Source organism: Centropristis striata, chromosome 12 (assembly GCF_030273125.1).
Source record: "Centropristis striata isolate RG_2023a ecotype Rhode Island chromosome 12, C.striata_1.0, whole genome shotgun sequence".
NCBI classification, from domain to species: Eukaryota; Metazoa; Chordata; class Actinopteri; order Perciformes; family Serranidae; genus Centropristis; species Centropristis striata.
The window spans coordinates 31,281,265-31,569,622 of NC_081528.1; the positions used below are offsets into that span (position 1 = coordinate 31,281,265).

General features: G+C 38.6%; 1 long non-coding RNA gene across 1 annotated transcript; it reads right to left on the reverse strand.

Moving 5' to 3' along the window:
• Positions 1–3,720: 3,720 nt before the first annotated feature.
• Positions 3,721–130,765, reverse strand: LOC131982308 (uncharacterized). The gene is made up of 3 exons (XR_009395372.1): positions 130,740–130,765; positions 40,533–40,615; positions 3,721–3,781 (listed from the first exon to the last, which is right to left on the reverse strand). It is a non-coding gene; the product is annotated as an uncharacterized LOC131982308 (long non-coding RNA).
• Positions 130,766–288,358: the final 157,593 nt, after the last annotated feature.

The window sequence follows — 288,358 nt, forward strand, 5'->3', positions numbered from 1 at the left end:
AAAGGCTTTTAAAGCCTCGCATAACTTAATGGATGACCTTCTTATGAGACAGTTGCAGTGAAGTGCAAAATTGTTGCTTGATCCCTAAGAGTGCTGGTAGACATGCAAATGGTGCCATCTGTCCACTTTGGAATTAATATCATAATATGGGAACAAATTAGACTTCACAATATTGATGAGTTGCCCTATTTCCACCATCATGATGTCTGTATTTTTTTATTAGACATGATGGCACTCATTTACCCTATGGGAGAAAATATATAAATGACTACCTTTATTTTTATTGCATGCTTCTTAATGCAATTAAATAAAGAGTTTGTAATGATGGTTTTGGCTATGATTCAGTATTGTGTTTATGGATTTTTATTCATTGGTTTTATTATACTTAAGGCTGTGTATTTCAATTACATCGTACATGTAAAACCTTCGCTAGGGACAAGAGTTTCATGCTATTGTATTGGAACTATGTCAAATTACATCGTCCCTATAAAATACAAATAAAAATAAAAAGTTCAATAAATAAATAAAATAAAATAAAATAAAATAAAGTAAAATTAAATTAAATTAAATTTAAAAAATAATAAATAAAAAAATAAAAAATAAAATAAAATAAAGTAAAAAAATATATATACACTGTATAAATCCTACAACTGACTGGCAAAAAAAACAACAAACCACCTTTGGGGTTTTTTTTTCTGCTCCTCTCTCTCCTTTCAATTTTTGACCATCAAGTTCGGACCCTCAGTGAAACTGGGGCAGATGAGGCAACTGTATCACATGAGCCTTTTGCAAGGGAAATGTATCAAACTAACTGTACAAGTGCGTGCACAGTGACAGATATGGGTTGATTGTTGGAGTGGTTAGAGGACATTTACAGTAATGAGGAGAAACATTGCATGAAAACCACACTGAAGGCAGAGAAACAAGTGAGACTCCTCAACCCCCGTGAGCTCTACGCTTGCTGACAGTGGAAACTTAAACATCTCTTTCAAGGTTACTTCATTTGTATATGTCATTATCTCACTTTGAAAGGAAGGCGCAACCTTTGAGGTGTCATTCAAGTCCCACTACCAATTTGCATGCCAAATACGCACACACTGTAAATCATACAGACATATGGTGGGAAATGATTCAAAACAGAGAAAGTATAATGAATACACTTTAACATTAATCTATTCTATTACTGTAAACACTGTAGGTGTTATTGCATTTATAAAAGTTTCATTGTGAGTGTTTTTCCCTTTCCTTTGAGTACATTGTGAAATGATTAGCTGAATTACATTTATCAAAGGACAATCTTTTGAATCTGAATAACACAAGGCATCTCTGGTAAATAATTGAATGGAAATTTTAAACCACGGTTGTTTAAATTCAAGCTTTAATTAGTTTGTTTTATGGACTGTACTTAGTGGAACCTCTTTTATTGGCTTGTGTGTTGACTTAACTGGATTACGATTGAAGGCAAGTGCCGAGTGACTTTACATTAAAGATTCCCTGTGGAGAGTTTGACCACTGTTGGTGCTGTGACTGAATGTTTTCATGAGTGGGTAAAGCACTGCTTTTTTATGTTGACTGAGGCTGTGTGACCATATGGCTTTTTATCATACTTTAATTCTTATAAAGGGATATAATTGTAATAAACACCTGAAAAACGTGAATATTTTCAATATGAAAGGGTTATTTGATAGGTTGTTATAAACCAAAAAAAAACATTTTGGTGCTGCAAAAAAATGGACATCATTTGAAAAAGTTCCTTGATGTCCAGTCCTCCAGCCTGGAGCTTGCTCGTTCTACTGTACTGCCTGGTGTTCAGTTTGAGCACACACTGTACTTCTTGCACAAATCGGGACTGCAAAAGGGTCGGTCTCTGCATGTCAGGAGAGCACACGGCAATTTCTCTAAGGACTATTGTAAAAAAGTATTACACAGGAAAGTATGATGTAACCACACAGAGCCAAACTCTTAGAGAGGTGCCAGGAAGAATTTAAGAATTTCAAGGAACAAATGGCAACCCAATTACTGAACTGCTGGGCTGCCGTGATGATTGGATCTCTTACACAATAAGTCAATTTTGCAGGTTGTGACGGACATGAAATATGCAAATCTATTGTAAGATTGGAGGAAATTGGTTTTAAATGGCCAAAATGTCTCAAGGGTTGGACCCTCAGAATCCCCTTCTATGCGATGCACTTTTTGACCTCATTAAAATTTTGCTTCAGCCTTGCTGACACACATTGGTGGTGGGGGTTGGGGGTGACGGAGGCATACATGAAAATGGATGTGAAAACACGATCAAGCAAGCAATGTAGAATTATCTTTGCAGCGGTGGGGATAAAATTGCATCTGTAAATAGGCTGTGCATGTGATGAAGTCTTTGCCGAGATACTGAGTGTGACCCAGAGGGGACATAAATGAGATGAGGAAATATTGTCTGGCTTACTGTGCCTTACAACTGCTTGGCACAATGAGGGTAACAAGCAGACTAAAAGTAAAGAACGCAGTTGTAAAGTCGTTTTAGCCTGACACATATTCTTGATTGTTTACATTTATCAAGACCACAGTGTGTGAAAAAGATAAAAACAGACAGCGCACTGTAATATAAATACACAATTTAATATGTATTTTAACAGTTGCATTTTTTTCTGGGCAAAAATGCATGAATACACAAATTAAAATCTAGGTTAAACATCTCTGGCTATGTTAACTTCCCAAATCACTGCCTCCATTGTTGTTGAGTTGGACAGCACACACAGCTAAAGTCTTTATTCCGATAAAAATGCTTGCTTATCCACTCGTGCTTCATTCATTATTCCCTTGCTTTTGTCAATTACTTTGATTTGGGCTTGTGCTTGATGAGGTGCTCTCTTGTCCAAAGGGATTACATGTCTGGCTGGTGTTGCCAGTGGCTACTGGTGTTGTAGGAGTGGCAGCGCAGTTATTCACTGTAACTGGGAGATAGCATCTAAATGTTTGTCAGATCCATTGCCCACTGTTTAGTGCTGCCATTACTTTTATTCTGTCAGGATTGTCACTTCAGATGGGGAAGTGCATCAGCTCACTGTTGTCCCCTGAAGCAGAATGAGTACAGGAGGCTGTGTTCTCCTCAAAGATACAGCATTCCCACTTCTGAAGCAGCCAGGCCTTCAGCTGGGGACTCTGAGTAATGTATCTCAGAGCGGGTTTTGTTTAGAATTATACTGAAAGATTTATGATTTGTGACATCAAATACTTAAGAGGAGTTCACGGCTTCTCTACTTTACGGGACGGCACGCTCTCGAGTGTTACAGAAGAATGGGAGGCAACACTTTGAATAGACTATTTCCTTAATTCACATTGATGTGAATAAGACTAAACACGATGTTTCGGCACCTACTGTGACATATGTCCCAGCCACCTGATCAACAAGTGTACTTAGTTAATAAAGTATTTAGTGTGTTGGTGTGCAAACGCTTGTCCATTCTTTTTATGGACTTGAGCGTACAAGTCAATTACATCTATTTATTGGCTGTCAGACCTCACATCTTCAACTAATGAAAACTAGTATGCAACTAAGGTTTTGTCAAGGAGAAGTGTCCTCCCACGCCGACTGAGATCAGATAAGCTGCTGTCACTGAGAATGCAGACAGGTGTTAGAATTAGCAGTAAACCTAAATAACTTACACCTATACACCCCATTCTAGTAGGCTGATTTGATTAAATGCCTGACCTGCTAGTTCCTGTCACTGCTGCTTTTCCACTGCTTCAAGAGCCACGTCATAATGTCACTTTATACGTTCGTACACTGCAAAAAAAGAAAAGTTGGGTGAACTCAAAATTTCAAGGCAACAAACTTCGATAAAATTTTAAGTTGGACAATTAAACTAAATATTTGAGGTTTTGTTTTTGAGTTTGCTCAACTCTATATTATTTCCCATTGTAATAACTTTTAATCCTTACTTCTGCTAACTTCTGCAATGTGCTGAATTGGCACGATTGTAACGCTGCTATGAAATGTCAGCTAATGTTGCGACCACAATTTTGAGTTAGCATTAATATCCTAATGGCTACTCTTGTAGCTGTAACAAGCACCGCAGCTAGTATCAGTTAGCCGCTAGCTTTCGCTAATGACCGAATTTCATCGCTTTCCCGCATTTCACAACAAAGAAATAAGAGTTAGCAGAACTATTGTCCCTTGTTTTGAACCCCAACTTAAAGATATAAGTAACAACAACTCACAAACTTGTTTTTGAGCGTGCAACTGGTTTCCTTTGTTGTGCTAACTTACATTATTGCCCTAAATGTCAGTCATTTATATTTCCAAGTTTTACCAACTTAAATCACTGTTTTAAGCCAAAAAATACAAGTTGGCTTTTTTGCAGTGTATAAGTCTCCGCTCTCTGCAGCGATAACAACAACAATGCTGGTCTACATCATCTCTTTACAAATGCTGCTCCTGGCTTTGCGAGCCTACATTGGCATCCAAACACGACTGGTACAACACATTTGTGCTGCTCGTCTTGAACGCTACGGACGGACGGTTCTTATTAACAGTGAACGTAAGACATAAATGTTGTTGTAAGCCAAAGCTAGCACGCTAACACAAGCCAATATCAATCACATTGCAGTTAAGCAAATAAAATAAAATGAATGACACATTCAGTCGGTCTTCTTGGTCATGATAATCCCGCCACCAGCCCCTGGCGTAAGCGGTTCGTGGTTCAAGACCAGCAAAGAGTTGGTGCTGCTTTGGAAGCAGTTTTCCTGGACGAGAGCCGGTTCTTTGGTGATCATATGGCATCGGCTCCGAACCGGCCCTGGAACTGCCTTGGTCGAAAATCTGTACAAAATTTTTATGATCTTTCAGACAGTTTAAAAAATGCGGCAACAGGTTCTAGTCAGTCAAATAGCAAATGTAACCGTTGGCCGCTATATCATAAATAACACCATCTAATGATTTACTTGATGTTATATGACTGTCCTGAAGTGTTTTTACTTCTGTTGTTCATGTAAGCATCTCATGCTATAAAAGTCAAGACAACTCTGTGTTTGGCAGAGAACAACTGTGGTCTTCTCTCCATGCTGCATGCAGTAAAGGTTTTGATTCATCAAACCGGGTCTGCATTTCCTAACATATAGCACATTGAATAAAACAAGTTACTTTTTCCAGTCCATTTTACTGAATTGGTTAATTTCCAGCATTGCTATATTTAATTTTCACAAATATGTACCCTGATGCCTGATATCTGGGGGTGAGATATTTTCTCGCTTTTTTTTTCATCCTACATGACACATGGCTTCGGGTTTTGTATTCAGTCACTGACCTCATTTCATTGGTGATATTTTCCTTAATTCATTTTTCGTGAAAAAAAATAATTTATATGTTTTTTAAAATTCAGTGATGAATGTGGATGATGCCCACAACAGGTTTACTGTATAATAGCTGCTGGCTATTTATGTGGTTTTACTTGCAAGTCTATGTGCTTGCATGGCTACGGGAAATTAACTTAGTCTGCTTTGGTTGTCATCAATAGTTAGAGAGAGCCCACACATAAAAATGATTTATCGTCAGAGCCAACATAAAAATCCTTGGCAGTAAACTAATAATATAGAAGAGAAACAGAGTTGGAGATGGAAACTTTAACAATCCCTGCGGGAAAATAAAGTCATTTGGTAACAAAAAACTAGGTGAATAAAATATAAAGACCAGAATATACAGCAGAAAATATCAACGTGTATGTGACATATATAGGATTCCTTTCATATTCATTTGCATCTGCTAAATCAAGTTGTCACCTATCAATGTGTTTTTTTTCTCCAGATATTCATTAATAAACATGTCATCTGTGCTTTAGACACTGCATAATACATGCATCAAGTTAAATTATTCACTATGATCAACCAGCTGGATCCATCTAATCTATACATTCACATCTCTTTTCTATAAATACATTCAGAAATTCTGTGACTTACTATAAATTATGATTTATACTCCTTTTTAAGTCATGTTTACCATTTTTCAGGCTGACTATGTGATAATGCAGCTCATTCATGTAATTTTTAAAATTTCTGACCAACAAGTGAATGCTCCAAACTTGGGAAATTCATCCACTTTCATTATTATTACCATATAGTTTTTCTTTTACTAAACCTGGGAAGAATCATGTGTTCTTGAAAACCAACATATGCCAACTAAAACTTACTTACTCCAGACATTTGTTACTAAATAGATGCAGCAGAAATTCAAAGAGGATACATGGAAGTAATTTAATTGGTTTTGACTTTGTGTCAAAAACTTAGTACAGATTCCACCAGCCCACACAGCAATATGTGCTGAAGAAGAGACAGTAAATACCTCAACAACCACAGGGCTTTAAAGCACAGACATGGGAAGAGGCAAACGGGTCCCACACTGAAGCCTGAAGACTGTGATATCACTGAGACAAACAGTTATTTCAAAGCCTCAATAAATAGGATTTTCCTAAAAAACAGTGTATACTCATCAAAAAAGATCTCTCCCAATCATTACTCGTAACCTATAAAGAGTCTGGGTACTAAAGTATAATCCGTTATTCATTTGTAAACCAAAAATCAAAAAACAAAAAAAAAGACTTGTTTTCCCAACAACAACGACTAATTTAAAAATAAGTGAATCAAACAGAGAGATAAAAATCCAAAGACGAGAATCTTTTAGTGGAATCTGAAGGAGCCACAACCCAACATTGGAAATTCGTACTCCTGAGTGACTCGTTCTTTGGCTCAGTGGGTTGTCCTTTGGCTAGTAGATTAGCTAGTTCATCCGAGTTCGTCGCTGAACAGCGACTCTGACTCGTTCTTTGGTTTAGTGGCTGCAGGCTGAACAAGTCGCAATGGACAAGAGTTTGGGGCAGCTGCCCACAGTTGCTCAGGCTACAGTGCACAACTTTTAATGCATCTTACAGGAGCAAGATATATATTTGTGAAATGATTCTACTAGTTCCTCTTTAAGAGTTCTTTGAATAAGAACCATTCGTTTGTCTTTTCTTACATCCCTGACATCACACCACTACTACTCTAATTTACCGGTGCCAGAGTGAAACATCTAGGCTTGTAAAAAGATACATAATGCCTGAGAGCTGCCCTCTGTAACCTGCCGCTACTTCATTGAGAGGTGATGTAAGTCAGTGAGGCACTAAACACGCCGCTTATTCATGTTGAAACATCCACATTCCTGCTAGATCAACAGTCACAGCGGGATCATCAGTGGCAGGTACAGACTGCAGAAACAGCTCATTTTTATGGTGTGAAAATATTTAAGACAAAAAACAAATCTCACAGTGATTCTCTTAGAAATCTTTCATCGCGTGTGATGCAATGCACTTCGAAACCGGTTAAGATTTATCAGTCCTGTCGTACACTTCTAGTCTTAGGTGAGTCATGTGATGCTGAAATGCAGATTATCTCTGTGGGAACCGGAGACACGCAGTACGCATGTGCACAACAAGTCAGTAGAAGGGTTCTCTCTGTGCCCTCCTTGCTCCACTGAGCTGAGTCCAATTTGCCCTTCTTTGAATATTTGCTGTGGGAATGCTGCTGGTGCTGGTGGTCTCCCCCCACCTATATATGGAGAGGTAAGCACACCTTTGATTGGCAGCAGCGATGCCTGAACTGCAACTGAAATCCCAAGCCCCCGAAACCCACCTGCTGCTACGGCTTTCCTGATTGCCCGGTGGTAATTGACACATCCCTTTGTTAATTATCAAGGTGATGTGACACATGTACTCATAGAGATCAGTGAATCTGCATTGCAGACACATTTCCCTGCTCAGCGTGTCAGCAAGGTGTCCTTTTGAAGCAAGCCTCTGTCTCGGGTGATTAAAGATCCTGTCATGTTACATCTTCCAGGGCCAATAATTAAAACCGAAACATAAAGTAGGGTCTAATGAACTGCAGCTTGATGATTATTTCATCAATAAATACATAGCATTCACGTCTATTTTCCTCCCAGAGTTAATGCCTTGCTTGCACTTTAGGGATATGTCAATTATTATATGGGGCAAATAAGTCATCAAGAGCAAGCATCTTAATTGTGCTGGAGACTGGCAACAGTGTGTACTTGTAATCAGGTGCATTATCACATGAATAGCAATGAGTTTACATTGGTTTCAGTAGGATCTACAAGGGGAAGAAAACTTTTTATGTTGTCTGTACAGTTGTACAGCAACTCACTTTCACCTCAAACAAATCAGTGTAAATTTGAGAGATGAATTTTTCTCCATTTAAGGTTTTATATTTTAAAGTAAGTGGATTATAAGCTTTAATTAACCCCAACCCTAGTGGCAGGAGTTCCATCTATTCAACCATAAAAACATTGAATTTGCAGTGCTCACATTCTTGTCATCTTACACTGAATAAAATGCACAAGAAGCATGGGAATAATGAAGACGATGCCATTGAGAATCTTTCATCATAAGGCTTTTATTATATAACCTTGAAACACAGTTATTAAAGGGTTTCATGCAAATTAAATTAAATTAAATTCTATAGTCCTCCGTGTGTGTAGGTGCAACAAAATAATTACGTTTACGATTCAATCACATTGTTTTAACTTTGAAGGATTGCTTAACAGCTTGTGGACGAGTGAAAAACTTAACTGTATTCATTTGAAAGTCGAGGCCCCTCTTAGCAGTAATGACATTGTCAAATTGATGCCAGAGTGGCAGCCCGGCCCGGCCCGAAATATGTCATGTTTTGGTAAGTGAGAAATGCTAATGATGAGACCATGGTTAAATAAATGCAATTTTATGCTCGACATTCCTTTCAGTGAGAGAGCGCATTATACACAAAACTGCTCATACCTAATCATTTTCAAACCCAGCTTCAGCATGAATGCAGCGTCACCAACCACTCTATTATATACAGCGTTGTCTCTCATTCTCCATTCAAAGTTGGGCTGACATGTTTAATTCAATGGCAGTCATTACATGATAATAAGGTGCCGGAGAGTGGACTGGTAGACTGGTGATTCTGCTGGTGTCAGACAGAATGAGTTCCTTTCCTAATTAAGATCATTTTGTTCCCATGTTCCATCATATTGTTCTGGAGTATTAACGCTTCTGTATAAGAAGGTCACAGCCTGCTCTACACACACTATGGCTCATATTTTAGGGCATCATCAAGCCCCAGGCACAAAGCTAAACGCCAACCTGGATGAGCGTGTCCGTTCCACTAATGATGGCAAGTCACATGAATTTTCATCCAAGACCTCATATCTCCATGCATTTCCTTTTTAAAGGGCCAGTCAGCACGCGTCGGCCACACAAAAGCGTAACCAACGACAATCACAGTGGCGTTAATCACACATTTTCAGCGACAGAATCAGTGGTTGACAATATTTGTTAGCTAAGAGGAGTCTGATGCATTAATTAAATACGAAAATACGGAATGAGAAAAGTGTTTTATGATGATGCAAGAGCAGTGACAAGCTTATATTGGAGTTAAAGCTCTTAAGGATATCAGCTTAGACACAGTCAGAACAATGTAATTATTCATGAGTGACTGATTACAGTATTACATTTATAAATGTTAGTGTAAATTTGGAGGGGATTAATGGTAATAGAGAGGGGACAAGTTGCTAAATTCTACAATATCTTTGCTTGTGTTCATGGTGATACATCTGCCAATTCAAACCTCTGTATTCCGTTTGCACAGCTCAAAACACCACAGAAAGGAAGCCAAATGGAGAAGGCAAACATGTTGTTTGGGGGGAAAAAAAAGTCTGAATAGTTGGCTGGCTCCGGTGTGTATGCTCTACGGCTAACATGGTGGAGTGGTAAGGAGGGAAAAGATAAGGGCTGTGAGGTTTTCACACGACTGAGGGCTGTGAGAAGGCTCAGGAGTGATATGTGGTGACAGCACAGTGCCACGCTGTTGACACAGCCTGCATCTCCTGGGTACTGAGGGCGGGATCGCCCCGGGCTTGATTATTTACAGGCCTGCGTGCCTTCAAAAAATGTTCTGTGAGGACACCCTGAGAAACCCTCCTTTGCAGGGCCTTTTAATTGGATCAGAGCTATCATTTATTAATGGGACTGACTATATGCAAGTCTAGTTTTTTCATGCCCCATGATTATTAATGGCTGCTGGATCAAAAGACTGATATGACCTGTACGATTCTACATTTCAGCCTGAAAGAGGAATACATTTCCATCACCAAATTACAGGCGGGTTGGAAGGGAGAATCTATCGTTCACACAGGCAAGGAAACCTCAGGATTTTTTGGAGTATGTTGACCCTGTAAGACATGCATGGCAATTTGAGTGAAATCCCATAAAATATTGACTTGCATTGACTTGCATCATACAGTGAGTTTGAATGGAGGGTTAGACGGATGTTCATCTTTACTGAAGGCTGAATACAGTCAATCTGCTTTCAAGATCTTTGGGAAAGAGGTTGTTTCAAAGAATGATTGTTTTGAGAAAAGTCACTGTGAAAGGCAATAGGAAGTCATTTGCATCTGATTTGGTTTTGATTGCACGTCAACAACTTCAATCGTCAAGCCTCATCACACAAGTGTATATATTCATTCGTGCAATGTCAGCTGACAATGTGTTTTTTGTCATTTGAGGTCATATGTCGTTTTGGAGAACAAACAGAATGCAAATGCTGAAAATGTGCTTTTAACAAGCGGCAGCCTCGAGGGCTGAAAAGTGAAGCCGATGCAGAACTGTCAAGAACTGCAGTTCCTCGACTGACCACTTGAGGCTGGCTCTGAAAGGGAGTCAATCCCAACAAGTTCTCCAAAATAAACAGCACAGAAGGTCATGTGTAAGTACCACAAATCACGGTACATAATGCGGCTTGCAGTACAATAGCATGTTCTAAAAATAGCACACTTTGGTCCACTGTTGTAAAAAAGGCTGCAGTTTCTGTGGATTTATGTTGTAAAACCACTGATCAAGGTTAGGGCAAAAAAACGTCTGATAAGGCATTATAAAAGACAGTTTAAACAGTAAATAAATGTACGTAAATGCAAGAAGTGAAGTAGTTACGAGGGTCACGTGAATATAACAAGTTATGTAAAAAACGCAATTACATTCAAAAACGTGATTCACGAAACTTACATGAACAACGTAACTAAAGTTAAAAATGGTTTACCTTTTTCACACGGGACATGAACCGCGCTCTCCTGAGTAAAAGTCCGCCGTTAGTTCGACCCATCCACCACCCCAACCTCAAACTAAAAAGCGGAAATCCACCATTTTAAATTTGCTTCGTCGTCACTTTCTACTACGTCAGCAAGATGGTGGTGGACGCATTGCAGCAGTGAATGAATTACATAAATATCACACAATATTTGCTGCCTGTACACACAACCTATTTTTATGTTTTTGACGGGAGAACAGACTGGTCTTTTAGACCTCAATGTTAAAACACCAACTTTACATAAAGACCTTTCCAACCCGATACAAAAAACTGTTTTGGTCTCTGAAGCTAATTTCACAGTTTTCAATTCAACTGTGACGGGTGTAGAATTTTATACAACTTAAATTTTTATTAGGGCTTCAAGTTTTGCATAATTAAGGGCGTGGCCACTTTAGGTGACTGGTGGGTCCGTCCACAGGCGGCTAGCTCCTGCATTCAATGCATGTCAGCTCACCCACCTTCCACCTCTTTGCCCCTTTTTTTTTGATTAGCCGGGAGTTGAGCGAAGTTAGGCACTGCCAAGATGTCGGCATCCACTTTTAGCCTCATTTCAGCAGAGACTTGCGTGTTTTATATAGTCTCCGTTTTTTTAACACTAAACTCATAACTAATTGGACTACACTAAATCAATCTCTCTTCTACTAAATCTCCCCTTAACTACTAAAAGCTTCCTTTAGGATTCTCTGTGGCATATTCACTCACTCTCATTGATTTAGAAGCTTAAAAAGTGAGAGTGCACTTAAAACATTTAACAAACGTTTAATAAGAGCTAAGAGAATTAACAAAATAAAATCCCCGCTTTGAACATCTCTTCTCTTACTGAGATTCACTAACACATTTGTGTCACTGTGAAACAGGATATGTAGAACAACCTTCCAATAATATCCTATAAGCCGCATGTTTCAGGCTCGTCATTGTCGCTCAGCGCAACCAAATGAGATGTGACATTCTCTTGACTGCTTACTTCTTCAAATTAATTATTTATAACCTGGGTGGAAAAGTGTGTCAGAGTGGAATTTAATTGTCAAAGTCTCATTATGCTAAAGGGCATTTTCTTGTCACTCACTGGACTAAATTGTCTAAGCATCCTCAGGACTAGTGTCGACATGAGAATATTTCATATTGCAAAAAATACAAGGAGGAGGTCTTATTTTGTAATTGCACCACAGAAAGCTATGAATTTGTGCTGCACATTTGACAAAAGACACCACAGAGCATGTGTCAAAATGAAAGAAGCTACCATATGCACAGTATACAGTACATACGGAGACAAATATTGACCAAGCATTTTCAGCTGGGATAGAAATGCATCAGTGTCAAACAGAGAGCAACAAGGCGACAGCTTCCAGCCATGTGCTGTCCCTATTAGTTAAAAATGAAGAGTGCATTGAGACTGCCACCAGCCCTCTTTAGAATGCCACTGAGGGTGATAACACCATACGTCAATCACTTTTATGAAAGATGCATTAGGGTGACAGTCGCAACTTAAAAAGGAAAAATGCAAGCACTCATCTTTGAAAAGCCAACCCTTTTTGTAACCTGCGCTGTATCAAGGTATTACCGTCTACACATCAGGATGTATCAGTGTATTTTTGCACTTCTGTCCCGGAACTAACCTTCTGTCAACAAATACAAGCCTGGCACGAACACATGTTTATATGTCCCTGACTGTTTCGTACCCCCTTTTTTTTGTAGCAAAGCTTGAAAGATTTTTTGAACCCTAAAGTTCAACATGATTGTTTGATGTGACAGATGTGAGAATGGGAGTGGGCGGACTTGACTGATGTTGAGCTCTCAGCACTGTGCTATGATTGAGACTGGAATTACAGCTGTTGTGAAGAAAGAACCCGTGCTGACTTTTGACTGATGTGCTTTGTGTGTGCATGTGTCTGTCTGGGCACGGGGCACCATTTTATGCACAAAACACCATATACATATGCAAATCCATGTGTAGAGTTTTCAGCAAAAAAATGACCATTCTGATATTCAAATATCAATGGATAACCTTTTAAGAAGGCTTTTAAAAAGCGTGTTGTCATTACATTTCCGTGTTCCCACGAGGGCGCCGTGTTGATTGACGAGTTGAAAGAATCAAGAGTACAACATTAATACACAATGGCTGAGGGTTCTCCGTGTAGCGAGGCCTTAATGTGCTAATGAGTTCAAACATGCAGTTTAACAGAAGACTGTCAATCAAGCCTTTGGCATTTTGGCATCTGACAGTTAGGTCATGTGTTCCTCTGAGGGACACAAGCACTTTGCCCACATTACACTTGGCTTTCTCACAGATTGCTGTGTTGAGCCCCAGAAGGGCAGCTTGTACATTATGTTAAAATTGACAGCCTTTGAAATGGTTGTTAATGCCCATTGAGTGGAATCAATTTGTTTTCAGTGGTTAAGTGTAATGTATTTACCACCACACTGTATCATTGATATATCCAGTCCAATTGTGTTCAGCCATTATCACCAATATGTGAAGCGACGTGTTTTTCTGCCTCTGATCTGCAGTAATTGCCTCGACTCACACCAGTCGCACTCACACAAAGTTGTTGTCTGCACTGAACATCATTTTTTGGTACATTCAGAAAGCAACTAAGCAGAGTTTAATTTCCAAAATATATTCAACAGCTGGTATTTTTAGCATCAAGACTTTAAATTAATGAAGAGATCGCTTCAAAACTTTTCACACGGGTAAATATTTAAAATCTCCTCCTCACATCAAACAACAATGATTTATGTGGAGACATTTCACCGAGATTCTTCGAGCACATTTTGATGATAAATATTTCACTGTTCACTGAAGAGGAGATACAATGGGGTGAGCTGAGGAGCCTGATGGAATTAGCAAAAAAAAAAAGTACATTTTAAATTATTGCAATTCGGGAAGTAGTTGAAACAGAATGCTTGAAATGAAAATGAAAATAGCTGACAATGTCACTTTTTACCTTTGAAAATGACAGAACAAGTTTTCTCCCAAAACAAAAAGACTCCATACTTTAAAGATATTTACTCAGTCTAGGAGGATGTATCCTTGTAGTATATTTAGCAATTCTGTGACTTTGGAGAGTGCATATTTTCCTTGTACCATAACTTAAATTGGATGTACACAGCTGCCAGTAAAGTTGGAATAATTTTTGTTTTCAGACACAATACTCTGTTATTTGAGGTTTCATTTTCATTGTGACATGATTGGAAGAGATTGATTAATAAAGTTTTGAGAAGATATACACTTTATCTGTCAATAATGAATCAAATAGTCATAATCATTTCATGGAACAAGGTATTAACTATTTCATTCCAACTTTATGCTTTACCACATATGATACTTTTCTTCATTTTTTCATCCATAAAGTCATAAGTGACGGAAACGTATATGAAAAAGTTCACTGTTAGCAAAAATCTCATATTTCCCACAGTTCTGAACATCCCATTTCCAACTGTTTTTTTGTTGTTGTTGTTGTTGTTGTTGTTGTTGTTGTTAACACTGCTACATGTAGCTACATCAAGAAAGCCTATAATCTTGGTTCCGGATGTTGGAAATTTCTCCCCAAAGCACATTCCTGCTAGACTGATTGTCTAGTTTTTTTCGTTAAGAAGCTTTTTGGATTTTTTCTCAGCAGAGAGCGATGCTACAACATTGTTACAGTCAAGTTCCGACTGCAATAACAATGAGATAGTATGCGTAGCGCTGACCAATCAGAGCAGAGTGGTCTTTTACAGGAGACATGCGCTATGATGAAGCATCTCAAACAGTGGGTGAGGAGCAGCCGTGGGCAGATTGCACTTGTATCCGTGGGCACTGCAGTAAATTCACAGATTAATTTACATTAACATTCCAACTGATAGCTGATAAATTCATGGTTGGGTGAAATAATGATGTAGTCCATTGGTCTTCCAAACTGGGAACTCACAAGGTACAGAAAATGACACCTTCCATTCGAAAAAAAGAAAGAAGGTAACCAACAGTTACAAATTGACTTCACATGACAATATTCACAACTTGAATTGGTTTTATGAAAAAGCCTTTTGATTCTTTCATCAGTGGACCCTTACAGACTAGGGGAATATAAATCATGACTTCATGACTGTTTCAAAGACATGGAGTCAGCACTGTTTTTTCTTCTCTATTGTGACCATGCCGATCAATCTGAATAAATGAATTGTACTGAATGACTCACACCTATTGGTTCTGGGTGAAGCATCTACCCTCTGCCAGGCTTTCAGATTTCAATACAGTAAATAGCATTGTGTGGAAATACAACATTGTAAGTGAAACATTCTATTTAAATAGAAGCTTTAGGGTTTTTCATTCTCTGTACTTACAATCTCATGTCTACGTTAGGGGTGTTACACATTGTTTTGTCATATAGTTCTTGGGCAGTTTTTATGGGGGGAAAAGAATAAAATGCACAACACTTTGAAAATGTGTGTGTTTTTGTTTGTTTTTCTAGTCTTTCCAGTATGTTCACAGGTGTTCAACACTGCAAGGCAATTATAGCTAATACCTGGATATAAATGGGTAGAGGAAAACTTCTGTGTTCCAGAAACATAAGAACCGTACTGAGGGATCATTCTGTGCCTTGGGAATAAAAAAAATAAAAAATCTGATAGTAGAAGTAGAAAATGAAAAAAGCAAGTATTTATGGATTTGTCACTCCTGCTGTCTTTTCTTTTACATATTACTGTTTGAGATGAGTGTGTTTTGAGCTTTAGCGTTACATTTCCCATTAGGCTTTGAATAAAATGAACAGGAAGTATAATGTCTTGATTTCCTGAGAAGATTTATGGACGTTTAACCGGAAAACAGATCCGCCACCGGAGATACTGCTATCACTGCAGAACTCTGGGTTGTGTGTGTGGTGTTTTTTGTTTAGGCTTTGATGAATCTGAGAAGACGAGGTGTGAGGTTCAGGTTAATAGTCTTTTTTCAAAAGCATTTTCCAGACTGACCTTTAGAACTGAATGTTACCAAGGACCACTTTCACAGCTCCATTACCAGTAAATGTTTGTAACAAGAGAACCTTAAAATTTCTGTGTTATTCAGGTATTATTCATATCCAAATATTTTAATTGCATTCAAACACCAGAAATGCTCACACCAAACAAAAACCTTTAGAAATGCAGAATAGTGAAAACACATTGCTATTCACAAAGATGCATCCCCAAAAGTCATGCAGCTTATTTTTCATAATTCACTCACACTGTACCGACAATACGATGCCGTCCCACTGAGACGATTTTCAGCAATTGGCATTAGTCTGTCTCTGTCATTTCCCTCAGCTGAGGTGAGAAATGAGACGGCTTCAGAGGAAAATTGTTCGGACGGCTAGTTATCTCGAACGCTTGGAAACAAAGAGAAAGGAGCGCGACAGCACCTCAATACTTTGCCTTGTCACAAGGGTCTCAAGAAAGTGACTGAAATTTTATTTTTGGAGTCACTAACTTTTGACTTGTCAGATCCTTGCAACCTGTCATCATTTCAAATGTGTCTGTGGGCCTCCACCGCTACCTTAAAACTCTGACTCGAGTCCTGTATAATTTCCCCATCTTCCCAGCTCCCTCTGTGCTAAATTGCATTGGAAGATGGATTTTTGGCATCTGAGGCTGTCAGGTCTCAGCCATGGAAGACTTTATGCACTAGTACACCCGCTATGAAAGTGAATTCTGGAGGGATGGAGGGGTATAAGAGTGGTGAGTCAAGTACTGCCACTCCAGCAGGTCTTAGGGCATTTTTCTGCCTCTGATTGTATGTATTTAACAATAATGTCGATGCTGTAGATCTCCTTTTTCCCCTTCTCATCTTTCCTTTCTCTTTTTCCATCCGTCGCTCTCCGAATCTATTTTTCCTGCCTCGCCTCAATCGCACTCTCTCTCTCGCAGGTGTCATAATGATGATAGGATCTGGTCCGGCAGCAATCTGAACACCATCTTCATTTCAGACTGAACTATTATCTTCATTTTCATTATAGTTATTGCACTGCACATATGCATTGATTGTAGAACATATTTTACATTATAATATAGCCTAGGTGAATATGCTATTCTGATTGGCTGAACAATGGTCATTAATTTTCAATAATGGGACCCCTCCTACAAAGCTATCACCAGGGATGGAAATTTTACTTGTGGGCTTGGAGGAGAAAAAAAAATCATGTCTGGCAAGAATTTAAGGATGCCTGCGCTTAGAAGTAAAGATTTTCATTGTCTTCTCCGTGTCACAGTCACAGCGCTGTCACTGCTGTGATAACAATGTGCAAATCCAAAGACGCTGTGTTTTTTTTGTCTAAAGCCTCCTCCTTCCTCATCCCCCTCTCTCCCTCCCTCCTCCTCCATGTTATTTGTGCAAACAAGATTCTTCCCTTCCCTGCATGTTCAAGTCTGGAATTTATTTCTCCCTCATCTCTTAGGTACACCTATACACGTTTGTAAAGGGGAAAGTGAGCGCCACAGAAAGAACGAACAAGCAAGAGGCTGTCAGAGCAATCAAGCTGCCAATATTTGCTGACGGTTACTTGGCAATATTAGCCGACCCACTGTTTGAGGGGAAAAGCCTGCTGTTCATGCTAACGAAGCAGCGAGAGAACCGAGTGGTCGTGGAGAGGTCAGAGAGCTGTTATGCTTTATTCAAGGGCCACATGCATCCATTTAGAGAAAAATCACTAATTAGGCTGACCAGGATGTGGAATGTCTCATGAAATTTTTAAAATATTACACTGTGAACTGCATCGTTCAGAGTGGGCAGGCATATCTTTATAATAAAAAGCCTCTTCATTTCAAGCATTGATGTCAAAGAGACGGTGATCCTCTCGGTTAATGCACAAGATTTGAATCGTTGATTAATCCAATTGATATTATATTAATAGGCTGAATTTATAAATGTGGTGCATAACCCGCAAGATTGCTCCAATCTTATTTCCCGTCCCATATAACCCATAGAAGGACAGCAATGTATCTAGAGCTTCAGCATTGTATACTAATAAAAAAGATCAATAATTTGATGAAAAATGACTTGCCAATAAACTAATGAATTTGGAACATGTCATTATAGGTGATTACACTCCAAGCGGTGCATAGACAGCAGCTTCTTTTTGTGCACATAAGATCTTTGCCTTAGCTACAGCAATAAAGCTAAGAGAAGAATAATACTGAAGATTAATTGGCTAACTTTCTGACACAGGCTAATTGCCTGAGGGGGCTGTTATTGCGACAAATGTATAAGAAAAAAGGTGCTAGTTGGAACTATACATGCAAAGGGAAGCTGTGAATCTTATGCAAGATGCAAGTGGGATATTAACAAGCTGTCTCAATGACATTATATTTAATTAATGTTTGACACAGAACAACTGAAAAACGATTCACCTTTGGGTGAAAAATGTCTAAAGTGTAAAGCAAAGTGCTTTGTTTGTTTTAATTTTAAGCTCTTCTATATTTTGATTGGTGACCATTATTCAACCATTTACTGCCAAAGTCAGGTGGAATGTGAGCATGCACACCCACACACACACACACACACACACACACGCACACACACACACACACACACAAATCCAGCCTTGGTCCTTTGTCCCCTCCCACCACTCAAAGGCCCCTGCTCTCCACTCCAGCCTGGTCTCCCTCGGCGCTCTGAGGGTTTTCTCTCCATGACACACACTAACAATGACTGATGGGTAACAAAGCTTGCTGGAAAATGTCACTTTCTATTCCACTCATGTGTGTAAAAGCATGTGCAGGGGGAGGGGAAACTGGAGGGAGGAGGGTCAGTGAGGTCAAATGGGATGTAATGTGTACGTCCAAATGTAAAAAATGAAGAAAAAAAAAGGTAGACTTGTATTGAATTGTCGGGAGGCACATAAATAGTATTCTTTGCGTGGGATCATTTGTCAAAAAGAATTATTTTTGGCAGAATTCATGGCAGCGCACACACAGCCGCCAATCTGAGGTCATTATCCAGAGGAGTATGTTTGTGTTCGTCAATCAATCAACCCTAACTCCTGTCATGGCATTAAGCTTAGGTAGTCTCTTGGCAACAACGGGAAAGCCAGAGGGGATAGACAATTCTGAACAGCACAAGAGCAGAAGAATAAGTGGCATCAGCTGTGAGCAACAACGTGAAACTACTTTCATGCATTTTCATGCATCAAGCTTTTCACTGTGCGCTTAGCTCAAACTGACCACAGTACAGCTGCAGGGTGTTAATAGGGTTGTTGATCAATACCAATGACTCAATGATTACTGCAGGTGTTTGGAGTATTGAGGACTCACTTTTTAACCTGCACTCTGTATTAGAACAAAAACTCCCTGACTGTTCAATTTATGCAGCTCTTATATGTGAACTAAAGAAACAACATGCTGTGTATACTCTTTCTAGTTGATGCAAAGGCATAAAGGTCATAATGAGGGATCATCTTCTGTGCATCTTGGATGCAGGAGAGTTAGGCTACAGATGATGAAATGTGTCATTAAAAATAACCAGATATCTAGTTAATGAGGTTGTTGACTTACAGCTACTTGGTTAACAACTTAAATCCAACAAGGATACTATATATTTTCTTTTTTTATTCCATGAAGGTTGGTCCAATAACTTGATATTTGAAAAATTCCATTTTTTAACACTGCACAATATAAACCATGCTGCAGAACAGTGCAGGCACATGTTGCATTGGGACCAATTTTATACAAACAGCACACTAAAAAGATTTTTTCCAGCATTGATAGCACTAGAGCAGCTCACACAGCTCACAGTTTACCCCACACCACTCACACCAAACTATTGTTCTGATTACGGATGAAGAACTCAGTTCTCAGCTCCTTGACTCAACTCCCAACATGCCCACAAAAAGTGCAGTTATGGGGCATTCTGGCTGCTATTGATTTACAAAATAAAAGTTTTCAGTCTGTTTTCATTTTATCATTTTACCTAGCTATGCTAAATATTTTATTATGTTTTGTAGTATGTGTTATAAAAACCATATTCTGACCTAGTGATGCTGTTAGACAGTAAAGGTGTTTTCCATTAAGTATACATTTTGATTGGTGCATACAAGTTCGTAATGTGTCGCTGAAATGGCTAATTCATGTGCACAAATTAGTAAATTGCTCTGTTGAATAAATAATCTGTGTGCATAAATTTCTTCATTTGTGCACTTTAATTAATAATGTGTGTCCTCAGATAACCCAGTTTATTCCCTAGAATTAATATCATCTAGTGGCTATTCCAGTCAGTTAGCGAGAGGCTGTGTGCTTGCAGCAAGCTAGCAGCTGTCTTTTAATGTTTTACTGAATTCATTTCCTCACATTAGTAGTGTTAAGTCCAGCTGAAATGAAAATGCATTCTTTTTTCTTTTCTTTTTTTGTTACAGCATACATATCTGCTGTTGAACAACCCCCTCAACATTCACAGGGAATAATGCAACAATAATGTCATTTTGCAGAGCCGATAGCTAATTAGCTTCCCAGCTGTAGTACAGTAAATATCAGGTAAACACAACAGCAAATGTCACTTCAGTCCACTTAGATGCTGCTTATGGCCCTTACTCTTTCAATGTTCCCGGTGTAATTAAAAAGGACAAGATTTTGGTATCGGAAGCATTCTGGTTTCTGTTAGGAGTCAATTTATAGTCCTAGTAGTATTGACCAGCCATGTTTGAGCAGAACCCATCAACTATTGTCTGACGAATATTTTGCTTTTTATTACCCCCCTTTTTCATTTATCTGCATATGCAAAGGAAAAAGCTAACCTTAGATGTCATCTCTCAACTCAAAAAAATACTCAAGAATGTCTAAAATATGACCCCATCTGTCATTGTACAGCACCTTACTACGATCAATAATTACGCTTGCAGTTAGTGGCCTTAGTAATTACGAAGGTGGAAGTGACATTACAGTATGTAAAAGCAAAGGGGGAAGTGAGTATATAGAGTATAAGGAGCAAAAAGATCCACTTTCAGTGGGTGGGAGAGGTGGTGGTGGATGGGATGGGATGGACCCCAGCAGACTCACATTTGCATCCTATGTGAAACCAAAAGTAATGTTATTTGACGTAATGTGACTTAACTCTGCTTCATGTTTATACGCCACCAATGCAAATACCTCAGCACTTCTGGCAGTCACATGCATTTGTTTTGTTTTAGTTTTTTAACTAACTTTTATGATGCCTAACCATGTAATTTCTACCTCAAACCTTAGGGAAGTCATTTTGAAGCCTAAACGTATTGAAACTATGGCCAATCCACAACATTATCAATGTATTTAAAATGTTAAGGTTAGACGTTAATCTCCTGCCACTGGTGGTGGTTCTAATTTTAGAGCCCCTCCTGTGGATCATATTTGAGAGTAGGAACACACAGCATATGTGGTCGTATGCTTTGCAGGACTTGTTGCCATACCGACGTTTCAGGTTGCTAATCAGACTGTAAACAATGACCGTCGCATGGAAGAGGAAATCTTGGCCCGGATATCTGTTATCTGGATATCTACTGGCTACAGCTGAGTCCCAGAAATATTGTCCGAATCTTCATCGGGCTGATGGTCTATGGGTTCGGAAATTGTCTTTCTTTTTTCTTCCCTTTTTTCAAATTATAATGATAATAATAATAATACAAATTACCAGACCTGAAAATAGAACAGGAGCACAAAAATGGGATGATTAATTTAGATTTTTATTCTGTTAACTTATGCAAAGATATTATTAAGGTCACTTTAACTTCATCGTCACAACTTATAAAACAGTTTGTCCTGATACCTGCCGAGCTAAGTGTGCATTACGGGCTGAAAAGGTTTAATTTGTAGGTCTTAAACACACACTGGGCACACAAATCCCATTAGTGCTGATTTTCTACACAGTAAATTCAGAAGTCAATTAGTCACAGACTAATGGGTGAGGACAAAGTTTCCCTGTTACCTTATCAACTTTACTCTTGCAGTATCATCGGAGTGCATTTGCAGTACATGGGGAATATAAATACCCCACTGCCATTCATTGTGTTCCGGTACATTTGAGCTGCACTTTGCCAAAATGACACAAACATGTCCGACCCTTACATAACTATAATCTAACCTTATTCTTTCACATAAAAGACGGATAGATCTCTCTCTCTCTCTCTCTCTCTCTCTCTCTCTCTCTCTCTCTCTCTCTCTCTCTCTCTCTCTCTCTCTCTCTCTCTCTCTCTCTCTCTCTCTCTCTCTCTCTCTCTCTCTCTCTCTCTCTCTCTCTCTCTCTCACATACACACACACACACACACACACACTCTCCCTTTTTCACATTATGTTTACACTTGAGTGCAACAACATACTATTTCATAAGCTTATCATTAATTTCCTATAGGAAGAAGAAGAAGGAGTTTCACTGCCGCCTTTCTTTATATCTTTAGATCCTCTGGGCCATTTGTCATTGTTAAACACCACAATAAATAAAAACATAATATAAGTACATTATATTGTTATTAGACACATCCATTCAACAGGAAAAAAAATCTTATATGTGCTATTAGAGAAGCTAAGAGTGTGACTATTCATATTTCATTCCTTAATATGCATATACACATAATGTGCAACATTGTAACGATTTGTCTGACATATTACAGAATCATCACCGGCTTTCACCACTGTGTTTTTCATTAAAAAAAGAGACTGCAGGCAAACTGACATTTGTCCCTAGTCAGCCTGGTTGAGGGCTGTGCACTGCTGCAACAAATATCAACAAAACAGCTTTTGAATTTATTACATTTAGGGCCCGAACAACACTGTGCATGTTTCACCACTCTCATACTAAAGCTTTAACTTTTCTGATTTCCCATCTTTGAAGTTAGGAAACTTCTAAAATGAAAGCAATTTAAGGAGCTCTTTTTTTCTTTTTCTTTTTACCTCATCCTCGACTGACTCACTTGCAGAGAAAATATCACTGTTTGATGCTGATTAGCAGCCATGGCTTTATCTTCATCCACATTCAGGGAGGCTGAATCTACAATTGTGGAGTCCTGGTGTGCGCCCAGGGGACGGGCCATGTCGGCGTGCCCTTGTATGTGCATAGAGAAAATGGAAATGGATCAGTAACAAATTAATCTCTATGTGAAAAGCAGATGTCCAGGGTTGTATAACTTCTGTATCTTTTTTGTTCATATAGATGGATCCAAGGTCAACAGTTTTTTCTGCATATTGAGGAAGGATGTGTCTTATTGTAGTGTGAAAAGGAAGAAAACACGTTCAATCTAGTGATAGACAGTGGAAAACATCTAACAAGATGACCTGTAAAATACATATTTCTACAAGATGCTTAGTTATGGAATATGGCCCTTAACTGTACAATATGCAATTAGTAATTTCCTTCCACATTTTGTGAAATGTGTTGCCATTGCAGCCAGATTCTCCTGATTAGGATTCCTGCAGTGTTTATCGTTCTAGAGGTTTTTACCAGGGGCTGAAATTATCAGCTGAGGTTTCCTTCTCTCGAAAACAAACAGGCCAGGTTACTGAGACTGGCAAAAACACAGAATAATGTAGTTTTACCTTAAAAATCATTGTTTCTACAATACGGTCTCCAAATTATCCGAAACAAATAGACCCAGCAATTTAAACGGGTAAAAACACAAAATAAAGCAGTTTCACTTGAAAAATATCTGTTTCTCCTCCCATATTTGGGGGAGGGGCAAGAGTCAACCTGCCACTCACGTTTGCTCAGCTTGTTTCTTGGACAACTTAAGGTCCAGACGTCTGATGACTAACATTCTTCACCCTGTTACCAGTGAAGTGAGCCACGGAAGTTACCTAAAAACCTAAGTTACATAAAAAGTCCTTTACTTTTGTTTTCATACGGGACACAAGCATCATTCTCCTGGTTGAAAGTCAACCGTTTGTTTGACCTACACTGAAAAAAAGCAAACTGGGTGTCTGTTACCTTCTCCTTAGTCTAACATGTAGCTTCTACTATATACAATTATGTTTTGTGGTTGAACAATTTTAAAACATGTAGTTTAAGCATAAAATGCAACAATTTTAAATTTACTAGAATAATTTATGTTAAAACAACCCAATTTGCTTTGTGTTTTTCTTTTCTAAACTTGCCACCAGCTGGGGTTATATAGGTTGAATAAATGAATAATTACTATTATGTTCATTTTCATATGATAAAGGTAATCTTTTAGGCTAAACCACTTCAACCTAGCTTTGTTTTGTTGGCTCAGCACAATTAATTCATGTACTGGACCAATTTAAAAAGTAGTTGTAACTACCCTATTCAATTAAGTAACTCTTAATGATAATAACGATACCCTTACAAATCTAGTTGGACTGACCCCTGGCAATTAATTAACAGTAACGCAAATACAACATGTTGACCCAAAATATTTACATTTTGTTCACTCAACAAAATTGTTTCTCGTTAAATTAAAGCATTTTATGTAGGTGGAAATGATTTCCATAATTTTATTACGTTCTGGGAACGGAAGTTTTTTTTTTTTAGTGTATCCACCACCAGCTCCTCCACCCCAAATTTGACATCTGTCTTTAAAACTCGGCATCGCCTTCATTCGATGGCGGCAGACAGTCTAAAAAGTAAATATGAGTCATATTTTGCAGCCTGTACGCTTGTTGCTTTTGACCAGTCTTCAAAAAGTCAATTTATGGCAGCAACCAAATGACTTACATTGTGTCCTTGATTACAATTACACATTTGTCTGGGTTTAAACATTGTTAGAATCATTTGGGATTTTACCAAGGACAAGGAAGACAAAAATCCAAAAGACACCTTGAAAAACACACCTAGCACCTGCCAGTTTAACATCACCACCCAGGCAAAATCACAGGTCATATGTTACATCAGCTCAGGTCCTTCTGACAACCATGTAGCACATGCATACACACTTGGGGTCAGGATATTATTCTGGTATTCATGTATTCTCTAATGAGAGTCCATGGGGCACCTAGCCCATTATTGAAGTCATTAAGGGTCGAGGCTGCACTCTCCATCTATAATAAGTCCAGGAATCCTTTCAGACGGTTGTGATTACCAAAGCAGCCTGGTTTATATGTCTGGGCCTAAGAACACACACAGGAGATGCTGAATAAAGTCCACAATACAATGACATTTATAAAACTATTCGAGATCAGCTGGAGGAGAAAAGATTTGAGTGAACGACAGATCAGTGCAGAGTTGAGGGAATATTTTCCTGATGCGTTCGGCTCCATGTTGCTTTGTTTACCTTTTTCCACCGCCAACTTTCCAACCAGTAAGAAATAATACCGAGAGTTTATTTCCAGCCCTCTGCCGTCGTACACACCCCTCCGCAAATCTATCCTTCTTGAAAGCAAACCAGACTGAATACAAAACAAACCAAAAGTATCAGTTTCACTCTGACTGGGACTAACCAAACGGACTTGGGTCGTGAAAGCACCCTTGGAAGCATTTGGGTCATTCTTTTGGAACTTAAGTTGAGTTATATATGTCCTATGTATGACCTTCTTTTGAATTATTTTATACCTCACACAGTTGGACGTTGCTTTAATATTGAGTCCCGTAGATCCGCAGTAAGGAGTGCACCATAGTCTCGTTCCCATTGTAATTTGGAGGGGATAGTGTTGTCAGGGAGGGGTAGAGTTAATAACTTATATATGGCTGAAAAAGTTCCTCTCACAGTTGCAGCATTACTTAGTTATTCTCACTTCCCTCTGCAGTCATTTCCCTTCTGCACTTCCACCAGAAGATACATACCTTATTTTAGTTTGAGAACAGCATAATCTAGCATGCACACATGCTTTTTTAATCGAAAGAAGGACATAACTTAATACAGCCAATCAATAGCTGATGATCCCTTTAACTGGTCATCTTGACTGCAGCCCTGCACTGTCTCTTCAGGGCTCAGTGAGAACAGTGAGGCTTGGCTGTATTCACTTTGTCTGTCAGCTATTAAATCAAGAGACTCCCCAGTATTGGTAGTCTTACAGGGCAACCAGGGTGATTTCAAAAGCATCGGTCTCCACAATGGTTATCTTGAACCAGTGAAGCAGAGAAAGAGAGAAAGGTTTCAATTCTATCTTTTCTCATCTAGAACTCCAAAGAATGAGGCAATTTTAGTTCCCTACAGAAATATGCTGATGACGTACTATCTGGCTTTACCGTACATGTATTTGTCGCTGACACTGATTTATTTCCTCTAATAAAAGCCCTTTGTGAATTCATGTCACTAATGTATTATTCTGACAAAATCTTTGAGGTATATTTTCAATTACAAATTGCACCTGCAAAAGAAAACTGCACTGATCTCTGAAGAGGCAAAATTGAGCTTTGAGATGATAGCAACGTTAATTATTTAAATATTCAGTCCATTACTTTATTTGTCATGAATGGTGCACTTCTCACTCTGTACAACTACCTGCAAAAACTACCCATCAAATTTATATATCAGGCAGCTCAGCTGTGCTCATGCAGAACTTATTCTATAATTCATGTGAATAGGTTAGATGGGCAATATTTGCTTGGCCTCTGGCCTTGCCTCCTGCAATCCTCTGTGCTCAATAGAGAAAGCACCAAGAGCCAAGGTTATTTGCCTACTAGCAAGCCCAAGGCGTATAACTGCATAAGCACTGTGCCAACCCAAAACAATATGCAAGCATTTTGTTTTCCTGGAAAAGTTTAGCCACCTTTTGGTAAGAAGAGTTTTCAGGCTATTTACTTTTAAAAAAACCCTGTGGTAACCAACAACAAGCTAGTTTCGTATAGGTGTGAATTCAAGTAGCATATTGGCATTATATTAGTGCCAATTGCCTCAATAACCTCCTAATTAATGCTTATTGGTAGTGAACAAGACATATGTACATGATTTAGGATCTTAATAAGCTTTGTTCAGTATAGACGGTGGTATAGGTGTCACAAGTTTTCAACTAACTCAAATTCTTTCAAACTTAGAATATGTTCCTAATTCAATTAACCAGAAATTTGACACTTTAACCAATTAATCAACACACTTTCTTCACACTTTGTAAACCTATTATAGAGTGCAACTACCCCAATTAACAGAACCTATTTTTAAGTGATGGGATACACTTTTTTAAAAACAATTAGAGAAAAAAATGGAGGTCTGCACAAATTCTGTTCCCATTCAGAGGTAGAAGAACAGAGTCAGCTCATAGAAAAATGTCCTTTAATAATGGTCCACTTCAGAGGTCTTCAAACAAACTGCTAGTTAATTAGTGATGAGCAGCACCTCACTTTAGAATGGGGAACATATTCTGAGTTAGAAAGACTTCCTTCAGAGTTATAAGAATACTTAAGAATAGACCATATTTATTGAAGGAGACATTTGTAATTACTGACAGCTAATGTATGATGTGCAGCGCTGACACTGTTAAAGGTTGTGTTACAGTTTTTAAGGTGTGAACTAAAGCTGCTAATTGCTATATGAACAAGTGGTATTACAACACAGCATGGGTCGGGGCTAGCTGGTTAGCATGCTAAGTTCAGTAGAAATATTTGCATTACAATACATGTCATAATGTTAACACTTCTCCACATTCTCTTGATAATGTCAGCTGGTTTTTACAATGATAATTTATTAATATTATTTAAATGGAAACAACTGGGCATATCTTACATATTGCACCTTTAAGTGTAATTACAGGAGAATGAATATCCTTGTGGTACGGCCACCTTAAAAGGGCCATACCAAGCAAAGCGTATTAAGATTGTAATTCATGTACAAAAACATCCTTACTTACTATCAATATACTGTCATTAGGATTATTATTACAATAATCTGTTATTGAGCAAACACTTGTTTAATGCCCTGATAGTTGTATAATATGGGTATGCAGAATAAGGCATTGTTTTTAAGTGATTTATAATGCTTACTAAAAGCCACTTATTTGCATGCTGACAAGCAATTTATATGTGGCAATGGTTAATATGTAATATATATAAGTGTTATTATCCTTGTATATTTGAGATGTATTGGATTCAGGGAAAAACTTCAGCCCAATAATGATTGGTTATTTCTTCACAGCAGATTGTGAATAAAGTAATTTCAGAAGGTATTTAAAGAGAGTTTTACAGTGTGAAATTTCCTAGAATAGAATCAGATCTCATACCTGAGCCTCGAGAGTTGAGCTTAATCTGCTGAATGTGGGGTTTCTCCTTCAGCACGCTTGATGTCCTTAGAAAAACTCCAACTGCAAGGTGCAGTTATTAGTCAGAGTTTGTTAGACTTGTGCCAGGTTTTAAGCAAAATCCCAACGGGATTGGCTTAGCTTCCATGAGATGCTTTCGCCTCACTCTCTCTCCTCTGTTTCAAAGAGGATTACATGGCAAAGACATTAATGCATTAAAATACTTTTTTTTGGCATACAGGTGACTTCAAACAAAAACTTACATTTTGGTGAATTTAACTTTCACATTATTTTATGAAGATAAGTGTGCTATTGTGCCATTTAATTCCTATTTCAAAATAAAGGGGGGGACTAAGAAGCAGGTTAGGGGTACAGAGTGGAACTTCTGTTGTGGATTTAATTTCAAACTCAAACCCAAATTGTCTCCGACTCTCACAAAGCTCCAACCCAGGGGAGAACTGTGGCAATAGATGTGAAGACTTTTCTTTGTCATGTAGCCACTGTAATACTTGTTAATTAGAAAAAATGGGTTTTCTGTTCATACTCGATTTTAATGTGAGAACACTTGAAATGACCAGGGCTTCCTTTCTGGATAATAATGAATCTGTGACACTTGTTATTTTGCATTGTTACTAATAACCACACTGAGCCTTTTTCTTAACAAGCATGTATACAAATTCCCCCCAAATGCAAAGTAGCTGTCCAAATAATTTTAATAGCCTTAACCATGGATGGCTTCAATAATGGGCTATTTAGACTGAAACAATTATAAATGTAATGTTTTACCTTGATTTGCCACTGTTATTTTTTCATTTCCAGCCTGTTAATTTAATTTATTTTACCTTCATTGCTAATAGTTACAGTTTCTATGGTGATCTTTGAATGTGGAAGGTTTGTGTCAGCACAGATCAGCAAAATGTTATTCAGGGGTCTCATTTACAAAATACCTTAAAAAAAAAGGTAACTAAACCGTTTGAGCTGTGTCATCTGTATGGTCATCAACAATTCTCATTAAAGTGTACAAGATACCTGAAAATGACCTTTCTCTCTCTATATATATACATAGATTTTAATGAACACACTTAACAAACAACACTATACATTGGTAAAAAAAAGAGTTATTCTAATGGACAACAGCACAGAGGGAGTGAAATGAAGAGCCTTGGTTACTGACGACAGCAAGGTATTCTCGGATTAGATGACAATGATGTTTCTTTTTTTTAACCAATTCTCTCATATCTCTTGATCTCAAACATGCAAATGATTCTCTCACACTATTAAAGTTAAGTGGAGAAGATGAGCAAAAAAGCGAGGGATTTGGTCTGTCATGCTTGAGCGAGTGAGCAAGCGAGGCAGACGCTGAAGCAGAGGGAGGGAATGCAAACTAGATGCTTATGTTTCGGACATGATGGCCAACAAGAAATGGGTGTTAGTACGCGTGTCAACCAGGGCCACACTGCCTCAACCTAATGAAAATTGGCTGAGCATAGAGAAACAGTGACAAATTAAATGGGCCATCAAAAGCAGCACTCCTGCTGGAAAGACACAGCAAGCATTTCCTGATGGAATTAAAATCATTGCACTTACTCTTTAACTGCAACCTAAACTGCATTTCTTGTTGGACATCAGCACTCTAACATGTTATGTGATGAAATTACATCATAGATATATACGGGGCACTAAGTAGGGAGGGGGTGGCTCAAATGGATGGATGGATGGGTGGATGGGTGGATGGATGGATGGATGGATGGATGGATGGATGGATGGATGGATGGATGGATGGATGGATGGATGGATGGATGGATGGATGGATGGATGGATGGATGGATGGATGGATGGATGGATGGATGGATGGATGGATGGATGGATGGATAGATAGATAGATAGATAGATAGATAGATAGATAGATAGATAGATAGATAGATAGATAGATGTGTACTAAGTAGGGAGGGGGTGGCTCAAATGGATGGATGGATGGATGGATGGATGGATGGATGGATGGATGGATGGATGGATGGATGGATGGATGGATGGATGGATGGATGGATGGATGGATGGATGGATGGATGGATGGATGGATGGATGGATGGATGGATGGATGGATGGATGGATGGATAGATAGATAGATAGATAGATAGATAGATAGATAGATAGATAGATAGATAGATAGATAGATAGATAGATAGATAGATAGATAGATAGATAGATAGATAGATAGATAGATAGATAGATAGATAGATAGATGTGTACATAGATGGGTAAACCACAGAAAAGCCAGATAATTTGTTAGAATATTATATCTAGAATATAGATAGAAATAGAAATATAGATAGACTTAGAAATAAATAGATACAGACAGATAGACAGACAGATAGACAGACAGACAGACAGACAGAGATGGATGTCTATTTTCTTATTGCCTTGTATCTTAAATTGGAATTAGACAATACAGGACCCCATAACCTCCACTTTAACAACTCTCTCCATCGTCACACACAATAAATTTTCCATTTTAACAGAGTAACAGATGGTCGACATGTCATTGTCAGATGCTTCTGCGTTCTTTTTTTTTTGCCCGTGACATATATAGTATGGCTGAACGGATGGATGAATGAGATGGATTGGTGGGTGGACTGGTGGGTGTACGGTCAGGTTTGAGGAGCACACTTCGCTGGTGACACTTACTTTGCCATCCTGCGAAAGTGACGCGGTGAGAAATAAGCGGGCGGTGTAAAAAGAAAGTGACAGCATCAAATGACCAAATCCTCTCCTCCTATCCCAATGTATGTGTTTCTGAGTGATGAGTGAAGCCCGAGTGGAGTGCTGCTGACAGCCGAGAAATGATCTCTCAAATAGAATTCAGCAGTGATTGTACACATTGCGAGGTTGGCATGAAACGGTCAAGGCTATCCCGAGACACACATTTACGCTTTGGCTTTAAATATATATTATTGATTGCCACGTGGACCCACAGTGAGGAGAGATATGATTTGGAGCAGGAGGCAGGGCAATGCTCTGCACAGGATAGGACAGTTATACAGGTCTCAATGCAAAGATATATGGCGAGAGCCTTTAGCTGAAGATGTTAGGGGCCCGTGTCCACTGACAGCAGCTTTTAGCTTAATCAGACAGCATAAGCACTATAAAAATGGATTGCAAATAATTTCTCAGGTAATAAAGTATTGATGTTTGTCAGGGTTTGATGTGTAAACAGCACAATAATTCATATGCTCTGCAAAGTGCTGACGGCAGTGCATAAGATATGACTATGTGTCATTCATACGCCGTGTTAGTATCTTGTAGTTCAAAGCCTACTTAGTGCTATTATTTTTTCATCTTTAGAGGGGCTTAATTTATCACTTTTGAAATTAAATCTGAAAGATTAAAAAAAGTACGAAACACATTGAGTTTGCTCATCAACAACAACAAAAAAAAATCAATCTGTTTAAAAATTTGATCCGGTAAAGTCGGTCTCAAATGGATGAACATTTCCCACAGTTAATAAAGTTTTTGTTTCTTATTGAATAACTTCTAACAATAAATCGTATTAAGTCCAGCCTTTGTTTGTGAAGGATTCTAATCAAGTGTTGCTGACTCCACTTCAATACTAATTGTTAACATTAAAACATAATTAAAAAGTGACGATCAAGCAAAGACGCAAACAAGCTCTGCTTTGCTAATTTAAATGTGAAACAATAATGTCATCCCTGACGCATCACAGTGAGACTGTTTTAGGGGCAAAGTTGCCAATTAGCACATTTGTTTTGCTTTGCATTCATATATGGATATAAGAGTAATTAAGAGACATTAAATAATGTGTTGTTATGTCTACGTTTTAAATGTCGCATGTATATTCCCACGTTAGAGAACAAGATTTTCATTTGCTCCTGTGGCAAAGGAAGATGTCTCCCGCCTATTAGCATGTGAGGTCATCCGGCCCCTGTTGCATACCATCTTCACACCATCAATACATATTCATCAGCATCAGAGAGCCATTCATTTGCCAGATTGGAAAATGGGCAGTGAAGAGAGCTTGACATTCACTTTGTGCTGAATTGTTCTCACTTGACACCTAACTTGCTGATTGATGAGAAATATTATGGCCTGGAGGAAAAGCAAAGTGAAAGATGAATGAGTGTAATGCTGGAGCTCTCGTCACATCTCAGAACCACAACTCTGTATTAATATTTTGTTTGGGCCCGCACCTATCCATCCCTGTTTACGTTACACAAGTAGGATTGGATCTGTCATATCAGGTATTTACTTGCATTTGTCTCGTGGCTCTCCGGTGTGTTTGTGTGTGTGTGTGTGTGTGTGTGTGTGTGTGTGTGCGTGTGTGTGTGTGTGTGTGTGTGTGTGTGTGCGTGAGCCTGTGAGGTTGCATGTGTGTCTTCGCCTGCACTGAACCAATGTATTTAAATTGGTCTCGTTAGTGACACGCTCTACACTGCACTGTGAAAAAGTAGAGAACAAGCGCTCATAGAGGTTGCTTGTCCATGTAATATAAAGCTTCTATAAGGATAGATGATCTTAGAACAACTTCGATTCTGCATTAAGTGAAACATGTGGTCACTTTTTTCATTTTCAAGGTCACTCGGACACAAAGACAAGGAACCTTCGTGTCGAAAATCAATAGAAAATAAAGGTCCCCGTGAAATAATGAAATAAAAATAAAAAAATAACATCACAGTGATTGTGCTTGTGTTGGTGGGTGAACAAAATGACATTAATTTCCCAGCACTGCATCTAAAGCTGCACAAATTCATGTTAATACTGTAATCTTGTTAACTCCTCTGTATTCTGTCATATCTCTGTGTTGTTACAAGGAACACATTTGCATCCTTTCTTTTGACTAGCATGTGCATAGTTATGATGCAATTAAACAATACAGACAGATTATCAGTCTGCATATGCACCAAATTAAATTTATGCCTTGATGTATTTCCCTCAGTAAAATAGTGAAAATACAATCTGTTGTAAAAATTAGAATAATCAAGGTAAATTCTACTGTGGTGAAAGCAGCAGGAAGGTAAAAATAAAAGTGATGAGCATGACGGCTCAGTTTTTCCTGATTAGTGATATTAAAAGATTGCTTTTCTGTTGATTTACACACACTGATCTGATTTGAGCACCCCTGTCAGAACCTGGAATCATTTCACTGCTGTGAAATAATACAATGACTGAACACATTTGAGGGGAATTGTCTTAATGATACCTTCTGCACAATCACATCAATTGCTGCAAATCCTTACTTATTTCTCTAACTTGTCAGCTTCTCATAACCCTTTAGAAATTAAAGATTACATTGAGTATACTGAATTAATACAACGTGTTTTTTACTGCACAATTATTTTGGCCAAAAGAATCCATGATAAAATTGTATTGCATAATCTATTGTGTCCCATTTTTGTGCAAATTAATTCCACTCAAAATATGAAACTACTACGACTGATTCTGAATCATAACTGCAAACTACAAAATCGTACAAAAATAATGATGGAAAGTGAAAAGGCAACAAGATGAACTGATGAACCTATAACCCCAACTATCAAATCTATTTACACAATATTGTCATGTGTCTATTATTAACATGATATTGATATTTAATTCTTAAGTCAAGTTAGCATTTACTATATTACTATATGTTTTTGAGCTTGTTAGCTTGTAACTGGCAGTGGCTGACAGCATTAGCGTGTGTGAAAAAAACAGAAATATCTGCAACAAGTCTGTTTTCTCTTGTTGTACTGATAAATCTGCTCTGTGCTGGAGGTTCAAGGTAGTTTTAAGGGGTTAAGGAAGGGTTAATCTTCCTCGCCCGGCGCTCATTTGATGGTACACAGACATCTCCCCCTTAAGTAGAGAAATATGAACATTTACACAGATGCAGTGTTGTCAAGGTCAGATATTTTCATTTTTTAAGCATAAGAAAAACACATTTTTGAGTGGAGGAGGTTATAACAATACCACAATATAACAACACCTCTATTTGTAATTAAACTTCCAGTTTGGCACGCTGGTTATTTACTGCATCTTTAAAGGCAATATACCATCACATCGACAGTGAATTTGCTGCAGGCTGTATGCGTGTGCCGTGTTATTTTCTGATCAAAAACAGCTCCATTATTCTCGTCCGAGCCGCACTGGAAAGAATCACGCTGTTATAGGTTGCTGCAAATCACCACAAAAGGACCCGGTAGGCACATTCGCATGTGAATATTCAACAGCTCAATGAATATAATGTGAAAGGGGTGAAATACAAAAAGAGGGCTTCCGTCACTATCAGGGAACATGGTCTTCCCCTTCATTTTTAATTTCACGGGCATTTTCTGAACTTTCAAGGGTATTTTTCCCCCGTCGCTCCTGTTAATTTCTGATCCTGCCAATAAAAACCAAATTGTGATTCATCCCATATTTCTCAGCTCTACGACACACTCTACTGTCAGACCTTCTCACGCCCCCATGCCAAGATTTAAGCCGGGGAAAAGGTCAAATGTCTGGATCATTGTCAGTGTCAGCGTATTGATGGACTTGTTAGCCGAGGATTGATTGACAGATTGACTATTGATCGTGTCAGGATTAAGTTTTGCGTGGGCATTTCCAGAACAGGTTCATTTTCTTTCCTGCATGCATCTCATGACAGGACGGGACGGGACTTTTTGTGGTCATGGCTGCCTTTTTATTAGAGGCAGGGGTTTGTGACAGTGCAGCCTATTATCTCACAGTGGTGGTGTTTGGGGGTGTGACATTCCAAAAGGTCATTGTAAGCTTTAAGGTCAGTAGGGTGGCATAGTGGTGAGGGACCGTCCTATAATCAGCTCTGTAACCTGCCCTGCTTAAGTGTCTCGAATAAGTCACAGAATCCCTCCCCACTACATGGGCATGGCGTTATGTCTGACCCTGCACTCTGACCTCTGACCTCCCTGTGGAGAGGGACAAGAACAAATTTCACAAGCGAGGATCATGAAAAAAGAAAAAAAAAACAGCAGAAAAGGGAAGAGGTCACTTTCAAGAGCAGCGCCGAGCATTGTTCTTGTTTCCCCTCACACTTAAATCAGGTCAAACCAAAGTTTCACTCAAAAATTTCCTCAGGGCACAAGTGAAGTGAGCTTTCTGAAGTGGAACCCTGCATGTCAGCCACTTCTGCCGGTACACCATTATTTGCACTGTGGCTTTGTTGTTATGTGTCATGCCAGAAGAACTACAGTAGTGCTTAGAAAAGACTTATTTCACTGCTGAGAAAAAGTTTGTATATCTGGAGCAATACAATTTGGGAATAGAAAGTTCCTACTTGGTTGTTTTGCCTTCAACTTTGACTTTGCAAAACTACTTTTATATACTGAGAGTCAGTAATGAGAAGGATGATTGGAGCGCCCATTTTAGACTCACAGGTCACACTGACATTGCTCAATGATTTGTTCTGTTGAGCAGAGTAAAAAGCAAAAAACAGTGTTTGGATTTAGCTATATACCAATCAATTACTTATATAGTGTTGCTAAAAGCTTGGAAGAGCAAACCAAATTCATTCTTCTTTGAAGTTCCCGGAAGGTAGAGTATGCTTCAAAGAAACATGCTATAGCAGGCGGAAGTATAGATTTTTTACAAGAGCCAGCACAAGAGCTACGGTTAGTAAAGGACAGATTCAATTATGTGAATACGTCTTTTATGGATGGATTATTGAAGGGGCTACAGGACACCTGCTCAGGGGCCCGGAGTGTCAGGGGCTTTCATCACAAAATGATACTCTAAGAGAAACGTACCAACCAGGAAGAGACTCAAAATGACCACAAAGAAACATAAACCAACTACAAAGAGACAGTAAAAGTCTACAAGGAGGCAAAAACAATTACAAAGAGACACTTAGGCTACGTTCACACAAGGACGGTCTGAACAGAAGACGCAAAAGTGGCGTCGCGTCTTCACTTTTTATTCCTCGTTTACACGAGCATTTTTGGGAGGAAATCTGCGTGCATACGGTGACGCAAAAGTGTGTGAAATTCGATTGTATGCATGCCAGGCGGCATCACTTAAAGCGATTAGAGCATCTTTGGGCATGCAGAAGTTTTCACGCCACACATTTTCATCAGCTTCTTCTTCCACAAAGTTATCCACCATCACTAGATCTCCCAGGTCTCGTTCACAGCCGTCTGGCTCGCCTCCGACGAATTGCTGCATCCAAAATGTGATAGAGGTAATTACAGATCCTTCTCTGTTCACTAATACTATCTGTACATATCCTGTACATTTGGTGGAAAGACTCCTGTAAGTTTATTAGAGCTGCCAGAGCAGCTTGAAGGTCCGACGCATGGAAATAATCCCACATTTGTTTATTTTCCTGTACTGGAGCATGTATGTGACGTAAACACATACGTGACGTGAGCAGATCTGAGCAGAGTTTTGCGTCTTGTCAGTGTAGACGGACACGCTACAGCGGAGCGTATTTAACGGGTGGTTTCAGATTTTTGCGTTTTTAAGCCCCCAAAACGCCGTCACCGTCTAAACGAAAGGCACTTCCGATAAAATATTTTGTCGTTTTTACCCGCAAGCGTCCTCGTGTAAACGGGGCCTCTATGTGACCGTGTTACAACAAAAGGGGCAAAACAACCACAAAGAAACACCAAGCAACTACAAAGACCCTGCATTACACTTGGTTTTAAAATGCGTTGGCGATGGTCTAGAACTCATCTGACCACAAATATTTTGTAGTGTAAACACTGATACGTCCTGATGCGTCCCGACCAGGAAGTAACAGGATATTTTGTCATCAATGCAGTGCCATTGGATGGTTGTTTTGATGATGAGTGCCAATGGCAAACGCTTTGCTAGTCGCAAATTATTTTGTGCTGCTTTATAAAATTTTTGCAACAGGGCGCCACAGGAATTATTTTAAATTTGGAAGTAAGTTAGCATTTTAGCACCATGGGGTCTATCCTATTAAACTCAATGAGGATTTTGAATGGGTTGTTGGTTAGATGCCTGAAATAAGGTCTGTGGTTAACAAAGTGTGTAAAATATGTTAGTAAATCCCTGCATTTGTGAATTTTTAAGGTTTTACACATCCTTAAAAAGGCGGTTGCTAACAAGTGGATTAATGAGACGGTTGAGTGGTTGCCAGGGACATTAAACATCATCACACCGGACACGGATGGGAACTGTCTCACTAGTCTACCCTTCAGCCTCTAGTTGTGTTTTTCAGTGCTCTTCTAAATAGGGATGGGTACCTTTCATATTTGAACCGATACGGTACCGATACCCGGTACCTGGGAATCGGTACTCAACGGTACCAATTTTCGGTACTTTTGTTTATGTGGTAATAAATGTTCATTTGTTTAATAACAAAATCTATTTTTTTTTTCAATTCAACATATTTATTTCTCAAAATATAAATTTTCAAAAATATATCAAAACAATATAACATCCAGGATGAGCAGTGCTTTATTGTTGAGTGAACGTGCATTTTGTAACATGAAGGTTGCAGTGTTATCAAAGAATGCAGAGGAGCGCTCTCAGGTTGCAAGTGCACGGAGGAGAAGAAAAAAATGATTGATTTTACATGAATCGGTACGCGGTAGTAGTGACGGAATTCGGTCGGTACCTATAAAAGTATCGAATTCGGTACCCATCCCTACTTCTAAACTCTTGTAGATTGTAAATTACGAAAATAAACAATTTATTAGGCTACTGATTCGCTAGCTTGCACTGGTTAGCTTGTCAGAGATCGTCTTAAGGTGATGTTCAAGTCATGTGACCGTGGTGTAGTTCTCCATAGCATAACGTTAGCTTTTTTTCTTCTGTCGGCTGCATTAACGCTTTTAACATCTTAAAGTGATGTGTAATTGTCAGGATTATCCTGCTGAACAAAACATGTAAGCATCAGAAATGTGCTGCCTCAGAGCCTATTTTCTGCAATGATGCAAAATCCAATGCAAAATTTCCACAGGCAAATTCTCAATAAAAAAAACACTTTGTTTTGTTTGTTCTCTATACTGCCCTACAAAGTCTAACTGCAGTAACTACGCAAAGGGTAAAACTGAGAAAAACTGCTTTAAAGTGTTTTAATGTTTTTTTAACAGGCCAGCCAAATGTCTTAAAGGTCGGTCAGTGATATGACACTTATTTGCTGTAAAAGGTAACTATAGTACAGTACAGTAACTATAAGGTTGTTGTTTTCCTTTAGTTGTTATATTTTGTTTTCACGGAAAAAATTTTTTTCAAATTGATTCGTTACAAGTGTATTTAAAAGTCTCTCACAACTCTAATCAAAGATTTGTGTATTTTAGACATAAGGCTATATTATAGTCTTAATATAATTGTATCTCACGTTTTTACTTAATCACTATCTAGATAATAATTTCCCTATCAAATAAACTTATAATTTCTATTATTCTTGTCTTCACTATTCAACACAATGAAGAAATACAAGGCTGCACTGTTTCAGATATCTGCTTTGGTTTTGAGTTGTATTTTGTAGTTGCTGCAATTTTTTATATAATTGTTTCTCTGAAATAAAGCAAAATTGAAATCTAAAACTTTGTCACAAGATAAAACAGACATCAAGGGGTTCATTTTTATTCCTAACTCAATTTTGACCAAAAATACAGTTACTACAGTTAGACTTTGTAGGGCAGTATAGGTCATACATGTATATATATCCATCATCTATAGGCTAGCTTGAGAAACATGGTTAAAACAAAGCATGTGTCTCATCTGTCCGACTGTGTTTGAATCACCATAACAGGTTTTAAAAGTGTCAACGGAGGCGCAGAGACTCAAAATGGCAACAAAGAAACTACTAAGAAGTACAAAAAGACTACAAAGTGATCAAAACAATTAGAAAGAGAGAGGGTAACCAAAGTAACTGAATGTGGCCATGGTATAATGAATATGGAAAGGAGAAAAAAGAACCACAAAGAGACACGAAGCATCTACAAAAAAGCTCAAAATAACTACAAAAGAGATGCAAAATGACTACAAAATGGCCAAAACAATTACAGAGAGACACAGACAACAATTAAAAGACGCTCAACAACCATAAAATCTCTGTGTTTTGCTCCTATGTAGGAAAGATAACAGGGCCTTGTGCATGTCTGCGCCCAGAGGCCCATCGTCTCATAATCCCCCCATGAGTCAGGCTCTTAAGAATGACGTGAGTTAGGGAAACAGAAGTTGCTTAATGGGCTGAACCCAGAGAATGCTAATGCGCATACAGTAAGTCTTATACAGAAATATATAGGCTTGCATTTGAATTTGAACTCTCTTTAAAAACCCTGCTTTTCTCTCCAGTAATACATTTGAGACCCATAATGAAAGCGTGGGCACGCTCCAATGAGTCTGTTGAATGTGTATAAGATAAGTTGATATGCTTTGGCAAATCTGAGTTTGTATAGTTCTCACACTTTGCATAAAACAACTGAGATGGATCAGTGGAAACTAGCATGCAGATTTACAGTAACTGCAACAATGCTCACTGAAATACTATCAGCTGGTGCAATGATCATATCTCCTAGGCTCCAGGTCATATTGCACAGATCTCAAAATCTTTTTTATTTTATAACAATTTGTGACAAACAGGGTAACAAAGTAGAACAACATTCATATTCAGAGATTAACACCCCACGGTCTGCATTGACTTTGAAAATCCTTTGAAAAACAACAAAAAACTGAACTGTTAAAAGCTTCTGAATATAAATGGATGACCCTGAATGCTCTTGATTTTTTATTAAAATGTAGCACTCAAATTTGTCAATATGGCTTAGCTTTCTGGACCTCTCTCCATCCTAGGATCATCACTTCAAATCCCGAGGAAACTCTGTGATGGATATCTGATGTAGCAGCACTTTTAAAATGAATGATTTCACCTACATTCATAGATGAGGAATGAAAAAAATAAGACCTCTTGTGTCTAATTTTGACCAGTGCTGTCCTAGCCGAAAGCAAAGTAACTTTGAGCTCTGCCAGACAGGACCTTGATAGTCACCGAAAAATTAAAATGTAATGCCTGGGTGAGTGGGAGGGGGTGACAGTGAAATCAGATCAGCACTGAGCTACCACAATCCAGTTTTGGCCACAATTATTCCTCTCACATATTTAGTGCACCAGTACTTTCATTACAACATAGCCAGAGGCGCAGGACATAAGCTACCAAACAACTAGCTTATTTTATGTCCTTCAACCAAATGCCCAAAAAATGGTGGTTTTTCCATTGCTTCCAATAATAAATAATGTATCAATGCATCGGCTTGTAATCTCAAAGGAATCATTACGGTGATGGATTACTTACCATGTGACTTCGAGTGCGCAGGTGTAGCAAAGAGCTTTGACCTTGTAAGACTCAGTTGACGCAGTGCTGATGGCAAATATTACCTTGGAAAAGGAGGAAAGTATGCAGATGATTAGTCTAATGATAAACTGTGAATATTAGGATTCAACAATAATGTTTTGCTCCTTGCAAAACAGTATAAACAAGATTATCCTCCATTATGCTTTGGAGGAAATTCTGCCAGGAATTAAGATAATTATATTTTCCCCAAAACATTAACTGCTTATATTTTTAATTGCTTTGCTATACTAGGCTGTTTTACATGGCTTAAAATGCAGGGCTAGCATCACAAGTTAAAACTTTTTTTTTTTAATGTCTAGCAGCATGTGCACGGCATATAAGTAGTAACAAGCATCTTTGAGCTGTATGATTTTCTGTCATGTCCTTTCAGTTATTCACATCTCCAAAGCAAAGGACTCTCAGTCAAAGACATCAGAGAGAGACAACATTTCTCAAAAGAACTGGTGACAGGCCTTGTTCGGGGCTAGTGTAGTTTATTTGGTTTCTAAAGTTACATCTAGAGAAATCAAATTTAATTTTGAATGGCAGGATGTCAGTTCATGCTCACAGCTTTCAATAGCTCTGTGCTTGTATAGTGCATGATGAAATGCAAACTGATAGAAGGAGCAGAAAGGCTGTTGAAGCGCTGTTAGGTCAGCCAGTGCACGGCCTCCTCAAATAATATATTCAGGTACTCTGCCAAGTAATACTTTATTTTCTAGATGGAAATCAACTGTATATATTTAATTGACGATTTTTATGATTCCACATATCATCCACTGAGAAACTGCAAGTTTAGATAGCACACAACAAAAGTTGTTCTCTGACAGATTAAAGAGAATACATGAGAAAATAGCACAAGCAAAAATCTGAACCTGTTGTTAAAATGTACTAATAAAACCACACAACCTTCTCCCCATAAAAGCATGAATCATTTACATCAGAATAGCTTAACAGGCTCATTTTATTGTGGCACGTTCCTCTAGCATCTATTCTTTTCAAAGGGTAAATGAAGTTCAAAAGCACACGCTCGCTGAATGGCTGATTTGTCCGGGATGAAAGGGATAGTGGAGAAATCTACAATGGCTCCCTGCACGGCAATCACGAATTGGCCTGAATGCGCAGGAAGCCATGCCACCATGAGTCTGGTCCAAGCAACTCTATTCAAATGACTACATCCATGTCTCCCTGTAGAAATGGCTCAAATGAGCCTGTTAGCCTTTGAACGAGTCGGGGAGGAAAACAGGACATGTCAACCAGGGAGAGATCAACAGGGAAACAAGAGGAGCATTCGTTTCCGCCTCGGGGAGTTGTACTAGCTAGTATCCTCTGCTCTCCCCTGCACTGATTTGACAGTCAATGCTGATCCCCCAAAACACAGTTACGTTTAATGAATGAAAGGCAACTTCACATAGTTTTATGTCAAATTTGTCTCCAGGAGTAGAACTTTTTGACTACTTTGTTCCCCCTCCCTTTGCTGAATTTATATCAGACATTTTTTCCCCCCTTAGTGATAAAGGATAGCACCGGGAAATGTTTGTTGCACGGCAATCGGATATTATTAGAAGCAACATCACAGCAAAGAAGGTGTCATTGAAACAAACAAAGACAAAAGTTAACAGTTCATTTTTTCCATCTGTGTTGTCTGAAAATATACCACTGTATGCATGATAAAACACACTGCAAACTGAAAATAATTGCTGTTTCAGATTCATAGCAAGAATGTGAGTCTGGTCCAAAGCCAGTTCCTTGGCAAACGTCTCGAAAAGAAGATAGTTTGCTGGCTCCCTACTGCTCCTCTCCTGGCAGCGACGCAGTGTTTAACTATCAGCTTGACTGCTTTAAGCTCACTTGAATCAAGGTCTCTTAGTTTTGTTGTCACCCGGTCAACAAGCAAATCTTATACCCCAGGAAACTAATTTCCCTGTGTGTTATATTCCCCTCACAGCTGAGATTTAAAAAAAAAAAAAAAAAAGATTTAATTGAGCATGGATGCTCTGTATTGTTTATGGAAGAAACCTGTGTTTAACACATGAGATTAGTATTGGTCTGAGCAGTGGAGGTGAGTGTGTTGGTGTGAAGAAAGAGTCGCCTCTTCCTCCCCAAGGGATCAACAACATTCACAGTTACCGTGGTGACCGATGAAAGACTGCTCTCCCCTTGCCACATAAACCTTATTTACTATTGCGCCTGTTCAATTTTGCAACACCTACCCCACCTTTTCTCTTATTTGGTGTTCATGCCTGAAGAAGTGCACCTTGCACCTCGTCCCCATACCCCTAAGATATATGCATCTGAAAAGACCGTTGCAGTGAGTCCACCGCATTCTTAGAAAACAACCTCTAGGTTGCAGAAAATTCAAATTAGGCCTTTGAAGCAATAATTAGAATTCAGTAGGTCAGCCCTCTTTATTAGAGCATTGTTTTGGAACTTGCCATTTAAAGGTTTTTATTGTTTGTTTTGTTTTGGTCCTCAAAGGCTATTACTTCGCAAGGGCTTTTGCGTCACCGTCTGTTTATTTTCTTGGAGAATCATGTCTATCAGAGAACAGGCTGGGAACATCACAGGGCTTGACACACACACAACACTCATACCACACGCACACACACACACACACACACAAAAGAAGAGATCCACATAACCACATACTGTCTGTACAGCGAGCACAAATTCTTCAGACACACAAGACAAACCCACAAGACAGACCCACATGCCCATTTGCCACACATACACACACATACACAGGCACACACAGGCAAACAAAGCACCACTTCCCCTCCATCCCTGCCACATACACACTCTCTACGGAGAGCAGCTTGCGACGCTAAACTAATAAAGCCAGCATGGTGGCCACTGCAGGGGCTGGTGTACTGTTGTTAGTAGCCCCCTCAGCCCCAGCCTCACTTCTTGCCTTTCTTCTTTTTTTTTCACAAGCACATTGTGGCAGGATTATATCACAGGCTTGTGCCACCATCATGTGCAGCCAGTTTTCTCGTAGCGTACTGGTTCACCATCAGTGCTATGACCTCAGAGACCCACTAAACTGGGTAAATGGTGTGTTAATGAATCACATGTTAATAGAGCAAATGAATGAAAAACAGGAGTGCCGTATTAAGTCATGCCATCTTTTTTACAGATGCATGCACAGCATGCAATCGCTTAGGGGAAAGTTAGAAGAAAGCAGTTTGAAATGCCAAGGCACTAATGCAATCAAATTATGCTACTTGGCGCTGTTTCTGAGATAAGTTCCTCTTTTACGCGAGGTGGAGGATCATTTCAGCGGATAAATGGCGTGATCAGTGATGGGAGAGCAAGCCATAATGACAACATGACTGCCATTGTTAAATATTTTCATTGCTGTGAATAAATCTAGGTGTTAATGTGGAATATAGCCCTTGGCCAAAAAGAACAGTCCAAGGCGCTGGCATTTTGTGGCACCCCACAGACAGGAGGCACGCTTCAGGCACAGAAGCTGACTCAAGGTCCCGGACATCATGGGAATTAAAGTCCATATCGTGTTTTCTCTCAATAACAAGCAGAGTCAAAGCTCAGATGTAGAATCTGCATTATTAAAAGTGCATAAAGTTTAGAGGAGTTGGAATAAAAAGTTGATATCAATAAAACTTCAATTATTTTTGTTTTGCAGCCTGTGCACTCAGATTGTGTCCTCTGCACTGCTTGCTATTTCTTAATGACCTGGCATACCATTGAGTTCAATGAGAAAAATGTGTTCAAAGGAGCTACATGATTTTCAGAAAGAAAAAAATGGTGCGGAAAAAAAGGAATAAAATTAACTGTCTTCTTCACCAATTTATTGTCGGAACTCGGCCTAATCAAAAGGCGAGAGTGGACAATTTCAGCTGTTCTGTGTTAATGATTTTAGCCGAGACAAATTGAACTCCTAAACCTTGCTTTCTAAATGTCATCAGAGCTCAACGTTGATAAGCATGGGCAGATAGAAAAAAAGTTAGGAAGAACATTTGCAAAAGTGCAAAAAGAAATGGTAGAAGTTCAAACTTATTTATATGTAGTGAGCTGCTTAATCCAAATATGAGACATGAAATGAAAGCCACCACGCTTGGAAAAGTAGAAATAAAATATATTTTTCATTTTTGAAGCTCTAGGCAAGGCCAGGACTTCTGGCTGGTATGTAAACAGACTAGAAGTTTCTTCTTTACTGTTAGCTGTGTATCCGTTTTGCCTTGAAGGAAACTATAATAGGAATGCTTTATGTACAGACTACAAAAGACAACCTAAGACTTAAGAGCACTTGCATTGCCTATGGGAGCTGTTAGTGTAACGCATAACTATTCTTTTGGGATAAGACAACTATAAAAATAAAAGTTTTTATGATTCTGAATAAAACCATTACATTTTTGTCGACCTGCTCATCTCACAATCAGCCAAATAACATTGAACCCTGCAGTTTACCTTGTCTGTGTGAGATTATGTACTCCCACTGGTGTTTGGCGTTCCTTCTAATTTTATCTCCCTGAAGTTAAATTGTATTTGCAGAATTCCACAGATGAAAAATCAATATTTATGGAAGCATGTATTCCATTGTTGTGGCGCTGATTCAATTTTTCGTTTCCTCCTTCCTGCCACAATGTCTACCGGGGAATTGCTTCACTATAGCATTATGAAAGCATCATCGACTGCCCAAAATGTCCATTAAAACACAGATGTGTGTTGACAGTAAGACGTGCAGAAGTGCAACTTGTCGTAAAGTCACAAGGAAAGCTCTGCCGGTGGCTGTCACACTTATTAATGTTGCATGTTTGAGTGTAATACACAGAATTATGTCTTTATCACAAACTGAATAGCATGGTACCTTACTTGAGTGTTGTCGTAACAAATCAATCTCTGTGTAATCTGTTTGTGTTGTTTTTCAAGCTTTTTTTTGCACTTTTTCCATTTGAGACTGAACAAAATAATTCCTGTCAAGTACCATGTGAATAATGTTCTTAGAAAGTTTTATACCTCACAATTTGTATGGGATTTTTTTATTTAACCTTTATTTAACCAGGAAATATCCCACTGAGATTAAGAACCTCTTTTTCAAGGGAGCCACAAAATACAGTTACATATTTACATGAGACACAGACCTTAAATGCGTTGTGAGAAACAAGTGCATATTGTGGAATTGGCCTCAATAACTCTCAGTTTGGATTTAAAAGTGCTCAAAGAAATTAAGTCAGTTAGTTTCCAGTCTTTCTGTAGCATATTCCATGCATAAGGTGCAGAGTAAACAAACGCCTTTTTACCCAACTCTGTACGAGCAGAAGGGACAGAAAGCACCAATTGATCTTGTGAACGAAGAGAATAAGATCCAGCGTTTCTCACAGTAATTAAGGTGCAAATGTATGAAGGCAGCAGTCCCGATATACCCCTAATGAAAGTATACCAATGACTAGCTCTCCGATTGGCCAGAGCAGGCCATCCTACCCCAGAGTATAATTCACAATGGTGAGTGGACATCTTACAGTTAGTAATGAAGCTCAAAGAAGCTGATAAACAGTATCAATCATTCTAAGACATTGAGCAGCAGCATTCATGTACAAAAGATCTCCGTAATCTAAAACAGATAAAAATGTTGCAGTGACAAGATGCTTTTTTACATTAAAACAAAAACGTATTTCGAAAATAAAAACCCAATTTTAGCCTCAGCTTCTTCACAAGATTTTCTATATGTGGCTTGAAGGTGAGTGAGTCATCAATTAAGACTCCTCAGTATTTATACATATGAACCCCCTCTATTTCGCTTAACAACATAAGCTCTGTTTTATCAGCATTGAGAACCAGTTTCAAGTGAATTATTGAGTTTTGTACAGCTACAAAAGCTTTCTGCAAAGAGTCAATAGCCTGAACAAGAGTTGATCCACAGCAGTAAATAACTGTGTCGTCACCATAGAAATGCACATTTGCATCGGACACATTTAGACATTTAAGCCATTGATATGAATGATAAATAAGAGGGGTCCCAACACAGAACCCTGTGACACCCATTTGTGGACAGTAACAAATTCAGAACATATTTAATGTTTTGGGACCTATTACTAAGATAATTTGAGAACCAAGCAACTGTGTGCTCTGAAAATCCTAAGTGACGCAGTCTAAGTTTTAAAATATCATGATCGACGGCATCAAACGCTTTTGACAAATCAATAAAAAGAGATGCACAGTGTAGTTTTTGTGCTACAGTAATGTCATTTACCACCTTCATTGCTGCTGTGATGGTACTATGTTTTTTTTTTTCCTGAAGCCAGATGTTTTGATAGAATATCATTTGAGTACAAAAACTATTTTACTTGCTCACTAACAAGAGCTTCAAGAATTTGAGAGTTTGGATATTGGTCTATAATTTGTCAGGATTGCAGGGTCACCCCCTTTTAATAATGGGAGGACAAAAGCCGATTTCCATAAAGGAGGTATGTCTTTTTTTTTTCGACTGTGAGGTTAAAAAGGATTGTAAGAGGCTCTGCCACAAAGTCTGCTGCCAATTTTAAAAAATAAGAATCTATCAAATCTGGGCGAGAAGATTTTCTCTGATCTAATGTTTTGAGGGCTTTATGAACTTCTTGTACAGAAAAAGTAACAAGAAATAAAAGGTTCTCCAATGTAAGTTGGCGGACTTGTTCAGGGTTTCACAGCGACAGTTCCAAGAGAGTCAAACAAAGAGCCAGATTTTATAAAATGCTTATTAAAACAATTTAAAATCTCAATTTTGTTATAAGTAGGAGTAGAGCCGTTTAAAATATAGGTAGGTAGAACCAGAGTGCTTTTACTCACTGAAAGTGACTTTATGACTTTCCAAAATTTCTGTGGATTGTTTAGGTTTTCAGTTGTGACAGACAAATAATATTCTGATTTGGCTTTTTTAATGAAGGAAGAGCTTTTGTTCCCTAATTGTCTGAAAATAGACCAATCATTGGGAGAGTCCATTTTTCTTGCCTTGGCCCAAGCTTGGTTACGCTCATGAATAGCATCCTCCAGCACTGGAGAGAACTGTGGGTTTTCTCATCCCTTAACCCTGCATTTCCTTAAAGGGGTATGTTTATTTACAATTTGCATTAAAATGTCCCTAAAATGTCCAAGCTGTCTCTACATCTGGCATCAGCCCTATCTTCTTCCAATCAACACGAGACGAGACGTGATGATGAGCTTGCTCATTAAATTGTTTAAGATTCCTCTTACAAATTATACGAGGTTTGGATTTGGGCACCTTGGTGTTTCTAATAGCGGCAACAACACAGTGATCACTTAAGTCATTACAGAAGACACCCAGGAACATTAGTTACAATCAAGTCGATCAAAGTGGACTTGTCAGGATTTTTGAGGTTTGGTCGAGTGGGTAAAATCACCAACTGGTAAAGATTAAAGGAATCACAAAAAGATTTAAAATCATTTGAAACTATATTAAGCCAGTCCCTGTTTAAATCACCAGCCAAAAGAAGTAATAGTGGGAAGCGTTATTGGACGACTACATCTAGACGGCTATTGGACGTTTATGTATTGACAATATTGGATGCCTCGGTAGAGACAGCTATTTAACATAAACATGTATACAGCTATTGGACGTCTATGTATAGATGTTTATTGGACTGGTATGATTGATGTTCTATTAGAAATTTCTGCACCTCACAATGTATAGTGGGAGGGGTTGCTGATTGCTAGTTGTGGAAGTGCTTTTCCTTGTTCAGTACACAGATTTAATTGTTCCTCAATATAGAAAAGTGTGACTCTTCCAAATAATGTAACCATCATATAATTATATATCATGACAGCTGCTTTGATACGACCTTCATGTCGTGTTGGTAGGGCTGGGCGATATATTGATATAAAAAATATTTAGATATATTTTTAAATTATGACATATATCAATATAGTTATTTTTTTCCTTCTTTATATATAAATGCTGCCCTTACTAGGATTTATCATATTTAGTTCTTTTGTAATGTTCGTTGTTCTTTTCTAATATCAATATATTTATTTCAGAAAAAGATTGGCCTATTTTATTTCATAGGCTATTTTTATTTAAGATATTTTTTATTTATTTAAATGTGCACTTTATGGAGCTTTGCTTTTTTTTAAAAAAGGTACTCCTATTGTTATATAGTATTTATGTTCACTTAAAAAAAATGGTTTCAATGAAACTACTTGTGATATGTCATATTTGACTTTGACTGAACATTTGCTCTCACTTTGCGTTAAAAATATTGGGAAATATATCGTACATCGATATTCAGGATATGATTTTTGGTCCATATTGCCCAGCCCTACATGTCGGCATGGCAGACGCGTCTAAATACTACAATACCCCTGAGCTACAACTGTTGTTGCGATGGGGTAAGGCAATTCAGAGGCTTAAATCACCAAAACATTATGTTCAATTTTTCCAATTCACATTTTTGAGTACTTCCAGTGTAACAGATATACTCAGCCTGCAAGATTGGCTGAAGGTTCTGGATTACAGATGATGTAAAGTTGTCACTCATAATGCCATACAACAGCCAATCACCAGGATGTCCTAAGGCTAAGTACGAGCCAATTACATCACAGCAGTGCTCGCCATCAGAACATCAGACCTGGATGAATAAAAATAATATTGTTGAAGGTAATCAGGGTTTTGTTTAACAGTCCAACATCAAAGTTTTTATCTTGCAATATTTTGGGAATGCACAGTATCATTTATGTTACTTTCCAACTCCTGAAAAACATATATTTATTGGCATACCTCATGCCCTAAAGTTGAAGGATTTTTGCAACGTCAATGCGGCTGAATGAATCTTTTAAATTGACAAAGGTGCCTGAAAGAAACTCATTAAAACTCACCAAAAGGGATAAGTCCACTTGAGTCTGTAGAGACCTCAGTGATCACTTTTTCTCCTAAATGACTTTAGGTGTATTCCTATAAATTCTCAACTATTTCCTACAGGAGGCACGATGCGTTCCTGCTGATGTCTTGTATATAAAAGAACCTGCTCTTACCCAACAATAATACAGCCTCACTGCATTGCAATTCTGCAGATTCAAATCAGAGAACACACACTATTGCAGTCATTCCAGCAGGGAACTGAGAAAATAAGAGGATACTGCCCATTTTGTTCCCAATGAAGCATGATGTCGCCAACCAATCTTTCAATTCAGACCTATGATGAGTATTAGCACTTGCTCAATCACTGGGATAAAGCTATGGGGTCACCTTTAATGTTGTGCAACAAAAGACCATCCTTAAAGGTCCGGTGAGCTATTGAAGTCAGTTCAGCAGTGTAGTCCCGCCACTGCAACGAGAAATCCTTTTTATGTCAGGAAGCCTGGCCTGATTGAATTCCTTTGCGTATCAGTGAATGGATCAAGTAAGAAAGGGGAGCAGATTTGTGCTTGTGATAAACTGTAGCCTCTGCTGAGCCAAGGATTTACAGCAGGCCATGTTGATGAAATCCACTCCTGCACTGTGTACTGTGTAGCTGCTGAGGTATTTTAACAGCCATGCATAATCTTGATGCAGAAACTCATAACACTTACAAATTACCAGCTCAGGTGTTATGAATAATTGATGTTTTCCATTGTGCCACCACTCAAGTCTTGTTAAGCAAATGAGTCATGTTAGGCACTTGAGATGCCTATTATGCTGCTTGTGAATATTGGTAGTTCATATAATTTCATAAAGAGTCAGGTTTAGGGGAGGCAAACTGTCACACCAACCCCAAATTTCAACTTTTGTTGTTTTTTTTTTTTTGGGGGGGGGGCTTTTATTACAGGTCTAATCATTCTAATTTGAAGCCATTAAAGCAGGCAAGATTTTCAACCTTTTATCCTTCAGCCTGTTCGTTGTTCAGATTACCACCAAAGTGTGATTCAATAATTCCCTGTGAATCGTTTATTTCCAGTCCAGTCTGTTGCATCACAGATTTCTAAATATATATATATATATATATATATATATATATATATTCTTGGAAGAAAACTGAAAACTACAACCTTGAAACACTGGGTCAAAAAACAGTAGTGCTGAGTAAAGTTAAAAATAACTGAGCTTGAATATAGTGCCATATCGACTCAAACTGGGTACATTTTTGATACATGAATAGCTATGTTCAGCAACACTATCTACTTTCTTTCAAAATATTATCATACATAAGCACTTTGTGTCTGATTACCACCTTGTGTGCCAAAGTTTCCCCATTTGCCTGAATTGGCTTTTTAATAGTGCCGGGGTATGTTTTGGGCCATTTGCTGTGCGAGTATGTCATAGGGACACAGCCTGCAGTGAGCTGTGGCTATCAAGATGAGACTGCAGAAAAGTAATAGCAGCCACAATAGCTGAAACCAATAAGAATAGAGAGTACAGAGAAGCCTGATGTGCAGCAGAAAAGGCCCATTTAAAACAGGGAGAACATGAGCATCAGTTTTCAATCTGAAGGAGACAATTAAGGGCTGAAAAGCTATGCAGCACTGGCCTGCAGCTTGTAGGTAACTGTGCTCCTGAACAGGTAGGAGCATGTTTCAGTTGCTGTTGATGAATACATATAAAATGTGACGGACAGTTTTATACACAATAATGTTGGTCTCTTGCCTTTTTCCATACTCTGCAATCCAGAGTTGCCTCTGCTGATAAACTCAAAATAACACAATAATGAAGCCGAAGCAGTCACTATAAAATGTCACCTTACTTCCTCCTTTGCCCATCATAATAACACGTCACTAGGGGGACGTTCTCTCCATAGCTTATTGTGTAAAAGGGATAATTCTGATTTTTTTGTGCCTTTTGTGAGTTGGTACAAGGCACTTGTCCATAGTCCAGGGTCGGCAGGCGAATTATCTCTTTTGCTCCGGTTAAAATGACCCAGAAGTATAAGTGGCAGCCATGATAAGAAGAATAAGCACAGGATACACTGGAACATCCTTTATGAAAGGAAAGGCAATAATGCCGTACCACAGTTCATTGCTGCAGCAACATTTAAAGTGATGCAACATTTGGTCGTTCATAATCAGCATATTAACCACAATACAGAAGAGAAAGTGATGTTTTTAATTTGAATTATGTTTAAAACTGAAAAATGACTTGTACAGAAGTAAATTTGTACACCTAACATCTTGTATAGTTATAATTTGTATTTTTCTAATACATGCTAATTGGATTGATGTTGGTAAATATGAGTGGACAGGAGCATGAGCGACTATTCTCAATGTGACAATTATTTCATGTCACTTTTGTGACAGTGTGACAGTTCACATCTTGGCCATTCAGTTATATTTTTCACTAAGTTGTCAGTTATTAAGATCCATAATTAATCCCACAGTAGGGGAATTTGCAGTGTTAAGGCAAAATATGGTGCTAACAAGACTTTCAATAACAAGAAGCAGTGGTAAAAAAAAAAAATAAGAAAGAATATGATTAAAGATAAACAACATACAAATTAATTCAGGCCGCCATCTACATCTAACGCCATCATCGACAATAAGACTCTGGATAAATATCTCATAGAAGCCCACTTCAAAAAAATCCACACTATGCCTTTCAGAGCATAAGGTGCTTTGTGTATTGTAATTTGTAAATGCTTTTTAATGTCACTGTTTATTAATTTCATACCTGAATGAAAGTCAGTTCATGTAAATTCATGCAAACTTAAGTAGAGACGAGCCATGATTATTGAAGGTTCACGGTGGCCCATCAAGTTGAAATAATCTTATAAAATAACAATAAATAACAAGCCTCTGCTAATTGTGGTTTAATTTTCATTGTGATGTGTCTGGAAGAAATTGATTAATAAAGTTCTGAGAAGATATGCATGTTATCTGTCAAGAATAAATCACATTGTCACAATAATTTAATTAAAAGAGGTAAAAAAAAATGTTATTCCAACTTGATGAGCAATTGTGTATTTGCCTAGTTGCACACAATATCAATATGCAAATAATATCAACAATGTTATGTGCTGCTTTTACAATGAAACAGTGTTGTTTCACTTTATAAACAGTTTATATGTGTGTGAAAAAACCAACATCACTGATGTGTGAACAGACTTTTGAAGAGACTCATTGAGTCTACTGGTGATGTGGAACAATGGACTGAAGTATGCTGTTTCCACTGTTGAGTGAGGTGGGTCGGTCAGAGTGGCGGCCATCAGTTTACATCAAATTTAAGGGGTGATGGTACTCTATTACTCGCTAGTTTCCACTTGTCTTTTCAGGGTCTGGAAAGCTTTTGATCGACACTAATAAATACAACCCATCGAACATTTCTTAATATATCTCAGAACATTGTCAGAGCTCACTGTGAGAGCCACTTTGACAGATATTTCCAGGTGAGTCATTTCCCCCACTGCATCATTCCCCCATCGTCTTCTGACTGTAGTGTTCCCCAACCTTACAAATCCTACTTAAACCCTGAGGAGGAATATATGCTATTGTGCCACATTTTCCACACAGCCAGCTAGGAGCACTAGATTATCCGGTAACACTTTACAATAACCAACTAAATAATGTTTATAGATGGTTTATAAACCAATTATTAACATTAACAAAGTGCTATACATATTTAATCTTAAAAAAATTTCAATACATTTCTTAAAGTTATATGAATCATTTCAAAAATCATTAATATACTTAGTATGGTGTTAAAAATGTTAAAATGATTGCAACTAAAACTATTAATAAAATATTAGTTATAATTTAATTGTTTGTTAATGGTAAAGTAACTATAAACTTACATTAATATACCATCTATTTGCCATTTATAAATGATGAAGTAAGTTAAACATTAATAAATTATGTATTTACAATTCTAAATGGCCTATATACAGTTTATAAATGATGATTAAACATTAACAAACTATCTATTTACCATTTATAGATTATGGTTATTGTAAAGTGTTACCGATTATCCCACAGAGTTCACCAGACAATACATCAAGAAAGCTTCCAAGTACTGACATGCGGAATGTGAAATGCAATTTTTTAGCTTTATTTATTTATTTTTTTATCACTAATGTTTGTTGGGAGGTAATGTTAGCAGCATGCAGTATTTACAGCAGCGTTTGTTATTAGAACAAACCCCGTGGTCAGGAAGTATGTCTATAGATGATGAGAGACATTTTGTTTTGAAACCAATTGGCTGCCATAGACACAACCGTAAAAAAAACCCTCTAACCTTTATTGGGACCATTTATACCTCCATTGCCCCTGCTGATGGTATCGAGCAGTAACTGTCCTGGATTTACAATGGCCGCCCTGCACTCTGTTCCTGTCCTTCGCTCCATTCCTCCCTGGGAGAATGCAGGAAATAGATTTATAAGACTTTTATTTGATCAGCATGGTTTGTTTTCCTAACACCGCTAGCCAGTAAATTTGTAACATATTATTGATGCCAGACCAAATGTGACTGGATGAAATGGACTCTGAATGAATTACATTACATGGAATGATTTTGATTTCTGACCTGTGATTTTGATTTCTGACCTGTTAATATTATTTAAAGAAGTGGGGTGGGATTGAACAAGTTTTTACTTCTTCCCACCCCTTTTCAAATATGTTGTGGCATTTTTATAGAGTGCTTGGCGTCCTTATCAGTGCAGGAGTCACTAGGGCTGACTCCTGTTGATGCATTATTATTATTGTATTGTTGTTGCATATTTGAAATAAATCATTCATTCATTCATTCATTCATCCATTCATCCATCCATTCATTCATTCATTCATTTATTCCAATCAAATGCTGAAGACAGACAGAAACTACTGTTCTAATTTAACTTGTAGTGAAAAAAGTACAACTGCATCAAACTACTGAAAGCTGAATGTATTCATCAGCTTAAACTTAAACTGCATTTTAAAAAGGAAACAGTCTTGAGATGGATTCACTAAGTCTTGACATCAAAGCATTGTGAAGCACAGTGATTTTTATCACATCACTTCAGGTAATTGGCTGAAAATGTCATCAAGTTAGTTCTGCAAAGTGTCATTATGTTCAGTCACTGTTGAGGTAACTGAGGAACACAAGCAAACACGGATGATCTACAACATGTTCTTCATGCCATTTAGAAGCAACTTTACACAAAAGGTACAGAATTCCTTTGAATTGTTTTTGGCACAGGTTTTTACACATTTCCTTTTAGTCCAGCACATTAATCATATTTATGTCGTCTGAGATGCACTGTCATTCAGAAAGCCACAAATAACTCTTTTTACCCTGGGCCAGCTGATTTCTGAGTTCCAGCAATGCTTGTTTATTTATGACCAACATGAGAGCAATGCACAAGAAAGCCCTGTCACTTGTGGGCATTGTTTAATCATATTTTGATGATTTAACTTCTGAACATTCACAGGAATATATTTGAATATGATTTGTTAAGGTCCCTGCTGCATATATTTTTTTCCACGGTGCCTTGTTAGACACAAAATGGAGACAGGAAATTAACAGAGAAAAGCAGTCCGGTGGACTTAATATGGAAAAGATAAAGATTACAGAAACACATCAGTAAATGAAATTGCTTTAGATGTCTATACAATGAATAATGTATTTAAGGATTACAGGTGCTTGTTGAACACAGAGTATAGCTTCAGTCACTGTTGTTGGTGTTGATGCCTTTTCGTGTGGACAATCCAAGTTACTGTCCGCTCAGTAAGCAGTGACACAGATCAATGGATGGGAGACAAACACACATCACTGGTTACATGTTAGAGATGGCGGTCGTAATGTTGATCTTTCAGCATTTCTTTCGGGAATTTTTACAAAGACAAATTTAGGGTTAATGTTACACTTAAGACACTGATATAGAAAACCTAAATACCTCCTTGTGACCTCTGGGATAATCATAGTCTCGTGGAGATTTACAACCACAAACTGGAGAACTCAGGTAGTCTGTAGTTTTCGTGTCTCACCATTGGATTATCCACTTGCTCCAAAACTCCAGGCTTCAACCGATGGTCCTTCTCCGACGTCTGCCGGCAACCGGGAGGTAAAGCCGCGGTCAAAGCTGGTCTAGTAGACGCTGGAGGCGGCACTTAGTTTGGGTTTTGGTTGACCAACTTTTATTTAAAAAAACTGACTATTTTGTGTATTTATTTGGTACCTGAAGAGGACTATTTTTGGTTGGAAGAAAGAGACTATTTTTGGTGTTCTGGGCTGTGTGAATTATGGGTTGTATTTGGGGACACTGAATTGTATAATGCACTGTATTGAATTGCAAATTCTTGTGTGAGTGTGTTTTGTGTTTAATGGGTCGCCTTTGGAAAAGGTTGCTTAATTTCTGGTTGTTAGTAGGGTCCATGCATGGGTAGGCATGGGTCTTGTGTAAGGTTGACAAATCAAAAATACAAAAGAAAATTGTCAGATTTTCTTTGCAGTTCTCAGAACAGAAGTGCTCACCATCCAATTGCCAAAAAAGCAATTCTTGCAGAAATCTCCTCATGTGAAAAGTTTTACCAATTCACTGAATTGATTTTTCCAAAGTTCTCAAAGTCTTGCTGTCATATTCTGGAATTTTGGAGGGAGACAATTTATTTTCAATTTTCAAGTGGTCAAAAATTATTAAATTTAGCACCAAATCCGTGTTACAAACGTTACCAACCCCAAATTTCTGCAACACCTCATAAGATATTATATCATTACTTGATTTATGACAACAACAACTTGACACATACTGCTATTGCATCTCAAATTAATCTTCTAGCTTACAGCTTTCCCCCACTCCCGCCCTATAAGATGAGGGGGTGGACTGGTAAGGGGTTAAAGAAAGAAAATGTTAAGACATTAATGTTGAAAAATGTTGAAGCTGTCAGACTGTCATGCACATACAGAATATAGGTTTAACACGTTGACAGTATGCTGATGCTTTATAATGCATTATGATGTCGTTCCAATCAATGCAGCACATGTAATACAGAATAATAAAGAGCACAGGAACAGATTTAAAAAATTGATCAAGTGCTGATGTAAATTTTCTATCCAGCTCATGTTATATTCTTGCGTATTGAATCTGAGTCTAGAGCAGTAGGTTTCCTCTGTGGTGGAGATGCAAAATTACGCTTGAGAAAGTATAGTTTTGAAAACATGCCTGATCCCTGGTGGCAGCTCAGTCCTTTTTCACACCATCACCGCAGGCTTCATGAGAACTGAAACATCTGCATAGCCAGAAAACTCCTCAAAAGAACTGCAGAGTGTCTCAGGGCAATACCAGAGAGCATAATCAGAAGCTGGAGCTTTGTTCATACCCAGAGTGTTGTGCAGTACGCGGCCTTGCCTCTGAGCTCATATGAAGCCATGTCACATCGCAGTAGGCTTTGGGATCCTCTAGGCTCTAATTGGGACACAGGAAAATGAATTTCCCAGCTATGACCTGTCGAGGATTTGCAGCTTGGGCAAAGTGACGACACTTCTCATTACATGTAAAGAAAGATTTCATCTCTTTGTAATCACAGAGAGGCTTCCCCACAATGAACCCATTTCCTTTCAAACTCAACAATCTATTATTTAATTGCTATCATTTATTCTGACAGAATAACTCTGCAGAACATGCACTTTTTTCTCTTCTTCATTTCACTTTTGATGATTCGCCACTATGAATTCTTTCTTATCAGAGAATACGAGATGAATATGACCATTGTAAACCAGCCCCAAATGTTATCCATTCCCACTTTTCTGTACTTTATCAAAGAATACTGAATGGCTGGAAAAATCAACAGATTTCAGCATTCAGTGTCCCACGGTATGAAAACTCCATTATACTTATCTTATACAATACCGTAGGCAGAAAATGAGTCATTACATTGTAATTTCATGCTGCCAAGATGTCATGCACCCTTCTGGAGGGCTCGTGTCATGTTTGTAGGGCCTTGAATCGTGATAGCCTCCACATTCCGGCAAATAGCCTCGTGCATGCTTTATCAACCAGGGTAAAATCAACACAGCAAAGCCCGACAGAGAAGCATTAAATTTAAATCACCTTTCCATATTCTGGTGGATTTCGTCGTGATCCTTTTCTTTTCGCATTACATCCGTCCCATGTTGTGGTTTAACTAAGTGATATTATTTATGAAATGCAACCACACACCCTCTCCTGCAGCTGTGCAAGATTCCCTGTCATGAAATTAACAGGAGCATAAGACAGTGAACTAAAAAATGCTTGCTGCCAGGGACTATCATAGTCACTGGCTGCAAATGCACCAGGCTCTGTCATGCACATAATCATCCCTCTGCTGCAGGGGATCACGGGTCTACATGGTGGTGGGTGTCAGGGGGCCAACGGGCGATTGGACTCCCGTCTATGTCCTCCGCCTCCACCAGACCTGTCAGAGGCCCAATAAGATCCCGGTGCTCCAGTGTGACAAGAGTGACCCGGAGCCTGTGATCGCCCCCTCCCTTGCATCGGCGGCACTTGCGGGTCTAATCTGAAAGCAGCATCGCGATGGCAGAGTTCGGCGCCACTGGAGGCCACACAGTGAGGACAGGTCATTACTGCCGCGCCCTTCAAAGAGAACTCCTCGCAGTGCTGTTGCCTTTCTCCACTCGATCATACTTGGCAAAGAGTGCTTCTCATGCCTGCTGAGCATTTTTACCGACACTTCACACTCCTCCAGGGGGGGCGAAGGCCTAGGTAGGGCCAGACTTGTGCTCCCCAGAAACCCAGGCCTCCTACTTTTAATAAATGTGGATTCACAGCGTCAGACACACTAATTACTGTATTTAAGAACAATCCGTTATACAGGAGGGGGTCCGCGCCACTGTCGCTTAAGAAAAAAAAAAAGAAGAAGAAAAAAACCATCTCACAGCATTGGGTCTCCATTGCCTTTGTGTTGCCATCCTTGGATTGCACTGCTTTACATTCCCATTTTGTATCTAATAATATATTCCAAAGAGCATGACAGCAAATGCAGGATATTTTTTTAATTCCCTCGACCCCCCCACCCTTCCACAACCTCCTCCTTCTCCACCCCTCCTCCCCGCTCTCGTCTTTTTTGCGTTTTAAGAGGCATGAAGTCGGCTGGGTTTGTCAGTAATGGTTGATAACTAATTCATTGGTCCTCTCTTTTTTTTCAGAACCTAGTAGTTTTCATCTTATTTCCCACTTTAGAAGTTTCACTTTTAATCTTTTACATAGTCTGTCAGTCTGGATGCCGAGTCCCATGCTGAGTGTTTTATATACCCTGCCAACAATAAAACTGTCTTGATGAACTCGTCGCATCTCTTAACTTATCACTCCCATGTGGTAGAAAGCAAAAGTGAAAAAAAGTTTAATGATTGGGTGTTTGTGTGTTTAGATTAGTATCTAATTAGTATGTAATCTTCAATAATTCGAACACGAGTAAGGCAAGTCACTTTCTCGTTTCTAAGCAGAGCAACGTGGTGCATAATTTTTCATATCAGAGAACAATATCAGCCATAACTGGAGGCTAACTGACTGGAGAACCACCCCAGGCCAGTGTTTTTGAGACTGCAGGCAATATCTATCATAATCAAAGGCTTTTTTTATGCAAATGTGTGCTGACTGACTCTTTTAGAAGTAGAAAGGCTTTTGTATTTCCTATTGAGAATCACTCTCATTAGGAAATGGAAATTCCTCTTCTAAATGAGCTGCAAAAGCAACTTGCCATGTACATCATCACTGTGCCACATTCACACATTTCCGGCTATAGGATGATAATTATAAAAGGCGACATTTGGTTCGATTGCTTTGAAAATGTGCACACAGGTTATGCATGCAGTTTTACAGAACTTCATGTGAGTTGATCTGAGCTGTCACTTGTTCTAATGATTTGCCAGTATATTGAATGATCATCAGTAAGGATTAACAAGTAAAAAAATGTCAGTGAGTGTCAAGGTAACAGGACATGAGGCAGTGCACACATCTCTTCAAGGACACGAGGATCTGTTTACAATGGCTTTTGAACAATGATCCCGCTCGTCTCACATCAATGTCTATGTTTAAAGCCTTGGCTATTAACTGTAAAAGCAGATATGTCTTGATGCATTCAAAAGCACAGATTTCTGCAAGGCCACTTTTTATTCTGTAGCATCAACCTATTCTAAGGATGCTAATCAAATGGTGGCTTTGCAGAGAATGCCACAGCTGCAGCAAAGATGACCATTATTGTATGAGAGTGAACGTTAAAGAGATATTAACTTACAAATCTGTGCTTGGGTGTGAAATGCATTATGCAATAAACTATTGCCCTCTGTTGGGCGACAGTGCTATCTGCATTGGTTCTGGCATGCAGTGAAGAGGTTATCAGAGCAGGCAGACTGTGAGAAAGACATCTCTCCTCCACCGTCACATAATTTAATGTGAAAAATAAGTAAATGCACATTCTGCACTGGGGCCATTTTTCACTATTTATATGAAAAACACAATGACTTTGAATCACAAGTGTGAGCCTTTGCTTTCTATTTGTATACTCTCTGTATATTTCCAGTCTAGGGCAACAATGTCTCCACACCTTCCCGCTTCTTTTAATGTAGTTTAGGTGGATAATTGGATAACACAGGTTTATCCTCAGCAAGCACTTTGTATGAGCAATCCAATTTCACATCCTCCTGAAGGGAAACCATTATTCTTAACCAGGGCTTGATACTCCAGTCACCCTTGCGCAGAAATGCAGCACAAGGTTCTCCCCAAATCCTATCAGCTTCTAACCTTGTTACCAGCCAATCTGTATTATTGTGCTATAATTCCATATTCTGCCCTGTCCTCACTGTGGCACCAGCATTTGAAAAGATAAAGCTTCCGCTGCCGTTTTGTTGACAACAATGCCTTGGTGGACTGTTTGTCTTCTATCTGTGAACATTGGCACGTTCCACCGCACTGTTCAAACCAACGTCTCTGGTGAACATTTAACTATTTCATGTTCTGTTTTTGCAGCCTGCAGGTGTTGCACTTAATGCAATATTCCAGTAGATTGTAAGACATTACAAATATATATCTTGTTGATCGGTGGCAATTCCACCTAATATTTCATCAAGCTAACAGATGGCCTGTTTTCATTCTATTGATTAATTCAGTGAAGAAGTTATTCATCAAATCTTCATGTAGTCCATTAAATAATTGCAAAATAATGAAAAATGCACTTGTATGGGTGAATTATGAATAACAAACTGATACGAACATTCCATATAATACATTTAAAAACAGAAAACAATTAGTAATGCAAATTTACATGAAAACACTGAGCAGCAGCTCTACATGAGTCTCAAATGTGCTGCCTGGGTTTGTAATTTGCAGAGAAAGTTGCCTCCAGCTATCCGGCTCCATTTTTGGGCAAATGTTGTTCTGCTTGATTGGATGATTGATTTCAGGTTTGCCAGGTAGTAGGCGAGATAGGCCAAGGATTTTAGCTTTCTACTTGTGACATTGTACATGTGCCACATTAAAAGTTTTGCAAATTAACTTTGTAGCTTAACAACAAAAAAGGGCCTCACATTCTGTTAAAAGAAACACTGAGCCAAAAACCCAATCACTGATGCATTCAAAATAGGCTATATAAGAAACATGTTAACCTCCAGAGAGAGAGTGTTTGTATTATTTGTTCATCTTTTCTCTTTGTGCATATGAAAGTGCTTTGGAATCAGATGCGTCACATGGTTTTTATTGTGAACGTGTGATATTCACATGCATTGCCAACTCAATATGCGGGCTATTAAAACTGAGTCACAACTGCTAATAAGGCTATTTTTTCCAGCTGTAAAAGGAGTTCTGGCACCTTCCATGCCACTTCTTTGGTGCTGTTGTGCTGTTTACTCATGGTGCTGTTGTGCTGCATGATATCTGTTCATTTGGCAGAAGTATATGGTGAAAAAAATACATTAATAAAAAATGTCTATATGCTCAGCACGATGGGGATGTGAAATTGAACCACAGGATGCAGTCTTAGTTAGGGATTTTCAAAGATTCGCTGAGAACACAGTTATACATAAGCCACATTATTTGCTGCATACTGCTTTCAATATATGCATTCATATCCAATCAAACTGATGTTTATGAAGTGTCTTGGAGTATAGCAGGGGAAGAGCAGAATGTTCTTATTCTCAAGTCAATAAATACGGAGGCAGTGTCAGAGTCTGAAACTGACAGACCAGGCAGTATCTGACACAGAGTCGATGGCAGGTGACGTAGTATAACAAGCAACAAAGTCCGCCGAGGGAGGGGGATAGAGTGGTGTGACGGGTCAAACAAACACCACTATTTATGTGAGTTTTTACTAATTAAAAAAATGATCATCTAAAAGAAAAATAGGCTTTACATCCTCTAATTGGTTGACATCATAGACTGTATAAATAATGAACATAGTGACCATGACGTCACTCGTTGGTTTGTGGACTGCCCGTTTGAGGCATCGAGTTCAGCGTTACACTCGTTGCCATCTTGTGTTGCTATAATTTTTTGGGAAATGGGAAGCAGACCATATTTGGACTGTGGAGGAGCGAGAGTGATCTGACGACACTGACTACAGCCTCTCTACACCTCAACCTGACTGAGAGAAGCTGCTGCTAATTCATGTTAGCATTAACTGGAGCATTAACTGGGATGTTAGTTTTGGCTAGCAAAAAAAACAAAACAAATTGTACGTTACTTACCTAAGAAAAATGAACAGTGACTCCGTGGAGTGTTTGTTTGCCCAACCAAATGCTGAACAAGACATTTTTTAATGAAGAAAACATTAAAATAAACTGTCATTAAGTGAAAATACAATGAAAGGGTCATGTTATGATATATATATATATATATATATATATATATATATATATATATATATATAAACTTTATTGACACAGTGTCGTGGACACACTTTGTTCTGCTTCTCTTCTGATGACAGCTCACCGCTCATCTTGTCAGTGACCTGTCAATCAAAGCTAGAAACGGCCCAAATCATACGATTCTTTATCTTCTATTTTCTTCTAAATGGGGCCATTATTTGAACTATTAACATCAAATTGTCTTGAATAATTGTTTTTTTACTAGCGATTGAAACCATAGTGTTGTCCTAAAAAAGTGTTCTGAGGTTATAAATCAAGTGAGAAGTTTTCTCATTTTGTATTGAAATTAATGGACCAAAAAACTTTTGCGCCCGCCGTCAGCGCCCCCTGTTGGAACTTTCTGTAGAATGCAGTTTAAGGCATTTCCTAATTTGCCTTACTGCTCAGACCACCTGGTTGACATTTATTGTCAGATTTGTCATTATATAATTACTTTACAAAGTCTTTACTTTGTACGTTTTTTTAAAACCACGTGTCAAACATTTTCGGTATCCTCTAGCATCTATATTACTACTACTGGGCTGATTACATAGTATAAACGAGTGGAAAGTCAGTGGTGGTCGAGGTGGTTGGAGGGGTCACATACAGGACGTTCACCCAGGAAGCCAATGCGCGAGTCCTGTTTGTATTTGCTGTGAAAATAAATATAGTCCCACATTCCTAGGGAAGATGCAAAAAGTGTTATTCAATAATTTAAAATATCTGTTGATTTCTTTTGTATGAATTATTAAAAAACCTTTTTTACATCAAATGTGCGACTATTTTTCTTCACTTTGTGCCTCTCCAACCCTGGTGTGTGTCCCTCTCTCTCTCTCCCTTTTTGTGTCTCCAGTGAATCAATGTTGTCATTTTTAAGTTAATGTAAGTACACCACAATCTACGTCACCAACCTAAATGCATCAAACTGCATTAAACTGCATCCATTAGTCATGTTGTGAAGTTGCAAAACCATGACCTTTTACCAAACCTGAACAAAGTGGTTTTGGTGCCTAAACATAACCAAGTATTTTTTGTTTGAATTAACAGTGTTAACCACATATTTAAAACTGTGACCCAGTACATAATGAGCATGGAATGACGGGGTTGCAGTAGTTCAGAAATGTACCTGTGATTTGCAGAAATGTACAATGCCAACATTTATTCTGATGAAGGGGTTAGTCAGGTAAAGGTTTGTGCGCAGGCAACAAACTAAGTATCTTACAGTGATGAAGCTTTCTGAAGGCACAGTGCACGACTGGTGCACCCCAAGAATTAGCTACCGGATGTACAAATGATCATTTTTACATTTCTACTAGCGTATGAATCAAACAAATGTGGGTATTATTCGGGTGTGGTTTATAACCACAAATAAGCCAAATTCCCCAAAAGTTGAGCTTTTTGGGTGCAGTCCTGTTTGTTGTTCCCTTTTATCACATTGTTTGACCAACTACAGCTACAGTACTCAAAGAGAAAACATCTACAACACATATCCTTAATAATTGGCGCATATAGTGTACAGTACATGTGGTTTCAGTGACATAGGGACTTTGGCTGTGCAAGGTGCTCTTGGTAATGAGAACCGAGTCAGTGACCTAGCTAGAACTAGGTAGCATGGTATCCTAACTGCTGCCCTGAATCTTCCTCTTGCTTGCCTTCTTGAACTTTTATGACGATCTCAGCGGGTATATCAGGGAAAGTAAATTGTATAAGGAACGGTGCAAACAAGCAGGTGTTTTTGTACTGGTTCACATGGTCCCTGAGGCCCTATCTAAACCCTGTCTCCGAGCTCAGACATGCCATACAATATTGTGAACGACACAGAATAAATACACAAAAGAAGGACTTACACAACTTCTGAGGAAGATGTAACAAGGCCCGGTGCAGTTCAAGAAAGACTAGAGACATCTGCGTCCCTCCGAGATTTAAATGTGTGTTGTTAGGCCTTTCATTTTTAGACCCACAGCTCCCTGTGGGGGTTGTAAGCGTGTAATACTGTGTTTGTGTGGACCTGCAACAAAATAACTCACTGTCAAGTACAACCACTCTGGCTTTTGCTGCTACCTGAATAATCCACGCACCTAATTTAGCATTTTTTTCAAACATTTTTACCAGTCCAATTGGGCAAAGGAGCATTCCCTGGGGACTTATTACACCGTTAGCTTGTAAGAAACTGTTCAGGAAATGAAGGCATTTCAAAGAACACAGAGCCATGATTTGTTTACAAGCTGCTGTTGTCCTATATATGCTGCATAAACAAACATTACTTTATATAACAGATTATCGTTTTGGTTTCTGCTAATCTACAGGTGTGATAGGGAGGAGGGCGAAGCAATGTTAATGATATTCAATAGCTACACAATTTAAGCAGAAAGAAGAGTAGAACCAAATATTTGCACATAATGATCATGCATACAGATCAAAGTTATTACAAAAATAGAGCTTGATGTTCTCACCAATTTATCAGCTAACCCAACATTGTAATTATATTGAGAGGAAAAGAAATCACAGGGTATTTTGTTATTGCTAAATAAAAATAAACCATGAGTTTATTACCAACAGTTATTGAAAAAAATGAGAGAAATTATGCTTAATGCTTTACTCCTTGTGTTTATGTTGATATTGGCACATATATAGCTCAAAGCTCTATGGCAACTGAGTAAAAATAACCTTAAAGCGTCAGAACCATTTAGCTACCGAACCATTAGGGTATTTTTTCAGGTATTCTTCGTTCAGATAAAAATGAAAGGGAAACCAAATTACTCCTCCACCTGATATTTTATGGCTGTATTAACCAACTCCATTCAATACAGAGTCACTGCAATAGACTCTATCAATGGCTCACAGGTTTCCATGGCGCACACACCAAGGCCATGGCATTGCAGTCCTTAAAAGCCAAATTAAATCTGGACTTGGGACATTTCTCTCTTGTGTAGAGGCTTTGTTGCTGCAGCGAAATCAGCGTCACCATGAAGGACCACACAGGAGTTTTCTAAGCACAAATACTGAGTACATTTTAACACCTACAGGTAAATATAGATTAGCTAATTAGATTTGTCAGGAAACATAATGCTACACAGTTTGAGTTTTATGTCAACAACTAAAAAGACAATCATATTTCACACAACTTTAAGGTGTTGAATTCCATTTGTGGAGATAAACACTAAACATGCTTTATGTAAGATGTTCTTATTGGATCAACAACACATTTATTGTCCTCCATATGTAGTCGGCTTCCAGAGTGACTCAACTGCACATACAATTATTACCAAAATAAAATTAACTGAAGTGAACTCACAAAATGTGATTAAATGAAATATAATTTCACAGTACAATACAAAATGAAGATATTGTTGTCAACAAAAGCTATAAAATGCTTTACTAGTAAAAAATAAGTTCTTTATGCTCCGTAGTTTTGTTGTTTGTATTAGGGCCAAAATGATAATCACAATAATTTTTTAAGCAATATGGACGTCACGGTTAATCATCAATCATTTGTTGATTTAACGAAAACAAATTTGCTGTCATGTAACTGTTTTCACATCCATATTGTGCTATATTCCATCAAAATAAAAGTGGTCTCATTCACCAAAAATCAGTGCATCTCCTTAACGAATAAATACAAATAAATAAAACAATAAAAACTTCCTCAGGGCACTATTTTCCATTTTACATTGTGTAAACCTGCATAATGGATGTGAATAAATCTGCTGTGTTAGACATTTTTTGGTTTTCTTGGTGAGATAATTTGTAGCCTAATAACCCACTGACATCTGATGCATAATTTTTCCATCATCTGTGACTGTCTGCATCCGAGAAAATAAGCTGTGCTGTGCAAGGGACGACTCTGATTGGCTCACGGAGGCGCGTGATCAGATGATCGGAATGATCATTTTAAATATTGCTCGATCACATGAATTTGATCGTTGGAAGACAAAATCCTGAATAAAATTAGAATAATTGTGCAGCCCTAGTATGTATGTACAGTCTAGCCATTTTCCATGGTTTTCTTGATAATAACCAAAATCATTATCAAGAAAACCATTGAAAATGTCTAGATATCAGCTCTTAAATTAAACTCGTATGAGCTATTTTTGTTGTTATCATTATATTTGTCTAAACAAATGTACCTTTAGTTGTACTACGCATTAAAATGAACAAGAAGCTGAAGAAAACAAGGATGGTCTAATCATTTTTTCCATGACTGTATATCGGGATATTCACCAAAGTACATACATTATTTTTTCTGGCAATCATTTTTTTGTTGCCAGTGATCAATGCAGACTTATTTGTCTGCAGATGAAGACTTTTATATCCCTTTATATTTCCCTGACCTGTAGTGTGTGTCAAGTTACTAGTAAACACAGCTTGATGCATCACTGTGTGTTGCACTTGTCAGGGTGCTGGTGTCTTTAAGAAGATGAAGTTACACTATAGGCTTTTCCCTTCAATGTAATAATAGATTAAGAAGAACTTAGTATGTAAGCCTTTTATTTGCAGAGTATTACTTCACAATAGTACCACAGGGCATACGGCTGCTCTGAGCCTCTAATAATGCCATATCTCATAGCTGAATGAGGCATTTTCAGCCTTATAAATACTGCTTTTAATGTCTCACCTGAGACTAGTGCTCTGCCTCCCCCAGGCAGTATTTCTACACGTGTTGCTGGATAAAATGATAAATTGATACATGCTGTTTATTAGGCCTGTGTTGACTCATTAATACTGCAGACCTATATACTCGATCTTTCCTTTCATGTACAGCTGTGTCTTCCTCGCATTTGGGCGTAAAAGCGAAAACTTCCTCAATATACTGCGCTGTCAAAGTAAAATGTCTCATGGGTCATGTCTATTATTGATTTAGCTGCCATTCTGCTCACATCTCTGCTTCTCTGTGTTGTGAGACCCTGTCAGTTGGCGCATACATGTATAAAAAGCTTCTCCGCACATTAAAAGGTGGTGGAGGAGATTCTGTATAACCCCATAACTCTAAACAATGCCATGCAAGCCGTTAACATTGGTCCATTAACATTTTTACAAGATTTCTCATTAAATATTCATGAGGAATGGCATGACTGGCACAGCTCAGTGCTTTGGCAGAGTCTGGCCTGGCTTTGTGAGACTTGGAGCACGATGCCTCTGCCACAGGTTTTGAAGAGGAGTGCTCTGTGAAGACACCATGCACATAGAGAGGCTGTGGACGATGACAGATCATCGAGTTTACACAAAAAAACAAGTCTTATGGGTATGTCAACATCCCTGAAAAACCACAAACTCTAATCTACATGAATATAGTATACCTCCCATCTACACAAACATATATATACACACACACACACCACCAAGAGCAATATAAAGGCAAAATGTCACATTTATTTCTATTTAATACAGCTGAGTGCCGTTACTGCGACACATTTCATTAAAAATGTGTTTTTTCACTTAATTTGTATTCATTCATTATTCGTGATACTTTTGCACTGCAGTGTGATTATGTCAAGCCATCTACTACTAAAAATGCCTCACCCGAACATATTTAATGCACATTCTCCTCCAATTAATATCCAGCAAAGCTGCAGTCTTTTTCATATCTGATGAAAACTCGGGGTGGTTACCAATTAGTCTGCTGTTAATTATCTCCTTCTCCTTTGATCTTGACTATGACTGCTCTGTCAGACACACTCATTTATTCATCTCCTTTGCTTGGTGAGATGGACTTTTTGGAGATTGCACAGATTGATGCACATTAAAAATGGCTTCAGAAGCAAGCTGGAGTCTTGTGAGAGCGCACACATGGCTCTTGCATTTTTCTTTGTATGTCTGGAAGTCTTGCATCTCCAGCTCCCCGCTGCGTACAGCCCAGACTATTTGAGTATCATGTATACTTTTTTTTCCTTCCATCTTTGGATGTCTTCGCTTCAGAGAAAAAACATTACATTTAAAATGCCACCAAAATGCTCATAATCAATACTGCTTATTATCATGCTCTGCCTACAGCCAACCTGTTCTGTGATACGCTACGCTCATGACATAAAATCTCTACCATAAACATCAAACGAGCTTCCCCATGTGCCGGGAAGGAGCTGAATATTTAAGCAGGGCTCACACTGATGAACACCGTTGCACCTCGTTTGTGTCGAGAGATAATATTCTTAGTTCTCCCTCTGTACAGTGGACAGTAAGTTGAATTTGTTTGACGCCCAGGATTAGCATTAGCGTCAACACAAGAGACAACCTCGACAACCGCCATCAGGCATTGAGAACAAGCATGAAAGCGGAAATAAAAGCCCCGTGCTTTGTGGTACGGTATGGCTTTACTGAAACATTGTGGCAGTTTTGAACTTGCCAAGAGTTGGAAGGAGCTTATTTTCAAATGCTAAAGCATATCTTGCTGTTCAAGTTGATATCCTTGCTTTCACTCACACCTTTATTCACACTGAAACAGATTTCTGCTTGCTGTGAATTGGCAGCCGGCCTGGATTTCTCAATGGCATTGACCCAAACCGGTATGTAAATGAGATATGGCTCATGCATTTAGAGCTCTTTGATTCCAGCAGAATATTGTATATACAGTACAATTCTCCCGATGTGCTGCTTTTCAATGAGCTGCTAATGTGCATTATTAACCACGTACCTTTTTTAAACATGTTCACATGTAGTAGATGAGGTTGAATAATTGAGCTCAGTCAACATTAGGAGGAAATGTGCCAAAATTGAGAGAAAGCGGGGGAGAGAAGGGGAAGAGGAGAGCGGAAAACGAGATGGAAATCTGTGTCCCTCAAGCCCCGTCTTTGAATCCCTCCAGTGAAGAATCCCACTCAAGGGTAAAGGATAATCTCCAACTGAGAGATGCTTCCCTAGCTTGGCCAAAGCCTCAGCTGTAAGAAAGAAACAGCCTTCTGATCACAGTACAGCAGGTTAAACAGATTACAAATAGCAAAGTGAGCACTGAGACACAATCACAAATTACACACCACTCCAGCCAATTTCAAACGGACTCACATTGGAAAACAGAGCATACAGTTAAAAACAAACACAAGGGAAAATGTTTTTTTTTTAAATTTCAAAGAAAGCCAGTCATTTTAATTAAGCAGATAGTTTTATGAAAGAAAATTAATGAAAACATAATCATTGTCGCTGCCATGCTAATCTGCGCTTCTTGTTTTTTTTGTTTTCTGTTCATGGAGTGGAACAATTAAGGTTTGATTGCTTTTAGAATGAGCCATATCTCTGAGGTAAGCTTGCTGTCAAACCTGTGGCAATGATTTAATTTCACTCAGTTAATCAATCTGCCATGCTCTTCATATTTTTTCGTGTAAGCGCAGACACCATTTTCCACTTTATGGAGGAACGGGGGAAAAAAAAAATCAAACAAAACCATTCATATCAACTTTGCTCAGTTTTTTATGGCTTTAAGACCTGAATTTCATGCTAATGTGTGCTAATTATTTTATATTTTCCCCTGCTTCTGTAAAGAAATGTTCCTTTTTTGCGCCGTCTACTCGGAGAAGGATGTCATTGCTAATGTATGGTCTGGAATAAGCAGACTCACCCACGTCCTCCTGGGACAGGGCTAATTACGTGTTCAGAATCTGCAGCATGGCTCTCTGGGCTTTTATGCCTCTGTCACTTCTCATCCACTCAATTGGATTGGATATATCCCAAGAACAACCTACAGCCTTGATTCCCTCTACAAAAACAGGTCACTGCGAGTTCGCAGGGTGTGGAATGAGTCTAATTATTGGGGTACAGATGGGTGCAGAATACGTAATGACGGGACATGATTCGACCTCCCCTCCTCCTCCGATCCTTCCCAAACCCAGAACAAGTCAGGCACGGGCTTTCTCACAAGGCATCCACAGCCCTGCTACAACCCCGGATGTAGGCTAGACTACTTCTAAGAAGATTGGGGGTGTTAGAAACCGGGCATTCTTGGGCTTTGGGATTAGGATTTCTGGATCAACTTGGATCAGCTGCATAATGTAATCTTATTGACATGAGGAATTACTATGACAGTCTAAACCAGAAATACAATAATCTGCATTAGACGAAGAGATGGAAGTATTTTAGTTTCTCTCTGCCGTATGGTGTCAAGTCTTATCTTGTTAAAACAGCAGAGAGGAACTGATCACTGCTTCCAGTTCTCAGTCAAACTGTGGCATACTGGAGTTTTGATCGTTAGCATCTGCCCTTCGTAAAGATTCAATGTCGAGATCAAGGATGTTCTTTCAATGCCAATTGTATTCTGGACAAAAAAGAAGGAGAAGCAAACTGTAAGAAAAAAAATTGCACTTGGCACATTGAAACTCAAGTCAAAAAACAACTTTCTCCTTCTTTGTGCAATATTTTATTCCTCTCTAATCTTGAAAAGTAAAACCCCAGTCCTGAAGGGTGGAAAACAAGCCCATTGACAACCTCTGAGCCCAAGGGACGCAGTTGAACGCATGCTTGGTTTGTTGTATTCGCATGTAGACCCTCCCAATTCCCTTGTCTGTGTGCGTCTCTGTCTTCTGTCTGAGGGGCAGTGGATCAGAACCCCCTATACATGCAGTACACAGTTAGCAGGTCATTCTTCTGGAGCCCCACATAGCTGTCAGCACACCAGGCCTGCCAGATTTATCATAGTCTCTGGATTTTGTATTTCAGGCTTGTAAGGGCAAAAGTTGATGCTGACGTTCTGAGTGACAAGCTGCTTTACCGTACGGAAATTCCAACCGGACCGTTCCATATTCATGAACTGATTTAAATTCTGGCACTGTACATGGGTTCCTACAAGATATCGAGGAAGACAGTCAGTGTATCCTATTCAAATCTCACACGGCTGTCTTTGTGGAACATTGCAAGCTGTAAAAGCAAGGGCGGAGTGTACTGAGCAGCAAGGATGTTAGTTTGTTTAAGTTTCAAAGGGTTATTCCTACACCAATAGCAAATTTCCTTCAGATATTGTTTAGAGGCTACGTGTGCTGCAGACGGAGGTTGCTGGGTAGAAAGTTTCTGGAGTTTCGACACAGCGCTTTGATAAAAAATGCATTCTGTCTGTCTGCCCTCATGCCTCCACGTTAGAAGCTCAGTGCAGTTATGAGATATTTGAATTTCAAAGACATTTAAAAATATTGGACGACTTCAAATGAATACATTTGGACATACAGCATGAGAGTGGACAACACTATTTCCTCGCCTTTCAGCCTAACTGTATGTTAACTAACAATGTCGAGCAAGTTCAACATTTGTTTTTTGAGAAGGTGTGCTGCACATATGTATAATTCCACCATTGATTGTGATGGCACTATCCTAACCAGCACAGTGCACCAGGAAAGGTGTTGCAGAACTTGCCAAAGATGAAGAAACAAGCCGTCTGTTTGGCTGGACCACAGCGCAGGTGCCGGTGCACAACAGTGTTTCCATCTGCGACGTCTTTCCAACAGCAGAAGTAGACACTAAAGAAAACAAAACTTAGTTTTCCTGCCTTTTGATGCTTTAATATGATATATTTTTTTTATATCTAGCAGGATGGCAAAATGAAACCGTAAATGTCTCGCTGTGCTTGTGAATGCTGCCATAACGCCGTCCTGTTGAGCAACTATAACACCTGTAACTGTGACTCTGTTTAAAAAAGTGAAATGTTAGGAAATAAAGTAAGTTCAGACAAAATCTGTAGAACAGACTATTAGTTCATTACATACATACATCTGAGAATATGACTGCCAATAAAAATACATTTTTACATGCTTCAGAAACAGCAGGAGATCTACATTTGCATAAATAATATTTTGCCAGCAATTAAATTGCTACAATACATCATTATTTGTGGTCGTGTTCTCAGTCTCAAACATGGTTTAACCTTGTCAACTTTTAAGAACAAATATCACTGAGACTATAGAGAAAAGTGCAAATGAAGACTTAATATTCCCTAATTTAAACCAACTACACTGCAAGAGGCCCCCTGTGAATTGTAAATTAAAAACCCTCATAAAATGTTTTCATTAGATTTTAAGCAACATTGCTGCCAATTAATGGTGTAAATTAACAGAAAACCTTTTTTTTTAATAAAATATGCTTTAACATGATAGTTTTCCTTTTTCTTCAATCATAAAATTATTAAACTATCCAAAAAGTTGCTTTCGAAAGCATTTGCTTGAACATTCCCAGGGCACGGTGCACATGCACACATGAGGGTACCACCTCCTGATCACACCACACGACACATGAGTCCACTTCAAAAATGGCTCGGCAAAGCATGCTGGGTAAAACAGCGTTGTGTGCTTGTCAAAATCCAACAACCAATGAATCATGCATCACTGAGGAGATTCACATGGCTGCTCATAAAACTCCATGTATGCTATTAGTATTTAAATAATGCAGTGACCTTGAATTATATTTTCATTGTTATTGAAAACCATTAATAGCCTCTGAAAATACGGATAATGTAACCTCACTGGTACCTTCAGCCTTGTATATACATCATTCTGCAGTATTTGCCTTGTGTGATTAAATCCTTGCACCACATTCCAAGTCCAACAACTAAATTCCTCCTTCAAAAAAGTAGAAAATATAAAATTTCTAGGTGTAGCAACATGTTGTGCCCACAGTTCTGACATTTTGGCTGTGAATGTTTACCAAAGTATTTGTTCAGCATGTTGTACTGTATGCCCCTAAAGCCGGGGGAGCGATAATCAGCGCACAGACCTGTTGTTTGTATGTTTTATTGACTTGCTTCAGGGTCAGCAGGGTCCCGGACTGCTGCGTCCGCAAGACTAATCACAGTCTGGTCCCAAGCTTGTAAGGTAGGAGCACACAAGGCCACATAATAAACAAGTTCAAAGCGCGACTCTCTCTGAAAGACATGCATGAGTCACTTCCCCAGGCCAAATATGATGTGTGTGCTGCCACAAGTATTACATTACAGAAATCTATGGGAGAGAGCGGCTGCCTGAGTGCTGGGTAAACTTCAACATTATGTTCCTTGGGACAATGAGGTTTTATTGAGCAGCTGAACTCCGGGAGCTCGCTTTTTCTCAGACGACACAGCTAATCAAAACCAGTCGGTTCAGGTCAGGCTGATTTCAGAATTTCTGTCACCGTGTTCTCTCCACAATGGAGAGAAGCAACGTATGTTGAGGGTCATTGTACACACTGCCAGTGACCAGATGGGCTTTGTGTGTTCCAGCTGTATGATTCTTTTATGCGCTCACTGTACGTCAGTTGTCCAAGCAATGACGCAAGACATACAGTAGTGTTCAATATAATAGCAGTCCAATGGGACTAACCAGATTAATCCAGGTTTTTAGTATATTTTTTATTGCTACATGGCAAACAAGGTACCAGTAGGTGCAGTAGATTCTCAGAAAACCAACAAGACCCAGCATTCATTATATGCACACAAGAAAATAGCAGCATGGCATTCAATCAGTGAGGTCATCAATTTTGTGAAAAAACAGGTGTGAGTCAGGTGGCCTCTATTTAAGGATGAAGCCAGCACTTGTTGAACATGCATTTCTCTTTGAAAGCCTGAGGAAAATGAGTAATTCAAGACATTGTTCAGAAGAACAGCGTACTTTGATTAAAAAGTTGATTGGAGAGGGGAAAACTTATAAAGAGGTGCAAACAATTATAGGCTGTTCAGCTAGAATGATCTCCAATGCTTTAAAATGGAGAGCAAAACCAGAGACACGTGGCAGAAAATGGAAGGCAACCATCAAGACGGATGGAAGAATAAGCAGAATGGCAAAGGCTCAGCCAATGATCAGCTCCAGGATGATCAAAGACAGTCTGGAGTTACCTGGAAGTGCTGTGACAGTTAGAAGACGTCTGTGTAGGCATGTGCAGAGGAGGTTACAATTTGCCAAAGAACACATCAACTGGCCTAAAGAAAAACGAAGGACCATTTTGTGGACCGATGAGAGTAAAATTGTTATTTTTGGGTCCGAGGGCCGCAGACAGTTTGTGAAACGAGCCCCAAACTCTGAATTCAAGCCACAGCACACAGTGAAGTCAGTGAAGCATCATGATATGGGCATGTTTCTCTACTATGGTGTTGGGCCTATTTATCACATACCAGGGATCATGGATCAGTTTGCATATGTCAAAATACTTGAAGAGGTCATGTTGCCTTATGCTGAAGAGGACATGCCCTTGAAATGGGTGTTTCAACAAGACAATGACCCCAAACACACTAGTAAACAAGCAAAATCTTGGTTCCAAACCAACAACATTGATGTTATGGAGTGGCCAGCACAATCCCCAGACCTCAATCCAAATGAGAACTTGTGGGGTGACATCAAAGATGCTGTTTCTGAAGCAAAACCAAGAAATGTAAATAAATTGTATAATGTTGTTAAAGAATCTTGGAGTGGAATAACAGCTGAAAGGAGCCACAAGTTGGTTGACTCCATCCACACAGATGTGAAGCAGTTATAAAAAACTGTTGTCATACAACTAAATATTAGTTTAGTGATTCACAGGATTGCTAAATCCTAGAAACAAAAAAGTTTGTACAAAATAGTTTTGTGTTTGTAAATTCAATGGCAGACACTGCTATATTTTTGAACACACCCCTTTCAACTAACTGCCCAATTGCACAGCCTTAAGAGCGTGCATATCACGAATGCTGGGTCTTGTTGGTTTTCTGAGAACCTTGTTTGCCATGTAGCAATAAAAAATATACTAAAAACCTGGATTAATCTGGTTAGTCACATTGGACTGCTATTATATTGAACACTACTGTAGATTATTAACACATTTTTAACGCCTGAGATGCTGCAGATGTTGAGTTGTACCTCTTCTGATTCTTGGCTCTTATTTGTTGTCATTTTGAGTATTGATGCAGCCTATACATCACTTAACCCAACAGCAAAGCAGGAGGTTCACTGCACTTGTTTTCATAGCTGCTGTCACTGCTACAGTATGTTATTTGTGCTATATGGCACCAAACAAGCACCCAGCAACAGGAGCAAAAAACACTGTGACTCCTGCCACAGCAGTAAGGATGAGTAACATGAATTTGTAACACATTTTCCAAATTGCATTTGAAAAGGGTTTCAAAGCAATTTTTTGCTAACACCTTATAGCAACTATAAGTGTTTATAACTGATGTCTCTGTATGACCTGCATAAGCAGACAATCGGCGAGAAAATTGGTTATTTCTAAGTAGTTATTCTTAATGCCTGTCACCGGTGTGACTCCAACAAAACGGTTTTTGGCCTATGTTTACATTTTACAAAGCGAGTTTGCCAGTGAGTACATTAGCTACAAGTCAGCAGGAGGATTCTTCATTTGAAAATTAGATTTTTGAGGTTTTAAATTATGGCTGATACTGTGACAGGCAATGAGACTGTTAGCAAAGACAAAAAGAAAAGAACTGACCAAAGAAAAAAAAAGTTTTTTTTTTTTTTTTAATCTTACATTGCCACAGATAGATAACATCAGATAATAATGATATTAAAATATATTGTGTCTTTCTTACACTTGTGTCCAAAAGAATCCCTATCTCTAGCCAGATCAGGTTGTTTCAGACAGGAGATGGTGATGCTCATGGAAACAATACCGCTTTTTACCACAGGGGCCGCCAAAAACCAACACAAAATCAAAGTTCCTTGTTCTAGGCTAGAAAACAACTACAGTTCCTAATCAACTATCAACAAATTTCTCTTATAAATGTCCCTCGTCACAATTTTATTTAGTTTACTTTCCATTTAAAGGTGCATTTGGTGAAAATGGAGGAAGATAGTTCAGACCAAGTAGATTATTTGGACAGTAAAAATGTGTGTTAAATTAAAGGTGCAGTATGTGCATTTGGAGAAAAAAAGTTGCTTGTTTGTTCAAAGGTCGTTAAATAATGATGCTCTGTGTCAGTATTTGTCAAACTGGGAACTATCCTGAACAATGAACAGTTTTTCTCCGAAATGGCATACTGCAGCTTTAATTTAACATGCACTGGTTTGACTGTCCAAATAAAGATGAGAAATACTGTATAAATGAGGTGTTAATGTAAATACAGACATTTAAATGTAAATATTTCCAAACAGGAGTCAGACATTTGTCAGAAAGAGGAGGTAAAGAAGCACAGGTTTATCTCAAGTCCTATCAAAAAACAATTGGTTAATCCCTTCCTAATAAAAAAAATAATGTAATGTATCAGTTTGACACTACACATGACATTACTATAGTATTATATAGACTACAACATGGAGCTGTTCTCATGCAGACTTATACTGAGTACACTGCATACTGACTGACCATTACACACTGTTCTACTTTAAATTCATAACATATTTTGTACACCCACAGCACATTTGGATACTGTACAGGTGTGACTTTCACTCTTTGGTTCCGATCCATGTGTAAAATTCCCTTTGCACTTTCTAATAGTTGAGCCTACACAAAGATAATCCCATCATAATAAAGCTCCCCGTCTTTTGGTATATTTTTTTTTTCTAAATAATTGTTTTAGGGTCATTGGGGATGAGTTCTTAATTCCTTAAAGCTTTCCCAATTTACTGAGAGATTATTTAATTTATTTTCATGAATAAAACACACTCGGCAGATACGGCAGACGGCGTCCATGTGAAATGTTTTGTCGCTCACTCCTGTGAGATGTTTTCAGCAGTCAGACTGATCATTGACGTACCCAGGGACAAACAGGCTTCAGCGTGGTTGGACAGCGTGACTAAATCATTCCCTTTAACATATGTGTGTGAGCTTGCATAATATCGTTCCCAGAGACCATTTACAATCTGACAAGCAATAATGAATGTCAGTAGACTTATTGCCCTGAAAGATAAACTTTAATCAGGCTCCTTTGCCTTCCTTCTGTTTGAGCATGCCTCGGCATATCCTGTGTTGTATGCTCCACAGTGAAGGCAAATAGCAAATGGGAAGTTATTTGAGATTTTTCATTTAAATGTGAAGGCCTCTGCTAATATATTCACCTGTGAAATTGCCAGGAGTGACCCTCCAATCAATCTCTGTTTGATTCATTTTAACCACAGACTGTTGTTCCATTAACTGAAGCACGCAGGCCTCACTTTTAAACTAGTGGGATGTCTGGAGATTTTTATCTGTGAATGTCAAGATTCATTCAAGTCCTGTTTGTGTTTCAGCTGTGCAGTCTGATTTATATAAAGAAGTTCAATTCAGGGAAGGAAATGTTCTCATCATCTGCTGTTTTTGTAAATTTAGTGCATCAACATAGAATCACATAAAATATGTTGCAAAACTGTTCAAAACTTAATAAAAAACTTTAACATAGGGCTGGGCGATATGGCAAGAAAAATGATTACGATAGAATTTTTCCATATCGTCCGATCTCGATTATTATCACGATTATTTTATATTGTTTATAAACTGCCAGTTTTAAAGCATCTGTACAGAAAAAGATACTAGAGATACTAGAGATGAGTTCAGCATTTTATTAACATACAGAGTAAAAACAAAGCAAATTAAATAAGATGAACATAGAAAAATTAAAAAACAATTTTTACTCAACAGTACAACAAATGTAGAAAAATATAAAATATCACAGTGAACTACTTTACAGTCCTGAGGTGTTTTTTTCAGGTATGCAAGACCCAAAATAAACAAATTGTAAGTCTAATTTCTCATATTGGAATGTTGCTGGTACGGCGCAATGGCCACAAAATATGACGCGATTGACAGCTGCTTTGGTCTGGTGGCTGCACTGCTCGTAGTGGCTGAACTGCTCATGCTACGTGTGCTGGCAGCAGTCGCAGGCTGTGCAGATTCTGCTCGAATTTTCATGCTTTCTGCATAATCTCTTGGGTGGTACTTCTTCAAATGATTAAACAGATTTGTTGTTAGAAAGCCTATGATTTTAATGTTATGTTAACTTGTTTATTGAACTGAGTTCCATTCAGTTATAACTTGATATCTCCGTAAGTTCTCAAAAATCCCACGCTCAGTGCCACTCCGACACTGTTAAATGCACCATAGCCGTCCCGACACTATTGAATGCACCATACCTGTGTGTGAATTGCCGTGCTGTGAATGCTAGTTTTCTCTCGATACAGTGTCTGATAGATTATAATTTCCTTTGCTCTTTCCCAACATTCACCTGTACCTCCCTGGTTTATTTCTTCAAGTGGCATCTATTTCGCTGCTTTCAGCTCCACATTTAGCTTCACGTTCAATCTTTCTGTTTGCTTGTCAGGCAACTTACAAACAGTAGTGTAGCAAAGGTTGACTCTGATTGGCTGTTGTCACGCACATTTCCGACATGTTTGATCGAGTAAATATGTTCACAGCTGATCACTGTAATCAACCTGAAATTTATCGGGATCACTAATCGGGATCATATAAATACCCAGGCCTACTTTAACATATGGGATACATAATTTTAACTCATTAGGAACAAACAAGCAGTGCCAAAACAGTGCAGTTCTTTTAATGGCCACTTGAGACTGAATCCAAAAGCAACTCATTCCCCATAGACACCCATGTTAAAATTTCCAGCTTTACAGCAGAAATAAAAATGTTTACAGCTTGGTAAAAACCTGTTTAAATTACATTGAGGCTTAAAGTTATGCATAATTAGGGGCAAAGCTGCTTTGAGTGACATAGGTGTTGTAATAGGTGGTTAGTTTTGTCAAAACCAGGCTTCCAAAATGTGGTTTCAAATTGAAAAAATTAGCAGTATTGTGCTTTATTCTGCTCTTTTTAGACACGCCCAAAAAATCATACAAAAATGTTTCAAATGTTTTCAGCTAATATTTTGCACCTTTTAAAAATATGTTTTCAAGCAAATCTCGGAATATACTTTACCAGGAATTTAAATAGTATTTTTTTCTTTTTAATGCATTGTGTATATTGTTGACATAATACATTTACATAACCTAATGACTGTGAATGACTGCATCCATGTTTTTAATTAAGTATTTTGACACAACACAATATAACAGTCTCGACAGACATTTTAATACACTTAAATGTACTGTTGTTGTGTTAACACAATAAAGACAAGTGTTAAATGCCTTTAAGATAAGCTTTTATAAACTACTTGATTAAACAGTAAACAGTGGAAATTGCCTTAGTGTTTGAATGCATAGATTGCTGATCTTCCTGTCAGTCTGCAGGAGACGTGATATGCATCTGCATGTTACTGATTATTTTTAAATTGATTCCACTGATTCTTTGGAGAACTCAATTCATTTGTCTTTTTAATAATGCAAAATTTAATAATGAATCCAATTTGCTTCTCCTCAGTGGCCTCCTGGATTATCCTAGGATGCAGAATACCATCCTGGCATCTAAATGTCTTCAATACAAGATTAACAATTGACAAAGGGGTTGCGGGTTGCAGGGTGATTATTGGCTGCAGGCGGAGATTAAAGCAACGCAGCAGCACAGCTGACAGTTTGGTTATCTCTTTTGCACTAAATGAAAATCATGGCCTGAATCCATCAAAGGAGATTAGCAAAATGTGAGCCCATTACTGATGTCCTCTCACAGGTTGGCGTGTCTGTATATGTCTGTCTTTTTTCAGTCTTCGATTGGAAGCTGTTGATTCACCTCTGCCGCTCAGTGAAGTAGACAACGCCTTCCACCGGTGTCAGCAACCTCATTTGTGTTTGCACTCGAGAGGTGTTGCTTTAATTTTCCTCACTATGCAGCTATACAGCTGTTTGTTGCTAAAAAAAAACAGGAAACGCACTGTACCTGCAAAAATAATGAGCTAGTTAAGATTCCGTGTAACACCCTATATGGCTAATAACAGGTAATATAATGAGAGTCGGATATACAGGAACCGACTGTAACAATTTCTCACCTGGAAGGCTGTGGGGCTTTCTTTGTTAAATTTGTTAAAGAGCTGGTAACTCTCACTAGACTCTGGAGTTATCAGGAGGGTTGACTGCCCTCTCTAGTTATTAGCATCCAAGAGGTCTGCAGCACCACAATGTATTTCGCCCACTGAGTGACAAAATCACAGCTGACGTTGGGACTGTCAAGGGCACATTTCCCTCAACTAGAGGGGAGATCCGCAGGGAGAAGCGAGCGAGTGTATGTGTCAGAGAAAACGACAGTGTTTTATGAATTTCTTGGCCGCTCACATCTTTCAGGAATAGTTAAGGCCCCCCAATCACCCGCTCATCCCCCCCCACCCTCTTACCCTCCTCCACTCTTACCAGGGGAGCACACAGTCTGTGTGATGTGTGTTATATGTTAAATCTATGGTCTCGGGGCAGTGTGAATCTAAAAGCTAGCCTGTTGTCAAAACCAATTTGGTACATCACAGAGGGGTGCCATGCATTATCATAACACCAGCTCAGCAACTAAGGCTTTGAATTTATAATCAAACAAAGGTGGGCAGGACAAAATGTTCCAAGGTTGCCATTCAGATGTCTTATATGAATGAATAGAAAATGACAGTGAGAAGCAACTAATGCAATGTAAAGGAGGAGGGCGTCCGACAATATTCTTATAATATAATATCTGATATCCTTGACCTTTGACTGTATATCCACGCTGACGGAAATACACTCCACAGTGCTCGATATTACAGTGTAAATAAAGGTGTAAAGGTGTAAATAAAGGTTAAAAAAAAAGCCTCTTTTGGTGAGGTTTCAAGCTTGAACAACAATCAATAAGAAAGACAGCAGGTATTTTGATAATCAAGTTTTTAAGCAATAAGCGAAATAATTGATCAACATTTGCAGCTAAAATACTTTAAATTGTTTACTTGTGGTTGCAAATTCAACTTGTTTTACTTAAGATCCCCCAAATGATTATTTTGTGATCATGAGAGTCATAACAGTTTGCAAACACATGAATAAAATGATTTAATACATAATTCTAAGAAAACAAAACATAAAAACATAATGATTATGTCCTCTTCGGTTGTCTGTTTAGAGAAGAAAACTGTGTCGAAAAAAGATTTTTGGAAAATATTCAGCTTTAGTTATCCCAATATTTCTCAAAGTCCCAAGTTAATACACACAGATCACTGAAGAATGGAGTAAGTGGAGCAGCTGCTGCCCTGCTATTAGACTTATGTGATGATGCATCGCAGCTTTTACAGCTTTGCTGTTTTTTATCATGACACATGTGTCACAGCTATTGAAAATACTGAAAATATTTTGTAATTAATGTATTTTTTTAAGCATTTCAGCAGTCCGTGGCCTAGAGGTTAGGAATCGGACTTGTAGCTGGAGAGTCGCCGGTTCGAATCCCACTACTGACAGGTCAAGGACTGAAGTGCCCTTGAGCAAGGCACCTAACTCCCCTGCACAGCTCCCCGGGCGCAGTAATGTGCTGCCCACTGCTCCTTGCATGGTGTGTTCACTTGTGTGTAAAAAAGAATGGGTTAAATGCAGAGGCTGAGTTTCCCCATTGTGGGATTAATAAAGAAATGAATCTTAATCTTAAAGTAACTTATTTTATTTTAAGAAAAACAGAAAGTCCTCTCTACCATTATCGCTAAATTTACAGCACAGTGTTTAGGCCCAGCCATAATGATGCTGTGGTGAAAACAAAATGAGTCTCTTTCAGCTGGAGAACGACATATGCTTGAGAACAGCAAAGTTTTTCAGCTTGCTCTGCCAAGGCCAGAAGAAAAAGACGACTCCTAAACAGATTTGTGTTGTGATTCCCCCTAGAAAGACGCTGTTATTGTTCCTTGTTGATACATTTAATGAAGTTGCAGAAAAAAGAAAAGATCATTTAAAGTGTCGTATTAATTATCCTGCTAAAATGCTTAAATACAGTTTTGCCTCATGATTACTGTCATAAAATAGAATCCAATATATCATAAAACTTTCTCTTTCTCATGGTCTGAGCATAAAAAGCTTATTATAAATCAGATCAAGGGGAAAGGGGAAAAACACACAAACACGACAAAAATAATGGATGAGTTATGTCGCTTTGAAATTTGACAACTATGAAATACATGCATATTACACTCTGAGACAACACTGTATGTGTCACTCTTGACTAAATTATTTATTTTATTTATTTTTAATATACAGTGCAATATAAAGTAAACTTCTAAAGTCAAAGAGCAGCTTTATTGGTGTTGATTAAAGGCTGTGTATAGCAGTAAATGCCACATTCAGGTGTTAATTGAAAATTTTCTTTGTTTCTACCATCACCAATCTTTCACACCCACCTTTAACTGTTATTTATTTATATGTAGTTTTACTTTTAATTAAGAACCAACCCTTATAGACACTTTATTTCTGCATATTGCTGTAATTGTAAATAAACCAATTACCAAACTGTGCAGGAAACTGATCCATTATACGATCATAATCTCATTCCATTTGTTCACCGTTTATAACATTGGGTTTTTCTGCTCCATCTGCATGCTAGGTTTATAGTCACAAAACCCACATGAGATCAAACAAAACATGCACCTGCAAAGTGCTTGTGACAATGATGAGTCAGACATGGCTACATGAAGCATATGGGCTTGTAGAAGCACTTACTGGCTTCTTAGTAACACGCTGAGATTCTCCATCAACCTCCACCAGGAGGCTGCATCTTCCAACCTGCGATGGCGACACTTCAACCCAACCTCAGATCAGACTAATTAACAACAGCAAGAATTGGTTTGTATAATTATTGCACTCCTCTGAGCTTGCATTTTTAGAGACATGCGTGTCTAATGATAAAACAGAGCCAAATGCCAGTTGTTGGTTAAGTACCCTCTCTTAGGCCAGGCCTGTCATTAGCAACATGAAGAACCCACTGGTGTGAGACAAAGCGAGGTGGGAATCATGTACAGCGATGGGGTAAACAAAGAGTGGGTCAAAGGCTCTGCAGCAGCCAAAGATAACAGATCATAACTTTTTCTTTGTGTCGGAGAGCCGCTGCCTACATCGTGCTCATTAACACTCCCATTTTTCATGATGGGTGAGACATTTTGTATAACAATGTGTCTTTGTAAGCCACATAGCACTTTGTCTCATAATGAAAGCTGAGCAAAATCTAAAGTTGAATTGATGTTCAAGGAGGCATTATGACTTGTCTAGGGATAAGAAATACATCCAAGATTATATCTAGGGTTGTTAGTATTATAACAGCGCCATACTCTATCTATGGATAATGGGAAGAAAGATTTCACAGCCCTTACTGGGAGTAAGGATAGGATATAAAAGACAAAAGAACTTGACTTACCAAAAATAGATGAGGAGATTTTCAGTTTTATTTTGAAGTGGTGCAGATAGATGTAGATTTTTGATCTCCATCTGCTGTGTTGTAAGACTGGGATCTATGAATTATTCTGCCAGCCTCTTGACTCTTTATTCATTACTGTATATAATGCAGTTAACCTCTTACTGAGCTTGGGCAACTAAAAAGTAGTGGAGATCGGAGAAGTGAGGTTGAAATACAATAAAGAGCACATTTATATAAAAGATAAACTTCCAGAAGGCCTGAAAAATATCTCAAACATCTCTTTAGGTATGCCACCCAAGGACGACATAAGGAGGTTTTCTATTCAGAAAGACTGAGGTGAAAGAAATACTGACAACATACAGTGGGATTTTTATCAGCATATGGACGTGTGGACTTTTTCTATCACTATTTCTATTGAAGTTACTTCAAACTGTAGTTTTACCAGGAACAAAAAGGTCAGACTCTACATCAGAGTTGTTGCTGTCTTTATGGAGAGCTCCAGATTGAGTATAGGGCTGTAACTACTAATAAAAATGTCTTGTTTTGTCAGTCAAAGATATTAATATGATCTAATTTCCATATTTGAGAAGCTGAGAATGATTAACGTATTTGGTGATAATTGACTGATTGATGAGTTGAATAATCGCTCTAAGATTGAGCATCATCTATATTACCAGCCAATAAATAGTCTACCTAATTCTGGATGTACTGTATCACAGCATTAGCATCTAAAAAGGGGATACACGTGTTGTTATTAGTGGTTAAAAAAGTAATCAGATTGCTTACTTGAGTCAAAGTACTAATACCACACTGTGAAATGACTCCACTACAATTAAAAGTCCTGCATTCAAAACTTACTGAAGTAAAAGTGCAAAAGTATCAGTATCAAAATGTACTTAAAGTATCAAAAGTACGAATTATGCAGCATGGCTCCTCTCTGATTGATTTAGACCACCCTTGTTTTCTTCTTTTTAATGCCTGGTACAACTAAAGGTACATTTGTTTGGACAAATATAATGATAACAACAAAAATAGCTCATAAGAGTTTATTTTGGAGCTGATATCTAGCCATTTTCCATGTTTTTTTTTTAGTATGATTTCGGTTATCAATAAAACCATGGAAAATGGCTAGATATCAGCTCCAAAATAAACTCTTATGAGCTATTTTTGTTGTTATCGTTACATTTGTCCAAACAAATGTACGTTTAGTTGTACCAGGCATTAAAACCAACAAGAAACAAAAAATGCATAGACCTGAACCTATAAAGTAACTAAAGATGTCAGCTATAGTGGAGTAAAAGTACAATGTTTGCCTCTAATATGCAGCCGAGTAGAAGCATAAAGTTACATAAATGTACATTCTAAGTTAAGTACAAGTATCTCAAAATGAGCGTTACAGTGCTAAGTATATGTACTAAGTAACATTCCACCACTGGTTGTCAGAGATGGTAAACAATGACACTGAACTATACTGTACAGCTGGAGTGTTTACATACATGGAACCCAGTAAAAATAGCATTTGAGTACAAATGGTAGAAACACACATTTTATGATAATCCAGGAAATGAAAATGTGCTGAGATACGTGGAGAGGCACCTTTGCAATTCCCCGAAACTGTGGGGGTCTGAAATAATGGGTCCTTGGCGGCGCCTGCACTCCATCTCTGCACTCCAGCAGATCGACACATAAATGCCATTGGACAGCTCATACTTATTATGCTCAGATGGTTTTGGAAATGAGACCCTGGCTGTTTTCTCAATTTGGAGCCTTAAGGCAGTGATTTAAAGAGATAAAGGGGCAAAATTCAAGCACAAAAGCTCCGTCCAATTCATCATTGACACGACCTTGACTCACAAAGAAAACTGAGTCATGAATCTAAAGGGGCATTTCCAAAGTTAACTGTGCTGATGATATAAAGACGGAGTGCTGGGTCCTACATCTCTTACAAGGCGGTCTCTCTGATAACTAGTGAATGTACAGTGCTAATGAGGTCACTTGAGTATACATGTCAGTGTTAAACCGAAACCAGGTACATGGATGAAAAGATAACCAAATATAATGTTACTGATTGAAAAAAAAATGCCTAAAGGATGGGGGCAAACTCACTATAGGCCAAAGCAAGTAAAAAAGATTAAAAAAAAAAAAAAAATTAAAATCCTTTGAACTGCTTTGATATATATAATTAAGATCAGCCCTTTCCTAGGGTTAATATCTAATAAACCCCATCCATGATTTAACTGCTTTTTCTTTATAAAGCGCGCACGCACACACACACACACACACACACACACACACACACACACACACACACACACACACACACACACACACACACACACACACACACACACACACTCAGTATTCAAGAGTTTAACCTCCACGAGAAAGAACCTTGGACAGGCAAGCACGCTGAATATTATGCATCATTAATTTGGCTTAATGATTCAGATGATAGTAGTACGCTCTGCTGATGTGATAGAACTGCAGGATTTTGAAAGAGAGGCGGCCCCAAGTTCAGACTGTGAAATGTTTGAACAGGCCGTCCTATTCCTCCATCAAAGTACAAACAAAATTTTAAGAAATGTGTTATTGCTGGTTTCAAATGAATTCAAAATGCATATTGAAAAGCCACTGACTGCTAAAATGATTGAAAATAGAATCACGACAAGGTGCCGTACAGGTTACATGTCCTTATATCCCATCTAATAATCACACTCCGGAACTATTAAAGACATATTGTGGTTCATAAAATTCAACTTGGACCCTTCTCCCATCTTTTGTGTCGAAGTGACTATAATAGGGACAACAGCTTTTGAAATGGGTCTAGTATAGAGCGAGAGCGCTGCACCCCAAACCTGCAAAACAGGTTGCAAAGCTTGTTTTTTCTCTTGACAGGTCCAGATTGTTATTAAAAGTGTCTGACAGCTTATTGGAAAGGGCCCTGTGGAGAAATAAATCATATTTTTTTGTTACCTTTACCTTGAGCCGCTGTTTGTAATTGTGTCAAACTAAGTTTCGCTCAAGGAGAAGTCTCATTCTGAAATCTCGTGTGGCCTTTTTGACATTCTTGAATTCAGCTAAATATTCAGCCATGGCATTGAAAATGTTTTCGATAACAGCTATGTGTTCTTTACTCCAACACAACAAACTCTCTCTGACATTCTTCTCCCTTACTCACCACTTTCCACGGCAACAAGTCACCTCAAAAGAATTCAGACCGTCACCTTGAGCAAGACCTGGTTAGACACAATAAACAAACAAATAAACAAATGGCTTGAATCATGCAAAAGGTAAATAAAAATGTTGTATTCCTCTCCCTCCGTTTCTCTGAAAAGCCCCCGATATTTATTCACCTCCCTCCATTGTCTATCAGCCTCCCTGTCTCTGTCAGCTGTCCTTTCCTTGACACCGACGACAGCCATCTTCTCACACAATGATCTGATTAGACAGTCTGTGCCAAATTAAAGAGCAACAACCTTGGACAGACTGTCAGCCAGGCATGTTGCAGGACATATCAGATAAATATTATAATGTGCCTCACAGCAAGCCCAGAAAAACAATGAAATGTTCCTGCTTTAGCTGATTTCTGTTTAGAATTTGAACACATCCAGTGTCAACTGTATAATTTAGAATAGTGACATGTTAAAATGACAATTTTAATGTAAATGAAAACTAAAATGGGCTTGGAAAACAGGCTGAACCAAAAAAAAAATCCTGCATATTCTGAGTTCTATGGGTTTTCCTTGGACGAGAGGAAGGGGGTAAGTTATCAGCTAGTTTGGATTGCAAAGTGCAAAGAAGAGCCAACTCTGAGTGTCTTTTATTACAGACGAATGGTGAATACGATCATTTTAAGACGAAAACACGGACAACACCCCGTCATACTGTTTGTTGGTGTTTTATATGTTCGGACGGGCTGATGGCTTTTGTAAAGCACTTTGAGTTGCATTTATATGTATGAAAAGCGCTATATAAATAAAGTTTGATTGATTGATTGATTGATTGATTGAACATCAAACCAACAACACTGTGATGGAAAATGATCAGTCAAAAGGTAGCCACGATATTTTTTGGCCAACCCAAAAGTAGCATTGCCATGTGATCTACTGAGAATTCACCTATGGGGTCTTTGCATTGGATTTTGGATCATTGCAGAAAATAAGCTCTATGGCAAACACACTTTTGTGATGATGACACGTTTTGTACAGCAGGACAATCTTCACAAATGAACACCACTTTTATGATGTTTGAAGCTTTAACGCGGTCGACAGAAGTAAAAAGCTAACATTATGCAACAGAGAACCACACCAAGGTTTCATGACTTGATCTTCATTACCGTTATGCTTCAGACGATCTCCGACAAGCTAACCAGCGGTTGACAAGCTAGCAAATATGTAGCCTAATAAATTGTTTAGTAACCCAATCTACAATCTGCAAATGTTTGCAAGAGCACTAAAAAACACGACCAGAGGCTGGAAGGCGAACTAAAATGCTAACTTACTTCCTGGCTTAAGAACTCATTAGTGTGGCGCCCTAATCAAAATGAACATCATGTTGTATTACAGTAAACTTGAAATAAGCGATTGTGACCACAAACTTTTAAGGAAAATGTTCACTGAGGTAATAAATCAAGTGAGAAGTAGGGTCACTTTCTCATAGACTGCAAAACAATGTGACTTATTTTTGGAATTAATGGTTGCCCCCTACTGGTGATTATATAGAATGCAGGTTCAAGGCACTTTTGCATTGTGTAAACTTCAGGCCTTGAGGTTGCCCCTTAAAAATATAGTCATTTTAAATATAAAGTTAATGGGTAGACCTTGCTATAAGATGAGAATTGACTTGTTTGTGCCAATAAAAAAAAGCATAGAGCCAATTTGTTGATATAAGAAATACAACTGGAAATGATGCAATATCCATCGATAAGACAAGAGGCACCCATCTGCTCAGTGTATCAGAGGTCCACCAGACAAAATGCAACAAGATCATTTACAAGTCTGTGATCTTATTCTGTATGCAATGTAGAAACATACTTGAGCTGCTGAATGGCCTTTTCTCATTAACATGCAAATCTATTTGGTGAGACGCTTGAAAAATCAAATCAGCTACCTGTGATGTAAAGGTGATACTCGTGTACTCATCTTGAGTTGGATCAGCAGAATGAATCAACAGTTAAGTGTTGTAATGCACCAAAAATCTAATCTACAATTTAATCATAATGCATATTATAGAGGACACCCGTTGTAAAGGTATATATATTAAGTTGCTGTGTTCTTATAGCCTGGGTATACCCATACTGCCTTGCACGCTCGAATTTCATTTCGAACCTCCAGGCAGTCTGGCAACCAGGGCCGTTTCTTAGCCCTGTTTTAGGGATCCAATCACAGAACGGGGAGGGACGGCAAGGCGATGGCGTGTACTAGTCGGCAGACAGAAGCTTGTAGTTTTGTAGTTTTCTTATGCATCCAACATGGCCGCAGCAGACGCGAAACTCTCTTTAGCTGTAGATGGTGTTTTAAATAGTTTAGTTGATTTTAAAAGAAGAACATCGTTTGACTTTACATTCCTGTTTCACCACGAAAAAGGATGTTTTAGCCTTGCTTCCGACAGGATTTGGGAAAAGTCTAATCTACTAATCTACCAACTACATACGTCATCTGGTATAACTGATACGATTGGCTAAGAGCTACCTACAGACGATTACCAATAAACAGCTCCAGAGGATCATAAACCACGCCTCCTCTACGGAGAAATGCAACATTTGTGATTAGTCTGGTGTTAGCCAGGCTAGTGTTCTTAAAGAATATGAGCTACAAAGAGGCAGACACACAGAAGTCTCAATGATGACATAATATCCTGCAAACTCTGTCACATGCTGACAGGATATAAAACATGACAGCATGTCAAGTGAAGAAAACAAACATCACACTGAAGAACTTCAAAATAAATCTCTTGTTAGTGTCAGTTAACCTTTTGAACTGTGAGACATCTCCTTCTCTCTCATGACCTCTGTTCCACACTGTACACAAGGTTTTTTTATTTCTATGCTGAAGCAAAGCTTTGTTTATGGAAACCCCACAAAGGAAAAATCCCTTTTCATTTTCTCCAACAAAATTCTGCTGTAACATATGTGATGAAATCCCCAAATCAACAAAACTTACTTCACATTCAAGTGGCTCAAGCCAGTTTGCTCCTGTTACACAGCCAAGTGAATTTTCCATATCTTGTACAAAATGCCATTTTGTTCAAGAGACAATTACAGATTGAAGATTCAGACAGGCTTGTAACTTACAACCTCTCTGAGCTATCAGCCGAACTGTCAGGGTTTCTGAGCCATATCAGCTCTCACAAAGCCAATCATTACATATAGCGTCAGAGGACACCATCAGATATTGTTCCTATCAGAACTACGATCATAAGCATCACGTCTGACTCGATATTTTATATAATTAACAATTTCTTCCCTTTTTTTTAGTCTATATGCTGTAATTTAGATGTTTATTTTAGACTCAGATACTGTAAATTAATTAGCAAATGGCATACATGACCAAAATCTGTTCCTTTTCAAGCATGTATCAGTTGAAATGATATAGCAAAAAAAATTTAAATTAAAAAAAATCTGGAAAAAAAACATAAACCATGGGAATCACCTGAAATTCTAACATGTGGTCTATGCCCATAAGTGTGTGTTTTTATGTGGAGACAGGTGTTATCCAGTTATATCCAGATTTATTATCTTAATTTCAATCATTTTTATGTATTTAAAAAAAATTACATTAGTCATCTGTTAGTGTTTTTTTTTTTTTGTTTTTCATTATTGATTACGTTGGTGATCATGCTCACAGCGAGCGTGTCCCTGTTCACCTCAGGATGTCTTGTTATGTGCTACAGGATGACATATATACTGTGTATTATGCAAGTATATTATTAATCAAGAACGGATTGTTGTACCGGATAAAGACCACAATTATAGCAACTTGAGCAGTTCCCCGGTCTGTATCACTCGCTTGTGATACAATCCATAGTCTTTGTGCCTTCTTCAACATCTGGCTCAGGACAGGTGGCTCTGCATATCCCTTCTCCATAAAATATAAACATGAAGTTGACAAATGGAGACACTGACAGGTGCGGTGAGAGCATAGTTAAACTGTGATCATTCCGTCAGTAAAAAAAAAAAAAAAAAAAAAAAAAATGAAGAAAAAAACATCAAGTCCTATGAGGACTGCTAAGCATGTACACACAACCGGAGAGCACGGTGAAAAGAAAGCTACACAGGAGACGTGTGCTTCTTGCTGCTACAACAGATATGTGGTCCAGTGTGAACATGACTCCAAACATGAGTCTGTCCACTTTATTACAAGAAATTGGTCCCTGAAGTCCCAATGTTTGGAAACTTCCTGCATGCAGGACATCGGTGCAGCAGCTCACTTGGCTGAAAGCCCACACTCATTGTTGTCTAACTGGGACACGGCCGAAGGAGAACTGGTCTGCTACACCACAGATAACCGTACAAATATTTTGGCTGCAGAGAGGGAACTGGGGTGGCCTTGGCTCAGCTGTTTTGGTCCGTAATTTTTCACCTCTCCATTACAAGCGGTCTTGCCTCTGAATCCAGAGTGGTCCATGTCATGGGCAAAATGTAAAAGTTTAGTGGACATGCTCTCTTGCAGCTGGTGCAATAGAGAGACCTTGTAGAGTCTGTAGAATCTGAACCGTCTGCAGCTCTCACTGTGCTGTGGTTTGGAAATCATTTCAAAAGCTAAAGAATACAGATTGTTGAATGTTCAATTATAGCAATGTACATCCTGTAAATTATATTCTAAATAATTTAGATTTTTAAAAAAATGTAATATTAAAGCTTTGTGCTGGAGATTTCAAAATGTCCTTGCTCATATGGTACACAGACTATAGAGGCACACTGTGTCCCATTCAGGCTTGAACATAAAACATGAATACTTAGTACAGTCTACTCGCCACTAATGCACAATGGCCCATCAACCATTACGACACACTTTATGCAATGTATTTTTCCAGCCTGCATTGAATAAGGTCCACATTTCCAACATAAAGAAGCTTGGACTCCATTGTAAATGTAACATTTATTCACATTAGGCAGACTATAGGATCTTTCTCTCCCTCTCTCTCTGCTGAAATCACTTTGTCCTAATTTCCATGGAGGTGGAATAAGCTACTTGTATTTATTAATTTACTTTATTTTAAGAAAAAGATGGCTAAATGAATGTTTGAGCACAGTGGTTCAAATCTATTTAATGATGGAGATCACTGACACTTAACTAAGAAGAACATTTTCAAGGGATGTGAGTTTCAAGAACATATTGTATGCACACTGCAAGCAGAGAGGTCAAAGCAGGAGGGATGAGATGTGCACACTGTTGAAGGTTGAACTTTCAACAACTGAGTGCAAAATAAACCCTGATGTTCAGTGTAGACTAGTCGTAATAAAAGGAGACATTATGTTTTTGAGGAGCGAGGAAAAGAGATAAAAGTTAATAAAAAAAAGAGAAAAAATTAGAAAACTTTGCACACGTGCTCCCATGTGCACTTCCTTAGACTGATAAATACTGTATATATGAGAGCGGTTGTGCCTGTGTATATGGATGCAAATGGTGGCACATATGTAATTTAACTACAATGAAAATACATTTTAATGTATCACAGACTAAACTTCTGTGCATCATAATTTGTGTAACTTCACTTCCGGCTTTCACATACATATATTTCATTTTTTAATTTTGTCTTTTATAACGCCTGGTTTAACGTCAGTGGTTTTGTAGCCTAAATTCAACGAAAAATGCAGCATTTTTTTTTACCGCAAACTGTCTATGTATGTATAATAACATGTGCACTATTTTTAGAACACTCTACTCACACAAAACGCTCATATGGGTCGTTATTGGTGGTGTTGACAAATGACCCATTATGTTGTTCAGGTTGAAGATTTTGTTGGTTAACTCCAGACACTAAGCATATCTTTTCCTTATGTGACTTTGTTACTACAAGTTTGACAGCGGGATCACATTTGTGTTTATTCACATCATTCAAGTGAGACAAAACCCTTTTGCTGCTTTGTACCTGTTGTCAAAGTCAGAGACATTGAAAAACCAAACAGCAGACACAGACCAATAGAGGAATTTTATGTAAATGCTACAGATGCGTATGTGTGTGTGAAAGTGTGTGTGTGTACTTTGTATGTATAAGTGCTTGTCTGTCTGTCTGTCTGTCTGTCTTTCGATTTGTTTATCAGCATATATGTATGGCCACATAATAACCCTCCTCCTACCTATTAACTATCAGAAATCAACGTTAACAACAACTGGTGTTGTAAATATCTACTCTTTTTTTTATTATTATTATTTACCTTATTTTCTGTTTAAGTTGTTTGACCTTTTCTTGTTCTGTAAATAAAAATAAAGTTGTCCTCCAAAAGTGGGGGGGTGGTGGTGGGCCAAAAAAAAAGGAAAAAAGAAAAACCAGACAGCATTGTGTCTGGATTCATAAACTCATGACACTCACTAAACTCACTACAACGCCCTCTCCTGGAACTACATGTAGATGTCTGCCGGTACGGTGCTTCTACAGCGGGATGTACACAAATACGTATTTTGCTTTGATTTAATTTCAATAAATGGATCAAAAGGACGCCCAAATAACTACAACATTATGCCAATGTATGTTTTGTAACAATATTCAAAATGCTTGTTTTCTGAGTTCAGATCGATGCAGGTTAATCTCACTACTGACTATCGCAGCCAATTTCTCGCTCAAACTAAAAAAAAAATTTCCACTTGCATCATTCGCATCTCTTGGTGCAAATGGCATGAATTCCACCTCTACCCTTGTCTTTGCACTGCATGAAAAATATGTGTCACGTCTGGTATGAATACACCATAAAGAAAAGTTTACGAGGTTAAAGTGGCAAATTTACGAGAAAAAAATTGTGCAGATTTATGAGATTTAAAGTGGTGAATCTGAGAAAAAAGTTATTTTTTCACCCTTTTTTCTTGTAAATCTGCAACTTTTTTCGTGCAGATTTGCCACTTTAAATCTCTTAAATCTGTGACTTTTTTTCTTGTAGATTTGCCACTTTAATCTTCGCCTGATAAGGGTTAATATCACATGTCTTAATAAGTGACTTATCAACACCTCCATGTTTGTTGAATACATAAACATTGCCACAAAATATTTCTATGTGACAGCATTCTATATGGTGCTTTTTTTGTCCATTTGGTTTTGGCGACAGCATGAAGAACAGCTCGGGGTTCATCATACAGATGGTGATGACATGCGTGCACAGAAGCCATATAGAGAACACATTGCTGGCACAGATTAGCGTGCATGCTGTAGGAAACCTCTAGGGAATGTTTTTTTGGATATGTGAATCAAAATATTTTAGATGCCATGAGCAGGTACCTTGGGAGTCACATACAACACGACATCAAGGATAAAACTGTTTGTGGGCTGTAGGGTTCTCCGAGTGTAATTTTTGCTCATTACGCTGCAGCTTGTGAGCCATGACAGCAAATTTGTCACATCTGCATCGTCAGACAGTTAACTGACCTCACAGTCAACAAGCTTTATTAAAACTGCCACTAATTTCCCTGAAATGAACTCAGAGGTCAGGCGGGCTGATGTGAGCCGATGGCTTGACACTCCAGTGTACAAAGGGTCAGGAACTGTAAGCTGCACTACGCCATCACACTTTAAATCACCATGGTAATGTTCTGAGACTGAAGCTAATGTGAAAGATGTGTAAGTCAGTTAATTTTTAATACCAGTTTTAGCTCAATTCTGAAGTTATCATCATCATCATCAAGCACTGGCACTTTGCTCCATTAGGCCCTTTGCAAGAACACTCAGGGTCATTTGAGATTTGCTGACATTAATGATGATCTCTTACAACAGGCTAATATTCCCATTTGAAAGTGTTTTTAACTTCCCTACCTAGTATAGTTAGGTTCATAAGATCTGGCATTTGAAAACACATTCTATCTAACAAATAATGTGTAGTAATTTTTTAGTAGATGATAATCTTTAATTATAGAGTATAAACAACCTTTTTGGGTGCGGAAAAAAGTACTTTTTGTTATTTAAATGACATTGCTGTCAATGTTTTACCACCCTAATTAAAATAACTAGCACCCTGGATGTCAGCGTGTAACAGTAAACAAGCTGCAGCCCCACAGTAAACAGAACAGACATGAATGATAATGGTGCATTTTCATTTTTCTCCCACATATTAACAAACTTAACATTGTGTATTTTTTTTTTATCCTTGACTGCGATGGTAGTGCATTTATTGTAGCACAATTTTGAGGCACTTGTACCCTTTTTACATCTCAGCATTTTAAGTAATTTCCCTATTCAAGTACTTGCATACAATTAGTTTGGAGTAGAGAGCACTCAAAATGTTTTTTTAAAAAGCTAAAAATAGGATCCAAAGTGAGTCTTTATCAATGTTGTAATGACGTGTTATGAGCTACGTACCTAAGTAAGACATCATCAAATTAACCTTAGCTTTCACAATAAAAGCTCTAGTCACAAGTTTACCAGAGGGAGCTTTAATTCACTTAGATCATTTTGTTAAGAGGGAACTAAACAACAACATAAAAACATACAAAATTAAAGTTTTTTTTTTCACAAGTCACGTCATTTTTTCATGCGATGTCATTTTTTCATGCGATGTCATTTTTATAACGAAATAGCTGCAACTGTAACGTTAAGTTGCTTGTTTTTTGTTGCTTGTACACACAACCTAAATTCACATTTTTGAGGGGAGAACAGGCTGATGATTTGACTACCCACACAGCTCCTGTAGCTTGTTATGTGTTAAGTTTTGTGGTGAATTTAAATACCAAATCAATCATACTGTACACACTAAGTTGGTGGCTGGCATGAGCCACTTGTCATAGTACCACATTGCGGTAAGATACTGACAGTTTAAAAGTGAGGAAAAAAAAGGTTAGTACTCATTTGACCTAATAGTGAGTATAGAGTACTCCAGTACATAACCTCATCTCTTTACTTCACTAAATATTTAAATTTTTACTCCACTACGTCATACTAATATATCATGGTTTATTAGTTAATGTATTATTAAACAAATCAATGCATTAATAATCCAGTAATACAATTTTCATTATTCTCAAAGGGAACACTTTTCTATGAGTACTTTTACTGGTTCAAGTATATTTTTATGCTAATACTTTTTGTACTTTTACTGAAAAAAGTTTTGACAGTAGGTCTTTTACATGTAACGGATTTTTTTACACTTTTACTTTTACTTCAGAAAAACATCTGAGTCCTCCCACCACTAAAATTAACAATTAGCTAAACATCACTCAAGAGCTAACATTTGCTTTCTTGTTCTATTGTTTATTTGTGCTGCCTCGTTGTCTGACTTTTTATTTTTTTCTTCGCTAAATAAAAATATTCATCAATACCAATAATAATGATATGAATTAAGAAGTGCATGCACTTTCAATTAAAATGTATGGATTAAAATAAAAAAATATACATTAAAGCAACAAGGGTTACATATTTATCTCAAGCAATAATTATATTTAAATGAGAACATTAAATGATACATGTGTGCCATATGTAATTTCTTTATCAAGGATATTTCTTTTGATAAAAACATTTCTAAGTAATTATCTATTCATCTCCGTGTCTTTCTCTCCCTCTGTCACTCTGTCTTGTTACACTTGTCAAATCCTTATTCGAGGACTAAAATCTGGATGTTGCAAGCCTTTGTTGCTGTTGCCGTTTCAAGCATTTGATATGTGTGACTGAAACCATAGCTTATCCTCGCCTGCTGGAGCATTCAAAGCACAAGCATGGCCTCTGTGTGTTTGTAAGATGGAAAGTGCGAGCGATAAGGGAAAGACTGTGCAAAGCTAATGCCACAAGAGGCAGCGACGTGTCCATCAAAACCAATACTCACCTCCGTAAAAGTTCCCGCTTTGCAAAAGTTCAGTAATTTCCATTTAATCATCTGATGTATGCTTTCAGGAATATGACCGTGAAAATTCCTTATTTCTTGGCTGCTGACAAGTTTCAATTCAACTTTCTGGGAAAGGATTTCACTATATTTGTATAAGGATTGAAGGCTTTATGCAGTGCCTACTACTGCACTGTTTCCATACCAACCACATACTGTACTTTGATTCATATACTCATAAAGCCAGGAGAACAAAGGACAGAGCACATGTTTGATGTATTATTTTCAAAATGAACACAGATGGTGCTGAGATAATTGCTCAATTCACCAATTCAAGTGTGGAGATTTGCACATTCACCAATGAAATGATTTTTGAAAATGAATATGCAAAGCGTTAGCAGCACATTCATTTTCGATTCACTATCTGTTTTGCTATTAATTTACAACATAAGTGATTTGTGATGCCCAAAGAGAAAAGAATAACATTTCCAATCATCCCTGAGGTGATAAGCGTGCAGTACGAGCATACTGGAGAATTAGGCAAAACTCCAAGTCAGCTCTCCGGGGCAGGACTAATCATGTTTCTTTATTACTCCCCAAAAGGCAGCTGTGTAATATAAGTTACAATACACCATGATGCCTCTCTGCATGCATCCACTTAACATTCTCAAATAATAATAATGCAATTTCATGAATTACCACTGACTTATTTTCCGGCCCGTAATGTTTTCCTTAATGTCAGCATCACTACGTTACAATATACTGAAACACACAAGATACTGTGCTTTCAATGTTTAAGGTAGTATGATGAAGCCTATGCTGATCTACGCACAGTGACTTTATTTCAATTAATGAATAATTCAGCCACATGAATTTGCACAATGTTGCATCAGAAATATAGCAATAAAAAAGGAAAATTCCTTGAAGTAGAAATAACCCATGCATAAATGTTTCAGTGCATTCTGGGCGCCGGGTTTCCACATGCAGGCAGGGACACCGCTGACATAAGGGGGTGTCTGGGTCTCACACTAATATCAAGCTCTGGAATATTTGAATAATGGAAGAAACAGAGTCTTCCTTTCAAATCGTCAAATAGAGTTTCTGTCAAGGGAGAGACAGAGAAAGCCAGTCGGAGAGAGGCAGAGGGAGAACTTTGGTCAGTATCCACTCTGACAGGAGTGACATTTCTATTCTTGTTTGCTTGACAGAAACCTATTGTTACTGGCTTTTCACACTGGTTAATGCACATCATTCCTATCACAGAACATAAGGTTGATACTTATATCAGTCAAAACAGTCAGTGTGCTAAAGCGCCCCTGTTTTCACACAGAAAGACTGAATGACATGTAGAGTACAAGTAGTTCAATGTCCAATTAATGCCGCCTACAATAGTCACATTAAACTGGTATTTTTCATTAATAAACAGACATTTATAGCTAAAAGCGGACTATACTTTCCATTCTTGTGATATTCTGACTTCATGAGCTCTTCCATATACTCGCACAGATTTGTGCATGCAGTACTTTTGACTTTGCACAACACTTAGCTTGAGTGCATGAGGCTAGAGAACAAGGTGGAATGGAAATGCAAAAGAATAGCTAATGGAAGGCCTGTTCTTTAACATATCCATTTTTAAAGAGATAGATTGCCAATGCCAGCTGCAGTATCACAGTCAGGCTTGCCTGAAAGCCATTACAATAATGCTACATTTTCACAGATTATTTATTAATTCTTGACAACCAAAAGGTGCAAGAAGCCGCCTCGGAGGAGACACCATCCCTCCATTCTGTCATATGGAGGTATAGAGTGAAGGTAAAAAACCTGCAAAGACTCTTTTCACCTCGCACCCATTCTGGTTGGGGTTTCATTGTTGCTGCTGTCAAAAGCTGACAGGCCTGAAACACTCTAGACTACAGTATCCTCCAGATATGTGCCCTTTCTGATGTTCGCTGAGAGCTTGGAGGGACTATTAGAGATGAGAAATAAACTTGTGTGTCCTTGATAGGTGACTTGAAGGAAGAGGCTTCCATACTTCAATTACATTTGAACACCTTCACTCTCCAGAAGGCTTTGTTTTTGGTGAGTGAGTCATCGAGCGGCTGCATGCATTGGATTTGGTGAATCTAATATGTAGCTTTTAGTCTAAAACCTAATGATTTAGACTGACAGACATCCTCATGCCCCTAACTGCACAGCACCAAGCAAATTTTACCATTCTGAAAGCCATTTATTGCCTAAAATGCACTTCCAGTCGAGGAAATACTGTACTTACAGTACATGCATCATGATGACTAACATCCATCCTAATGGTCTTCCGTCAAAAAATTGTAGAGCACAGCATCCAGTGAAAAAGGATGCTATTTCTCCTTTGTTATTTCAGTCTGGTGCATATCCATTAGAGAAAATTACTGCAACAACACCCAATGAATCAATACACTCAATGAAGTGCTGAAAAAAAGGCGGTTGAAATAAGTACCACAACAACTAAGCAAATTAGCAGCAGTTTGTAAGTCAGAGAATGTCAGTGTATGAGCCGTATTTTTCTTAATTGTGCTGAGAGAGTGGGAGGGTAGGAAGGTTGGGGCTTTTCAAAGGGATGCTATTTTTTAATTATTTACTGAAAACCAGCAAAGTGCGGTTTTAAGATTGCATTACAGTTACTGCCCATTCATGGACCAAACGCCTGACCATGTCTAATTAATTAAGGTGCCTTTGTATGGAGTAATGAATTAATATGTCATTCAGAGTGAGGGCTGTTATATGGTAAAGTAATTGACGGATAAACTGCAATACAATATAACGCCCTGTCCTTGTATTTCCCGCGTGGTGGAAGGTTTGGCAGGTTCTGATATAAAAATCAAGAAACTACATGTATAAACGAAGCATTAGATTCAGTACTTTTGGTAATTTTATCTGGGAATAAGAGTATTTCCTTCGCAGAAAGTGGCACATGGACATATGTAAATCAATAGTTTGGATCCCCAGTCCACTCCAATACAAACAACTTTTCTAGGAGGAAATATGAGGGTTTTAATTTGTTAACCATAGTGTTAAAATACATTATTTGTGTTTAGAGTAAACACGAAAGGCTATAATACATATGCATGTCAAAATCAACCCAGTCACCAGAAATAATGTTGCCATTTTACTGTGATTTCTGGAAAACCACAGATATGTTAAATCTTAACATTTTTTTTAACACAAATATGTTGAATATGAATGTATCTACAGACTGTACTCAGTGTGACAAACAGAAACGTTAAAAATATGACAGAAATGTGATGACTGCTGAATGTCACCAGAAAGGAAAATAGGGAATTATTGTTTTGATTTATTCTGACTGTTTTGATATGATGTTCTAAAAATATAATCAGCCTATAATGCATCCTACAGATTATATACTTAGACTAAGAAGACTTTTAACTTACTGTTTTATGGAGATAATATCATTTAAAATGTTTTATTTGGTTAAAAAAAAGAGAAAAATATATACACCATATTTTAAAGCATAATTTATTCATTGCTATAAGTTTACCATTGATGAAAAATGCATAAGACTTGCTTAAGATGCTCAAGACTATATATTGTCATTTTTGCAATTAGGGTTTTCTTTTTTTAGTGTTTTAATTGTATTTGTTAGCGCTAACGAGTTATGAGTGCATTTAGAATAGAAATCCCCCATCTCATTGTGTGTTTGTGTTGGTTGCCTTTACTCTGAATGGATTAAGACAGTGATCCTTTGATGCAACATGGTTCATAAAAATGCTGTTGTTCAACTGCTGGTTGGGTAAAATCAAATCATATGCTGAGCAAAGAAACACACAGACACAGAGCAGTGTAGATAAAGAGGTTACTACCATGGGGGAAAGCATCTCAAATCGTTGATATTCTGAAACATATTCCACACAATTTACATACCCCTCTCCCTCCTCCAGGCTAAGACAAATATTACACAGGACCAGCAGCCATGGTGGTTGAGGAATTAATAGAGTTCTGCTGTTGTCAGTCGTGTTGCATTTTTACTGGCCATGCCGCTGCAGCTTGTGAGGAAAGCTGAGACTGATTAAATTTGATAGAGGGCGAAGAAAGGGAATATGTACACAGAGGCACACAGGGAAATTATCTGCAGGGGAGTTGTCAGCATAGAGAATCACTGTATGTTGGTCAAAGTGATTTTGTTTAAAGTAATCTGAGAAATACAGAAGGGTATGGTTGCTGGGCTTTGACTTGTGCAGATATATTTGCACGGTACAGGGGAGGGGGAGGGGGGAAGGGGGGGTGCACAATGAATTTTTATTTCATTGTATTTTTTCAATATAGGCTGTGAACAGAGGCTGCCCCGTAACCTTGCTTTCTCCACATTATGTGTTTTGTCTATGTACACTGAATGCTTGATCTCCTCCTAGCCCCATCCGTCAACAAATCAGGATTCACTGAGAGATCCAATAAATAACACCGGTCCACCATTGAGCAGATTAGGTGTCAGCTAACTTCCGCTCCGCCCCACGTGCCATGTAGAAGCCTCAGGGGGCCTGTGTCCCAGGAATGATGGGTAATAAAAATGAATCATAGATGAAGGCCAGAGACATGGTGCTACAGGAGGAGTCTTGATGCATTAAACAGGAACAGTCGATATGTCCTCTTGTGATAATAGAGCATATAGGAGCCGCCGCCAAGCTATTTAACGCTTGTCAATCTAAAGCGCAGAGGGTATCAGGGCTACAACAGCAGTCCTGGAAACGTTTCATTTGGGAGGTTAGGAATGATGAACTTTCACACAGTTTTAAATCACCATTTTTCAAACCAAGACCAAAAGTTTCTTTGGTGGTTTGAAAAGAAAAAAACAATGGTGCAAAAGCTGCACCTCTCCTGTGCACCAGCAGTGACAAACAAAAAAGAATTCAATAAGAAAATTGCTGATTTTCTTTCACTTGTGTGAGCTACTTTGGTAATTAACAACAACACAAACCTAAGTGCTGCGTAGCAATAAGATTTAGAGCCCTGCGACTTTCCTCGCTCAGTAGTTAATTGCTTCTGATCTCACTTCCTTCGGTCATCATTCTGAGGAATGCTTTCTGCAAGCGTAAAAGCCACTTCCTTGTTCCACCTTTCAGGAATAATTACGTCCCCTGCACGCTGATGGATATATTAAGAACAGAGGCAGAGAGAAGAAGAAGAAAAAAAAACCCTAATCCTATGCTCTCTCGGAACCACACTGCATTTTTTGCAGCATGTCACTCTATACATGCTCTCTCACTGCAAAATTGGAAGTGTATCAAATTGGCCCACAGCGATAAAATCTGTTGCTGAGAATGTGTGTCACTTCCTAAAGTAAGTACATCTGTTACATCAGCGTGGCCTAATTGAATAAGGTATGTCAGTTCTGGACAGCTTTTGCACCCTATGATTTTGCATAATTACATTATTATAGCGCATATTTACATTGACCTTACGCACAGAATGGGAAGCTGCCACAGCAAAGAGACAGGCCATGCTAATCACTGTCAAACACAGTCAGCTGACCTATAAACTAACCCAGGATGTGTGAGATGTGAACTCTGTGTGCCTCCTGCCATAGGAACAATTATTGACACTTAGAATGTATTCAAGAGATAAGCATATGCAAGAAGAGAGCAGGAGAAGGAAGTGTGTGGATAAGTGAGTGTGAAGGGATCAGGAAAGCTCAGGGCTTCATGTTCACTCAGTGTGTCTGTGTAAATACCTATGGAGCCACAGCCTGTGTCGAGCTTTCAGGAAGACAATACTCCACACAGATGCATTGAATGTATTTCAAAAGATCCATGTATGACAGGTGTTATTTTCCAATGAAATGTTGAAATTTACAACTTCCTCTCCCTCAATCTGCTCTCCACTTCTGTTTTGGTTAGTTGTGACATTGTTTTTTTTTTCTAGTAAAAAACAGACAGATGGAAGAGAGAACAATGATGTGTTGTATCACGGCCATTAAATAAGAGGGGGAAAAAAAGTTAAAAAGCAGCTGTCTCTGCTTTTTTTGCAACCTTTTGCTGCCTGGTAAGACCATCCTATCACCTGAGCTCAACATTTCTGTTGGCTGTACATGAGTGTGACTGGGCCAATCAGGGACTGCTTTGTAGATGATGACATCATATATAGATCGTTCAAACATTAACTGCAGCCATAACTGCAATTAGTTATGGAATAGATGCAATTTCAACGTAACTGGAAAAAGAACACACAAGTGGACTGGAACATATATTACCATGTTTGTGATGTAACAATGTTGTCAATGCAAGACTTTCATTAGCTCCTTCACAGTAAAAACCCGTATTGCATCCATCCAGAGGGAATCTGTTGGCTTCCACTGTGAAGCAGATGTAAATTGTTCTCAATGATCTTAGCAATTATTTGTATGTTTTTAGTAAGTAGTGAAAGAATCAGGTCTAGATTTCATGTGAAACATTTTTAGCCCCATGTTGAAGCAGGAAAAACCTTGATTACTTTCTATTTAAAAACAGGTTCCAAATTACATAGCCCGTCACTGCAATGCATTCTGGTACATCAAGGTTAGGGTAGGTAGAGAAATTATTATGTCTGCCTCTTTTCACTAGTTTTCTCTCTCTTGTTGAATCTTGCTACAAATAGCTGACACTAATAGTCTGGAAGTGATAGAAACTGACACCAATATGTTCCCTTTATCAACCACTTGCCAGAGTAAAAGATTGGAACTGTGCGTTAATGCAAATCACAGATACATTGAACCTCAACATTTCTTCAAGGCTGCAACAGCTGATTTCTAGAGCTGCCATACACCTTTGTAAAAAAAAAAAAGAGACACTGGCATCACTTTTTGACAAACTGGGTAGCAGTTTAAACGTGCAGTGAATTCTGTGAACAAGATCACCAGCTTTAAAGTCAGAATAGTTTCTCAATGCCACCCATAAAGGCCCATATGAGCGTTTTGCGGTACAAAGTGTTTGTAAAATATAGCTCACATGTTATTATACACAGGTACAGTCCAAGGTTGTAAAGCAAAAAAAAAGGTTGCAGTTTTTGGTTTAGGTTACAAAACCATTTCTATAGGTTTAGGTCTAAAAACGTACTGGTATAGCGATATAAAAGACAGTTTAAAAAGTTGAAAAAATGTATGTGAATTCCAGAGGTGAAGTAGTTACAAGGACGATGTGACTACCACATAAAAGGTATGGTGCAGTTTTGTTCAATTTAGGCCACAAATGCACTTCTTTAAGTTTAGGGCAAAAAATGAACTGGTAAGATGCTATTAAAGACAGTTTAAACAGTAAAAATGTTTTCGTAAATGCCAGAAGTGAAGTGGTTATGAAGATGATGTGACTCCTAGAATAAAAACGTGATGCACAAAAGTTCAGTGATGTAAAAAACACATTGTTTACTTTTGTTTTCACATGGGACACAAACCCTGTTCAACTGGGTGATAGTTTGGGGTCTGTTTGGCCCATTCATCACCCACTCTGACCCGACTGCAACTTCCGACTTATTACGGCCACTACATGGCGAAAGAGGACAGTCTCAAAGGTAACTATGGTCATATATTACTGCCTTTACAAACAATCTATGTGGTCGTTTTTGAGGGGAGACTAGTCACACTGGTAACACTGGTTAAGCTAAGGTTTAGGCTACAGACCCTACATGGTTATGTTACAGAAAAGATCATGGATTGGGTTAAATAAGTACATTGCATTGGACATGAACAGGAAAAAGACTGCTGTCTCCTGAGTGAAAATCCAGCCTCAGTTTGACTAAACTGTCCACCCCAACCTCCTCCAATGTAGAGTGTGATCCTCTTTTTACTGGGTCACCTGACTTACAGAGGACTCTTAGCATCTCCATTTAACGTGAATGGACTTGCATTGGAGTTGGTTAAAAGCCAGGTGAGTCTCATACTCCTCTGCATCGAAAGGAGCCAGTTGAGGTGGTTTGGGCAGTAAGGATGCCTCCCAAGTGCCTCCCGTTAGAGAGGTTCCAGGCACGTCCAACTAGTAGGAGGGCCCGGGGAAGACCCAGAACACGGTGGAGGGATTATATCTCTCTCCTGGTCTGGGAACACCTCAGGGTCCCCCAGGAGGAGCTGGACGTTGTGGCTGGGGAGAGGGAGGTCTGAAGTGCCCTGCTTAGCCTGCTGCCCCCACGACCCGGCCCCGGATAAGCAGAGAAAAATGGATGGATGGATGGATGGAGTCTCATACAGGTGATAAATTATGCCAAATAAGTTTCATATCAACCCATTTGTGGTTTGCAGAAATCTACAATGGCAACTTTTGTGTCAGTCTAAAATCTGATGTTTTTCATAGCTGCAACTGGTCTGAAAATATTCCAACAATACAATGTTTCATGTGTTCAATCCAAAAAGCAGGGCAAAATGCCTGAAATAAGAAGGCTGCTTGTTTTGTTTTGTTTTTTGTATTTTAAGAAGGACTTTTTAAAAGTTGCAATTCAGCTTCAGTAGTTTTTCCTGTGAGAAAAAAAACAACAAGTTGTATATATACACTGTTAGTTACGAAACTTATTTAATAGCCACAGCCTACTCTTATTTTATGTTATAGACTTTTGAGTTCAATTTTTTTTTTAAAAAGGGCATACCACCTTATCTTCTCCTCAAGATCACATGACCAGGTGGGAGGTCTGAATGTTGGTGTGAGTACTTTATGTACTGCTGCTGTTCATATTCACTCCTGATGGTATATTTTTGAAGCCTTCACACTGTTGTCAGTGAAGAGAAAAATCAATTTCTAAAGAAAAATCAATGCCAATTCCCTTCCCTCTGGGCTTGTCTGTAGCTTACAGTATATGGAACAAGTGCGATGGAAATAATGATCTTGTTCTTCTGGCTACACTACCACAGTTTTTTGACCGTCTGAAAGTGCTCTTGAGGTCTCCTGCGGAATAGGCTCTGAGATTTGAGTTCGCTCAAATTAGTGTAAATTACCCCCCAACTCTTCCTTCTCTTGCCTCAGTCAGGAGTCCCTCTCCTATCTAAGACTGGTGCAAAGTGCTGCAGAGAGGCAGGAGAACGAGACGAGATCACACAGCCAATCAATTTAAACCTTTCAGCTTCTTCTTCTGATTATATTTTTTATATGGGTTTAAGATTTTACTCATATTTTAAGGCAAGATTGGTCCCAGCTGCAGGTACTTTGTTTTAAACTTCCTGTGACACAGAATAACATCATTAAATCTAAAGCATTCCATATTTGTGTTATGTAAATTAAGGGGAAAAGGTGATCATGCCTTTCTTAATTAGGACACATGCATTTCGCAAGATGAGGCTTATAATAACTGCAGCTGAAGTAAATATTCAAAAAACAACATTTATTATGGTGGTTGCAGCAGAAGAGGCAGTAATGGCCTTTTCTTGTGTGAAAATGAGTGTCTGATAGGCAGGGCTTTTACACAATGGGAGCATAAGGAGCACCAACTTGACGTGAAAAGTATTGATGTCAACATATTTTATGTTTGTGTGCTTTTTTTCCCTTGAAACTCCAACAAATTAATATAGAATGTGCATATGTTTGTAACATGGACTCCTAGCTGTGTCAAGCAGTGTTGATAAAACACAATCTTTCTGCAGAGGGCAGCTGTGAAAGCCACAGGGAGCAAATAAACAGATTCATGAATACAATGCATACTCAAACAAATAGCACCATCTTCTGAATACCAAAAACAGTAGCAACTACCTCCTGCTTTGATTTAGTGCCACTACATTTATTTTCATCTATTTAAATTCCACTCTTGCTTTGTAATCACCATGGAGATGTTTTCTCCTGTTCTCTTCTTAAATGTGAGAAATATTATATAATTTATGCAGCCAAACACAGCATTGTTTACAGAAATAAAGACAAAGAAATGCAGAAATACAGAAGGTTTCTTTCTTGATTCGTTGGCTTTGTGATATTATTTTCCATCCGGCTTGCAGCGATATTTCAATCTTTGGATATGTTGACAGTTTACGGAGGAAGGTAAGATAAGAAATAATTTTGGTTTAATTGAGTTGAAGACCTAATGAATGTTAGGCCACACTTATCTGTCCTCTTTTAAAGCAACAGTTGATGGTATCTTTAGTTTTCTCTCTCTCTCTCTCCCGCTTTATCTCTCCCATTCTTCCTCTCCCTCTGTCCCTCTCTCTGCCTCTCACTGCTTTAATCACAAGGGGCCACAGGCAACTTCTGATGGGCCGTGGCTGTATTGCTGTCATAGTATCCCTCCCCCCTCTCAGCTCGTGTGGCGCCTCAGCCAGAGCTGGAGCAAGGACACAACCCCTTCAGGCAACCACCTCCCAAATCTGAAGGGATGAAGCACATGTTGCCACAGATAAACCACTGTGATCAATCTCATGGATGCACAGCGAATCAGTGGAGCGAAAGGCTTTGAAAATCAAGCCCTGTCCCTGATGTGCCCAGCAATGATTATGTGGTCAGTGGTGCCAAAGGCAACCAGCAAACATCAAGGAACTTGGAGCGGGGGGCCTGTCAGTTCTCAACACTAATTAAACATACACAAGTAGCCCAGTGATATGATGCCAACAGGGCAGAGGCTGGCTGCTTAATAAGTTTAAAATCCTGATTGCCAATAAAATGATTTTATTAGTAAGTCGTTATACATTTATCCCACACATCAAGGTAAAGATGTGGAGATGGAGGTTAGGAGTTAATTTCGCTGGACTGCCCCTACACAAAGGGACAATCCAGCCAACTTAGCCACTTTCTTAGCTGTTGTTAGCCAAAATGCTAGCTGACGAACCATCTGTGTTATTGGCTGTCCTCTAGTCCCAGATTCTGCTCTGCAAATTACTTCAGAAGGTACAGAAACAGTGGAGATCAGAGGAGAAGAAAGGAGATGAAGTTTGAAAAGTTCAAGATTGAAGTAAATTAGTTTTTGCTAAAGCTAGCTGTGACTGCATTCTAGCTGTTATCAAAGTCCATCTCCAATCAAAAGTGTGTTTCTCTTATGTTTAGGTTCCCTAAAATATCTGACCTTGACTATACTGACTTGTATCTGTGCAAAGTTTCTCACTCGAGAAGTGTATTCACATTCAGTCTTGAAGGGGGAGGCTTCCCTCAGTTGAGAGATTCAAATGTACGTCAGGAAAGCCAGATTAGGTACCGAAATCAAAAGAAATTGAATATTAAAAAAAACCTTAACCTCAATCAGAATGAAATGAAAACACACACCATCAATATCGTAACAGACATTAATGTATATCTCACATCCACTAATGCTGTCAGCCACTACCAGTTAAAAGCTAACATGCTAACAAACAACTAAATGCTAACTACACTTGCCATTCTGATGTGTGTTTGCTAATCACAATTTTTGGACTTTTGGAGTATGGATGTGACAAGAATTGCATCACCAAAATACATTTGTCAGTTGATGCAGCTGGCTGACACTACTCTTTCACTGGTCAACCTAGTGCGAGCAGTGTTGGTGTGTAGATGTGCTCCAGCCCCTTTTCAGAGTTGTTTTGTTAGTTTTTTGAATGGGAAACCCTGTTAAACAAAGAATTAGCAGAGTACTTTTACATACTTTAAAATCTGTCTGCAGGGCACTTTAACTAATGTAACCGACACTGCTGTTTATTTTTTTACCACTATTTTGTAGTTTCTGCACATTTGACATGCTTCTACAACTCATGAGACTATTAAATACATCGTTTCTGCTTTTCTTATTGTACAATTTTTTTTACAGGCACCGGAGTCCATTTTTCACGCTGACACGTTCTGCACATTGTTGCCCCCTTGCAGAGCTGAGAGGCGATTGAAACGATGATAGAATTACAGACAACCTGAGCAGTTGTTGTGGAAGGCTGTGTTGAATTCTGTCTTTCATTTGAACGAGCCATTACACAATGTGAAAGACAAGTCAGTAGCTGTAGTGTGACACTACTGGGCTCATGCTGATGATTTTGATGTGTGACAATGAAAAACTGTGTGAAACTTGCCACTGCCAGTGTGCTGGCTCTGGCTCTGAGGAGACTTTATATTGGCATTGTCAAGCAGGACAGGTGCAGCACGACAAGTTGATTAACATCACTATTAGTTAACCACCGCTACTCTCCAGCCATTGTAAACGGAGTTATGTTTCACAATATCATAACGGCATCATTGATCATTAAACATTTATGGATACCAGCTTTGAAGTCTCATGAATGCAAGTTTTGAATTCTTTATCAGATGCCTGGTGATTAGAAAAAGACACAATGTTAATTTCCAGTGTTGGTAAAGGACTTAATTGCAATTTGGCAGGCTTCCTCGTTCTCACCCATTCATTTGATACACACAGAGAGGAACAAAAAACAAAAGCTCTGACGGGCTATTATCTGCACCATCTTTAACAAAACCACAATAATTCTAGATCAAGAAAAAATAATAACTTTCTCCACATTATGACATACCCGTCTCTATTTCCTGTCCTCTCCCACTAACAAGAATCACGTTCTACCTTGCAGTTAACAACAAATGCTCTTCAGAACCCGAGAATATTCTTCTCCCAAAACACATATTTTTTACCTCGATTTCCTTTGAAGAGAGAACGTGAAAGAAAGCTGTTGTATATATACACTTCATGTTGCTCTGAATGTCAAATTTAAACTATGAAATGATTCCCAGTCAGCATCAGTTGCCATATAACATATTCTAGGGAGTGTGCAAGGGCCTGAAAATACTTCAAATGATCCTCGACATAATCTTGGAACAGCAACAGAATCTGAAACTGATGTCTGCCAGGCTCTTAAGACTTAGCTAAAGAATACCCATGGGCTCTCTGCGCTCTTGACATTTTGAAATTTGTAAATTTCAGTTTTGTATATTTTATCTAATATCAAATGGCAGTTTTAGTTTTGCAGTTCAATTAAATTGGACCTCTTGATGAGCATTTGCACACCCTGACTACTAATCCTTGTGGCGTGGGATACTTTCAAAAAAGTCAAGTGTTAAAGAAATTGTCCCTCTCTTCAAATGCCTCCAAGAAATTATGGATTGTATATAGCTATAGGCATGTAATAAGTTATGTACTCCGAAACTTGTCAAAGTTTTATGGTTACGTTTTCTGTTTGGTCATTATACCTCTAATCTCAGACTCCTACAACCATTTAAAAAAGGTAATTGTGCCGTTTTTATCAGTCTATATGTTATGTTGAAAACTAAGGTAATTAATAAATGAAAAATTAAAATTTTATACAGAGATATAGCTTCAGCTAATTTTCAACTCCCGTCCCTAGTTGGGCTTTTACAACTACATACAAAATCACAATACTATAAAAATCAAATATACAATTACACCATCTAAAAAAGAGAATAAAATTACAAACAATTACAATATACATTTACCCTGAGAAAAAAATAAAAAAATAAAATAAACCCTGTATAAATATAGCTTAGAGTTTAAAATCATCATAAATCTAAACAACAATAAGGATAATAATAAAGAAACTACAACAGCAATACTCACTAAAACCCCACCAGTCATAGCTGTCCAGGTGGTGAAAAGAGTTGTTTTTTTCACATAAGTTTATCATTCAGGGTATAATTATAGCTTTCTACTTAAAATGTTTCTTTAAAAGCTGATAAATGCAAGTTGTCCTCACTTAAAGGTAACCAATTACATCATCAGTCTGCTGGCAGCTACGGTCTGTCACTTGTGATCATTTAGTGCATGAGGACCTGTAGATCCAAGAAGGAGCCAACTGCAGGATGAAGCAAAGTGGTACAATATCATCTATCATCCTCATTCACACTTTGTCAGATACCCACCTGCACTGTGAACACACTGTTGTTCTGTGATGATTTTGACCCTGTGGTTAAGTAAGGCTAACATTGTGTGATGTGTTTTGGGATTTTTTTTTTTTCTTCCTTGATCTGGTGATGCCGCCTGCATAAATTAGAGACATGTTCGGCGTCTCCTCGACAGAAGCCCGCGCTGGCAGCCCTCCAGCTCAATCACATTGATTTTCCATAACAATATGAAGAACACTGTTCACTGCCGAGGATTAATGAATTGCATCTTCAGAGTCACTTTGGCATTCCTAATGAAGGTAGATGAATTTCCCTGAGCAGGCCAGCTGTGTTTGAATTGGTGCTGACTGTGCCAGGGCACATCCATGGCGAAGCCCAAGAAAAAATACAAATATCCCACAGACTCATAAATCTTCCTTTGGTCTGTCAGATAATTTTAGTAAAAACATATGATTCAAAGTGTGACATTTATCATCATCAGGCCCAGGGCCCTTCATCCTGTTCCTGCCCCTTCCTCTCTGCTTCTCTACCTGAAATGAACATGTTCGCTGTTGGTGGAATCAATTCAGAACACAAACAACTCTGACAGTTGTCTATAGCTGCACTGTCACTAACATTATGGTATACGGCAATGAGATATTATGCTACATGATTATCTGATTAAATTCATGTTAGGTCAACTCATTACGTGCTTTATCTGTTCTATTTATGTTTTATGCTATATTCAAGCACATTTCAACTACATGAAGTCAAAAATAAAGTCACTTCATAGAGAATTGGGTAAAATGCTTTTAAAAAAAATTAGGGTTGCAAAGGGGTGCAAAATTTCTGGTTAATTTTCGGTATATTTCCAGAAACTTTATATGGGAAGTTAAGCTTGGGAATTTAGGCTATATTCCAAATCGGAAACTTCCCATGGGGATTATGGAAATTTATGGGAATTAACTGGAAATTGGGGGGTAATTCAAACAAACTGAATCATATCCAAACATAAATATGAACATTTTGTTTTGTGGTAAGCAGACATCCATGCAAAATAATACGATTTAAAAAAAAGATGGTTCAATAGCTTTGTAAGTAGAATTTTATCAAGTTTTAGATATTTTATTAAACAATCACTTATTTCATTGAACAACAAAGACATGAATGCTGAGTTAAATAATCATTCCCTCCCCTGACCCCATCCATTCAAAAGTGTTTGTAAAGTCTGGTTTGTTTGTTTGTTTTGCAAATTTGCGGTTTATTCACGTTTATTCCCATAAGTTCCCGTTAATTCCCATGGAAAGTTTCCAACTTTGAAAATTCCTGGAATATTGCAACCCTAATAGCAATTAAAATATGAATGAATCATATTATTAATCATGCTAACAAGTGTGTAAGAGTCGGAGACAATTATCTTATATAATTAAATGAAAGACTGCAAAAAGAGACTAATGCTGTAGCACAGAGTTGAATGGTGGTTAGTGGTTGGGCTTGTTAGCTTTATAACACTGACTGATTAACACTAAACTAACAGTACAGCTGACACTGATTGGAATATAATTAGATTTAAAGGTATTGGACAAGTTAAAGTCTTCTATTATTTAGTTAAGCTCCAAAGTTGTAAAACTTAATTCTCAAGTGAACTGAGTGCCTTTACTAGATATCACTGCATCAACTGCATTCCAGATAATTTGCTAAAATAACACAATTTCAACATCATGGTGGCACAGAAGGAAAAGTCAGGGAACAAGAAGTCTGGGGACCTTGAATGTATGACATATACTGGAAATTCATCCAGTACAAGTTAAAAGTTTAAGTTTAAAAAATATATATCTCTGAACTATGAATGTGATCCTCATGGTGGCACTATAGAAAAAGACATCTGATTACTAAAGATGGTAGGGTTCATCTCCTGGGTACCATGAACATCATTACACAATTTATTGGAAATCTGTCTCATAGTTAGTAAGATATTTCAGTTTTAAAGTCACTGAAAGACCGTCATTGGCGCCCATACAGGCAGGGCTACGGAGCTGAAGTAACCTGAGCCTGCACGTTGCATAGATCGTACCTCAGTGCAACGCTGGTTTTGAAGCATACGTCTCCTGATTCCCACTGCAGCAGATTGAAGACGTTTAGCAGAACAACTTATTACCAAGGGGTTCATGCATTTTTCTTTGTGATGAATAGATTAATGAAATGGAAATGAGAAAAACTTGCTTTGACACAACTTCCTAATAGACTGGGCAAGAACTGGAAAGGAACTATTTTCTGTCTTCTTATGTCAGATTGAACTGCCTCTTTGGGAATATGCAAAGATGTACCTGTTTCTCATTTTTCTTCCAGATGAAACGCTTCAGTTCAACACCTTTTTAAATATATATTTAAGACAGCATGTGCACAAAGTGACACAGCAATTTGCTCACATGTGGCAAACCAAGGAGGGAATAGTTTTCACAGGTCCTCTCTTACCCAGGCTGACTCTTTTTGTGTTGTCACATATGAAGGTCCTGTGGGTATGATCGCCGCAGCTTCGGCCACCAGCTCCCATCCTCCCCTGCTGATTCTGATAATTAATTCACCGAATCCCAATCTCTGCCTGACATCCATTCCCATTTCAGACCACCAGTTATGTGAACATTGACTCGGGAATAATCATTTGTTGAACTTTCACACCGGCTTTCTTGATAAGCAAACCTTTGAATTATTTTTCTGCTTGGCTGTCCCTGTGAAATAGCTCTTGGCTAATGTAAGCCTGTTTTCAGATACAGTGAGCTGGATCTGTGGCCACGGGAGCGGGACCGCTTTGCCCACAAACACTGATCTGCTGGGGTGAAGAAGTGCTGTACAAGTTGCATTTTAATCGACATAAACTAAAGTAAAACTCACTTTAGTGCTGTTAAATTGCTACCTGAACAGCAAGCACTGGCAAAAACAGAATGTATTTTTGCATTTTATGTTTTGTTCTCTCTGTAGTGGAAATACTCTCAACCTCACAAGCTATCTCTCCTTGGTAAGAGTGTGCTTCAGTCGAGAGACAGGGAATAGGGAAACAACAACGACAACAGCACAACAATCATGTTTTCCTGAATGGAGCTTGACCACGTCAGCTTCTCTGCGGGTTAAGGAGATGCACAGGACACTAATCCAAGTGCTACAGTAGCACACATAACAGGCACAGATAAAACTCCTCTCTCGCAGTATCCCTCCTAATCTCTGTGTACTCCTGTCTCAAGAGGAATCAGATGATACAAGCAATGCACAGGTTGTATTTCACACACATTGACACGTTGCACAAATCCATCTTTTTTCTCCCGTACTCAAGTCTCTCTGTCTCCAGCTCCCTCGCTTTCTCTCTCACACACAGATACACCCTTCCATCACACTCCCATTTTTCCAATATTTTCAGCAAACACAGTAAAAGAAAAAAAGACATGAAAATGTAGTTCTAAATCCAATTTTAACCTGAAAATGTAAAAAAAAAAATGCTTTTTAAACAGAAAGCAAGCGAGATGGACCGGGTGGCCTGTTTGAGTCTATGTATGTAATTTGATTCCTAACAAGCATGACATCACTTGCAAGCAGCTAAAATAAAAGGGAGAAAACATGGAGGAGACCTCTGTGGAGGCTTCATCCCTAGTCACCCAAACTGGCTGGAACCAGCATGAAACATTGCTCACAGGGAAACAAGATGAGGCACGGTTGGAATTGAAGGCAAACAAATCGACTCTCCACACTTGCATATGCTGTGTTTCTCTGCCACGGACGAGGACGCGCGCACGTGCACGGAGACATACAAACGAGGACGGAAGCAAGGGGGACAGCTCAGCCCGAGGCCACCTACACGATACCCTGAACCATGTGTGGCTCTTTGTGCCAGCTTTGAAATGTCTAACATTCAGGTCAGAACAGGGAAGTACATCTATCTTCTCTGTGTCAGGGCCCAGCATTGATGGATGACCTGGCCTGTTGAGTTGTGGTGGCCAGGTGACAGAGCTCCATTAATAAACAGATTGCAGGGCTCCTCTCCTTTGTGTGCCATCAACAAGAGGTGCTCTTCTTTATTATTTCCGTGCCACAGATAATAAATACTCATAAACCTAATGACGCCTGATTACTGCTGCAATCTTTGCCTCATTAGGCTGATTAGCTGCAATTGTGCAACTCTGTGGAAGCCGGATGTTTAAAAATACACTCCTGGTGCTTTGTGTGTGTGTGTATGTTTTTGGTTAAATGACAGACATACTCTGTAGCTCCTCTTTACTCATGTCTTTGTGGTCATTAATTTAAAAATGACACCACTGTTTTAACACGTTCACATTACACTTTTAACCTCACAGGGTTGTGTTTATGTGTTTTGCATCAGCAAGGGTGTTAATCTATAGTAAAACACCTCCATCATGTTGCCTCACATAAGCTGCTCTGGTGCAGGCATGTCTCTTAATTTACAGTCCTTGGTGGTGGAAAAATGTCCTTCAATGTCAGTGTGAGCCTTCTGTGTCCACAGACAAATCAACAGAGCGGGTGGAGTCACTGACCCCAATAATTTAGTGCATTACTCTAGACGTTTTCAGATGCTGCGGAAAGTGCCCATTTTTCCCAAATCGAGCCTTAGCCCCTCCTGTTTATTACAGGTTTGTGACCCACGCTGGGCCCCGCTGAGCAGGGGTGGAGGAGGAGGGGTGGTGTTACAGCAAACAGGGGTCGTAGCAATGACACCATGCATCTCCACATCAAACAAAACAGCCTGAACACCAATAAAGGAAGTAAAACTTCCTGAAATCCCTGAAGCAATAGCTTCAGAGTCAGCAAGTTAGAATTGCCGGATGTTATGAAGAAAAAAAAAAAACACTGCAATATTTTACAATGACTTTTGCAAAGTAATGTAAAATCTATTCTGTTTTTTCTCCCTATGCATTGGCCTAAATGCACTTCTCCAATTGGATTTCCACTGGAGGGGAAACACAATAAATGTGCATGGTTCAATTTACAAACTATAAACAAATACTTAATGCTGAATACATTCCCAACGCACAACAAACTGTAACCATCGCTTGTTAAAGATTCATTCGGCTATTTTCTCTGCACTGTGATCACATCAAATCATACGTTCAGTGTAACCTCCCGAAATAAGGAGCAGGAAATGAGAGTTTAACCATTTGACACTCAGCATGTCAGGCTGTCATCCTCATGCCAAAAATGTGTTGATGCAGATGACATTGTTAACAGTGTAATATAATTGCAGCTATTTTTTATAGTACTGAAACTGATGACTCTGACAGAAGCATTTTGATTGATCCTGTGTTATATTTTAAAAATAGAAGCTGCAAATGTATTCCTTTCTCACCTACTTTGCTGTTCATTTCATTTCATTTGTACTTAGGTGTAGTGTGCAGACAATTACTTTTTTATGCGCGGGGTTATTTTCAGTTCAACTTTGTCGTGAACATTGGACACCAGCGCTGCACTCTGTAAGTACACTTCAGAGCGAAAAAGGGTGCATCATTTTCAAGTTGTTCTGTATTACCCAAACCCTGCTGTTAAATCCTCGGCCTTACTCTCTTCCCCAATACTTAAGATGCTATCAACAAACTAGTCAAATAAGTGTCAGAGCAGGATTGCCAATGCTGGCTGCAAAACCTAATTCCCATCACAGCCTCCTCAACTACAGTGGGGGAAAAAACTGTTCGGCACAGAAACATTGAACTGCTTCAGTTGGTTCTGTGTGTGAATGTATGTGTGTATTTGGTGTTTGTGGCGTAGTAAACAAATCATTAGCTGGAAAACCTGATAAAAAGTAATCTGGTCCAATCAATTTAAAATCACATCTGTAGCAATGCAGAAAATTGACACAAGTGTGCCTGCGAAGGGAGACGCGAGTGCCTAATTTTGTCACATATCTAAACATCTCTTTGCGCTAACAGAGAAACAACATGATGACAGTTCTTCACCGAGGGTAATAAAACCATTTCAGTGACAACAATGGCTTTTTATTGTACCTTTCAGCGAGGGGGGCTCTGAGCGTTTCTGTTTATGCATGGCGGAGGAGGAGAGTGAATAACGGACGGCAACGTTGATCTAGGACCCCAAGGCTTCATTTTCCCATGGAGACAGCATGGCTAATTAGGCTAGCATGTTGCCTGTTCCAGCACAGCTGCAGTGAGAGATTAGACAGACAGAAGCTGCCAGCTGTTACTCAGATGCAGTATCACTGACTAATTGAGACCGGCGAATGTTCATGGAGCAAGGCCCACGCCGGTCGTTCACATCCCGTCGTTCATAATGTGTCTAAAGTATATCATCCAATGATAAGGTTAATCAATGGGACTGCTGTGGAACAGAGGACCTGATTAAAATGTAAATACCCCAAATGTAAATGACTCAATTGAATCATGGGGAAATTACAAGGTTTCCTCTTGAGAACTCTTTTACTTTGTAAATGTTCTGGGTTTTGTGAATATAAAAGTACATTGCTGAAACAGCTTCTGATTGGCTCATGTTATTGCTGACATGAGCTTACACTTATTATCACAATCTGCTTTATTGGCAAATGATATGTTTGCTCATACAACCAGTCTGACTCCAGTTTAATGTGGTTCCCAATGTACTTACACAGTGTTCCAATAACAATTAATGAAGCAAACATAAACCATTACAGGTGCTCGCCATGTGCATCTATTGGGAATGTATATATTAGGTCAATTCTCTTAAAATGTGAAATTTGTATTATTATGTATTATTCCAATAATGGAATTAAAGCCGATGCAGCTTTAAAGTTGGTTTTCAGTATTGATTATGAATTGACATGCATGATTTGAGAGATTATGTCAATGTATTTAATTTTAATTATCCTGCAAAATGCTTCAAAAAGTATGCCTGTGAAGATTTTGATGTTCTTTACTTAAAAAAAAGGAACATCAGAACTGTTCTTTGTTTTTATTTTGTTAACAATAGGGATGTCAGTTAGAATTTGAAAAAAAAAAATATCCACCTTTGCTCCCTACATCTTACCATCAGATGTTCATTAACTACAGGTTATGAATTTCATTTTGAAATTAAAAATGGGAAATTACCGGTAATCGTCTTGGCCATGAGAAGCAGGTAATTATCAGATATCGTATCAGCTGAAAAAAAATCCACATCATGCATCCCTAGTGTTTATTACATTTGAATTCATCAATATCAATTTTCCTACACTTTTCTCAAGAAGTGTTGGACAATCCCTGTTTTTCCTTTGACTCCCCATGCAAGTTTCACCATCTGTTGTTTCATCCTTTTGATATTCAGCAGGGAAAGACCAGGGCCATCTGAGCCTACTGAGACTGCTCTGTATGCCGGCTATCCTGTGAGATTCCTACATGCAAGTCGAGGATTGGATTGCACCTTGGTATTATTTTGAATGCTAGAAGAAAAAGGCATTCAGTGTTCAAATCTCATAAAACCGCAATCTTGAAAAGTATCCATAAGAGCTCAAATGCCACTTCCATAACACAAAGCCACTGCAATGTTGGGTATTTTTCAACTTATCTTAAAATGTGTGATTTTCTGATAAAATTCTACAGATTGATCCAAGTTTAAGGTGAGGAGAGTGCCTGTCTTTATCTTTTATCCACATGGAGAAAAAAAAAGTTAAAAAAGACATGCACCAGCAGTGTGGAGTATTTTTATGTTGTGATCCACATGGCATAATTGTATACTGCGATGAGCCCAAGTGCTGTCTGTTGCTTTATAGGTTATCAGGATAGAGGGAGTGAAAGGATGACAGAAATGCAGCTCTCTATCGGATAAACTATCCTCTATATAGCCACATATACTGAGCAAACTAGTAGATAAGACGCGGGTGCGCACACACATTCGCATCTAGCTCAAACCACTTGCGCTCCACTCCCTGTGCATCTCCCCGTCTCTTGACAAACCATCATGTACAATCCTGCCACTGTATAGTGCTGTCAGAAGCCAGCCAAAATAATCTCTTCTGCAGGGGAATTTAACTCCATACCTTCTGGCACTGTGCAGCGATGCAATTTAATGCCTCCTGTGATAACTAATGGAAGAAACTCTTAAAACTTCAGAGCTTATAATAAGCTTGTCAGCTTATCATATTAGGCATGTGAGCTTATAACATTAGCATTTAAATGTTCCCGGGTATACAGTAATGTGATTGGAGGGCTTTGCCATTTTGACATTGCCATTGAGGAGAGAGGGAGGCAGGGAGACACGGAGAAGAAAGCGTGATGATGCCTTCGCAAGGCAGCGCCGAGCACTGTGAGATCACGCCTTCTGATTGTTTGCAACAATTGTGCGTGAACGCTAATGGATTCACAGGTATTTTGCGCTGAAAATTTGTAAACTGCAATAAACAGCTCCAAGCGCCAGTTTATTCTGTGCTGTGGGAAAGTATGCAAGTCAGATGGACCCTGCTGCTTATCCGAGTGTGGGTGTGTTTATTCAACTTAACTCCACTGAAATCTGGCGCTCTATATAATCAATAATCATGGAGATGCAGTATGGACATTTTTTTAGCTGATAGCCAAATTATATCCTCTGGGACCAAGCTAAACTACAACAAAGTTGAATCTGGCAAACTTGATTTTCCTGCATAACTCCTCTACACATTTGTGAACCATTCTGCAAGTCGCAGACATCTCGGCCTTTATTATTCAGGTCAGCTGCTTGTAAACTACACATATCTGCTTGTTAAAGACACACAATGTATTTGTGCTTGAGGGCAATGTTCGAGTACAGTTCAAGGTACAGATTCACAAAGGTTTTACCCTGAGAGGAAAAAAAGGCAATTAAAATTGTCAGTCATGAAATGACAGTTCTGCTTAACTTGACCTGTGCTATTGTCCTCCACCACTGTAATTGTATAATAAAGAACTTTGGTAACACTTTACAATAACCATCATTTATAAATGGTAAACGGATAGTTTATTAATGTTTAATAATCATTTATAAACCGTATATAGATCATTTAGAATGGTAAATACATAATTTATTCATGTTTAACTAACTACATAGTTTATGAATGCTTAGATAGATGGTATATTAATGTAAGTTTGTAGTTAATTTACCATTAACAAACAATTACATTATAATTATTGCTTTATTCATAGTTTTAGTTGCACTCATTATAACATTTTCAACACCATATTAAGTATGTTAATGATTTTAAAATGATTCATATACCTTTAAGAAATTGGTTCAAAACATTTAACGATTAAATATGTATAGCACTTTGTAAGTGGTTAATAATTGGTTTATAAACCATCTATTAACATTACTTAGTTGGTTATTGTAAAGTGTTACCAGAACTTTCCTTTATTTGCATGTATATATGTAGATAATAAGTCCAAATTTAAATGTATAATTCTCATTCAAATCTTAATGGTTATTCAATCATTTGTTTATTCCAAAGGCTATGCCTGTTTCACATTTATTCACAGCTTGGATGATCAATTCTAACTCATAATCCATATCCGCGCAATACATGCCAGCATTAAGACATAACAAAGCATCTTTGCAGCCTTGCAAAAAACAAACAAATGAACAAAAACTTTTAATTGTCTAAGATTAAATGGCTATTTTGTGTATACACATAACCTCGTTGCTACTTATTACCTAATCGTGGGCGATCTTCATCTCACCACGCTATAAAGACTCTAAAATTAATGATCTTCCCAGCGAGATGTGGGACCAAGCAAGTGAGCAATTTTAGGATTGACAGAGATTATTAAACAAAACTAATTATAGTCATTGGTACAGAACAATAATATCCTGCATACTAAAGTATTAATGCGGGAGATTAAAATAGGCCTATCCATTAAAAGACATGATATTTCATTCCATCTACAAGGAGGAAATAAGTCTAATAGGCCTTTTTATCTATGAGGAAATGGGCACCAGCAGAGGTAGATCAGTTAATAATTGAATATGCTTTCCCATCAGATACTGCACCGGCTGTGTACTTAGCATAGGACAAATACAACTGATAATACACAGTGGTGATTTGGCATCAAACCACAGAGAAAATGTATAAATAGCATTCTGACCCGTTTGGCAAGATGCTATGTGGACCATGTGTTGTTTATCAATTTGTTCAGCAAAATCGAGCCATATCTTAAGATATTCCAAAGAGTCGAGTAAATATTTTTAGAAATTATAAAATGTGCTAAAATAGGAATCTGTGTTTTTCTTTTTCCGTTTCAAAAACACTGCAAGAAAAGACAAGATGACAGTTTCCAGTAGGCCTATCCCTAAATTGTTAAGGAACAGATTTAAAAACTCTTGTGTTATTGAGAGGACTACCCCCCCACCACCGAAAAAAAAAAAAAAAATCTGTTCTCTATGTAGGTCATCCATCGCTTTCATTAATGAGATGACTGCACAATTAAGATGAAAAATCACTTCTTAATATAATTTTAAATGCATTGTTGTTGAACTGCACTAATCCCCTATGTTGCTTTAAAGTGTTAATTTAATGCGCCTGTTCAATCCAAAAGTAATTTTCTGGCACTATTGTGCAGTAAGTACCAATTAGGTCACAAATTACTTGAACTTAATGAGTATTCAATAGCAGACCATCTTGAAGATATCTTCTTATTTGTTAAACTCTCAGGTAAAATAGTTTTTGCTGGTTATCCGATTGTTTTAAGATGCCAGGGTGATACAACAGTGGCCAACTATTGCTTTCAGAGCTGAAACATGTCTCATATTTCTTGGCTTTTGAACTTGTACCTCTGATTGAAATTGGGGCACGTTTTTGACCATGCAGTCTCTATCTTATGTCCCACTGTCTTTGTTCAAACTGTGACCTCAGGCGGCTCATAGCAAGTCACGCAGTGGTGCTACATCTGCTGTTAACTAATGTCAAGCCAACAAGCGTGGGATCAAACAGAGATGGAATAGGTTGAGCAGGGTTTTTGTTTTCACATTTTCTGCAACGGTATAAGGTCCTGTCCTTAAACATCTTGCAAAACACGTACTAAAAATACTCTACTAAAACAGATATCTTGAAACTCCCTCTGTGCACGCAGCGAGAAGCAGGAATTCAAATCCCTTTTCTGCTGTTTACTGTGATCAGTTTGCAAAAAAAAATCTGCTGTCAAAAACTGCTACTTATGCAGTAGTACTTGTCACCTTTAAGACTTTCTTTTACCCCATTTTAAGGAACATTTGCATTAATTATTAATGATTAAATATCAAAGTGGTGCTGATTAAATTATACATGGATCAATGGGGTTAGTGAGTGAGTCATCAATAGTTAAAGAAGGACTAAACATACCTCTTCCTGCTGAATATCTCTACCTTTTCTAAATGGAGCCTCATCACATAATGAGCTACTTAACTGCTCGGGACCACTCCTGTCTCCTGCATGTCTTATGATCCACTAACATACAGAATGAAAACAACAAATCTCTCATCAATTAGTAACGAGGCTAATTCACTCACATCAACATTCAGTACTTCTTGTACACGAGGCTGGGTTGGTACATATTTCTTCGTACTGTCTTCTGACATTTCAGCAGGGTATACGTTACTGTTTATGACCACATTTGTATTAATATAAAATATATAAGCTAAGCTGCTGGTGATCAAAGTCATTCTATTGTGTATGACATTGTCTAGACCAGCTATTCTCAACCTTGGGGTCGGGACACCAATTGGGGTCGCGAGAAGATTTCTGGGGGTCGCCAAATCATTTTGGAAGTCAGCTCTGTCTCCACTGTGTTAAAGTGTTCATCTGTTCATGTGTTTTAGTCTTTTTGGTCATTTTGTGTCTTTTTTTTTATCATTTTGTGGTCAACTTGTGTCTTTTTTGGTCATTTTGTGTCGTTTTTTAGTCATTTTGTGTCGTTTTTTTGTCATTTTGTGTCTTTTTTTTTGGTAGTTTTGTTTCTTTTTTGGGTCATTTTTTGTCTTTTTTGGTAATTTAGTGTCTTTTTTGGTCATTTTGTGTCTTTTTTTGGTCATTTTGTGTCTTTTTTTGGTCATTTTGTGTCTCCTTTGGTCATTTTGTGTCTCCTTTGGTCATTTTGTGTCTTCTTGGTCATTTTGTGTCTTTTCTGGTCATTTTGTGTCTTTTTTGGTAATTTTGTTTCCTCTTTTTGGTCATTTTGTTTCTTTTTTTGGGTGATCTGAACTGTGCGTGTGAGATTCTGTTCAGTGAGCGGGGGTCGCGGACAACATGCATGTTAAATTGGGGGTCACGACTCAAAAAGGTTGAGAACTACTGGTCTAGACTACAATATGCTAGTGGCATATTGGACAAGCCTTGTTGTGTCCCTACTAGGGTTGGGCGATATGGACCAAAAGTCATATCCTGATATATTTAGGCTGAATATCGATATACGACATATATTCCGATATTTTTATCGCAAAGTGAGAGCAAATGTTCAGTCAAAGTCTTGTGACATGTCACAAGTAGTTATATTGAAACCATTTATTTAAGTGAACATAAATACTGTTTAACAGCAGAAGTACCTTTTTTTTAAAGATCAAAGCTCCATAAAGCGCACATTTAAATAAAAAAAATCTTAAATAAAAATGGAACTATGGAATAAAACAGGCAAATCTTTTTCTGAAATAAATATATTCACATGAGAAAAGAAGAGCTAACATTACAAAAGAACTACATCGATATATGCGGTCTAATTCCATATCGCAAACTAGCCAATAAACAGTAAATTATTTAATGCTGTTGTTTCAACTAAAGTGGGGTGAAAAACATTGCCTGTTCCACCAGTTGAGCAGTGGTAATGTGCAGTACAATACATCACCTCAAACTAGAAACTAGAAGATGTTACCTTTCAAATGAAGCCTAGTAATTGCATTTTGGCCTTAGAGTTCTTCTGTTACAAGCTTTGGCTCAAAGTTTCTTTATTTTCTTATCCTAGCCCTTTATCTACCCCTTAATCTACATCGACAGGATGGTTTAAAAAGATTAATTTTTAAACTACAGCACTTTTGTGTTTGTAAATATAAACTGAATTTTATATATTCTCTTTTTATTTACAGTTTATACAGCATCCCAACTCCTTCAGAATCTGGGTTGTAAATAACCTGGCATAATACCATGATATCAGCTAACACATTGCACACAGTCACACACATATGCATGGATGGATTAGTGAAGGGGCCCCTCAAGCACATGACCAGGAGCCCAAAGTGTCAGGGGCCCCTCTGGCCTTCATCTACAAAATGTCTAGAAAGAGACACAAAGAGACTCGCCAATACAATGAAAAGGAACAAAACAACCACAAAAATACATAAAATGACAACAAAGCAATTTAAAAAGACTACAAACACACTCAATAAAATGAAAAGGGACAACAACAAAACGAAGCTAAACAACTAAAGAGTCTGTTTGGCTTCTCCCTATTAAGGAGAGGTATTGGGGGTTTGTGCATGGCTGTTCCCAGGGGCCCATTGTCTCCTAAGTTCCTTTTATGTGGCTTGTCTGTAGGTCTTTGAGGCTGCAGTTCTGATCGCAGAAAGTGAAAACATGTTAATCAGATCTATTCAAGCCTTTTATTTTGCAAAATGGTTCATATATATTTCTTTAACACTTATCGGTCTTATCTAATATATTTTCTCCTGAATTAAGTGAGTCAATTGTTTATAAAGAATACCTCATTAAAAGAGAATGCACTTTTATATGATTACAGACATTAAAAAACGTTGTGAGAAATATCTTTGGGCCCACTTCAGAGGCAGTGCTCATGCCGGCTGAAGTGTCTTTACAACGGGAACCCGGTGGTGCTTGAATGCTTTCTCAGTGTGGAGCAATCAGGTGTGTATTCAAATCAAAATGACAGACAAGGATATTAAAGCTCAATGACATTTTACAAACCTTTGATATTGCGGCAAGCTTTTATGTATTCAGGGATTTAAACTTCAACCTCTAGAGAATTGCACTGTTTCTGAGTGATGACAGGTATCTGCTGAATGCAGCTTCATTGTAGGGAAACAGCTCATTGTGCAACCATTTACTTTATGCCATCTTGTCCACACTTAGGGTAATTAGTAGTAATGGAATTCTGAGAGCCGGCTATTCCTTGCAACACCTATTTAGTTTAGTTTTAAAATACACTTTTTTTCCTTGAGTAAAATCCATAATAGCGGTTGGCATTTTGTGTTTTTAACAGAGCAATCAAACCATGTTTACACAGCAACAATACTAAGTGAGGGCATAAGCAACTGGCTTGACCTCTTGGGCTTTAAGTGGAGTCATTTGACGATTGGCTTTAAGCATTCAAGCATAGTGTAGGTTTAATTAAAAATAAAATCCATAGGTATTAATACAGTTAATTCCTGACCTGTTATATAACCTCAGACATAAGAGACAGAGAGAAAGAGAGGGAGGAGGTGGAGCAAGACGAGGAAAGATAAAGGATGAGAGACACTTTTTTTTTAAGAATGGAGAAAAGTGCTCTTTGTTTAGTCAGGTGTGGAGCCCTATGGTGATTAGGCACCATGGCTGCTGGAAGCCATGCAGAACTAACAATAAGCCTGATCTCCGTGGGCCAATTAGCCTTTGGAGTTCCCATGTAAAACCTTTCATGAAGAGCCTGTGAATGGAGGCCATTACGGACAAAGAGCCGTGCCAGAAGAGCCACAGTGTCTCCAGTGGATATCTTCTTCCCTGTCCAGTCAAGCCTGTACTTGTGACAAGCAGCCATGTCCTGAAACTGTACACGTGGGTTACAAGGGAATAGAAAACTGACACCGTGCCCTACTGGAAACCAATTACAGCTCTTAAATCAAAGCCTCATCGGCCATTACTGCAAGCAGATAGGGTTGATTGATCCCATCCCAAATCATCATTATGGACAGAATTTGGATTGTGGTGGTCATCATGAACTGTATCTGCGGCTGCCCGGCTCATTGAGGGCCTGGAAAGTATCAGGGAAATGTAGACTTCACTGTAAATTCTGTCTTGCACATAGTTCTTTATGGGGAAGAAAACCTTTGCACTAAAAACGGTTTGAATGACATTCTGAGGAAGGGCCTTGAAACAACCCTCATTGTGTGAGAATAATCCCTGCATTTCCCACCACTTTAAGAGCAGCCTCAGCCCTCTAAGTGCTCATGCAGTATGCAGAAAATCCAGTTTGTCACATATAGAGAGTACACTATTGTTAAAAAGCAGATAAGGCTGTTGTTGTTGAGTAAATGCTGCATGTCTGCCTTTTCTTGAGAGGGCATGCGGACAGACTTGTAGAAAAAACATTTTTTTCTGTATGCTGTTTTGTTTGCCGTCGTGCTTTGTTAATGTGTAGAAGCAGACATTCGGCTGTGCGTAGGCAAGAGTGAGTGAGTGAGTGAGTGAGTGAGTGAGAATTATAATAATTTATTGGAAATATTGCTTTCCTTATCTTGTTATCTTTTTTTCTGATGCTTGCTTTGGCAATATATACATTGTTACGTCATGCCATTGAATTGAATTGAATTGAATTGAATTGAATTGAATTGAATTGAATTGAATTGAATTGAATTGAATTGAATTGAATTGAATTGAATTGAATTGAATTGAATTGAATTGAATTGAATTGAATTGAAATGAAATGAAATGAAATGAAATGAAATGAATTGAATTGAATTGAATTGAATTGAATTGAATTGAATTGAATTGAATTGAATTGAATTGAATTGAATTGAATTGAATTGAATTGAATTGAAATGAAATGAAATGAAATGAAATGAATTGAATTGAATTGAATTGAATTGGAGTGAGTGAGTGAGTGAGTGAGTGAGTGAGTGAGTGAGTGAGTGAGTGAGCGAGCGTATACAGGATGGTCTTTTTAACACATGCACACAATCGCGCATAAACGTGTGGGAGGATGAAAGTGTGACGACCGCGCACGGATATGTTTATGGCATTCCCTGACTGCACACCTCCCTAATCACAGGCTGAGGGTCCTCCTCATTCTGGATTCTCCTCACACCACAGCTGTGGGTTTGAGTCACGTTCACACTGAGGGAGGTGAGCATAAGCCCCAGCTGCCAACTTTTTAGAAAACAAGAGCTGAACCTAAAAACAACAAGAAGGAAATAATTTCTAACGCTTTGTTTCTCATATTTTCTCTGCTCTCCTGAGGCACTGAACTCTGAAGAACAGTTGGGGTAACATCCTCAAAGCTTGGCATTTCCAGTGAGGACTAAATACCTGGAATTTGAAGTCAGTAGAAAATGAAAAACTGTCTCGCCTGCATCAAAGAGCATGTCATTATTAGCTGTAGAGGGAGAAATATGCAACTTGACAGAAGTGAATATTGTCTTCGGCTTTCTTCTTTCAAGGTGTCCTCCTTTTTTCTGTCAAGATGCTTACATTGTCCTGGCATTGAAGTGCATTAATGTTACCGTTTTAATTTGGATTTTGTGAGGTGCAGCGTGCCATTAGCGCCGCAGGAGTTAGCTTCCCATGATCAACATTGTCACATTTGTCATAGACATTTTACTTGAAAGCAACCCCCGCATGGCAGCCCTTTTGTTTGAACCTTTTAGCAGAGGTAATACAGATACTGTGTAGTTTGTCCCAATCACTTTGTTTACACTGTAGCTGTATGTGATCTTTCATCTTATCACCGCAAAATGATCCATCATTCACTGTCAAAATGAAATTACTGTACCAGGCCGGACAGTTATGATAATTAATGAGCCCCCGATGTGGAAAAAGTATATTTAAATAATTTCTCCCATCCATGCATCTTACGCTAACCAGAGTTGAGTGAAGTCATGTTGTGTATTTTCAACATCAATCTAATGTACGTAAACTCCAGTATATCTTTACTGAGACACAGCAGAATGTAGCAGTTTTAGCTGCAGTGCATATCAAAATCTCTGTAGAGTATGACTTTTATTGGACTAAATTGAGAGCTGGGTCTCTTGAAATATTGCGAAATGAGTACAATGCCACTTAAAATACTGGCTACACGCCTGAAGAGTGCAAGAAATAAATTTACCCAGCATGTAAGGATTACCTGAGTGTAGATGTACTGTTCCTGACTGCAGACTTGTGCAGTGAGAAGGAAGTGCTGCTTTTAGGGTGTTGGACCAGTTGATACGACTGCTATCACCTCTGACAACCCAGTTTCTGCACTATGACTGAATTTTACATTTCTACAGCAAATTGTTTCTCGCTTAACCATGACCAAACTTTAACATTGAAAAGTTCCCGCTCCACTCAAAAGATGTGTTTTTTCCTTATTGTTACTTATCTAGGATGTTTAAGCTTCACTGTGCAGCTGTTTTCACTTTCATCTGCTGGAGGGGAAAAAGTTCTCTGAGCTTGCATTAAATTTAGGTTTAACATGTTCCTATAAGCTTTATTTTGTTAAATCACAACAATGCAATGTTTTTACCATAGACACTATATAGGGACGTAGCTGTGGCATAACCTCTTGGTCTGTGAAGTACTGATTTGAAGCCTCAAATTTGTTTTTTTGGCCATCACCATTTTGGTGGCTGATGGTCATTGTCCACTAAGCCCAGCATGGTGATTTAACCCAATTAAGCCGGGAAAGCATTACCGCATTTCTACCATTAAAACCGGGAGCGCTGTTGTGTTATTCTACCATTAAGACCGGGAAAGCGGATACGTTGTTTTGTAGCATTTGTAGTTTTTTTCCACCTATTTTCGGTCTCTTGGCCAATGAAATGCATCAGAATCATGATCAGAATACATGTGGGAGTGTCGCAATGCAACATTGGACTTTTCCAGAACTTTGAAATCATGGCGGAAGACGACTATAGCGGAGGAGCTCATTAGTAAGTGACGGAAGCGATCTTGATGAAAACAGCGCCGATGATTTTATTGCTGATCCGGACTTTGAACCCTCGGAATCAATCGACCGGGATTTATGGATGAGAAATATGTTTTTAGACGACATATTTTCACCGAAGAACAGACAGATTTGTGGCCATCTGGAGATCATAATAATTGTTGTTGAGTACCCTGAAAAGTGCAATATATAAAATGTATTATTATTGTTTATCATTATGATAATTATCGTTTTTATTAGAGTAGGCTAATGAGAACGATGTCTATTTCTTCCAATGGTCATATCATGTTTGCATCTTGCTAATGGGCATGTATTAATATTATGCATATGATTTTTATTCAGTCAAATGTAACATTTGCTGAGTTTGAATTTAATTTATATCTGCTACAGAGGCTGAAAAATCTTCTGTTGAATTTCCAGAAAAACTTCAGGTTTTAGGGGGTTCTTTCAAAATCACACTTCCACATTGACTTCCCTTTCCAGGCCTGGAGGTTTTCACGCACACAGATGCCCAATAATGAGCAGTGGTGGGTTGCAAATGCTGCCAATGGTTTTACTTCTACTCACTAAGTGAAGAAAAGACTGCTAGCAAGAAAACAATGCAAGATTCAAAATACAAATGAAAAAAGACTATGCATCCAACACAATTGTTAGGCCTCAATGATACAGGCAATACATTTTGGTTGGTAACTCTAAATGTCAATGAACACTTGGTTTACAGGAACTTTTAAATTAAAGATATTTGCATATTCATAGATTTGGGATTTTTTAATTAAAGGGGAACATAAAAAGATGTAATTTAAAGATCATTTTAAAAAACTGTAAAATCACTTTTTTTCCAGATTCAAATTACTTTGCAAAGTACAGTCTTTAAACATGTCTGGAAGGGATCGTTAAGCTGCTTTCTTTTTCTAAAATTACAAGATATTTAACATTTTACCAAGATGAACATGATGAAACCGGTATAATGTGGTTTGCGGTAGGAAACTATAATGTTCCCAAAACATGTGTTGCTGTTAAAAATGCTGTTAATCAATGCTTAGTCTTGCATTACTCCCAGCTTTTGTTGCTAACACAAGTGTCCATGTCTTTTAAGCCGAGCAGGTGGCTCCACCATGTCTGGATGGAAAGATCCGCTATTGTGACATGATAGATTATGGCAGCAACACAGCTTTTTTTCTGCTCTGATACACTTGCTCTGTTGACGACAGCACACAAAGACAAACGTTTTGCATCAGATTGGACTTCACCACGTGTGTGTGTGTGTGTGTGTGTGTGGGCTATTTAACTAGAAATGAAGACAAGCAGCCTGTGCTGAGAAGCTACACCCCTTGTCCAGCGTGTAGAGGGTTCCCCTTTTAGCAAGAATTTATCTGACTATGTTTGATAGAGCTCACTGTAATACATTTGGTTTAAAATTGCAGTCGTCCAGCTCAAGCGATATCTGAGGGCTTATGATTTGCTGTGTGGATACAAAGCCACCCCTGCAATTCCATCAGTCCCCAGTAGCTGACAGGAATGGATAGGCTCTATTAACGTAGATACAGGGGGCCTAAGGCTGTGTTGTAACTAGTGCTATTAATCCATATAGTTGGTCTATCAAGGTGCTACCCTGTATGGGATCAAAAGAAGTAGCCTGCTGTCACAGAAACACCTCCTGAATTTAAAATGATTGTTTCGGGTAATAAAAATGGGGATTTTAGACCTTCTTTTGATGGGGGTTATCTGAGCCTGTTTCTCTCTTTCTTTTCTCATTTAACTTAGGAATAATAATATAATGTAAATTATGACTTTGTAGCACTTTTCTGACCATTTTGTCCCGATTTTGTCCTCAGAGTAGTTTGCACAAATTCTATTTCTTATTACTCTGTCCTTTTTTGGTAATGGCATGTTAGGAGCAATTAAACAACCTAAACATTGGACATGGAATATGCATGTTTCACTGCATGTCAATGACTCCTCAGTCTCTAGGGGAGAGGCATGACATGGTCAGGCCCTTTGATCAACACTAACACCATCAGGTTCATGTCTCCAAGATATCCAGTCTTGAAAGGGGACACACTGGGCTCATACACTGTGTACATTAGCAATTTAGATCCAACATGAAGAATATTGTTTGAGCATTTGCATCTCAAAGGCAATTTTAATTTTTGAAGTTGGTCTGGAGCTGAGGTGGGTAGATTTTCTTTCTCTTTTTTCCCTTTCCCTTTCGTGCCTTCTATTACTTTTATGTTCAGGAGAACTGAGTGAACAGTATATTTTTACAATTGGAAATTAAATAAAGGGGGGGGGGGTTTGAAAATACAGTGATCTATCACTGAAAGTGCAGCACCTTTTGGTATAATTTATTAAAAAAGGTTACGCTGACATTCCTATTGATGTAAAACAAAGAGATGGTAATGCAATTTTCATTTCATTGATGCTGCTGCCATCTGAATATAAATCTATTGTCTTTTGTTTGTGGAGCATATGAATAACTAAATAATATAACTTTATAGCAAACACAAACTCAAAGGGACTTCGACTTTGTCATCTCAGAGTGAATGCATACAACGTCCTATTTTTTACTGTAATATGTATGTAAATCCAGGTCCTGATTAAAAAACATGACAAGTCCATTTGAGGATCTATTCCCTCCATAAGCCCACAAATCAAAATGATCTTTACAGCGTCGGTTAATGAGTGACACCTCAGGCATCTTCACAAGTTTCTCTATCAGCTGGAAAATGTCTCTCGTAAAATGTGAAACTTATATTGATTGTTCTAAATGTTAATGTCTTTTGAGCTGGGCCATCTGATATTTCACCATTAAAGCAACGATAAAGCATGTAATATTGTAATGATATTTACCAACAGCTGTTCCTCGGCTACTCCCAGGAGAGTTGGGGAGGGGGTTTAATGCTGCCCGGGTAGTTTTCTTTATTGATCTATGGAAGGAGATGAAAAAAAAGAAACAACAACCAAAATGTCAGAAGATATTTTCCTTAACAATATTTCTGCACCTTTAAAGGCTACAGCAAAGCAAAGAATGCCACCTTCACTCTTAAAAGCAGTGACTTACACCACATAAAGTATAAAACATTTAAATGTATTCATATTTGCTATCCTGGTCTAAAAAAATCGCTAAGTCACATTCCAGGAAAACCTCTCCTGCCACTCTGCATAGGAAATGTTCAGACAAGCTGAGAATAGTGGTAAATATGCGTATTATTTTTGAAACATTCATTATTAAGTTACTTTATTCTGTAAGAAATTGAGAATTAGGCCATATTCAAATGATCTGAGGTCTCGGGAGCCAAAATAAAGCTTTGATTAAAAAAATACTGGATTTTCTGTCATTGCTTAAGACATGAAAAGCTTGATAACTTTGTACCAAAAAGTAGTGGTTCATCAAGGAAGGAGCTGGTGGGGAATGGAAGCTGTGGTGCAATGTAGTAGAAGCTGTTCCCATAATTGCTTCGTTAAAAACCAGTTGCTTTGTGTGTCCTAGAGTAATTAAGCAGTTGGAATTTTACATTACACTAGTGAAAATTAACAAAGAGCACATCTGGGTGTCCCATAGGTTTAGTCATTAAAAAGCCCATTATTTTTCAAATTACTTTTTCAATCTTTCAGCCCCCCTAATCCGGAGGTATTTCCCAATAGACAAGTTCCCGTTCTTGTTTTGAATGACTCCTTTAGGAAAGTTAAACATTTAGCGGATGGTGTGGCCTGCAATGGCTGCTCCTTGCTGCTGAACTCCATTTCCAAGGCGAACGTGGTCTGGGAGCAGGAAGACACCGCAAAGATACTGGTGCCAAATCTCTTTGAGCCATGTAGCCCAGTCTTTAAGGACATCAGTCCGAGGGAGAGAAAAAAAAACAACTGAAGATTATTTTCCTCTGCTGGAAGTGACAATAACCCATTCATGAATTAAATAATTGAATGTTTTATTTGATTTCTATGTCGTTTTTAGAGCCTCCCTTATTGACCACGGTCTCTTGTGAAAAGCATTGCAATTATTGAAAAGCAATACTGTCACTTGAATGTGCTCCATTATTCTTAATCATAATTGAAAATGGTCTCGTGGGGAAAGCTGACATCAAAAAGTGTCATTGAAACCATCATAAAATTATTATGAAACGTGATGTTTTGATTGTGTCCATGGAGAATTCCCTGTCCATTCCCCCTAAGAATATTTACCTTATTTAAGATGTACAGTGGAAGGCTGAGGAATACTGAAGAGCTGACATGGAAAATTGATTGTGGCCGGGCAAGGGCATCTGGGCTCCCAGGACCTGACAGCTTATCTCTCTATCACATGTTAGAAGTGCATTAATGTAAATATATTTGGGGGAGAGGTGACGTTAGCAAGCCAGTGTCACTAAACACGGCCTGAGCCAAGTCGTTATAAAAAAATGGTGTGACATAAGTCACTAAATTGCTGTGCTATTCCAAAAGTGTTGAAAGGGACAAATAATTTAAATTAAGATTATGTTAAAGATTAGATAAGATTTGTATTGTTATCGCTGTACACAGTCTATTATTCATACAGAATTCATACACAACTGTAAATTGATTTACAGATCATTTGTTTATAAATACCTATAATATGAGAGTAAGTTTTTACCATCATATTTTAACAGTTTTTTTCCAATTTCTCTTTACACTTTTTTACATTAAATTAAAAGCTTTTCTGTAAGAAGTGGCCTTCATTTTACATTCAGCAATATGATGTGTGATTTTTACATAGAAATCACGCATTCAGCTATTTAATAATACTGTAAAAAAAAAAAAATCTATATCACCCCATTATAATAATTTACAGATTTCAACGTCCATTTTATGGTTAATATTTGTAATAATTTTTTTTATTTTTTTTTACAGTGTACCCATATACCCAGAACATTCCACTGGGAGCTCTCAGTGTCATCTATAACATCTTTACCAATTAATTTACTATGGAGGAGCTCAAGACTTTATACTCAATGACTATTTTTCTATTTTTGGACCGTCTTAAATCCTGTGAATAACATGTATGAATTTTGAAAATGGACGTAGTTCCCTAGTTCCAAGTGCGGCTGGTCAGTCCTGGTGGAGCTCATTCATAATTCCAACATCTGGTCTAACCCAAACCATATGCACAGGAAGTATCTTTGCGGCTGAGGGAATTTGACTTCAGTAAAAGTGTCTAAACCTCGACCTTTACTGTTGCCAGCAATTTGTTGATTTAAAACAGTTAAAATCTGTTAATGTTTCCTTTAAATATCTTTGAAAGTTCAAGTTGAGGAGTGCTGCAAAAAGGCACGTCTTTCTCTGGGCCTCCTATTAAAATTCAAGTCAATAGAAAAAACACATAAAGCAAAAGATATTATATAATTGAAGGAAAAGACTACCAAGTATGTACATGCTCCTGGGCTGAGTATATTAGTTTTACATCAAATCATCCAGGATATACCAGCATGGTATATTCTCCCTGTGGTTGCAATTATTGCAAACCTGATGACTGCTGTTAGCGTTTCTCTCCAAAAAAGCTTTCACAAAAATCTCACCAAAAAATAAAAAATAAATAAAAAAAAACATCTATGAAAAGGCTTCAAACTGGAGAAGAAAAAAACAGAAAAATCCATGGCTGGCATATCAACAATGTTTTTCTCTTCGGGGGCCACTGGTGTTCCAACATCACAGGGATGCTTTGGCAGAGACAAATACATATACATGACCTGCTGTATACATTTGAAGTTGGTTTTCAGCACCGTCGTGTTACTGTAACAGATCTCCCTCTATTAAACTGTAATGTCATATAAAATGTATGTCAAAAATAAAGGTCTGATCATAATTCATCTTACAGCATTTATTTACGATAGCTCCATACATGTAATATGTGCTTTAAATTTATATTCTAGTATATAATAAATGTATTTTTCTTCATGTCGTGTTAGTAAATATGCGCAGTATGCCACATATTTAAAGTCACCGTTAAATAATACACCTTCCGTTTAATGATTAAGATGCAGGAAGTGTGTCACAGCAAGAAATGTAATTTTAATACAGCATGTATTGCTGATATAAATAATCACATACAGCATGCAGCAAATAATTCAACATGCTTCTGATATAATCTCAAGCTGTGACTAACTTTATATGTGCCACCTCCTTTTTTGTTCGGGTCTTGCGGTGTTGGGAGCATGGCATAATGCACTCGCACCTCCTCAAAAATTCTCAAAGAGTACAAAATATAGGGGATGAATTATTTACCGACGTCAGAATATTTCTGGAGGTTTGCAACAGTGGTGGAGAGTAGCCAAGTCTTTCATCCATGTGAGACTCTTGACAGTGGTTGCTGCTGTAAAAGGCAGAGCTCGAGATAAGAGAACGCTTTGACCAGCCTTGCCTCCCCATGATAAATCTTTATCATTTTAGGTGATGGCCTGACCTCTGAGACGGGTGCTGGCCAAGGGGGTCCTCATTAATACAACTTGAAATCCTCTCGGCTCATTCCGTCTATTTTCTTGATGCCTGTGACCTTTCCAGGATTGCCGCTATCAAACGAAACCCTTTTTGAGGCCAAAGAATTGGAGAGGAGTTTGAAGAGCAGATTGCATGATTCTGTTTGGTCAAAGAAGGGAAAAAAGCAAAGGGAAGAAAGCAAAAGGTATCATTGTGTATTCTTCAGTGCCGGTGACTGATGTGTTGTTTGTGAATGCCCTGTGACACAATGAGCTTGAATTTATTTCTCTGTTCTTTCCACTCAGTGTGTGAAATGACACAACTGAAATTGAAAGGTTGTTTGTGGACCAAAGTACAGACCTAAGGAGCTAGCTGCAACTTTTATTAAAACCCCTGAAAACAACCTCAGATTTAAGGCTGCGTATGTCAAAGAAGCTGGCTATAAAATACACATCATGTTACAGGGATTACAGTTCAATTGGGGTTGTAACAGTATAGGGCTGGGCAATATGGCCAAAAATGTTACCACTGTAAAAATGTTCATATACACTACTGGTCAAAAGTTTTAGAACACACCAACTTTTCCAGAATTTAATTGAAAATTATGCAGTTTAATGTCTCAGTGTACTCTGAAATTAATGCACATTTGCAACATTTAAAATTCTTTATTGAGCATGATAGTGTTTTGAAAGTCAAAGAAAAAAGATTCAAAATCACATATTATGTTGGACTAAATAACTAAAAAAAAGACACAAAATGACAAAAAAAAGACACCAAAAGACACAAAATGACAAAAAAAAGACACAAAACGACCAAAAAAAGACACAAAATGACTTACAAAGACATGAAAAGAATTCAAAAATGGACAAAATAGCCCAAGACTCCATAGAGTTAAGTTGTTAACCCATTTCTTTTTCCCTGAAAAAGGCCTACTTATATAATTCTGAAATGTACATTATTTTTCAGTTTTGGTTAAGCTTACCTTTTTTTATTTACCTCTGGCAGTTCACCACTTACCTTTGTACCCTTTCAAGCTGTTCATTTGACTTGAACTGCTTGAATTTCAATAAAAAACTGGAAAAATTGGGGTGTTCTAAAACTTTTGACCGGTAGTGTATGTTGATAACTCTCATGACAATTGTCAAGCAAGTATTAATTAACCCTTGATAGGGCACTCATTGAAATACTTGCAAATCCCAAATTTTAACCCTATAATATTGGAGGATATTACAGACTGTCAGAATGTGTAAAAAAAAAACATACGAAAATAATATTTTGAGGAAAAAGTTTACAAGATTAAAGGGGAAAATCTACAAGAAAAAAATGTGTGGATTTATGAGATTTAAAGTGGTGAAACTGTGAGAAAAAAAGTAGCTTTTTTCGCACAGATTTGCCGCTTTAAATCTCTTAAATCTGCGACTTTTTTTCTTGTAGATTTGCCACTTTAATCTAGTAAATTTGCAACTTTTTTCTCAAAATATTACCTGAAGTTACCAAATATAGTTCTTTGCCCAATAAAGGGTTAACAAATACTAAGTACATTCAATCAAACACTGTTTGGCTACTTAAGACTCAAAATTGTGCGAGAGTTTCTTTCTGTTTTGGCTTCTTTAGACTTTAACTCCACTAATATTCAGGGGGACATATTGTAGCTTTTACTAGTCCCGATATTGAGTATCTGTTTTGGGGTGGTATTGGCCAAAATCACTGGATCAAAGACCGGAAGAAAAAATATATATAATCCGATCCAATCCGAAAGCTAAATGACGTAAGCTATTCACATGTATGCGCAGCCTGCATTCAGACTGGACACACTGACCATTGACTGTCTTTCACTGACATTAATTGTACACCTATACTTGGATATGTTTTACAAAAAGGGTTTAGGACATTTTAGTCATCTTGTATTTCAACCTCCAACGTCTAAAGAATAAATAATAATGATTTTTTTTGTGTGTGTGTGTCTTGTTTAGTTTTAATGTGTTAAAGTTGTTATTTAATATTGTAGTTTTATTTATTTATTTAGGTTGGTTTTGTGATTTTGTTGTCGTTCTTTTTTTTTGTTTGTTTGTTTTTTTTGTGTTGTTTTACTGTGTTTGTCCATTGGTGATTTATGTGGTGTTTTCTTTAAATTAATTTAAAAAAAAAAAAAAGAAAAAAAAAGAAGAAATAATAATACTGTGATGCTCAAGTAGTGTTGTGATGTTTTCTTACCCTGTATTCAGAATCACAGAGCAGGTGTGAAGTTAAGTTATGCATGGGAACAAAATGTGTTTTTTTGGGTGCCGGTATGATTACTTGCCAAATTCACTGAAATATATACTTTGGGTGAGAATGTGGCTACACAGAGAACTTTGTTCAAAACTCCCCAGCAGGCCTTTATGTGTGGGCTTTTTATTTCATTTCATTTTATTTTTGCACCATTTGAAAGTCCACCTATTAACAGTAGAGCTGAAACCATGTACTTGTCAACAGCCCACCAGCATGCAGTACACTAGTCCTGTACCCACAGGGCCATTTTTCACATCCTTTTCTTCTTGTAGCTTTTGATCTTCATGTAGAGACTTCCACAAGGGAAGAACTTCAGGGCACAGCCAGTATCCAGGCAACTACAGCATAGCAACAAACTACACATGATATACGAGACAGACGTACATAAATTAGTATTAGAAGAATGAAAAAGACTGGTGTCTAAGCCCCCCTTACAGCTTTAGAGAGACCAGTCTAAAGATACTTCCTCCAAATATAAAATGACAGTGCTGTTATTAATTCCTTTAGGAAATAGAGGTTTTGTGTCACAATTAAGCCATTGACTCTAATTATAGTATGATTAATGGTATGGTAATTGCGACCCCTTTGCGAAACGCATTAACACCGTCAAAATAAATCATATTGAATAAAAACTCTCAAATCCCGGTGATAGAATGTCCATTGTCAAGGGTGAAAGAACAAATGTCTGCTGAAAGCTACCATTCACATACCCAGGCAGTGTATGTATATGAGTGGTAAGAGTCTCACTGGTGATATTATTTTAAATTTTATAATGAAGGAAATAGTGGGCTAAGCAGAGAATTGGACCGCAGTTATGCTTAAATAAGTAGTGTGAAATAATGCAAATATATCATAGTTTTATCCTTTAAATCCTTTATTTGAACCAGTTTCCTCTAACATAAATAGCTATGCAAGTCATATTGGAGGCCCTGATGAAATAATGGCAAGGTTGAAGAATACATTTTTACAGTCTGTCCTCTGTATATTCATAAGATATTGGCAAATAGACTTGAGGCTTTTAGCTGAGACTTTAACACTGCAATGCTTTGCTTTAATTCATGCACATATTATTAGCTAGTCTAAAGGGGGAAGAGCCGAGACAAATTGATCTTAAAAGACACAAACCAGTGTAGACTGCCCCTCAGACATTTGTTTAGTTGTAGTGTTTATCCCATCACACAGCACCTGTAATTTCTCCCATATGGTGCATAACTGATATGGATTAAACAATTAAGACTATTTTCTCTGCATGACTTCTGGCTGCTCTCCCTGCCTTGAAGAACTGCGTTTCAAATTAAATTGCCCCAAAAGATGAGCGTGCGTTACTTCCCCCCTACAATTAAAAATGGCAGCTCTTATTATCTATAATTCAAGAAAAAGGGGAGGTGTGGCGACTCGAACTTTAATTCAGACCTTTTGTTTGTTTGTTTTTCCAAGGAGATAACTTTTTCTCGTTGTTTTTTTCTTTTGTTTTCTGTGTTTTTCTCTCTAATGAATCTTCTGAGACCATCGCTTGCTGATGAATTGTTAAAAAATGTTCAAATCAAGGCGAGAGTCTGTTTACTCGCCGGTTGGGCTGGAAAATCAAACTCATTTAGATTTCAGAATGAGTGTTTTATTTGATTTTTATAATTACATTTTCACTGCTAAGGGTACATAATGTCAAACATACGCCTCCAATATGCACGGCAGAAGTAGCTGCACATCACACCAGATCATCACGCTGGTGACACGTGTTGCTACAACACATGAACATGTCAAATTTGATACGTGAAGCAACGGAGCGTAGTCTTATTGTGTGCTGCTGACAAAGTCATGCGTTTGGAATCTGCTAGCAAGACAAATTAGAAAATTCCATGTGAAAAAATTTGAATCAACAATCCTGATCAACAGCGGGCTAATTTTCTTGGCAGATGAATACATTGTAACAAATTTCTGTTAGAAAACAGCCAAATTGTGACAGTTACATACGGTTTTCCATTAAAAAGGTACTATACTGTAGAAAACAATGCATTCTGGGCACTATTTGTAGGTAGCTTGCCATTTTCCATAATATATATGATATTTTCTAAGTCTCTTCTTGTCCACATTTTTTAATGGCTGTTTTTTACATAACTAACTCATTCAGTATATGGAATATTAAAATTACTGAGGTTACAGTGGAGACAGCGCTTAATTCATAGTAATTGGCTTTCAGACAGTAATATGCTCTATTTACCAAAAATGACTGCATTGTATACTGCAACAATATTGCAACTAGCTTCAGCACTATACTGTGTTTTAGTCTACTGTATAAAAAATTAAAAAAAATCAATGAAATGCAGGATTTTACTGTCATTCACTATGTGTTTTTATCACAGTAACATACTGTAAAGTAAATAACAGTAGAGGAACTGTAAAATTAACAGTAGAACGCTGGCAACCCTGCTGCCAGTATTTTACTGTTAATTTACAAGACAATTGTTTACAGTGTACGTTTCACATCACAATGCCTCCCTCCTTGTCATCACATATATGTTAACACATGCATTTTCACAGTATCACTGTAGTTAAGCATTAAAAAAAAAAGAAGAGGTGGGGAAAAAAGCGGCCTTTTGATTGAAGAAGAGCTCAACCCAATTAAGCTTTATAAAGACAGTGAGGACAGGTGTACTAGTTCTGTGGTTTAAAGATAAAGATTTGTGACAATACCCCAAAGCAAAGGCTTCAACCGCACAAAGGACACCCAAGTGTGTTAGGGTTAATTGGATGACCCAATCCATCTCAATTAAAGATTTTAAGGCACACATCCCCCTGTGTGTGTGTGGAAATTGAAATCAGCTACAGATGGCTCTTCCTGTGGGGTTGCTCCAAATAATTGCTGGCAGATACCACCAGTGGGGAGGGTGAGTACGTTTGTTCATAGAGTCATAAAATACTTTTAAGTATTTGGGTCATATTCAGTGTTGACTAGCACCATGTGTGCATGATGATGCTAGTAGCACTGTAGCTTAGCCTCTCACAAACACCATGTTGGAGACTGAGCTGCTACAAGGAAGACTTAATGAGGACATTTTTCAAGAAGAACTTCAGGGGGCAGAAGTCCATGGGTGGGTGAGAGTGGATGGCTTTAAAGTACCCGTTTATTTTTTCAACCAATCACAACATGGGACTGGAACAGGAGTTGGAGGAGGAATGAAAGATTAGTTAGTGTGATTTGTAGATATGGATATCAAAATGTATCCTCTGTTATGGCAGGACTTCACAAGATATTTTTTGTAGCAGCAAACTTTGTCTGGTTTTATTGTCGTACACTTTTGGTTCGATGGAGCATACTGGTCTTGCACTTTGAGTTGCATTTATATGTATGAAAAGCGCTATATAAATAAAGTTTGATTGATTGATTGATTGATTGATTGCTCCCAAGCAACCAATCATCAAAGATGTTACTTCAAGTCAAGTATGTGAATACATTTCCGTGTGAATATATGCCATGTTTTACCTCACCTACGTAACAACTGTAACTACTATGGAGTCTAAATTTCTGTACTTTGTGAAGATAATGTCTTTATATTTGTTTTTAAACTGTCTTATGTTTTGGCTTTTCTGTACTTCCACACTTAACTTATTCCACAATTTAACTCCGTAAATGCTGATACAAAAGCTCTTTTTGGTTGTGCGTGTGCGGTGGACCTTGAAGTTTAACTGCATTATATGCATTATATGCACAAATGCAATAAAGTCAGTCAAATTCAGAATGAATGCGTTTATTTCGAAAACAAAAGTTTCCCAGGATGAGCATTACTCTGTAAACCTCAGATGAAAGTTAATAAATCTGAACAGTATTATACTGTGATGATTTCATAGTATCATACTGTATATTGCAATCTGGGAGAAAAAAATATGGGATTACAGCATTTTAAGAAAATCCCATACAGGAATTAAGTGTAAATTTACATTTTAAAATGATATTTTACAATTTACTGTCATTTACTAACTATACTGTGAACAGCATTGAGCTGTGAATTTGCAATACCATAATATACTGCAAATGTATTTCTAGTAATAGGCTGTATTTCTCAAATACAGAATGAAACTGTAAAAAAAAACATACAGCCAGTTATTTTTTGTAAATTTACATGAAAAAAATAATTGTAAAACAGTGTAGACACTTTGTCTATATCTTGTCTACACTGTATTCACAAAGGATTTGCAAATTAATGCATTGTGTTTTTATTCCGCCTTTATAACAAGCATCCCGACATTTTTAGAATAAAGTCGTGGGTGCAAGGCTATTGGAAACCACATGACAAGACTGAGTCATTCTTTTAACTTCACAGACAACTGACTGGAATCAAAATTATGTTGATTTAGATACATTTGTGGTTTCACTGGTCCATCTATGCAGTCTGATTATGGAGAACATAACTTGTTTGGCCTGGATGTAATAATTCATTTGGAAGTTTTTCAAGGTTTTTTTTTTTTTATTTTTTTTTTTCAAATTTCATCTTGGATTAGTACCCGTTTCACATTGTTGTTAGAATAAAACATTTCTAGAAATAATATTTGTATTGTTCTTTTACTTTGTTCCAGTGATTCAACATTTATTTTAGGCAACAACTGAAAGTTATTTTATATTATTAACAACAAATCCCATACATCCCCAGGTATTAGTTCCAAAGGAAACGTGAATTTAAAAAAATAGTTTTTTGTACATTTTAACAAACTGTCATAGTGTTTATGTTTAGACCACTATCAGTGATGGAATAGGAAAACCAGTGTGTGTTTACAGAACAAGGTCGATGTACAGTGGATCAGATCGCTTCACTTACCCTTCAAACTGTATAATGCTCCATTATAAAGGATTTGTGCTCCAATTAACTTCTCATCTTAACAGATATCATTACACTTCTTACAAAAGCTTTAAAGTTTTTTTCTCTTCTTTTCTCTTAAAGCAGATACTTAATACCTCAGCACTTTCAACATATTCCAGGTTTATTTGAAACTATTCATATGTCTGCCATAAGGATTCAATTGGAAGCCATCAAAAGCCATTGAAATGCAATTAGTATAGACTGAGGTATTTAATTAATTCAGCTAAATGAACATTTTCTCTTTCTGGAAGAGATTACAGCTGTAGGAACATCTGCTATCGATGTCTTAGTTGTATTTCTGAGTGTGTTTTATGCTTTTCATCGAAGCGGTTCATAAAATGATGATTGATTGCTTGAATTCATTCATGCTACTTTGGTTAATTATCATCATTATCACAGTGAGGGGATAAAAAGCCATTCTTTTCATTGTGATGTGTAATCAATGAAAGCAAGGCACCATCCATGTGCAAAAATGTATGTGTCAAATGTGACTCATATTGAGGGTCTCATGGATAAAGACATTTCACTGTATTAGGGCCAAATGTGCAGATTGCAATGATTACACACATTACCCACATCTAATAAAAAATTACAGTTCAAAGAAGTCCATTGGCACTTTTTAGTGTCAAGCTGTGGGACTACTCATAGTGTATGGTTATGGGTTGAAATCCTAGTCTCTTAATTACAGACAAAGAAAATTCATGATTATTATTAATAATAATAGACTTAAAATAAACGTGAAATTTAATATTTCCTGCACTATAATTTTAGCTGTTTTAGAATACGTGTTTCTTTTAAAATATGCTGACTGTAAAAGTACGGCATACAAAGAACAAAAGTTTAGCAAAAGTTTAGCAAACAAGCATAACTTCACAATCTGAAATAAGTAATATACTCTCAAAAAATACATTCAAAACTTATAATAATAGTTATACTGTATATTTTTAACAGGTATAAAATGACCCGGATATGTCATTTGTACAGCAGGCTTTTTAAAAACCACATTTACATTTATTGTTCGTCATCACGACTGAAGCCAAAGTAGATTTGAGGGAAAAAATAAAAAAATAAATAATAACAATAACAATAATAATAACTAGGACTGCGCGCAGTACTGAACGGGCCCTCGCAGTCCACGCGTGTCGGGGCATGCTGCTGTCAGGGTTTGTGTGTTACAGGGGCCAGTCTATACCACCCCTATGAATTTCATTGCCTTAAGTCTTATGGTCTGGGCACAGTGGCACTTATTAAATTAAACTGCCGCCAGAGCGCCACCTAGGGGCTGATCAATAAAATCTTCAAGGGTTATCCTCAGGAGGATGAAAGTTCAATGACTGAACTTTCAACATGAAGCTCTTGCCTGTTCTTGACTGCCCTATAGAGGCCATTTTGGCATATAAATAAAGGTCAATCTAGGTAATCTAGTAGTATCTAGTAAATAAATGATTACAAGGTTAACATAAATGAAAGACTATAAGCCTGTGCATGAGTGGATGAATTAATGGGGTGAAAACAAGAGTAAAATATAAATATTAATATCGTCCCACGTGATTGATCGGTTCTGATCGGTAATCGGATCAGTGAGGCTTTAGGTGATCGGTGATCAGTATCAGTCCCAAAAAACCTGATCGGACCATCTCTATAATTAACTTAATGTAATGAATTGTTCAATAGATTAACAAATATGTCTTTAAATAATAAGTAAAGTGCTCTGACTACTCCGTGTTCTCTAAAGCAGTGCTGCAAGATAAAAAATAAAACACTAGTTTTAAATAGAGTCACTTTATGGTGGATTCTATTAACACACTGTGCTCTTACTATGAAAGCTGCATGTGTTTAGCGACAGGAAGTAATAGTAGCTTATTGTGATTAAAATAACTACGAAGTTTTTCTGGACATGGATATGACGTAATATAATTGATTCCGGGGAGAAATTTTGATTCTTAAAATCAATCCCATAAAAAAATCATGATATGTGCATGAATCGATTTTTTTCCACCCCTACTTAAAGGTGTCTAAAAAAAAAAATATATATATATATATATATATATATATATATATATATATATATTTAAAGGTGTCTAAAAAAATATATATTATTTATATATCTAAAATATATATATATATATATTTTTTTATCTTTACAGATTTTATGCCCCAGTTATTGACCCTTATTCGAAGGGATGAATGCAGAAATAGCAAAAACACAGGTGTTAGAGACGCAAATAGACACAAACGTGTGTACACACCCAATACACACACACCCACACCACCCTGTTCTACTCCCACCTCACAATGGCCATCTCAATCGTCTGTGTTGACACCTATGGAATTGATTTCCCATGGCAGCACGGTCCATCTATTGCCACAAACATTGGGCTGCAGTCACGTCATGTTGACACAGAACACAATCACTTCTGCTTGTCTGCATTGTTGCTGTGGCACAATAACAAAAAAAAAGAAGAAAAGACAAGGACTAGAAGATGTCCGGTGGGAAGCGACGCATCATCTCTGAGATTCAATGTTAACCTCATTTTGTCATTAGTACTGAGACGCTTTCGTCTGCACAACAGACAGCGAGAGAAGCAGTTCTGTAATCAAAGGCTTTTGCTCCCCGAATACACACATATACACACACCTATACACACACATACACACACACACACCCTCTCTAGTGCCTATATCAACAGAGATTGAACAAGAGTGAGGGGTCCCATCTTAATTCCAGCTCGGGAGGCTTTAAAGACTTAAGTTGCTGAGTCTTGTTGAACTTTTGACACAACCCAAACAACACCATGAGGGACAGATTGTGGCCAACAACCAAACCCTGTATACTCTATTATTTAACAACAAATTGGCAGACTACATCCAATTTCAATATTAACATTCAATTTATTCCTGGAATCTATTCTTGTCTGGTGAAAATGAAACGGCTACAAGGTGAAATGTATTTACATCCAAAACAGCCGTCGACAAGACAAATGCCTCATCGATGATGCTGCGACACGAAATCAATTGAACTCACTGGTAGGTGAGAAATTAATTCCAAAGAGGGAAATGTATTAATGATGGTCAAGCTGGTCCAATTTTAATGGCCTGACTGTGCAAATATAGGATGCATACATGCATTTAGCAGTCGGTTAACACCTGGACACTGGTGTTGATTTTGTAATTAGACGACATTCAATCAGATTTTAATCACTGCCCACACAGGCGTGTTTACATAAGGCTTTTCTCTGCTTTAACAGTAGTCATATTTGCACTACCATCATTGCTTTGCTGTGGGAGAATTTGAAGGGCATTTTTAGTTGGGGGGGACATGTTGGCTCCCTGCCCCGTGTGTAGCATAGATCCTTTGTCAAAGTGTGAGAAAATAAATATCATAGCATGAAACATTCAGCTGAAACCTTTCCAATTTTGTTTTTTTAGTTTTATTCAGCCGTGCTTGCTGTAGCCATGAACTTCAATAGCTCCATAATCCTTTGTCTGTCCTGCATTGATATTTGCCCACCAATTGAATTTCACAGTCTAGACTTATTCTATGCATTCTCATTCAGGGAAGTACAGCAGTAAGCATATCGTCATCATGACAGTGCACAATTTGCTGTATGAAAGCTAAAACCTTAAGTTGAGCTCAATGATTTCTCTTTCCATAAAGAACACCAACATGTATGTTGTTCTAAATTCTGCCTGAGAGTGATCCAATATTGGTTTTCCATTCAGTTAAGGTGTGGGTTATTGACTATTTTGTTACAACAAAAGATGCAGCAATTATTAATGAAGACATGTCCAGCAGGTAATTACAACACTAATTTGGTTATGGTAGACTGGTCAAGTATCTGATTTTTCTATTGAACCCATTTGTTTAACCTAATTACCCCTATGGATGGGGAACTCTGCTAACAGTTTCAGATCATAAGGTCCCTACCACAGACTGCCTTAAACATCAGTAATGGGTGCACTGGCATTAAACATCGTCTGGTGGAAGGTCTGGACTGTGGGGTTACATGCACTGATATGTAGATGGATTCAGTGGTTAATAGCAGAAGTCAGTGGTAAATGCTATGTTAATGATAATGCTATGTTCTGTAGGTTTCTGCTGAAGCATAGAGACAAATTGAGATGTTTGCATTTATCTGAAAAAAAAACTGCATGAGCTCAAGGCAAAATGAGCCACAGCCATTTCCTCGTCTGCTACTCATGTTAATGTGGATAAATGACAAAGCAACTAAGTTTGGCTGCACACAATTGTCCAGGAGTCATAAGGCTAATCAACCATTGTCTGCAAAAGCCAGACAGGGCTGTTATTGTTTTGGAGTTTTTATCTCTTTCCCAGCAACATATCTAGTTAGTCTGCATTCCCATTTCACTTACATTCTCTAATAAATTATGTTGTTTATCTAATGCTCACGATAACAGATGTTTCTTAATCCCAATTTAATTTTGAGGCTCAGATTAAAAGTGGAAAATTAAATCAAATGCAATTTTCACTCTATCCCATGCATCCTTCTCTGTATGCATAGAGGGAAATCTGCCAGCAGGGCCACGTTCACGTCGCAGTTCTACACCAACATGTGACGCCACTCAGCCTTTGCATTAAGGTGGTCAATTAAAGCCGTCAATTATCTGCTCACTCTTTTGCTTTATGTAAGCTCTGGTCACCACAATAATCACCAGGAATATTCAGAGAGAGTTAAGCAGCTTAAAGGTAAGACGCTGTGGCCAACAGATGCTAGTGGGAAGAATCAGCCTATTTTACTTGTCTTCTTACGTCACTGCCATCATTCACAATTAAAACTGAGATTGTTTAGTTGTTTTTATGTGCAAACTGGTAGAATAAGGGGTAGGACTCGATACGTTTTTTTACTTCTTCCTACTCCCTTTCGAGCTTGCAGAAAGTGTCTGTCTTCTCAATTTTTTTTTGCTTTTTTGTTTGGTTTTTTATTTATTCATCTATTAATATTTAAACTTGTTGTTTTTTTTGTTGTTTTTTTACTTGCTTGCATGTTCGAAATAAAGACAATCAATCAATCAATCAGAATAAAGTCAAATGAAAATGAAACATTAACATGATCAAAAAGGGGGTTGTAATATTGGAGATGTATCCAGCAAGTTAAGGGGAGACACTACAGGTAAATATCGTAAAATCTTAATTAATAGATATGTTCAAATATGCAAATGAGGCATTCGCTTATTAAATATGTGTAAATTTGCATACAATTACAGAGCAAATATATAAACTTAGGTTAACATTTCTTGTTTATTGTATTTTTTACATAGGAGATTTTGGATATCTCTTTTTATCACTCCAAAAAGCAGTAAATATAGTCAAAGGCCATAAATATGTGTATGTATTGTTGCCATGTTTGGGGGAAGAACATTTTCTATAATTCAGGCTATGAATGGTATAAACAAACTTCTCTGTAAAAAACCTTCAGAAAAGGAAATGTGGTGTATTGCAAGTACTACTGAAGTGGAGATTTCTGCAACAGAATGTAAGCAACAAAACAAATCACTTTGAGAAAACAGCCTTCCACTACAAGTTGAAGGACTTGAAAGATTTGAACTATAGATAACCTTTTCTGAAATGTAATGTTTTAATATGCAAAGGAGGCCTTATCTTATACAAACCTTTACACGAATAAGTGACATGTAAAAGAAACACCTAAATGTGCAGTTTGGATGTTTGAAAGAAGAAATGTTGTGAAAGCAAAAAAGCCTAAAATCTCAGAATAGACTGGTGCATGCAAGAACTATGTTTTTGTCTGTAGCGTCTCACTTTTAACTGACAATAAATCACAACAAAAGTATCCATTGTAGCATGAAATCACTTGTGACACTCCCCCTACTGCACCTATGTTACCACTGCAACACTCACCAAGGCAAAAATACCACTTCCCCTAGGGAAGGAACTACACTTTGCTACATATACAAGCAGAAATATAAAGCCCTTGATCTTCATTAATATGCTGTACCCTTTGAAAATCAATTTAAAAGTGATAATTCAGTTTTTTTCTTAAAGGCAACATAGAAAGAACAAAGAAATTGACCATTGGCTGTTAAAACATGCAGCACTGGTTCAGCTCCCACTCTCTAACATTATGTCCCTGATATTAAGCATGTATTCTATATTTATTACGTCACTGAAGATGCATTATATGGTGTCAAAGGGACAGTAACCCGAAGACGCTACGGAGGATATGAAATCTGCTCTTAAATTGGCTCGATCACGTTAGCGATGACCTTTACTGTCCTTCATTAGGAAATAGTGAGAACTGCAATAACAGTGGAACTTATCCACAGCTAACCCTCTCTCCAATCTCTCATTACACTGACATTATCTATCAAATTATAATTTTTCAATACAGGCAAGTTAGCTAATGAGAGCGGAGATCCAAGTGTGTAATGCAGTAATGATGAACCGTACATACGTATGTTATACGGATGATGGTAACACTGCATTCTCTTCTGTTTCTTTGTTTAAAAATTCCTGTGATGCTCGGGCTGAACAATTTGATAAAAGTATCTAACTGGGATAATTTTGACTGATTATGCAAATTCATTATGATTCATGATTCTGGAGGGAATTATCATTTTGGCATCATTATTCTCATTTTCATCGAAAAACATAGAAAAATCTGATCTGTTCTAAACATGGATTTTTTTTGAAAGTCTGTAGAACATGTTTTATTTGACAAGACATATGCATTTTCTGTGATTTGGATATTGCACCAGACCATATTAAAATTTCAACACAATTTAAATGAATTGTTCAGTCCAGTTGCTGAGCAGCTGGAACCTTAAGTAAGCTGGGAAAGATTGAAAGTTAGATGAAAGCTTTGGTTCTACTGCTTTCAGGAGCTCGAAATAGGAGTTTATGGTGATGTAATAATTAGGCATGTGGCACAGAGCAACAACCTCTTCAACCCCTGCAGATGTAGAGCGGTCACTGGGGCAGGAGAAATTTTACTCATCACACTTGGCGAGTGATTAGCAAAGGTGCCGCCTTCCCTGACAGTTCTGACAGCAAGATAACACTTTGGAACGTTTGAGTATTAAGCCTCACCAGTTTAGGCTGAGGACAGTACTGTACTGTCTCTCTTTCCTGCTCAGATGCACACAGACACACACACACACACAGACTCACACTCAAACTTCAACATGCCAGTTTCTCCATGCCTACTACCTAATTAAGGCCAGTCCTTGCAGTTTCAGCTCCAGAGAGAACTGCATTCCACTTCTCCTTCAAGGCAGTCCAATACGTTAGTTGTATTTTCAGAGCACACTGTTAGCTGTGGTGCCATATTTTTCGGGGTGAACACCTGCGTGTTTGACATCTTGTACTGTTTGATACCACTTTTCTAAAATGGCTGAAGTCTGGTAGCTTATAAAAAGATACAACATGGCACCAAATCAAACCAGATACAAAATTCAGTTAAAACACATATGTGTTCTCTTAATATAACTGTAGCCTAGATTCATGGTCAATATAGGTTACCTAAACCAATTAAACTGCCCAATACCATTAAAAAAACACATATATACTTGCTTGTTAAACATGTACACAGATAGCATAATGTCGATTCTTTTCCAGTGGACTGTGACCCTTTGATATGCACATCTTCCTCCATACAAGTGTGCCAGCTTCACTAATCAGCCTAATTAACATATTAATTGTTTATTTGTGTCCTCACTCTGGTTTCCAGGGTGTTGCCTAAGATATGAAGCATGTTACTGGGCACTCATACACACCACTCAAACACAGAGAGTGTGTGTGTGTGTGTGTGTGTGTGTGTGTGTGTGTGTGTGTGTGTGTGTGTGTGTGTGTGTGTGTGTGCGCAAGAGTGTTGAGAGCGCATGCGTGTTTATGCACTTCGTTGTTCTCTCAGTTGCCAGGACATGTGCGTGTGCATGAGGGTGTGTAATCAGAGCCGCTTTGGAACTTTACAAGAAGTCATTAACAGTCAAGACTATTGTGCAGACACCATGATTTCAAAGGTGCTCCACAACAGCTTGTGCGGCAAGGGCTGATTGAACCAGAGCACTTGAAAGGGGGAGAGAGACGTCAGGTTCGCAGCATCCTGTCGCGGCCCATCTGCCTCTCTCTCTGCTCCTGCCGTCAGTCTCCTTTGTGAGGAGGAAGGGGTTTGAACATCAAAGAGCAGCCATGCTACCTTGGAGACAGAAACAATTAGTAAGGGATCTGGTGAAAGGTGGCATAGAGGAGAACCCCGTTGCATGATACTCAAAAAAATATATCCGGGCATTGCTGGAAAGTAAGGGCAGTACTGTATTCCAAAGACTGTAGTCCACAAAGAAGCATTGTGCAGGAATTAGGGCTGGGCGATATGGCCCTAAAAGAATATCATGATATTTCAGGTTATTTTTGCGATAACGATTATTCTTCACGATATTACGAAAGACTTAAAAAGATATAGAAAATATGTTTGTTTTTTAGTCTGTATAAATAAATAAAAATCTAAAATGTAGTGTGAAGTGCAAATCTCAACAGTTGCCAAATACAAAAACGTTTACTCTTGACTCTTGAGTATGAACAAATAATAAAAAATAACCATTTAGGGGTTTCGGGGGCATATTTTAATGACATTTTGTAAAGGAGAATAAAGGTTCTTGCATGTTTTATTTAAGGCATCTTATTTTGACAGTCCTCTTGTAAGTTCTGTGGTGGATTCTGTTAACACACTGTGCTCTTATTTTGGAAGCTGCATGTGTTTAGCGACAGAGAGTAAGTAGCTTTTTGTGATTAAAACAACTTTAATTGTTAGCCTTACGCCACTACATCAAGAATTAGGAATGTTGCCAATATCGTGATATGCATTTTTTTAACCATAAAAAAAAATATACCGATATTATCGTGAACGATACGATATGGCACACCCCTAGCAGGAATTAAACATTTTTAGGAGACCAAAATATTTTAAGCATTGTAGAGTCAAACTACATTCCTCCCATTGTACCAGTACTTTTTTTCTCTCTTCCATCATCTTTCTACATATTACAATACAAACTACAACATATTGAACCAGCCGAGATGAGACACCCAACAGATAACACCTCTGGCTGTGATAAGTATATTCTCATTAACACTTGTATCCAGCAATATCTCTACAGCAGCCCGGCTTGAGTCCAGAGCAAATCTCAGGAGGACGGAGCCTCATATAGAATACCCTTGAGCTGTTTCACAGCTATCTAAAAATCTCCTAGATGTCTTTGCTGGCTCGCTAAGCAGCTCCACCTACTTTCACCTCCAGATTGCATTTCATTATGAATGTGAAGTTTGAGTTGGCTAAGTTGCTGTTTAATAATGCATTTGTCATCTGTGACCGGGCCAGCTGAAAGGGTTAGACCAAACAAACAAAAAATGAGGTCAATATCACCTGGTCCTCTATATCGAGGTCGAGCGCTTACACATGAGGAGGAGGACTAAAAGAGAACACTTTGTGCAATTTACTCATGTATAACATTGGTAAAAGATCCATTTTCACCTCAGTGACAAGTGCAGTTGACAGTACTTATATGCTAGAGCTATTCTTAGTCTCAGAAAATTACAGTTAACACATCGTAACACTGTTCTACTCCCAGATACTCTTTTACCATCAGCAAGTTTTACATTGCCTTCATATTTTTTAATACTAAAATATGCTATGTAGTGCACATTGAAAGAGTAGTATAAGTCTGAGTTTGAGTCTAAGATGCCAACAGATATGGGGGATACAAAAAGAAGACAAGAGAAGATCGGTATACATAATCAATTTGCCAGGAAATGAGGAAAACATATTAAAAAGGCAGGCCCTGAATAATTAAATTCAATTATCAGCCGAGAAAAAAAAAAGAGAAAAAAAGAAAAGTAATAATAGACCGGAGAGCAATAATTGCTGTGTTCTTCATGGTGCATTTTCTTCACATGATAATTTATTGTCCAACATTTTAAAAGCCACTGTTAGACACAGAAGAGTTCCATGTGTGTACTGATAGATTTAAGTGTGACAGTATAAATAGATGCATTAGATGCGATTGGATGTATCAATCACTCAGCTGACTGCCACTTAATCTCCTGAGTCGAGGACACACACCACATGACGGACAGGTGTGTGCGTGTATGCATGGACACGCACCATTAACAAGGAACTGTACCTCAACTGACAACCACTTCCTGAAATAATATTTTTTCTCTCCGTTACAATGTGACTTACTGAAAGTGACAGAAACACCATTGATAGACTTTTTATATATTATAAACAGTCATGGAAAAAAATTAGACCATTGTTTTCTACAGTTTCTCGTTCTTTTTAATGCCTGGTACAACTTAAAGTACATTTGGTATGTTTGGACAAATATAATGATAACAACAACAATAGCTGATAAGAGTTTAATTTAAGAGCTGATATCTAGACATTTTCCATGGTTTTCTTGATAATAACCAAAATCATTATCAAGAAAACCATGGAAAATGACAAGATATCAGCTCTTAAATTAAACTCTTATGAGCTATTTTTGTTGTTACCATTATATTTGTCCAAACAAATTAACCGGCAATGCTTTATATTAAGGTCCTTGTAATAACCATTAATTAACAAGTAATAAGGCCCTTGTAAGTCCTTACAAGATGCTTATTAACATTATTGTGTGTTTATAAGCTTATATAAGTGTTAATAATGGCATCACAAACACCCATGACCCACCCATTATGTCTTTGCCATGCCTTTATTAATCTTATTTTGTTTGCTTATTGATAGTAAAATGTACCTAATTGCTCATCTATTATAAGTTAACTATAAGTTAACTATGCTTTTTGCAACTACCGGATCTAAAGCGAGAACAATGCCTTATTACTTGTTAATTAATGGTTATTAAGTGTTACCAATTAACCTTTAGTTGTACCAGGCATTAAAATGAACAAGAAACTGAAGAAAACAAGGGTGGTCTAATCATTTTTTCCATGATTGTATTGATATCATGTAAAAACTAGACAACCTAAGGCATCCATTGGTACTACTAACCATGTCATGATTGTTCATCAGGGGGAAAAAAGTGTTCCTTTACCTTTCACCTCACGATATCTAAATGAAATGGGCAGCGATGAGTCTTCTCTTGAAAACAAATGTTAACTTTATGCGAATCCTATGTAGTTATGGGTTAAAACCATGCAATTTTTTGTTTCCAAAAATGGTTTATTTGATTATTTCTGCACATGGGGGTCCCTAAACAGTCTTGGAATAAAAAAAAAATGGATATGACTGGACATCTGAGACTCTTGTGGTATTTAATTATCCAAATTGTACAATCCTGTTCGTCCCTATAGTAGCCATTTCATTATAGTGAGACCTTTTTTTTTTTTTTTAAACTGGACCTCACTGTGTAAAATGACCCTTTTTCCTTTACGAGGCATATTGACAGTAAGGTTTATTTTTGGGCAGTCTCCAGAATAGAAGTGCTCATCATCTAATTGCCAAAAATGTAATTCTTGCAGAAATTTCCAAATTTCAACAGTTGATACCAAATCAATAGTGAAACCTTCAACCTAGATTCGAAAAAAAGTTGTGACAGTGCGAAAAACAATACAAAATGTAATGCTGCATTCATTTTAACAGTGCGAGGAGAACATATCTCCTGTTCAGACTTGTATTATGTAAATATACACACTGCAGATATTTGGTACCCCTAAAATTGCATGTGGCCCCAGCCTGGCCTCCCCACTTCAAATGGTCTGGATCCGCCACTGCAGTGAATGTGATTAATTTGCTGGATGTATAATGTCAGTCCTCATTTTAGTTATGAAGAGAAGTGAAATGAGTGCTTTTATGTGCAAAGATGTGGGTGGACAGCAGTTGGACCTTTTCCCATGACATTTCTTGGAGCATGAGGAGTTCTTTTCTTTACTTTTAACTCAAACATGGTATGAAGAAGGAGATATTTTTTCAAGGTTATTGCACTTATAATTCCATCCATTTCGGTGCTCAAGAGAGAGAGAGAGGACGAGATACACAGACAGACAATCAGACAGACACCAGCTGACCGCCGAGCTCTGAAGACCTGTAGGCATGTGAACAGCAGAGGCGGTATCAATCCCTGGAATGAGGCCGATGACCGATTCCAATTCAGGGCCACATCAAAGAGTGTGAATGCAGCAGCACTAACAGGGATGCTGGGGGTCAGGGACACTGGCTGAGGGATTTAGTCATTTCAGGGCTTATGTGAAGCACCATGGAGAGCAGCCATAAAAGCACAATGTCACTTTGTGACCTGCAGTTGGAGGGATACAAACCTGGAGCGATGGGAGCTGGATGGGAGCGCTGCACTGTTTTGACACACTCAAACATGAACAGGGTTGCTGAATTGCGCACATACACACAAACCCACAAACCCACACACAGGCTCAAAGATCAAGACTAAAAGAAAGACTACGCTGCTTCTTATATTTTTTCCTTTCTCTCTCACTTACTCTATCACTTCCATCCTTTTTTCAATTCATCCTTCTCTCTCTCTCATAGACACACGCAAGCCAAGACATATATCTGTCTGTGTGCATAAATCTAGAGCAGCAATTTCAAAGGATGATGATAGTAAATGACAATGGTAATTTTTGACAGTCAATTTGCCACTGATGTCCAGTAAATTCGTGGCAGTTTTTTTCCCTTTAATGCAGCGCTGCATGACAGCCATATATCGTCTACTTCTGTGACATTTACTGGGTGCAACGACACTCATAGGAGACATTCAGATCGGTCTCATCCGCATGCAGCGCTCCAAACATCCATCGGGGAATAGTCTTGCAGCTTTTAGGGGCGATAAAGCTCATCAGGCACTGTTTCCTTGTCAGTGTAGACCTTGTCCTTCCATAGTGTTTTTTCCCCTATATGGGTAATCAAGAAAAGCTTGTATGGCCATTGAGTGAATTTATCAAAAGATATGTTTGTTTAACAATGAGCTGGATGAGTGGTATAGGTACCGCAGCTGCCAGAGACACTGTTTTATAAGATGAGGGGGGGGACGGGGAAGGACATAAGAAACATCCACAAAACCATTGTTGCTGTCCAAAACCTCTCACTTCCCCACCATCCTGGGATTCTTATTAAAGAAATACTTACAGTACATAGTTATTGTGCTCCTGTGTATCTCAAAAAGTCTATCATTAGCTTTATATCAAGAGCAGACCCGTCACAAATTTGAACCTATCTTCCCCTCGCCTTCCTCTTTGTAAGCATACTGTCCACATCAGCGTTAATGAGTGCCTGCTACTGTTGCTAGCAGCTCTCACATTCTCCTCCACTTGTTATGCAGTAATGAATCAAACTCTCTTACGAGTGCACTGTAGCATGCTGAGGACAAACCAGGGAAGCTACTTAGAGGCACATCTCAGTTGGGTGGATCATAATGTCAGTCTGTTAGCAGACGCATTTTTTTTTCCTTCTCTTCCTCACATCTGCACATCTGTAGTCCTTATGCGTTGTGACTGATAGATTACTAATTTTGCTGGAGTTTTTAGCCAACAGGGCTAATTTCAGTCTTTATGCACAAAGTTAGACACCCCCACATAGCAATGCTGCCCCCCAGTGTATGCAGCAGCTGACACCCAGAAATAAATGGGATGTGGGGTTTGTCCTTTAAAATAAAACCGCCTCCTTTTCAGTTTAGCTTGCATTTGATTTCTAAACTAAGTGACGTGATTTGTTTGTACCTTTTGCATAATGCAACAGAGACATTCAAGTTCTGCTTGCACTCTACAGGCGGGTCCAGGGTGGAGAAAAAAAAAAAGGGAGTAAGATGGTGTCATTGCCTGAGTCAGCGTGGCTGTGATTTTGCAGCTTTAGATGTGTAGCTGGCGCCTATCCAAGAGCATGCCATCCCTTCCATTCTTCAAAGTGCATTTATATTACTAGCACTCTTGGCAGGCAGGCCTCTCTGGCGGTTAAGGCTGAAGCGCCTCCCAGACTGACGATGATTACGATGGCTATAACATAAAAACTGTTATTGGCCTTGTTTGGTGATGGTTATTACAAGTGTATCAAAAACCCACACATACATCTTCCTCTACCCCACTTCTTCCGGGCCGTAGCCGTATATAGGCACTAATGAATAGGTGATTTCAGTGATTCGACATGTGTCATAAATATTAAATGGCTCACTGCCCTTGGTTACCTTTGCTGCCAGCCAGAGCCTTTGTCATGTATACCGTAGCTGTTTAGCTTTTTACTTATTGACAGAGGTGACAGTAGGGGACATTTCAAAGAGAGACGCCTCTAAGGAGTTCAGATCTCTGTGGTGAAATAGTCCTTTGTAGTGCTAGGTATTTGTCGAGGGCTTAACCTTTGCAGTGCAGTTCTGATTGTTGTTATTGTGGACATGGATAACAGCAAATGACAATTATAGTGTCACCAGGAATAAAGATTCAATAATAGATTTGACTATTTGTTGAACTCCTAAATTACCCAATTAATATATTTTATTACTCAGTTTATAGTTATATTTAATACTGTGTAATTAACGGCTTATCATATAAAGAGTCACATTTAATGCATTATAATTTAATTAACTGTAAATGTATATAATTTGCATTTCTGCAGTGTATTATTGTGGTGCAGCTTTGCAGAGTGTATGCTGTGCAGTGTATCCACCTGGCCGACTTACTGGCCCATAGATAGCAAGAGTGAAGCAAATTCTAAATATTAAAAACATTTTAGCTGTGACTCTTGGAATTATATATGTATAACGTTGTACTGTTTAGATCATTGTTTGCTTCAAAACCAGTTTAATTTCCTGATCTAGCTGCTAATAGCATAAAGCTTATGGCCAAAATACATGGGATACAGATGAGGGACACATCTGCACAGTGTGACCATTACAATCAACTGAAGCTGCTATACTGAAACTAAAATCCTGTGTTGGCATCGCATAGTTCATCTCAGTTTTTTATGTGGCTATTCCTTTTTTTCCCCCCTTTCATTGATGCTATGCAGGTAAAAACTACAGAGAACTGTTAAAAAAACAAGTACAATCTGTTTTAGAATGAGCAAAATAAATACCGGAGGCAATGCAAGGCTGCAAAACAAACTTCTTGTTGTTTTTACCTTTCATACTAGAATAAATCAAATCGATGTGTATCGATGATGGTGCAGTTAAAATCATCCAGTTAATTAATTCTGTACCACTAAATATAGCATTTACTTCCAAGCCCTGCATAATTAACTGCATTAACACTTAGCAGAACTCAATATGCATGCAGCGAATCTGGCAGCAACCGGAGACTCACAAGACAGAGACTGTGTAGCAGGTAAATAACCTCCTTGTTCTGGTCCTGCATACGCCACGTCATGTCCCTGCCACATGTATTTCTGTATTTTAAGGGTGGACTGCTGTAAGCCAGCAGTGAGTATCTTGGAGGTTGCAAGTGGACAACTGTGCTTTTCCAAAGAAGATATGAGTCACTGGTAAGGTGGTTAACACTCATAAGAGGAGACGGTCATCCACTTGGCAGCGAGAGGTGTGAATATGAGCAACTAAATGAGCGTGAAGGAGAGTGTTGATGAAAAAAAGAGCATATGTGTTCTGCTAAGAAAATAGAGGCTAAAATAATAGTTTCACACAATGGTTTACTCTCATTGCAGTATTACTGGGCAAAGAGCAACACTTTCATTCTGTTGTTTCACATTATTTTATTCTATGAGCTCCTGAATGATTTTTTTTTTTTCAATCTATTACTTATTCTTCCTTTTAATACATAAAACACCTACATTTCTGAGCCAAGAGCACAAGAGACTACCTCAATTTTTAAGAAAATTGAATTGTTGCAGAACAACGCAATGCTAGACATCTCATTCAGTTGTGGGAAATGTGTTTTCCTCATTAGGTTGTTGCATGGAGTCCCCATCCAATGAAGGAGAATTTTGTCTTTGTCATACTAACACCTCCCAAACCATACAGAGTGTTTGCTTTAGATCCCGGACAATAAGCAGCAGTATAAACACTCCCCCACATTTCTCACGGCTGGGAGGCCTGAGCTGTAAAATGCCCAGATTGATAGAGCAATGTTCAATTCCTCCCCTGAGTTAGAAGGGCAAACTCCTGTGGCGCTCCTGCATCAAGCGTGCCCTCCCTGTGAATCGGCACTGGAGATAAACTTTCCCAGACAACAATGCCTCATCAGTGGCAGCAGCAATGGGGCCCTCTTTTATTGCCGGAGCTCCAATGTTAGACAATTAACGGCTCACTGTGGTCCCTAGCAAAAAAAAATACTAGAATGGCCAGGTAAGCATGGTCTCTCTCTTTCGCTTTTCTCTTTGCTTGTCCACCCGCCCCTCACCCACCACCACTACCCCTCCTATCCTCCTATCCCCAAACCTCAAGCCCCAGGCCTCGCTGCAATGCATCTCTCATTGCACTCTGTTCTATAAATTGCCAACAGCACGAGAAGGCAGATACAAATAAAGGTGATTTAGCCCAAAGAGATGCTGAGCGATTGCTCTCATTAGTCCAGAGTGGAGACCAAAGTCGAGATTTAACTGAGAGGGATTCCTGGCCATTAGCGCACTGGCAGCAGCTGTATTGATAGGTTTTTAATAAGACGCTACATTAATGGTTATCATGAGTGAGTGGGTTTATGGTAATGGGAAAAGGCAGAGGAGGGGAGAGGAGGTCTCCGATGTGTTTTCTGTCAAATTCTGCCTCAGCTTGGTCGCCGCCGGCAGCAGCTTGAGCATGCTCCCTTTGCAGGTTAACAATCGCTGCAACACAAACTCTCTCTGTGGTCTGCACAGAGTGAATAGGGAAAAAGTGTGTTTTTTAGCCATGAATTGAGTGACGCGAATGTGGAGAGGGTGGTGTCAGTGATGAACGACGCTAGAGGGATGTCTCCTGTGTGCAAAGAAGTCTTCATTTCCTCCTATTAATCAGTTGGACTAATTCTCCCCTTGTTCCATTTTTAACCCTACAGTGTCACTCCCTCCAGTTGCTCTAATTGAAATATTAGCAGCCAGTTAAGTAAATGAAGACAATTTAATCAGTCTCCTTCTCGGGCCTTTCCTGTCTTTTTTTTTTGTGCCTTTTTCCCATGCGTCGGTGTGATCTTTCTATTAAAGAAAGAAGTTGAGAGATCAAATTAGATTCTCTTTTTTATTATTAACAAAGCTGACAACTCTTTTGTCTTAAGAGACAGGAAAAGCTGAGATTAACCTTATTTGTATCTGAACTTTGCCAAAGGGTTTCAGATTCTACCAACTCTTTCTCCCTCTCTGTCCTTTCACCATTCTCCAGTGGAGATCCAGAAGGATGAGTAGGCTCTGAAGCGCTGCAGCCAGCAACAAGGCTTTCCAATGAAATCCCCATTGCGGGTTTTCTCCTTCCAAAGCACAAAAAGCTTGTTGAACTTTCTAAAGACTAATTTATATTTAAATTCATCAAACTTATAATAGTTTGATGAATTTAAATTAGTTTCACAGGGGTTATTAGATAAGATTCAGTAAAGAAAACAAAACCGACAGGAACATTTGGATAATCACCTTCAGAGTAATTGATGACGAATAATTATTTTTTGTCCCATTAATTTCTCATCTGCAAATACAGCGTTCAATCAGAGAGGAATAGTACTGGCATTGATCTCCATGTACTAAATATTGATGCAATCATGAAGTTAACTGTTTAAAGTGACCAAGTGGGTAGTCAGTGGGCTTAGATATTACCAGGGTTTTATTGATACCAGTAATGATGCAGCTTATTGAGACTGATACTTATCAATCGTCCAATCGATACACCACTGATGTAATGAAGTGGAACTAAAAGATACTGATCCGGTGTAATTCAGGACAATCCATCATTGCTTACTTCTACCACTGCTACACTACACTTGTAATGGTGTATTGCTAGAAATAGAATGACAGTAGAATGATTGTTTGGTCCATTACAAAATAGTGATTGTTGTTAGCCGTTATGTTGACAACATTTCAGAGACGATTGGAGCAGCCGATGTCCACGCTCCTCCCAGTAATGTTTAGTGTGCTAGCAGTGAAGAATAAGGCAAAAGGACCCTTGCGCCATTGGCCAACAACCCAATGTTGGGCTCACTTTCTGTAACCAGCATTATATGAAAGCATGGCACAAGATAGCAAGCTAATTAACAGGCAGCTGGATAGTTAGCTAGATTGCTAATTTTGCCATGCTTACATGCAACGCTATTTCCAGGTTATTGCCAACTTTGTTTGACTCAATTTATGCAACCAGTGTGCTTTTCCTAGCTGTGACAAGTGTGTTGATGAAGCAATAGGTTTTTAATTTACTCATATTGTAGCTAGCTTTTAATGATTGGTACTACTCCACTACTGGTTTAGTGGTCACTGCAAAACCTCAGTGAGTCAATCACTTGCCGCAAGTTTCTTTATGTGGGAGTTAATGCTAAGTCAGGCCGTAACAGTGGCAACTATACAAGTAAAAATGGCTGCCGATCTGACCGTCTTGCTCCAGTGATTTTATTTGGAATGTCCATTCTATTCTCATTATGTTTCTATTGGCGTACCACTGAAAGGGTAGACACATTTTTTTTTCAATATTTGGAAAAGTCAACTTTCACTATCCCAAATTGACTGCTGCCATTGATTTACACTATTTCACAATACATGTCTTGTTAACTTCTCTAAAGTTGAACAATTTATTCATTAACTTATTGATTTTCATAAGACACATTATCCTGCCTTGGCTGGTTGATGGTGAGAAAAGAGAGAGGAGTTCTGCTAATTTTCTCACTTCAGCACAGCTGGATAGTCACTGCGTGAAGTAGGTGTGCTTGTTGGCTTCTTGCTGTAAGACAGCCTTCCTCCATTCAGAAAGGTGTCAGGGGAGGGGGTTTCAAACATTGTTCGACAAGCCGACAAGCATTTTGGTTGAAGCATTGACAGCTTAAGTCTTGTCCACACACTAGAAAGTGTGAAACTCTGGGCTTTACAAGAAATCCCTGAACATCTGTATGGACACGTTTGTTCGGGTTTACCAAAACCAGCTTATTGACCTTTGGGTTCTAGTCTAACTCTACAAGTTCTTGACATGATACCTTAAGTTTAATTACTAGTAGGAACCAGGGGCCATACTGTTGAAACTGTACTCATCCACAAGATGATTCGACACTATCTGTTGAGTGTGGATACATCACAAAACACAGGATTCAGGAAAATTTAAATGGGGGAAAAAAATTGGGGGGGGGGGATCATTTTTTAATTATACAAATATAATAGTTTAGGGCAGGGGTGTCAAACTCTGGCCCGCGGGCCAAATTTGGCCCGCAGTGTAATTTTATTTGGCCCGCGAGGCAATACCAAATTATTATATTATTATTGTAAATTAATGACATTGAACATGTTTGGTATATATTAAAAGGTTTATTTGTTCAATGTTGGCCCGCGATTTTATTCAAGTTTTAAATTTTGGCCCATTGTGTATTTGAGTTTGACACCCCTTGTTTAGGGCCATGTAATAATAATAATAATTATTATAATAATAATAATACATTTGTTTTTATGGCACTTTTATAAAAAGTGATCAAAGTCCCCTAAAATAACAAAGTTGAGACACACACAAACACAAAGTTGTGAATCGACACCACCACACAAGTTTTATGCATGCAGGCCTTGTTTGATTGGAAGAAAACTTGGGAAATTATTTGTCAAATTTCATGGAAAACGCATCCACACAGCCAACAGTCTGATTTCAGCTCTAATTACATCCATAGGCTTCTTTTGACACATTAGTTTTCTTGCAGAATTACTGCATAGATTTTGTGATTAGATTTTTTTCATCATTACTTTCTTAATTTTTTTCCCCACCACCTCTCTGTCTCTGCCTCGGTGCTGGGTGTCATAAGCAATAATACATTTCATTTTGTCATTATAATCTTGATAGGAAAGGCAGGCTCTGCAGGCTAATCACTTGATACAGCTGACAGGTAGAGGATTTGTCATAATGATGTCTGAGAGAATGTTAACTGTATTTTGACAATTTGGCATGAGAAAGTGGGGTTTGTCTGGTAGCATTATAGCGAGTCTTGCAGCCGTGGATGCAACTGAAATGTGACTGAAGCCAGAAAGAAGCAGAAAGTATACTGCCAGGCCATTGTTTCTAAAGGTTTCTAAATAAATCTCAAGATAAGTTATTTTTTACTGAAGTTAGTGCAAAACTTGAATTAATTTTTATGTTAATCCAGAATTGCTATGCCAGCTTTTTCAGGGTAACAGGTCTTAAACATTATAAATTAGACACTGTGGTATGACTGTAGCTTTCTCCACTTTTATCATATTTTGCTATCAGCTGTTCTCACCAAAATGTTAACACATGATTAATATTTAAATCATGTGTTAATCATTTCAGCAGCATTGCTAATTCAGCAGCAATGTATAATTGTATGTAGACTTTTCATCAAATCACCCCACTCCCTCTCTAAAGTGAGTCATATTGCCTCTTCTGCACTCTATTCGTACTGACTTGTTCCCAAAAAAAATCCCTTTTGCTTTCCTAATTATGTCTTTTTTTCATGTCTTGAGAAGAGATGGCGACTTTATGGCCACAGGAATATTTTCAGGGCATTGTCGTCATGACCCTTGTGCTACTTACTTGTAAAAAAGCCCAAATTCAGCTTCATTTTAGTCATGGACTTTCTGTGAGTTTTGATAAGAGTTTGGATACGATCAGCTTCATGCCTTATACTGTATGTAAAAAGTCAATCTTCATGTGCTAGTTACTTAAAACACCATGAAATAGGCTTTGTCAACTTCACACTGCGATTGTACCATGTCATTTAATTAGCACGTCTATCTATGTTTTGCAATTATAGTATGCGGAATATTGATGAGCCACATCAATAAGTATTTTAGATAGTACCCTCCTTTTACCAGACCAAATAATCTGGCACACCGTTTTATTTACTTTCAAAAAGTATGTGCTTTTACAGTAAAGCACATGAAGAAAGTGGAACAAAAATTGAGGCGAAGCAATCAGCTGATAAATCTCTCTTTTTTCTTTTTTTTCAGTTTCCCTATCAGACGTGAAAGCCTGATAACCACTGCCACCCCACCACATCCCCCTTCTCTTGCCCTTCACATCTGTGTGTCTGCACCGCCGCGATAAGCAAATCAATATCCTGTCACTTCTCATTTTTACTAGCCCAATTCTGCTCTCTGCACCTTCCACAAGGTGACAAGCTCCTGCCTCACGGTCTGGACTGGACAATCTCAGTCTCCTCTTTGTAGAATATTGTCTCTCAAGCGACTCTGAGAGACACTCTCTATCACTAGAACGATGCCAACACGTTGGTGCTAATGCAGCCAAGGTAGGTGCTCGGTGAAGCTTTACTTTTTCACTATTTTCAGTTCACTCTCAGTTCATCAGACGAAATGAGACTGCGTGGAGTTGTCCTGGAATATTATTCATGCTGTGTATTATCCCTTTTGCTTTAGTGAGATTGTGTCCCATGATACAAGGGAGGCCTGTGGGCTCTTATGCAGTGACACTGCACTGCTGCATCATCATAAAAACTGGCTGTATCACAGCAGCGCAAATCCAATCATAAGACAATACCAACTGGGCTTAATAAGATAAAAAAAAAAGAATGTTTACATTTCAAATCGCATTGTTTGGGGGGATAAATTAACCTTAAAGATGCATTCATGTAATTATCTTAAAAATATGTAACTGTAAAATGTCACCGGAGTAACTCGCGGGTATGTATGTGATTCATTTCTTTGGCATCGATTCATTTCAATCATCAGATTATATGCTGGTGCTGAAGACTTGGAGGAGATAAAGATTGAGTCCATGCTTTACGTCGTGCATATTAAACTAAATAGCTGTGCCCTGAGCAATACAACCACAGCCGTAGAGGAGTTATGTGTCTGAAATCACTAAAAGCTTCACTCGTTCCCAGTGCTGCATGATAGATGCTAAAATAATCTTACATTTATTGGCAACAAAAGCAATTCAAGGCAGTAGCGGGGAGTTTTGGCGAATATGACTTGACAACTAAATTTAGTTGTTACAACTAAATCACTTGAGGTTTAAAAAAAGTTTCAGGCTCAATCAGAGGCTGTTGCTCTTTTAAATGAAAGACTCTGCCGAGCTTTCCAAGTTAAAGTACTGTGCCAGCTCAATATAATCTAACTAACCTCATACATCTGCCACAAGAGTCACTTGTAATTGTGAAAAACACTCTTTGAGTCTGAATCAGAATCACTTTATTGGCCAAGTAGTGTACATAAATGGAAATTAAGTCATTGCTTTCAATGTACACAGAAATATACAGACGAGCTAGACAAAGACCAGACAGGTCCATTATAAACACAAGTAGGTAAAAATAGGTGTATATTTATATACATAAAGAGCCCCAATGCCCAAAAATAGAAAAATAAAACTTATATATACATGTCGAATGTTCTGTAAGGTCTTAACTATACAAATAGTGCAAATTAAAAAGGTACTGAGTGAACATACAATGACTGGAGGAGAATGTATAGATGAATGTATGCTGAATAGTGTGGAGGTTTTAAATTGACATTGACATTGGTCGATTAAAATCTGTTATTAAAATCTATATTTTTTACCCATCAAGTCCACATTCTGGCTCTAACTCACTCACCGTTGGCAGCGTTATTGGCCCTTTTCCCAAATTACGTGCAGATTTTTTTTCCAAAAGTAGGGGCGGTAGAAATACGGCTTGCCAAGTTTCAGGATAAACAGAACTCGTGGAAAGACAACTTTGGCCTGATCTTTTTCTGAGGACAGCTAACATTCAACAAGAGAAGATAAAAATTAATTTGGTTGGAGCCACTCAAGCTTTTTATTCACACAGTTCTTGTCTAAGGGCAGCTGGGAGAAGATTTGTTTAAACATTCAGTGCCCAAGGCAGTGTCAAATAACAGCGGACCCTGATAAGATTTTCAAGGCTTGCCACTGAAATTAGTGCCTTAAACAATGATTTCTTGGAAATATTTTCTTGGGGGTGTAGATTTGGGTTTTTTTAAATGAACTGTGGAACAGAAGGATGATAGGTCACTCCATGGAATCTTTCATATCCCCAACTTGAAAATGCCAGTCATGGAGTGGGCATAATGAAATATGAATTGAGCCATAAACCATCACTAGCACAACAATCATTTCTGCCAAATGTGTATCCCCTAGATTATTTCTTATCTCTACCAAGACACACACTGGTGTCCTGTATTGGGTAAATAAACACTAGCATCTAAATGGACAGGGCAAAACACAAACTAGAAAGCTTCATGTCCATTTTTGAAGTTTAGGAACCGTAGGCTAAATGGAATTGACAGCCATACATAATCACCTGCAGTTTTAGCCGGGGGGTGCTTTGGCTTGACTGAGAAACAGCCTTGTTGAGAGCAGATTCAGCCCCAAAAGCCCCATTAAACTATAATCCTAAATGGGGTTCCATGCCCCGACAGTTTAGGAGAAACACAGTACGGTTATACATTCCCTGCCAAATAGATGTGGAAACTACTCAGTTGCGAGCCCCATGTCTGTGATAGAAATATAATATGGGTTAGTCAGTTTTTCCCCCCTCACAATCTGAATCCCCTGAAATATTTATTGAAATAATAACTGATGTACTCATGTACTAAATGTCCTTCCTGTCTCCGTCATCTACAGTGTCACTATCTCATGTCTGTCTGAGAAATACAAGGATTCCCATTCTCATTTATTTTATCCTTGATACCACAGGGCCTGATACATAACTAATTGATTCAACCTTTCAAGAGACTTGAATAATGCAATTGTTCCTTTTGTTCACATAAATGTCCCCACGGGACCTGCTTGATCAATTAACGTCAGATGAACAGTCGCTTTCATTACTGTCTTGCTCAGCATACCTTACAGGGGAGTTAACGAAGAGAGTCAGGCAGATGTTTGGGAGCCTTCATTTGATGCTTGATTTAATTTGGTGTGTGTATGTCTTTAGTTTATATTGTTTGTGTTTGTGTGAGTCTAGATCGTGATCCTTGTGAGAGACCGAGTTATTTTTAGTTTTGTTAGATTAACAGCTATGAAGTCTTTGATATAAATATTGTTTCAGACAAAAATATCTCAGCATCTATATGATGGATTGTCATGGAATTTGGTACACATATCAATGGTGTTTGGAGATTGATTACTGACAACTTTGGTGACTTTTCCCTCAATCAGCAAGTTAAAATTGGACTTTTTCAGCTTACATACAACCAAAGAGTTGCAAAACGAATGGTATCACCATTAAGCTTGGAAACTAGTCGAATCCAACAAGTGCATGTTTTCTGTTCCTCTAATGGGGCGAGTTTGACATAATGGCACCCAGCACAACTTATGAAACTCAGATCAAACTGGAAACTAGGCAGCACTGATCAAATATGAACCCATATGCTGTTACTGTGTTCTCGCCTCGAATGCTTTCAGAATAAACATGGAAGTGTACCGTTTAGCTGCATTCTCAGAAAGGGTGCCGTGTTGCCATGTTTTTCCTGCTTAAAATGGACCAAACTTGCCCGTTGTCCGTTTGTCCAGGGGCACTTTGGTCTGTGCCTGGTGATAACACCACTTGGAAATAAAAAAGTAATGGTTCCAGACTTACATGCGCATGCTAATTAGTCTGGCGACTACAGTCGGGCACCATTCATATTTGAATCGATACCAAATTCCAGATCCCAGTACCTTTTTTCAGTACTTTACTTTCTCTGTAATGACAAACGAAAAACATAACAGGAGCGACATAGTCTTGCTTGCTCTCACTGTACCTACTGCTGCCTCATTACCAGGTGCATGTGCTCTTTTCTCACGTACCAGAATTAGGCACCCATTGATTTCAGATCATTTTAGTAATTTTATTTGAAAGGTTAGCATGGTTGCGTAATAAAAATCTGCATGATAACATTGTTGTTGTCAATAAGTTAGCATGCTGATGTTAGCAATTAGCCTAAAAGCACTGATGTATCTACAAGCACAGCTTAACTACAGGTACATCTCAAAAAATTTGAATATCATGAAAAACTTTTTGTGTAATAATTTCAGAAAGTGAAACATTCATTATATAGATGAGTTACGCATAGAGCGAAATTATTCTCGCTTAGAGATAATGAAAACCCAAAAGTCTGTGTCTCAGAAAATTTGAATATTGTGAAAAAGTTAAAAATTTGTAGTCCACAGTCAGTGGTGATTTGGGGCCATGTCCTCTGCTGGTGTTGGTCCACTGTGTTTTCTGGAGTCCACAGTCAACATAGCAGCCATCTACCAGGATAGTTTAGAGCTCTTCATGCCTCCACAAGCTCTTAGGGGATACTGATTTCATTTCCCAGCAGGACTTCGCACCCGCCCACACTGGCAAAGGTACCGAAAGCTGGTTCAATGACCGTGGTGTTACTGGGCTTGACTGGCCAGCAAACTCGGCTGACCTGAACCCCATAGGAGTCTCTGGGCTGTTGTCAAGAGGAAGGTGAGAGACACCAGACGCAGATGACCTGAAGGCTGCTATAAAAGCAACATGGTCCTGTAGGCTGATCACCTCCATGCCACGCCATATTAATGCTAGCCTGGCTAACGCCAGACTAATCACAAATGAGATTAGGCTGGAAACCAGCCATTCATTTCTCTGTAGAGGAGGCGTGGTTTACGATCCTCCAGAGCCGTTTATTGGGCGCTATGAATGTCTATCAAAAGCGTCTGTAGGTAGCTCTTAGCCAATCGTATCAGTTATACCAGATGACGTATGTAGAGCAACAGAAATTAATGTTTACATAGTCGGACTAGCCCATCGCTACTTTGAGACTAAAATTCTCAATTCTGCTTTTGCAATGTTTTTCTGCAGCATGTTCTGACTCTGAGCGGCTCACAGAGTGTGTGTGTGAGAGAGTGTTGCTTGCTGCTTTGCTTCTCAAGTTCTCGCTTTCTGCAAGATTATTTATTACACCTTATTCCCCCTCATGTCATTCAGCCACACACATCCACTGATTTTATGGGCAATAGACAAGCTGCTGCGGGTCTCTCTGCGGTTCCGCTGTCCCCCGGCTCGTAGCGAGATCACCGGCGTTACAGCAGCGAGCTGTAGCGGGGCTAGTTGGTAGATTAGGCTTTCGCCAAATCCTGTCAGAAGCAAGGCTAAAACATCCTTTTTGGTGGTAAAACAGGAGTGTAAAGTCAAACGCTATTCTTCTTTTAAAATAAACTTTCGCTCTAAACTATTTAAAATGCCGTCTACAGCTAAAGAGAGCTTGGCGTCTGCTGCAGCCATGTTGGATCCGTAAGAAAACTACAAAACTACAAGCTTCCGTCTGCCAAGTAGTACGCGTCATCGTCTTGCCGTCCCTCCCCGTTCTGTGATTGGATCCCTAAAACAGGGCTAAGAAACGGCTGTAGTTTCCAGACTGTGTGGAGGTTTGAAATGAAATTTGAGCGTGCAAGGCAGTATGGGTATACCCAGGCTATATTAATGCAGTATATATATATATATATATGAATCTATATAATATACGAGTTTCATTTTCTGAAATAATTGACCAAAAATATTGAACTTTTTCACAATACTCTACTACTAATTTTTTGAGATGTTCATGTAAGCTTCTAACATGGCTGTAGACTAGTCTTGTTTATTTGTGATTTCAGAATATCCAGATTTTTAGAGAGTCACTGATTGGAAACAAATTTTTACACTGAACTCCAGGAATGTGAATTCAATTTATCGTATCCGGGCTGGTTTAAATTCATACTTGCAAGTCTTATTTTCCAGAACATGATTTTTCATTTCCTCAAGGGAAAACTCTCCACTGTTACCAGACAGTCAGCATGGCAGACTAGGGATGGATAAATCCAGTGGTTGTGACTGTCCACGGCTGTTAAAACCTTAACACATTCCCCCATAACTCATGACTAAGCCCACACACATTTAGGCCATTAAAATAACAAACCTGGCTGCATTTTGATATTAAAAAAAGTATCAAAGCTCAAGATCCTCAAAATTGTTTTTAAATAAGCAGCACTTGGACAAGTAAAAAACAAATATCCCTGTCTTTTAGTCACTGGGTTTAGCTTGGGTAAGAGTGAAATGTTATATATAAGGATAATGTCAGGCATGTAGTGGTGAGGCAGACATTTACAGTTCAAGTTGGGGTATTTGTGTTGTAAAACCAATGTGTATATGTAGGTGCAGACAGTGTTGAGTCTACTAAAAGTGAATTGTGAGTGGGTGGTTGTCATATCAGCCACATGGAGGTCACACAAAGAAACTTGAACGTGTCTTCTGTGTACAGCCGAGACGTATAACCTACTTTGGTTGCATAATGTTCCCAACCACGCAGAGTCAAGACTGTCAAGCTACAGTCCAGTTCAGTCAATTGCAGCTACTACAGTTGTTTTTACAGTAAAGGAACAGGAACTTAAATAGATGTTTATTCGGAAAAAGTTTGGAAGTTTTACTTCCATATTTAACAGCACAACTTGGCTGATAACTCAGGAAAGAAACTCAGTCCAGCTCATAAACTATTAAGTATTTACAATTTCACCTTTGCTGCTGCCTTTGAGTTCTGTGATGATTTGAGATTACTCTTGGAATGTACTCCACAAATGTAAAATGACATATTGATTTAAAAATCCCAAACACACCTATGCACTCCCTCACTCGCACAAACAGATGCTTTGGTGAGCTGATGCAAACAGGTGAAATTCTTCGACAAGATACAAATCCTTCTTTTTCAATCGGGCACGAAGCTCCTAATAAGCCTCTTTTTCAGGAAACACGTGGATAATGTGTGTTAAATGGATGACCAATCTTTACAGCCTGCGGATGAACAAAGGCTGTGACGTCTTTGCGTGCCTTTGGGAGATGTGACCTTGTGAAGACTGTGCATTATGCACAACACAACATGTTCACAGACTCAAACATGCATCTGAACAAAGACACAGATGCACCTGCGCACACAAAGTCCATACACGATTGCACTCACACATGTACACACACCTATTAACGCCCACACGTATTCAAGTTGCCACCCTCACCCACACATTAGCACCCACACAACTGCACAAGCTAGCTCACACTTTATTTCATACAGCAGTTGGCTGAACATCTATAAATAGGCTGTAGGGCACTGCACAACCTCAATTTGCCACCCCCATACACTCCTATAGCAATTATCCCAAGGTTTATTTCGGTTAAGCAGTCAAGCACGGGGAATAAACGACTCAGCCCATTCAGCAGTGGTTAATAGGAATGAGGATACTTAATAGCAGCCAGCAATAAATCAGATCAAAAGGGAGTGAGTAAAATAAGCTAATTTGTTCATTGCACATGATCTGAGAGTAGAGTATTTCTTGAATTGTGCTAAATTTAGGAAATCGCTTCGATACACTGATCTGATGTCAGTGTGCCTCTTTGGGGATTTTTGGTGTCAAAGATTGTCAGGTTTGCTCCTGCATTACCCATCTGCTCAGAGCTGGTCAAAAGGTTCTGGCACAGTCATGTTCTAGGCCAATTCCCACTTCCAAGCTTACCTTACATGTTATCTATAATACTCCCCAGTCAAAAAAATGATGCATTTACACATGCTTTTATGGTTTAAATAATTGTCAAAGAAATAGAGACTGCACACTTGAAAATTTCCCCATAAATATATATTTATTTTGTCTCCACGGTGTTGTCAAGGGAGCAAAACTTTTGTTGAGCACTCTGTATTAATCACCTGGATGTGCATGCTTTGGTAAACTTTTTTCATATAATTGTCATCCAACACAAAACTTGTTTGCAGAGTAATCACAAGGTAATAACACAAACACTGTAGACGTGTTTATGATGTCGGAGCTGCTGCTCCATCACTTTGGTCTTTCATTTCCTCCCATCTGTAAAAGTACAGTCATGGAAAAACTTATTAGACCACCCTTGTTTTCTTTAATATCTTGTTCATTTTAATACTACTAGGTATATATTATAAGATTTTAATTTAACAGCTGATGTCTAGCCATTTTCCATGGTTTTCTTGATAATAACCAAAATCATTATCAAGAAAACCACGGAAAATGGCTAGATATCAGCTCTTAAATTAAACTCTTATGAGCTATTTTTGTTGTTATCATTATATTTGTCCCAAACAAATGTACAAGGTTGTACAAGGTATTAAAATGAACAAGAAATTGAAAAAACAATGGTCTAATTTTTTTTTTCATGACTGTAGGTATACAGACATACTATGTAACCGATCAGACACCCAGAATAAGCAGCTACCCTGTGAATAATTTTAACTGTAAGTAGATAATCAAGGTTGGCCCTTATGTACTGCTCATGTGACAACAGTGTGGTGTTGTTATGAGTTTAAATAAGCTCTAGAAGCATCCTTTTGGTGTGCCGGCATGGAAATGTGGTCAGAGATTGCCTCTCTGAGAAATATGGGAAGCTTTCCCTGGCAATGATAGGCTTAATCAGAGTTGTGTGAACTTGTTTGACAAGGGCTTTTATATGAAAGACATTCATTTATATGTAAAAGTCCTGCACTTTCAGAAGAAAAAGGTAATTGGAAAAATGGTGGACATTGGGAAAAAACCCTCAATGTTGCAAAACTACAGATGGAAATCAGATTGTAAAAGTACCATCTGCAGATCAAGAACTCTCTCAGTATTGTGCGTGATATTTTATGTCTTTATATGACTTGAAAGGACTTTGGCCAATGTCAAACTAAGCAGCTCTTCGGCATTTTCTCTGTATTTTACTCTTCAATTTTTATTACTGGAAGGATAGTCTTCTGCCTTTGCTATCAGAGGACCCTGGCAGCAAAAACAACTACAAGTTGTTTGGGGACATAATATAGTAAAGGATAGTAAACTATGCACGGAAATCAGCTTAAACTTCTTTTCAACAAAGTAAGTATTTCAAACACCCATATGAACATGGAGATAGAAATGTAAATTCTCCTGTTTATAAAGATATCCCTTCATAATGCACTTGCAATAACTGTGATAGGGGACAAAATCCACAGTTTTTTTGTGCAAATATCTATTCCAAAAATGTATCTAACGCTAACAAGAGGTGTCATCAGTCTGAGTAAAGATGCTGTCAGACAGCGAGCGGTTGCCGCCTTCATACATCTGTCATTGCTCTGCTGATGAAGAGGTGCATCATTCAGGTAGCTTTGATACCACTAAATCAGTTGCTGCTGTATCGTTTCCCTCACTGTAGTTGATGCGGTTGCCATGGCCACATGGCGAACCATGAAGGCAAGTTGGAAAAGTTGAAGCATCATAAATGCCGTGCAGGTTCACAAGAGCAAATATAATTAAATCAACTGGATATCTTCCAAAGTTAGTGTATTGGGTGTGAAATTCCTTCTTTGTTTCCACAGACAGTGTTTCTGTGCTGAGCTGCAGTGAAGAGGCTGTGACAAATGTTTTGTACTCAAAAAGGCTAAAACTTTGAAAGATATCCTCCTATTTGTCCAACTATCATTGCTCAAGCCTTTTATTAGCTTCAGATAATCTTTGGAATACATTTTTGCACAAAACTGTGACTGTGGAGTTTGTCCCATATCACTTCTATTGGATTTGCATAATTAAGGGTTCTTTCAAAGCCCAGTATGAACAGGAGGAATGATTACACCAAGCCAAACCTGTTTGCATAAACTGTTGTTTTAAGACAGATATGAAAAATGGTGAACCTATCCTTTAAGCCCTCTATTATACACCGATTGGTGATTAATGGTAGCGAATGGCTGGTGAATGGCCCCTCCTGCAGCCATCGTCTGTGCGGCCCGATGGTGATTCGGTCTGGCTCTTCGCCCAGTGTCATTGAGCTATTTCTTCCATTGGGCAACCGTTCTCCAAGGATCGGAGCAACATATGTTTTCTCCTCCCATGCCAATTTAATTTGGGGTACTGTTTATTTGCTTGTGGCGATTATGAACCTCCATCACAAGGACATCAGCTTTATCCTGGGAAATTCTTTTGTTATGGCTATAGACTGTTAGGCCATACTACAAAATATCACAAATAGTGGAAAAAATGTTCCAGGCTACACTCGCTACTATTTTACTCACAAACACATTCCTTATACATCTCATTTATAGAAGTTTGCTAGCACTGAAAAGCTTTAAAACAAATGGTAAATTAACCTTTTATAGTCACATAAGGCAAGATAAGAAAGAATCAATCTCACAAGTAAATGTAGAGTGATTTAATACCTGCATTGGTATTATATCCTAAGATAGTGTTCATTGTGTTGTGTTTAGGGTTGGTACCAGTAACGAATGAGAGGTATAACAATCTTACTATGTTACAACATTATTTGTTGAGCTGGACCACATATTTGAGGACTTATTATACAAGACATATATGCATGTGCAGGGTTGCTGGGGCATGAACTCAAGTCAGATATAAGCCAACCACCTGCCAGAATGTGAATTTGTCATGATTTTGTGAAATCTTCTGACCAGCTAACTGCTCGCCAGCCAAATCCCTAAAACTGCTGTGAAGGAAGTGTTCCTGAAGCCTGAAAAACTACTTTCCCAGAGCCAACCATTAAACCCAAACTGCTGCGTTTGATATGCTCAGTGGCCGACAGTATAAACACGTAGCTGTGAAGGCAGCTGCCAGGTGTCTGTTTGAGTGGAATCAACTTTTTTTCCCAGCCACCACTGCCCCAGGCCATTGTATTAAATGAAAAGGTATACACATAGTGAACTTGGATGGTAACAAAAGTCTTAAGAGTAATACTATGCAACAGTGATTTTACCTAGAAACCCTTTTGCATTTGCTTTTCCAGGATCCAAAGTCTTAGTTGGGCTTTCCTGCTTAAAAAATGTGTAAAATAAAGTTCTGGGGAAAGTAATGATTTAACTTTAAAGTCCATTTCTAATTATATAAGTGATTATAGTCCAATATCCAACAAGTGAATTCCTTCAGCATTGAACCAATTACTAATATTGCATTGGCTTGGTCTCATCATTGATTTTAACCTAGTATTAATGTAATTATCCAAACAATTAATTAGCCACTTTTAACAACAACAGCGGCATATGGTATTGCACTACTAGTCATTTAGTTCAAGTGATACACATTTCTTCAGCTAACTGCATGACACTATTACATGTACACTGTAAAAAAAAATCTGTTTAATTTACGGTAAAATACCGGCAGCTGTGGTTGCCAGAACTTCACCGTAAGAAATACAGTGAGCGTATGTAAATGTAAATATCAGCAAAAAAACTGTAATTTATACTGAATAACCCCATTACTTTTGTTATTTATATTTAATCGTGTCATCATGGTATTTCTCCATTCATTTTACATGAAAATTGTTTATTTTTACAGCACAACTGTGTGTTTTCTACAGTTTATGACAGTAGAATTTAAAGTTTTATGCTATTCTTTGATTTACAGTAATTAAAAGTATCTACTACAGTGATGTACAATGTTAAATTTTACGCCCTATTTCTGATGCAATTTGACAGTGTTTTACTGTAATTTCTACAAACATTTTTTACAGTGTAGGACATACCGCCCTTTTTTATGGTTATTTCTTTTATGTACATCTTTATGCGCACTGTTCGGTGGTGATCATGGAGCCTGATCATGCCACAGTACCTTGCCAGGGCTATCTCTGCCCTTTAAACATGTAACTATCCCTCCCCTGGTAAATGTGGTGTTTGCTGTATAGTGAAGGCTTTGCAGATGTGCAGGCTGCGTGGGACTCATTGAATGTGAGGCTCTGGAGTCAGCACTTCAACCGACTATGCCACAGGGAAGAGAAAGTGACTTGTATCGAGGCTATGTTGAATCAGAAACACACACAAAGAGGAAGGAAGAGCTAAAAAAGATAGCGAGGGGGAAGTTGGCGGGCATACCGAGAGCGAGAAAAAGAGAGGGAAGGGGTAAAAGAGAGAGGAGAGCGAGGTCACAGAGAAAGCCTGGGTATAAAGAAGTAAAGAGAGGGAGAGACTTTACTGAAAGGGAACATAAAGTGACAGAGAGGTCTAACAGACATAGTGGCTTTGATATCCCCTCAGCTTCTGAGTGACCTTCACCTGCTCCACATGAAGCAAGTAACAGAGACACAAGGTGGACGGAATGTTCCCCAAGCTGTCCTTTAGCTCGCGCTCTAGTAACTGTAATAAAACAGCGCTGTCCAGATCGCAAAGAGTGACGGGGGGAAAAGCTCCTGCGACCTGCACATGCAACCTGTTTAATGACCGTAAAGAGATGCTGGGGTGAATCATATATATAGCCATAAAATTATATTGACGTATAGCAGTGTGCTCAGGGTGCTGAGGCTTGCTCACATAGCTGACATATTATTATAGTGGGATTAAGTGAAACATGTAAAGGATTAATTATGTAGCATTATTTCTTGTGATCACTTTGGATCAAGCCTTCTTTCCTTTATCCATGAACCAATTAGCATTCTGCTGTGTGTGCTATCAACAATAGCATTATAGTAAAGAGAATTTTTAATGATTATTCCCATTCTCTATCACTTTCTGAATTCTTGTATAATTGATTAATTTAAAAAGCCCTTTGATCACTTTCAAAGCAGATTGTAAAGGATGACACAAATCAAAGATTTTAGGATAGAAATGTGGGTTTGCATTATTTTTTTATTTGTCTGAGTTCATATAAGTGTATAGCTAACCGTACAAATCATATTCTAGTGATAATCTCTCCTTAGAGATTTTTCCCTCCATCCCTGTGACGTGAACTTGAGTCTCCTAAGTCATACAGAGCGGCTTTACAGCTCCCCGTATATCCACTGATTTCTCTTCCTGAAATATTTATCGTCTGGGTGAGAAGGGGTTAGGGTTGTGCCGCAGGGATCTGATCCACCTGTGGGGGGAAAGGATTGTGCTGAAATAGCCAGTCTGCACACCGCCTTTATCTTGAGACCCAAATCCATGAAGTGTACGATCTGCTTCACCTTCAGTCAGAGAAATGGGAAAGTGGCCTCTGGGAGACACTTTTTGGGTTTAAAAGATTCTTCAAACAAAAGTAAAAGGAGGACAGTTCATCCAGTGTTCATTAATACTGTATATTACCATCATTCAATTATTTAAAGTTACTATTTACTGACTGTCAACTCCATTTGATTGTAAATTGGTTGTTCAACATCATCATACATGTTACTTAATTGCTAACGAAGGGTCACTTGCATCAGTGTCAGAAGCTAATCGACATATTAGCCATAGAGGTTTTTCCTATATGGAGTATGAAATATGCAAAAATTGGCTTCACCATGTGGTTATTTCATACAGACTATTTATTCATTGAATTGCCAGGGGACATGCTATATGTTGATACCATTATCAAGACATTAAATTTCCTATATTGGAAAAAACATTTTTGACCATATCGCCCAGCCCTAACTCCGGCATTAAGATTTTGTGAATACAGTTATTAGCTTTCCTGCCAAGAGTTAGATGCCTGTCTAGTAAAAAAAAAAATGCACCCAGCTGGAGCCAGCAGCCCGTTAGCTTAGCTTGAATTAGCATTAAGAATGGAAACAGCTCTGTCCAACCTTAATTACACTAACTGGCTGCTGGCTCCTGCTTTATGTTTACCATACGGACATGAGACTGGTACCAAGTTCCAAATCCAATCTTGGCAAGAAAGCAAATAATGACATTTAGAATTTTTATTCATATGAAGATTTTCACATTTAGATTTAAAATGTGACATTCATTTTTAGAGATGATGTTTAATATTTGGATTTTTGGATTATATTTAACATTTACATTTAGAGTTTACATTCAATTCTTACATTTAGGATTTTTACCATTGAAATTTAGAATGCATACAATTAAATGCATACTTGATATGGAAATATTTACAAGCAAATTGATACTGACTGCTCTTTCTAAGTGTGTAATAGAGCTGATGATTTGATCATGCACCACTTTACAAATGGCATCCAATACTTAAGCCTACAAACACATTAATGTTGAATAAATTAAACACACTGGCTTCACTGTCAGAGTGAAGTAACCCTGATACCCAGTCACGGACCACAGTGTGAAGCTTTAATGAGCACAGGACAGTGACAGGTTTCAGAGGCCCACTTTGGGCCATGCTGTAAAGATAATAGGTGGGTGTGTGCAGGTATTAAATTAAATTGAACACAGACATGGAAGGAGGAAAATTTGTTAAAGTCAATTCTACAAAATTTGGGGAAAACGTATGGTCCTTCTCAACTAGATGCATTGAACAGAGAGTGGCTTGTTTGCTTTTGCATTGGCTAATTAAGACTTGGAATGGGGAGAGAGAGTAAGAGAAAGACTGCAAAAGAGAGAGGTGGAGAGAAGGAGAGAGAGAGTTATGTCTGTTTCTATTTCGAATTCATCTGCAGGAGAGAAATTACAGTTGACTCCTCTACTCTAGTGGGAAAGCAAACCGCTATGAAGGAGAAAAAACAACAGCAGCAAAGCTTTGAAACTCTGATGCAGTTCTCTTCATTAATCGCATACAACACATTGACTGTGCATTCCCTTTGAACCCTCACACCCTTTGAGCTTTCTCTGATTAACTTTGTTTATCAGACGGAAGGCTGATCTTACCTGACAGTTTTAATCATGACCCTCTATTACATGGCCACTGTTTATGTATTTTTCTTTTGTGTTTAACAGCTCCGTCTCTGCACACCAATGCCAGTCCTTGGAGTTGTATGCAGCTCTACGTAGATGGTTTCACAACATTTCTTTTAGTGCATTCCATCTTTAAGAAAGCCTTGTGAGCGTGAGTGAATAGCTGCTTGAATAGTGTTTTCTCTCCTCGGCACCATCTTATCCGTCTCTGTGGAAGAACAGTCACCATTCTGCTGAACAGACTGTAAAAGCTGTGGTTTTTCAGATGTTGCATCCCAACCTGACCTCGGAGAACTGTGCCCAGTGTGACTCACAACGTTATTCAAAAGGTGGTTAATAGGAAAAGAAAAGGCAAATGTCTGCTGTTCAGCTGGAATACGTACAGACGGGACCATCGGCTTAAGAAAGTCAACCATTCATCCCAGCAAATGATTTTCTTGGCCTCTGAACTTTCACTAAATAACATTACATCTTCCTTGAAATATAAATCATCTTAGTTATCTTTAATCTCCCTGGCGGATATTGGTTAGGAGAAGTCACTTTTTCATATTTTCATGTCTTTTTCTTAATAGTCAGTTAATGAAGATACATGCAGAATCATTTTGGTTAATAAGACACATGTCAGATTTTTCTTGCCTGCGGAAGGAGCACTAAAACTCCGGAGCAAGCTGAGGCTAAGTCTTAAAACTGTGACAAACCACACTAAAGGAGGGGGGGGCGGGCTGCCACAGGCAAAGGTAAAGCGGGAGAGAGATAAGAATGGAGGGAAAGAGGAAAGGGAGGGAAGGGAGACGTAGGGGTGTCAAGACAGAATTACTCCTCATTACAGTGCAGCGAGAAGCCACTAAATCAAATGCCACCGCAGCCTTTCTGCAACTTTCCCCCCATCATCAGTCACAAGCCCTCCCCGTAAAACATGCTTTGTGTTCTGGCGCATGACTGCCTCCAGACCTGTAATAATAGAAACATGTCCCAGTGCACTATGTTCGACAAGGTCGCCTCCTGTGTCTCCCATCTGAGTTGTGTTGTCCTGTGGGTGTGTGGCCAAACAACACAAGGGGGAAGAAGAGGATGCCGTGTGTCTTTTTCATGGTCAACAGAAGGTCGATTGATGATATTGATGCCCGATTTTCCAAAGTCATCCAAGTGTTTGGATGGTTTGATGCCTGGCTGGTCCACACGCGCCATCAGCTGAGCAGGTGATGTCCTGCCACCGTCGTTTCACAAATGGCATGTAGCAGCACCTTGACATTGTCGTGGTCGCGGGGTGAAAAACGATGTCGCACTTCATTAGGTCCCTGCTGGTGGAGAGCTGCTCGTCCCATTAGACGCCGCGGCGTGTCGCACCATGTTACTGCAAGCCCCATTGCCATTTATTTCACAATCGGCCAGATGAAACGGCTGATATTAACAATCTGTTCCTTGATGTGTTTCTCTCTCTCTCTCATTCTTTCTCTCTCCTGTTCTTGCTCACACACTACTCCCCCCCACCCCACCCACGGCTTCTCACTCCTGGCATTAGCCTAGACAAAATTTTAAAAATCATTTGTTATGTTGGGTCACGTTTCAGGACACAATTAATGGGGGGAATCGTGTGGACAGGTAATTTGAATCATCAGCTCCATTTGTTATTTACAATTGTCAATTAATGTTGCCCTCAACAGCCCTGGTGTCAGCTCTCTCCCTGCCAGTTGCCAATTACTCTTCAGCCCACCTTGCTGACCTCCTGGCAGCAGTAGAGGAGGGGGAATGAGACGAGCACGATCCCTCCGAGACGCGAAACATCCCAGCCATCTGCCACCCGCATTCATGCCTCCCCAACCAGGAGAGAAAGGGAGAAAGTGAGTGAGAGCAACAAAGAGGAAAAAAAGTCAAAGGGGAGAAAGAGAAGACAAAGAACAGAAGATAGAAATTGGAAAAAGAAGAAATAAAAGCAGAGTAGGGATAAAGTGATAAGAGAAAAAAAGAACAAACCAAATGACCTGATTTTTAGGGGACAGTTCTGACCTTTTGGCTGAATGACTCAGTATAAAGTTTCTGACAGGAGATAGAGTAAAAGATGAAGCACAATAGACTGCTTTAATCATTTTGACTATCTGTGTCTGGCAAGAATGTGTGGGTTTGTGCATGCTTACTGCTCATGTTGTCGGGTTTATAATGTATTTATGAGTCCGCTCAGACATTACACTTAACCTGACTCTCTTAGATACTTGTGGCTCAACTTTTCCTTTATTAAACATTTATTTATTTATTTATTTTTTTATTACTATATTTCTATAGCACCTTTCAAAACCAGGGTTACAAGGTGCTTTACAAGTACATTATCATGGAGGCAATACAACAGTTAAAACAAAAATAACAGAACATCATCAAAAACAGTGAACAAGCAAAAATAATAGGATACAAAATTGAAATATGTGTAAGACGTTAGAAATCATTGCACAAATGCCAGTCTGTACAAGTGGGTTTTTAAAAGTTTTTTAAAATGATACACAGACTCAGCTACAAGACTCAACATACAAGCAAAAAGAGAAGCATTTCTTACGATATGTCTCCGCCACATCCATTGTGCTGTTTAATGCATTTTGAGCAATAAAATTGGACTTTGTGACTGTATGCTTGAGTAAATTGAATGAGAAACATTTCTAAACTAAAGGTGTGAAGAAGTGGACTATTGTGACATACAGCAATTAAATAATTTACCTTATACATGTATCCTAAAATACGAATGCGAAAAACACAATTCCTGTATTGCTAATTTCACATCAATTGTACTAACTGCGTACAATATACAGTTAACAATTATCACCTTACATTTGAGTCTACCTATTTTTTGAAATGCAATATCAAACACCATGCACGATTTCTTTCTCTGTGGTACAAATGTGATCTCTGTGACCTGCTCTCTGGTCATTTGAATATTGCCTTCCTGTGAAGAGACTCAAACCTAATAGCAGATCTTTGTGCCTTAAACTTCCTGAGGGGATTAAGGCCCTCTTCTTACATTCTACCAGTCTGCCCTTATTGAGTGTCATTTTCCGCCCAAAGAAAGAGAAACAAGGAGGAAGTGCGAGGGCTGACCTTATGGGATGTGGAATTGCAATTTGCCACAGCGGGCACCTCGACACATACAAATGACGGGGGGAACTAAAATTCCAATCCCTTAGAGTCCCCTAGCTGGAGGTTATTGCTTTGTAAAAGGAACATGACATAACCAACCTTGCAAATGTGTCTGATGGCTTTGTTATGGAGGGACTGAGCAGGGAGCATGTGGAGGAGTTATATTCACTATTGTTAGGCACAGAGCTGTTCAGTCTTTGTCAGACCACTGATGCTTTGGCCCCCCAAAAAAACAAAAAACAAAAAGTCACTGGAGGCTTCACAGGTCTAAATGCTTTATGATAGGATGTTCATTCAGATCTTCTTTCATGACAACAAAGACAAATCAAGCAGGTAACCAGACGTTGGGGTGTTGTCTGTAGGCTATCGACTGTCAACAACAAATTTAGCTACAGCGACAAGCTAATATATCACTTGAGGCTTTGAAAGTGAAAAAAGGAAAGGAAGAAAAACACTTGAAAAGTAGCACAGACCTTTGCCATATGACTCCAGCAGGTTGTTGATACTTGGACACACGTTTTAGGGCTGGGTACTCAATCTCATTTTATTTTCAATTTACAATTTCGGCTTCCGACGATTATGAAAACAAGACAAGATCATATAATTTCAAAATGTTGCTCTCTTGTGCTGTGTTTTATAAATCCAGCACACCTTCAATCCTTTACAGCGGTGTACATTCATCCAGTTTGGAAGTTACTGACTGGAATATGTTGAATATAATTTATAGAAAGACAAAAACAGTATTTTGTGGCAGTATACTATAAAATATCTTATCCAAATTCATTTGGATCTCATTTATCTTTTATTCATAACTCCTATGTATTGAAAACTAGTACTTCTAAGTCTGAGTCTAATTTTAGATTTTAAATATTTTCTTTATTATTTTTTTTTTATTTATTCTAATGTTTAGATATTCCAATATTATGTATTATCATTATTAGTATTCGTTCATTTTCTTTGCATTTAAAGTTTAGAAAAATCCAATGTCCATTTTTTTTTAATTCAACAAATGCATTATGCCTTAGAAGTCAACAATTGACCAAAAAATTATATATATATATATATATATATATATATATATATATATATATTTTAAGATTTTTGCCATAATCAAGCAGCCTTAATGTACATACTAAAACGGGCACTGCAATAATTAGACACAACTAAATTACACAAGTCAGTAGGAGATTCATTAAGTTAAGATGAAAGTCAGATTAATCTAAAAATCAGTTACAAAAATCAAAGTTTTCGCCTTGTTTTATAGATGCTTTTCTATAAGTTATTTTCACTGTATTTTCTTGAAAAGAGGGAGAGCTCTTAGCAGGAATAAACTGGAGAGAATGTACTGCACCAGAAGGAGTATTTGTCTTGAAAGCTCCAATTAATCAAACCGAGTGGCCTCCTGTTCTCGGTTCTTTGCATGAAGCAAATGTAAGCAAACAAAGTTTCATTACAATCTGTTCACATTGCAAATGAAGCAACGCCACACTGAGATTTCTGGGATCAAAGGGTGAAGCTTCTTTGATTGATGACTGGCTGGCGGTACAGTACAGTGGCTTAACTAAGCAGGCGTCCACCAGAGACCTCGTAGCCTTTTCTTTCTGTCCATCCAAAATTTGGCTCAAACTGTTTTGGAGACCACAATCGAGTAAAACTTGTTTCCAGGGTTATGTGGAGATACACAACCTGGTTGTGTAAATGCTTCAAATGATGCAGGTCACAGGTGTGATTTTGCCATCATATACGACATTACAGAGCTATTTGTGGCTGATCGATGAATTATATTTGTATTGATATTTCTATGTTATTGTAGATGTCAGCAGGGGTAAGGTAGCCAGTGTGTGCACACTTGTCTGAAGTGCTGAATAAGAACCGCTGGACTTCCTTTGAATCCTTTGACTAGCTGCCATGGCCAAACATTACAGTGTCTAACCTGTCAATGACATACCACGGATTGCTATTGATTGGCACTGTTATTGCTGCCGGCTAAATTCATTACAGGATCGACCAAGGTTGTCTGAGACGGGCACAGAGGTTGAAGCTTCTCAAAGCACCTGAAAGGTTAAAAAAAAAAAGAGTAGGGGAAAAATAAAAAAACATTTCAAGGCTTGGAGCTATGAATATCAGGAACTATGAAGGTAGAGAAAGCATGAGGATATTTTGTCAAATTATTTTCCCTTCAAGTAAAAAGTTTTAAAAAAAAATGTTTCCTTTTCTGCAGGTCAAAGATGGAATAAAATTACATGTTCACTTCTCCTTCATTTTAGCTATGATTATATTTGCCATTGGCTCCTCTAAGTACAGGCTTTATAAGCTGATCCCAGCCAAGGATGAATTGAATGAATGGCCAGCAAAAGAAAATGCTTAGTTTATTTTCTTCTTTAGAGAGATTCATAGTGCAGTATTTCAAAATGCTATTCTAGCTAATTATGAATAATTTATTCATGTACTGAACATTCACTGCTCAACTTGTTGTTTGCTCAGCTGATGTTGGAGAGACTTACAGCATGAAAAGTCATGACAGCAAAATGTATTTGGTTATAAAAAAAAAGAACATTCTGTTAACCAGGTGATATTTATCTAAAACAGAAACTGTGTATGTGATGAACTGTTGTTCTACTTTAAAAGAGCCTTGGGTTAACCGTAGTACATTTTTTTTCTTAAAAAAGCAGATGTTTATTAATAAAGAACTCCAATAAACAAATTATGTATTTAACATGTAGCAGAGAAAATGAAAGATTCTCTAAGTGTGCCTGCTGAGCACAACTTCACAACATGCCATGCAGCCATAATATCCATAAGAATAAGAACCTTTTGTCTGTATTTTTAGATGCAAACATGCCGTGCTCCCCCTCTGTCCATCGATCCCATTCTAATTTCACCATGAGATGTTGATTCTGTCGATGGAGTAATGTGGCCAAACAGTTTGACAAATTAAAATAGAAAGCCACAGCCATCTCTATGCCTAATCTGCTACTTTATATTGATAGATATAAACCCTCTCCTGGACTTCATTTGTTCTTCTACCCATTAATCCACATCTAGGCATTCTCCATCCAGGGGCTTAGTAGCTCTCTATTCTTTCCTTCCTAGTTGGAGATTGGGAACACCATAGGGGGCCGGAAGATCCTGCAGAATACCAATTGGCCGCACCGGGGGGGAGTAGGATGAGGGATCTCGATTATAGATTTCGCTTGAAACATTTTTTTTCTTTTCACCTCCTCTTCTCATCCGAAGACCTAGACAGAGCTGAAGGAGAAAGTGGAGAGGTGGACTTGCAATATGGTAGGAAGCAGCAGCGTCATCGGGCGGGTGTTTACTGATCTTAAATAGCAGGCCTCTGGACGGGCTCTGAAGTTTTTCTCTGTGGTTTACAAATTACGATCCTGACACCAAAAGTGCAGGCACAGGAAGGAGTGAATTGCTTTTCTAAGATGATTGCACTGTGTTCTATACTATGATTGGCCGTGTAGGTACAAGGTATGTCAGCAGAGATGAGAGAGAAGCGAAAAAGGAGGAGGTGAGGAGGGATTGGAATAGCTTCATTCATCATAAAGGTTGCCTGCGATTCCTCCCGCCTCTGTGATTCCGCATGATCTGGGAGGATTTAGTTTGAGGTCTAAAGCCCTTCGAGACAAAACTGTACAAATTGAGTTTGATAGTTACCGACTCTTATATTCTGCCATAAATCTAGTCTTTGCGATTGAAACTCAAACGTGTGTATTGACTTTGGCTGTATTGGAACGGTGTAGTTTTAAAAACAGCAGCCTTTTCATTCGGCTACATATTTCCTTTTACATCCCTGTGTCCCTTTTTTTTTATTGCAGACAATGAAGATGAAAAAGAGAATTAGCTTTTCACACCATTTGAATGCAGATAAGGCATAGTCTAGCACACCTGCAGCATCACTGAACACCCTAACTATAAGCCCAAGGCTGGTCTCACTTAAAATTGGACATCATAGAGTTGAATGAATGTCTGATAAATTCTTTTAAAAACAGCAGCCTCTCTGTTTGTTGCTTTGCATTTCATATTCCCTTGTGAACAATATATTCCCTCCGGTATAGCTTAATCTGCATCTTATTAATTTTTTCTACTTGACAAACTCTATTTAGTTGCCGTAGTTTACAGAATGTGCTCAGTCTTATTTTAAAAGCACGCCACACGTATACAGTTAAGGATATATTTAGAGTCTTTTGATATTTGCAAGCACATCTAAAGAAACCCTGACATCATCCAGGGCTTCCACTTGAAGGGGAAAAAAAGGCAAGTTACTTGAATATTGTGTGATAGTTTAGAAGGCAACACTTTGTATTGTATCAGATAAAATATTTGCCCAGAGATGCAATCATTCAGGCTGATAATCCGGCATCTGGCTGTGCCCTGGAGGTTGGAGGAGCAACCGCTGGCCGAGGCTGGAGGTCTGTGTGGCGGGATCGATGCTGATCGCTGTAGCTTCCCTCTGTCAGTCAGTGAGCATGTTATCTGCACTCGCCCTTCACTTAATCACCCATTCACTCATTCACTCACTCATTCAATTGCTCACTCCCTCATGCACTGCAGCATCACAGGCCGTCAGTGCCACCTCTCTTTCAAAATAACAACACTGCCCCCTTTTGGTCGGACCAATCTGTCACCTGGACAGGATGATGTCCCACTTGAGAAACGACTGCACCGAACAATTTCTGACACTCACCCTGTCTCATTGATTTATAAATCTTCTTGGGGCGAAAAGAAAGAGGGTTTTTTTTTCTATCGAGAAACGGTGGATAAGGGTTGAAGGTTGATGTACTTTTGCTTGGCCTGACTTGGCTATATCTCTGACTGAATCACTGCCACTCAGAGCTTGTTACTGAGACAGAGCCATTTCACAAGTGCTGGGGATTCACATTGAAATAGTGCTTGTGGGAGAGATGGGGCTGGACTTGAGTCTCGGGGGGGGAGGGTAATTATCCGTTATGATCACTGGGAGACGACATGAGTCTGTGTGACAGCTTTTGTTATTTTGACCGCCGAGAAGAAGAGTAGAGGCGAGAAAGGATGATTAAAAGAGTGTCTGCCCTCCTTGTGTCTTTGGAGGAAGAAGTATGGTGACACCCGGGTGGTTTCTAAGGATGTGCCTTGACAGCAGAGTGGGAGAAAGAGCTGGGAGAGGGATGGACATGAGAGAATGGAGCATCCTAAGGGGGTGTCGGCGAGATGTTTGAGACCCCTCCAGCCCCTCCTCCCTTACTTTGTTGCTTGGAGACATTTGGAGAAAATGCAAATGAGCAGGAAACAGAGGGACTGCATGATTGTATAAACAGTTACACAAACACAGCTGCCACAACAGCCACATAGAGCAGTGTGGTTAAATGGCTGATTATGATAACAACTGATAATTTAATGGCTGCATTAATCTAATTTATGCACAGCATGCAATGACACTTTTTACAATTTGAATAATTAAAGTTCAGAGAAAAATGTAACCATGGCTGTAATATGAATAATAATATATCAGAGAGGTCTCCGACTTCCTCATTTTTTTCCCCCATAGATGACGGTTTCACTTGTCAAAGGAAAATGGACAAAGCTCAGAGGCTAGCCAGTTTATGTGGTCGTGTCTCTGTTGCAGCATCCCATGCCAGTTGTTAATTATTGTTAACCATTCACTGATTTGTTGCTGGAAATTTTTAATTAGACCACAAAATGTCAGCCTTTTCCCAAACAAAGGCTTAATGGGATTTGGGTGTTTCAGGCTCCCAGTGAGTTCTACTGACACTCGCGTAGTTCCATGACAAGTCACGGATTAGATTGAGGATGGTTTATTCATTTTCGGTGCACTTTATGGTCAGTTGTTTTCATCTCAGCCCTTAAAGCTTTTTTCTTGTTTATGCCACCCTAAAAATAAACATGAAACATTGGTTTTGAAGCGTGAAGAAAAAGCTGAGATGCAATATAAGTCGGAGAGAGGGGAGAATGAGAAAAAACTATATCTACAGAGCTGCTTTTTTTTTTTTCATCCAATGTGATGAATTAGAAATGTGTGGGAGTCTCAATGCACTGGTCTCACAATTCCCATGCTAATAGCCCAAGAGTGTAGGGAGAGAGCAGGCGAGTCCAGATTTCAGCATTTCATCTGCAATGTTTGCAAGCCTTGTTTTTATCTCTTGATTTCTATATAGGCCATAAACTTCTGTAATGAATATACGCCGATGGGAAATTCTTATTCAAAAACTAACAAGAAGACAACAAGTGCAAAGATAAAAATCCAATAGTAGAAAATGGTGCGTGGGTGGAATCCACAATGTGTATACAAGCGGCGGCCTATATTCAGAAGGTGCTCATAAAAACCAAGACTTGACTATAAGTTATCCAGATTAAAATAACTGATATGCGTAGGTTAGTATCTACCTGTTATGAGTTCATATACGCTATACATGCTTCTATGTAGACTTTGTTATCAAACTTCATAAAAGTCATATTCAGCTATTTTTTTAAGATATGTAGCTCAATAAAGGATTCAGCCCACACACAACAAATTAGGTTAAAGGATCATCATTTGAAGTAAATATTATTACAAGAACAAAAATGAACTTGAGTATATACTGTTAGATACTTTGTGTTGACATTCCTATATTAAAGCAGTACTGAACACAATTGTACACACTGAAATGCTGCTGGAATAAGATATTTCACTGTTTTACTGTTGTAAGTAGTAGTATAATATGCAACTTTTTCTTCTTCTTAAAACAGCTAGAACTAGGTAATATATTTTGCTCAGTTTTGTACCGACTATCCTAAATGTTTTCAACAAATCCATAATGAGAATTGAGCTAAGAGTCCTTTACAGTTTATTTTGCCAGTCAATGGCATCATATCCCTTTTCCACATAAATAACAACTACATATTTTAACCGGATGAAGGATTTTAGTCATCAGCCGTCTGAACACAGAACAAGAAACACAGAAACAAGCTGATCTAGCTGCAGCTTTCTGTCTGAACAGCATTGAAGAAACACAGATCTCTAACATGAAACAGCTTTATTCAGTTTTTTTTTTATCTGTGTTAATCACCAGGTCTGTTGTATTGGAGATGAAGGAGACCTTTTTGATAATTCTGCTCCCAGCATTACAGAATTTACCACAACTTTGTGAAAAGGGCGAGATGCTACGGAGATGTTTGCGATTGGCCTGAAAGCCAAACTGACACGCAGTCAGAAACACAGCCTCTAATGGGTCGACAGGTCAGGAACGGAGCCTCTGTTTGCTTGACAGACTCAACCCAAGGCAGCACGGACAGAAAGTGGAAAGCTTACAACAACAGTGGAAAGGCAGCTAATGACGGTTTTCAACTTGGACACATAAATGATTACAACAGAAGACATTCCGGGTCGGATTCACTATGATAGACTTATTTAACAAAGTCTTAAAAAAAAAAAAAACACAGGTCACATCTTCATGTCCACAGTTTCAAAGCTTCTAAATGGGATATGGTCGCACTGGAGCGCGCATGGAACGGTACAACAGGCATAGCTTCTGCACAAAAAAAGTCTCCCAAATGCTGATATCTAGCATGAGTATATTATGTTGTATACAACATTGTTAACGTCTATAGTGTCTAGCATGTAAAAATTTTTCATCAGCCCATTTCATCGCTTGATGGTCCCACCTGCAATGAGCCTTCAAACTAAGCTGTTTTTCCGCATAATGTGAACAATTAACACTGAAGGAATTCTAAAACTTCTGAAAACAAGCAATTTTAAAAGACATTGAGCACAATAAAAACAATAGTTAGCTCATTTTAAAATCCAGTCATACTGTAACTGAATGGGTGGTTCATGAGCAACTGGGCTAAATTAAAAAAGTAATTCTGTGGCATTGCATTTTGAAACGAAAAAGCCATTTCATTTCTAGCACTGGATATTTTGCATTGAATATATGTATCTGAATGTTTTGAACATTAAGTCGTATATATTTATTTCAAATATGGCATTTCTTGCATCCAGATGCATCATATACACATTAGGTAGGTTTACGCTGCCTGCAAACACCATGATTACGGTCACAACATCAGTATTAAGTAGCCATGTGTAACACGTCACAATATGATTCAATCAGACCTTATATCTGCACTGTTTGACCCAAGTCGGCATCTATGCACATTCCCATTATGTTTTACAGACATTTGTAGTTAACCAACTTTCACACCTTGCCTTTCAGGCCTCACGGTCACTCTTTTTGCTTGACGCACACTCCTGATCTTGAATCTGGACTCGATTGCTCTTCCTTGGGTCCCCGGATGTTAACACTGAATTTTTTGCAGTTAAATTTTTTTAACACTGAATTTTTTAAGTGATTTTTTATACATTGAAAGACATTCGGATACATAATTTCAATGCATAAATATTCAGTAGTAGAAATTCAATGGCTTTTTCATTACAAAATCCGATGAGACAGATTTACTTCCATGTTAAATACAGATTTAGTTCACATCTGCTTGTGCACCATCTGATACAATCCTCAAATTAAATTTGTAAAAAGAAAAAAGACTGCCATGACGTCTTAAATGGCATAGGTTCAATGCTGCTAGGCTAGCGAGTTTCTACATGTCTGCTAGAGCCCATCAGCCACCAAGGTGTCCACTGAGCCCTATTTACAATACAAGAGTTTTCAGCTGACTTATTTTACATTGTTGTTTCAACAGAAGAAATAAATGTCTGGTGAGTCGAGACAAGTAAGCCTCTACCCAGGTTTATACTGCACAAGTGGAGCAGGCAGAGTGATCTGTCAATTGGCCAAGGACGTGTCACAGGAGTTTGTGTTAGAAATGGCTCACCCAAAGAAAGTCTTGAAATGCTAACAGTCAGACAAAAACAATTTCTTGCTTAAAGGTTACTGCCAAAGGAAATATGTTGTATATGAATATGTATATGAAATATATGTAAGTATGAATACAGCAGTGAAAAAAAGCCAGGAATGCTTACAGCGAAGCAATACAATCAATATTAATTAATTAAAAAATGTATGTCTCAATGTAGACGCCACTTTTAGAAGCCACACAAAGGTGAAATGTTTTGCTTATTTAAAATACTTCTGAGAAAGGGAACGTTTCTTGCGAATGTATGCAAATATATCTAAGCTCAACATCTCCAAATCCATTTAAAAGGAGCAACTACAACAAAAACTACCACACAGCTATGGACCAGCCTGGGCTGCCAACTCTCATGCCACACACCACACAGCAGTTTCCTTCCACAGTTAAAAACAAATTTACAACTGATAAACTATAAAACACTGCAGTCAAGTGAGCCATCGTTTTGTGAAAACAAGCCATCCGCTAGAATTGTGATGCAAGTAGGGTTGTCTAAAGTATCGACACTCAAAAAAGTATCGATACTAAAACGTATCCGGATACGATACTCATTTTCAAAAGAATCGACCCCCCCCCCCCCCCCCTCTGCCTGCACACACACACACACACACACACACACACACACACAGCAGCAGGCCCCTCCCCCTCACCGTGACGTGCACAAGCAGTACTTCAAACTTAGCGAAACATCTTAAGGACCGACGCCCTTTACAGCCTTTACAGTGAATTTCGACAGGTTAGTGTCTTTTGTTTCAAACTTACCTATTACTGATGTTATCGTGGCATTAATGTTGACCGTGTTATTATTAGCCATTAGCCGCAGCTAGCAATTAAAGTCTGACGTCACGTTAATGATTATAAGCAACGTAAATAAATAAATCAGGCATGTAGTATGCCCATATTACATTAATTGACACAGTGTCAGTATACATAAGCATAGAGTTAATAAGTTTACATAAATGTTGGTGACTGAAAACTGTCATTTTCTCTCTTGAAGTCCCAGAATGAAGCAGAGAAAAGTTGACCTGCAGCCAAACAGCAACACATACAGCCGTCTCTACCTCTTTTTTATCAAGCTTTCCTAATTTTGTGCACAGCATACAACCTCATTGTGTTCTAATTGTTATTGTTTATTGTATTTATTTATTTATTGCACTACCTCAGACCTAAAGCTTGTTATCATAGTTGCAGTTTCTTTTTGCACAACTGTTTTTTATTATAAATATTTAACCTTTGGTTCTGTTAATTTTAACATGTTGCATTTTTCTTGTTAATAAAAATATTTCTGTTAAATTTTGGGGTCTTTGTTTTTATCCTGGTGGTATCGAAAATGGTATCGAGTATCGAATATTTTCCTGAGTATCGGTATCGAGTTGTAAATTTTAGTATCGTGACAACCCTAGAGTCTAGTTTATTCAAAATGTCATGGTACCTGCACTGAGAAGACTCAGATTTCTCACCTGTTTTGTTCCAAATAAAAACAACATCATATTGCACATTATATATTAAATTAGTCTTGCTGAATATGTGACGTCACCAAAGAATACCAAATATGATAAAACAGTTTCAATAATAGGTTTACTGAGGAATATTAGATTTCTGCTCTGACTATGACTATATATAGTTTCATTGTACATTACTGTTCAGCTCAAAATATATTGTAACATATTTGGTTTTAGAGGTTTGCTAAAATTGTCAATGTAATTCTGTTCAGTAGAAGTCTGCTCAGAGTACTGCATAGTCTGCATACTATACCATAGAATTAATTCCCTGACTTTTAAGCAGCCACCAGTGTTGTTTTACTCCAGAGTGAAATTCATATTACTGAGACTTTGAAGTTGCTTGAGATATAAATGGTAATCCATCATAGTAAACCTTTTTCTGGCTCTCATTTTATGTCAAACTTACTTCATTGTGAGATAATGCAGATGCAAGAGGGAACTGTTTTAAGAACTGCTGAAAGGCAAAATTTGTAATGCAAGAAACGGCCGAACAATCTTTCCCATGATGTGCGTGCTTGCTTCTGTTTGTCTTCTGGGTTTGATTTTCTGACAACATAGCTTGTGAATGAAATGCTTTTGAGCAGCCGAATCTAAAATGTGCCAATTCGAGATCCCTGGGGTCCGGAGCGAGCTTCAGCTGGGAGGCTCCCCTACCAATGATTCAGTAAAGAAGAAAATACGTGATATGCTTCAGAGCCGTTCAACGAAAAGTCCATACATTTGATTTTCAAGTTTTCAAATGCTGCTGTGATGGTGAGCAGATGCTTTTGACTTCACTAGTTTGTTCTGAAATTGAATTCAAGTTGTGCTGCAGACCTCAGAACTCGTCTCTACAACCACACAGACACACTTTCTCTGTATTTCTTGATCTTCTATCCCCATTTTGACTGTTTCTTTACATCACAAAGCGATATGGTAATTGAGATGTATATTCTATCACTAAACTCTGCTCTGCTTGTACAAGAGGCTAGCTGCACTTTGTGTTAAAATTGTAGTAGCTGAAACCCCAGCATTTCTTCTGTTTAGTGCCTTTAAAATCCTGTATAACCATGAAATTATTAAAACCGAAGTGAAAACTGAAAAGTAGCACAATTTTGGGAACACTGCGCATTCACAAGCCTCCGAAATACACATCAATCAGCACAGCCATGGAAAATGTGCTTATATAATTCTGTCATACTCGTAATATGGGACAAATAACTGTGTTCCAGTACTGTGAATAACAACATCTGATGCAGTCAGAAGTATTGGCTGTCACTTAGTTGAGATTATACAAGCGCTTTTTGGTAAGCAGCTGTCGGAGGTCCTATCACTGTATCTAATGTTACTTTTTATTTTGCCAAACGCGGAGCCTCTTCACACAAACATGTTCAGGGAGATAACAGGAGTTAGCCTAGTTTACCTGCTTGCTGATCCTACAATACTGTCATACAGTCGTTATTTATGTATTTATTCTTGCTTCCCTTTGTCCAGAGGGATAATGCCACTTTGATGCCATCCTTTCATGGCCTTTACAACATTTGCAGCGGCATTTTGACATGGGTGGGCGGGCCAGTGGGCGGGCCCTTAGGCAGAGCGGGGGCTCTCTGCAACTTGGCTGAACAGTTGCCTTTGTGTGCGTGTGTGCATGTCCCTAATTCAGCAGTAGAGCCTAGAAGGCATAGAGAGGTAGAGAGAGAGAAACACCTTACTCTCTCATGGTTTGGCTTTACCGCTGCAATGTGAGGCTATTATCAGGCCATGGCAATAGGGGTGAGAAAGGGGCCTCTGTAATAGTTTTTATAGGTTCACCACTGCCCTGTCTCTGCACCTGGTATTTATCTCCCCCTGGAGGTGCAGCAAATTATTTTAAATTAATAAGCAGGTACAGGATGGGCTGCCTCTGATGGGGTAGGATGCCTTGAACAGAGAGAGATGAATAACTAGCTGCACAGTGTACAGTAAGGGCCTTCTATTCCGTTTGCTCTATTTTATATATCCATACGGCTTTCTCTCACTGTGGCCATTTGTAGTCTTGAGCACATAGAGTCCAGAAATCCACAGAAAAACATAAACACTACAACCCTCTAAGCAAGCCTAGATCTAAAGAAAAGTCCTGAGACCCAAGCCATGTGGTTATCTTGGTCCACTGGTTTACACACCAGTAATCAGCAAGATGCTTTTTGAAAAACAAAGACTTGATCACCATCTCGCTTTTCTATTCTACGCTACTTTTGCCTGAACCCTGTTGTTTCTCCTCTTTATTAAAGCTGTGCCTTGCCTGGCAGCAGCAGTGACTTGGTGCTGTTTCTTTGCTTGTATTTCGTATTAAACTTTAATATGTGCAGTGGAGTTCTAGTATGTGGATAGTCCACCATCTTGCAGTTTTTTTTTTCCTTTTCCCTCTGTGTTCAGATCTGCTATTCATGTCAGTGTACGGCAAAACTGTGAGCTGATGTCTCTACATTTTAAAAAAGGCAATTGTGATTCTTATCACTTTACGCAAATGAGCTGAAGTTATCTTTATTCAAAAAAGAATATGAAAAGCTAGTAGCACATCTGGGAGCATTTAAACTGAAGTCCACGTGAGCATATTAAATTACCACCTCGCATCCACAGTGAAGTGTTTCTTCTCTCTAACAGCATAGACGTTTCTGATAAGGTGAACATGCAGTACTGCTGTGCAAGTGTTATTTTATTAGTCAATGTTAATCAGGCAGAGGGCGGGCATACTCAGCAGGTAGCCATCTTCAATTATAGCCTTTTGGCAGCTTTTGGCTTCTGACAACATCCCTGTTTTTCTATCTCCCGATGACTGCTGCCCACTCCCATGACCAGGCCATTTCATTTCAGGTTCCAGGTGTTTGGATGTGGTAAGCCAGGGGAGCGGCAGGGTGGGAGGCTGAAGTAAACAGCATGTGTGCATGCATTTTTATACAACGCCCTCAGCCCTCCTGGATTCTGGCTGGCAATATGCCTTTATACCACAATTCTTGCATTTTACAATTCCACCCACACACATGGGGTTGCACACAAATGAAGGCCCGTGAACTCAAAAGAAGGCATACAAAAGGAAAGCAATTGCCCATGATGGCTCAAAAGAACATATTTGCATGCAACCCCATTGGCATATAGAGGCTGAAGATCATACATGTCGGTTCTATATTCCACAGAATACACCAAACAAACACTTGATCACATGTCAACACACATACAGTGTCTTCTCTTTTTTCTGTTTGCTCATTCATCCATGCTGAGGCTCCAGTGTTGTACTAGAAGTTTGCCAGAAGACAAGAACGGTCTTATTAGATTGTTCATTGTATTTTCCTGCTTCAGTGTAACATACGTTGGAGAAGTTAATTCCCTCAAAATTAATTACTTTCCTGGACTTTGTTGAAGACTCAGTAATTTCCATATTTTTAATCCATGTCAGAAAAAGGGAAATGACAAGTAAACCACACTGCAAGCTGTGTTGGTGATGTTTACAAGTACAGTAGAGGAAGGACTTTGCACACTGTGTTCCCATGTTGCATGGTTCCAAATCAAAGTTGTCTCGAATCTAGAGCCATGCTAATGGCTCTGTGAGGATTGAACTTACAGTAGACACAATGGTGCGTAGAGATAACATGCCGATGTTAAGCAGGTTTAACATTTGCCATGTTCCTTTGTCAGGGTAAACAAAAAAATCTGGTCACAATAAATCTTTAAGACGCTGAGATACTTTACAAGATAAGGGAAAACTTTGACCTGCTAGAGGCATGGGAGGAAAGTTTAGGAATCATTAAAAGTCATCAACATCATGATGGCCCAGCAGAAAAAGTCAGTGGGCTATCAAAGTCAGTAGGACTCATCCTCTTGGGACCCTAAAAATCTGTAAAACATCATCATGGCACTCATCATTTATCAGCCTGGACCAAAGTGGTGGACCAACCAACTTGCCATATAGTGAGCCAAAGTCGTGAAGCCATGTCTTGTCTAACCAGTGGCCAACTGCTTTCTTTAAGTCAATCTCACTCAGCATTTCTTTCATTTGTCATTCTAAAAAACATTTGGCACGTTCCTGGGGTTTCCTGCCCATATTCCCATGTGCGGCCCATAACACAATTTGGCATCCACTACAGCACGATTATGACCATGATAAAGGCCACAAGCCAAGACACATTTGTCTCAAAAAAATATTGTCCATTCACTCTACTTTGAAAATGACATATTGGAACAGTGACAGGATGTCAATCACTCTCAAAGTCATAACAAACAAATAAACAAAAGCGCAAGTTCAGCATTTTCTCCTCAGACAGAGCTGGCGGATGCCAACCACTGTAAAGACACGTGGATGAAGTGTGCATGTACCTTAGTATTTATTTTCCGTGCTGTGTCCTTACTTCACAGAACAAGCAGTTAGCAACCAGTTATTTTTTATGCCACACAATCTAGCAAAGCTAAACTGTTTTCAAATCTGATTTCTCTGAGCTCTGATTGACGATGGTGCTCTTATGAACATGTGCACATGAATGCCTCTTGTTCTACCAGGTGCTTGCTCACAAATCTGGACTGCACCAAGTGGGATTGTGGGAGGGGGGGAGCTCTTTGTATTTTGTATTTTTGTATTTTGATTGCCTTCCAGCCTAAGGAAGATTAACTCTAGCCTGATTGTTGTGTTGTAGACCTATTGTATATTTTAAACCCAAAATAAAAAAAAGCAGCTTTTACTGTCTGAGTTGGACAAATCAAGTGGGTATATTCATCCTGGCAGTTGTGTGTACGTTTATTGCCAGTGCACAAACTTGTGCACCAGTATCTTTCTGCCTCGTCTTAGCAAAGAAACATTGAGGAATATTGCACCAAACAGCTTGGACTCACACTGCTTTGGCTTTCCCTCAAAATTGCTTTTTTTCACAGTAAGTGGACAGTATATTTAGCTATTATTGTTTTTACAGTGCAGTCCCTCTATGAAGTATCTCATTAAGGGACAATATGAAGAGGAGGAATGATTACAGCAATCATTTTACATATGACATGGGTGTTTTATTATTATTACTATGAAGATACACTTGAAAAAGTCAAACTATATTCTTTAGGTAGCTCTTCTTTAACACACTGCTGATAACAATAGTTGCTTAGGTTTTAGAAAATGCTTCATTTATTAGTTCTGTCTGCAATAAGTACGCTGATTTTATCTGGAGATTCAAGGATGAGATGAGGGAGGCTTTGTTTTCCATTTTCAATTATGCCTGGAACAGCTATGGATTTACCTTGCTTTCTAGGAAAGCTGTTTATTTACATGATATATTAGACTGGATATATTTTACCCTGTGTAGTGGCAGTATCACAGTTGGCCCCTTTGACCTACAAGACACAGCTTAACATTTGTATCAAGCCTCTAAAAATATACTCTGATGCACTAAAGTGCTACTGCTTCATTCAAAAGCCCAGTTTATTGCAAAGTCAAACAATGTCAAAAGTGAGTCAAAGTTAAATATTGTGCCTAAGCCCTACTGTATATCACAAATAAACCTCCACAGACATGTAAAGCATTTCTCCCACAAAAAACAGGTCACAGCAAACAGAAATCCATTTCCAGGTTCTGTCACATCCCTCTGTTATGTAGTCTTTCACTGAGCCACAGCACACCAGATTAAGGGGGCCTGGCTGGTACATCTCATCCCATGCACCAGTGACATGAGGCAAGCGCACACACCTGCATAGCAGGCAGATATTATGCAGCATAACGCTCACTTGCACATCTGTTGAGGAAGAGACTAGATGATTTATTTATTAGCACCCAATTAAAACTTCAGGAACAAGAACACTTCAATGGGAATATAAATATCAAATAGAGTAAGCTCTACACGACTATTTAGTCATGCAATCTGGCTTCTGCACCGCAGCACGCCAGAGAGAGAAAGAGAAGCTGAAGATCAGGAAATGGAAGTGGAAACACTCAGATCTTTTGTGCAGCAAAAGAATCCTTTATTTCACTCTCATCATTTCCACCACGTCCTCTCCGCCTTTCTTCTCTCTGTGCTGTAAATGCGATTTCTTTTTCATGTTCTCTTTTTTTTTTGGAAAGGGAAACAGGGTTTGTATTTCGTTTTGACGGAGGCTCTGACCACAGTATAGGCCAATCGATTGGCCTCGCTTGGTTTAGTGCAGGAATAAATGTTGTGGGCATAGCCAAAGGCTGGAGAGGACTGATTGTGTGGCATTTGTTAAGCTCACCAGGGAGTCAAGAGCGGTATTGTTAGGGTGAATATGGATTTCGGCACAGCTGAAAATGGACTGACTTCTCTTATTGGAATCAGATGTGCACGTGGAGCAGCTGTAATAGCAGGTAACTACAGTGCTGTATACATCACACACCTTATCTGTCACTGTCAATTTTTTTTTCTGCCATCACAGAGAAAACCAGCAAGTGCTTCCGCTGCAGCTCTTCCTACATATAATGCTCCATTATACCTCTTCCGAACAGGAACAGAGGGATTGTTAATGTGCAGGACACATGGCCCACTTCCTCCTGAATTAATCCATCAAGCCTAAGATACTTTTACGGATAAGTGTCTTCTCTCACACATGATCTGAGACTCATTTGAAAGTCATTACTTAATTAAAAAAGATTGGTATCAGGAGGTTAAAGAAGGGGGAAAAAATCTCACGGGAGGATGAGTAATTTCCACAGAGATGTGGATGTCAATTATGGACTTATAAAAATACACTCTCAGAAAAAAAGTGGAGCATAAAGGTGCCATATGGAACCTTTTCAGATGTGTAGTCAAAGTGACAAATATGTACCTTTTAAACAATGGAGCGCTCTGCAATAGACTGAATCCAAAAATGCAGTGTACTTCATTTTCCAAAACTGTTGGCAACTTAACTTGCACTACAAGACAACAGATGTGGTTCTGTTCTGCATTTACACCTTGCATTAATGTGCATTTTACCTTCTCCAGACAGGATATCTTGATAAAGATCCCATGTTAATCCAAAGTGTAAATGTGTTCTAGGACGTTATATTGTCCCAGAAAATATCACGATATTATTGACGATGTCATTTTGAGCCGATTTTATGCCACTGATACAATGATAATTAATTAATTTCTACTTTTCGAGAGCAATGAACTTTTAATTCTCAAGAATATTAAACATTGGAATTGAAAGGAGAAAAAAAACATCAAAATATCCACAATAATAATAATATATAATCAACGATCAAAACGAGAATAAAATAGACTCTCAGGCTCTGTTAACAAAAAATTGCATTGAGATAATATTATACATTGTAAATAATATACAAACAGCTAGAATAGCTATATATTTCACGATTCATACTGCCTTTCAAACATTTGTAGCATTACTTTAAACGCTGACAGCAACCATCTAGTTATGACGTGATATACCGTACAACAGCAGAAATGTGTCCACCGGAAGGGACCAAGTGATCTTTTTCTACATTTCCAGATACAATCCAGAAAAAGTACTATGAGTATTCACAGTGGAGAGTACATTTGCGCAAAACTGTTCCCAACAAACTTTTTTTTATGGCATTTTAAAAAATCTGTCCAATTTTTGTGGCGGATCAAAACATACAGCTGGTTGTACATTTCAATAAAATCTAAACTTTTCCGGTTCTACATTTCTGAAAGCATGCACTGAAGCTTCCATCAACATCACCCTTTACAAAGAGAGAAAGCAAGCGAGACACTGGCTGAAAGGGGGAGGAAGTCTTGTTAAAAACCAGTTAAATCACTCACAAAACAGCAGCACATCTGTAAAATTAATAGAAAAGCCTTTCATAACAGGGTGCCTGTCTGACATGCTGGCAGTCTGCCACCTATCACCAGAGTGTCCTTATTACCTCTGACATATTAGATGTGATGTGTTCTGTGGCTCTGGTAATAAACTAGAACCCCCTACATCCACAGGCTCTACTGACAGGTTCACATCAGCAGCATGTTACATCTGATCATGTCTTAGCCTCTCTTTCCTCCTGTCATTCATTTAGAAGGGACAGATGGTCAGATGTGTGAAGATTAGATTGACAGAGGAGGTGTTAATATTTGCAGATGACATGCACACGTCCTCTGTCTCCCTTTCTAAACGCCTTATAAATTCATGTGAGCCATAAAAATGTATGCACGTGTATCCGTCTCTCTTTTCTTTATGTCTGTCTTCAAGTGGACAATTCTCATCACCGAGCTGTCGATTTGACAAGACTCTATTTTGCAGCAACCTCCAAGGCAAGACGAGGCCTGAGTGGGGCAGAGGGACCAGGTAAAGATTTGTCAGATCGGCCGACAACGTAAACCTGCACACAAGCCAAGCTTAGGATGATTTATAGGGCTTATTTCTGAGAATGGTAAAGTGAAATTAATCACGTTCCCACCTGAAATCGCTGCTCAGCAGTGATAAATGACAAGCTGCCAGGGACAGACAGTGAGCCATCCATGAAGCGCCCGCCGATGTGCTCCTTCCTCAGATAGCCTGACCCGGGGTGCTGCCTTGCCAGATGCCCCCCTCTGGATGGCCAGTGCCAGGCGTACTGGGGCCAGCCCCGTCCCCTCCTACTCCACTCCCCCCCAGCTGGGTACCCATGCAGGGGCCTAATGACTTGGGGACAGTCTGCCAAGCAGATGGAGAGTGGAGCGGGGGCTTACCCTATCAGCTAACAGTGATGTCTGATGGCTAGGCCTGCGAAGGCCACAAAGCAAGTCATGTGTTGCTTCTAAATTGTGGATGCAGGAAGATGTGTGCACAAATTATGCGAAGGAAAGAAGAGTGTATATGCCTTCCTTCAAATGCTAAATTGTCTTCCACTACAAAACTGAAAGGCTGAAAAGTGTGACAAAATTAGCATGCCCGACATGTCGTAGTAGGAGAAGCACAGGTGTATTTAATAACGTTAATGATGGCTGTATTCCACTTAGAAAAGGTCCTGATATCGGCTTGTTGGCTCTCTGAATAGCTCACTGATACACTTAACAGAACTGAGCTATTGGTAATGTCATTAATTACGCCTGAGCTGTTAAGTCAAAATATCTGCCGTGAAAAGGGTCTTGGAATACAGGTGAAAAACCTGTACAATCATAGAACCCCATGGGCTATCCCACACTCCCTTTTAGCGTCCTAATCATATCCAATAAATGTGACTTTCTATTCAAACACTATAAGAAAGCCAGAGACACACAGTGCTCTGAAATATTTCAGTCTTCAATTTATAAATTGTGAATATTTTTCTTTATCAAGATGCTACAATGGTAAGAGTACTGCAACATTTTACACAAGTACAAGTAGCATGTAGTACATGCATAGAAGTAGTATGAAATGTACTCAAGAGCTATAGTTAAATTAGACTACTTGAAATAGGATAAATGTAAACAGTAAGTCAGTAAAAATGAATTCAAGCAAGTTGCTGCATACATCTAAAAAAGGGCAGGAGGATGGAGAAGGGTACAGAGAAAAATAATGATGTTATATGATATACCAATTGTAGTTAATAACATTTAGGCTACAAATTAGCATGTCAAGTGTGTCATCGCATACATCCCTTATGTCCAAACCATACCATGATATATTCTGTACTTTGTAGCTTGTTCAGATTTGCAATTACACAAGTAGAATGGAAGACAAAACAACAAGAGCTTTGGACACGCAGCATATTAACAAAAGTAAGTAAATTAAGTAACAATTAGGTGGATTTAAATAGCCACTTATGTAAAATAATAACAAAATGAGACAGCATTATCATTTCAAGGCTCATATAGACTCCAGCCACACATAAAGATATAAAAAAAAAAAAAGTAAAAAGTTGCAAAAGTTGAGATGTTATACTCACCAGTCTGCTTTGTGTGAGTCTTGTGCACCATAAAGTCCTCTTCAATCTCTTCAACTTCTCTGTCCAAGTTCCCAACATGTTGAACAGCAGAAAGGCTGCATCCTCCTCTCCAAGGGTAACTTTAAAAGTTGCTGTAAATCCAACTGTCGTCCCGGTTTCAAGCCGGTTGGCCCGATACCCGGTACATATCCGTAAAAAGCTAACACCGGTCTTCAACATTATCCAAATAATTGTGTCGCTTTCCTCGGAGGGTCACCGCCGACTTGCGCGCGCTCTGTCATGACGTAGCTTACGTCAAGTAGCCCGCACCTGCACGGTCCCAGACATTAGCATCACTGCTGGAGAGAGAGATGACGGAGCAACGATACAGAAGTGGAAAATCTTCCTCTTTCCCCCAAAAAAGGCGTCGAAAATTTCGCCAGAGACGGTTTAGAAGTAAAACCATAGACTGTATAAAATAAGTAAAACTGGCATATAGTTAAGTTCGTCCTTCCATCGCTCACCTTTCTTCTTCTTTTGATTTTATTGGCGGACTTCAAACCCACGTTCAAGGTGCATGTCGCCACCTTCTGGAGCAGAAGGTGCAACGTCAAGACTTTAAAAAAATGTTTTTAAAAAGCCTATGGAAAATCTTTACAAAGAAGCAAATTCAATCTGTTTCTATTACATATATATCTATTACACATTTAAATAAAGCATTTTATCCCCACTGTTAATTTAATATATATTAAATCACATCAAATAAACCAATTCAGTGTATGTTGAAATATGAACCAATGAAATGCAGCGTTCCTTTTTTTTTTTTTTTTTTGAATAAGAAACATATTCTGATTGGTTGCTGGCTGTGTCTAGGTCAGGTGACTCAGGTTAGCTTTTGGATAGCGGCATGTCAGAATTTAAGGTAGGCCTCTTTTTTACAGCAGCGGCTGGTTAGCTTTCCGGGAACCGCGGTAGCGGTTTCTATGGTAACACAGGCTCAGTGTGTTGTCACCATAGGTTGTCACTGCCTGAGGAGAAAATACTGAACTCCTGCTGTTTATTTGATTTTCATGACTTTCTGAGTGATTGACATCCTGTCCCTGTTACAGTTAATCTTCCTCAAAGTGGAGCGAGAGTTCAGAAGAGCGGACAGCTCGTAATTTGGTCTATTCATTCTTAAGTGGATACAATGAGAAGTAGTTGACATTGGTTGTTTTTGGAAAACACTTAAGTTGTGGAGTCTCAGCGTTTCTGTACCAGGGTGTGTGATATGATGGAAATCCTGTATGATAGGATACACCTTACATACTATTATTTGCTATAGGACTACCCACACAGAGTGGTATGAATCCATCTGTGTGTGTGTGTGTGTGTGATTAAATGAATCTGAATTAAAAATTGTATTGAGGGAGGTGAAGTAATATCATAGAATGTATAAATAATACAGTAATATGCCATTGAGCTACACATTGTATGCTATGCACCAGTGGTGGGAAAAGTATTTAGATCTCTTATATAATCTCTTAACTCTTATAATAAGTACTAATACCACACTGTGAAATTAATCCACTACAAGTAAAAGTCCTGCATTCAAAACTTATTGAAGTAAAAGTACAAAAGGATCAGCATCAAAATGTACTTAAAGTGTCAAAAGTAAAAGTACTCATTATGCAGAATGGACCCACTCAAATTGTAATATTTATTCCAAATATATTATTACATTAGGCTATTTGTATTGATGCATTTATGTAAGTGCTTTAATTTTTCTAATGAAATGGCTCATTTTAACTACTTGATATACTGTTATAAGATTTAATTTAAAAAGAACACTTTTAATTAATCATGTTTGTTTATGTTAAATCTCGACCTGAAAAGGAACTAAAGCTGTCAGCTAAATTAAGTGGAGTTAAAAGTACAATATTTGCCTCTAAATGTAGTGAAGTAGAAGTATAAAGTTACATAAAATGGAAATACTCAAGTAAAGTACAAGTACCTCAAAATTATACTTAAGTACAGTACTTGAGTAAATGTACTTAGTTACTTTCCACCACTGCTATGCACTCAGGTGTTGATATTGTCCTCAGTTTGATCATAGACTAGCATTTCAGTGTAAATCCTGTATCAGAAATGTGATAGTTGATTTCCAACAGATATTACACCAATAAAGACATATAGTGTAAAAGTAATGTTAGGCTACTGGATTGTGATGTTTTACAAAAAAAAAATGCTCTTCTGACCACAAAAACTTCAGAATTGATATGCAGTTGAGAAAGATATGAGAGGTTGTGAACACAATATCATTCATCACCACTACATTTCACCAATCTTCAGTCTTTCTCCAAGACACCATATCACATTAGCTCTGACAGTCTGTTTACTCTGACAATGATCCAATGAATTGAAATAATCTTCTGTTGGGAAAAAAAACATCAGTTTATAATTGTGTTTGCTGAAATGCAGTTATTGAATGTGCAATGAAGCCTGTCTGTATATCAGGTATTTGCTTGCTTTGTTTTTACTGACTAGATCTGTGGCTAAAAAAAAGCTTCTGCAACAGTTTTACCCAGTGCACACACGTGGTTGTGAGCATTTAGAATACAGCTCTAAAAAGCAATGACAAAATTGAGACAATCAACACTTCACATTTGTGTTTATGTATCTAAGAACCATTCTAGTTTCCCTGGGAAAAGCAGAAAACATTTTAGAAAAGGTAATTGTTGTGTTCTTGATACAGCTGGATCTTTAGCAAGAGACAGAACCATTAGTCCAGAGCCTTATGTTACAGCATATGTCTTTTAGTTGTTCTTCAGGGGATGGCTAAGTTGACAGATAGCTTTTAGGGTTGTTGTTGTTGTTATCCATTTAGGCGAGGAAGCTTCTTTTTTTTTTTCCCCCATTGGTGGTGCTGAATCCTGAAAGTGACTGCAGCCAATATATCCCTAAGGGATTCTCTTGGGGATGTCTTAGTCTCTTTTCACTCATGATTGAAATAAAGCCTTTATCTAATAATGATTGCATGTGTAATCACTGTGAGAAGTAATATAATTTACAATTATACCCATATAAAATTATATTTAAACTATATTTACTATTAACGCTGTCATGTAACAGTCACAAAAGCCCCCAGGTGTCTTTTATTCTTATTAGTGGAGACATAGAGATTGTGCTCATTGTGACAGCCTGCGTTGCCTTGACCCAAAGTCTGAAAAGATGAATAACAGTATCGACTCACCTGTCAATGTTCATGGGAATGTGCACTCTTCACAGCTTGCAGTGTTTGCACTGGGGATGAAGCACTATGAATAAGATTATTATTATGCTCTGACATAGTTTTGATCTCACGACTGCTCGCTGAAGAAGCAAGCGCACATTGTGCAGCAAAACACCTTCGAGATACATTATTTTAAACTAAAGAATGGGGGAAAAGAATGGAAATGTGTCGGTACAGTCATAGCATTCAATAACAGTGTGATGATTTTTTTTAATTTTCGCATTTTTTTGTTTGTCCTTCCTGTAATTGTGAGATGAACCCAGGAGTGTGAGTTATATCATGTCAAGTAACATTAGGAACAACATTCATTTACACGCTCGGTTCAAGCTTTTGTTGTGTATACAACATTTATCTGGCCATTCAGAGCATGGCAAACAATTCCTCCCTCATTAATGTCAGTGGTGACATTGCAACATCGCTTGAGCCTATTATTTCCCATAAGTCAGGTTAAGCCATTTATTGCCCTGAACGATAATGTAGACATTAGTGGCCTTTGATTGAATGTTCATGTTTCCCTGTTGCTCTGTGTAGAGGTGCATGTGCACATGAAAAATGACTCCCCTAAAAACCCCAAAGCAGTCACCTACGGCATGATTTCACTCTCTGCCATGAAAATAAATAATCTTTACCCTTGACAGCCACATAATTAATAGTGATGTGTAGCAGGTCCATTTCAACGGACCCACTTAATCTAATTTTGTTTCCACTCCGCGATTTGTAAATTACTGCAAAATGACGCGCCATTTACCACTGTCTCTGCCTGCGACAATGGCAATTTTTCTTCCTGTGTAATTCTCTCTTTTCGTGGCTCTCTTAGCCGAGGATTTAAAAAAAGAAAAGAAAGAAACACTCATCTCTTCTTTTCCCTCTCACTCTTCCTCCTCCTGCCTCCACTTTTCCTTCTGCTGCTCTCCAACTCCCTTACTCCCCTCTCTGCTTTTCTCTCCAATTTAGCAGCATTCTAAGCCGCTGAGACCCTCTAACACATTAGCTGTTTTACAGCCTTCCCAGAACACATATGAGCACTGATCTAAAATGTCAGCACTACAAATGCCTCGTCCACATTCCATTATTTGCCACTAAATGTTAAGCGTTTATATTCACACAGTGTTACATTGACATTTGAGAAGAAGTGAGAGTGCGGCCTGGTGATTTCCTGTGCCATTACGTGTCATTTGTGAACATGCTGACAAATGACAATCATCCACATGTCCAAAGACCTGTTTCCGTTTGTTCACTCTCCTGAGAATTATCAGAGAGAAACACTTGATATGTTGGAGTTATCTATTGATGAAAAAAAACGTCACTTTAAGTACAGACAGGGAAAAGGTTACCCTAGCTTCGGCAAACTGAAGACATTCAGCTCCAAATGTCACAAAAAGAATATTCTGCTCAGTAATCAGCCAAAGGAGAAAACAACTTTTGGAGCATGACGATGGAAATGTCTTCAATCTATTACCCAATACAGAGTCTCAAAAATGTAAATCGCTTAAAGGTTTATTTTGCTGCATCATGCTTGACTCAATATTCAGTGCTATTCTGATCAAAGCTGTAGGGAGCTGTCCACCCCAAGAACGATAACAATAATGATAAGTACAACTATAATTAGTGATGAATAGTAATGGTGGCGCCAAGCACGTGCTGCACGCTCCATCTGTGTCAGAGCCCCACATGTCCCTCATCTTCATGTTTCCTAAATATCATCAATTAACATGCATAAAAGTGGTAATCAGAAATGGCAAATACAAAGCATTTGATTTAGAAAGACATTTGATTTTTGATTAGATGTTTTGAATGCTCTACTCTGATTGGCTGCAGGGGGGTGACAAAAATGGGAGAGACACAGTGCAAAGGATACAAAAATAGATTTATTTAAATAAAGTAACACAACCTAAAGTAACACAAGCATGAGGTGTGTACATCAGTGGTTTCAGTCATGTAAATGTGGGTGTATTGATCATGTAAGGTCGGGTGTTGTGAAGTGGAAATGAATGGAACGCCAAAGGAACCAAAAAAGGGTGTGAACGCTGGCGAGGGAAGCGAGAGAGAGCGAGCTGACAGCCAGCTGCCCTTTTTATCCAGCTGGAACACCGGACCAGGAGCTCCAGATCAGGTTGATGGCACCAGCTGATCACCTCGGCAAAAGACAAATAATTAGGTCATCAGAGTGAAATAGGTGGGGCCGTCACAGACACCTACACTGTAAAAAAAAATCTGTTTAATTTACGGTAAAATACCGGCAGCTGTGGTTGCCAGAACATCACCGTAAAAAATACAGTGAGCGTATGTAAATGTAAATATCAGCAAAAACTGTAATTTATACTGAATAATCCCATTACTTTTAGGATAATTGTGTCATCGTGGTATTTCTCCATTAACTTTACATGGAAATTTTATATTTTTACAGCAAAACTGTGTGTTTTCTACAGTTTATGGCGGTAGAATTTAAAGTTTTATACTATTCTTTGATTTACAGTAATTAAAAGTATCTACTACGGTGATGTACAATGTTTAATTTTACGACCTATTTTTGATGCAATTTGACAGTTTTTTACTGTAATTTCCACAAACATTTTTTACAGTGTACTGTATTTTCGGTTTAACTTTCTGTTCACCAAATTAACGCACTGGGTGGTAGTAACCATAACAACAGTGACACAGTCAAATCCTCAGTATGTAATTATTGCCAGCGATGAGAGTAGTCCTTCAGTGCCTCATCCTTTTGAACATCGCAACAAGGAGACTGTAACACAAAAGCTGCCCATCTGAAGTTACTGCTAAAAATAATTTTAAGGTGTACTTTACATAAGTCTTTGACTTGCTACTACTGTTGAATCACAATGTTGATTCGAGGACAATGCCATGGCTGAATAGCTCACTAGTGCTGTTTCACAAATTGTCAAATTATATTGTTATTGTTATTATTGTTCTCTGTTCCTGTGTGGGTGTGCCTGTGTTTCTGTGCGTAATGTATTAGGATTTGACCTTTGTTATTGGTACAAGTCGAAACTGTCTTGGTGTGCTTTAGTGGATAACTGTCTTCATCCTCAGGCAGAAGTGGCCATGCTGGCTGGTAGCATTCAATTCCTGCATTAGGCTCCATAATAAACAATTGACTGTTTGTTATTGACTAGCATAACGTTAGCTTTCTGACTAACAGCTGAGCGGACTGGAAATATCATCATAACACCATCAAGTTGTATCTAAGACAAATAGTGAACAATATTTCTGTTTTATAAGAACCTTTTGGAATGGGAATGATTGTTCTGGATAAACAGAGTTGGGCTTGTGTAACAAGACCTCGAGCCTAAATGACAGAATAGACCATTTGTCAATACCACCCATAACAACACATATGAGTGTACATCGAAAGTGGCTCCCGGTGCAGAGGAGCTAAAAAAAAAGATCTAAAAATAGCGCAATTATCATTATACATACTCGTACGGTTCATAGTTGTAAAAAAAGCTGTAGTTTCTGTAAATTTAGGCTGCAAATCCACTGACCTAGGTGAACCTGGTCTCACAGGAATCCGTGAAATAGCCACGGATTCGCTTAACTCAAAATCCGTGGAATAGCCATGGAATCACTTAAATTTCCGTGAAACTGACACGGATTTCGCTACAATGCAAGTTAATGACAGTCATATCCCGTGGCTATTCCATGGATATTTTTTTCCTATTGGTTTGTTCCAAGTCACGTGACTTTAAAGGTTCCGGTGGTCAGAACAAAAAACATGGCGGACAGTTCTCTCATTTTTAGTGAAAAAAACAATATTTTGGCTTAGTTTCTGCATAAAAATGGATTTTGATCACTCAGTGAATGTACATAATCACTCTGTATGTTGGAATAGCCACGGGATATGACTGTCATTAACTTGCATTGTAGGGAAATCCGTGTCAGTTTCACGGAAATTTGAGTGATTCCGTGGCTATTCCACTGATTTTGAGTTAAGCGAATCCGTGGCTATTTCACGGATTCCTGTGAGATCATGTTGCCTAGGTTTAGGGGAAAAACATCCTGGTAAGGGTTTTAAAAGACAGTTTAAACAGTAAATAAATGTATGTAAATACCAGAAGTGAAGTGGTTACGAGGGTGACTTGAGCCACAGAAGTTATGTAAAAAATGGAAGTTACGTGAAAAGTAATTTACTTTTGTTTTCACGCGGGACGAGAACCCCGTTCTCCTGGGTTAGTCCATCGTTGGTTCGACTCATTGACCCCCCGGATCGCCTTCAATTACTACTACGTCAGCAAGGTGGCAGTGGAGGACAGACGAAAAAACGTAAATATGAGTCGTATTTTGCAGGCTGTACAAATGACCTAAGAGGACGTTTTTGAAGGGAGACCAGTCTGGGCCTCTGTAATGATTTTGATTGCAAAAGTATGAAAATATAAATTAATAGTCTTCATTTTTTTTCTTTGGCAATCGACCAGGGTGTACGTGGGTTGATGCTCTTTGAGGTGTCCATAATCATGAATTTATGGCCTCCGCAGAGGACTCCCTGTCTGCCATTATATCCTGATAATGGACACCTCGCTGGGTTATAACCCTCACTAATAAGAAAATGAATATGAACAACAATATGCTGTGCTGCATAGCTGTGGTGCTGTGCATCTTTCAGCACCAAAGAGGCAAGTAAAGAGAGATACTGTTGATTTCTATTAGTACGTTTTATTACACTTTTTATAGAGTTTGAATGTGACACGCTTTAAATTCAGATGGATTTTTATTGGCTGTCAGTGTTTCTATCGTTCATCAAATCACTCTGGAGCTGATCCCAATGATCTTATTTGCTACTGTCGTAGTCGTTATAGTTGTGTGTGAACTCTTGCCATCCATTTGAGTTAGAACCATGTTAAAAACTATTTATTTATATGTATCTTTATAGTTATTGCTGTTTGTTCAATGGCCCTTAAGACCCCTGTGAAATGTGTTCATTTAAAAAATGAAAAGGCTTGGTTTGGAATGATCCCATAGTTGTTTTACTGTGTGTTTCTAACACCTTCTGTATATACCCATGGGCTGAATTACAGTGGAACTAGAACAGACGTCTTGTCCGTCCTCACATAATGCAAAGGGTATGGCACCTCGCCAAAAATGATGGAGGGCTAAGTCTTGCCTTCCTCTTTTCTTTGAGAATTAATGAGGCAAAGCGAAATGTTTGAACAAACCTCTTGGCCCCAAGGAGAGCAGGGCCCTGACCTGACTACCATTCACAATGTCAACTAGGTGGACTGTCATTTTATACATGCCACAGAAGACTGATGGAGCCTGACAAACGCCACCAAGTAAGAGAAAATACAATTAGCAGGCTCGTTGGACAGGGCAGGAGGCACCCATTTATTTAAAATGTCGGGTGACAGCTACTAGCAGCTGCCTCCCCTTTCTGTTCTCTGTTCCTGTGTGGGTGTGCCTGTGTTTCTGTGCGTAATGTATTGGGATTTGACCTTTGTTATTGGTACAAGTCGAAACTGTCTTGGTGTGCTTTAGTGGATAACTGTCTTCATCCTCAGGCAGAAGTGGCCATGCTGGCTGGTAGCATTCAATTCCTGCATTAGACTCCATAATAAACAATTATCTAAGTGGGATGTGGATTGGGGAAAAGCAACTTCTGGGAGAGATAACTAGGATTGTAGAGAACATTGATTGATTGAGTATCATGTGGCTGATTCCTCTGTAGCTTTCGTTGTTATCCAGTGACAGCGAGAGGAAAATCAGTTTATTTAAGGAGGGTTCCCCCCTGAGACAGTGAGGGTGAAGAGAGAAACGAGAATCAAAAAAGACAAAAAACAGAAAATGAAGGATTGGGTTGCAGAGTGAGAGGCAAGAGTGCAAAATGTGTTTCCAGTAGAACCGTGGCAGCCACAGCGACAATGAAAGCAATGCATCGATTGGTTGGAGCGAACTATAAAACAAGGTCCTGCCAAGCTGTGCGGCTATTGTAAATGACAGCACGAGGAATGTTCGGCTGTTATTTTGTTTTCAATGATTCTATTTCAGGGTTAGAGCCAGTAGCCACACCGGCCTACTTAAGAGGAAAAGCATCTCAATAGAGCACTGTTGTAGACAGGTCGGAGAGCCAGGCGTGTGTGTGCATGTGTGAGGTGTGTGGGGGTGGGCATCCACAGTAGACAGGCAATCGGAAGATGTCTCTCAGGGACTGTGATGCGGCCAAACAAGAGTCTGCTGAGGAGGAAACTTGAAAGAAAAGGCAAATTTGTTGGGAGTGAAATGAAAAGGAGTGAGTTACTCACTCACACTCAAACACTCCTTCCTTCCTTCTGGCCTCCACCACCCACACACCTACACCTTGACAACTCCAACACCGTTTCCACATCACACGGAGCCAATAATCAGAGCTGACACTATAAAGCTGTTCCTATTTACACCAAAAGATGATAACAAAACGTGCATTTTTATGCTAAAGTTGGTTGACATGTGATTTTAAAATATGGTTTGGATCAAAGGAAGTGACTTGCCCCCTGCTGGCAATACCACATCACAGGAGGCAGTTATGGTAGCACCTTTGTCTAGATGCTTTTTTTGTACAAGTATAACATAGTGTGAAACCTTTGAGCAAAAAATCTTCCTGGCAGTTGTATCTGAAATTGACAGAATAAGGGTAAAATGTGCTGCTAATCCTTTGAGAATGAATGTAAGTTTATTTACACAATTAGTTTAACAGGTTTTGTCTAAATTAAACTTAATTTCACTTTGCTAATACACGAAGTGTAACTGAGGAAATGGGTCCATATCCCTATAAAGTCACCTTTCTTCAAGACAGATGTTTTATTTTTAGCCACCCTTGCAGCGTGACTCTAGGGATGACAATGTCGGTCTGTCCACCACTTTGGTCCAGACTGAAATATCTAAAAAAAACTATTGGATGGATAAAATTTAGTACAGACATTCCCAGATGATGAATCCTGTTGAATTTGATCTCCTGACTTTTCATTTCTCCACACAAAAAAAGAAAAAACATTTCACTTGTTCGGTGATCTGTTGATGTTTCGTCTATAGCACCACCACGAGGAAGACATTTCTGTTACGGATGAGTTGTCATGTAATTGGTCGATGGATTCATATGATATTACAAAAAAGACAGTTCTATGAAATGTTTGCTGTTTTAAACATGTGATTTACATTGTGAAATGGAACTTATTTGTTAAGTTTAGGTGCCAAAATTACTTGATTAAGTTAACAAAAAAAGATCACGCTTTGGTTTAAGGGAATTCCTTCAGTATGCAATAGTATACCCAGTAACAGAGGTTAGAAACGTCCTCTGTCTTTATACCAAGCGGCAACCTCCGGGTCTGAGCAGTGAGGCAAACCAGTAAGTGCCTTAAGCTGCTTTCTACTAAAAATTTCAACAGGGAGTGCTGACAGTGGCTGCAGAAGCATTTGGGTCCAAACTTCTCACTTGATTTATTTCCTCAGAATTTTTTTTAGGACAACACTACGGTACACACTATATTGCTAGTAAAAAATCTTCTCCAAGACAATTTGATGTTAATAGTGTCAATAATAACCGCATTTAGAAGAAAATAGAAGATAAATAATCGTATGATTTGAGGCGAGGCTACCTTTGATTGACAGGTCATTAACGAGGCGAGTCGTCATCAGGAGAGAAGAAAAACAATGCATGTCAACGGCACTGTGTCAATAAAGTTTTGAAGAAGAAAAAAGGACGTTTATGGGTTTGGTCTCATGACGTTGACCCTTTCACACTGTGTTATCACTTAATGACAGTTTATATGAACATTTTGTTTGTTTAAAATGTCTTGTTCAGTGTTTGGTTGGACGAACAGACACTCCAAGGACTTGTTCTTCATTTTTCTTAGGTAAGTAACGTACGTTTTGTTTTTGTTTTTTGCTAGCCAAAACTAACATCCCAATTAATGCTCCAGTTAATGCTAACATGAATTAGCAGCAACCTCTCTCAGTCAGGTTGAGGTGTAGAGAGGCTGTAGTCAGTGATCAGATCCCTCTTGCTCCTCCACAGTCCAAATATGGTCTGCTCCATGTTTCTAAAAGCAAGATGGCGAAACAAAATGGCGACGAGTGTAAGGCTGAACTTGATGCCTCAAACGGGCAGTCCACAAACCAATGGGTGACGTCACGGTCACTATGTCCATTATTTATATACAGTCTATGCTTTATACTATGTCACCTCGCTTCCTTCTGTGCTCCTGTCATAATTTCTCTGTCCACTAGAAGCCGCCAATGGACAGCAAACAGCATTAATTGTCATAAGTATAAGTAGAGTGTTGAATGTTCCTCTCAGCATTAACTGTGGTTGTCCCATGATATTTATCGAGCGCTATCATTACCATATGTTGAATTTTTCTAAATGTTTCCAATACTTTTCTAAATGTGCAAAAGCCTGCAAGACTATGGGGTCCCTACCTCAGCTAATGCCAAGTAGCAGATATTAGCATGCTAACACACCAAACAAAGATCATGAACATTATACCATATAGTAGACGTAAGCATTTAGTTCACTGTACAAATGATTTAACACTTCATTCTCAATATAATATTTGCCTAAACTGTACTGCATAACTGTGTATCACAATATTCTCTCAGTCCATTTCCTAACACCCAAAGACTTGCTGTACTTGCTTAAATGAAAACAATGGCCAGTGGGTAATTAAAAAAAGGCCCAGTCAGTAATTTCTCACCATATATATTACAACTATATTCACATATGCAGTTGAGCAGTTTGAGTTTGAGATGAAAAATAAGCATTGTGTGAGATTCAGACTCTCTCTTTACATCAGAAAATATGAATGAATTACATTACAATACATATGAAAATACCTTTCAAGTAATTTGATAGGAAATTCAAACATTGCATTTTGATTTTTTTCGGTGCCGGGCCAACACTTTTGTTTGCATTTGGATATGGGCTCTGCCTTTAATTCATAACGACTGTCTGATTAAAGCAGCTTCAGTTAATGTACTATTAGTATTCTCTCTCCCAAATATCCAGAATTATTGACTCACAGAGATTGAAGTTATATTAACAGGCTGTTTTACATGTCCCATGGTGCTCTTCACACAGTGGGGCTCTTAATCCAGCCCTTTAGGTGTCTACTTATGTGCTTTTATGGATGATGGAGCCAACATTGAGCCCACGCCTGTGGCACCTACAGCCTTTGCCTTTTTCCATTTGCACTTCCTTCTTGGGTACAGCAATACACAATTTACACACAAAAGCCTTATGTAATGACAGTGAAAGAGGTTTCTATTATTTATACAGGTGGAATGGTTATTTAAAAGCACCCGACCCTCCACATTTTGGTCTCCTCAGTTGTTTTCTCTCCTGTTTTTACAATCCCATTCTCTATTTCTCTGCTGGTTGATTTTCCGAGGCATTTTTAGAGATGGCTGTTTTGCACGTTGTACTGAATGTATGCATGTGCATTTCCATGACAATGCTTGAAAAAAAAACAGAACTCTTTGCATTTCAAATAGACCAGGTCCCTCTTTTGCCATGCAGCCATCTTCTTAAATGAATATTTGCACTGTATTGATTAGCATTAAACCCACTGCAGTGCCTTTCATTTGCATGTGGCAACCAGGGATCATCACTGGGGGAAAAAATGATAAGAGCCTTGAAAAAATGGGGAGAGATGGCAAAAGCAGGAGGATTCAAGAGAAGAGATGGAATGTAGGTTGCGTGGGTGGTGGCAAAGATATCAAAAAAATCTTTTCTCTCAACAGGGCTTCCCTTAATAATCCACCTATTATCTTGTGTTTCTCTGCTCACCATTGGGCCTCAGACTACCATGCTATACAATCTGGCCCTCATCAGTGCAGACAGCCAGATAGAGAGAAGAAGCAGCGAGGCTGGCAGAAGTGTAAGGGGTTGCTGTGAATGGTTGGCCGGGCACCTCACTGTAGGATACCAGGGAGATAATAATGTGTGGAGGCAAGCAGAAGCCATGTATGTCTTGCAAAAGAATAATTGCTACCCTTTCAAGAGCCATTTCTTAATTGGCCTGGCTGTTGTTGAGGGGAACTTGGAGAGGAGACAAGTGAGAGAGAGACTGAGAGAAAGAGAAGGGGGTAAGAGTTAGAAGAGAAGGAAAGGAGAGAGCACCCTGCTTCGAATCTTACCAGCCCATTTAATAGGCGCTATGTTATCACCCCATGATTATTCTTCAGAAGGGCCAAACTGCACCTACCAGTAGGTCAGTGAGTGCATGTCAATATTTTCTTGATAAACAGGAAAAGGATATATTTCTCTCTCTGGCTTCAAGGCCAAGTCCAAGCGTCTGAAAAATGTTTTTTTCTCCTCACATTCTGTCTTGTCAGGTTAGAAGATGTGGAGAGTGCGAGAGAACTAATCTAGGATTTTTTTTGCAGTTATGACAGTATCTATTTGGTGTATTTCTATTCTACTATTGCAGCACAGCTAGAGCTTATTTAGAGTTTAAATGGCTTCCTAAGTTTGGCATGATATATGTGTATTTGCCTAAATTATTATCTTAACCATCTGCATAACAGCTTAAAATGAATTAACAGAGAAAACAGATGACAAAATGTAATTCACTAATTTTAACCAAAATTGGTTTATTGGAAGTTTGTTATGGTTGCTGATGTTCTGTATAACAATTAGTTTACTCTTTAATTTGATTTTCTAAAAACTATTTAATAGTTCTCAATCAATCCCAGTCTGCAAAGCTATCTGCCTTTCTATTATACTGCAAATTGTCTTTCTCACTGTCTTCCTGTCAATCTGACAGTTAATATCATAGACTGTATAAAAGAAATGGATGACCTCACTGTGATGTCACCCATTGGTTTGTGGGCTATTACTTAGTCTTGAGTTTGGCATTTTGACTGAAAGGGTTTTATGGAACCACAATGAGCAGCCTGGGGGATGCTATGCTAGCTAGATAGCTTGGTTAGAAGGGTGCATCAATAATTTAAAATGAACAGCTGACCCCTTAGAGCGTCTTATCGTACAACCAAATGCAGAACAACACATTTTTAGTCGACCAAAATGTTCCAAAAACTTTCATGGACTGAAAACACACTATGAAAAGGTCAAAGATAGGGGACAAAAGTGTCTATTGTATAATCTTTTCTATATTGTTTTACAGGTTTGTACTTTTATTAAATTATGCTGCGTTGTGTATCATGATATATATTGTTATTGAGATATGAAATGACATATATCTGCATGGATTGAGATTCTAAAACAAAAACACATAACAACAGAGCTTTGCCCTGAAGCATACTTTACTTATTCTTTACTCAAAATAGGACCAAAATTTACAAAATGCTGTATTGAAAAAGACTTGAAACAATCAATTGAGTCCATAAACATATTAAGAAAATGTTTTCTGAGGTAATAAATCTCACTTTCATACAATTTGATTTATTTTTGCAAACAATGGAGTAGCCCCCTGCTGGCTATTTGAAAGAATGCCGGTTTAAGGCACTTCTGCATTGGCTTCACTTTCAGACGCAGAGGTTGCAGCTTGGTTAATATGTAAATCTGTCCATCTTCTTGCCTGTTTGTTTACTGTATGTTTTTCTCTACTTTTGTGTCATACCTAAATAAAGAAACACTGTGTGCTGCAACAACATAAAAGTTCTATCAAAGACAATTGGTTGTGGTGTTAAATTTACATTTGTCGGGAAAAACTCTTCACTTCCCATCTTAAGTCAAATAGAGTCGCCTGTCCCCTTCACACTTATGGTTGAAAATATGGATGAAGTTCCCAGCAGCAGCTGTAATGCAGAGGCAGCATTCAACATGATGAAGAGAAAAGAACTCAGTGTGTGGGATTTGCTGAAGGATGACATGCTGTGGGTTTCATTTGAATCCTCAGTACCGTCCACAATCCTTTGCATTTGTTGTTGTGGCACTAGTGATTTATGAAACTTATGTCAACAATACGCACGAAAAATAATATCTATTTGAAAAATGGAATGTTTGAAGTTATTTGTGATTTCAATTCATATATTTAATCAAAGCAGATTATTAGTGATTATTTTGCTTTGTTCTGTATAAACCCTCACTTGTATTTTGTCTTGCATTTACCACAGTAGCCATGCCAGGGAGTGTTTGTAATGATAACAAAAATGTACAGATTTGTGTGTAGAGAAATAACTTAATATGTGTAATTTTATTCCAACAAAATGTCTTTTAAATTGCACATGAGAAATTTGTCCATCTTGAATGATTGTAAAAGAAAGTGTAACCTTTTCTTTTTGCCCTCTTTTCGTGGGTAGGCTGTGTAACTTTAGAGTCGATGTGTGTGAACCAGAACTCGCACTCTGCTCCACTGCTAGCTGTGGCCTGCAACACCAGACAAGCCTCAGACAGCATTTTCAATAACTCGTCTGGAGCTTTTTCCACTACCTCTCTTCAGAGTGCAAGGTCTCCGTTGAGGGATTTCACAACACCTTTCGATGGAAAAATAATCTAAGGCTTCTCAGCGGTAATGTAAAGAAACCTTCATTTAACATTTATGTTTAACCTGATGCCTTAACAGTAAAAAACAATCCTCATTTATTCATCAGTCCTCTGCTTCCACCAGAGATAAAAATAAATTGGTGTTTTTGTCGGAGAATCCTGAAGGAGGGAGATGTGTCTCAGACCAGTAAGGCAACATTCAATATTTCATTCACACAACCATGATTCCAAAGAAGTTTGGGAAAAAAATAATGTATCAGATTTATATTTTGTAAACAAAAGTTCATCAGTTTGAACACTAATCTCTGAAGACCCCCCTGCCCGGGTAGGTTTAGGGTAAGGGTAAGGGTTAGCATCATAAAACACAACAGAAACAACATCAGTTCAAAAAACAAAATATATTTTGGTAACAAAAAGATTTCAGGCTTGGTGTTCTTTTTTAATAATTAATGTCAAACTTAAGAACAAGACATTCTGAGTTCTTTATGTCAGTTTTTTCTATCTTCATGGAGGGCAGACTTTTTTCTTTTCTTTTACAGTATTATATGTAGGTACCAAAGCAGTGGCCTCAGCAGCTGCTGGTTTAACTGGCAGCCAACACGTGATGTTCCTTTCACGATAAGAATTTAAAGGCCTCCCTTTACTCTTCTGAAGTGTTTTTCTCGTGATGAGTAATGACAAAGACAAAGCCAATCAGCACTGAAAAACACAGTTTTGAAGGGAAATGTGCAATGTAGGGATTACAAAAAGAACAATGTAGGCGTATATAAGCACACTGAGTGATTGGGCAGCTGCTGTTAGATTGAACTAATTACATAGTGTGGTATGTGGGCAGTATTGTCTGAAAGCTACCAGGTAGTGCAGGTTGTTTTCTGTTGATGTCAGTTAATATAAGTCATATTGCCTAAAAGAGGCAATCCTTATATTGCACATTGCATATCTGGTAGCTGATAGTAACCGAGAATGGGATCATGGGAGTTGTTCTCTTCACCACCATTGCCGTCCTTGCAGTCAGTTTCCTTCAGGATTCTTTCAGTGTTCATCATTCAGGAGGTTTCTCCCAGGAGCTGAATTATCAATAGAGGTCACCTCCTCTCCAAAACAAACAAACACAGTCATTAAAACCAGTAAAAAGACTTAATAAAGTAGTTTTATGTTAAAAATCAGTGTTTCTGGGATGCTGTTTGGTGAAAAAAGGAGGTTTTGGAGGGGCTGGAGACGAGCTTCTCTGAAAACTTCAGATCCAGAGGTCTGATGAGGGAAATCCTTCATCTGTCTAAAATATAACAACCAAGATATAAAAAGCATATTGTAAAAATGTGGCTTGAAACTGTATAAAAGTCAATTTTTGACAGCTCCTGTCAGACAACTAGACAGGTGCTGCATGCATAAAGGGGTATGACACCTTTGACAGATGACTAAATGAAATGGGGCGTTTCCTCGATCAAAATGATGGATTTCTTTAGGGATGTTAATTGTTGGAAACATATGGGACAATGCACAGTAAGTACATAATTCAACAAATGGTTGCTGAAAAGTTACATATTTTGTCTTTAATGTCAGTACTTCTGAATTAAGATATCTGCTGGGCTCCACGGTGGTGGAGTGGTTAGCACTCTCAACTCACAGCAGGAGGGTCGCCTGTTTGATTCTGCTTGCGGTTCTTCTGTGTGGAGTTCGAATGTTCTCGTCGTGTCAGTGTGACTTCTCTCCAGGTCCTCTGGCCCCCCAGTCCATGCAGCTTTAGGTTATGGTTTAATTGGTGACTCTAAATTGTCCATAGGAGTAAATGAGAGTGTGAATGGCTGTCTTCCTATATGTGTCAGCCCTGTGATAGTCTGGTGACCTGTCATGTCAGCTGGGATTGTCACAAGCCTCCCGAGTTCGGATAAGTGGTTAAGGATAATTGATAATGGACCAGCAAGTATCATGTTCGAATAAAGTGTGACAGTAAAACCAAAGAAAATGTAATCCTATTCAAGTAAATACATTTTGTCAATGTTGGGGTTTTTTAATGATAAAATAATTGCAATTTTAGCAAAATTCACAGATTTTAAAACATTCACCTGCTGCGGCCTACACTTTCTCGCAGTCTGAAGTGAATTGAAGTCTGCAGTGGATCTCAATCAATTTTGGACCTCCTTGCAGCGATCCACCTTATCAATAGATAATAACAACTGAGCCGACTAGGAGGTGGAGTAGAACCCTACTAACCCACCTCTCGGCTGTCGATTAAAACTGATAACGCCCATTTAATGGAGTGATAACTTTCAAAGCGAGTAAAGAGAGAGGGGAGAGAAAAAGTCTCCAGCACACAGCTCTGTGTGTGTGTGTGTGTGTGTGTGTGTGTGTGTGTGTGAGAGAGAGAGAGTGTGTATGATTGTGTGTGTGTGTGTGTGTTGCAGGGATGGGTGTAGGTGTTGTGCAGCCTTCTCTACCTTGTCTGCACCTCTGTTGCCCTGGGAGCAGTAGTCATGGAGCTGCACTTCAACCAGGAGATATTTCACGCACACACACTCCAACTCAGGCACTACTGCACACGCAGACTAAATGCACGCAGGCAGATATCCCACAGCCAGGCTCACAGACGCAGACAAACAATCATAAATACACATGGTTCCGGTTGCAAGTGGGAGTGTTTTTGACAGAACTCACAATTTGTAACATTTTGATTTTTCCTATCTGCCGCAATACATTCATACCTCAATAAGCAAGTGTGTTCATATTGTACTCTTTTATGTGGGCATATTCTCTAGACTTGTTTTAGCAGGTTAAGTGATGATTCATTCAGCCTTCAGACTCCTCAAAACAAAATAAAACTCAAATCTTATTTGGTTTTAGGGGTAGAGTAGACACTTATCAAAAAAGACATGTTGTGTAACGTGGATCATTCGGCTTCCAGGCCGTAGGAAAGAGGTTCAAACAAGTCAAATCTATCCATAAATAGAGGACAACATTAAAGAGAAAGTACTGTGAGTAAGATTTTTATGCCCCATAACACTAACTGACCAATAAATTTGCAGGGGGTTGATGGGTTTGATGATCAATACTATTGACTAAACAATTACTGCTCAATTGGGCATATTTCTGGCTTTCAAAATTCCCTTTGTAGTTAATACATCTATTTTGAAAAACATACCCTTGCTTGTGGTGTTTTTAAGACCCCTCATTTGATTTTTGTACTGCACTATAATGCATGACAGTGAGAGCAAGAGCATGACAACATTTTAGATGAGCTAGCTTAAAAAAGCCACCATCACTGGATAAGGTCTTTGCATGCAGACTCACAGCAGAAAATGCCAACACAAAGCCATGATCCTTTTGGACATGGTTAATGTTAAGGTTTTAGTAGCGGTTGTCTTTGAGTGTTTGTGTCTAAATCTGTGGCATGGATGTTGTCCAGTGTTGGGATTTCCCATCTGCTAGTGCTAACACCTTTCATTAGAATTCTGATGTCAGCAGGGTCTTGATGAAGTCTAGTCATCTCCCTCCTGCTGAGATGTAAAATAGGTTTGTGGGCCCTTGTTAAAGTTTACAAAAGTAATTTCTCAACCACACCTTGGGATCTGTGGGCAGGGGCAAGATGGCATGGAATGAGGTGAGAGAGAAGAGGGATGATACGCAACAAAAAGGTCTGAAGCTTGACTCTAACTGGATCAAGGTTCTCAGGATCAGTTCGTATGATATCCTACAAAAGCTTGTGCACACTGTTTCATGTGATGTCTGAAATATAACATTGTGAAATGGTTGGATATGTTTCAACACGTGGTTAACGTTGTGAACCCAAAACTGTATATAAATAATGGACGTAGTGACTGTAACTTCACCCACTGGTTTGTGGGCTGCCCGTTTGAGGCATCTATTTCAGCGTTTCACTCGTTGCCATCTTGTGTCGCCATCTTGTTTCCGGAGCAGACCATATTTGGACTGTGGAGGAGCGAGAGGGATCTGATGACACTGACTACACGCCTCTCTACACCGGCAACCTGACTGAGAGAAGCCGCTGCTAATTCATGTTAGCATTGACTGGGATGTTAATTTTAGCTAGCAAAAAACAAAATGTACGTTACTTACTTACTGAAGAAAAATGAAAAGCGACTCCTTGGAGTGTCTATTAGTCCAACCAAATGCTGAACAAGACATTTTTAATGAACAAAACTTTCAAATTAATGAAAATACAGTGTGAAAGGGTCAAAGTTATTTCTATTTTCTTCTAAATGGGGCCATTATTTACACTATTAACATCAAATTGTCTTGAAAAATAATTTTTACTAGCGATTGAGACCATAGTGTTGTCCTTAAAAAAATTCTGTGAGAAATGAGAAGTTTTCTCATTTTGTATTGAAATGAATGGACCGAAATACTTCCTGGTTTGCCTCACTGCTCAGACTCAGAAGTTGCTGCCAGATCCAAAACCCATTCCACCGGCCCTAAACGGACATTGTCGGTAAATACTGCATCACCTCACTTGTATCTTTGCTTCTGTCATAAATACTGGACACCAGAGATCACCATGTAACAATAAGTCGGACTGGGATGACTGGGATAAGCGGTGCCTCCAGGCTTACAATAATGTAAGCTACAAATTATAGTGCAATACTTGAGCTGTATAACTATAAACAGTGAATAGAAACAACCTGAATGAGTACATTAGCATCTAAGACTGCAAAGCTGCAAGGACACCTCGAGAGCTTTGAAACTGAAGGTGAGATGTGTTCTGGTTAAACAATATTATAACTATTACATAAAGTTTCTTAACTTTTGGTGAGAAAATACATTAGTGTTGTTGCAGTACCTCTTTTCTAACATATTAAGTATGCATTTCATGGATCATGTCTTTTTGCAAAGTAATCCAAACCATTAGACTTTTAAATGCCACAAACAAAAGAGAAAAAACAGCATTTCATCAGCAACAGAATCTTTAGCTAGAGAAATTAGCACCTGAGGTCCCTTGTTTTTGTGGTCTTTGAAATCAAACTGCCGTTTTAAGCCACCTGTTCATGAATTGTTTTTGCAAATTCAATTTTGCACCTTACTCTGCTGTTTATGTGCAGGGCTTTCAAAAAAGGATAACACTAATTAGACATATATCCGTGTGTTGTCTATGGTGTCCTTCGCACTATTCAATTGGCTGACTGAATTGGTTTTAATGCACTGTGAGTGTTTGTGTGACACATTCTTTTTTACTGTTTCTCTGATTGTGAGACACTAATGACTTGCCACAAGAGCAATGGAACATGCATTTACAAATGTAGTTCATTTAATCTCCACAGACTGTAGACAGAACGTAGCATTTGATATGAAATATCAAAAGGACCTTGTCAAGAACACACAGAGAGCAACTCTAATGAGGCTGCTTTAGACCTGAAAATTGAAATAAAATGTCTTGGATTAGAGTTTGCATTTACTTTCCTTAACATATTTTCTCAATAAAACTTTACTTCAGTTTCCCATTATCACCCGTTTCAGTTCTAAACTTTAAACCAGACAGTATGGTCCAGCTGCATGACAGGCTTAGACGCATCTCCTTTCTCAGACCCTTTTTGGTCCCAAGAGAAGGAAGTGTACGTCTGTAATTATTTATCACTGAGATGACTATTAGAATACCATAGCATGTATTTGTTAGTTTTATTAAGATACATGACCTCCACCAATATCACCTAATTTAACGATACAACCTTAATATTTTCATATAACTGTAACTTATAAAGCTAGGTAACATAACGTCAAGCACCAAATAACTTGTAGTAAGAGTTTTCTAATCTTAGAAACCTATGCTAATGGTGTTAGTATGATAACATTAATGCTAACTGAAATGAGAGTATTAAGCTTTTTGGATTGTATTTCCTCCATTATATTTGCAAAGAGCTTAGCTAACATTAGCTAACTTTAGCTAAGCATAGCTAGCTTACATTAGCTAACGTTTGCAAACTCAGGTTAGTTCAAATCATTCGCAGCTTATTACTATGTCAATGAACCCTATAAGGTACAGTTCTAAATATTAAGTTTGTTTTGTTTTGTGTTGTTTGTGATGGTTGTGTGGCTTATTAAAACTAATAAACTGATGGTATATCCATTATGCTAAAAATAAATGTATTAATTTATGATAAACATGACAAAATCCTGACAAAGAATACATGCATAGTCGAAATGTAAAACCAAATGTGATTAGTCAGCTTGATGTAATACCATGTATTAGCTATACACTCATTTGGCTACTTTAATATTGATGCACAATATAAGTGGCATAAACATTATAAACATAAGAAAAACATGTGATCTTCCACTGATAGAGACTGGTCTAGAGACTGGCTTCAGCCTGGAGCTGTGCAGTGGAATGTTACTGGATAGATACAATACATGGCAAAGGCATAATGGTATCATATATAATATCTATAATACTGCACAATTACAATGCGCAGTATGGGCATGGAATTCAAGAGTATTGTTAAATATATGCAGTACACACAGGTGGAGCTTTTCAAGCTAAAGCTCTTCCTCAGGCAGCATTGACCAGATAAAAGCATACATGTAACTAGGCAGACAGAGCTGAAGGGATGTCAGCACACTGCATCAGAAATCTGACAGCCCATAGATAAACAAAAAAACTATATGTGCTTGAATGGATGCCAGCATTATGCAAATGATGAATACACTGTGGAAAACATGTCAAGAACTGGAACCAGCCCTGTTTCCTTCTCTGCAAGCAAACATTTTTATTTTTTTTAATTAAACTACTAATAGGGAATTAAAACCGTAATCTTTGACCACATGCATGTAACCCCCTTTACTAAACTGTATGCTGTTAAAACATCCTTTTGCACTCAAAACATGTGTTATACAACATAGAAGCAGCATAAATAGACAAGATCTCACCCTTTGCCTTGCAGCCAACTTCATGAATCACAAACAGAATGCAGGATTTAAAAATTGGACCGCAGAGAATGCAAAACCTGCGATGCACAACGTGGCCAATCAAGAGTCATCTTTCCAGGACTCAAATCATTCATGCAAGTTCACAGCTGTGGCTGCCTGAGCTTGGCGTTAGGTCAGTTTCCTTAAGTGTTATTGTTTTATAGGTTGAAGGAGTAAGGACAGCAGGGGGGAAGAAGTTGGAATCTTACAGTATTTGCTATCATGACCACACCTGAAGGGAAGTGATGACCTGGCTGTTTGTGGGGTGTGACTGTTCGTGTGTATGTGTGAGAGAGAGAATGAGATAAAAAGATAGAGAAAGAGCACCCTAGGCAGGCATATTTATGCGTGCAGTACTATATCCTGCACTGTGTATGTCTAGGTTATTTTACTAACACTGTTGTGGGGAGGGGGTTTGGACGAATTTCCGTACCCAGAGACAGTGAAGGGGAAAGAGAGAGGTTTTGATTGAGTGCCCGCAGAGGTCCCATCAGATGTGGCTTAAAGGAATAAAGGATTCATTTGAAGGAGGGTGAGAAAGATTACATACAGTCCTCACATCTATCCAAATCCCTTCCAAATCCCTCTACATCACACTTATCAGGCCATGTGCAGTGTGGTATACTAACTCTCATTGGTCTTATCACAAGGCTACCATGTATCATAGTTGTCTAGTGGAGGTGTAACTTATTCCACGATACACACTGGATCATGCATGCATGTTGAGTGAGTTACTGTGCTACACCCACTTCGAACGGCACCTTCTTTCTGAAAATGCCAAACTTTGATCACAAAGGTACTTTAATCTAATGCCATGATTGGTCGTCCAGGTATTCCAGCCCTTTATTCTGAGGTTATAAAAGACCATTTTGTTTTCGTAAAGCAGAAACTCTTACTAACCTCTGACCATGAGGTGTTTGTGTTTTTTAAAATTCCTACAGAGTTTGCAAGGAACACTTGTTAGATAGTACACATGTATTGGTAAGCACTGTGAAAACCCTTAGGCGCAGCCTTAAGCATTTATTTCTGACTTTAGGGCATTTCAGTTTGGCCAACGGTGCCCAGTCTAAGTGCTGGTACACAGTACTCAGTACTGCATATCATATTGGCAGTTGACATTCCTGCAAAGTTTGAGTTACTGTTTAGTTTAGCTGGCATGTGGTATGCATTACAAAATGTTTACATGTTGATCACATTTTATAAAAAATGTAAAAACATAAAACTTACTTTAGAATTGGTACAATTGTGGTATAAAGCATTTGTCTTTGAGTGGGAGAGAAGAGTGTAAACAGCTGCTGTGATTTTCTATTTGACTTAGGTCTAAAAGGTAAGGCCAATGCAGAAGTGCCTCGAACCTGCATTTTATCTAATGGTCAGATTATTTGAAAGTTATTATGAAAATGACCTGTTTCTCATATGATTTTTTTATTAACCTCAGTTAATAATTTTCCTAATATTTCCTCTATCCGACACCTAACATTTTCATACGTTTAGTGATTCCCGTTTAGAGTAAAACAGATGAAAAAGCAGGGTACCTTGTGATTAACAGGTTGCTACCATATTGCACTGTGCGTTTTTGTCCTAGAACTTTGACAGTGTGTTTTCACTTCATCAAAGTTATATATCTTGTTTAGAGTTCGATTGTACTAAAAAACACTCTAAAGAGTCGGCTGTTCATTTTGAATTACGTGCACCTTGCCAAACAAGCTACAGTAGCACTAGTATTAGTTGATGCGTCATAGCGTCCTTTCAGCTCCTGATCTCTTTGGCACATGTGCTAGTTAAAAAACAACTGCAATGGCCAAAACAGCAGGCTTGGGACTCCACAATTTCAGTCTGTAAATGAATGGGTAAAATCACAGTAACTACATCTACTTCTTATTAAAGTCTATGGTTTAACCCCTTTTGTGTGTTACCTATATTTGGTTGGGTGGTTGGTTGTTTTGGTTTCTAGGTAGTGAGGTATAGTACTTTATTACTTCATTGCAAAAAAATAGAAAAGCTTAGCATTTGTACCAAGTATTTGACTTTTTGTCTTGCAGTGCACCTTTGAGTTTCTTCCATCCACTCCCTGATCTCATTAATGCCATTTACTCCACTTTAAACACAATCTGACCGAATAGAATACAATTATACAATGCGATTTCTAAAGTTCCTAATGAGAAAAATGAGGAATAATTTGCAATAGGGAGAAATGCTAAATCTACCAAAAATGTCTAACTGTGTTTCTGGAAAGATTGCTCACTTGCTGTGACCGAAAGGTGCAGTTAAAAAGATTGATTGACTGCTGGATATACTGATGGCAGTAAGGGCAGAGAGGTGTTGAAACCACGTCGATATGCTGAACAGTGGGCCTTGCTGCACTATATCTATACAGTCTGAAACCACTGAAAAGATTTTTATTTGGCATGTGAGATAAAACTTAGTCAGAAATCCAGTTGAAGACACTTTTATAGTGTTTGAAGAGCTTGAGGAGCTCTGTAGCAGCTTCATGGCGAATTAAAAAAAACATATACTGCTGATTATGTGCAGTGCAAATCAAATAATCTCTTTATTGACATTTTTTATGTTGAAATTCCACTATAAAGTACCCTCATCCCAGTGGATGTACAGTGGCATATCTGTATTACTAATATCCTATTGCTAATGTTGAACTACTGTTGAAATAATAGAGTCTGTATGAGAAATGTACTGTGTAATCCCAAAAAAGACATATCAAAGGGATATCAGACTTCTGAGTGATTCAAGGATAAAATATAACTAGTGCTAAAAATGATTCATTAATTTGTTACTTGTTGATACCTTTTTCATATTATTATAATGTCATTTATCAAGCAATAATGCCAAACATTTGATGCTTTATGAAATTTGACAATTAATCTAAGAATAATCTTTTTTGACTGGATAAAACAAGCCATAAATGAATTTATTCACTGAAAAAAAATATGATAGGTCTCAAGCAACCCATCTCACAGTTTGTGCTTCAGTGATATACAGCTGCAGTAGACATAATGCGTCACACAGTTCCCGCCGTATTCCTGCTGTCTTGGTTACTTTATATCACAATCATTATGTGATGGCAGCAGCAGACAGATTTATGGTTGACCTTTAATGACACCGCTACGAAGCCACTTAAAACTTTTTACTGATTATCAGTCAAGTTCAAACACTGTGACAGATTGAAGGATATCTAACAACTGTTGAACATGCCGTTGCCATGGCGAGCAGCTAGCATAATAGAATGAGCTGCACTCATACAATGGCTCCTTTGCTTTTTCTAAACCGTGTATGAGTATTGTTGCCTCTTCCAATCAATGTTTCCTTCCTCTCAAGGTTGTTGTATCATTGCAGATTTGTGCTGCCCTTCCTGCTCCTTTTCAACAGTTTATTTACCTGTGTAGTATTTATGCATTATTCACCCACTCCTTTAAATGAGTCCATGTACTGTTTGCACTCCAAGGCTAATCTACTCCTTGTTCTCTATCAAGCGTCGTTTTGCTCCACATTTTTGCAATTCACATGGCCAAATTGTGTTAAGCGGGATTTACCACAGCAATGATAAACTACTGACCAGTGATGAAAATCAGTCACTGCCATAATCCTTCTAATTCTACACTTTGCAAAAGGTGTGCACAGAGGTTGTGTTTTGACAACCACAGAGGCAGACAGGCAATCTGGGAGAAAGGGAGCGGGAGGAAAAACTCACCTCACCATGTAACCCAATAGAGCTTGGTGAGGAATGTGTCTCTGCTCAAATAAAAAAAGAATAAATAAATAAGCTCCTCATGAGTAATAATCCAGACGGTGGATGGCTTGAATTGAAATATCAAGCGGGAGGAATATCTGTGTGGGGGTTAGGCTATGTAAAGGGAGAAGAAACACCTACGTGCCATGGTCAAAATAAGGAAATCATTAGAGATGATGAGACTGAGCGTGGGCAAGGCAGGGTGCATTTTTTTAAAGGTCTGTAAAATTTACTGTTGTTTGAAAGGTCACTGTCTGGTGCTGGCAAGCAGCTGGGAGTTGTAAACGACCCTTCTTATCAAATGTTAATGCTGGCAGACCTCACGTCACACACGCCGGCAGCGGGAATATGTCTTTGAGGTCCTGCAGGTTCCATGGAAACAAGTCATTTCATTTACATGCGGAAATGCGACCAGCTAATTGGTTTTCATGTGAACATCAAATAGGAGGATGGGGGCCAAACGGAGGGCTCATGGCAGGGAAGAAAACATAAGACCTCCTGAGGGACTGTTGAATCAGCCTGTTTTTGTCACCATATGTGTCACTTATTTTTATTTTTTGGGCAGCAGACTGAAGGCCAGAAGAAGAGGGAAAAATATTTTGTGTCCTTGAGGGATGTTTGTTTGTTGGAGGAGTGCTCTGTTTGCTTTAGGGCAACATAAGGGTCACTTCAGGCGTTAATGTTCACAAACCGAACTTCTCACTGCCTCATAAAGAGGGTTCATTAAAGAGGAAGTATTATGCTGACTTTCAGGTTCATACTTGTTTTGATTTGATTGTGGGTTTTTATTAGAACATATTTATTTATATGCTTTAATGTTCAAAAGAAAAACTATGTTGTAAAAAATGTCTTTTTAAACCCTCTTCTCACAAAAGCTCAGCTCAACATGTTCCAGCAAGAATCATCCGACATTGGAGAGAAATTAAAAACATCAACAACCAACAGTACAGGTTTTCCTGGTGTTAGCATGTAGCTACATGCAGCTGTGGGATTACTGTGATGGAGTGTAGCAATCTAAGTGACTTGAAATAATCAGCAATTATGTTTCTAAATCAACAACTACACAATAGAACATGTACTAACAGTGATATGATCAAAAACTGGGGAGAAAATAACAACATCAGCAACCAAGATTACAGGTTACCCTAGCGTTAGCATATAGCTACATGTCCCAGTGGGATGACTGAGTGCACAAAAATGACCAATAAAAACTTCTTAAACGAAAACTACACAATCTAACAAGTGAATTACAAAACTGGGGAGAAATTAATGTCAACAAACATATTTACAAGTTTCCCTGACATTAGCGTGTTGCTATTTGTAGCAGTGTATGTAGGCCTAAAGTAAACACTGCAGTTGCCTAGCTGCCTGGAGCAGATGACCAAATACGGCACAAATTGATGTTAGTTCTAGCCAAGAGTAGAAAAAACTAATTGGAAATAGAGTGTTCAACACGGTCAGAAGCTTATATATATATATAAATATATTAATAGAAAATATTAGATATAATATATGAACTAGAATGTAAAAAAAAACTAGAACAAAAAACATATCTTAAATAAGTGGATTAGCCCCTACTGCTTTCTTAGTGCTACCTCTTTTTTTATTTTATTAAACTGCAAGCATGTAAAGGACTTCAGATTAGTTTTACAGTTGTACTGCATCACCCTCCTTTCCCTCTGTGTGGTCTTATAGAAATTAAAAATGCAAAATATAATTTGCTGTCATCAGATGATCTTTTAATTCTCATCTGGCAGCTACTAACTGCTGGCTAAATTAGGATGTGTGCCCACACCGGCTCCTCAATAAATTCAGCCAATGTGAATATTGATGTCTGTGTTGTAAACATTACCACGTAGACAGGGCCCATTATGGTGTGTGTTAGAATGCCTCTGGACCATGAGGAAGATGCCACTTACTGTGTGTTTACCATCTCAGGGCTGATAACGCGATGTGACGGAAGCAGAGAAATTGATTTAATCTTCAACTGCGTGGCAATGAATGTTAATTTTCCTAGAAGATGTAATCTTTGCCATGAATGGTTTGTTATAGACATTAGTGTAAACCCTTCTGTCAGAGGAAATATGGCTGTTATCATTTCCCTTTTGTCCCAGCTGAATGGGAGATCAAATGATTTGTGATTACAGTGATGTGGTGTTATTTTCAATCCAAAAATGCCGGAACCAGGAAATGTAGACAGCAAATCCCCCAGAATTATTCATAAATCTAATGATGGGCCCACCACTGGCAATTTCAAGAGAGAGAAAATAAGACTTGCATACGAATCCCCCTTTGTCCTTGAGAGCTATTAATAAGAGTAAGTTCACATTAATGGGGACAGAGAGAAAAAGAGAAACAAAACAAATATATGGCTAACACACAGAGGGCCCTCGGTTTTTGTATTTACGAGTGCCCCGGAGACACAAAGCATACTAATCACCCAGGCGAGGCCTGAACTTGTGTCTGGAAAAAGTAACAGTGTCAGTGGTAATTACACATGTAGAGTGGGGCTTGTCCAAACACAATTGAGATGTAAAACAAGGAGAGAAACGTAAATCCACCGGCTTCCTCTTCAACCCCCCCACACACTGTTGTTGTGCAATGCAGTAGCCCCCCCACTCTTATTTTCTATCTGTCTCCCTCTCTTTCCTCTTTCTCTCTCCCCCTTCTTTTTCTAGACGAGACTGCAGCAGCCCCATCAGTCTGAAAGGACAAAAAGTCACCGGTGAAAGAGATACCTCATTTAACACTGCCCCCTGCTGTTGGAAAACAGGAAGGGTGGCTCAGAGAGAAAAGGAGAGATTGCAGCCACACACCTCGCTCCATCCGGACACCAACTTATTCATGAAATGCTTCATGAATACATACATTGCATGCTTAATACAGCCCCTAAAGCACGATGCATTTCAGACTTGACAAAATGTAAACTGTTAGTCATGATGAGCAATTTATTGATTGATGGTTTAAAATTACATTTAGGTCTACTTTACTGGTTTGGCCAAAGCATTTCAGTGTAAGAGTGTTAAAGTAAATATTAAGAGAAAGTGTGCATGCTGCAGCTGATGGAGAAAGAGGAAAAGAGAGGGAACAGTGCAAAGTTGTGTGAGAGAAAAAGACAGAAAGAAGCAACTAAATCATTAAGGCAGACAAATATAGATTTTCTGTCTGCGCTTCATTGTAATTGTATAGACTCTGGACCATCCTTTTGGTATATAGGATGTAAATAAGCCTTGGGATACCCTGTGTGCAGAATTTGTGTTCACATTATGTTCGACTGCATTCAGCTTGCCTCCTTAAACAACCTGTACAGGACGACTGATAAAACACGACGAGGTAAGAGTTGAGAGAGAGAGACAGAGCGGAGGAGTAAAAAGCAAGAAAAAACAAGTAAATTTGCTGGCACAACACGCTGAAATTGGTGCTCTTCTCTACATCCCCCCTCCCCTCACCACCTACCCCACCTTACTGCTATCCTCACCTCCATCCCAATCCCAGCCCTTCTTCCCCTCCACTCCCTCAATTGGTACTGTCCAGGAAAATAAACGATCTGCAAGTGCAGGCACAGCGTGGTGCCAGAGTTAACTTAGCCAGAGTCGGAGAGATGTTTTAAATTGTATTCTCCAAAGGTCACGCTCCCCTTTCTCACAGTCTCTGCCTGTCACCTCAGCTTTGTGTGTTGAATCCACGCCTATTGATCCGGCCTCCGACGAGCACGTTCCTCGCCAAGCTGCTCAAATCACAGCATGCTGGCGTGGGGAGGCTCCCACACTACGCCCGGATCACAAAAGCGTTTGATAACGGAAGGGAGGGTGAGAGGGCCCAGAGATAGGAGGGCTGGATGGTGTAGTAAGAGGGATGAAATGTTACGGGATGACAGAGAGGAAATGGGGAAAGTGGGCATTATCTTGAGTATGAACTACAAATTGTTTGCAGATGGAGGGAGAAGCCTTCCCCGGATGTGTGAATCTTTTGTTTTTTAGAGCTTTGAAAATCCAAATGCTCTATCCTCCCCTCCTCTCCATTTTTTCCCTTGTTAAACCAAGGCCAAATCACAAGCCCCCATGTGTAATTTCTCAACAATGCTTCTGGCCGCCTGGCTTGATGGCTCAATGTTCCCTGTATGACATGTACTGCTTCAAAGGGAGGTCTGCGCTTTTATTCAGCTCAAACTTGATACCAAAGCTGTTCAAACACCAAGGCTTTTCTTCTAAATACAGCATAAAGAGTGTGTGTGCCTCCGTCTGCGTGGATGTGTGTGTGTGAGCGTAAAGAGGTAAAATGATGGGTGGACTCAGAATATATTGTATAAAAGTAACATTTACCAGCACTTTCTCTGATCTATGTCTATAATGCATTGTTAAAATACTTAAACACATTACATTTTGCTCCTAGCACTGTATAGTTATAGTTATACATATTCATTAATTATTTCTAATGCTTTAAAACTGTAGCCTAATCATAACAGCATTTTATAAGGACTTAATAAGGTAACTCATCATAATACTTCACAATTGTTGCTCACTCACAGGCATTTCCTATGCAATGATCATATTGTGATTGTATGATAATTATCATAGTTTTATAATTATAATAATTATAATCACTGTTGTAATGCAGTGCAAAGCAATGTAAGATTAAGGTAGGGGTAACGGCTAATGCTAATTCTATAAATCATTATAAGTTTAAAATGCATTATAGGCATGGGCTTGCAAAAACAATGTCAGCAAATATGAGTATTTTGATATTATGATAAAAAGAATTATGCCCTGTCTTCCTCACTTTTATCCGTCTGTCTTTCCCCCTTTTCCTTCTCGCTGTCTTTCATTCCTTCTGTCGCTTTTACATGCCCCTTCTATGACCTTTTGAAGGTGTGCCACTGCTGAGAATGAATAAATTTTTGCTTTGCATGACAAATAAAAGATCTATTAAAGCAAGCAAATGTCATCTTTATTTGGCGGGATGGATCAATAAAGTTGCTAGAGATCTACGTCTCTTTATCCACAACTCCTAGTCCTGCTATGGGGGACATTAATCACATTGGCTAGGATTTGTGTGGTCACTGTGGATCTTTACAAACAGCCGCTTGGGATACAAATAAGCTGAGCGGTTGTTGAATTAGTGCCTTTGAGTTGCTGGCCTGACTGAAGACTCCTGTCCACTTGTGTGTGAATTAGCAATTGATTGCTGCCTTATGTCGAACTCGTAGACAGTGAGTGCCAAAGGATGGAATTCCTGAGTGTGCGTGAAAATGCCTGTTATCACAAATGGATGTTTGATTATTGAAAAAAAGAAAGTTTCTGTAAAAAGCCTTTGGGCATGAACACATTTTAATTCAGGTCACAGTGGGAGCAACAACATGCTTTTAATGGGACATTCGTTTAATTAGTAAAATTCATCCGTAACCAGTGGACTGCTTCTTACAAGGCTCTGACACAACATCCTCCCACGCTCATCTCTTTCATGAGTGTCTGCTATCAGAGCAGGATAATGAACCACCTCAACAACAATAGAGCCGAACATTTAGCCCGTTGTCATGCTCTACCACTGCTGAGGCAGACCCACACATATAGTCACAACCGGGATTCTTTAACCTCATTCTGTGCAAAACATGATTCAATATTTGGTATCTAGTACACAGGATCATCAAGTTTAGTTTAAAACGTCCATGCTACCCAGAGGTATACTTTGTGTCATATCTAACAGGTGCTTTATTTTATCATTCCTGTGTATCATGTCTTTGTCAATTAGTTTGTCCCTAATGACTTCATATCATTTCTGTTTCAAGTTTGAGAGCTTTTAAAAATATCATTGTTTTGGGCTCCTGGTGGATCCAAGTCAAAAGCACATAATTCCACCTATTACACAGTTTTGATTGATGATGAAATAGAATAGATGGATAAAAAGTTTTCCATGGGTCCTAACTTGAAATATCATCATTTTATCAGGGATTTAGAAGCAGACACACATTCCCTATGTGCCCTGTCTATTTTTACACAATATGCAAATTAACTCTAACTTTCCTTTAATGATAAGAATCTTTTTTGTTTCTTCAGTTGACATTTACTGCATAACTAATAATGTTTTGAGAGGAAATAAGTGAACATTTTCCTCTCACGGTTGTTTCTTACAGTTGTTTATTCTTGTTGGTAGTCCTTACATGTTGAATATGTTGGTAGGATGAGGGTTGAGGTATATGATTTATTTATGGCATTCATTTAGTTTTGACCAATTGAAATCCACGTCACGAAATTACATACAATTATGATTAATAATTTTCATATTGTATGTCATCATACAGCACGTTCAAATAACACAGTTTTGCTGTATCTCCATCAACATAATTCTTTTAAAATAAGTAAAATTCACATTTTTGCTCGCATGAAATTAATCAATGAATTATTCAGAATAATAATGCTATACTAAATCTGTGCAAGAGCCACAATGATTCCAAAATGAGTGCTTTTATGGTCGTTTTCTTCTAATCTTGTTTCCACAATGCTGCTCGGATTAGTTCCTATTCACATTGCACAACTCCAGCAATTGCAGTAAATCGGCATCCAGCACAGCAGAGTTCAGTTTGGTTCCTCGGAGGTGAACATGGCTCTGACGGCTGGAGGGATGAAATCATAGACACAGGACATATAAACACTGCTCTCCAGTGCCACCATGTGGTAATATGAAATACAGCATCCCACGTCTCCTCACTGCACCAAGGACATGATGGAAAACACTGTTTACTGTAATTCACTTATTTTAATATACTTAATCTCTTTGAGGATGACGATGCGGTCTGGAGCCGTGTCCTTGACCAGTTTTGGCACAAGGTTAGATTAACTGTAGTGGTCTAGTTTTTAACAGGGTCAATAATCACTCACATTTATATTGATGGACACTATAAAGCCTGCACATGACTTGTATGTCTGCTGAATCTCGTTCAAACGAGTACGTATGTAAAAGCATGCAAAATATTCTCATTGATAATTATATGGATGCATTATTTATTAACCTTTTTAATAAAGATTTATTTTGTCAATTAATTTAATCAAATGAGGATTTTAATTATAAAGGCTTTTGCATATTCAATAAGACTTAAACTATTTAATTTAATTTCACCAAATCAAGAATCAATTTTAATTTAGTCATTTTTCATTTAATCTAACTTGTGTCGTCTGACACACAATTCTTATATTTCCACAGGTATTCATCATTTATCACTGTAATGTCATTATGAGCTATAACTCATCATGATCCAGACTGCCCAAAAAGCATGAGTAAAATGGAAGAATGGCCTTTGACTCTAAGTCATGCAGGAGAATAATCTATATAAGCTTCATAAGCCAATCATGTGGGATCATGAGTTAAGTCATGCACCTTTTCTTATTGTTTATATAGCAGTTGTAAAGCCTTTAAGTCAAATGAAGCAGCATGAAGGATGATAACTGAGGTGTCCGGAGAAAGTGGCTTACGTACAAAGGACACAGCTCTGCGAGGATCACTTCCTCACATATTACCACACCTGACTCATTTACAAGATAACCTGTAATACAGAAGGGAATCACAGAAAAATGTATATTTCAAGCTATAAGCTGCATCACAGATTGCTCGACAACCTACATCGCCGTCACCGTCTTCCTTCTAAACCCGCACAGAGTGCAGTGAGATAATCACTCTCGTAATGAGTCCCCAAATTAGGAGTGGAACGGCATGCCAGATTAGAGCAGAGCACAGAGCCAACAAAGGGCTCTGGGAGAGGGGAAGTAGAGTTGATGGAGGAGCGGTAGTAGAGGGATAGAGAGGGAAAAAAGTCAGAGGGAGAAAGAGAGAAAGAAAGAAAGTGCTGGCAGATAGTGTTATTCCTTAATTACTCCCCTTGTTAACCCCTCTCAGCAACCCTGTGTCTGGTTCGTGTGCAGGTCAGCACTACAAAGTGTCTGAATGAAGAGGCCAGGGACAGTTTAATCCCGCTTCCCTGTGTATCTCTGCCTCTGCAATAGAATATTTCCACTGTCAGTTTCTCCTTCCGCCGTCTCTCCCCCAGATGAAAACTTTCCGGCAGAACCACACACAGCCCTGTGTTCTTGAAGATAATGATCACGGGAGAAGGAGTGCAGGTTATTTGAATAGCGGTTGCCATCAAAGGTTCCCATCCTCCCTTGTGCAGTCAAAGTATTTTGGGCTTTCAAATATTGTAGATATAGAGGAGCATGCGTTTTGTAAAGTTAATGTGCAATGCAGACTTTTATTTTTACCTTCTCATAGCTGGAAATGGAACAAAATGAAAAGCAGCCAAATGTAAAGCATTATTGCAGTGAAATCTGGAGTTAAATGTCGATGGCTGCATTGTATTGTCTATACTCTTTCTGCCTTTAAATAAACCCACTGCGTTAGCTCAACCCACTGCACCATGTGTTGCATCTCAGTGTCACCGGAATGAAAAATGCACTCAGTTCATTACCTCCCCGTGTTGCATTCAGTTTGTATTTCATTTTGAAATCCAAGTAAAAACCTCAGAAAAATGTTTTTATTTTCATGCAACAAAAGTACACAGTGTCCGAGGCTTTTTTGATAGAGGATGTGATCAGAGATAAACATGTTGTCATCAATAAGATAAGGTGTACACACACACACACACACACTCACATACAGACTGGCCTTGCTGCGTTGAAGGACATGGTTTCTAAACACATCTAGCGGATGCTAGATAAGATGCTCTGCAGTACAGTACTTATACTGCAGCAAATGTGACCCAAACAGAAAGCTGTATTTCAAATCTTTACATTGTATCACATTACATGCTACTGGTGACATATAGATATCCACCCATGTTTGTAAAACTCACATAAATGGCAATGTTGCTAATGGCAATGTATGTTGAGGTAAACCTGCTTGGACAGATACATCATGTGCTATATAACCATGTTTCTACTACTCCTAAATAAACACTGATGTGCAGCCACAAACTGTCCACCATCACGTCTCACAAACGTCATACAGGATGTCAGACTTATTCAGTATGTATGTAACAACATGGTCCAGAGTCTTATTGGCTGCTTGACTTGACTTTAAAATGGCCAAGCTGGGTGATCTAAGCGAGCCTAAATATGCTATAATGGCTGGTACCAGAATGTCAATGGCTGAGCTCTCCTGGGATTTTGGCTTGGTACATTTCTTTTGAAGCAATACACATCCAGACCGTCCAGAAACCAAACTAGCTTTCACTGGAGAGACATGTCAATAGCAAAACAGTAAGCCTTCAGCAAGCCTGAATAGTGATGGGCAGAGATGCTTCTCACAACTTGTCAAACCCAGAAGTGGAGAGTGGGCGAAAGCAGCAGTTGCGCACCATGTAAAGAGGCACTGGTTATAGTACAAACGTCAGGATGTCCACACTTTAGAGGCACTGCTGGCATCGGCTGCTGAGACCAAGGGCATTTTTACACCTTTACTTTGTTTTCTCTGGTCGGAATCAGTTGATGAGTTGTAAACTTGGACCATTTCACCCTTGGTTTGGTTTCTATTTACACAGAGAAAAATCTAAGTCAACCAAAATGCATCACTTCAAACCATGTAAGAACAAAAACTCATATTATTGGTCAGATGTATCTGAGGAGGCAACAAGAAAGTACATAAAAGAAGGAGGTCCAGGACTATTCTGGACTAGTGCATTTTTCTGAGAGAAACAATGCAATTCCCCAGCTAGCTACTACTACTACAACTACTACTACTACTACTACTACTACTACTACTACTACAACTACTACTACTACTACTACTACTACTACTACTACTACTACTACTACTAGTGTGCAAGTGGCTACAGTTTGTGCTGTGCTGCATCACAGATTGCAGTTTACACCTGGCTACAGGAACCGTTGGGTCAAATTTGCTGTCCAGTAGTAGATTATATTATTATTATATTGTATCATCACTGTACTCTCCTTTTTTTAGGTTTCACTGTATGTACCAAAAGGCCCAGGTGTTACACCCAAGGGGTCTGGGGGCATTAGTGTTCAGCTCATGCTTTAAGCACAAAGGTGCCCGGGGACCCTCACTCTGTAGGTGCCGAGCAGCCCAGGGGCCTAGGGGTGAAATTGCTTTGTGCACACTGAGGGCCCCGTTATTCAACTTCCCCCAGAAGTCTTATCCCACACACTGTGCAAAGTCTGAGGCTTGGAGGGCCCCTGGCAGTCCAAGGCCCCAGGGAACTGAACCCACTGGCCCAGTCCGTAATCCAACAAAATATATAGAAAAAATAAAAATTGATTGTGTAAAAAAATAATTAAGATTTAGTATGAACACTCTCTATGCAAAGGCAGTTAGGGAAGCTACTCAAATACTAAATTAACTTGTGAATTGAATGTTATACTTGAGATAGAGTATATTAAAATTATGTTTTCATCTATTGCTACACACCGAAAAAAGCCTATATCTGCAACTGCTTTCAAATTGGCATCGTATTTATTTCTGTACTACTGCAAACTCCAATTATTGTTTTAGAGCTTAACAAGATAAATGTAGGCTTATCCTACAATGTAAATGGATTCCATCAGTTTCAGGGTGTATTTGCTGAGCAGAGCAGTGGTGCAACAATCTGCTTAACAACACATGAATTCGTTTTGGATGGACAGTGAAAATGGTACCACATCTTGATGTTATGGAACCCTTGTCAAGCCATAATGGCATCCAACACTACATTTAACAACCAGTAGGAGGAAGCACACGTTTGCCTCTAAACTTCATGACCTAGTTTCACTTGTGAGCGTCTAGAACATTTTGTTCTAGTCTCATCCATCGTTCCTCATTTTTCTCACATGCGGTCAGCCGTTTTAAGTAGCTTATAGACCGATAGCTCAGGCGACCAAGGCCAAAGAAAAAAAGAACATATTTCACATGCATGCTGCCAAGCTTATGAAAGGAATGCACTCTTCCATGTAAACAGTGGATCTGCGTCAACTGTTACTTACTGAGCAATTAAAAGTTGAAAAAATTGCATAAATCAAAAGGAAAATTGAAATACAGCTCAATCCCACCAAGCAAAACTATGAGTTGTGCAGGGTTGCTCTCCATTGAATGTTGAGATGTATATTATAGACCAAATGTTTTCCTGTGTCAACTCTTTAAAAGCATTTAAACAGGATTTGTTATCATTCTTATCAACACTTAAAGGATTCGGAGCCCTCCAGCTTGAACTTGATTATGTAGTAAAACTAATCTATATATCTGTCCACTGTCTATATGTGATTGTATATGGGTGGGTGTGGTTTGTGTGTGAGAGAGGAACAGACTCATGACAACACTTAGCAGTATTGGACTACGTGATGTTCTCAGAGAGAAAGAAAACCCTGTTGTGTGCAGACATGCACACACAACGCACTATTTGTTGTGCATACATTTGAGGAAACACATGTATGTCTCGCCATGGGATAGGAAGCCAACACAGTTGCATTGCATTGTATTGTTGCGGTGCAGCTCAGCTCAGTGCAGTGAAAATGAGTGAAAGTTTGTGAAAGTTGAGCGATAAGAGGATTATGTTATGTAAAAGCTTTTTGTTGTATGTGCGCACAGGTATCTTTATCAGTGTTGCTGATCAAACAGTGATAGCGCAGGAGTGGGATCATGTGGGTGACTACGTGGAGAAGAGCGGGTGTGATGCGTACGTGATTTAAAAAGTGTCACTCGTGAGAGTTTTAGATGTGCCCTGCTGCCCTGTGCTCGCAAGTGAAGCATTGTAAAGCTTAGTCTGAAGTGACGTATCATCTTCTCCTGCATATTATTCATGACTGTGTGAGAGTTCTACTTCTCTGTGTGTCTACTCACAAAGGTATCCATGCAATTGTGGAAGAAACTTAATCTAAAGTCAAGTCAGCTTTTATTTATATGGCCCAATATGAAAAATTCACAAATTTGTCTCAGAGTGCTGTACAATACGATACCCTCTGACCTTCACTTCGGATGAGGACAAACTCTTCAAAAAAACATTCAAAAGAGAAAAAATAGACAGAATTGCATTAGATGTGTGTTAAAAAAAAGGAAGCCTTTGGTGTGTTTAAACAACATTTTGACAGCTCTTTCAATTATTTGTTTGACAAGGACAAAGAAAATGGATCAGGTGAGCCATAAGTATGATCTGGAAACTATTTTTTCCAATTCTTTCGATACCATGTGAATGCAGTACAAATGCCCTATTGCATTTAAAAAAACGTTAATAGCTCTTTCTTGTATTTGCTTGAAAACAAAGGAATCTGATTATTTTGACAGATATTAACAAACAAACAAATATTAACAAAAGCGAAAATTAATCCTCTCCGTGATTTGGATGTGACTCTTGACCCACACTTCCATGTGTCATCAGACTGCTGGAAACTGAGCCACAAAACTTAACGATGTAACATAGAAAGAGGACAAGCAAGGAAGGAAGGAAGGAAGGAAGATTGCTCTCAGGGAAATATCACGACTTGCAAGAGCTATTATTTGGAAATGTATTAAACAAATTTCTTCTTTTTTTTCCTTCTGTGGAGTTGAAGTGTGGCCCTCATTGCACCAAAGTGTTTTAGAAACCAAAATGCCAGCTATGTACCTGAAACGAAACTGAAACTACTTTTTTCTCAAGGAGTAAAAAAAAGTCAGGGACGAGTCTTTGATGCAGCTAAGTGGTGATATCAATATCAGGCAATTGCAGGTCATGTTAAATTAACAACAACAACAGTGAATGGTGATGAAGACGAAGCTTTCGGCAGATGGCCATTTGGCAAAATTCCTCTCCTGGGAAGGAATTTAGGCTCAGCAAATCTCCAGCATTATGTCTGTGTGGCACTAAGAGTGTTTCTATGACACCTAGCAATAAGGCAGCCAAAGCTGTCGGTAGACATATCCCACAGCTGAACAAAAAGTACAGAGCAGCCACCACTAAACCCATGAAAGACCTTGCCAGTCAGCCAAAACAGCAGCCTTTGTTCAGTGTATCACTAATCTTCCACAAACCGTTAGGATGAAGCACATTGTGCTTACCACCCTTGTGGTGACAATGCAGATTAGAGACATACAGGGAAATGAGCTGCAGAATGAAATGTTGTGAAATTAACTAGTCTACATTAACAAAGCCAGCTGACAAACCACATTTAGACAATGATGTCAATTGGGTTTTTTTTTCAACACCCTCGTGGTATGTGTATACACGTGTTTCTGTGTTCTGCACACATCTCACAGGACCGCAAACCATTACAGTTACGTAAAAACAGCAGCATTGAGGACACTATGCAGTTGTCTTGGCTCACCTTGAAGCTTGTTATTGAAGGTGTGGGCCTAGGTTTCACTCATAGAAACATGTTGCTTACAGATTTGTCATCAACCTTTCTGTGGTTGCTCTGCAAAGTGAAAGCAGTCATTTTCAGGACATGCTGTTCTTGGTTGGTTTTTACAAAAGGAAGTGGCTGAAAAACCCTCCACACACAGACACGCATACATACACCAGCTTCACCTGCACGACATCATTGACAATAGGGTGTTATGTATCTGTTGACAATGAAAGGAATCTAAGCTGAAAAGTTTTTTTTTAGGAAAAATGATTTTTAAAGTTCAGTTCATATTGAACTTTAAAAAATTGGCTATGCCAACCGACTTCCTGAGACACAACTATTGAAAACATTTCACAAGTTTTTTTTTTAAAAGAGACGGAGTCAAACTTTATATTTTAATTGAATAACCAGGACAATGAAATGCTGCAAGGACTCCTCATTTATAAGGTGGTCCAAGGATACATGAATGCAATAGTTTTCATTTTGTTTCAGGAACTTCACCATGTAAAGCTTAACTGTGTGATAAATCTAGAGTTTGAACTTTGCAATTATGTGAACTTACACAAATTTGTCATTTTAAAAGGGAAATTATGTATAATCACATGTTTGAAAAATGTGAAAAAGCTTGCAGTAAAAGGGAAGAGGAACTTTCACACAACCTCTAACCTTGATATATAATGTAAAGTCTGCATTACAGCCAAGTAGGTGAGAGGGTATGCACAAGAGCATAACACTGTCGTATCCTACATGTGTATGCATGTGTGTGTACGTGTGCGCACTGTGAACTTGTTTGCTATGCCAAGTTGTGTTTAAGTACAGCCTCAAGGTTGTTGATGTTGTGTTTTCTCACACTGAGGCTGCAGCATTGCCAGCCTGACCTGAAATCACCCGGCCCCAGTGGAAGGAAACGACGCTGTGGCAATTGCACCATCATCACACAGCTACAGCTCTTTGAAAGGCTTAAGGACAATTGGGAAAACATCCGCTTTTGAGCTATCAGGGACTACTTCAGCCTACAGCCCCACAAAATAAAGTAGAATAAAATTTACCTGGCTACCTCAGAGTATAACTGGACATTTTCTTTCTACTGGCAAATTCAGTGCTACCATTCAACAAACATCTGGCTCAAGTACTTCCTTCTGTGTTGAGAGCTCACCTTCACCACCTTTCTCAGATTACACAGAGGAAACCAGCCTCTTCAATAATCACACAATCAATGTAGCTTTGTATACAAGCTTGGTAACATATTGCTCCATGGACAATGGGGTGTCAATTGAACAGGAACAGGAAAACCAACTTATGTCAATAACACATGAGCAGTTGACTACTAAGCATATTTTCCAAGGCATAGTGACGCACCGGTTTGCTGTTGTTTTGCTAGTATGCAGCATAGCTTGCAGCATGAACTCAGCAACAGGGTTAGTAATTAGTGACAATATTCATCATTTCAAAGGACTATATCGATAAGATTAAGATTAGTACTTTATGTATCCCACAATGGGGAAATTCCACCTCTGCATTTGACCCATCCCTTTTTTTTAACACACAAGCAAACACACCATGCAAGGAGCAGTGGGCAGCACACTACTGCGCCTGGGGAGCTGTGTGGGGGCTTAGGTGCCTTGCTCAAGGGCACTTTAGTCCTTGACCTTTCAGTCCTTTGATTCGAACTGGCGACCCTCCAGTTACAAGTCAGATTCCTAACCTCTAGGCCACAGACGGCCCAATAACATACCTGTAAATACCAAAAATATGAGACATTGTTTAGTTGTAGTGTATTGTGAGCAGGATATTGTGTATTTATTTAATGGAGAGCAGCCTAGACACTATCATACAACAAAATTATTATTTACTGTTAGACTGCAACCTTTAATGTAGTAGTATATTGTGAAGCAAATGGAAAAGTCAAGAAATTGAGTATAAAGAGTGACAAAGTCAGCATGTGTGTGTGTGTGGGGGGGGGGCATACTTATACCATATAAGTGCATACTTATGTCACACATATGGAAGTTGAGTATTTTACAAGTCCTAGAAACCATACAACGTCACAAAGTAGAATACATGGATGTTCGTTCTGGAAAGGAGCCAGTTGCGTTGATGATGTTAAAACAAAAATAAAGTTAAGTTACGTAACTGCCAAAATACCAACATTTTTGGCAGGGGCCAAAAATGTTGGTCAAAAAATGTTGGCCAAACGGGACACAAAAACTGGTCTGCTGTGTGAAAATCCTGTGTCTTTGTTAGACCTGCACACTACTATTCCCAGCCTACCCTATGTAGACCATGTCATTCTTTATATGGCATATCCTTGCTTCCGCCATTGCTTTTACGCTTTGTGACGTCTCTTTTGCCTGCCACTAGAGGGCTCCCCTAACAAACATAAATATATGTTGTAATAAGCTGTTTTACAAACATTCATGGGGTCACACTTTGGGGGAGGACAGCCTCTAACAAACGTACTTATTTCAACCCATACAATGATCGTTTCCAAAACCTAGTAATTATGTAAAGTAAAGTAATTATGTGGCCTAAACCTAAACAACTGCACCTATTTGACAATGTTAACCAACTGTCATGTTTCAGTATGGGGATGTGTTAATGTAATTTACGAAATGCTCCTGTGGGTCGTATCAGAGAGTAGGAAAAAATGGCATAATGTGGTTGGATGAGTTCTCTTTATTCAAATGAGAAACTATTGATCATCAGGCCAACACAACAGAATCCTCTTTCATTTAAAGTTGCAATCAAATGATGTGTCCTCTGTTGCTCTCTGAGGATGTTGTTCAAACTATTGAGGACGTTGGAGTTAGATTGATGGTTTAAGAGTCAACAGTGTTTTCCCAGGATAGCCCTGCTCTGATGTTACATTTCTACTGCCCTTAGAGCAAATCTGCTTTGGGCAACAAATAGAAAAAAAAACAAGGTCACACGGGGAAAAAGAGAGATACTGGAGAATAAGGGCAATGGTGTAACTTCACGATATTAAATAATAGAGTGCTGCACTTTAAAAAAGTGAAAATAATCAGATGATGAACACTGGAGGTTGTGTCCTCTCATTGCCCCTGATGCTCTGGTATAAAGGTAGGAAATACAATGAAGATATTGGGTCCAACCAAATGAAATAAAAACAAAAATGCTTAAGTGGTGTGCAGTCCTTCTACAGTATTTTTTCAATTTTCAAAATAATATGAACTACGATTCTTAAGAACATCCATCATTGCTTGGCATGTTTTAAAATGTTTTCCAGGGGTGATTTAAGGTCACTGCAACAATGAGGGACTGAAGTGCTTGTCTGGTCCATTGTGCACCCTCCTACACTTAGCAGTAGTTAGGCTGTGTCACATCTGGTTAAAAGAAAATGGGGAATGTTCCTATAACTCCACATGCAATTATATGTTCTGTGAATCTGAAAAATGAGCTCATTGAAATGGGCTTACAGTGACTAAAGCATCCTTTGGGGACAATAACATGTTCTAATTCAGCCAACTTCTTTATTCATCCACTGGCACTGTATATACTGTACTTTTACATAAAAGCCTTGACATGTAGTCGCCCTGATGATGAATGGGAGGGTTTTGCAGGTGTTCAGGCAATATCCCTGGTGGGCTCTCATATTATAAAGTATATGAAATTGTCATGAAAAACCTCAGGTCCCAAGTGTGTGGGGAAATGGGCAGCTTGTCTCGGCCATGGTGTTTCGGACTCATTTATGCACTTGTATTCCAGATGTCCACTGTGTTGTCCTTATGCAGCCTTCCTGTGCACTCCCTTTCGCACACTTGCACACTTGCACACTTGCACACACACACACACACACACACACACACACACACACACACACACACACACACACACACACACACACACACACACATTCTTGTACGTCTAACTTTGTGAGGACCCTCATTGGGACAGTGAATTCCCTGGCAAGGTTATAATAGTTTTGGATTTTTCATTAGTTTTAGTTTACATTTTTTTGTGAATTTTTGTTTTCAAATTCAGTTAGTTTTAATGAGTTTTTAGAGTGAGTTTGCTAGTTTTAGTTTAGTTTTTATTAGTTTTAGTATTTTATAATGGGGTATTTGTTGGGTGGGAGATTAAAAGAGGTCACAGTAAATTTAGCCTTTATTTCCTTTGCCTTATCCATCTTCATTATGTATGAAAAAAGTCGACAAAGACGAAAACGAAGGACATTTTCACGATAATTTTAATTCGTTTTGTAACCACAAAATACAGTTTCAGTTAGTTATCATTTTTTTGTAACATTAAACCCTTAAAATAAAGTCTGAAATCTCAAAAAAGCCTTCAGAGAAGTGAGGACCGGCCGAAATGGCCTCACTTTGCAAAAATGTCCTCACTCTGTTGGTTAAAAACGTGTTCTGGTCCTCACTATGTAGGAAGTACAAGAACACACACACACACGCACACACACACACACACACACACACACACACACACACAGACTTTCACACTACTCCAACAAAGTGAGGACTTCTGTTTGTAATCATTGTAAAAAATAAAAAATAAATGAGAATTGAAGTTTTACTTTTAAGGTATTTCCCCATAGTATTTAATTTTTTTATTTAAGAAATTGCCAAGAAGGACTTGTATGCACAGCAGTGAAACAGACTGCACCCCCTATTATGTCACCAAAGGACTTAATTAATTAATTAATTAATTAATTAATTAATATTTTACCTGAAAATCAGAAGTAATTTGGCTGCATGCACTGATATATTTACAACCTTTTTGCTTTTTTGCCTGCACACACACACACACACACACACACGCATGCACTCACACACACACACACACACACACACACACAGCATTTAAGTTGTTATAATCAGTGGTTGGTGGTAATCCTTTCCCCCACTATTTTATTGTTTATTGCTCTTGGGAGATACAGAAATAGTTCCACTGAGAAGTAAGAGTGAGGTGGAGAAAGCAGACAGACTTCACTAAGACAGCACACTCAGCTAAGAACACACACAGATACACAGACACACACACTCACACAAAATGACTGGTGAATCATCCCAGTTTCCTCTAGAGCCCAGATGCAAATCTACCCAAACAGTGGTGGCACGCAAGCAGCAGCCGTCTGGGCGTTGTGCCAGTCCGTGAAAGGGAGACACAGTGTGCTAGGGACAGGCGAGGTCATGCTGTTTTCCCACTCAGCAGGTTTAATAGGAGTGAGTAAAAAAAGAAGGGGCATGTGATCTGTGAAAAAATGGAAACAATAAGAAGACGTAGAATATCTCATGGCATGTAGTCAGGAGTTTAAGTCTCGTGCAGCTGTGGTTCATACTGCAGCACAGAAAAAGGGAGAATCATCACATAAAAGTCTGTTGCAGTGCAAAGTGAACTGTATGAAAAGCAATCAATAGTTGCTAAACTTACCAGTATCTACTTGTTACAATGGTTTGTTTCTTTAAGCACTTTGAGGTGAGACTCTTTCTGCAAATTTAATACAGTTTTAAGCAAAAAACAAAAACAAACAAACAGAAAAACACTTTCTGTAAGACATTGCCCCACACTAGTCAATGATGCACACCCAAGAAAACAGATAATTATCTTCCTTTATGTAATGTATGAGTACAAAGTGCAGCAAAGGGTATTGCAATGACTAATACAGCATATTAAGGCAACTGACACACTAAGACGTGACAACAGCACTTCTGCACTTAAGTGGAAAATCTCTGCAGAATGCATTTAGTATGTCTGACTTTTTGTTCTATGTGTCACAATTGAGAGCTCAGACATGTTGGTTGTGTCCTCAGGTAACAGAAACACCCTCTGGGCATGAACCAGAATGCATTTAAAATATCTACCTCTAGGGGGCTCACCGGTACAAGATTCCTCAGACATAGCTCTGCAAGGGAAGGACAACTAAGCATCCATAAAGGGACTCTAATGATTATTTAACTCATATAACTGGTAGGTTAGCACATAGTTTGCACATTATCTGGCTGAATGCATGCTGTTGTAATTATCTTGCACTGCGATATGAGCAAAATTGAAGCAGTGATCTCAGTTCAGCTTGTGAGGGCGTTCAAGGCTCTGCTGGTTGTCATTCTGTGCGTTTAATCAGGGACTGTTTTACTCCTGGGATGCTAGATGAATGCAGTCAACGACTGCAGCTGGCAGGACAGGAAACCAGCAGTGTCTTGGGTTCAGATTTGAAGGAAACAGGTTAGAGAAGTGGGGCCTTGGACAAACACCATAACTCATAACTGTGCTCAGCAGCAAGTAAAGGTTTAACTGTTGGCTCTGTGCACAGGAGCCTCATTCCTCTAGAGGGCCCACTCATACTACCTGCACTCCCTGTGTCTTAGTAGTGGTGTTGCATCAGCAGTTTAGAGGTGGGCTACTATGTGGGAGGCTTGCATTCAATTCTTGGCTTACACAATGTTTTTGCACAGTATTATAAAGCAGACTATTGCACTAATATCCTGACAACATGCTTTCAAGATTTCTTTGGGACAAAACCAAAAAACGTCCATCAGTGCCAGTTTCACATCTGTGGCCAGCAGCAGAAAACTGGTCATAAATGTCCCAGGTGTGAAAGTGTGGAACCGAATGAATGTGAAGTGAAGTGTTGCTGGCAAACACATACATCCTGAATTGACTTTTCCTGGATGTATACAAAGGTTGGAAAAGCAACTGTAGGCTTTTTGATGACATGCATGTGGTGTTAGACAGCTGTGACATTTTAGTAACTTGTGTCTTCAGTGGAGCAGCCAAAGTGGCCTGTGCCAGCATGCAATCACCACAGACTCCTTCCCATATCCTGACAAGCGTAGTGGGAGCCAAATTACTGCTTCTGCTGTATGTCTCTGACAGTCCTGTCAGGGTCAAGCTGACCGTTAAACATTTGCTGTCCATCCTCTGGAGGAGAGCAGCACGGAATAGTAGAAGAATGGAATTCATACTTTAAGCCAGTTCAGGGACTCTGTTTTGTTGCAATGTACAGCAAACTCAACACTGAGCTGAAACTTCAATTAAATAGATAATAAGACAAGGTAGTAAATTAGGTGTGGTGTTATATGTATATGTTAATGTTTTGGGGCTACACTGGCATCATGTAAACAATCAAAAATCGAAACACCGCCATAATGGCAGGAAAGCGCATGCTGCACAAATGTCTGCTAGCAGCTATTTTTTTAACCTGCTGTATGTATAATTGGGAACACATGAATGGGAGTGCATTTTATCTGACTCTTAAAGATCCTGAAAGATGGCAATAGATAAAAAAAAACAAGCTAGAAGCAATTGAGCGATGGTATGTCGCTTCCCAAGTTCAATATCTTTTTTTTATAAACAGACTTTTTATTTTGGTTCCCAGCACAACTGAATCATTCCTGACTAACCTACATGACTTAACTGGGTCATTCTCGTACACTCTCATAATAACTCATAGGTATGATTCCATGTGTGTTTTGGTGCCTTCGAAAATTATTGTACAGTGATAATGTTGGTAACTTTTAAGACTCAATTTAAAGCCTTAAAGACTTAAAGTGTGCAGTGGACTCTAATGGCTTGAAACCAATGCTTGTGCCATTCATTTTCCTCCCAAAATAATAATAATAACAGGAGTCCAAAAGCGTGTGACGTCCAAAGCTTTATAGTGCATTTGCAAAATACCTTTGTATACGAACCACTTCTCATTCCCCAAAATCTTAAAGTGTAAATCGCATTCACTCACAGTAACTTGAAGTGTGTGTGTGATGTTACCTAATGTGGTGTAGTTACATGCCATTCCATGCAGACTACTAAACTGAAACTGAATCCATGGGCTTTCTGGGGGATATCCAGACTATAAGAGAAAGAACATGCATTTTGAGGATTAGCATGTGTGCTTGTATTTTGTCAGTGCATGTGTGTGGGTTCTTCCACTCCCTATTTTCCAGATTGATCAATAATGTTACAGCTCGTGTAGCAACTTGGCCGGTATCTTCACAACAACTTACCAGGAGCTGCCAGGAGCTCTTTAACTTGCACACAAACAAATACTGCCTGGCTGTGATTTTACAGCTCCCATATAAAGCTGCTTTTTTGGGACGGTAATCTCGCCCAATCTCTTTTAATTTGTTTGGCTTTTAGTGTTCCCATAAGAGACTCCTCTCCTTGGCAGACAAATAAGCCCCTGCGCGGAGTTTGACGGTGCCAAGCTGCTTGAAGGAAACAATTTTAGTTAAAGCTGAACAACTACTATGAGGCTAAACCATTTCTCTGAAACGGGAAGACCTCAGAGGTGAGTGTGTGTGCAGTAAAATGCTACTGGAAAACCCCATGGATTTAGTTTCAGTTTAGTAGTCTGCATGGGATGTCATGTGAGTAATACCACATTAGGTAACAACACACACACACACTTCCAGTTACTGTAAATGAGTGTGGTTTACGCTCAAAAGAAGTAGTTGGATGAGGAATGGCTGGTTTGTTTGGACAAGATAATCCACAAGTCTGTCGACATAGGTGTTTTTCATGAGAAGTACCTACTACAGTTAGACAGCAAAGGGCACAATACTAAGTGTAGCTGAAAAATATATGCTCCCACAACTGCTTGCCTTAAGTTATTATCTTTTCCAGCTCAGTGGTCAGTGTGCTGTACATTACTACACATACATGCAGTTTCAGGTGTATTGGAGTGTAAGTGTACAAAATTGTCTGAACTGTGTGAGTCCTGTGATGGACTGGAGGCCTCTCCTTGCTGTGTCACTGTCCTCCACCATGTGTATCGCAGGATATATTTTTGCTTTTGCTCTTATCTTTGAAGAACACTGATAAAATGATTTAGTGGCCAAAACATAATACATGAATGTGTAAATAGCAAAGATGGGAATAAATACATCTGAGTATTTAAGTGTCTTGTTACAAATTACAAATACACTTGTTCATCAAATGTATCAAAGTAAAATACTGGTATGAGAAAACGTTTTTTATATAAAATACAAGTCATTTGTAATTTGAACCTACAAAAATATATTCTATTTTTACTGGTATAATATTTTTTACATTTAGTAGCCACATTATGGGATAACTTATATGGGTATACCTCTACACTGACAATATGAGCTTTGCTAATTTCAGTGTGGCCAATCTTGATGTAATTCTCTGTCATATGCTTAATTATGTCATGTATTTAAATCCAAAAGTGAAGTACAGTACGTAACAAATGTAAACATTTAACCCAATGTTTTCCCAGACCAAGTAGTTTTGGTGTCTAAAACAAACCAAACTGCAAGTGTTTCACATCCTTAAGGTAGGAGCATGTGCCGATCTCCTGCCACAATTTAGGAAATGCTTTTGTGGGTAGTCCTTGAGGGTAGCAACAAGGACCTATGTGGTGTTGAGTAGTATGAGTAGTGTTGCACAGTTTTTTGTGCAGTTTAAACCTAGGGATAAAAATGCATCTTATTTGAGGAAAAAATAACATATTCAATAATGTATGCCTGCACAAATAAAAGCTTTTACATCTTGTTTTTGTCTGTCCAGCAACTGAAAAATTACAAAATAGAATTGAATAGAATTAAATAGATATTTTAATTACGTTATAATTGAAATACTGCCCCTCTCTGGTTACCGGGAGCTAGTTCCACAATCTATTTCAGAAAAATGTTTTTCCCCCATACATGGGTTGCTCAAGGTCAGCCTTGCTCAGCTGAAGTGGTGCCACTCGGAGGCCCTCTGGCAGATGTGAGATTTCGCTGGTGGTATTTTCATCACAGGAAGCAGAGCCACCCTAAGGCTGGGCCCTCGGGTTGGGGTCATTTTGCTACTGTTTTCGATTGCTGTCACAGATAGAGGAAGTTTGTGGTCGTAGAAAAGTTACCTCAGTGCTGTGCTTCGCACCAGCAGGGCGTGATGGGAAAAAAACGTAGAGATGTCGCCTCACTGTCACATGGTGTACTTCCGCATATCGCGAGGTATATAAGGCAGAGGAGTTATTCTTGTGCTCGCAGCACGTCTGTGCTGCAACTGAACAACAGGTTGAATATGTGCATGAGTGTGTGCTATTAGTATTATATTGCAAAATAAGTTAGTTTTGTTTGTAACTTGGACATGGTGGATGTTTTATGAACACTTTGCAATGGTATTTTGAGTTTTTCATTTACATTTTAATTGTTTTTTTTTTGTTTGTTTTGTTGTTGTAGTTTTTTTTTTAGTTTTTTTTTTTTTTTTACAGTTTTTGAAAATCAAGTGTTTTCCCAGTTTGTCTCCTGGACAGAAAATCCTTTTGTAAGAGGAGGCAGCTGCATGAGATGGAAATAATATGTTTCTGTGTGTATGTTTGCATGGGTGTAAGTGAGTGGGTGTGAATGGCTACTTCCATACCTATAATCATGTAAATGTATTCCTGTGAGTGTTTGTGCTTCTATATGCTGTATAAGTGCTGTGTGTGTGTCCCTAAAGGCACTTCATAACGCCTTCAAGATCGTAGTTATGCACAGGCATTAACCTCTTGACACCGAACCAAAGACATGAGCCCTGAAGCAAACTCCTCAGATGAAAACTTCCCTCCTTTGATTTGTCTTCTCCCTGCAGATTTCGGGGAGTTTTAGATCTCTCTCATTTACTATCACCTCACAGCACTGAATCCCCAAGAGCCCAATTTAGACTTCTGAATAAAGAAACGTTGGTTGTCTGCCGTTGTATAACTTTACTTAACCCGCCAGAAAAACCACTGGGAAAATGAAAAGGGTATAATTTGTCAGGCAGTGAGGCAATTGGCATTTATTTCAAAAAACACACTTCATGTCAAGTCTAACAGTAAAGTAACACAGACCCAACATGAAACAGTTTGATTATTATAAAAAGGATTATGAGCAGTGAGGTAGTTCTTTCATTCTGCGGCATGAATACTGGCAACATTTTAACCTATTTGGCTGACATCTTGCACGACTTTAATGAAAAGTATACGGAAACATTCTGTCTCTTTCATAACATGGCTGCAGTGACCTTACCCGGCGACACAAGATTTCATTTATTTTTCTCTTTGGTTCTTGTTAAAGGTGAACGCCATCCTGCAAAGCATGCACGCATATTATCCACAAAGGGCAGATAACCGCTCGCTGGATTGTTTTGTAACAGTACCCTAAAGCATTACTATGTACTACAGCAGAGTTAGTGTTTAAAAAAAAAAAATCTGCCCTGGGCTATAGCGCACGCCCCGACACACATTCACAGACAGTATAGCATTTGCAGACAGAATTGTTCACAGTTAGGAAGCATCATCACATATATACATTTTAACTTTTAATTACTCTGCCAATTAATCCAAATTATTCAAAAATTCCAGTCTCCAGTTTCAATGTGAAGAAAATCACCATATTTATAAGGATTTAATTGCATTTTCTGCCATTATTGCATGAAAAATTACTTCTTTTTTAAATTTTTCTGTTGATTGAATAACCATTAAGCCGGCTCGTTGCAGTTCTAACGTATGCCATGTGATATTATATAACCTCCTCTGAGCTCAAACCCATGGATTAGCTGTTTTGTTGCCATACCTGAAGTGAAATGTCATCACCTCTGGATTACCGCTGGCTGACTTGGGCGTAGGCTCGATCTGCCATGATCTCACCTAGGATGGCAGATGAGGCACGAAAAAGCAGTCACAGAGGTTCAGATACAAACAGACAGAACGCTTTATACAGACACAATTACACAAATAAGAACATTTAAACTGTTATTTTTCCTCTAGTGATTGAGGTTTTGCAGAATAATATAATCAGGATGTCAATAGGTCATGTGACCTGTGTGATTTTGGGGGGGTTCAAAATTCACTTTCTCTTTTCTCTTGCGTTATAATATGATGGCATATGTACATAAAAGACATCCAAATGATCAAAAATGTTAATAATTGTTCAGTTTTTATGGCTTTAAGTTTACTCACTTTGCCCATAAAGCTTGGAGAGAAAAAAAGAAAGATGGACTATAATGTTAACTTTGGTTGGATTTTTGGCAAGTTACAATTATGATTTATTGATTTGATGTTTTGAAATTTGTGTCTAAAATGTGTATATGTAAGATCATTATTTATTTACTTACTTTTTGTTCGTCCATGTTCATTCTCATTTAAAAAATACATGGTCGCTCATAAAGTTGGAATAAAATATATTTTTTTCCTTTTTCCATGCAATGATTGTGACAATGTGATTTATTATTGACAGATAGTGTATAACTTCTCAAACTAAATTAATGAATCTCTTCCAAACATACCACTATGAAAATGAAACCGCAATCAATAGAAGATTGTGTCTGAAAAAAAAATAAATTCCAACAGTGTATATGCAATCCTGATTTGATTTATAATAATTAGTCACGCCTTGTACTGTCAGCCCAAACAGGTTATGACTATCTGTATGCCATGTGTTGAGTTGAGTGTGCACACCCAAACTCTCATGGAATCTGCAACTCTTAGACACACACTTCACACACACACAAACAAAACTGAGCTCACCTGCAGCTGCACTGGTCCTGACTGGTTGGAACTGTCATAGCCGCGGCTGTGTTGTTGCTCTCCAGGGAGAAGCTATTAATTGGTCATTTGTTTTTTCACCTGTCTGGGGACGTTATGTAACTTCAGCAAACTGGCAACAAGGTCACAACATCTCACACGGGGGCAAACATTAGTCCCTGATCTACCTGCTGTTAGCAAGACAGGCCTGCCGAAGACGTTATGAAACTGATTCTTTATGGGTAATTTATAGTCTAATTATGTGTTGAAGTGCTCGCATTACAACGTCATAAAACCAGATAAGTGTGTGTACGTGTGTGTATTATCTATTGTATTTATTAGGGTACACCTGTTCAACTCCTCGTTAACGCAAATATCTAATCAGCCAATCACTGCTGCGTTCCAATACCCATACTTCCATGAGTACACCAACGCAGTACACTATCCGCACTTACTAAGTACGCAGATTTCAGCAGGTGAGTGTTGTTCCAAATCTAATACTCCGTGGTGCACTTACCGGAAATTACGCTCGCGACAGCCGCCGCGGCTCGTCACCCGCGAGAAACATCTCGCTTTGAACGGGGAAAAAATGACCCTTTGTGTTGTTTAATCTTTACTTCTACAATCCGGCAATATGGCCGCCATTAATGCAGCAAATGTGGAGAATGTGCCGGCGTCGTCAGCGTTACCTACCGCTCCGCTGTTGTTTCGGCCGCCATTACAAACATTTTTTTCGAGCTGAGCGGCTCTGCCTGGCTCCGCCTCTTCCGCTACGTAGACAAGATGGCGGCCGTTGAGTGCGTATAGTGTACATCGTTCCACACTCAGCGTTTTGACCGTTATGAGGGCAACATCTGGGTCCTTTAGGTACACTTCTTTTCTCCGCGATCAGAATCAGAACACCCTGCGTACTCAAACTAAGTATAGTAAGTACGGGAAGTATGGGTATTGGAACACAGCAATGGTGAAGACGAGCTGCTGAAGTTCAAAGTGAGCATCAGAATGAGGAAGAAAGGTGATTTAAGTGACTTGTTTATTGGTACCAGATGGGCTGGTCTGAGTATTTCAGAAATTGCTGCTCTACTGGGATTTTCACACACAGCCATCTCCGAGGTTTACATCAAAAATGCCTGATTGATGCCAGAGGTCAGATGAGAATTGCCAGGCTGGTTTGAGATGACAGAAAGGCAACAGTAACTCAAATAACCACTCGCTACAACCAAGGTATATAGGAGAGCATCTCTGAACACACAACAAACTGCTACAGCAACAGATGCCACTTTATTAGGTACACCTTACTAGCTAATTAAGAGGCCGGAGAGTGTATATTGTATGTAAAGTCGAGTAAATGCAAACAATATAAATAAACTGTACTCGTCTCAGAACATTTATGCATGTATACATTTTTTTTTCCTTCCCTCTAGTGCTGTTCATTGATCTAGACTGTTTTGTTGAATGAATTGTCAAATGTTGGTGATATCAACCACAGCGATGTCTGCCCTCGCTCAAAAATAATGGAACTAGATGGAACTTCACTTCGCTACCTTAAAATGCCTCTTTCCAAAAAATCATGACCCGGTAACTCAATATAGTCCACAGACCCTGTACACTGCAGTTTCATTTAGAAACTTTGAGTGTGCCATCAGGTCCAATTACATTTGAGAGAGGGCAGACATCTCTATGGCCGATATCTACAATGCTCGGCAACAAAATATAGATTGATAAAACCCTGATTACAAAAAAGTTGGGGTGTTGTCTAAAAATTAAAAAAACAGAACATTAAACATTAGAAAAGAACATTAAAAAAGGGTGCTAAACAGGAGATGTAAATATGCTTTTGCATATAATTCCTAATTCACATGACTGATCACGACGAGCTGACATGAAAAAACAATTATAAGTTACCAAATTTAATCAAATACCCGAAGACATATTTTCCCTCAAGGGTGGCCAAAGTTGTCCGATTAGCAACCTGTTTTTTTCTCTCTTACACATGCTTCAAACACACACACACACACACACACACACACACATGTAACTTTATGCGATTTTCGTTACACACACACACACACACACACACACACACACACACATTTTGAGGTTAAAGGGCATAGGTTGCTGTATAAATAGTACTTGAAAAGGAATGCTTGTTGTAGGTGTGCTCCTTATACTGTATATAATATAGTATTATATTAATATATATATAGTATTATATTATTATAATATAGTATTATTACTAGTATTAATTGTTATAAATCTCTGAAGAATCTCATCATAGTGTACACACACCAGCAGTAGCCCCCGTGGCTGACGAAGGAAATTTGAATTAAAATCCTTAGCGATAGAATTAACACATTTTTAACACAACAATGTGTCTATATAAGGACAACACATATTGTGTTATATTTGACACAGTCACTGTTTAAAAATCAAACACAAACCATGTGTTAAAATCTCAACACATGAATGGTGTTGAAAGTAACACTAAATGTGTGGTTCTTATAAAGACACATTAATGTGTTGTACATTGACACAATTTGTGTTGATATTAACACATTTAGAGTGTAGTTTACTGACAGATTATGCTAAAGCAATACATTTCACTGCCACCTTCTAACGAAAGTACATTTATGCAGCTTTGTTTAAGTACATTTATTCGATACAACCAGTTGCCGGAAACATCCTCAATTAGCATTTTCTTTAATGCGCCATTTCAAAATGTCCCTTCAAAATTTGATTTGACTTTAATGGAAACACAGCTATTGAGACAGACATCCATCCATGCTCTCATTCACTCCTACGGGCAATTTTATAGACCTCAATTAAACCTAAGCTGCATGTTTATACGCTGTGGGAGGAAGTAAGGAAAAAATATTTTAATTTTGGGGTGAAATGTCCCTTTAAATGGTTCCTCCCAAATCTATCAAATTCCTGAGTGCACCAGTTCTTAGATCTGTAGGTTGGCAGGTAAAGAAGGTCAGCTTTCTCTTGCTCTACAGCCACCTTCCTGATCACATCAGACAGTAGGTCAGGCGCACAGCACATTCCTCTGCTGCTTTGCATTAAACTCTATTCTGGTTGCATAAGGAGCTGTGGTTTAGTGTTTGTGCTCCAGTTGGCATATACAGTGGCATATACAGACTGGAAGAGTGAATTTATTTCACCATGTTTGCCTAATGCACAGGGCTGTGATTCCCATTTCTATGTGAAATCTCTGTAATAGGTCATGTCTGCCTTTGCGAAAAGAGCCGCAAGTGAATGTGACCTACTTGCAAGAGAACGGCACCGGCGTCCTTATATTAAACTCATTTGACTTTAATAAGTGCATCCTTGCCTGAGATTTTCTTTTTATAGATGGATGTTCAACCCTGTTTATAGGTTGAGTGAGAAATACTGGAGGCAATCATTCTGCAACTGCTGACGGGAATGTCAGCACAGAGTTGTGAAAGGTAGTATGAAATATTTTCCCACACCCTGAAATCTGTTGCAAAACAGTTGTCAACATGAACATGACAATGCAACTTAAATGGAATATCTCGCATGACTAAATAGGCACATAGTTCAGATGAAATCATGCAACATACTAGGAAAAGAAAAATATGACGTACGGTATGTTAATACTGTGTATCTAAAAGTCCTTCTTATGTCTACCTATTCAACTCATATCTTTGTTTTATTTCCATTATTATTTATCACTATTGCTTCCACCAAAAGGTCACATTCCAAGCATAGTGAAGTCTTGGGCAATGTTTCTGATTCAAGGACTCAAGAGTGTTTTTTGTAGAGCTCTGACTCTGCAGGATATCTGTTCCATGTGGACTGGCCCATGCCCCTGTGCACGTGAAAATCCCAGAACATAATGCTTCACTGCCTCTTACCGCCTCTGTTCTCTCTGATCTGAAGAAACTTCAATCAAGTGTGATGATTTGTTAATATATTCAGCAGCCATTTTTTTTACATCAGCAAGTTGGTTAGTCCACCCAAATATTAGAAAGTCAAGTCAAGTCAAGTCAAAGTTTATTTATAGAGCACATTTAAAAACAACCTCAGTTGACCAAAGTGCTGCACAGTTACCAAAATAGAATAGACCATACACAAATAGGTATAAATAAAAACAATGAAAACAATAAAATACTAAAAACAATAAAATAAAATAGAATAAAAAAGTAATAAAAGCTCAATCCAAAACAGAGTTAGAGATAAAAAAGACAAACAAAAGGGTAAAAAAGTAAAAAGAAAGGTTTCTTCTTAAATCTTTTCTGTAGCAATATATCACAGAGTTTTCTCCACTATCAAGTAGATGGGATGGGCCAGTTGGTCTATTCCATTTATCTGCAAAACAATGACAAAAGATTGAATTTGGTTTGTGTCCCATCACTCTCAACATCACTTAGCTTCCATGCATCACGTCTTTGCATTACCAACATAACTAAGGATGCTTCAGGTAGGCAGGTCCATGTCGGCCTCATTGTATGTGCATTTATTTCACATTTTAAGCTATCTTGTTAAATGCTTTACCAGGATATTTTTTTCCTGAACCTTAGAGGAGTATTTTTGTGACATACAACTGCATCCATTTAACTAAACATATCCACATAGTTTTCAGTGACCAGCCATTAAATAGGCTGAGAACAACCTAGATGTTGTTACTAGAAGTTGGAGCAGCCCCCTACTCAAAAATGGCAATAAATTACATTAAGTGATAAAGCCCATTCAATTGTATAATATAGTTCAAAATGGTTTAATACATGTACAAAGGGGATATGACAGTTTTGGATTTCTCTGAGTTCGAAAATTGTTGCAAACATTTGGGATAAAGTAAGTACACGCTCAACAAAATATATAACATGGGTGTAGTTGTTTTTAGACATTTTAATGTGGAAAAGGTACATAATTTACCTTAAAGAGCCATACTAGACTTTAAATATGTTCTAAGTACACAGAACCACATTTTCAAAAGCCCACATTAGTCAAAAAGTCCTTGTTATCCCCTCCTTCGTCCCATCCTCCACTAATCCTTGAAATACACCCCTAACTACCCTCTCTCTCCCTTAAACTAAGCAGTTGTTTTGCAAATGTCCCTCTGTGGGAGGTAGTGGAGGGAGGCTGTGAGTTGTAGCCAGTCATAAAGCATTGTGAATGGGTGAGCAGCTTGTACCAGACACATATGGGGTTGTTAGCTGTCTGGATCCCAGGACTTAATCCGTACGCTGGTAGGAGTTAATAAGGGTTTAGAGGTGGGAGACTGTCTATTTAGGCAGAGCTTGAATGTCCTGGTAGGGTGGATGAGGAATGTCCTTATGCAATGAAACACGTGTGGGTACAACTGCATGGGTACGCACATGTCCAGGATACTAATGACCATTGAAAAAAAACTTGCAATAACACACTTCATGATATGTTATCACTTACAAATTAACTCTAAAAATATATTTTGGCAAACAGAAAAGTGGTTTCCTGAAATAGATAATAATAGGCCGAACAGTGGAAAAGTTTCTTCACATGATGCTGCTCCATCACATTTTCCTTTTCGGAAATTCACGATGCATCGTCACTTTTACAGTTTGTTGCAGCCCCGATCCATCCGTGCATTCATCCTGAGTGCGCACTTTGCAGAGTGGTGACAAAAAGTGGGTGTAGGTTTCCATGCCAGCCGAAAACGTCCGCTGGGTGTAACCGTCCTGCCCCCGGGTGTCCGATCACCATCCCTGAGGACGGGAAGTCGGCTGTCGTCTCTGCCAAAAAGCTTTGGAAACAACTCCTTCCTGTGTCACAGGCATATTACGTGCACAGATGCAAGCACTGACACAATCAAACACCCCCCCACACACTCACTCACACACACACACACACACGCACACACACACACCCACACACACTCACACACACACACACACACACATGCGGTCAGCAGCAGGGTGCTACTAATCTGATCAGCAGGAATATTGCTCACTGTACCTGCTCAGCTCCCCGGGGCCTGGCTGGGAATTGCAGTGCGTCACACACAGTTAGAAACCTTTGCATTTTCCTCCACTGAAGGCTGCTTGGCTGGAAACACTGTCTATACAGCACAAAATAAATTTGTGGAAGATTTATATCCCCGTTCACAATCTCTGAGATTTGCTCTTTATGACATTATGGCCCAATATAAACCAGATTTCAGCAGCAGCTCGGGTTTCTTGTACGTTAAAGACATACATTTAGTTTTTTTTATCGTATTTTGATACATTCTGATCTGTGATGGTGGCTGGATTTGATCTTTTTTTTGTTTTACACAAGCAGATGTTTTCATTGCTCAGCTTTGTGTTGTTGGTGATGAATGAATATGGTGACGTGGTGGAGTGAATAAACTATTGTTGCTTCACGACTTTCACAACTTTCAGCTTCCTCTATGGTTGCTATTATTCTAGTTTAAAATAACAATTCATGCCTTGTCAAAAGCGTACTGGATTTTTCAATTGAACTGTGCTTGCATGCTGACTAAAGCATTATATATATTTAAGTTGCTTCTATTAGTTTTCACTCCAGTTATGAGTTACCAAGAAGATTTTGTTTTTGTGTTTATTCTTAGACAGTATGATGTTTTGTTGGTTTAGTATTAGGAGTACTGTTTTTTTCTGTTTGTTGTGTTTTCCTCCAGTGTTCCTTGCCTTCCTTTCCCTCCTTTTCCCAGCTACACCTGCTCTCTATCAGCCCAATAAGTCTGTTACTGCTCCCTGACTTTTACCCTGTCAATCAGCTCCCTGCCTGTTCTCCTGCCAAACCACCTCCTCCCCCCTCACCTGAGCTTCTCCACCTGCACTTCATCCCCTAGTTACATCAGCTTGTATCTAAGTGCTGATTTTCAGTTCAGTCTTTGTTCGGTCCTTGGTTTGGTTTGTGTGCAGCCTGATAAATGCTATCAATAAGTCTGGCCTGTTCCAGGAAGTGGGAGGGCAGGGCTCACTTATTGTTTCCTGTCACAAAGAACATTTATTTCTTCTGTGCAAGTCTCCGTCACATTAGAATAAACAACACTAAATATCTTGTGCTGGCTAAACACAGTGGTTCCCAACCTTTTTTGGTAGGAAGTACCTGCACAGGCCTGTCTGATGAACCCACATATGCCTTTATTGTCTCCCAATGTGTGCTCATAATGTATAACACTTTATATTTTATACAAATTGAAAGTAGATACTGTAAATCTCATTCAGTATTAAGGTTGTTTTGGTCAGCCATTGTACTACTAATGTGAATGTTTCCATTTTAATTTGGTGTTTATTACTTTTCACTCATTTTTTGAACTGTTTAGTCAATACTTTTAGCTAATTATTTAAACTAGAGCCCGGCCAATATGGCCAATTTAAGGGTTAATGCAGATACTGATTTCAGAAGGGGTAAAAATTCATTGATAACCAATATGGTGGCAGATATTTCTGAGCTGGAATGAAAATAAACCTTTTTATTTGGATTGTGCACCGATTTTTCACCAGCCTGCAAATGTACCTAGAGAGCTACTTTCTCAAACATAAAACTCATTTTTTTGATATATATTATTTTACATTACACAAACAATGTGTTACATTGTCAGCCAATATAAATGATAGTTGAGAAAAATAAAGAATAAATAGGATTAAAATAAATGGATAAATAAACATCATTCCGTTTCAGTAAATTGCTGACTATTAAAAAAAGACTGGAGAAAATGAATAGCTAACACTATTTCTAAATCACACCAAGCAACATTTTCTGCATGATATATTGAGTACAAAAACATTTCATAACAGTAGGTCAGACAGCACATACACTGATACTGATAAACCTTTCATAGGGCGATAATATCTGTTAACTGATATATCTGTTAGGCTCTAATTTAAACCATCAATCACTTGAAACTCTTTATCCTCTGTTGGCTAATCATTACTTTTAGCTACATGTTCAATCATCTGTGCTCGCTTGTAACGTGGTTCTCACGCACTCTTATATAACTACAAAATGTGTGCAAAGGTGTAACAGCAAACATATCCTTTAATCTAATTATAATTTCTATTACTTCTAGTTGAGCTGCTCCCAAATCTTTGCACAAGCCCCTGGCACTTGCAGAAGGACCCCCTGGGATACAAGTACCCCTGGTTTGGAGTTGTGTTTTGGACAGTAATAAGCAGATCTGGACAATGTTGGTGCTTTATGTGAGACACTGAGATTCATACGGTGCAGTAGGCTCATAGACTATGAGAAACATTTCTCAGTGCATTGGTTTCGCAACTATAATCCATGCTGCCTTGCCAGACTACTCTGTAGAAATCAAACTTCGATGAGCGATGATCTAATCCCTAATTAAAGAGAAGACTTGGCATTCTCTCAGAGGGTGTTGTTGCCCTCAGGATGTAAATTTCTCAGCGAATTAAATATGTAGTAGATGAACTCTGACTGACAGTAATAAGTGAGTTTTTCGGGATCATTAAACACGTCACATTGCATAATACCTTTAAATTACTCCTCGGTAACTGTGCACTACTTGTCTATTCAATTAGCAAATGTATCATGTTCCAGACTTACCTGTAGTTCAAACCAGGTTATGTTTGCGGGGAAATGAATGCACTGACATGAAGCAGACATTTAACATTTGCACATGTAACAACACGAACAGACTGAATGACGCTGATGGAAAGACGTCGGATCATCTTCTCACCTGATTTGTGGGCTGGAGCAAATGATCCCTGAAGGGAATTTGATTAATTGTAATTCTATTAATTTAATTAAGGAAAGCATTAACATGGGCCTCTATACTACACTAGGTCAGAGGATGGCATCATCATACATTTTATCTCTGCAGGCTCTCAATTCATCAAATATAACCTCTCCTCTCAAACAAGGCTGTACAAAAAGCACATAAGAAAAAGCAGCACATCCACCAAACCCTTTTTTGGTCTAATATAATTAACAGGCACAGCCTTGTTTCCCTGGAAGTCAGCTATTAATCAGACCAGAAATGGTTGCCACAGGAAACAAGCTTCACCCCCCTGGTAGAGCTCTAATATCATCTCCCTTTTTGGCTGAATTTACTCTCATTAGTCTTGATCTGCTGATTGCCGCACCCCCCTCAAAACCTGGCACCGGCCCACTCCTCACGTCTCAGGTTCCGCACCTCACCCTGCCATATTGCCAAAGAAGAACAAAAGAGAACACTGTTTCAGCAATGACCTAGCCATGTCAGGCGAGTTCAAACAATAGCTGCAGCAACTGCTGGCACAGTCACGTTCATACTTCAAGTCAACCCGGCCCTTACAAGGAAATCCTCCAATCCTCCAATGTTACTGTGTGACCCGTCAGTATAAGGTTCCGGATGGCTGCTGAGCACGACAGTCTGCTCACCTGCAGTGGCTGTTTGGGGACACGTGCATGGAGGAACACACACACACACACACACAGTTCACAATGAACTGAAAGCCCAAGGACACTGGCACACAAACTGTATCCACACGCAGTGACATGAATTCAGTATACACTCATATGGTATTCTAGAGAAACGTACACACTCATCGACACACATCCGGCACAGAAGAACCTTTACTTAACGTTGACACTCAGACCTTGGCCCAGATAGTTTGGCACAGGACCAAAAGGGCAGGACAGGATCCAAAGACCACTTTATAGTCAGTGTACTCAGCAGCGTGTAGCATTAACTTTAGGAGCTGCATGTTTAGGATGCTGGAATCAGGCCAAACTAAGGCCAAATGTCTACCTTTTTTAATAAAAAAAAATGCATAGACAATGGCTTTTTTCCTATACAAAGCAGTTTTAAAAAACACTTTTTTCTAGTTCATTGAGTTTATTCTATATCATATAAACCATGCCAAGTGTCCTCCATGCTGCAGTTCCAATAGGGGGACCCTGTAATACTGGAGGCTGCAGTTTGGGGACTGTAGAACCACATTTATAGAACCACTCTAGTTTTTTGTGACCTTTTTTTAGGTCAGAGTTAGTTACAAAGAAGAGGGTCATTGAATTGCAGTCCAAGAAATGCGTTCCTCTGAGTGTGGTCACGGACCTAAACCTGCAGCCTCCAGTACTGCAGGAACATGCTGCAGCTCACCATCAGCCAACTGAATTAACTAAAATCCATTTACTTAAACATGACCGCTGAGGGCTGCATAACTTAAGGCTTCCCCCTCTGATTAACCCCACTTAACCCTACACCATGTCTCTCACCGTGTGTATGTATGTGCTTTGACATCATCATCTTTTGTTACATTGCATTCATTGCCAAGTTCTCCAAACGTATACCTATTACTGCAGACCTGGACATGTACTATAAACTATCAAGTACCCCTTGCACGCACAGCTGTGCTCTTTAACTGGCTGATTAAACATTAACTTTGGCAAACGTCACTTTCAACAAATTAAAGACTTTTTCTCATCTAGTGCAAGTCAGACGTTCTGCTAGTTCTGCTGCAGAAGTTATGTGACACTGGAATTGAGTCTGAGGCTTTCGTTTGTTCCAAAGACATTCTGTTTCTTTTCGCTTCCCTCTGTATGTGAAGTGGCTGTGTGGGTGTTTTTCGCAGCCCTGTGGCTGGTTCTCTGCCAATGACCGTACTTTGAACCAGCAGCAGCTGGGGCGTGAGCACAGCCAAAGATAGATGGCTATAGCTGAAGCAAGTAAAGAGCACTCTCTCTCTTTCTCTCTCTCTCTCTCTCTCTCTCTCTCTCTCTCTCTCTCTGTGTTTGTTTCTGTCTGTCTCACACCCATCACCCCTCCCTCCCTGCCTTCCTCTCTTCCTCTTCCCACGTCACCAAACTTGCGCTACTAAAACCCGCCTAAAAAATTAAGTTTCCTTCCTTCTTTGTGCTCTCAGACCCACAGACCTGTAATTCCACACATTTTCACTTGACCTCATTTTTTTAAGCATTAAACATCATCCCAGACACCAATAAATCATCACTTGCCAGTCTTAGGTCTCAAAATTTCCTTTGAACTTTTCCCTAAAACATCGATGTTGTGGTTTTTGACTCAATGTTTCCTTTTTATTTCCAAAGACATGTTCTTTTCTGTCAACAGGGTGGCCTCTGTATGTAATGTTAATGTCGGAAATGTTAAGATATTCTCTTTCCCACCTTCTCTTTCTTCCTCTTCCCTCTGCCTCCTCTTTCTTATTTTTCCATTCATTGCTGCTTTATTGAACTCTGGTGCCTCAGTCTTTTTTTTTTACCCTCTTTGTTTTGAGGGGTGGGTGTATGAAAGAAACCTTTGGAGTAAAAACAGGAACCATATAAAGTAGAAGCTAATTGCTAACAATAGAGTGGAAACAGTCAAACTATTATAGCCGACTTGATGTCATCTTTATACCTGTTTTTGTTTTGCAAAACATGTTGTTGTTGTTGTTTTCCCTGTGGAGGCTTGTTCTAATAATAGCTTTTGCTTCTTCCCTGAAATAAAACGGTCAGTAATACGCTACAGATTTCCCCTTCCCCAACTCTAGCTCACTGCCTGTTTTGTGCTTTAAATCATGCTGAGTCAGACACAGGGAGGGGCTGCAGCTATATGCAGCTGCATTCACCATTTATTTAAGGAGAAGTAGAATGTACATTCTTTACCAGTGATTCTAAATCTGAGATGTTTCAGATTTCCTTTTGAACTAATTATAGACAGGCTGTGCTGGAAGAAAAGAGGTCCTGCCTGTAGATCAAAGCCCTTTTGATGCAAGTGATAAAAGATGGAAGTGGTGGATTACTTTGATATTCAGCTTTATTTTTTGGTTCTCCGTTATGAATCTTTAAGGCTCAATTTCAGGGAACCTGCAGATTAATAATTTTTATCTTGAAGTTTTGCAAATTCTGGAGAATCAGTTTTCACAAACTGGTTTTGGATGTTCCTATTCCAACTGTTTTTTTTCCTGAATTTATTTTAGGCTTTTTCATATTATGACACATTGACACAAATATGGGAATCAGAGCACGTGAGCGGAGTGGAGCGTGAGCAAGTGGGGAGTGTGATCTTGGATGACGTGCCATTATGTGTTTTTTTTTTTGTTTTTTTTTTAAGCATGGTCTTATCTCTCACTCCATCTTGGTCCAATGTGACTGTGCTACCACTCACACCATGAGTTCTAAGCTGATATCTTGGACCCACATTGTTTTCTTTCTACAATTGGCTGCTGAGAGCTCAACAATTGAGTTTACAAAAGGTTTTCTCTTGTTAGACGGAGCGGTGAGCTAATTTCAGAGCAGGATCACATCTGAGTTGAGTGTGAACTGATATTGAGCAGATTGGCTTTGAGCGAGGGAGCGGAGACACAAAATGAGTACAAAAGGACACAAAGCAACTACAAGGAGACACAAAATGACTACAAACTGCAAAGCAACCACAAATAACCTAAAGCAATTATAACAAGACATAACATGACTACAAAGAGACAAAGAAACTACAAAGAACCAAGAAAGAAACTACAAAGAACCTAAAAACAACTACAAAGAGACACAAAATGACTACAAAGAGACACAAAACACAGCAACTACAGAAAGGGCAAAACAACCACAAACAAGAAATATCTAGAAGAAACAGAAACAAATAAAAAAAGTGACACAAAACAACTACAAAAAAAGGCACAAAATTGGGAGCGGAGGGAAGGAATAGCGAAAATGATTCCTGCTCACATGCTCTGATGGGAATAAAGCTTCAGAAGACACAAACTGATATAACATAGTTTGCGTCTTTAATAAGGTATCTCTTGAAGCAAGAGAGTCCATAGGGTCATGGTAGTGTTTCCAATTATCATTAACTTTGTTACTCGTGCACGCACTATGTGATTACACGAGAACAGCAAACCAGATTCAAAATGTCATCTGCCTCGAAATCTGGTTCCTATAAATATTCGGAACTTTGTTGTTTTGTGTTTGGCTGCAGATGGAAAAGGTGGTTTTTCATAACCCGACTTCCTGTCTGGGTCGACCAAAAGCTGATCCAGTGGTGGGAGATTTCCACATTAAGAATTACTGATGATACAAATTAGTGTCCCTGATGACAATAGGCCAGAATGTCATCACCGTGCTATTTATTCCTGTCTTTGTAAAACATATTTTCAGATGAGTAGTCGGCATATCTTTTTGCATAAGCATTTACTACACGTCTGCATCTAGGCTATTAGATAACTATCTATATGCATGTCACATTCTTTACATTTCACTATGTGGCTGTTAGACACCAGCTCTGGCACTGATCCCAGGGAATCCGTTTAGTGCATTTAGAGCTCGCTGCGGCGCGGAATCAAATTTGACAGTTAATTCAAGGCAATGAGGAAGAGCACTGTGCCTGCTTCTTTATTTAACTAATGGAGTGTATAGGAAAGAAGTAAATTGCATTTAACTTACCACTTGATCAGCTGATGGAATGCATACATCCGTGGACAATCAGCTAATTTAATACAGTCTTTTTCCTGGTCATACCAAACTGATATTTACTCTCAACCTGAAAAAGGGCTTTGACATGAACTCCATATGTGCACAAAATTAAAACAACACAAAGTTATGAGGCTAACTTGAACACACACAGTTACTGAGAGGTAAAATAATATGAACCACATGGCTTCAGGTTGGTACTTATAGCATTCTTCCTGTATGAACCAATTTTAGCACTCGTCACTGTGTTTTTGCTCCCGGTGCTTATATGATGTATAATTTCCTTTAAAGCACAAAATAGGTATGGTTTCCAGTGTGTGGGTGTGAGCCAGCATGAGTGTATGCATCCCCCTCCTCAAAAATAAGGGCGTCGCCCCGAGCAACGGATGTGAGTTCATCATGAACACACAGTTCACGATCTGAAATGTCCCCACCTGTGCTGGAAAAGAAATAGCACTATTTATATAGTGAAGCATCCATTCATGACTTTGTTAATGTGATTGGGATTGGTCCAGTTCTTGTTTTGGCTGCTCACAGCCATCTGCCATGGGCCGGGCACTTCACCTGCCAGGTTGTCATGTCAGGCAGGAACTCTGGATCCCTGGACTGGCTTCATAGAGAGACGCTGGTCATCCTGTTAAATGAAGCCAAAAGGGAGAAATAGGAGCATTTTGGAAAATAAAGCACTTGGTAATGTTTCACTGCCTGACTGGACAGGATTCAATAAGTCAGCCAGGCACACGGCATGAATGCATTACTGAACAGGCCTAACAGGCACAGGCCCAGGAGCCCACAGTCTCAGAGGCCCCTCTGGCATTCACAGACAAAATGTCACTCAAAGAGACATGTCCCGACCTGGAAGAGACTCAAAATAACCACAAATGAGCATAATACAACTACAGCTACAATAACACTTAAACAACTACAAAAAGACACAAAGGGACTCACAACAATTGGAAAAACAACCAAAACAATAGAGACACAAAATGACAAATGACAGAAATGCAAAGCAACTATATAAATAACCAAAAACAACTCCAAACAAACACAAAATGACTACAAACTGTGCAAAGCAATTTCAAATAACCTGAAAGGGGTTATAATGAAACAGAACATGACTACAAAGAGACAAAGAAACTACAAATAACCTAAAAATAACTACAAAGAGACATTAAATGACTACAAAGGGACAAAAAATACAGAAACTGCAGAATGGGCAAAACAACCACAAATAAGAAATATCTATAAACAAAACAGAAATAAATAAGTGACACAAAACAACTACAAAAAGGCACAAAATGACTACAATGACACACAAAATACAACAAAAAGATCCTAAACAACCATAAAAAAAACGTGTATTTTGTCTCATGAATGACTTATCTTTCTTTTTTGAATAAGCAGTAACATACAGGAGTTGATCACAGACTGAATGTATGTGTGTTGGATATTTTATGCATTTGCAAGATACTGAAAACAAATTATTAGATTTTAAACTAGTTGCAAACTGTGTGTCTGTGTTGTGGGCTCATGGTGGCTTTAATGAATCCTTTCATTCCATATCCAGACACCTGGATTTACAGGGTGTCAGGTTTGACCCACATTTTCAGTCATGGCTTGCCTCTTAAACACCCTCACAGCTAAAGTAGGCAACTTGTGTCCGAGCTGCCAACCTCGTGTCACTTCTAACATCTCAGTAGCACTTAATCCTGCTGCCTCTTTAGGCTGACTCTGCTTTTGTCCACCAAAACCGTCATGCTTCACACTCAGTCATTTTCCTTTTCCATATTTAAAAAAAAAAGCACAATTATACGTGTCTGCCTACCACAGCACTGATGGAAATTAGATCCCTAAAATAGAAGTACACGAATCTGAGAAGTGGCTGACTCAGATAGCAGGGAAAAGTTGAGGTTGAGGCCAGGAAAAGGGCCATATTGTGGAGGTGAAGTCATCACTGGAAAAAGAAATTATGGGGCCCTCGACCCTCTTGGTACGCTAATAATGGGTGCCTCTTCCCCTCCCTAAAGGAAAACAAGCACTGACGGTGCTGTAGATGAGAATCATTGTAATGAAAAGGAGAAAAGACTTCTTGTACCCATATTTTACAGTGGCCCTTACAGCTCACAGCGCTGCAACTTAAGAAAACACATGCAAATACACAAAACACAAGCAAATTGAGAAAACACCTTCATCAATTTCACAACACGAGCATGGCATTTAGAAAATGCGCTACGTCCAGACATGTGCATCACTTTTAAGGTCCTCTGGAAACAATTCTGTTGTGTTCTGGTCAAGTTGCAGCTCGTTTTCTAAATGCTGCGCTTGTGTCATCAAATGAAGATGTTCTCTCAATTTGATTGTGTTTTGTGTATTTGCATGTGTTTTCATAAGTTGCAGCGCTGCGAGCTCTCAGGGCCACAGTACATACTTCGGCCTACAAATACAGTGGTCCATCTTATTTTAATATGTTCCAAAGTCTTTTTGCTAAATGAGCCGTGTGTGACATAACGTGTGAAATTACAGTTTAAGAGTAAACAAACGCGTACAGTAAAACAAGTGTTGGTGGTTTTCTTGCCATATCTGGGGACATTAATTTATCTCAAACCAAACATGGAGTTGAATTCCTCAGAGGGGCAGTGCAGCAAGTTAAAGCAACAGTTTATTAACTCAGCGTGTTTGGGTTTCTCTGACCAACCTTGAACACCTGCACCCCCAGGGACGATGGAGCGGGTCATGTGGGTCATGAAGGGTGGAGTAAGAGGGCGAGTAGATGAATGAAACTCCTGTATGTACTCACCACCTTCTGCATCAAGAGCATCATTGACAACCAGCAGTGTTTATGTTAACGCCAAATATAGAAGTGGTATGCGACGTAATGTGCCCGCTTTAGAAAGTGATGTGTGAGCTTACCACTGTGACGACAGGATGGTATGACATCTTTCTCAGCCAATCAGTTTGTACGGATTTTTTTTCTCTCTACCCAATATGGTAAAAAAAAAAGGGGAAGGGCCGAGAGAGTGACGCTATCACTGTGCTACTGTGTACTGTTTCAGCACTTTTCACCAGCACAGTCAATGGTAAAAGGAGGAACTTTGTCCTTAGTAACACTTCATTTCCTGCAAAGCAAGAAAAAAAAATCTTTGTGGTTGCAAGAAAGTCACACCATGTTCTTAAACTACTGATTAGCTTCACTTCCTTTTTTCACATCATTGTTTATAACCCACTATCGCCATAGAGACCATGCAACAACAATGACACGAGCAACAAACAAACAAAAATAAAACATATAGTGATGCAATAGGGGGGAAATATCCTGTGAAAGAGAAGCGATTGATATTCAAAGTAGCTTCTTATTCGCTTTGTTTGTGTCTCTTCAAGAAACGAGGTGCAGTTTCCACGAGACGTTTTATAGACCAGACAGGCCTCGCAGTTTTAAGAGTAGAGGGGAGGGGGGCTGAGGAGGATTTGAGGTGGAGAGGCTGTCTGGGTCTGGCTCTCTTCCTGATGGTGACTCAGACCGGGGGGGGGATTCCCTAGTCCACCGTCTATGTTGTTGTTTTTCCCCCTTAATGTTAATTTTGTCCTGTCATTCTTTAACCATTTCGCAGTTTCTGTTTCTATTTTTTCCCCTCCAACTCTCTGCCCTCTGCTATCGCTCCAGACGGGAGTCAACTGTCCTTATAAGGCCGGGTTAGGGGTCTGGTGACAATAGGTCCTGCTGTTGACATTCGCCGCTGAGCACTGTCTCTCCCAGAGAGCTGAGCAGTAGGTGTTTCCCAACACTCCCGCTGACAGACGCAGACACAGAGAGAGGGTAAACAGGAAGCAGATAAAAAAGCTGCTGAGCTCCTGGGGTTGACATCATCATCTGTTTTCCAGCTCTAAAGTAAAAAGGGTTTGGAGATGTTGCAGCAGACTGCAGGAAGGAGGTGGCTTGTTAAACAAAAAGATGTCTCGCTCAGCAGAAAGGGCCTGTGATTTTCAACACACAGAATATCCTTGTTTCTCTTTCTGTTTCTTTCTGTGCCCGTGAGATTGGCTTCAACATTTTTGTGGCAGCGGCAGTGGTACACATTACACTCAGCTGAATGTGTTCATACACGATGTGGCAGGAGAGACATCGCAGAATGCTTCCCTACCTGCTGTTTCACACATTTTCCATTCACATTGTTTTGTTATACCAATGTCTCAGAGATTGCCAGACATTTTCAGGTTTCTTGCTCTGGACTTGATGTTACCATTTTTGTCCAGTCTAGCTTTGCAAAGTTACATTCCTGAGGTTTTCATTAGGTGTTGAGGGGAAAACTGCAGTATAAAGTTTTCCAGAATATTAACTCCAGGGCTTGAAGCGACAGTGTGCAGGGAGTTTGTCTCTCTATATCTGCTATTTATCTTTATCAGTTTACTTTGTTAAAAAAAACCCTAACAGAACCAAGGGACTGCAAAATGAATTAGATACTGACAATATGACACATTTTTTATAGAATCTCTAAATTAACTCTTTAGATTGGCATTTTTGCTTGTCTGGGATTTGTTGACTTTTATTGACATTTTATTATCTTCAGTATTTAACCATTATTCAACCAACTAAGTCCCATGTAGGTGAGAAACCTCTTTTACTAGGAAAGCCTGGGCAGGATTAAACTGTGACAAATGGTTTATTATACAGGACTGATCTGAGAAGCTGCATTGGAAACTGTTTGGAAAAGGGATACTTTGAAAACACTGTCTGTGCCGAATCAAGTCCGGAGAAGAGCAAAAGCCTTCAGTGCCACTTTTTGCTCTTCTTTCAATGAATAAACAGTCCAGTTCTGATCCGACTGCTTGCTATTGCAGCATCTAGAAAATAACCTTTTCAGGAGCCTCCACCCCACAGTCGCCTCAGACATAAACACATTACTTGAAGCCTGACTAGATTGATTTTTGTGTGACCTCATGATCCCAAAATTCTTGTGTGATATTGTGATATCTTGAGAATCCTGCTGCCATGCAAAGTAAGGCCAGGATGGCAGCATCAAATATTTCAGATAGGACTATACCACCTCAGGCACACAAATAAAACCATACTAGAAAACAAGCAACAGTGTAATCCACGCTTAAGAAAACTAATATAAAAAACAAAAACAAATATACAATAACAAGGTTTCAGTCACAACAAGGCAAATAACCTCTCTGGGGATGTTTTTGGGTCGTGTCCTCATGGTCAAACTTGTCTTTGTTAAACCACACACACACACACACACGTGCCTACAGTGTAATGAATATGCAGGCATCCCAGATATTTTAGTGTGCAAGAGCCTATGGTAAATCCCTTGATTCCCCCTTAATTATCTCTCATCCGTTCCCTTAAGGTAGCATGGTGTGCCAAAGAAAGGATGAAAGGAGGTCTTAATCTTTTGTAATAAATAGAAAAGCCACACAGAGGATTTGACCTTCTCACATGGAGGGAAATGACAACAACCTTTTGGACAGCTGATGAAGTTACCCTTCAGTTAAAGGCAGTAGTGGAGGAGGAGGTCATTCAAGAACATGCTAGAAACGCAACCAGGATAAGTGGGGGAGAGGGTGGGGTCCTGAGTTGAAGTGGGGGAGCTGTGGGAGTGAGATAGGTGTCAGATTGAGAGCCCTGAGAATCTACTTTCAGGATGCAGAACAGATATGATAAGAGAATGCTCCAGTCGTGTTTCACAGTAACAGTGTGTGCATGCTTTCTCTGAACCAATGACACCTCCTTACATTTGCAATGTAAACTCACACCGCCCAGGACACACACTGTTGCCATGGAGCAGCATGTCGCGGTTTTGTTGGTATTGGTAACCAGGCATAGAGGGAGAGTACAACACAGTCTGTGTGACGCATACAGAAAGTGACTCGCCTACTGAATGACTATAGACAGTAGACACGATGAAGTGATGCACTTACACACACATTTCTGCCGTGATATCCGACTAAAGTTACTATAGTTACAAGCAATAACTACATTATGTGGTTAAATGGAAATTATGCGGTTTCTTTGAAGTATGACGCCTGACGACTTATTTCCTGATTTCATTATGTAATGAATATTGTTCCCTGAGTAACTTGTGTCTAACTTAGAAGTGACTGAAATACAAAAACCACCAGTCAATGCCATTTATAAAATGCTCATGAAAGACCAACAAACAAACAAACACTTGTAAATGTCAGCTACCAGTGCTGTGCACTGAGTAAACAGTACCAGATGGCACTGACAACACGCTACCAGCGTTGGCAGCGGCCGGCACTGAGAACACTTAAAACAAAATTAGACGTGACCAGGAAACAGGCTCTTAAACACATAGGTCAACTTGTCACTGTGTGTTACTGCTGCTGCAGAGCTGCATCCACACAAGACTTCAGCACACGCTGCTCAAAGCTCTACTGGGACGTGTCTGCTTTCCCTCCAGGAGTCTGTTCTCTCTCTGTCTACTGAGAGTGCCACGATGCATCATGTAGAGGTGAGGGCCATATGCTGCCACACCTATGACACCGGTGCAATCACAGCCTGCACAACAATGTGTCCACGTTATGCTGCTACATACTTCAAGGAAGCTCATTGGTGTGTTTGCAGGCTGTGGTCAGCTCAGCTAAGCCACAATGTAGGGCAATGTGCTAGCTTACATAACAGAAAAAAAAACAGAAAAGAACTCACATTGTATAGTAAGCTGCAACTGGAAAGAAATGTTTAATTTTGTCTTGCAGACCGCAGAAGAAAACATTTTCTGTGATTTCCTCTCGTATTTCCTTGCCAGGACAGTTACACAACATTGTCTCTGTTGCATGTACAGTATTTATTTGTGTGTCATAATGCATTAAAATATTGGAACTCTCTTGATTATGATTTGGCATGCTGTGTTTCTGCCTTATAAATATAAATACACCGCACAAATTGGATTAATGTGTCATTCCTTACGGTACTCTGCGGTTGGCCTGTTGCAAGCACTCAAAGGAAACTGCAGGTTTATGATAGGAAAATATTAGAGTAGTAAAATAAGCGATGGTGTTGTGTTATTGAGTGTTAATGATTACAGAAAAAGTTAAAAAGAAAGAGAAAGTTTTCTGTCGTGCAAGCAGACATGCATGTGATTTGCCTGCAGACTGTGAGGCTATAGCTGCTGCTCTGCCTGTGTGGTTGTCATTACCTAATTACCCATCCATTCCACTAAAACTAAAGGGACCGAAACTGCAGCCTCTTTCACAAACCCTGTATTTTTCTCAAGCCAGCCACAGTAATCTTGTTGTGTGTTTAGTGCTAGACATTACCCCTGTGTGTTTACATTCCCATCTGTTTGCAGTCATACACGCCACACACAGGCAAAGACCTGCTCAAGGCCATGCACTTTGACAAGTGTGCCTGTTGCATAACTAATGGAATGCCAAGCAGCAGTCACACATATTCACGCTCCTCTAACTGGAGCAGGTGTATTTTGTTTGGAAAATGCCTTTCTGCACCATTTACTGCAGGTTGTTTCTTCACATTGGGCTTATGTGAGGTAATGTGACAACTTGGGGTGATACATGAGGGAAGGAAACAGTACACTGTAGTGTATAATTACTGACTAATCCTTATCGGGATTGTACACATACACACTTGTACCTGACAGTATGAAGGTCAACTGATAAACGATGAGATATAGCTCTAATTATTCCGAACACGATTAGCCTTTAAAGGTCTTGGAGAGAAGTGTTACATAAAATGAAACTTTTCTAAAATAAATAAAAAAGAAGCTTATTTTCTTTGTACTCCAGGTAAATCCAGTTTGAACACATATTTTTAGGGCGTGAATTTGAATGTTTGGGTGTCTGAGTGGCTTTGGAGCCACTGTATTCTGTCAGCGGAGACATCTGAAGCTTCATGTTACTAATAGCTTTAGCATGTGGGTCAAACCCATACATTGTTTAGGTGCTGACATGAACTATGCATTCAGAATCAACAAACAGCAGCACAGAGTCTTACAAAACTGAATGCAGTCATGTTTAAGAATATGGTAATACTTCATCTGCAAAATGACCATTTGAAAACTCATGACTCACCTTGTGTTACATTGAATTCTTGACAAGATCAAGCATGCTCAGTACTTCTTTTTTTGGGTGATTTGTTTCTAAAACATGGTCCCCATTTACTTAAAATACTTAAGAATTTCTTTACTTTTTTGGATTTTCCACAAGGTTTTCTTTAAGAATGCAAGGTAACTGTAACTGTAATATTTGATATAAAAAAAAAGGTTACTTTGTGGTTACTTTGGTTACAGATGAACCAACTTTGCATGTGGATTATGTTACTAGATCATGAATAAATGACGGAACCACTAAACAGTGGTGATTAGTGCTGAATACTTGCTGCAAACATTGCTGCATTTAAATGTTTGTGGATTTCTGCTTGTTTGTTTACTTTGTCTGTGTGTGTGTGTGTGTGTGTGTGTGTGTGTGTGTGTGTGTGTGTGTGTGCGTGTGTGTGTGTGTGTGTGTGTGTGTGTGTGTGCGCGTGTGTGTGAACTTTACGTAACGTTATTTTTAAGCCCATGTGATCATTGTCATGTTAGAATGAATTACATGTTCGTGATCAGGAACAGCATGCGCTCCATTTTAACTGGGGCAAAAGCACGACTATTTATTCATGGTTATGTCTGTGGATAGATAATATCAGGATGCAGATGAATTTCCCCAATACATTTCATGCTTTAATGTCGTTCATTAAATGGGTCTGTGCTTGACATTTTCATGTCAGACTACTTCTGAAATGCCATTGTAAGTGCATGTCCATATGAATGTACTGCATCAGGATATATGTGGTATTTTGAGTGGGTGCATGAAAGCACCCTCTAACCGAACACTAGATATGACACAAGCTCTTGATGTACATTTAGAAATGAGCTCACTGCTCTTCCTGTTTGGTAATAGGCAGCCATCCTGCTATCTGTGGAGCAGATCATCCCAGGAGAGCACTTGAAGTGGATCTGTGGTTTACTCCACTCTGTGTCTGCACTCACGAGGAGAGAGGGGGTGAAGGCAAATAGAGCCCAGTTGTTGATGTACAGTAACACACCCAGGGAGAAAGGATTTCTCCTGGCATCAACACATACACCAGTGTTCCTTTCCTTCATCCACACCTAGTTTCACTGTGTGACAACCAAACTCATTCTTACGGTGGGCTATTTTAAGACTAATGACTAGCAGAGATGAGTCCTCATTTCCTTTCATTCCTCACCCCACTCTACTGGGTTTGTGTGTCTCAGCTTGCTTTTATCTCCATGGCAACCGTGGTAGAGGGAAACCCGTAATCAACACACAAAATCTGACTAAGTAATTCCTCCACTGCTCACGACAGCAACCAGCAGGATCCCAGAATAGAAGTTAGTGAGGCCCAGAGGCTGTTCTCTCATGTAGTGGAGTGGGAAGGTGTTGAGCTCTTTTTATTTAACAGTGACATGATTCAATAAAACACTTTTTTCCCAGGCTTTTGAACAGAGGGAGGAATAAAAAAAAAGAGAGGGAAGTGGGTCACGCCCTGGTCAGCTGTGGATGGAAATCCAAACTCGGCACAGATGTGTGTCACCGGGAGTCCTGGCACGGCTTCTTTCAGTAGAAAAGCTGGACAAAGTTGATACACACTCAGTGCCTGGTGGCTATTGTCCAAAGTGTGTCAGCAAGACTTGTGCTGGACGACTAATTCCACTTAGGCTCATTGAAACAAGCAGATGGATTATCTCCATTACTGCAATGAACCTATGATAAATAAGACCTGGCTCAAACTGTGCCCACGATCAGGTGTCTGTTATGCAATCAGCTATGCAAATGCAGTGGATTTATTTAATCTGCTGTAACCCTGGAGGAGCATAGTTTAGATCAGGCTGATGTGTGCAGCTGTCTAAACAGCCAATGAGGCCTTGAAGCACTCAGGGAGGGCAATTTCCCTCCATGTGCCACTGCAGGGGAATCTGCAAAGCTGCAGCGTGCATGGGAAAACGAGATGAGTCCAGAAATGTTGCTCCATTTTTGCTTGGTGAAGCTTAATCTTTTGTGAAGTGACCATAAAATCCACAAAAAACAACTTACAGACAATGTGACCTCTTTTAATATTTACACTTCTGCTATTCCACCGCCTGCTTTCAGATATTTTACAAAAACATACAATGAATGCATTAGCGAGCTTCATTTTTGTTTTACACAAACTTCTTTTTAAAGACGTTTTACTGTAAACTGCAACAGAAAACAGCAATCAACATGCCAATTTGTCATATTTGTGTAAACAAAGCTGTTCACTGCTTCACTCCCTGCAAGGAGTGAGAAATAAACTTGAGAAATAACTACTGAGCTAAGCTGGATCGTGCAGTGACACATCACCGTTGGTGAACATAAAAGGATAAAAGACTGGCATTCTGTTAAACATGACTGTGCAGTGTGCAATTTACTGTACTGGTGTCACAGTACATGATTTTGGGGTTTTAAAGGGCTTAAATTTCAAACAATTAACCTGTCACTCTTGTTTTGGGCCACCAACATGCAAAACACTAGTGAGGTTTAAAATTAGCCCATAGCATTTTCTAAATTACAGATCATTGCCTTTCTTATTAGAACATTTATCCACACTAGATCAACACACCAAAGCCCTGGAGGAAGCGTTGGGCACCCTCCTCTGCAGAGAATTATGGGATTTCCCTCAGTGCCGGGTCTCCAGATGCTGTGAGTGGTACATGTGTCAGCTAAACTCTTCATGGTGGGGAGCAATGGCACACAGCACAGTGTATGCTGTTTTCAGAAGATTTTGTTTTGAAAAATATGAACCAAAAATAACACGCTGTCCTGCTGCTGCGTTCATATGAAAAGATCAGCAGAGACACAGAGACGTGGTGTCCTCTTTCTTTCTTTATAGTTGTTGATTCATTCTTCCCGCTCCGACTCGTGAAACCCCCTGAAGAGAAAAGAAGAGAGCACAGCAAGATCTCAGAATTTTATATTGTGTTTATTTGGGTTTTAGTCATATTAGTTTAGGAGTATGTGAAGTTTGCAAACCTGCACACAATGGGAACTTCAAGCTCAAGTATTACCTGAGGTCATTTAAAAAATGCATGCAGAGGTTGTAGCCTGGACATGTGTTCAGCAGTGGTTTTGTTACATTCTGAGATTTCTAAATATATATAATTAACGTCTTCTTTTTTTATATCATGCAAAATAGAACACATTTGTGATTATAGTAGCAATGTAATCTACAAGCTTTACCAGATCTATCTGGATCTGGTGGTCGTCTTTGTGCCAAGCAGGTTAAACTTATCCATAGCTGGCGGTGATGCAAGCTGTTCCTTTAAAGGCTGCAGAACAAAGTGTGCACACTAAAACCCCAACACCACCAGTCTCCGACAAACACCTCCACTAGTATGGAGACCAATTCAGAATCCATAATCCAGAGTTTGAAATAGAAGATGTTATATAATCGAACGAGGTTATACTCTCCACTGAGCCATATTTCAAAATAAAGTATATCTGCCCAAGCTATTGAGAAACAAAAAACACTTTTGTTGCCACTTGCCACTTGTTAACTATGCTTACAATCATTTCTCAATTGCAAATTAGAATTTACCTTCCCCTGCAGTCAAATGGACTTGTTCATTGTAATTTCTTCATGCAAAGTTCATGATAGGCAAATGTTATATTAAACTAGAAGGGTACTTTCATTGCCTTATGTCACAATGTTTACAACTTTAAGAGGTATTCACATGAATCGTTGCAATCTGGAAGTCATTCTTTGATTATTCCAACACCACTTGAATGCAGCACAAATGCCCTATCTCACAATGTTTACGAAAGTAAAACATAATTTGTGTATCCGCCCCCATGATATGGCTCTGCTCCAAAATATTAAGGTTTATTCCTTCGCCCACGCTTCACCCTTCCACCAAGTTTCATTTAAATCAGCCCATTAGTTTTTCTGTAATCCTGCTGACAAACAGACAAACTGAGCAGAAAACATGACCTTGTTGGCGAAGGTAATAAAATTATAGCTGAATATAGCGTGCAGTTTGTACAGAACATTTCACTGCATGCTGCCACTAATCACTACCATGAAACAACATTAGAAAAATACTTCATTGCGGAATTTAATGGATTTCCACCATAACAATATCTTCCAGTTTTCGGCCAATAATATAAATATAAAAATCTGTGTTAATGTGTCAGTACACATGCTTGTATTTGTTTTTCTCTGACCTATTAACATGCTGCATTCCTGCAACACAATCTTATTTGTTGATACTGGGACCAAAGCAAATGCTTCACTTGTTCAATTTGCTGCCCTTTTTGTTTGTTTGTTTGTTTGTTTACTGAGACAAAGCTGCATTTCAGGCGTAGTCAACCAGTGACTCATCCTGGCTGACGCAGTGGAACCCTTAAGCCAGCGTTTGACATTATCACACAACTATCAGTGCCTACAGATGATGCAGTTGTAGCCACTATGAACAAGAGCCTCCACTGTTGTATTATGAAGGCACTCAGACATTGGCACAGCCCATGACATTCTCTGTCTGTGCTCACTGTGAACACATTTGGTGTGTAGCGTGACAACTTTTCAACAAATCCTATCTTCGATGTAGGTCACGGCCGAAGAGTTTCACAAGGATTTTCTTTTTACCGCAGCACCCAAAGTGTGCTGGATTCTGCATCTCAACTTAGATTCGGCAATTAGTTATATGGTTGATAGTAAAATAGCTGTAAAGTTGATGAGAAATTGCACTTTCACTACAGCTCCGACTTCCACACACACACACCCTTTTTACCGTACATGTGTGGTACCCCAGATCCATTAAAAATGCTTTCTGCCAGTTCAGCAGCTGTTTTCATTGACTAGCTTTATAGGTATATAAATGTGATGCTTGTCAGTGTGTTTAGAACTTTGAAACTTTGAGGTTGTTTGAGTTAAATCCAAACGGCATGGCGTCATCTTTTAAGATCTGTTGTGTTTCTCTCCCAAAGCAGTAAAATAATTTAAATGGAGGTATAAAACTCCCCATGCATTCTATGACAAATTAAACCAGAATGTTTCGCCCCTTTCGTAGTGGCTTTCGTTATGCATATAAACAGAGTCAATTAACTGAAGAAGTCTCCGGGACATGCTTTTATATGTGAAATATTTACAACAGTGCTACCATCAGGTTGTTTGTTTAAAAACTTATTATCCTTCTTCAAGCAAAACCAACAGAATGCAGATTTCATCAGTATTCGTCAGTGTATGTGTTTATGCTGCAGTGTGTTCATGCTTGTGAAGGTCAGGGTGTTTGGTCTGAACTTCACAGAACATTAACTGCTGACCAGGACTCTTTAGCTCCATGGGAAAGTGTCACAGTTCTTTACAAATTAAGTTATTTGCAGTGAAAAGCCCATTTGAGCGCCTTACACAGGGTCTTAGGAAAAAAGAAACTTTGCTCTAATCTGCTTTCAAGTTTTGGATCAGATTATGTACAGAAGCACAGAATATTGGGAATAAACTCCAAGTGTTACTGTTCCCCAGCAGCAGTGAAGCTCAAATCCACATCAGCTGCTAAACATCCTATGAAATAGTCAAAATGTTTGCTTTACGAGAATCAACTGGATTCGGTTTACGGAGTAAAAGTCTGATCTGGATCACCAGAAGTCAACACACATTTACTTCGTAGCAGCATTGCTTCTTTATTGCAGCATCCATACCTCATATGTATGTATTTTATTGAAAGGTAGCTGCAGAGTCGTTATAAAGGGGTGTCAAGTATGTACTGTATGTACCAAGTGAGTTTGATGATACATAGACATGACATGGAAAAGTGGATCTATTGAGCTTTTTGCCAAAGTTTCAAATAATCCACAGTAAAAGCAATCTCAGATCTCAGTTTTTTTTACTCTTGACTTTTTATGTTTCCGGTTGCATTTAACATTACATACACTGATGCATGTAGCTACATGCTAACGTTAGGGAAACCTACAATCTTGATTGCCATAATGTTAATTTCTCCTCACTTTTGCATTACATTTATGCTGGAACATGTTTTATTTTGTCGTTTTTGGTTTAGAAGCTTATATTGGTGTTACAGTAATTTCACTGCTACATGTAGCTATATGCTTACATCAGGGAAACTTGTAATTTTGGTTGCTGATGTTGTTAATTTCTCTCCGATTTCAGATAGGAATCCTGCTGGAATATGTACGATTGTGTAGATTTCTGGTTGGAAAGCTTTTATTGGTAATTATTCCCAGTAAAAAAGTGGAGCTATAGTCCGTTACAGTCATTCAATGACGGACTGAACAGAGACACTATGTGCAAATATGCAAAAAAAAAGACCTATAAACACTAATCAATCAGAGTAAACTAGGCTTTTGGGGGGGAGGGGGACTTACAGACAGGGGCTCAAATAGAGTGTCTCAGACAGGGTGAATAGAGCAACATCCATGAGCAGTATGACAAAAATAGTGTTTTTTGAACATATAAGCCTGTAAATATGATCCAGTAGAAACCCAAAATAAGAGTATGAGCCTATAAGTCCTAACTTTAAGCTTTCTGTCATCAGTTAGGAGTCAGGATTGAGTAAACTGTCCAGACCTGCTTCTGTTTTCACACATAAAGTGCTGCGGGACAGGAAAAAAACTGACCTCTGCTCTGCTAAATGGATTATTACAGTCTGGGGGCCAATACTGAGCAAGCACCAATTCTAAACCCAACTACTGAAAAAGTTTGACCAGAGCAATGGGGTGAAGAACGAATGTAGGGACCCTGGAGGAGGACAAACCCAGTTATGAAAGCTTGACCTTAATCTGTCTATTGTATTTGTGCTATACAGAAGAAATACACTGGCCCGGTTCAGCATGCACGGCACCCTTCAAACACATTTAACCTAACGATGGTCAGCAGGAATGTTCTCTCATCTGTGATCCACATGACCTAAAAAACAAACCAACTGAGCCACAGATTAGTGTGAAGTCAGTATGCAACATGTGAATGTAGGTCAGTTCATCCAACACTACAGACTGTCACATGCCATACCTTACAGAAAAAGGGGTTGAAGTTGATCCCGGGATCCTGTTTGGATTTGTGCCTTCCAGAATTATCATATTTACAGCTGTAGTATGTAGCTCACATGTATCAAATTCACAATGTCCTGGAAGTCACTGTGTCCAGACAAGAAATAGGTCAGCACATGACCCAAATACAATTACAACTTGTTGTCTCTACATCTTGGGATTTCAATTGGGATATCAATTCAGCAAACAAGACACGATCTCTTCTGATTTATTGAAGTGAGCTTGTTTGAGATTTGAATGTATTATCAATGCACTGCTGAGGACAGGTCAGCAACAAAAACTGTAAAAGTTAAAGTGTGCCTCGCTGTTCAGACAGCCCTATTTAGTTTAAGTTACGCTGGAGGAAATGAACTATGCTACATCAAAGCCACCAGACTCCATTGCCAAAAACAGTCATTTTACCTTGCAGAACCAACATGGTCTCACAGGAATCCGTGAAATAGCCACAGATTCGCTTAAGTCAAAATCTGTGGAATAGCCACGGAATCACTCAAATTTCCATGAAACTGACACGGATTTGGCTACAATGCAAGTTAATGACAGTCATATCCCATGGCTATTCCAACATACAAAGTGATTATGTACATTCACTGAGTGAAGATTTAGAAAATAAAACATATATTTCTCACTAGAAATGTGATCAAAATCCATTTTTATGCAGAAACTAAGTCAAAATATTGATTTTTTCACTAAAAATGAGAGAATTGTCCGCCATCTTTTTTGTTCTGACCGCTGGGACCTTGAAAGTCACGTGACTTGGAACAAACCATGGAATAGCCACAGGATATGACTGTCATTAACTTGCATTGTAGCGAAATCCGTGTCAGTTTCAAGGAAATTTGAGTGATTCCGTGGCTGTATATTTTGAGTTAAGCGAATCCGTGACTTCTGCAGGTTCTGCAGAACGCAGGAGTTGTTGGTCTTTTGCTTCCATGAAATTTAGTTTGTTTGCGTTAATGTGTGACTTGGGTGTGCTAAAGGGTTTGTTTAGATTCACCAAAGTCACACGGTAACACAAACAAATGAAACCATTGTGGCAGCAGTACACCAGTAACTACAATGTTCTGCAATGTTAAATGACTGATATTGGTTATTTTTAGTTGCATACATTCAGAAAAAAAAGAACTAATTTAACAATACTTATTCTGAAACAATATATTTCAAACTGTGTATGAATCTAGCAAAAATGTCTTGTATATGTAGATGGCATTCATCAAAATTACTTTACAGTCTGTTGTTGTGGCTCATATTTTGTTTACACCAATAAGTACATATGTGAGAGAAAATTAGTTTTTAGGTTTTTTTTGGTAGCGCTACGTCACAAAGGATCCCAGTATCTTCTGAGGAGAGATGGTATCACACCCAGAGGCAAAGTCTCTGTCTTCAGCAGATACAGGAAACAGCCCGGCCCTAAGCTCGCCCAGCTCTGCCTCTGCATTTTGAGGGAGTTAACCCACTCTTCAGTGGCCGAGCGGTGCTTTGACAGCTGAGAGGAAATGATTCTGAAGTAGGCCGGTGATCCTTCCTGTCCAACTTACAGGCCGACAAGTCCCCGTGGCCACAGAAGAGAGAGAAAGAGAGCATGTTTATCTTGTCAGACGGCCAGAATAGCTTTCCCTCAGGAAACTCCTTGAAAACGCTCAGTCAGACCTGAATAGTGCTTTGTGAGTCCCACACCGCAGCTGAGGCAGCACCAGGAAAAGCCAGAAGGATTTCAAATCTTTCCTCGGTTTATTTTCATCTCAGTGACGCTGTGAGAAACTATTGTTAATAGATAGCTCAGATAGGAGGAAATAACAGGGATATCAAGCAATTGAAACATAATCATCTGGCACTGAGGTCTCAGTCGTGAGCTGGATATTTGCTACCAAGTGTCCTAATTAAAATGTGTCCTTTTTGATATTTATCTGAAATTCTCATATTTGCATTGCTCATTTCATACATCATACATGCAACCTGTGATGATTAGCCTACATTAGAGCATGAATTTGAAGTAAACAATAGCTCTAGACTAGCCTGGCTAACACCAGACTAATCAAAAATGAGATTAGTCTGGAAACCAGCCATTCATTTCTCCGTAGAGGAGTGTGGTTTACGATCCTCCAGAGCCGTTTATTGGGCGCTACGAATGCTAATCGTATCAGTTATACCAGGTGACGTATGTAGAGCGACAGAAATTGATGTTTACATCATAGATATATATATAAACAACATTTCTTATATATATATAAGGTTTACATAGCCAGACTAGCCCATCTTTACTTTGAGACTGAAATGATCAATTCTGCTTCTGCAACGTTTTTCTGCAGCATGTTCTGGCTGCTCTGTAGTTTCAGCTCACAGTCTACCAGCAGTGTTGGTGTGTGTGTGTGTGTGTGTGTGTGTGTGTCTGTGAGAGTGTTGCTGCTGCTTTGCTTCTTCAGTTCCCGCTTTCTGCAAGATTATTTATTTTTACGCCTTATTTCCCCCTCATGTCATTCAGCCACACACATCCACTGATTTTATGGGCAATAGACGAAAACTACAAAACTACAAGCTTCCAAGTGCTGAGTAGTACGTGTCATCGTCTTGCTGTCCCTCCCCGTTCTGTGATTGGATCCCTAAAACAGGGCTAAGAAACTGCTGTAGTTTCCAGCCCCCTTGGCAGTTCGAAATGAAATCGAGTGCGCAAGGCAGTATGGGTATACCCAGGCTAGCTCTAGACAATCACATATGCAATTAATATATTATATTTTGGAGAATTTCCGATGATTTCATCAGTCCAGTCTGTCTGTTTAATGGCTTGCAACCATAAACATCTCCGTCTAGCTTCAAAGGGCGTCTTTAACAAAGGCAATCAATAAGAATAAAGGCCAGGTTTTTTTCTTGCTATTTCTGGTCTGACATCTGACGGCTCTATTTCCCTATTTTCCTCTATTTCTTTGTTGTTTTCCTTAGAGTTTCTGCAACTATTATGTGCATGCAGCTGCCAGTGACGTAGCAGTGACGTACACTCCAAACTGACCTACTTGCACCATGCAACATGAACCTGCATCAATTAATCTGTCAAAAAATATTTTGCCACTCTTTATAGCCGCCTCTACTAACAGTCCATGCAAACATATTTCCCCAGACATGTGGGCCACCAACACAAAGAGGAGGAACCAGTAACATTTCCTTGACCTTGTCTGACTCTGGCACAGACAGAAACCCATTCCTTCGGGACTATTACCAGCCATTGTGTTTACCCATATGTTGTTTTCACTGCACAGACAATAATTTCCTCTGCTTTTAAAGCTAAGCAAACATTATACGAACTTGACTTTCCTTCATTCTCGTTTATGAAACCTTTAGCTCGGACCCACAGAGAGCAGTGACAAACTCAAGTATCGTCATATGATGTTTCATTCGTTGTCTGGATTCCAGCTGGCGTCTGTCCAGTGTTTTCACTTACTCTGACACCTCCTTTATGTGATAAAGATCCCACACACTGACTCATCCAGTGGAAATGTCCTGTATGGTCACTAAATTAATGATTTACAAGATATTAGTTTGGAAATAAGGCAACTCTGCACACACAAAATCTTGTTTACAGTGTTTGCATCTGGACAACTGTTTAACTGTGGTGCTTGGATCAGTTGCATGGAAAAAGTTATATTTGAGGTACAAAATGTTCAGTATAATCATTCATTTTATGTGCTTATTCTGTGTAGTCACAGACAGCTGATTTTAGTTCAAGCCTGCACTGTTTGAAACATTCATTTGCCTAATTAAGATATTTATATATATATATATATATATATATATATATATATATATATATATATATATATATATATATATATATATATATTATGAATTAAGAATGAATATATATATATATATATATATTAAGAATGAATGAATTAAGAATGAATATATATATATATATATATATATATATACACATATATATATTCATTCTTAATTTATATATATATATTTATATATATGTGTGTGTGTGTGTGTGTGTGTGTGTGTGTGTGTGTGTGTTTTCATTTCCTCTCTCGTCTGCTGTTATTTTAGTTTTACGATGTTCACAATGTACTGGAATTTTAAGTATTTTCCTACAAAACCTAATAAGAAAAAGCCACAATGTGCAAGAACACATAAATCGTTGAAGTAATATTAATATGGAGCCATTCATATTTCTGTGATAATGGTGTCCCAAAAGACATTATCAGAAGTAAATGTGGTTCAGTTCAGCCAGAGAATCAAAGCAAACAAAGAAAAGTAAGCAAGGCTTAAACATACACACTTAAGCTCACACACGTATTGTATGTGCACACCAGCCCTCTACTTGGGGAGTGTTGCGTGTGAAGCTTGTTGAGTCTGCAGAGCTAGACAGTCTCTGCTCTGAGCTGTCTGCCTTCAGAGGTTATGCAACGCAGGTTTGGCCGCACCACAGCTGGCTTCTCATTGGCTCCATGGTTATGGGACTGACTGATTTGAATACCCTTCCCCCAAAACTGTTTCTAGAGTTGAGCCTCCTGAGCACGGGCTGCCTCGAATGAATGACTGAACTCCATTTCCAACGTCCATAACACTGACAAAAACATCTTTCTTTCTAAAGGAAAACTTTTTCCTCTTTTTTAAAAAAAAAAGTAGTTGGACTCAGATCTGAAGCAACAAAATGTGTTTGGAGTGTTCTGGGAGGAAGTGAACTGAGTGAACTGAAAAAAGGAGGAGAAACAAAAATCTAAATCAACAAATCTAACCTCCTCTGAGTTCTGGTTTCAGTGGTGTAATCAAATATGGGAGGGTACTGCCCTTCATATTTGTAACCAGTCAAAAATGAAAAAAACTTTCTTACATAAGAAGTGGAATTCCTCTTACGCCTGCTATAAGACGCATGGGAAAGATATTATTCTTCAGTCCGACCCCGTCATCCAAGACCAAATATAGAATGAGCGAAGCTAAGCCCTTAGCTGCAGCAAAGTCCTCAACTATGAAAAAAAACATTCTGGTCACGGCTTATAAACAACAGGGACCACCGGAGATGAAAAGATCTACATTTCATGCTGCATTTCCCCGGACAAGGCCGCAGGCAAGACGAACACTCCTGGAAAATGTTGTTTTCTGATGCAGACATGATGTCTCTCACAATCTGTGTGAAGTGTCCTGGGAGGCATTTAATATTCTTTCACTGCCTTCCATAACATGTCATTTCATCTTCAGTACTAGTTCTATTTTTATTTTATTTCGCAGGGTTAGATGTGGTTACACCCTTCTCACCATGGAGCAACAATATGTTTTCTTGGCCACTGACACATGTTGCAGTAAACACATTGAATAAAAAGGTGTGAGGAGTCATTTGTCTTTGCTTGTACATTGGCACCTGCTCGTGCATGCTGCGTCATGTAATGGTTGTTTTTCTTCTGCTACTCAATTATGAAAACCTCAGGTGTTGCATAAGCAAACAGACACTGTGTCAGCAGTTCAGCTCGTAGCACACATCCTGATATGTGTTATCATTGTGTGATCACTGCCACAGAAACGCATGGGTAACACGTTACAATATCCATAATTTATAAATGATAAACGGATAGCTTATTAATGCTTAATCATCATTTATAAACCGTACTAGGCAATTTATAATGGTAAACAGAAAATGTATTAATGTTGAACTATAATTCATAAATGCCAAATAGATGGTATATTAATGTCAGTTGATAGTTACTTTACCATTAACAAACAATGACATTATAATTATTAGTTTATTAATAGTTTTGCACTCATTTTAACATTTTTAACACCATATTAGGTATGTTAATGATTTTCAAATCATTCATATACCTTGAAGAAATTGGTTTAAAACATTTAACGATTAAATATGTATGTAAATGGTTAATAATTGGTTTATAAACAATCTATAAACATCACTTAGATGGTTATTGTAAAGTGTTACCAATGCATGTTAGTCCTGCTGACAGTTCTAAGGATTAGAAACAGATGTGACCTAGTCGTCCTCTGATCCCGTCTGACTTCTTGTCCCTCTGATGGTCCACGTCAGTATCAATCCGTGGCATTAAACCACCCGGCCTTGGCCTAGTCATCACTTTCTCTGTCTCTCTGCTCCAGAGGTGAACGACCCTCTAAAACAAATCTAATTGATGCCAAATCCAGCTGATAATGTACGAGGACAGCAACCTGCCTGGCATCACTCCATGTACAACGTACTGCCAACGAAGCCGCATTCGTAGAAATGTTTGAACTTCGTGTCATATATTGATTTTCGATGAAGATTTAAGTGAATTCTGCTCAGTTTTTTTTTCTCCGTCTCTTTTCTAATATATTGAGATGTCTGTCTTGTCGTAACCTGACATGAATTGTGTCATAAATCGTAAATGCTATAGTTCTTTTTGTAATAGTCTCATTTGTATATTTGTCAAATTGATATAATCATTAGCGTGATGCATATTTGTGCCCAAAGATTATATTTACTGTCACGTTGGACAAATAGCTTAACAGAACAACAATGAAAAATCACACTTCACAAGTCATGATGTTTATTCAACTTTTGAGAATATAGATACCAAATACTTGATTGTGCTCCTTAGTTATTTCTGGGATAGGCTTTTTTTTTAAATAAAGGCATTCTTTATTTAGTCTTTGGTGTGGGGCTACTTTTTTCCCTGAAAAATATATTAGTGTTTTGCAAAAGTTGTCCCATGTGCTCAAAAAAATATATAGTGTGATAAGAACAACTCATGTTTCAGGCAAACAGATTTGATTGACAGATTTTTTTAATTTCTTTACATTTGTGCTTAGGAAACTCAGAGAACACTTCCACCGAAATATATAATATATTTATTCTGCTTCAGTCGAATTACACAGTCTTACATTTGTTTTTGTTTTACTGGGGAGTATTATGATGTAATAGTGGGTTGTATATTTTATAATAAACCATAGAAAGAACAACATAACTGTTTTGTTCAAAGGCACTGATAAACTACAACTATCTTGTGGAGAATTTTAGTTTATTCTTGAGGCGGCAAATCATTAAAATTTTCATTGAAATAACAGTTCAAAGAAAAAAAAGCATTTAAATGAAAGAAATAGTTCTGTCTGGAACTATTCATTCAGACAACAGTGTCATACTTCATTTTAAAATGCTGTATGTTTTTCATGTCGTGAGGTTAAATAAGAAGTCTGGGTTAAAAGGTTGAAAAAAAAAATTATGTAAAAAGCAACAACAAGGAAACGTGGCGTGACTGCTAACTTACACAAGGATGTTTCTATATCCAACTGGCTCAGTGTGTACAGTGTGTCCTGGAACACTCAGCAGCGCTCAGGCTGTATATATATATATATAACATATGTCATATGTCATAAATCATATGCTTGTACTCTGCTGTCACTTTTATGCCCCTGGTTAGAATAGTCGATTCATTAATGTGGCTAGAGCCGATCTGTGTGGGTTAATTTATGGGGTGACAAAACTGTTTTATAATACTTCACACCATGTGATAAAACAGTGAAAAAGGTGTGCAGAGAG